Raw genomic sequence first — 228,915 nt, 5'->3', positions numbered from 1 at the left:
GACTTGTTAGCCTTACACATGTATTATGGACTTTGTGTCTTTGTTGGCTGATTGGCTGATTCTCTCCTCGTCTCTACTCCTCTCACCATAATTAGCGTCACCTGCTGCTGCCAATTATCATCAAGTCAGTTCACCTGTAACTCTGCCTATTTAAACCTGCCTCCCACAGCTGTTCTCTGCCAGATTGTCTCACTGCCTGCATGTGGTTTCCCAGTGTTTGTGTCATTCTGCCTGCTGATCCTGAGGTCCTGTCCTCGCCCCCGCCTTCACCAGAAATCTTTCTAATGGTTGGTGTGTGGCGACAGCTTTAGCGCCATGGTTGGATCAAGTTCTTGCTCTGCCCTCTCTGGGGATTTGTTTGGCTGCTACTCTGGTCATCTGGTCTACATGCTGCAGTCACCGTTTCCGTTTCCTGTCAGTCTGCTCTGTCTACTCCTGACATCAGCAAACTCCAGCCTGTCCTGCTATCACCTGTTTGGTCTGTCATCACCAGTCTGTTGTACCTGTCACCATCTTCATCTCTACAATAAACTCTTGTAAACACAACGTTGTGTCCAGCTCACATATCAGGTTTTTTTTACGTGTCATGTCTGTCAGTATAGCATTAGGAATTGCTGTCTTAAAGCCAAAGAGAGCCCAACAGATTTTACTTTCACAAGTGGAGCATCACTGCTTTCGCCATAGTGCTCCACTTGATTTATATATGCAAAAGTTTTATTAGATTTTATTCTGGGACAATTTCATGTTCAATGGACACAAAAATTGGCAAGGTTGGAGAAGGAAAAAAAAGGTGAAACAACATGCTAGAGAGCAGAAAAGGGGAAAAAAAAATAGAGGCGAGGAAAAGGAGAAGGCATAATCCTCAGAGTCTGCTTCTACACCTGCAAAGAGATATGAAAAGAATCGAAAAACAAACCGATAAAGTATTACAGGTACACACACCCAATGCCTTGACACCATCACTGAAAAATGCACAGTATTATTTAGTACGGGATGTATAAAGTGACAGCTAAAGATAACAATATGGATTTTCTGTATAGAATTGGATATGTAAGCACCTGAATCCAAGCATCTGAAGTTGTTTGCGAGAGTGCACTTGTCTATGTGAGGTTTATCCATAAGAAAGAATGCTCAATAGTGGTTGTGAGGAGTCCAACACCACTCCCCCCCCCGCCCCTATAGGTTTCACACAGGTGAAACCAGAAACCCTGATGACAGAAAGGACACTCAGAGCAAAGGTACCTCAAGATGGACCAACACAGGGATGGGTGTCCACAACACCCCCCCACCCCCCACCCCCACCTCTATATCCCAGGGAAGAGCATAGAGCGGCCCCCGGGAGGTGCAGCAATTTCAAAATCACACCGGATATGATATTTATCTGATGTTTCAAATTACAGTTTTTAATCACAAGAGGTCATTTGCCAGTGTAGCGAATTACAGATGGACTTCATATGTCAGACTGCTTTTAAATACCCCTATTATCAATAGTTGATAGGTTCCCAAGTTAGTGCACTCGGACAATATCTTATCTGAATTTCCTCTTATCTCTTTTAAGTTTTGACTTTATGAAAATCACTTTGCTGGACATTAGCATTAATGCCCAAGTTTGGGCAACCATAAAGTCACACTTTCTCTACAACTTTTTTGACCCTTTCATACATATTTGTTTGGTCATAGGAATGAATATAACAGAACTCAAAAATAATTCTTAAAAATGATTATATATGCCCTTTAAGTTTCAATTAACACAAAGGGAAATTGAGGATAGGCGATAGACCATTCGTAAATATCCTTTAATATTAATTTATAAGAGTTTAGTTTCAATTTCACTTAACTGGCTGCTCCATCTTACAGTGTCAAGGAAAAGGTCAAAATTTTGTTCTTTGTTATTCGCTCAGTTCCATCCTATTTAATTCCTCAGTACGCTTGTCACATATTTGTGGTGCAGGATTGGGACTCACTTGCTCAGTGTGAGTTACCCCATCTTGAGAAATTATGCATTGGCTGCGATGCTCCCTGCTGAATCCCTGCTGGGGCTGAACAGTGTTCTGGGATGCAACCCAAGTCTAATCATCCGATACAAGTTTAAAAGTAGCCATGGGTGGGTTTTCAGTGGCCAAGAGTGTGAGGGGGGACTGGGGGTGGGGGATGGACCACCATGAGGGAGACCTGCAGAGATGCTCTGCAGAGGCTGGAGTTTTATCCAGCTGTCCTCATACAAGGCGGGGCTGGTAATGAAAGGTGGATATAGAGATGAGTGAGCTGCCTGCAGGACTCACCGGTCTTGATTAGTGTTTGTGTGCTTCTGTCTGCTCTGACAGGAATTTGTTTTGTTAGATTGGTCTCTGCGATCATTAAATTAGCCACATTTATCCAAAAATGTTCCCACAACGTGAACATTTTGTCAAGAACATTGTGACCATCTCAAATGGCAAAAACACAATGTGAACACTTACCCGTCCTGTGTCACCATGCAAATACGTGCATGTTTGCATAACCAGGATGCTAATTTTAATCTTTTTTGAATTGATCTCAGTTTCCCTCCATGAATGCAGGGGCTATTTATTTCCTGTCTCTCTTTTTCATGTGTTTGCTACTGTTTTGCATGTGGTGTGTGTTTATTGTTGGCCTTCTAATATTGCTCTGACCCTGGATCAGTGTCCTTGATGTGATGAATGTTAATGTAGTAAAAATACTTGACATCAGGGTCAAACTTTGATTACTACTGCTCTGCAGAAGTAATTCATTCATCCACAGCTGGTCTGGTCCAGGGCCATCAGAGGAAGTCGGGACAGCTGTATAGAAAAAGTTCACTTTAATACAGCAACATTTTCCCAGACAAGATCTGGCTGTTAAAAAGTTTGAAAAGTTGACACAAAAAAAGAAGCAGCCTTGAATGACAAATTGAAGCCCAACACCCCTTTTACAGCCACAGTTCTTTGAATGCTCCCAGCCATCCTAGGGTTGGGGAATAATCATCATCAAAGTAAGCAGGCAACATATATGTAATAGTCCCCTGTTTGTATGACACCGGAGCCCACATTTCTGGTTTTGCAGGATGTCTGGTTGGTTCCGAATGGGTGCTCGTCTGCATGGGAGAATTTAAGGCCCATTAATTTTGAGATTCTTAATATGGTACAGGTCAGGTGTGGAAAAGGTCATGTCATTATTCTTCTATATTTTAGGCCATTATAAGGTAACCACACAGTGCAGTGTATGGTTGCATGGGGATCCAGAATTGGGGGTCGGGTTTCAGCCTACATTACCTTGGCCATGTCTCTAAACCCATCGTACTGCTAGGCACTCCGAACAACATACATGTTTTGTGTGAGGAAGCCGGAGTACCTAGAGAGAATCCATGCAGGCACAGAGATAATGTGCAAATTCCATGCAAAATAACCCCAGGCTGGGATTTTAACCCGGGAACTTCTTGATGCAAGCAAACAGTGCTACCAAGTGCAACATTGTGCAGCCCTCTTCTCAAATCTTTGGAAGGTAATTTGTGACTTTTTATGAATCTATGATCATCCAGTTTTTTTTTTGTTTTTGTTTTTTTTTTTTTTTACCTTTTGGAATTAGATCAATAGATGGGGTCTGCATAATCAAGGGCTACTTGATTAAAGTGTTGACAGTGAAATTCTACAATCCAATAAGCATTCAAGTTAGAACATTGGAGTTAGTACAAGTGGTGATATGTGGTAATATGGTAGATATTCTTATTTGCCTAACAAATGAGTGCAAAGGAGTAAACAGAAGTCAAAGGTGCAAGGCAGCCTTGAAAAGACATCCAGAAAGCTTAAATAATCATTGATCAAGGCTATTTTACAGGATGAGGAAACACCAGCTTCTTACAAGCAAGATATGAAGAAAATAGTTTGAGTCTAAAACTTTTACACAGTAAATACACACCAAGGCCTTACAGTGTGGATGCAGTGAAGCGGGATCGAAAAAACAACAAGCCCCCTTCCTCCCACTCCTCTATCTCTTTATCGTCTTGTCATTTACTCCTGATCCCGGATTTCTTTTGTAAGCCCTCTTCATTTGGACAACCTTGTAAATGCTTTGAAATCCAACGAGGTTATCAACCCAGAATATGCTTAATTACAGGCACGGCTGTGCACAGCATGGGAGGTTTTAGCTATGCAACCAGGCAAAAACAGATAAGGACAGATAAACAAAGAAGATATAGGGCAGATGACAAATACGTTCACTGTTTATCGGTCTTTCTGCACATCTGAAGAAGCGGGACAGATGGGCCTTCTATGTTTTTCAGCTCATCTTCCCAAAACAAGCCTCATTAGAGCCAGTATAAAGAACATTATTCAACCCAATAATGAAGTAATAAACTGCATGTAGCATTTGGGGGAGGGGGGCCTTGTTGTTGTTGTTTTTTTTTTTTTTGCCAAACACAGTTTGGGGTTTGATAGTTATTATGATTGGAAACCAGAGATAGCGGCTGATTCGTGAAAGACGTTTGGCTGGAAATGCGGTTTTAATAAAGCAACAAACCCATTTTCCTCCAGCCACAGCTCACTTCTAAATTAAGCTGCAAACTCGAGCTCTTAAAAGCTGACTGATGCCTCTGCACCGAGGTGTTCGGGTACCTACGTCCTGCCGTGTGCACCTCCGTAGAAATGTAATTACAGTACACATCAGGGCTGCACCAGTGTGTGGGGGGTCGGCAGCAAGTTGTGACGGACTTTCTTGAGTAGCTTTTCCGCTCCCCCTCTGCACACACACGTTTCTGCTAGTTTTAGCCGAAAGTTCTGACAACACACAGCAGGTTTAAGAAATTGTAGCTTTTTTATCCCTTGCACTGGTGCCAGGAGAATTTAAATTTGTTCTTATCTTGCAAAGCCATTTCCAGCTCTAACCTTCTGCTGGCTGCCGTTTGTTGTTCTCTATCAAGTGAGTGTAAAACAGTAAACATTATTACCTCAGGAGTAAAAAGAAGCACAACACAGCCCGATAATGCAATGCACAGCGCTTAGTGCTGAAGTCTAACACTAACATTTCCATGCTGAAGGCTAAACGTTCTCTTCTGCACTCCTTCTCCAACACCATTCTGGACAGAGCCCTTTTCCAATAGTGCTGTTTTGTCACATTGCAACCACGCGCTACAATGTATTGTAGTGGGATTTTTATATAAGATATCAACGCAAACTAGGGCACGATTGTGAAGTGGAAAGAAAATGGTCTTCATTATATTTTTACTAACAAAAATCTGAAAATTGAGTCATGCATTTGCATTCCACCCCCTGAGTCAGACTTTGGAGAACCACCTTCCACTACAATTAAAGCTTCAGGCTTTTAGAGATATGATTCAACCAGTTTTCCGCATAGTGGCTAAAATCTTTAGCTCATTCTTGGGCAGTGAAGCCTGGCCACTGTAGCTCCGGTTAAATGTTATGGGTCGTCCTTGTAAAGTTTTTCCACAATTGTCTTCCATTTAATGTCTTCTATCTTCCCATTAACTCTGACCAGCATCTCTGCACAGAAAAGGAGTCCCAATGATGCTGCCACTGCCATGTTGTGCATATTATGTGTTCAGGTAAACACACACACACACATACATACATACACACATACATACATACATACATACATACATACATACATACATACATACATACATACATACATACACATATATATATATATATATATATATATATATATATATATATATATATATATATATATATATATATATATATATATATATATATATATATATATATAATGTAAATCTGTCCCCTAAAATAGTTTGAAGCTTGTGAATGTAATGTGCCTGAATGAAGTCCTTTGCTTTAGGCACACATGCAAGGGACAGAGACTTTTCTGGTGTAAGTGTGTGATTTACCCCTACAAGTCATGCTAGTAATTTCCATTTTTGACATCTGTAGCTCTGACATATGGAGCTTTGCTAGGGAGAACTAACAGAAAGTTAATCTGCCCCAGATTCCCATGGCTTGTCCAAACCACCCCCCCCCTTCCCTAAACTAGGTCACAACTAAGCACAGCCAATCTACGAGAAGAAAAAAGCCCCACCAACTAAAAATAAAAGTGTTGAACATAAAGGGAAGACTAAGAAAAAAACAAAATCAAAATTAGATCTCTTTGTTCTAAATTGAATCTGGAACATTCAGGTCTTAATTCTGCCACTGCGCTGCAAAGGGGTGGAAACTGCTCGCAGGCCAAGAACACCATTGTCTTTGGTACGACAATAAAAGAAGAAAGCCCTGTATAGCCTAAAAGCACAAGCCTGCCCACAGCCGTACACACAAACACCGAGCTGGTGTAATCCACTATACACATAAGCTGCAGAGTGTAATTGAAACAGTGCTGACAGCAGTGCAAAGAGGAAACAGAGGCGCAGTGGAAGGAGGATAAAAATGGCACCAGATGGTACTTTTCTTGGGGCTTGTGCAGCTGTGAGAAACTTTCCGGTGTTATGTTTGTGTTGCAAACCGTCTCTGATAACACAGCACTCAGGGGTTGCGAAAGCTGACCACCCCAACCTACCTCAACCCCTCCACGTCCATCCACCCCCCCCCCCCCCCTCCGCTCGTCTCCGGCAGCCCTGCAGGCGAGCTGTTTCTCCTCCCGAGCTCAAAGACTCTGCACCACCTCGGATGTGGCCCTCTCGGGGAGGCAGGCTGAAAGACAGCGTATGTGGAAAGAGCGGTGGAGGGGATGTAAAAGATGGGACAGATAGGGGGGTGGAATGAGTTATGTTTTCATGTTCACAGCTTGTCCCTTTGAAGTACACACCAAAACAACCTGAGGCCCACAGCAGCCAATCCCAGTAGCTGACATGACAGTCGACTTGGCAGCCAGAATACCCGCTGGAGACTCCACTATGCCTCTTTTCCCGCCTTGTCCTGCCGTGCCCACCGCCAACCTTATCCTCTACCTTCATGGTGTCCCACACTTCCTACCATGCACCCCCCCCCCCCCCCCAATACACACACATCTCACATGCCAAGGCATGTTTGGCACCCCGGAATCAAGCCTTCGGTTTGTGCCAGCCAATCTCACAGTTTATGCCAATGTTCTTGGAAACAATCACACGCTGTGAAACTGGCGCACCATATGTAACAGAATTGCTGCCCACTTACACTAAACTTTCTAAATAAAAGCAATGGGCTGGGTAATGTCTCTTGTCGCTAGCAGGATTCCTATGCAGCCTGGAAGAGGCTGGGATATTATTTGGGTTCTTTCAAGGTCTGCATAAGTGTGGAAATAGAAAACAAAGGATGGAAGAACCCTTTTATTTCCTGAACTGATTTCCTATCCAAATGTCTAAAAGTCATGTTCTTCTTTGTCTCCTTCACCATTAATCTATCTCTCTTTCTGGATATTTGTCCATCCATCCATCATTTAAAATCTTAGACTCTCCCTCCCTTTTTTCATCTAAGCACTTTGCATGCTATTTGTTTTTTTTTGTAAGTTGGGATTTTGAGTTTGGAAAAGTATGGAAATGTGATGAAAAACGAACAGGAACCCTGCAGGAGAAGTCTTCACCGGACTCCTTGTAAATGAGCAATAAGAGAATGAGGAAAAAAATAGACCCACACATTATACTTAGCTTTATTCACTTTCATTACTGAGTTCATAACAATGGTTAAGCCAGTGCCAAATAAAAATAATTAAAGCAAAGAAAGGAATACTAATTCGGATGTGGATAATTATTATATGCATCCATGGCTGGCAGTGCTGTGATCATCGCTGTTATTGTTTTTTTATTGTCTCTCATCTCTGGTAAGAGGCGATGAAAATCAATGGCAGGCTTTCCCTGTGGCTTGGCAACCACATTCAGGCTGTACACACACACACACACACACACACTCATGCAGCCTTCTCTCACCACTGGCTGCAGCGGAGGGAGATTGCTATCGGGGTGAGGCTGGGTTTTAATTGATCTTGGTCACAGTTTAATGCGAGGCAAGGATTAGCTGTTATCGGTGGAAGGGGAAGAGGCAGAGGGAAGGGTTTTGGGAGGAGATATCACAGTTCCTGACGTTAAAACCCGCCGCCCTTCATGAAAGGGATTCTGTGATGTGACCCACAAAGATGTAAGAGTGCTGGTGGGAAAGAGCTGGGCATTTGGAGAGACAGGGGCGACATCCAGCTGAACTTAATCCCAGTTTCCCCGCGACGTTTTGGGCCAGATCTGGACTATTTCTAGCCCTGTGTGGAAAGAGGAACAAAGCTTACACCCCGCTTTGACCTGTTCTATTTAAATCCATAGTTTGTTACTTTGCTTACAGGTACATCTACATAAATTAAAACTTTATCAAAGTTAATTTATTTCTGTAACTCAACTCTGTAAGGAGAAAGCCATATATTACACTGATTCTTAAATTTGTTAGGAGGAAGCAAAATACATCATTGCCTTATGTTAGATTATTATGGCTTAGAACTATTGAAAAACCCATAAATCTGTTTCTCAATAATCAGAATTTGTCATAAACCCAGTAAATGTTATGTCCTACACAATTATGGGGCCGTGGCTGGACAATTATCCTACATTGTCATTGACAACCTCAACAAAGAGAGTAAGTCACAAAAGGTTAATGCCAAAGAAGCTCGCTGTTTAGAGTTCTTTATCTAAGCCTATTAATGGAAAGTTAAGCTCAGGAAAAAAGACAAAAAGTCAAGTCCTGCTGAAACATGAATTTAGCATCACCATAAACCTTGCCAGCAAAAAAAACATGAAGTGCTGTAAAATTTCCAAGCAGAAACCGGTGACTTTGGACGATGATAATACAATGGAGGAAATGACTTCTGAAATGATCACTGCCTTTGGAAAGTTCACAAAGGATTTCAAGTAACTTGATTTTGTTGTTCTTCCCACTTTTTGTCTTTAATAGAGAGATAACCTGCTTTACAGTCGTCTCATCTCTGTGGCTTTCCCTGTGACCTGTGCAACCTTTCGGAAATAACACTTTCTTCTTCCACTTAACTTTACATTGCTGGGATACATCCCTCTGTGAACAGACAACTTCAGTGGGTTGATGACTGTCAACTGGGCATCCATCAAGTCAGTGGTCCTACCTATGATTGCGTAGGCCATAACATAACGTTTCTGTCTCATAAAAACTGTGTTTTAAGTTGGTCTTATGTAACATTCACATTTTCTGAGAAGCTGATTTTTGGGTTTTCTCTAAATGGGAGCCATAATCACCTAAATCAACAGAAATAAATACTTGATGTGCCTAATTAATCCATACAATGTATGATTTTCACTGTATCAAATTCAATGGGATGATATCCTTATTTATTGAGCTGCAACTGCTCCATGACACAAGTGGCTTTTTTTACTCCTGGCAAGTGAATCACTGGAACCAGAGGGGATGAAAGAGATATGGGATTCCCTTTGCATCACTCTCCTGGCATCAAGAGTCAAAGCTTTTGCAGTCTCTGCAACTCCCTGGGCTTCAATAAAACAGCAGATAAATAAGTTTCAGGCCTACAGGGTCAACATTAATCCCCGAATTACACAATCTCAGAGCATAGTAATGTGTCCCATAGCCCTCGCATATCGGTTAAGGTAGATGTAACTTTTTTTTTTTCCTCTTTTATTTTGAGCCACACATTTCAAAGAGTGCTTTCACTGTAGCTTAAATGCCAGGGCAACATGAAAAAAAAAATGGAGAACACAGCGTGCCAGTTGGTAAAGCTTCAAACTGAATGAGGGAGAAAAAAAAAACATCACAGCTGAATGTTTTGTTGTTTCGCTCTGCACTCTGTTTTTTTTTCTTCTTTATACCAAAGAGAACACAGTGAAATTCCTAATCAGACAAAAGGATACAGGGAACTTAGGAGCAGAGCATGAAAACATAGAGCAGAAATGCTACATAACAGTTAGGAGTAAAGATGCTTTAACACTCCAATCTCATGACTTTGTTCATGGCAAGGAGCTATCTCTTTTTTTGTTCGAGCAGATTTCATTGATTGTGAAGTCTGGCAGCTTTCAGGGCATGCAGGCAAAGCAAAACAAATTGTCAAAGCCACGAATCTGTTGCATCTTCTGCCTCTCCTTTTCTGCACTTGGACAATTTTCTCATTCAGACTCCCTCACCCCACTCCAACCCCCCTCAGCAGCCGGCTGTTCTGCAAGTTCCCAAGACAACACTTAACCCAAAGGATGAAAAATCAGAAGAAGCAGATTTTTTTTTTTTTTTTTTGGGTGTGGTGGGGGGAATCTCCTTCTGAGAGTTCTGCAAATGAGACAGAGTTAGATTTAAAATAGTTGCACTGTGTACCAGTACCCCATCCATATTTTGTCACATTACAATGGTAAACATAATTGTAATCTTTGAGATTTTATGAGATGGATCAACACAGAGATGGAAGTAGTTTTCAAGTAGAAGGCATTTGAGGAGGTTTTTTTTTTTTTCAAACTACCTTTTCCTGCAATTATGGCTCCAGGTCTTTGAAATACGTCTCTAACAGTTTAGCACATGCAGATACAGTTTTGTACAGTTTTTCCCCTTAGGTCTAACGTATCATATGATTTGATCTTCTTCCAGGATTTTCCCCTATTTATCTCCGGCCATCTTCCCATCAACTCTAGAACCAGTTTCCCTGTACCCCCTTAAGGTAAGCAACCACCTAGCATCAAGCTGTCGTCACCATGTTGCATTATGTTTGACCAAAGCACCTTCTTTCGCATCCTTGGAATGGACCCAACCCGTCCATTTAGGTGGATGGTCCTGTCTTGGTAGGGCTGCAGCTTGTGCCATACTTTTAGATTTTAGAATGATGGACTGAACTATGATCCTTGGTCCTCCTGATGCTGTTATATAAATATATATATATATATATATATATATATATATATATATATATATATATATATATATATAGATAGATAGATAGATAGATAGATAGATAGATAGATAGATAGATAGATAGATAGATAGATAGATAGATAGATATAAAAAACAACCATGTATATATATATATATATATATATATATATATATATATATATATATATATATATATATATATATATATATATATAACTTACAACCATGTATCATTTTGCTTCAATTTATACTACAAATACTTTACCTTTTTGCCTAACAACTAAAATCCCAATAAAATTATTTGAAGTTATTAGCTGAAACGTGAAAGGAAATGTGAAAACGTTCAAGAGGTATGGATGCTTTTGCAAGACTCCCTCACCTCATTCCACACCCTTCAGCAGTCTGCCAATCTCCAAAGTTCCCAAGACAACACTTCACCCAAAGCATGGATGGAAAATCAGAAGCAGCAGATTTTTTTTTTTTCCAGGAATCCTCTCTTGAGAGTTCTGCAAATAAGACGGCATTTGATCTCAGATAGTTATACTGTGTCTTGCAATAGTTAATACCCCCCTTCCACTTTCCCTGTTTGTCTGACAAGTAAAATTCCAATAAGATTATTGGAAGTTTTTGGCTGTAACATGAAAGAACAAGTGAAAAAGTTCACATTATGGATGTTGGTATGGATGCTTTTGCATAATATTGCCTGCTTTTGGAATGTTGTTGTGCAAGTGGTCAATTCAGTTTAATGGTAAAATCGTCCTCTCCAAGTAAAGAAAACTGCACAACAACACCAGCAATCAGATCTCTGTCTTGCATAGATCTGATTGAAGATGTATAACACGCAAAAAACCATGATCTACCTACTATTGATTTTTATATCATATTAGCTCACTAAATTAGGAATGCTCTATAACCTCCGTAGCGAAGCCTTATCCTGTATAGTCCTACACACGTACCTTTATGAGCACCAAACATCTATGTGCCCCCATTCATTCAGGGCCATAAAAACATATTTATGAGAGCATCAGGCCATTGAGCCACAGCAATGTTTGCCATTTTCTCTGCGCTCCATGATTCCATCCAAGCGTCAAGATTGATTCTGAGAGCTCCTACTGTGTCACCCTCCATAAGGAATATGTATAATTCAACAGCCTGTTTTTTTTCCCCCCCTCTTCTCGTTTTTTTTTCGTAAACATACACTCATAGTATTACCAGCCTTGAGCGACGAACTCATCCAAGGAAAAAAGAGGATTGTCTGCTTGGGGAACAGTGAGGATGGGTGGTGGAGGAGTTGCTGGTGGGTTGCTGCTGCTGCTTTTTTTTTTCCTTCTTCTTCTTTCAGTGCCCAGAGTGCTGCTCACACAAGTCCCACGTCGTTCTTCGTGCGGGGACACTAACAGACGGTCACATGGCAGGACACTGCCAGCTGAACAATCACCAACACCAATGCTGTCTGCCAATTGTCAACCTGTCATTTCTAATGGCCACTGTGGGCCAGATGCTCGCAGAATAAGCAAGTCACACGCAGGAGCCCAGACTTTGTACCTGACCCCGGAGGGAAAGCTGCCGCTGCGTCTGTGTGGCTCTGCGAGGAGACGCAGCGCCGTGCAAAAGTATTAATACCGCTCCAACAGTTTCACATTTTGTTGTCTTCTAACAGCAATGTTTAATATATCTTATTCTGTGATAGCCCAACACACAGCGGTGAATAATGTGAAGGGTAAGGAATACTAAATACAAATCTGAAAAGTGTGGCATGCAGTTGTATTTAGCACCTTTGGGTCAATACTTTCCCCCCGCCTCTCGCCCAGTCAACGCTGGAGATAGGCACCAGCACCAGCAACCCCCGCGACCCCATGGGGGATTAAGTGGGTGGGAAAATGGATGGATGGATAGATGGGTCAATACTTTCCGATGTAGTTATAGCTGTAGACATTCTGCTTTGTAAGTTGTTTCAAACTCAGTCACTGAATGGATAGAATATAAATTTTCCAAGCCTTGCCAGGGAGTCTCCATTAGAATTAGACCTGTGCTTTGACCCTGGGTAGGGTTAGGGTTAGGGATTCTAACACATTTACATGGTTTGATGTAAAGCATTCTGTTGTAGCTCTGTCTGAACGTTTCCCTGCTGGAAAGTAAGCCTCCACCCCAGTCTCAAGTGCTTTTGCTGCCTCAACAGGTTTCCTTCCCAGAGCTTCCTATATTTAGCCCCATCCATCGTTCCATCAACTCTGAGCAGCTTTCCCTGTCTCTGCATACATGATGCTACCATCACTTCATGTTGGCCAAATATTCAATTTGACCAGAGCATCTGCATTTGCAAAAATGGTTGCAAATAGAAATCTAGAGTGTGCCGTTCATTCGAAGTACATGGAAAATCTAAATCCAGTCCATCAAATGATTTGCACTGGCTTTTTCTGCCAACTTATTTGAAACAGATTGCATATATATATATATATATATATATATATATATATATATATATATATATATATATATATATATATATATATATAATATAAAATATAAAAACATTAGAAAACCTTGCAACCATTTTCTCTTTTCTCCCACTTCACACTTATGAGCAATAGATGCTGGTCTTTTACATAAAATCTAACATAACACTTTGAAGTTTGTGGCTGTAACATGACAAAATGTGAAAAGGGCAAGGCACATTGTATGTGTCACTATACTATTTAGGGGAGAGGCAGTGTGCAATACGCGCTTCCTTGTGTGCATGTGAGTGACCGTGCGCTTTTACTCGTGCTTGTGTGGAGCGTGTGCGTCTTTCCCGTCGAGCGTTTTCCTCCACGACTCTGGGCTCAACGGGTTGGGCAGGACTACAGTCATTACATCCACGCTCTCGTGCAAGCAGATGGCAAAGCAGATGATCCTCGCTCATCTCACTCATGACTATCCATATTTATTTCATGGTTGCTGGCCCACAGACTCCCCATGTCTATCACTTCTCCATGAGTGCCTTGGCAGGGGGGGGCGGGGGTAGATGGCTGGAGCCACCGATGCTCACAAGTGTTTGGAAAACAGAACAGGCATTAAAAAACGGAAGCAAGTGTGAATGAAAACAGGAAAACTAAAAGAAAATAAGGGGACAATACTGGTTATTTCTAAGCTTTTAAATAACTTCACATTGATCAAAGACAACAGCAAATCCATGTGTTGTTGTGAGCTGGTGTTCGTGACTAAGGCTCTGGTCAATGCTATGTGACATGATTTATACTGCTTCTCGGAGTGCTGATAAGTGGAGGGTCTGATTAGCCCCATGTACAACAGGACAGAATGGCTCTTCACTCACTGCCTTTGATCTCTTGCTACTTACTAAAGAGGGGAAATGAGCAACCTGGCCTGAGACAAACTCTCAGAAAGCCCCATACATTAGCAACGTGTTTCCCCCTGGAGCAAGGCCAGAGTTAAAAAGCCCAAATTGGTCCGCACCAGCTCCGTTTAATGGAAGCCAGCCGTACAAGAGGCCATTTTTAAATCCACTTGACCAACTGTGTGACATCAGTGCAGCAGGGCTTTTGCTGAGGCAGGAAATTGTACCTTTTACCTAATAATCTCCATCCTCATCTTTCCTGTTTTATGTGCATGCTTGAATATTGATGGGTGGATTTATTATGCTTCACTTATCAAACTGTGCCATGCCTCGCCGCTCGCTCAGTCTCTTTTCCTCTCCCTTGCTCTTTTATTGTTCGTGTCTCAACACATAATTTCGGCCCTTACCAGATCTGGCAGCGGTCCTGTACGACAGATGAAATTTAGGTTAATCATTGGAAGTGACACAGAGGTGTCCCCCGGGGGCCGGAGGATGAGTGAGCAGCTCAATTAAGAGTAAACATCCTCAGACGGGGCAGCCATGCAAAGCATGAACTCGTCAAGCTTCGGGGGGCAGGAAGTGGAGATCTAAGCAAAGCCCTCTCTGCCTCTCCCCGGACAGGCATTGGATTCGGAGCTGGCACTGGCGAGTCAGAGCCAGGGGCCATGGTGACCGTGTGCTCCAGTTACTGTGACGCAGATGATTTACATTGGGGTAGTGGTAGGGAGGGGGACTGGACATGTGACATACATAGATGATTAAACCAGAGCTTTTTTTTCTGTTATCAGTCAGCCATGGGAATCACGAAGATGAAGGGATGGGGGGCGGAGGATTCAGAATCATAAATATCACCCAAAACCACCATTGCCCTCTGTTGCCTTCCCTGGAGCCGGTCTCAGAGACGGTACCACGCCAGAGATAGTGCCCACACTGACAGATTGTGGCCATGCTTTCAGCAGATGTATAAACAGCCAAGGGGCTCAGAAAAGATAGCTCGCTCTATCAAGGCTAAGAAAGGGCCTTTTGGGGTGTAAGTGCCATCATTTCCAGTAGCAACAAGCAGATGATACACAGCTGGTGACTGTGCAAGAGCTCTGCCGTTAAACCCACGAGTGAAACTAACAAATAAGTAAGACAATTATGGGTCTGAAACTTCACTTAAGTGTTCAGGTGTAACTTTGGAGAAGGACTCTAGAATATGAAAAAGATATTAGTATTTACAGACTTTATTCCTGACCCTGTTGCTCATCCATCCAAACATTCAGCTCGAAAGAAATTCCTCGTGAGGAGGCGGCTCCCCCCTCCTTCATGCGGGTCTCAGGCCGTAGGAAGCTCAGCGCTGCGGGGCTGCAGCATGGGCAGAGGTGTGGCTCGCTCCCAGGTCAGCTTTTCTCCCGCACAGCTTAGAAAGATCATAAACAGTCTGTTTTATGGCATCGTCGTCTTTTCAAGTTCCGATGTTGGAAAAGAGCAGGGATGTACTCAGCTCGGCCGACCCTGCATAGTTTGTAGGTTTCTCCAGTCTGGGCTCCTCTCTTCTGGAGTGACCACAGGCATAGAGAAAGACAAGCGTGGGGGAGCTTGGCTTCATAGCAATGGCACCCTTTTGTGTGTGTGTGTGTGTGTGTGTGTGTTTGGAGGAGGGGGGTCAGTTCCTTGGTGCCTGTAAAAGTCTTACATTTCTTTGTGGTTTACAATTTAGTCTAACTTTTCCTCAGGGCTTGATTGCACAACATGTATAACCCGTGTGTCCTGAAAAATATTAGAATATGTACATTATGACTGCTTTTTGTAGGAAAAAACTTATTCAAAGTCCTGCAATCAATCTTTTTCTTTTATCCCATGTTCAGCTCTCATTACTGTGTGTGTATGCATAGCCTTGATGTCACTGGCAACAAACTGTGCAGCAAAACACCTTTGAGGACCAGTGTGTGGGATGAAGAAGATATTATGCTCTGCAACCAGATGAATCACACAATCCTCACCCTCACTTACAAGGATGTAAGAGAAACTATGATGGCAAAGGGACAGCTACGAAATGCTGAAAGGCCTCTTTTGCTAGAGCATGTTTGATAAGTCAATTCTGGGTTATAGTAGAAATACAGCAGTTCATTGCGATGGAACACGAGGAGAGAGTATGCCACCTTAAACATGCCAGGGCTAACAAAACAATTTTTTTATTTTTATTTTTTTTATAATAGTGAAAACATGGTTGATGTTACTGTGCTGCATTGTAGCCATCACATCAAAAGAGTATTGGTGGTTTTAAAAGCTTTTTTAGAAATAAAGATCAGAAAAGTATGGTAAATTTATGTTCAGCCTCTTGTACTCCGAAACCCCTAAATAAAATATATGTTTAAGTACTTTATTTTTCAGACCATAAGGTGCACTGGATTATAAGGCGAACTGCCCTGTTTCTAACATAAGGCCAATATAAACATAACTTTTATACTGAATTAACTCAATAGGTTTATTGTTGCTAGAGCGTATTCCGGGCACGGGCTGCCTAAAGGCTGCCACATACTCGGGAGTACTGTGCACATACTGTGAGCTTGGTGGACTCCGCGCTGACTCTCCGCGGACGTTTTTCCCCTTCACAGTCGGGCGTAATGTTGCCTGCATTTCTTGTGGCAAATTCCTACAATTCCCACACTTTCTGCCAGTAGGACGAAGCGGCAGAACGGATGGTAAAATGTGTGATTAGCTAGCTGAGCACCTATAGCCATTTCATTTCCAGCAGGCTCCCACCTCACAACTGTCAGTGAGAACAGAGAGGGACCATGATGTCTCGCATCCTTGCAACCATCTGCTTGGAGCAGCCCACTTCATCATACTCTGTGTCACAAATACAACAGTTTGATGCAAAGACTTCTTGCCGCCGAGATGTTTATAGTGTACCTCAATGTGCAGCGTGCGCCTTGAGTCCTGCTCGAGTACACGCAGACCTCCGCGGAGTGAACTACACCCGAGTATGTGGGGGCCTTTACATTAATGCACTTCCAGTTTCGACATTAAAGTCAGGCAGTCTTGTGGACAGCTCAGGGGTCCGATCAGATAGTGACATAGTGCCATTAAACAGAGCGGCATACTTACACATTTTAACAGATTTTTTAGCTCATTATACCACATAAAATCGGTCAGTAAACAACTTTTATCATTTATAAGGCGCACCATCAATTTTTGAGAAGATTTAAGGATTTTAAGTGTGTCTAGTAGCCTGAAAAAGACGGTAACGTTTATTTAGAAGTCACCTAATTTGTAAACACCTAATTAATCTGAGTTTAAGGTATTCTACAAACACTATTCTGCGAATGCCTGAGAGGTTTGTCGGAGAACATTAGTGTACATGAACCTAGAAGAACATAATAGATAGGTCAGGGATAAAGATGTGAAGATGTTTAAAAGAGGTTTAGCTTGCAAAACTAAATCAAAAGCTCTCAATGTCGTTTGGAGCTCTGTTAACTCCATCACCCAAATATGTAAGTAATAGGTACGGCAAAAATGCAAAAACGGAGAGAATTGATCAGAAAAGTAGCAAAGAAGTTCATGTTTATTCTGGAGGAGTACAGTAACTGATAACATGCAACGTGATTTGGTTGTTTTATTTTATTATATTTTATCTTTTTTTTTTTTTTACTTTTTCTATTTAAAGTCTAACCTGGACAGAAATATTTACAATAAAATTGTAGCTTTTGTATTAGAAATTTGGGTTTAAAATGTATTGAGAACTACTTAAAGTATGGATTCTGGGGTCCGTTCTTTGTACGTCGCTAACTCAGTTGACGATTTAGCATGATCTTGGATCGTTTGGTTCTTCGAAAGACATCCTGCACTTGTTGTCATAGCAACATGTGCGGCAGCTTAAGCCTGCTCGAGAGCAGGCTTATTTCATGTAAACAAGATTAGATCACGGCTGTATAAGCGGAGGAGAAAGAGAAGTCTGCCGTAGCCATGTCCATTTCTACGACTGCAACCTGTTGCGGAAGGTGCAAGAATAATTTGCAGAATTTTTCGAATTAATCGCGTATTGCGCAATAGAGAGGATCCTTTAGCGCAGCGCGACAGTGTAATTGTAGAGAGATTTTTGTTGGTGGCTGCTATAAACAGACAAACACATCATTTAACAGTGGCTTTTAAAGAGGAAAAAGTGATGTTGGAGTCATAAATCTAAAATATTTAAGTTATTTGTATGATAGTTTGCTTTTTATTTTTATCATATTCAGTAAGAAGATTTGTTCGGGCTATTGTATTGTGAAGTTTAGTTTACTTTGAAAGGCTTGCTTCCTGTCAAGCCGTATATTGTATTAGAAAAAAACTATGGATGGATTATCTAGCCACGGAGCAATACAGTTTTACCGTGTAAACTGTGGATGACTTGGAAAAGGAAGATTTTAATTTTTTATGGATAAAGATTTTTTTTTGTTAAAAATCCCAGTTTGCACGCGTCCTTTACTTCCAATGTCTAAGGAATGACACTGAAATTTGAATCTCTTGACATAACAAGTGCCTTTTTAAAATAAAGTGTAATAATTAAAGGCTACCATTTTGTAGAATATTCTTGTATTTCACTTTTACTTGTCCCCATGTTCTTGTGGGTCCCGTGGAGGCTCTGATATAAAAGAACAAAGTAAATATGAGATTATTAAAATGCAAAAATTCATACTGTAGAAAGTGATAGAAACATCTATGGACAGTATTTACACATTAATTTGTCTGCTGCTTTTTGCCAGCCCTCTCTCCTGGCTTTAACAGACTTTGAGGTGTTTTAATTAATTACTCAAATTCGGCATAACCTTCCAAGCTCTTGTTCTGCTTGGGAGAAAAACTGTGGGCGTTCTTTGGCCATGCTGAACAGCCAATAGCAGCGTTGCTGATCATTGTTTCTACTATCGATACATTTCCTCTTTTAAACAAACGCATGAACGCGCAGTTGTCTCATATAACTCAATCCAGCCATACTAATCGTAAACAACAGGTGTGTTCGAAGAACCCAGCTAGCCGGATCATGATTAGCCGGATGAAGTCATCTTGGATGTGTCATTTGATCTCGGATGTTTTAAGCAACGTATGAAGAACGGACCCCTGGTCATAGAATGTGTATAGGAATTCTGACAAGTTGTATCCTACCAACTCAATATGACATTACATTTAATTTAGATCAGGTCAAAATACTTTATTTATGGTCATGAAACACATTAAAGTTATCTCAAAAATGTAATTTGAATTATAACTATTATTCTTATTATTATCAAGAATTACCAGATTTGGATCCAATGCAAATTTCATCTGTTCCATTAAAATGTGATATAACCTATTGTAATTTAGTTACAGTAGAATCGAATGCCATGCAGCTAAATTAAATACGATTTTATTTAAGACAATAAATTAACAAAAAGCATGTCTGTTTGTAAAATTTTTCTATCTAAGAAAATATTTCATTTGATTTAAAAACATATGAACAACTTCCAGGAAGCACTTTTTTACTTTCTGGTCATGTAACACACCTACAAGGAGTTGTGTGTTTTCTTTTTTATTTCTTTGGACGTTGTGTTTATTGAATTTTGTAATGTTAACATATAACATAACGAGTCACACATTGAATATCTGTTGCACCTGGCCCCCCTCCGTGTGCGGAAAATCTTTATAAACAGCTGCATTTGGATGCAGATCGTTGCATCACTTCCATCAGTCACCTGAAATCATGGTGACTGGCAGGTGTCGCCTCTTTCAATCTCATTCTTGTCATTTCCACTTTGGTCTCTGTCTGGATGGCAACATGCATTAAAAATAAAAGTCTGTAATGTGCCATCCAACCTCTGAGTCTTGCCGGACGTCTATGGCTACAGCACAGGGCAGGATCTGGTGTTTTGACCTAAAGTCTCTCCAAAAGGATAATGAGCCTCATGGTTGCCCAAATGAATGGCGTGGGTGGCTAAGGTTCAACCTATTCCTCATAACGAGCTTCCACCTTTCCAAAAACAAGGCCGAAGTTTTTTTTCCAAGGCTTTTTTTTTTTTGCAATTTCTTCTGCATGAAATAACAATGGACAAAAAGCAGACTTCAAATATGTAAATAGCCTCAAGCATAATCACGAACACTCCAGCACGGAACAGTGAGAGTAAACAATAAGTAATGCAACACCAGCTGACATTTTGAGGTCAGCATCACTCCGCTCTTCATCTCGGGCTCCTCGGCATTCCTGATTAGCTGCAGTGGCTTTAAGGGGGCACATTATAACTGTTTGTCCATGGAGCTAATTAAGAGGGACACACAAAGCAACAAACAAAACAACAGATCCGCCGCACTAAATCTCTTCTGAAGGTGCTGAGCAGTACAAACATGCCACTCACTGAACTTCTCACCCCTTTCCCTTCACCCCCCAACCCACCGCCGGAGGAGTGGGGGAGGTAAGGGAGTGCGGTGATTTTGGCCGTCAAACACCCGTCATCCTACTGGAGAAGGCAGGGAACAGAGGTGACCGGGGGAGACAGTTGTTGCAGCACACCATTGTATGAATGTATGAAGTAGAGTGTGTGTGTGTGTGCGTGCGTGCGTGTGTGTGTGTGTTTCCATGGCAGGGGCTGAATGAACTAGATAAGGACCAGACAGGAGGGAGAGGACAGTCACTCACAGTACAGCAACTTTTCAAGTGTATGCCTGTCAACCCTGGACTGCTCCAGCAGCCTCACTGCACTCCTGTGAGCTACTCATTCTGCCACCGTGGACAGGATTACCATGACTGTCCTCATCTCAGAAACCCATGCGCAGACAGATGTTTTAGACAGGCTGGCCCGGGAACGTTTGAAATTCCCAGTGTCTGTGGCGGTATGATTTGGACTGAAACCGCCGTGCGGGGTGAGCTGCGTTCCTTTTATGTTTGCTGAATGGCTTTGCGGTAAAGAGACCGCATTCATTTCTCCTGAGCTGTTTTCTGCTTTCTTTTAAACAAAGCACAGTTGCACCGACACCTTTGCCTTCAGAGGTGTACGTCGTTCATCTTTTGCGTGAGGAAGCATAATGGAGAACTGCTGAGAGGATAAAATAAAAGTGATAATGGCTGTTCCCCTTTGGAGATAGGACGCCTGTAGAACAGTGATTTAGATATCTGTCTTGATAACATCATGAATTCTTAACACCTGCCGCCTCGCACCTTATTGTTCGCTAACTAGCTGCAGGAACACGTGTGAATTTGGCCCAGTGGAACTACTGGTGACCGTGGTCGCCTCTGGCCGAGCTTCCAGTGTCATGTGAGCTGTCGGGGTCCAGCACCTTGGACCTCCAGATTCCTGAGAAGCCCTATAACAACAGCTCTCAGCGGCAGCGATTTCTTCATGACTTTGATGTGAGCGCTAATGGCTTCTGAAGCACGATGAGTAGAGAGTGCTCACCGTGCCTCAGAAGCAGCCCCTCGGCTTTGCAACCAATTTAGTCCGATCTTTGACTGAGTTTTGTTGAATCTACAATAATCCATCTAGAATGAATGAAGAGATCAGCAGAGAACCTACAGCGACACAATAAATAAGACCGATAACACTGACATCAACGCTGAGTGGGATAGCTCGTTATCTACGATTACAGTGTCTTAAAATAGTATTCCTGTCACTTGAAATTTTTCACATTTTGTCACATTTCACTCATAAACCTGAACTTATTTGGATAGATAGATCTGGATAGATAGACCAACAATAGTCATATATAATTGTAAACTGAAAGGAAAATAATACAAGGTTTTCCAAACTTCTTTTAACAAATAAAAATCAAAAAGTTGTGGCATGCTTTGTATTCATCCTACTGCACTCTTTTATCCCTAAGTAAACTTCAGTCCATCTAATTCCATTCAGGACCCCTGAATATTTGATGTTAAATTTAATCTAACCTGTGGTGGCTGCATCAGGGTCAGGCTACTGGTATGATTTTCTTCTATGGGGACAGGGAAGCTGGTCAGAGTTGATGGAAAGAAGGATGTTATTCCTCTTTGCTCACAGCTCCCCATCGGCTGCATTGGGGAGGGCATGTGCATGAACGTTGACTTTCAAGGAAACCTTGGATCCAAAGTAAGGTATCGTACATTTTGTCATTTGTGTTTCCAGTGACTGTACCCAAGCCGAAAATAAGACTAGCCACCCAGACATGGCTATCTGAGATCCAGTAGAATGCAACAATGCAATGCAAGAAACTATTGTTGCTACATGCTCATCCACGATGCAACTTTTTAACCAATCTCTCTGTATCATTCGGTAGAATTTACTTTGAAAATCACCTTGAGATAACATGTGTTGTGAAACGGCGCCATGTAAATAAACTGAATTTAACTGAGCTGAGGTAAAGTCTCCTGCAGCAAGACTCCAACCGACAGGCCGAATATTCAACTGGCATGCAATTTGCAAGCTTGTGACTGTTGAAAACCATTAGTCACAGTTATTGATTATCTTACAGGCCTTTGCAATATTTCTATTGCAAGTGCTGACATTGCAATGACCAAAATCTTCAAGATAGTGTAATATATATATATATATATATATATACTTGTCTGTAGTAGTGATTGCAGTAGTAATTGCACTAAAATGTTGACTCAGGAGGTCTAAATAAACATGTATCCTTTTCCTTCCACTTCACAATTATTACTAAGATATCACATTTGCCAACTGCAAATGGTGAGTCTCTGTCCCAGTCTCAAGTCTTTTGCAAACTTTAACAAGATTTCTTACAGGGTCGCCCTGTTTTGAATTCTATCTATATATTCCAATCCAATCTGACGAACTTTCCTGTCCCTGCTAGAGACAAACATCCCCACAGCAAGTTGCTGCTACCAACATGCTTTACTATGGAGATAGCGTGTTCGGGGGATGGTTAAATTACACACAGGTTGACATCTGAGAGCAAATTGGACTTTGTCTACAAGTATAAGAGTAAAACTTTATTTTCCTTCCACTCCATAACTGTGCACTATTTTGTTTTATTTAATCCCTTAAAGTCAAAATGAGAAAAACTGAAGTTTGAGGTTGTAATGTAACACATTTTGAAAAAGCTCGATCGGCATGTCAATTGTAACTAACATTGAGCAGCTCTGTTAAATTTTTAATGGTGTTATTTTTGTTTAAAATTTGCAAACAGGTGTTGAGACACCCCTGATGTGTCATGCGTTATGTTTTATATTGGTTATTGTAAAACACAACAAATCATTTCATACACAGATCCATAAAAACACAAGTAGCCTCATTCCACTGCAGTGGACATGGAGTGATACAGGCATATAATTCTCAATGCAGGCTGTTTATTTAAATGGATTCTACCCTGCTTGAACTGTGGCCTGACCAGCCAAGCATAATATTTGCCATGTGGCAGTCACAACAAGTTTGACTCTTCATTTGGCCCGGTCTTTTGCACATCAAGTTTTAACAGGTTTCAGCTGCAGCCAGGGGACGTCAACCCAAGAAAGCACTAATCAATCATATTTTCAATTGAGCACACCCAAGTTAAACTACAGCTCGGCCATCTTCATCATCATCACGTTATCCTGCTGCAGTCTCTTCTTTTTTGCATTCTCTTGGTCTCTTGAACGCATGATGTGGAAAATGCTTAATGAATAGGACAAGCTGCTCACATCAACAAAAAAATTAGCAGGTTTTGGTTGAGGGGAACCGCAATTTCTCCTTTCCGCCAAAGTACTTGTGTTAGTGTTACAACAATATTGAATAGTGCCGCAGGGATCTCCGTTTAATATATTCCTATTAAAAGGTCAGCACAGCCCCAGTCATGCGTGCATGTGTTTGACATCTGCATGGAACGTTAGAACTTAGCTTCGTTAATTCAACAATGTTAGGAATGTAAAGTTAATGGACAATGTAGAGAATTTCTCTAAACAAAGTAATTAAGCTGATACTTTCGCAAATAACAGGGGGAAAAAAGTGTCCATAACAATGAGCTACTAAGAGGGCTTTGATGTATTCATGGATAAATTGGTATATCCCCCTCCTCCTGCAGTGGGCCTCAGGACAACATCTTAACTGATATAAATCAGCCTTACTTCAACTGGTCAAGATTTCCTTATTCACAGCATAAAGCTTTCAAGTGATCATCTATCAGCAAAACTAATCTATTTTCCCCTCAAAGGGGGCCCTTTTTCATTTCACTTCATGGATCCACTTAATTTGAGCACGACCTGTTTTAATACATGTATTATGTGGAACGGCTGTACCCTTGAGCAATGTACTTTACCTGCTTTTCGCTGGCGCACAGCTCAGCTTTGAAAATGGGGCCCCAGAAATTCTGAATCACTTGAGGTGAATTTGTGTGCCAAGTCATAAAATTATAACGCTAATATTTGTTTGAGATCTCAATTCCTATTGTATTCCCTGCCATCTGTAGCAGCTTAATTGACCTATCAGGACAATCCTTTTGTCAGATGTAATTTTTGATACACAGTGGGACGCAGACACTAGCAGACACTAGTCCAACACATTAGACTCACGAGTGCAAAGCTCACTGCCAGCTGAAACATTGTTGTATCAAATCCTTGCAGAATGCATTTTTGGACTTAGTCAATGGTTGATTGAAGCTAACAGTGCTCTCAGATGATCTCATTGTGATTGTGGTTGTGGAGAGAATAAATGCCAGTTAATATAATCCGTTGGCTAAAGACGGCTTAAAATTTAACTCAATCTTCCAACATTGAAACATTCTAACCCTCAAATCCAACCTTTACTAAGGTCAGGCTCCAAAAGTTTATTTTTCTATGTCATATTTTTTTGTGCAATCATTCATATGGGGAATAAAATCAGACTGTACATTTAAAGCCACTGAAATGTGAGACTTTTACAGGCATCAAGGGACTGCCCATCATAGCTGGGGGTGCCAACACTGCTATGTACCAAGCCCCCTGACATTTATCTCTCTCTTTGCCCATGGACCCTCAAGGAGGGGACTTCTCCACTGAAGAAACCCATGAAGATGTGTTCAAGCTGGAAGTGTGTTTTCTCAGGAAGCTGAGCTGAGACACCATACGAGACACCCCCGGGGCTGAATGGTGCCAAAATGTTGGAACACCCCCTCCACACCAGCGCCCATCACTTCACAGGAAGCCTAGACACTTCTGCTGTGCAGAGGTCCACATGCTGCTGCTTCCACAGCCTGAGCGCCTCCTACCCCCAACCCTGGCGCTGTGTGCAGACCATCTGAGCCCAGTTCACATAGGAAGACCTTTTACTCCTGAGCCAGCTAGATCTTCGTCCCTGGCCAAAGAACCACTTTCACCCTGGAGTAATTCACAGCAACCGGATGACGCCAGAATGGTTCACTCTTAATGTTTTTTTTAATGTTTTGTTGAAGGTTTGACAAAATAAACAGACCTGGAGCTTACAGGCTAAGCTACCCGTTAGCAACCTTTGAAACAATGCTAAGCTGATATGGTAGAGTGTGTTTTTACGGTTATAACAAACTTTATTTCCATGAAGGTTTTATACACAGATGGGATATTAATGTTTGTGTTATCTGGTCTGCTCATTACGCCCAGTATGCCCTATAGGCTGGATTAGTTAGTTTATGAGAGAGTGATTCAGGCCGATTCACTTGTTGATGCGCTGCTCACTTTCGTTCACCTAGCTACTTTTTGAGTCTCCCTTTAATCGATCCTTTAGCAAGAGAACACGGGCTAACTTCAACATTTATAGCATTCTCACCTCAGAAAGCATTACGCCGCTAAACAAAAAGACCTGTGCAGTCACAGCAGCAGACGCTTTTCCTCTGCTCCCATGCATGTGCACAAAACTGGTGTCATTTCAACTTGTCGCCAGAGGAGGCAGAGGTCTGTAAAAATCCTGGAGCTTACGCTATGCCCCTTTAACTTCTCCTTCACCTTTCAATGTCATCCAAGCTTTCACGTAATTGTTTTGTCATGATAGGTTGTCTTAGATTTGCTTTACCCATGTCTTACTTGATGCATCAAGTTTAATTTCCATCTTTGGTAATTGAGTTGGGCCGAGACTCCTAAAATCTGAAGTGCACACTGTAATCATAATAATAATAATAATAATAATAATAATAATGGGTAATATCATAACTCCAGGAGATTAACTTCATTTTCTGTTTTCTAAGTCAGTAGAAGGTTTAAAGTTGAGCTCAGCGTTTAGTGCGAACCCAAACCTTCAGACAATTAATGTATTCCAGTATTGCAATGTTTTCTGTGCTACAGGCTGCAGCACAAGACCAAAGCATGATTTATAAACCTCCCTCCTTATGTCAGGATGCAGCGTGAGGGCTGCATGCTGAGCCTCTCTCCCTCTCTCTCGTTAATGCGCAGCCTGATGGGTTCCACCTGTCAGGCTGCAATTAACCCGCAACTGCCTCCACCTGGTCCCACCCCTATTTAAGCATACCTCTCTCTGCTCTCGTTGCCGGCCCGTAGTATTCACTTCCGTTCAGTCTCAGTCTGTGTCATCCTCTGTTGCGCCTCTGTCCAGAGATCTTTCCACGTCTGGTTGCCAGAGTTCCCGCGCCCGCGCCTATCTGCAACTCCAAGATCCTCTCAGCTCTGCCTCAACGGTCTTCAGCTCTGCAGCTCTGCTCAACGGTCTTCAGCTCTGCAGCTCTGCTCAACGGTCTTCAGCTCTGCAGCTCTGCTCAACGGTCTTCAGCTCTGCAGCTCTGCCTCAACGGTCTTCAGCTCTGCAGCTCTGCCTCAACGGTCTTCAGCTCTGCAGCTCTGCTCAACGGTCTGCAGCTCTGCTCCAAGGACTTCAGCTCTGCAGCTCTGCTCCAAGGACTTCAGCTCCGCAGCTCTGCTCCACGGTCCTTCGCTCCCGAGTCACCTCCGGGTCAGTCTCCCCGTGTTCCTCCTGCTAGCCAGCTTCCGCACCCTTCACCTCCGTCCATAAGACTCTGGTTCCTCTCGTCGTTCACCCATCATTCTATACAATAAAACTCACTTCAAGATCAAGCTCTGTGTGTGTGTGCTGTGTCCGGGTTCATCCAAAGACAAATCATGACAATTACGGGCCGGCCAAAGGATGAACCCGAGCACGCACAGAGCCTAGGTGCGGAAGCTGGTAGGATCCGCCCCACCTCAGTTCCTGTCTGCGTGCTCAACTTCCTGTCCGCGTCTCAAGATCCCCGCTCTCGACTTCCTGTCTGTGTCTCCAGTTCCTGCCTGCGATCCCTAGTTCCTGTCTCCATGCTCAAGTTTCTGCCTTAGATCTTTAGTTTCCTAGTTGAGCTTTATTTTCCGGATTTGTTTTCCAGATTCTCGTTCTTAGTTAGACATCTAGTTCTCCAGTTTCAGTTGTTGTTGTTTTGAGTTATTTTGACCCCGAGGTTTTGAGTTACTCAACATTCTTTGGTTTTACAGTTTTCCAGTGTTCCTTTAGAGTTCTTTAGTTTGGTTGTTCTGCTTTCAGAAAATTCATATAGGTTTAACCATGGTTTTGGTTACCCTAGGATCTTTTGTACTTTAGAATTATTTAGGAGTTTTTTTGTTTTCTTTAGAGTAGTTGAGTTTCTGTTTGCTTTGGGTTTATTTTTCTTTTTGCTCAGTTCTATTGTTCTAGGTTTACCTTTAGTCTTGCGTTGTGCATCTAAATTCTAGTTATTTACCTTAGATTTCCTGTTTTTCCCGTGTTCTTAATTCTAGCTTAAGTTATCTAGTTTTTCATTTGTTTTAGCTGAACCAGCCCTCGTCTTCCTGTTTTTTGCTTTGTTTTATAGTTTAGTTCTAGGTTTCGGTTCCCCTCCGAGTTTTCTGGTTTATTTGGTTTTCTCGTCTAGCCCCTGTAGTTCCTCTCGAGTCCTGTCTTAGTCTCGTAGCCTCTGTCTTAGTCTCGTAGCCTCTGTCTTAGTCTCGTAGCCTCTGTCTTAGTGTAGTAGTCCATTGTTTCCCTAGCCTAGTCCTCTTGTTTGGTCTCCTTCTGTGGTTAGGCGCTGCCAGAGCTCTCCGGCGCTTCTAGTCGCCGGCTGAGCCCTCTGGCGCACCCGCCTGTTGCTGCCCAGCGCATGCAAGCCGCCACCAGAGCCCTCCGGCGCTCCCATGTCGCCGGCTGAGCCTCTGGTGCGATCGGCCAGTTGCTGCTCGGCGCATTCCCCGTTCCCTGGCGTGTTTAGGACGCCCTCTGTTCGTGTTCCCTGGCGTGTTAGGACGCCCTCTGTTCGTGTTCCCTCGCGTGTTAGGACGCCTTCGTTCTTGCTTCCCCTGATGTTCCCATACGTCAGTTCTTTCTCCAGGGGTAACCATACACCAGTTGTGCTCCAGCGTTTCTATACGCTGTAGAGCCCTAGTGTCATGGCCCACCTGTACCTTCCTCTGGCGTTTCCACACGCCTGTCCTCTTCCCTGGCTTTTCTGTATGCTAGTTGTGTTCCACCGTTTCCGTACGTTGTTGAACCCTAGCATAGCAGTACGCCTATACCTTCCCCTTGGCGCTGTGTGCGGCCGTTCTGCCTCGGCGTTTACCTCACGCCCCGGCAATCTTACCCTTATGCCCCGGCGTTTCCCACACGCCCCGGCGATCTCTTCCCTTGCGCCCCGGCGTTTCCATCACGCCCTGGCGATCCCTACTCTAGCGCCCCGGCGTTTCCCTCACGCCCCGGCGAGTTACTTACCCTTGCGCCCCGGCGTTTTCCTCACGCCCCGGCGAGTTTCCCCTTTGCGCCCCGGCGTTTCCCTCACGCCCCGGCGAGTTGCTTCCCTTGCGCCCCGGCGTTTTCCTCACGCCCCGGCAACCTCTCTCTTGCGCCCCGGCGTTTCCCTCACGCCCCGGCGAGTTACTTACCTTTGCGCCCCGGCGTTTCCCTCACGCCCCGGCGAGTCTCTCCTTTGCGCCCCGGCGTTTCCCTCACGCCCCGGCGAGTCTCTCCTTTGCGCCCCGGCGTTTCCCTCACGCCCCGGCGAGTTGCTTACCTTGTGCCCCGGCGGTTCCCTCACGCCCCGGCGATTTCGTCCCTTGGGCCCCAGCGCTTCCCTCACCCTCCGGCGTACCTTCCCCTCGGCGTTCCCATACGCCCGTTCCTTGCTCTTGGCGTTTTCGCACGCCCGTTCCTTACCCCCGGCGTCTCTGTACGTTAGTGGTGCTCCAGCGTTTCCTTGCGCTGTTGAGCTCCGACGTGTCAGTCCGCCAGACCTTTCCCCCTTGGCGTTCCCATACGCCCGTTCCTTGCCCTTGGCGTTCCCATACGCCCGTTCCTTGCCCTTGGCGTTCCCATACGCCCGTTCCTTGCCCTTGGCGTTCCCATACGCCCGTTCCTTGCCCTTGGCGTTCCCATACGCCCGTACCTTGCTCTTGGCGTTCCCATACGCCCGTTCCTTGGCGTTTTCGCACGCCCTTTCCTTTCCCCCCGGTGCCTCTGTACGTTAGTGGTGCTCCAGTGTTTTCTTGCGCTGTTGAGCTCTGACGTATCAGTCCGCCTGTCCTTTTCCCCCCCTTGGCGTTTCATACGCCCGTTACCTTCCCTAGCGCTGCTGTTGGCCCGTTCCTTCCCCTTTGGCGTTGTGTACGCCCGTTCCTTCCCCTTTGGCGTTGTGTACGCCCGTTCCTTCCCCTTTGGCGTTGTGTACGCCCGTTCCTTCCCCTTTGGCGTTGTGTACGCCCGTTCCTTCCCCTTTTGGGGTTGTGTACGCCTGTTCCTCCCCCTTGGCGTTTCTGTACGCCTGTTCTTTGGCGTTTATGTACGCCCGTTCCTTGGCGTTTCCGTACGCCCGATCCTTCCCTTTTGGCGTGGTGTACGCCCGATCCTTCCCTTTTGGCGTTGTGTACGCCCGTTCAATCCCTTTGGCGCTGTGAAGCGCTCGTTCTTTCCCCCGGCGCTGTCAAGCGCCTGCTCTTTCCCCCGGCGCTGTCAAGCGCTTGCTCTTTCCCCCGGCGCTGTCAAGCGCTTGCTCTTTCCCCCGGCGCTGTCAAGCGCTTGCTCTTTCCCCCGGCGCTGTCAAGCGCTTGCTCTTTCCCCCGGCGCTGTCAAGCGCTTGCTCTTTCCCCCGGCGCTGTCAAGCGCTTGCTCTTTCCCCCGGCGCTGTCAAGCGCTCGGACCTTTCCCTGATGTGCCACGCCCTAGTCGTGCTCCGGCACATCAGTGTTTTTAGCTCCTTGGGTTTCCCCCGTGATCTCTAGCTCCTTGGTCCCCTAGTGTTCTCTAGCTCCTTGGTCCCCTAGTGTTCTCTAGCTCCTTGGTCCCCTGTATTCTCTAGCTCCTTGGTTCCCAGTGTTCTCTGACCCCTTTGGGTTCCCTAGTGTTCTCTGACCCCTTTGGTTCCCCTAGTGTTCTCTATTCCTTTTGGTTCCCCTAGTGTTCTCTGGTCCCTTTGGTGCTTGCTGGCTTTTGGTCTCTCAGTTTGACTCTTGCCCGCCTTCCTAGGCCCCCTCCACCCACCCAGCGTGGAGATTCTGGGCCGTCCGGTGTCCGGCCTTGGGGGGGGGGTACTGTCAGGATGCAGCGTGAGGGCTGCATGCTGAGCCTCTCTCCCTCTCTCTCGTTAATGCGCAGCCTGATGGGTTCCACCTGTCAGGCTGCAATTAACCCGCAACTGCCTCCACCTGGTCCCACCCCTATTTAAGCATACCTCTCTCTGCTCTCGTTGCCGGCCCGTAGTATTCACTTCCGTTCAGTCTCAGTCTGTGTCATCCTCTGTTGCGCCTCTGTCCAGAGATCTTTCCACGTCTGGTTGCCAGAGTTCCCGCGCCCGCGCCTATCTGCAACTCCAAGATCCTCTCAGCTCTGCCTCAACGGTCTTCAGCTCTGCAGCTCTGCTCAACGGTCTTCAGCTCTGCAGCTCTGCTCAACGGTCTTCAGCTCTGCAGCTCTGCTCAACGGTCTTCAGCTCTGCAGCTCTGCCTCAACGGTCTTCAGCTCTGCAGCTCTGCCTCAACGGTCTTCAGCTCTGCAGCTCTGCTCAACGGTCTGCAGCTCTGCTCCAAGGACTTCAGCTCTGCAGCTCTGCTCCAAGGACTTCAGCTCCGCAGCTCTGCTCCACGGTCCTTCGCTCCCGAGTCACCTCCGGGTCAGTCTCCCCGTGTTCCTCCTGCTAGCCAGCTTCCGCACCCTTCACCTCCGTCCATAAGACTCTGGTTCCTCTCGTCGTTCACCCATCATTCTATACAATAAAACTCACTTCAAGATCAAGCTCTGTGTGTGTGTGCTGTGTCCGGGTTCATCCAAAGACAAATCATGACACCTTAACTTTTAGAAAGATGGGTATTTTCACAGAACTGCAGCTTTTTTTCACTCAAACTAACTCATCAAAGATTTATTACAACTTCAGCACTTACTAACTAGTTTTTAAGATGCATGGGACTCCCTTCGATGTTCATTTTCAAAATACAGATGTTGAATTTATGGGTGAGGATGAGGAGAACCATAAATTATCCAATATCTCTTGATGAAGGCTCTGTTAGTACACATGCTGCTGACCAGCATAACAGTGAACCACCTCTATGGGGTAAGCTTAATATTCCTGATGGTCTGCTCAAGACAAATTGTGTTTCTATTTGCATTGACAGCAAGCGTTTTATTAATTCTTCTTCTAGTCTTGTACAAATTATTCTGAACAGTTTATGTCATGGCTATCTTATTAAGATGCAGAAGCAATTTCAGTCTCGAGAGACTCCCAAACTTTGGAATGTTGCTCTTTTCATTTCATTTAATTTCAAATGAAACAAAAGTAGGTTATAATAATTGTGCTATCTAAGAAAATATTTCATTTGATTTAAAAACATATGAACAACTTCCAGGAAGCACTTTTTTTACTTACTAGTCATGTAACTGCAGGACGTCACTGCAGGGCGTCACACCTACAAGGAGTTGTGTGTTGTCTTTTTTATTTCCTTTGGACGTTGTGTTTACTGAATTCTGTAATGTTAACATATAACATAGCGAGTCACGCATTGAATATCTGTTGGTAATAGTAAAATATGTATTGAACTTAATATCTTTAAAATATCTATTAATCTGGTACTGTTCATTGTAATTCACACACCATCCAAATTTGGAGCAAGTTCCTTATTGTGGCAGGGCAATGATAAACTTCTTCTTATGTCCTTTTTAAGTGAAAAAAAAAATCTAATCATTGTGAGGACATGGCCTTATCTATAAACTACCAAGGAAAGTACACAGAATGCAAGAACACGGGATGTGGTTGAGACAGCGATGAAAAATGTAATCAGGAAATACTGGAAGGAAAGAAACTGCAAGGAGCGAGTGGCCGGCTAATAATAGAGATAAGAGAGCAGTGTTACCCAGACAATACACAGACTAACTGCTTTAAATCTGTTCTGGCAGGAAAATGAGTTAATCACTTGCATGAGTTCAGCAATCCCCATGAGCTGGATATGCATATGGAATGAAATCTTAGCAATTTTATCAAATGTTGGTTTCCTATTTGTACATGGAGCCGAGAACAGACGAGAGAAGAGTTGAATAAAAACTAATTTGGTTTCATATCATAAAGAATGTCAGACATGAATTCGGAAATGCGTGATTCTGTGTTACCCATACCGGTTTTACCCGTCCAAAAGCCTTCCACTAAAAATTAAAAATTAGAATGTGTGTTCTCATCCACAGAGCAAGAGTCTTACAGGCCGGCTTAAATCAAAGTTTCCTTTTTCTGGGACCTAAAACAACCTTTCTCTCTTCCTCACAAACAATTTGTCGGGCAGCCTCTTCTCTCAAGACTTCCCCGGTAACAGATGTTTATCCTGAGCCCACTGAGAGGACATGGGAGAAAGAGGAGAAGTGAAGCGGCTCTCCAGATGTGTAGAAATAAAACATGGATTGCGTTTTTAATGGCAGCGGTCTTCGCCTTCCCACCGTGTTGCCATCCTGAAACAACAAAATCTGATCTTCCATTGAATACTTTTAAGAAATGAAGGTAGAATCCAGCATCCCCCCCTTTGTTATTCCTAATCATTGATTCAACACTGTTGAACTGTCTGTGGAAGAGCACTAGAGGTTATACGCTCCTTCAGTAGGAGGAAAGGATCTATTGACCCATAAGACAGCTGAGATACACTAGTAGATCTTTAGCTGCCTTTTTCTGGCCCATCTTTCAGCCTGAACACAAGGAACCTTTATGTGTCCCTCTCTCCTTTGGCTGGCAGCTGTGGGCTAAGCACTCATCCATAGATCTACACGTTTGCCATTTCGAAGCAACACACGTCTATCATTTCTCTCCCTTTCCTCTGCGTTCTAATCTTGGAAATCATGGAAAAAGAGGCATGATAAGCATAGCCCGCAGGAGGCTGATTATGCTGACTTCATGTTTATTTCAGACATGTGGCATTTCTATGGACGAAGAAACACCAACACAGGAAGCAGACTGGCAGTGAGGGAGCGGACAGTAAGAGGTAATCAAAAAATATGTAGAAGTCTAATGGATTCACCTTACCTTAAATGAGATGACTGCAAAATGTGAGTGGTTGCGGAAAGTAAGATACATAGAGAATGCTTACAGTGAAAGGAATGTGGTATTGATTTAGAGCATGGGGGAATTAACTCGAAGGCTTTTAGGACTTAAGTAGGGGATATACAGTGTGCGGGCCGTGATTCATTTTGTTTAGATCTTGCTATAATCAGGCAGGACGATGAAGGTATTTGAATAAGTATGCCCAAGCCCTTCCAGATGTTGCATTTTAAATCCTGTCATCTCCACTTAGTGTGACAGTCCAGGAAGTCCATTTAGAGTAAAAGCCCCTTAAACAAGGTAGTTTTGCAGAGCATTTGGTGGGATCAGCAGACTTTGATCCACTCTTTTCCTCCCTGGCTGTTGCGCCCCTCTTGTTTAGCAAACCCAATGTGACATCCACCTTTTGAGCTAGGACAATTTGACAAATAAGTGATGACTGTCCACATCTTTAATTTAGGAGTTTGATAAAAAATTTACCAGAGCCAACATAAGACCTTGACTTTTTAAACAAGTTTATCTATGTTTCCCATCCAGTTTTTTTTTCTCATTCTACTTAAGAGTTTTACTAAAGATCTAGAAATCCTGATCATAACTTTTTAACTGATGGAAACAGTTTGAAATATTTAGTATTTAAGATACATCTATGAAAATAAAATAAAGGGACCGTGTGTAACTAATGTGGCTTTTCATCAACGAAAGTATTTATTTTAGAAATACATATTCTGGCAAAGTCTAATAATATCACATCAATAACCAAAGCGTTCCTGTAACTTAAAATTAACCATTTATAAATGTATAGGTGTAAGTTAATTTGATATAAATGTGAAGTTAATTTTTTCCGTTATGTTTGAAACAGGGCAGTGTAGTTCGACAACTACTTTGTCCTCCCGGCAGAGACGGCTCATTTGTTCATCTTCTTCTCCCTCAGGGAGTGTGTACGCAGAGGGGCGGAGGGATATCAGCAGAGGGGCGGAGGGATATCAGCCAGCCCGTTCACTGTCTGTAGTGCAGCAGCAACATTGGGTCTCTTTACTCGTGTTTATAGTCGCTTTTTAGAGCCAAAATAAAGGACTGCGTGTTCAGAAACGAGCCCAAAAAGACACGACTCATGGAACAAACGACTTTAGAAAAAAAAAAAACAAGCAGACTTGTCAACCATGCCCAAAACTATTTCACACGATAACCGTAGTTATTAGCAGTAGCTAATACACGGAGGGCATGTTTACATTGTCACATTCATGATACTGTGGCTTCTTTAGTAGTTATTCCATGCTGAACAGTAAGGGTGTTCACCACGAGATGGAGCAGCAGTATGAAAATATTACACACTGGGGCTTTAAATAAAAAATTTACTGAATTACAAAATATGTTGCCACATATTCTTATCAATTTCTGTGTGTTGGTGACTTCTACAATACTGTGAGGTTGAATGTAAAATCATAAAAATGTTAAAGTTCTGTGTTAGCAGCTTAAAATTTTAGAGAAACCGCCTAATGTTCAACAACACTTAGGACTGAAGGGATTTAAATTCAGGCCTACATAATCTACTGAAACCTTTTGTCGTTGTTTATCGTTGACATAACCAAATGGACAAGGAAGCAGTAGGAATTCTAGATTTAGGAATATAATTTTTTGCAAACTAAACTGAAACAAATTGAAAATGAGCTGAAAATGACTGCAATAAAACAATTATCTGACAAGATGCAACAGAAAACTAATAATACCGGTGTATATTATTCAGTGAAGTAGAAACCCATTTCCACACAACAGATTATACAGTAAGTAATCTATTACAATTCATTTAAACTGTTCGTTATCAAACCAGGTAAAGAACACTCCTGTGGCAGGTACCAAAGGACGCATGGTTGGTACAAAATGTCAAACGGCAGACAGCTCTGTCTCGTACCCAACAAAACTAAACGTCCAAAGGTGTAAAATGACAAAGAGGTGTAAAATATCCAGCCCCTTTTTCAGTCCTGCAAGAGAATTTAAAGAAGGAGTGCCCAAACTGAAAAATGAGGTATGAGTACAACTACAAAAGGGAGCCATCCACCATAATACAGTTCGTAATGACCATGCATCAGTTCACACCCAGCATCGATGAAGATTCAAACCTGTTTTGACAATTGATGATTTACAGTAAATAGCTATACCTACCACAAAAAATTTTATTATGTGACACATAACAAATTATAAATCTTATCTACTGGCTGGAGTTCGCTATAGGTATTTCAGTTTTCTCAAGTTAAATTCAATTCAATTGAATTTTATTTATATAGCGCCAATTCATGATACATGTCATCTCAAGGCACTTTCTCAAGTCAAATTCAATCAGATTATACAGATTGGATCAGATTATACAGATTGGTCAAAAAGTTTCCTATCTAAGGAAACCCAGCAGATTGCATCGAGTCTTGAAAAGCAGCATTCACTCCTCCTGACGAAGCGTAGAGCCACAGGGAGAGTCGTCTGCATTGTCCATGGCTTTGCAGCAATCCCTCATGCTGATCAAGCATGAAGTGACAGTGGAGAGGAAAACTCCCCATTAACGGGAAGGAAACCTCCAGCAGAACCGGGCTCAGTATGAACGGTCATCTGCCTCGACCGACTGAGGGTTAGAGAAGACAGAGCAGAGACACAACAAGACAGACAAACAAGCACAGAAGCACACATTGATCCAGGAATCCTTTTCATGTTATATGGTAATAGCGTGCCATCCAAGTGCCACCATCCATCACTTTTTGTAAGTCAGCTGGCCCAAAAAGGGGTTCAGAGCAACAATCAATTGAAATAGGGGTAATATGAGATCTTAAGAAAATGATAGACAATTTTAGCACTTCTCTGATTTTTTATGTCCAGATTTCATGAAAATACTTCACTACAAAGTGATATAAACTTATTTGGTTTGGTACACAGATAGGAAATGGTTCATTGAAAGTTAGAAAATGGAAGGATGTTCGCACAAAATGAGGTTACAAACAAATGGGCAAATTAACGAAGCGCCCATGTCCTGAGAGATTTAAAAAAAAATGCATTAACACAAAAGTCGTGTTAAAACAGAAAAACTAGCAAATTTAGAGATTGTAACAATTAATGGGTATGTTTGCACATTTTTCTGGGCTTTTAAGTAATAGGGAGAAAAAAATTCTACCATCTTGAACTAAAATAGCAGGTGGAGACTTTGTCCTCATTTGCTCGATCTGAAGCAAGTGTCATGTTTTAAAAAAAAAACAGTAAGCTATTAGAGGAAAACTGAACAGCAAACATATGCTCTGTCAAACATTGCCATCAGTAATTAACTATTTGCCACATTAACAGCTAAGAGCAAAGCGGGTTCATGGGTACAGTTACAGTTAGGCCCAGAAATATTTGCACAGTGACACAATCTTCATGATTTGGGCTCAGCATTCCACCACATTGGATTTGAAATGAAACAACTACGATGTAACTGAAGAGCAGACTTAAAGGTTTGATACAAGGGATTGAACAATAATATATATGATATATGATAAATCATGTAGGAATTATAGCTATTTTTATACAAACGCTCCTCCTTTCAGGGGCTCAAAAGTAATTGGACAAATAAACATAACCCTAAGTAAAATGTTACTTTTCAGTATTTTGTTGAGAATCCTTTGCAAGCAATGACTGCCAGCAAAGATGCAACGTTTGGTGTAATATAGATCCAAAATATATCTGTCATCTTAGAATCCTTAACCAGACTTAGCCCTTTGCTAGTTCCTCTGAGGATAATGAAAAATGTTAGATGATTAATTATTAGGTACACTGTATGTATGCAGGCAGGCTCTAAATTTCGATTTAACCTATAGAATAATTCACCCCATAACGATTTGTGACCCTATTTTGTGTTGCTTGTGTTGCCATTTTACCTACAAGCATCCTTACTGTATCTAAAGAAAAACATTCCCACATCATGATGCTGAAACCACCATGTTTTACGGGGATGGTATATATATATATATATATATATATATATATATATATATATATATATATATATATATATATATATATATATATATATATATTTATTTATTTTTTATTTATTTTTTTTTATTTATTTTTTTGGTGGTGGTATGATGGTATATTCTAACATGTGAGAATATTCTTCCTTTAAATATAATTTACAACTCGGCTTTGAAAAGTATTTAGCAACCTGTGCTGTTCCTATAAATATATGTGCCACTTCATGCCTAGCTAGATTCCTTGGAGCGAAATACAGATATTTTCCATATTTTGGAATTTTTAACCTAAGCTGGATCTCCTACCCCAATGTTCCTAAACTTTCAGAAAGTGCAGCCCCAAAGTGCATACGTTATGTCACTTTAAGTCCTGTATTTTAGATCAATGTCTCTGAGGTGGAATCTGAATATATGTAAAGATTCCTATACCCTGTTGAAAGCTAAGGTAAAACATAAAAAATAGATCTATTCCAACTCTGACTCATTCTCCATACCCTACAATTGCCGGGCTTTCCCCCAGATCATCATCTTCTCTCTCTGCCCTTCCTGCCCAATAAATAATCCTCATTATGCTTCTCACATAAACTGTGTCTCTGGTACAAGGCACACTGCCTTAGCAGGAAATGGGCGAGAGAGGAGATTGGAGGAGGCTTCTCAAGTTGTAACAGCCTGAGAAACACAAAAGACACTCAGTAGACGTGGATTCTGTCCCTCATTTGAGACTTCTACAATTATATTTCTCTGTCATCCCCCACTCAGCATAATAACTCCTGAAAGGTAGATAACTATTAATAGAGTTCGCACAGCACTGCAGTCATATGGATTGCCCCACAGCGCTGTGACTAAGTAGAACTGATGTCTCTTGTGACAAGCGCTCGTGTTGCTGTCATCCAGGACGTGGAGACACTCTGCATACATTACTGAGTACTGGCTTCCCCCACTCGGTTCCCCCTTTTGGATGGCACCACAGCTGTCCCAAAGTGAATCTCAAATGAGAGGATCTGTCAGGGTTTGTTTGCTGCAGGCCCTGATTTGATGCTGTTACTCTGCAGACAGAGAGACATTCTCAGTCTGTGGAACTGAAAGCTGCTGGTGGACAATACTTGCCTAAGGCTTTTCCTGGTGGCGACAGAAGTACATCTTGAGCAAATATTGGGTTCATCCTGATTAGACATTAATAACAGTTTTTGCTTTCCTTGTGTCTGTATCAGCCTCCTCCTGTGATATCTCAGCACAGACTTCTCTTTGTCTAATATAGGTTGACTGTCTGAATCCTTCTTCCATCTTTCTCTCTAACTTAAGCCAGATGTTCCTCATTCATTTTTCTCATGTGGAGGGGCATTTGTAAATAATCCATGATTTTTCATGCTCGAGGGTTGGAATGGGGGAATTTTGTGGGTCTGTAACCTAAGAGTAAAGACCTGCATTGAACTCTAAACTAGCATTCCTGGTTCTTCATTAGCTGTGAGGCTGACAGAAAGTCTGTTTCAAAAAAATAAACTTAGTACCTAACCACACAAATGGCAACGCTACACCGACGCCATCTAACGCAGCCAGATGGAGATGGGAAAATACTATAAATTGGGTTCGTGAGAACCAGATGATAACAGAAATTTAGCAATATCCTTTGAAAAACTGTGAACATCCATTTGTTTTGCTTTGTTTTCATAAATAGAGGTTCACAAATTGTCTTTTAAAAGTTGTGTACTCAGTGTAGAATATTTCAGTTCAGGTTTGAATTTTCTTTCTATTGCTCATCTAATTCTAAGGTGGTCGTAATATAGAAAAAAGCTCCCTTTTTTTTTGCAATGTCCCAACTCAAGGCAAGGCAAGTTGATTTGTACAGCACATTTTAGCAACAAGACAATTCAAAGTGCTGTTCATAAACATAATATAAAAAAAGATATATACAGAGGAAAATACATTTCAGCAGAATAACAGAAATAGGTCAAGATAAGTTGAACTACAGAACCAAACATAGAGAAGCAGCATTTAGTTTTTATGCTCTACTTATCTGGAACAAACTCCCAGAAGACTATAAAAGTGCTGAAATCTGAGTACCTTGAAAACAAGGTTAAAAACCAATTTATTTAGTGTTGCCTTTAAATGTTAAAGTTCAGTTCACTGAAACATCATTAGATTAAGGTTGTAGTCCAAGAAGACCAAAGGTTTCATAAATCATGAAGGATATTGTAAAGAATCCTGGTTAAGAGTACAATTATCCAGTTCAGGTTTGATCATTTATAACACATTTAAGATTTTGTGCCATGTACTAGAAATCACCAAATCCATCCCAAACTAATTCAAATACTAATAAAACTTTAATTTAATATGACATTTTGGAAAACTCTAAAGTAGATGTTAACAACTAACAGATGTCAGACGGGAAATCTTTTGAATCCTCCCAAGATCAAATGTGGGTTCAGAGTAAATAAACTTGGACGACAGGGAAGAGTAATGTTGATTGTTTGTGGGGGTTTTTTCTCTCTCTGTGTTTCCCTCACTACGCTTTCTGATTGGCTACACATCATATTCAACAGGCTGCATGCTTGTTTGTCCTCAAAGAATACCACACACACTAACATATCAGGGCAAGATAATCCAAAATGTTGAATATCCCCAATTTGAGGTCAGAGCGTTCCCGTTGCTCCTCCGAGTGGACCCAGTCACTCTTAACACACCACACACGGCAGGTATATCTCCTAAGACTATTTTAAGAGATACGCTGAGATCGGCGCCTCTCGGAAGGGTAAGATAGGGTCAAAAGTTGGGCTAAAAATCCTGCCTTGGGAACCAGCCGTAAGATAAAATAATACAAAATAAAAAGCAGTATACCATATTAAACACATGAAATAGAACAAAAAGAATATAAAGACATGTCAATTGAAAAGGGGAAAAAAAATAAAAGTGACTTTAAAACAGGAAGGAAAGATGTCTTACATTTAAAAGTAAGACATCTTTGTCTACTTTTAAATGTCTTACATTTGAAAGTAGTGTGTTCCAAAGTTTGGGAGCCATAACAGAAAAGGCTCTTCTGAATTTCCACCTTTTTGTTGGGAAAACTAAAAGCGACTGGTCGGCTGATCTGAGAGCCTGCAAAGGAAGATGAGGCCGGAGTAGATCTGAGAGGTAAAGAGGAGCAAGACAATTTAAGGATTTATAAGCTAACAATGAAATTTTAAAACGAACTTTGTGATACACAGGGAGCCAATAAAGAGAGGCCAGGATAGGTGAGATGTGTTCATGTCTCTTTGTGCCAGTAAGAAGATGAGACAGAACTTTGAATTGGGTTGTTACTGAAATAAACTTGCCTTTCCTTTGCTTGAGAAGCAATATTTTAAACAATCAAGATGAGTGACACCAGGATAAAGTGCATTACAGTAGTCAAGGCAAGTTGAGATCAAGGCATATATTACTCTCTCCAAGTTATGCTTTGACAAAGCTGGCTTAAGTTTTGCTACTAGCCTTAACTGGAAGAACCTTTTGTGCAAAACAGAGCAGATGTGTTTATCAAATTAAACATCATAGTTCATAATTACTACCAAATTTGTTACATTATGTCCGATGACTTGAGGGAACCAAATTTAACATGCAGGTTGCCTGAGTTACTATCAGGCATAAATAAATAAAAACTTTGTTGTGCTTTCATTGAAGCTCAAAAGATTCTACACCATCCTGGCTTTGAAGTCTTTAAAGCAAGTAACATGAATTGGATGGAGCATGGACTTACAGGTGTTAGAAGTAGGTAGATATGGCAGACATCCGCATAACAATGAAAGAAGAGGCCATGTTTTATAAATATGGACCCCAAGGGAAGCAGGTATAAAGAAAACAGAAGAGGACCAAGAACTGAGCCCTGAGGAACACCTGCAAGCAAGAGGAGCAGATGCTGAGTTGAAATTTTCAATTCCAACAATTAACCAATCACTTAAATAAGGACAAAGCCAATCCAGGGCTGCAAATGAGAAATAATAATGGTTTGGTCCACAGTATTAATCGCTGCCAGAAAATCCAAAAGAACAAGGATCACAGGAGACATTTGCTAAAAGGATGTCACTAAAAACCCTTACCAGTGGTCTTTCTGTGCTATATCTCCCCAGTGCCATTAGTGCACACAAAAACATTCAACTGGGTAAAAATAATTTACTCTAATTGAAGGAGACATCTCTTTAAAAAGACATGGAGGGATAACACCAGCAGGATTCCTATGACTAACCACCTCTTTAAGTAATGCAAATCAAACAGGCTCAAACTGATTTAGTACAGCCGAGCAAGAAATAAAAACTGGGTCATGAGTAGATGGTGATGTCACCGACCTGGTGGACTCAACGTTGTTAACAACTGATTTGAATTGGAGAATAAAAAGGGAATTTAATAAATGTTAAGTCTGACCGTTCTCTTCTGGAAAATGCCACAAAGAATTGCTTGTGGCACCTAGAGAGATAAGTCTTTCAGGATACTTTCTTTACATAGACTGAATATTTATTTATTTATTGAAATTCATTTCAATACCACTAACTGGTGTAAACCCTCATTTCCGGTTCGCTGTCAGTGAACTAATGGAAATACACGCTTAAATTGAGTTCATCTGGTTTATTCAGTCATTGTTGCAGAAAACATATGCAGTGGTGGGTGATGGTTATTACATGTAGCTCCTGACGCTAAACTGAGATCATCTGGCAGGAAATGTGCAAAACACAGTGTACCAATAAATTTAACTGTGATCGTATAGTTTTGTAAAAAGTAAATTATTGACTGGAACTTATAACAAAATTTTGAGTTGTGCATTGAAATTTGCTGTGCACCGTGTAACAAAAAATGAGAGCGGTCAGAAGTGGACCGCCAACTGTCCCAGTGGATACTGGATTACATCACTGGTAAACGCAGTATGTTAGCACATGTCCTGAAGATCTGCGTCTTCATAAAGGAATTCTTATCTTATCTTGATAAACAAAGACATTTTCATACAGAATAAATAAACGAATAAATGGCTCATAACCACAGCAGGTTAAAAAAGTTGTAAATTTGCTAAAAAAAAAAAAAAACGGAAGTACGGCAGATTATTGGGGGGAGGTGACCTCTAGGTCAGGTGGGACCAGAACCTCAGTAAAGAATAGCATGCTTATGTTACTTCCAAAAATATGCTTTTTTGAAATTGCTTTTGTTCTTGGTACTTGTAGCATTTTTCCTTTTTCTTCTGTCTATTTTCTGATATTGCAGCGTCTTTCTATTGCAGCGTTTGTGTGTTTCAGAGTTTTACATCAATTGTGTGTGGGCAGTGCGTTCAGCCGTTTGCTGAACGCATTTACACCTGCCGGCCACCATAGTTTTCTCTCACAAAACAGATAAACACTCCAAAATTGTAAGAGGTGAAAATATAGTTACTGTTGTTTAATCAACAGCAACTTTCATTTCAAAATTGTTTCATAGCTTAGTGCTTTACATGTACCACAGAGCTTCTCTCTCACCTACCTAAACTGAGTTTGTCAGGCAGCAAAAGGGACGAGCTGCTGAGTTCCTGTGAAGATTTTTACCACCAGTTTATAACTGGTTGCAGTTCTAGTTAACTGTATTAATATCATTGTTTTAAATTCATATTAAGGCAATGCTGGAGTGTTGTTTTTTTTCCCATGGCATCGTGTCTACCTACTCAATTGAATAGAAAGGCTGATGTGCAATAGTGGGGTGGGATTTAACAAATCATTTGTTTCTTGCCTGCCACTCTGCCACTTTCTGACAGTTTATTTTCACTAGGGAAGAAAGTTGTGGGATCTCTTTTATACAATCAAGAGTAGAAGTCTCAGTCTCACAACAGGGGGACTTAAGAAATACTTTCTTCCCCACCTAAACATAATAAATCTCAAACACAGATATAGGTAATGGAGCCTAAAGGACGCACATTAATATCCAGACTCTATAATAATGACTTACACTTTGTTTAAAAAACAAATGAATGCTGACACAGCAGCTATATAGCACATTGGGAGAAGGAAGAGGAGAAATATACTTGTATAGGGGTACTGTATCATTCTGTTTAAGACCTCCCCAAAGCACCTCTTTCTTCTCTGTAGCACCCATCAACTGCACCGACTGAGAAGAAGAGTGACAGCCGACCCGCTAAGGAGGTGTGCAGGCAAGTCGACCAGAACAATAACAAAACTGGAGTCAGTGCCAGAGAGGAGAAGACAGACCCTAATAATGGCCGGGCCGTAGCTTGACATGCTATGAAAAGTGACAGTGGACGAGTCATCCATTATTTATAGCAGTGCAGAGCTCAGTTATTTATTTTTTCAGCAGCATGAGTAGCAAGGGATCATGGCACAAAACAAGCAGCCAGTCGAGGCCTATTCATGTGATTGTCAGTAGACAGCGAGGCAAGCCTTGCGCTGGAAGAAGCTGTGACTGTATTTGTGGCCTATTGTAGACACTGCATTTCAGACAGGATTCACATTGACAATCTTGCTGACTCTGTATGTGTCCCTGTTATTGTCTCCATTTAATTTCATACATGTATGGGACCAGTGTAAAACACACATTGCTTAAAACTGTTTCATTTAGGCATTTGCTAGTAACCAGTAGTGAAGTACAGTTGGGACGGCAAGTAATAATCTTTCGATAAATCTATTTGTAATGATAAAATGAGAATTCCTTTATTTACCACAATGGGGAAATTCAAGTGTTACAGTGGGAAACACACATACAGTTACATACAATAATTAGCAATGAAAGAAGAAGAAAACGAGAACAAACTAGTCTGATCTAAAATTAGCTCTAAAGAAATACAAAGATTAAAAGATAAAAAGGTAAATACCAGAGAAAAAATTGCACAGTGGTAATTGTGGAAACAATTTTAATTTGTAGCAATTTTTTTACAGATTCCAGCCTATTTACATAACACACAATAATACAAACTGCAATATGTATGACAGTGCAGCAGCTTCCCGAAGTAGCTAAGGCATGTGCAAGTTACCTTAGGATCTGGGGACAGTGTAAATGATTAATGAGCAGATCAGGACCTGTGCAACCATTAGAATGATGTAAACAGTTATTGAGTGAGTTGGGAGCAGCAGAAATTATGAAGTCTAACAGGAACCGGGAGAGATGACCTGCAGAAACGTTTCTTGGAGCATCTGGGATGCAGTAGTCTGTCACTGAAAGAGCTCTCCAGGTCAGCAACAGCAAGTTTCCATACATCTGGCCCTCCTAATGGGGCTACTGACATTAAATTATCACTAGATGTTGGTAGCAGCCAAAGCAATCTACACTTAAAATGAGGCGCAACATGCATAGAAAGTCAAGAAACCATTTGAAAGCTTTGTATGTTTATCCTTGCAAATTGATATCCACTGCTTCAATCTTACATATTGGCCCACAAAGGTTTGCCATTACTTTTTTATCCAAATATGGTCGTTATGTGTAAAGCCATTGAGCTCTCGTAACCTTGCAACGATATTCTTGCTGATGACATCAGGCACTCCTTGCAAGTGTTTTGAGGAGTCGAAAAAAATTTCAAAGAGATGTTTACAAGGATAACTCAAAGAGAGCTTCACAAAGATATGAAATTAGCATGAACTGTTCACTAAACAACGAGTAATACATTTAAACACAATGTTCTTACGGTAAACTCACTGCACAAAGCTCCACAGCTGAAGAAAAAGCTTGTTAAAGCTTCCTGCAAAAGATTTGGCACGCTAATTAAATATTGTTCACATGAGACCAAAATCAAACTCTTTAAATTGTAATTGCATGCACCATGTTTGGAGGACAAATAGCATTACAAATTGCTCCTAAAATACTTTATTATACCAATAAAAACATTGGTATGAAAAAAGAGGTAGAGCGATGATGGTAATGGGCTCTGTCAGCAAACCGTACAAGCAGATTTATTTAATTAAAAGAACAAATGAATAAGGAGATTTTTGATCAGAATCTGAAAAAGATTTTACAAGCATGGCTTGCGGCCATGAAGTTGTCATTCAATACCTCTTACCTCTTCTCATTAAATGAGTCTGACGATGTCAGAAGGCGACAATCAATCAGTGTCTTGTAAAGATGTCACAACAAGATTTAAACCAAAATTATTTCAACTTTGTTGATCGCAGCTTATTTGTTTTGATTTGTGTGCTTGTGTAAGAGTTTCTTCACAATTTCAGAATTTTCACAAATGTACAAACCATGCTCTTTTTTTGGAATATAATTTAAGGACTAGAAGAAATATATGGTACTTCGATATGCTTAAAAACGGGTCATGTTATATATATTTGTGTAAATACTGTAATACCATGAAACTGAGGCATTTTTATTCTACATAATCATACCATGAGAACAACAAACTGACTCAGGCCTACAATCAGCTTACTGTTTATTAACATTAAAGGAAAGGACTGACATGGAGGACCCTTTATTTAATTTTTTTTTGTGGGGGGTATACTTCATCGGCAGTGTAATTTGCTGGAAGTTAACAAAGTATAATGTTTCATGACACCAGAGGTCTGCTCCACTAAGGAGTCATCCTAGAATTGGCTCCAAATATTCATGAAATGTAGATAGAGCAAGAAATCAAGTGAAACGTTTCATCGTGGAATGACAGAATTGCTTATCTGAGTATGAAACTAAAGCGCCTTAATCTATGTTTATGGATAAGCAGTGAAGTTAAATAGTTCTGTCCAGTGGACTGGATTACTGTCGCCGTCTCAGATTTTTATCAGAGCTGGGTGAAGTAGAGTGTGCGTGCGTGCGTGCGTGCGTGCGTGCGTGCGGGCGGGCGTGCGTGCGGGCGGGCGGGCGTGCGTGCGTGCGTGCGTGCGGGCGGGCGTGCGTGCGGGCGGGCGGGCGTGCGGGCGTGCGTGCGTGCGGGCGGGCGTGCGTGCGGGCGGGCGTGCGTGCGTGCGTGCGGGCGGGCGTGCGTGCGGGCGGGCGGGCGTGCGGGCGTGCGTGCGTGCGTGTGTGTGAGCCATAGTACAGTAGAGATACCACGAACACCAGCAGGGCTTTTCTGGCACACAGGAGCGCGCCATGACATCGGGAACAGATGTTGCGCATGGCAAGCCCATCAAGGGACAACAACTCTGCATCAGTGCATGCATATTTTAGACAGCTTACTGCTGCACTTATCGCTGAAAACACACTCAGGGTGGCCATGGACCCAGTTTGTCTGACTTAAATTTTTACGGAGGCTGTAAATGTTCTGAGAAGTGACAAACTGGGAAAGAAGAAAGGAAACATTAGCCAGACTGAAAATTCTGACATTTCCCTCAACACTGCCGTTCTTATCTGGAGCAATGTCAGATTATAGATCGTTCCTGTTTAGCTGGAAAACTGAGGGCAATGGCCACATTCCTGTAATCCACTCCATTTTTCTAAGCACAGTTTGAACCAAAAGCCTCAACCTCTCCTTGACCTCCGAGAAAAAGAATCCCTCCACCTGATCCCCTGAGAGACTTTCATTACAGAAAAAAACAGAATCCACGGGGGGGCCAGAGTCATATTCTGATATCGGGGCAGAGGACGTGGATTTGATATGTGCCGCGGAATATTCCCGTAGACTGCAGAGCAAGCCCCAGGTCTGCGTTGGGCTTTAATGGCTCTCCTCCCTCTCCTCAATCACACATAAAGAAACTGCTTAATTGCAAATTTCAAGCCAGTGCAGAGGACTGACGTCATATTATTGGAAACTGGTTTTGAATTGCTCACTAGCTGGGCAGATGGATGCCACTGCCTTGCAAAGGAATGCTGTATGTTCTCATGAGTTATGAGGCTGTAGCAGCAGTTAGAGTTATGGTTGACACAGATCAGCTCTACATTCAATATCACAATTACAGTAAAAGCTGGTGTAATGTTCCTCATATGGATAGGAGCCTAAACCTCAAACCCTTTTATTAACCTAAATATTGCTGTAAAAGCAATATGTTAATCAGGTGCCTCTAACACCATAAGCTTACTTCAAACAGAGAAAGCAGTTTTTGTGTTTTTTTTAAACATAAACCATGATGATATTTTTTTCTGTAGTGGAATTCTAATAATTGATATTGCTTAAGCACACCATCCATCCATCCATCCATTTTCTTGTTCGCTTTTTCCCTCATGGGGTCGCGAGGGGTGCTGGTGCCTATCTCCAGCATTTCAATGGGCGAGAGGCGGGGTACACGCTGGACAGGTCTGTCGCAGGGCTACTTAAGCACACAACTAATGTAAACATTTGTAATAGTGTGTTTTTCGGTCATTGGTATTCAATCATGACACACTTATTTCTCAAAAGTATAGAACGTTTTACTCCACAGTTCATCTATCTAGCCAGTATTTAGATACGAGACCCAAATGTGCAGGAATGGGCAAAAGTATGTGCCCCAGACGGTTAAATTTGGTAGCTTGCATTATGGTCCAGTGTTATTTGTTCATTTCACTGCAGGTCAACACTGGGGAAAAAAGTGGGACCCATGTGGGTCCTAGATGTGTTGCAAAATTTAAATGTATATCTTAATAACAATCAGGGACCTAGCTGAGATCTGCAACGGATCCTCAACAAGTTTTGCTGGTGTGGATTACATTTAATCAATCCTCACACAAGAAGCTTGTCCTGAGCACAGGTCCAAATAGTATCCATCCATATGAGGGAAATCCGTATGTGGGCCACACACGTACGCTGGCTGGGTAACCGGATGTATTATTAACTAAAAATACAAGTGTTTTTAAAATGAAGATATTTTCAGTACTTAAGTCACGATGAAAATATGAAGCTTGGGTATCATAACAATTATTAGGATGCAGCATCTGGAAGTGAGGAAATGTATCCTACATTATATCTCAAACTATGTAGGATGAAATGAGCATGAAAGTATTGTATATCAGACGTTTTCATTCAACCAAAAGAGGGATCGTGTTGCTGACTAACCACTTTCTGTGTGTGTACAGATTAGGTGCTTCCTATTTTGCTTTCTTTTTTTTAAAGTCACGAGTTTGCTTAAATGTTTAGCTTGTGCCACTGATGAATTTTGCTGCTGATCATCGCAAAGCCCATTTGTCTTGGTTTTTCATCATTAGCCGTCATCATTTGTGTGCTCATGGCTGCTCTGGTGCCAAACATACAGCACCCTCAATAATTATAGGGAACACTGGCCAAGATGTGCGAAAAGCCTTGAAATTAATTAATCTTTTAATACAGTAGGACAATCTCAGAATCCTTCTTTCCTTAAATTTGTTTGGGTCCACTGACTACAAATGGAGGGGGAAAAATCCCCTACTAACAAGCAACAGTTCTGGGTGAAGTCATTGGGGCACCCCTGACAATACCTATAAAACAATTGTATGAATAATGTGTAACTTTGACTATGTTTATTTAAATTGATCAGTGTGTTGATCAGAGAAACCTAATTAGTATGAGTTCAATTCAATTAAATTCAATTCAATTTATTTGTATAGCACCGATTCATGAAACATGTCATCTCAAGGGACTTTACAAAGTCAAATTCAATCATATTATACAGATTGGTCAAAAATTTCCTATATAAGGGAAACCAGTTGATTGCATCAAAGTCCCGACAAGCAGCATTCACTCCTGGGGAACCGTAGAGCTACAGGGAGAGTCGTCTGCATTGTCCATGGCTTTGCTGCAATCCCTCATACTGAGCAAACATGAAGCGACAGTGGAAAGAAAAACTCCCCATTAACGGGAAGGAAAACCTCCAGCAGAGCCAAAACCAGGCTCAATGTGAACTGTCATCTGCCTCGACCGACTGGGGATTACAGAAGACAGAGCAGAGACACAACAAGAGAGACAAAAAAGCACAGAAGCACACATTGATCCAGTAATCTGTTCTACATTAGATGGTAATAGAGGGTGATCTGTCTTCTCTGGATGATGTCACAGTTCACAGAACGTCAGACCAGGTGTACCTACTATGAAGAAAAAGAGAGAGAGCAAAAAGTTAAAAGCTGAAATGACAACAGTCATTTCAATGTAATGCAATGCAAAACTGGAGAACAGTAAAAATCAGTAGAGTGAGAAAAATAGGCCCTGATGTCCTCCAGTAGCCTAAGCCTATAGCAGCATAACTATAGAGATAGCTCAGGGTAACATGAGCCACTCTAACTATAAGCTTTGTCAAAACATTTTAAGATTAGTCTTAAAAGTAGACAGGGTGTCTGCCTCACGGACCAAAAGTGGGAGTTGGTTCCACAGGAGAGGAGCCTGATAACTAAAGGATCTGCCTCCCTTTCTACTTTTAGAGACTCTAGGAACCACCAGCAGACCTGCAGTCTGAGAGAGACATGTCCCATCACAATGTTAGCCCCTGTTCAAAATGAGAATGACAAGAGAACATTTGTTTCAAATAAAGCAGAATGTTGCTGATCTTTATAAGTAGGGAAATGTCAGCAAAAAATATGCTTTCCTAAGTACTTTTAGTTAAAAAGATGAAACAACTGGAGCTGTGCCCAACAAGGCTGGACAAGCAGCCAAGACCATTTTGTGAGCGCATGCAGGATGATGGTAAGGAAGGCAAAAAAAAAAACAATATGTACAATGTTTACTGTCAGAGAATTGTAGAAAATAATTCAATGTAATGCTCAGTAGAAAAAAAATATTTAAAGTCTTCTTACACATGTTTGCCCAAAGCGCCAAATAATGTGGAGGGCACTGTGTAAAAAAACATGTTACCTCAAATGTACGGATACACTGGGCAACACCAAAAACCCCACAGTGGGTGGGAATCTGGGCTTAAAAATGTATTGCACACAAAATAACTGCCACACAAATTAAAAGTCAAAGTGTAGTTCTGATTTAAACTAAAAACTCTTCAGTTTTCAATACTTTCACTTTTCATATTGTCTTAGACTCAACTTTTTTGTACATAAAAATGTCTTCTTTTTGTTGGTTGCTGCTACGTTCCTGACAGATGACAAATACTTGAGTTGATATTGTTTCTCTTTTGTTTTCTGTTTTTACTTAGAGACTTGCAATAAAATTCCCCTCAAATGTACACTGTGAATGTGCAGTTGAATAAAGTGTTACAATAAAGTGTGTCTAAGTCTAAATGCCTTCAAATGCTTTTAAATGTTAATGTTATCCCTGAAGATCAGACTTAAAAGACATGTTTTATTAAGAAACATAAAAGGACATCTGTACAAGAACATTTTGTTGTGTATTGTTGTAATTTTACTTTGAAAATACAAGATCCTACCACAAATGTAACACTAACTTTGAGTTATCATACTATTCTCAGATCAGTTGTCACACTCAGTGATGTTACTTCCACGGATAGCAACGTTGCTTCCTTAAGCCATATCATAACCGATTCAAACGCAGGAAATCATTTAAATCAGCAGTCTGGTACAAGACACAATTCAATTTAATTCAACATATTATATTGTTGTAGCGCTAATTCATAATCCAGCAGATTCCATTGAGTCCTTGACTTGCACCATTTCACCCTAACATGTCATCTGTAAGAGATACATTAAGCTATCCCAATAGTTGTTTTTTTTTTGTATGGTTTTAAAGGGTACACGTCATGCAAATTCCACTTTCTTAGCCCTTGAATACATTTTCTTGTTTACTTGAAGTCTCTAGGAATACTGAAAAAAAATTATTTAGTCTGTCCAGGTGCTGCGTAAATGGTATTCTTTTTTAATCATATTTTTCAAGCTGTTAAATTTTCTCGGTTTTCTATTATGTTTCTTGAACAAGTATGTCACAGTATTTGCTGCCGATCTGCTAAACAAGGTAATTTTACCAATTTTGTATATCCACCATTTTAGTTCTAGGAGCGATTTTGTAGTCCAAGCTCAAGGATGCTGAAGCTAGAAGTGGATAAGTGAAGATGTTTGGTTAGTCATTACTCCCTCTCCCAGCATACTCCAAAAATGGCCGATGGGGGTGGAGTGGAATACTCTGTGACCTGGAGGGGGGCAAGGTGTGAAGGGCCTTCTTTAGATTTAAAGAAACCGCACCTAAATGAGTTGGTCTCAGGCGCACCTCAGAACAGGTGCAAAAATGGGGAATGGGAGAGTGAATTAACAAGGAATCAAGACAAAAGCATTGTAGTTCCACCTTATGTAGACCACAACTGAATGATTTCAATGTGAAAAGGAAGAACTGAATGCCCAATTTATGCCTTGTAATACACAAAGGTATTTTACCTCTTTATTGGGAGGGAAAATCTGTGTAAAACAGCTGACCTCAAAGCACTCGTTCTTCTTTGGCCCTCAACGTATTGGAGCTGTTGGCATTGTAAAAACAAGCAAAAAGCATCTGAAGCAACTGTAATGGCTATAAGGTTCCATGTATGCTTTTACTTTGAAGTGTCGATACTGCGGTGGAAACAGGAAATGCTGGTGTGGTTGCCGGGGTAATGTCAGTTGGAAATAAACAATCTGAGATGTCGTTTCTTGGCAGTGAAATTGTCCAGTTTAACATTGATTAGACATATTGTAAACAGTCAAACACAACACCAACGTAAAGATCGGCACCTCTCTGATTTTTCATCCACGGCTTGGCTAAGTCTATAACAATGGTCGCACATGCGACATCAGCGAAGCATTATATGTTGCAGACTGTGATGCGCCGAACCCTAAAACTCTGTTTTGTCATGTTTACACGCAGACACAAAAACTGAGTTTTCCGATTTAATCGTTTTTAGTGAGGTAAAATGGAGTTTTTGAGATTCAAGCTCCTCGCTGGCAAGGCCCCGGGGGTGGATGAGATTCGCCCTGAGTACCTTAAGGCTCTGGATGTTGTGGGGCTTTGTATGTTAACGCGGCTCTGCAGCATTGCGTGGAAATCGGGGGCAGTTCCCCTGGATTGGCAGACTGGGGTGGTGGTCCCCCTATTTAAAAAGGGGACTGGAGGGTGTGTTCCAACTACAGAGGAATCACACTCTTAAACCTCCCTGGTAAGGTCTGAGGGTCCGTCGGATAGTCGAATCTCGGATTCAGGAAGAGCAGTATGGTTTTCGTCCTGGCCGTGGAACACTGGACCAGCTCTATACCCTCAGCAGGATTCTTGAGGGTGCATGGGAGTTTGCCCAACCAGTCTACATGTGCTTTGTGGATCTGGAGAAGGCATTCAACCGTGTTCCTCGGGGGGTCCTGTGGGGGTTCCTCCAGGAGTATGGAGTACAAGGGCTGTTCGGTCTCTGTATTACCGGTGTCAGAGTCTGTTCTGCATTGCCATGGTAAGTCGGACTCGTTTCCGATGAGAGTTGGACTCCGCCAAGGTTTCCCTTTGTCACCGATTCTGTTCATAACTTTTATGGATAGAATTTCTAGGCGCAGCCAAGGTGTTGAGGGGATCAGTTTTGTTGGCCTTAGGTTTGCGTCTCTGCTATTTGCGGACGTGGTCCTATTGGCTTCATCAGGGCGTGATCTACAGCTCTCACAAGAGCGGTTCGCAGCCGAGTGTTGTTGTGAAAATTTTTTTTGATGTATGTAACTCTGATCATATCTTCTCTGGGTGCACCTGCATAACTTTCCCGTGTGAAAGAAGGTCTCATGCTTACAAATTTACTATTGTGTTTCCACATCCAAGGACACGGAGAGGAGTCGAGTTAGATAAGAACTGGATCATACCAGTGGTTGCACTCCTCTGAAAATTACTCCCACTTTCTTTGTCAACCCAAAATGTATAAAAGTTTAGTGTGTTCTTTTTGTTGTTGCTCTGTTTCCTGACTGCGTTGGGGGACAGAGACATTCAAACGCTCATGCCTTTGAATTAAAATAACTTAAAGACAAACGATGCATCATTTGTTTTCATGAGTGGTGTGCTCACTTAATTGATAATTGTTAATATCCATTACAGTGTGAAGCGGCCGGGATGAGAATCAGTGCCTCCAAATGCGAGACCATTGTCTTGAGCCAGAAAAGGGTAGAGTGCCTTCTCCGGGTTGGGGAGGATGTGCTGCCCCTAGTGGAGGAGTTCAAGTATCTTGGGGTCTTGTTCACGAATGAGGGGAAGATGGAGCGGGAGATCGACAAGCGGATTGGTGCGGCAACTGCTGTGAAGCGGGCGCTGTACCGATCCGTTGTGGTGAAGAGAGAGCTGAGCCAAAAGGCAAAGCTCTCGATTTACCGGTCGATCTACGTTCCTACCCTCATCTATGGTCACGAGCTTTGGGTCGTGACCGTAAGAACGAGATCCCGGATACAAGCGGCCGAAATGAGTTTTCTTCATTGTGTGTCTGGGCTCTCCCTTAGAGATAGGGTGAGGGTCTCAGCCATCCGGGGGAGGGGGGACTCAGAGTAGAGCCGCTGCTCCTCCACGTTGAGAGGAGCCAGTTGAGGTGGCTCGGGCATCTGGTCAGGATGCCTCCTGGACGCCTCCCTGGTGAGGTGTTCCAGGCACGTCCCACACCTGAGGAGACCCAGGGGAAGACCCAGGACACGCTGGAGGGACTATGTTTCTCGACTGGCCCGGGAACGCCTTGGGATTCCCCCGGAGGAGCTGGCCCAAGTGGCTGGGGAGAGGGACGTCTGGGCCTCCCTACTGAAGCTGCTACCCCCGCGACCCGGCCCCGGATAAGCGGAAGATGATGAATGGATGGATAAAGGTCACTATTCCAACTTGCTACTGAGGCATGCACAAGATGCAACCACTTTTAGACATTATAGTGGTAGAGCTACTGATGTCAGTTTTTCTGGGAGACATCACAATATCTTTTAAGCCAATATCAATACTGATTCAAAATTTAAATGCAGTACACTCGTCAAACATGAGGAAAGTGTCACACGGACAGTTTTAGACACAAATGCAGAATTTTAGTAACTGTGCAGTGACCTATTAAAATAATGACCAGGACATGTAGAAAGCACTAAAAGCCATCCATCTATACAATTTATCTGCAAAAATAGTCGATTTGAGGGTGAGAGACCCTTTAATAATAATAATGGGCCATTAGTTGTTTTGAGTCAGCAAAGTCTAAAAGTATGAACTGGTTAAAGTGCAAACTAACCAGCAGCCCTAAAAGGAGTTACAAAACATCTAGGTTGGGGATACGAATTCACCCAAGGTCGGAATTTACCTCACTTTTTTACAAACACAAAAACACCAGGAATGAAACCATGACAGTTAAAAAGACACAAAATGGCAAATGGGGACTATGACCACCACTTGGTTGAGCTATGAGCAAACTAAGGTAAATATGACAGTACAAAACGGGGACAAAATGATTGTGCTTTGGTGGAAATTTGAGGCAGAATCTGTCAAAGAGGCAAGTAAACCTGGAGCCATATTTAGTCAAATGCATTTACCAAATGATCAGGAACAACAAATGATGTCTTACCATCTACTAGTCATATCAGGGGAATATTTATGGGTAACTGTTGGAAATGAGATTCAGTGTAAAACATTTAACAGAGAAACATGATGCTATTTTTACTATTAAGAATTAAAATATAAAATACAAATATCCTTTATTGTCCGTTACTTAGGAAAGTCAGTCATACCAATAGCAAAGTGACCGGCAAACGGGAGTATGCAGGTTCTACGAAATGTGCAGCTGAGTAGAACAATTTTTAAAATGTGCACATTTGTAGGTTAATATTGCCAATAGCACCAACAATAATCTACCAGACTGCATTAAAATAGTTTTAGTACAATGTAAGACTATACCATGCGAGCTGCAATATAGTGATCGGGAATCATCCCCGTTGATGTTGATAGAAGAGAAACTTGTTTTTTTTTTCACTGTGGTAACAGCACATCATTTTGACACATTAAGTGCATGTCACATAAAATGCTGTGTTACCAAGTAGTGCTCATTTTGCATATTTCTGAGACCACTCTTTTGTAAAATTTACATTAAGTGCTGCTTCATCTATTTAAATGGATGAACCACCCGTGGAATGCAAAACATTTTTCTTTCATTTATAACTAAGTGAGGCTTTCCAACAAACATTAAAGAATTTTGGACCAAAACAAAACTCACATTTTAAACTTCTCTCTCATGCTTTGCTGACTTGAGTTTTTAAGAAATATCTTTCTGTTTCTGTTATAATGAGCTTGATATCCTGTTTAATATAGTTTGTGTCAGTATGGATAGATTTTCTTCCACAGGATGATAGCCACATTTAAGTGAGACAAAAGAAAAAGCAAAAGACTGTAACTCTCCTACCTGGAATGCCGCTCACAGTGACTGACATCTCTTTTTTTAATTGACCCCCGGTCATACGCAGAGTGGTATAATATTTTGTTAAATTATTCTCAGTTCCCCGTGAATCACATTTCCATATGTTTCCACTTCATGCCTTATTTATTACCTCCTTACAATTACCATGCAAACAATGTTTTAACTGTCACCCCCTTTCTCCCTCTGAACAGTTTAGTAAATATCAAACCATATTTATTATTAATAAACCCACAGCCGAAAACCCCCTTTTTCACTTATAAATTATTCACAGACTCAAAAGCTTGGGGAGTTTGGGCGCCCTCCATTCGATGCCACCGAGGCCAGTATAATTAAGACTATTGGCTCAAAGTGATGCTGCGGCATGTGTCATCTGTTTTGCCTCATCTTCCTGTCCATCTGTGTGAGCCATAGGAGACCATGCATTTCAATCACAGCATCATGCATAGTGACAGACTTCACACAATGGATGTTGATTTTATTAGCACTGCACAACTGGTGAAGGCTCCCTGCTGTTTTACTGCTCAACCAAAGCGAGCCTTCAGTGACTGATTGACGGTTTCCCACATGCACCCTTTGGCTGACGCTCACACTAATGCTTCCTTTGTGTGTGTGTGTGTGTGTGTTCTTTGTGTGACTATTTACATCATCTGATCTGCTTCTAAAGCATTTAAAATTGTACATCACGTCTGAACTAACATAAGTAAAAGCATCAAGTAAGCATCTATTTCCACACATAAACACACAGATGCACTCATTTACCCGCGTGCTCAGTCACAGTAACCTGTGTTGCCTTCCCAGCTGTGCAAGCTGTTTCTTACATCAACATGTGTTTACTGGCAGGGGACCCTTATGTTTGCATTACAGGGAGGCAATAAACAGGAAGTCCAACCTTGGGGTTTTAAAACTACCATTTGGGAGTGTTGGGAGGGCGGATGGTCACTATATGGACCAATGTTTAGCTAAATAAAAATTTTAAAAATCTCCGTTTGTGTGTGTGTGCGCGCGTGTGTGTATGGTTGATGTTTTCAGAAATCCACATCTGCTGAAGTCCTCTGCGTCCAAGTTGAGGCTCTTTGATGAATTTTTCACAGTTTTATGGCGCTCATACCACCTGGATGAGATAACAGGGCACATTTTATGCATGTGTTTCTTTGTATGTAGTAGCGTTTGTGAGTCTGTGTGTGTGCTCATAAGGAGGAGTGTGTTCACCGTAAATGAGCCTCAGTCTCTGCTTGATACAATATACAAATGAAAGACTGATTAACCAGATGACTGCAAGGCCTATTATTTTGACTAATCAATAGATCCTTGAATAAGTAATGAACAACATCAAAGAAGAAGACTACAAACAGCTAGAGGCGAGTAACAGACAGCAATGTTTTCATCTCTTATAAAAGCTGGGGTTTTTGTTGGAATATGGTAATAACACTTGAATTCATTTGTGTTCATCTTAGTGTATACTGCACAGCAACTGACAGTTATTGACAGAATGATCGGTATTTACAAACTTACAGGATAATAATAATTTATAGTTTAATCTCACCTGTTCTTTGTTGTTGTTTTTTTTACACTCTAACGACCAAACATAAAATGTGATAATAGCCAAGAAAATAGCTGGAATCTGTCAGTATTTAGAAAGCAGTTCCTCTATCCATGGTTGCAAACTAATACCAATAGGTTTAATCTTAATTAATGGCATTTCAGTGGACAGAGTATCACACATAAGGATCTCATGCTGGGTAAAACCCAAAACAAGCTCACGACCCTATTAGTGCAAAATATGTATAACATTGGTTACAGAGGTCTGTCTAACATTCTGAATGTTGCAGTGAGTACCGTTGGGGCCAGGATTTGAAAGTAGTAAGGACATAATTTCACTATAAATCAGCCACGACCAAGAGCTCCTCGCAAGATTTCTGACAGAGGAGTCAAAGAAATCAGCAGAAACTCTTAAATGGACTCAGAGAATGTAAAGCTACTACAATCACCAAGTCAATCACCTGAATTAGATCCAACTGGAAAGCAATGCAAAGAAAAAAAGATCAGAATGCATTGAAAAATACTCCAGGAACTTTAAATTTAAAGACAGTTTTTGTGCCAAAGCAGAGGCCGTTATAGAAGCGTATTGTTAGATTGTTTTATCTATTCCAAAACCCGTTTGATAGAGTGTGTTGTGTCTTTGTCTCACCAGAACACCATAATATGTCCAAGTTTTAACCAACCGACTCAAAATGTCAGGCTAAGATGAAAGGAAATTCATTAAAAAACCATTAAAAACACCAAAGACCAAGCATGCCATGACCTGGATGCTGGAAAACCAGGGTGACAGTCTACAATAAAACCAGCTTTTTATTGCCATGAATCTAGAGGGCACTGACCAAGTAAAAAGCGTCTGCTGCAAAGAAAATGGGCAGCTACCCAGATGGATTAGGTTAATTCCTCCTGGAAAAAATGTTTTAAGGGTAAAAGAAGGGAAAGATTGAAAGAAAAAAAACAGCCAATTAATACAGTGGTGTGAAAAAAAATGATGAGCGGACAAGCAATACCCCACAGTAGCTAAAGCGTGTGCAAATAAACATTAGCCTCTGAGAGAACGTGTAATCAATTCTTGATTAGATTAGAACCTCTGCAACATTTAGAATGCTGTAAACACTTATTAAGTCTGTTGTGAGCAACAGAGATGATAAAGTCTAACAGTAGCTGGGATGAAGGAACCAGCGCAAGCGCTACTTTTGTGTATCTAGGGTGCAGCAGTCTGTCACTGAAAGAGCTCATCAGCTCTGCAACAGCTCCATGCATGGGGTGGAGACATTGTTCGTCAATTATGTATTTCTTTTTCTTACAGTCCTTCTGTCTTTCGCCACTTGCACTGGGTCCAGGGGGCATCCCAAGACAGACCTTGCCATGCTAATGAGTTTATCCAGTCGCTTCCTCTCAGCTACAGATAAGCTGCTGCTCCAACCATAGAAGATGGTTGATGCCACCAGAGTCAAAGAAGGTCTTCAGGAGTGCCCCTTACACCCTAAAACACCTCAACTTCTTAAGCAGGTGGAGTCTGCTCTGACCCTTCTTGTGAAAGAGTATCAGTGTTGTGACTTCTGTCCAGTTTATTGTTATGGTGAACACCCAGATACCTAATAGAGTCGACTAGCTCATCATTAGTTCCCTGGATGTTAACCAGTATCAATGGGGTGGGTCTTCTCCTGTGAACCTCCATCACCAATCCCACCTCTTTGAAAATGGTTAATGGTCCACAGTGACAAGAAGCATGCTTAGAGTCAATGTGAGATTTTCTAACCTAAGATCACAGAGGTGACTCTTAAGCATAGTGGTAGGTGTATCATTCTGTGGGTTTGCTTTGGGCTCTGGGTGCTGGCACAAAATGTGAGTGTTATGGTGCAGATGTAGGACTACCTCTGAGATTTTCAGCTTTTCTTCAAATAAACAGCTGGATGTTTGAATGAGTGTTACAAAAGAACTACGGTCCTAACATCTTACATCAGAACTGATTTTAAAAGCTAACATAGAACTTCTGGAAAGGCTCCCAACGTAACGCAATTGAAACTTGTGGAACGTGCTAAAAAACTGAGTACATGGCGGGAAATCAACCTGTGAAAACAAACTCCACCAGTTGTGATAGAAGTGGTAAGATGTTCTTAAGACTTTGTGCTGCAAGGCAATGGGGATGATAGCAACTTCTGGACATTTTTTTTAACCAAATAGAAGTTTAATCAAAGCCTAATAAGTAAATATGCACAAGAAATTTTGCAAACCGTAAAAAATTACAAAAGATCAATATTGTTATACAACAGGAAATTAAAGTTGATTTGACAGAAACTTCTGTAAAGCATTCTATGTATTTCTATTATTCACATACCTCGAATTTTACAATAAGATTTCTAACTCAAGATAATTGTGCTGTCTTTTAACAGAGACAGCGTTTTTTAAAGTGCTCCTCCTGGCACCTGCTCAGCCAATGGTAGCCCCCTGGGGGCGTGGGCCGCCGGGGGATGGAGGGGTGGGGGGGCACTCTCTTGAGGAAGCGTCTGAGGCAAAGGGGCTCCTCACAGTCAGCTTCAGCCAGATTCGTTGAACCCCACCACCAGATGACTGTCAGAGCGCATTTTCAGTTGGGAAGAGGGAGTGAGAAGTAAAAGGAGGAGACCCGTCTGGGGGGGGAGGAAGCGTGTGTTAGGGAACGAGGGAGAGAGTGTGAGGTACAGTGAGAGCAGAGTCAGAGCAGAGTGAGAGCAGAGACTCCTGCGGACCGCAGAGAGGCAACTTCACCGGGATTGTTGTCACTGCGCTCCGTGGCGGAGGATAGATCGCTTCCGTGCGGCTCCGGGGCAGCAGCAGCAACAGCAGCAACAGCAGCAGCAGAAGCAGCATGCTGGAGAAGGCTTGAAGACGGACCGTGGATGAAGCTTGGCTGAAACGCCTGAACCACTGACACTGCCTGAGAGCGCAGAAGGAGGCTAGAGCCGTGCCAGCGAGGCAAGGGACAGACACTGGAGAAGGAGCTGATGCTGCGGGAAAGTTACCAACTATGGAGATTTACAGCTAAGTGAAAGTTTACGCACTGATCGAACCGTCCAGAGTCACTTCTCCACACTGGATGCCGTTATAGACAGATCTCGGTGCGCTTTTTCTTCTGATTCTGGTGCCGCGGTGGACCTAGCCAGCTCGGTCGGCATAGATCTTTTCACGCAACACAGTCAACGGGCAGGATGTCTGAAATTACTTCTCTATACCTCATCTTTTGCCTTGTGGTGACAGGTAAGATGCGCTTATCTTATTAGATTTTTTTTTAAATATAATTCAGCATGCAGGTCTGTATTGATGGAAGGGAATGGATCGCTGCTCCATATGGCGCTGCGTCAAGTCGCCTCAGTGCGCTGGTCTGCTGCAATGCTACAATTCGCTGCTGTTAATGGCCAGTAAATGTTTAATCACTTATTTAAAAAAGAAAAAGGAGCAACCAGCAGCAAAAGGGTTTCGGTCCACTTATGCCCGAGTGACTAAGGCCAATGCGTAATTTGGGTTTGTCCTAACGAGCCCTGCTCTTGTGCAAATACAGCATTTATGTTTAAATTAGGGAGTTTGCGCAGGGTTACGGCGTCGGGGCGCACCTACATTAAGTGTAACTCAGGGTTTATTCTGAAAACAAACAGAAAAGAGTGGGTCTGGACTGCGGAGCGTGTGTGGGAGTCAGTTCGGAACACAAAAGCGTGGATCATACAAGGAGAGAGAACGGGACAAAGCGAGTCTCGCAATAAGCGCTGGTGTGGCGCTCCATGCACGGCTCCGTATCCCTCAGACCCTCCAAAGTTACTCAGCGGTCCCCGCGGTGATTTTCACCCAAGCAGTCTGGATGTAGCTCCTCAGCGCAAATAGAGAAAAAGCGCATAAGTGTAGAGGGAGCGAAGCACATGGACACTGATACGCAGGGATGGAAAGATAGACGGGAGAGTCAGCGTGGAACGGGAGAGTTAGTGGGATAGTGGGATAGACACATTGGGCGACAGCGTTTGTTTTTCTTGACGCGGGCAAAGAAACAAAGCACCTGTCTACCCCCCCCCCCCCCCTCACACACACACACACACACACACACACACACACACACACACACACACACACATCACCACCCTTTTCTGCTTTTTTATTCCAGAAGACGATGCATGGCAAAGTGCGCTATATAAAAACTCATCACCATGTTGTTTATGTTTACGCAAATTTCCGCATTTGGAAATCTAAGTAATGTGTTTCGGTGAATGTTTACATTAAAATCATCTATTTTTCCATGTGCTAGATTTCAAAGAGTTTACAGAAGTAAAAACATCAGCATCAACAAGCTGCATTTCTGAGCAGCTGCTCAGAGCCGGCCCAAGGGATAAACAAACTAAGCTGCTGCCCCCCCCTCCACCCCACCCCACCCCCCAGGCTGGCGGCAGAGTGCCCTTAGGAGCCTTCCCACGCAAAATATAGATCTCAAAACTAGAAGTTTGTGGTTACATGTAGTTGCATGGGGAATGTATCTGCAAACTCATCAGTGAATAAATGACAAGTGGTACACTGATTCTCCAATAATGATCAATCTCCCACCCAACTATACCGAGTCTGCACTGAAACACTATGAACACCAAAAGATTAAATCGGAGAAATAGCGTTTTTTTCCAGCATTTTCTTGCTGCTATTAATTAAATAAATTCTGCTTTCTGGAATCAGGACCCCAAACCAAATTTTGCCAGGGGCCCCAGGCGGTTTTGGGTCAGCCAGTCCTGTAATATCAAGGTGTTATGTGGTTTCAAATATTTTCAAAAGTGCAAAAAACTTCAGTCACATCTTTTCTGTGGCTTAAATTCCTTTTAATAAGATGGTAGAGAAAGTGTTGGAGCGACCCGAGGTTTCTCCCGCTGTGTAGAATAATGCTGCCCGTCCCCTCACGTCCCCCCCGGCACCTGCACACTGCCGGTCAGCTGGCTAAACAAAGACTACTGTATTTCTGCCTGGGTAATGACATAGAAATAGAATCCTGAACAACTTAGCACAATAAAGTTATGTTATATTAACATATTACTTGAAAACAAACATCAGTTTTTGCAGGTGTTATTTCTGTATTTGTTTAAGTTCATGTACCCAAAAATATGAAATTTGTTTTTGGGTACATTTGTTTTACTCAAGTTATCATACAGTGAAAATCTCACTGCTACTCATACATGCATAGAGTTGACACTTTGAAATAAACACATTCATTTTAGGTCACAGAGAATATATAAGCGCACTCAATTCTGACACACATCTTCTCTTGGAGGGACAGAAGATGGAATTATAAAATCTTTGTCCTTTGGGCAACATTTGTAGTTTCTTGCATGAATCCGTTTCCCCTGCAGCTTTAAGCAAATGGCAAAGCTTGCCCAAATGGCCATTTGCTGCGCGTGTGCGTCTTCACCTCCAGCCCTCGGTTCCGCATGGTTTTGTCATTATTCAAAAGCCCGAGGGAAGGGACATGACACCAGTAAACCTCCGCTCCCTGACAGACCAGCGGCAGCTGGATGAGAAGAAGCCAAAGCCAGACAGTGGCATATATCCCCTGACCTCAACCCCACTGCACATCGGAAACACTCACATGTCTCTCTTATGCTCTCCCTCCACACAAATAGACACAAATACGCACAAATAATGAAAATTGCAACAGCTGCCCTAATTAGAACCTAAGAGACCCTAGACCTCATTTACTGGGTCACCTTTTACGGCGCAGATGCTCAAAATTGGTTGCACTCATAAATGTATCCAACTTCAACTCATAGCTCCTTTTTGCCATTATTTTTGATGTGCACGCATGGCATATCGCATACATTTCTATGTATGTAGTCTCGCTCAACACAGATAATTTACTTTCTCAGAGGGTTCCCAGAGGAATTGGATTCCACACTGCATCAGTATTCTGAGTAATCTTCAGTGAGCTCTTCTTTGGAACCTTTTGCTTTGGGTCGCCCGTGTCTCATTGGGCCAAGTTCAAAGGCTGCGAGCTGAGATTACAAGTTTCTCTCCCTTCCTCTTAAGCCGTGTCGCCACTCACGTCTCACTATAGTGTAATGCCGGGGAAATTTTCCACCTTGCTTTTTCTTCGTCTTCTTCTTCTCACAGCTCTTTTTACCCGGTTGCCTGAATATGTGACTGCAAATCGGGGGGACATGAGAGCAAGTCTGCCTAATGGGCCGGAGGCAGAAAGCAGACGTTCACCAAAGGTTTTGAAAAGCCCATTCACAATCGCATACTTCGTGCAATAGAGTTCAGAGGTAGAGCTGTAATGTAGCCGAGGAAGTGAGAAATACCCCCCCCCCCCCCCCCCCCCCTGTCATCTTCCTTTTCCTCATTACCAAAGATGGGTCTTACATACATGGAGCACATATTTGTATGTGGATGCAGAGACAACAGAGCCCAAGAGGTTTGCTTTAAGCAGCCGTGCATATTTTATGAACTGACACTCTGTGCTCTTTGAATTCTTCTGGAGGGAGTCTGGATGGGGACGGTTAAAGAAGAAGCAGGGGAAAGACGAAGGGTGGTGGGCAGGAAGGCTTGGCGGGGATGAGACATTGATGTGTAACCGGCATCCTGGTGATTAAGCAGAAAAGCTTCTAGTTAACAGGAAAGGAAAAAAAAACTCCACTGAGGTTTCTTAAACTTTTCTGTTTCTTGTTATACTTGTCACACGAGCTCAAAACCATGGTCACAATCGCTTTGTCCTTACTTTTTCAATCTTTTTTTTAAGGCCGCGTGATTAAAAAGATTTGACAGTAGAACGTTTGGAAAGCCAAAGAAGCCCTATGCAAGCCAACGAGGGGCTTGAGAGATGAGGTGCAAGATAGTGCAAACACAGCAGAATCTGAACACAGCTGAGTCCCGAACCCAAATGGATTGCATTATTTAGAAGACAAAGTCATGCCAAAGATAAGGATATTTTCCTCTCTGCTTGTATCCTGTGTGAGCTCTGAGTAATGATTTTCTTGTAGGATTCTGTACTGGAAGTGAAATCTGAATTAGACATGGGCCTGTATGAGATTTCATGATACTATCATATTAACACAATAATGTAAAAGATCTACTGATTAAATCAACTAAATGCTTTACTTTATAACATCTGGATAGCAGCTCATAGCTTTTCAACTGTGGTATTAAAACGGTGCTATCAGAATAAGAATAATGGTCAGTACACCTTTAGTTTCCAAAGCATGAGTGTTTGCAATTTTGCAGACAGGAAATATTTCCTAACAGCCACATTTTTCTAAAAAAAAAAAAAAAAAAGGTGGTGGCACCCATTTGGTGTCAGCTGGCCAGCAGCGCAGAGCGACAGGTGGAGGATGGTGGCAGTGTGAGGTCAATGTATGCTCATATAGTTGGATAAAACTCTGCCAATTCATCACTTTCTCTAGAAAAATAAAATAACACAAAATAAAAGAACATTAATCTGTTTAATTAATATGATAAAAAAAGTTTTAGCAATTTTGAGATTAAAATATATTTTTTTATCTCAGTATGCCTTGAGGGTGGTAACAGGTCCTTGCCTTGCCTGACTTTACTAGATTCTTGAAATATCAATTTATCAGTAGCATTAGCCTAATGGATAGGGGTTGACAATACATCCAGCTCATGAGCCTAGATGATGCATGATATTGGGTTCACGAGATGAAGAGGCGCTAAGAATATGCCATATTTGGTATTCACAAATGGTGTAAAGGTTTCACAAATCATAAACTGTGTTTGAAATAATGAGCAGATTAGCATAGAATCAGCATAGAACAACCCAGTCCAGGTTTGAACAGTCCTTGTATTGTGGTTTTTTTACTCATCTTTGCCAAGGAATTTCCTGATACTGATCAAAAAGTGCTCGTTTTAGGATTCCACAAATATTTAATAAAAGTGTAATAAATCTCAAGCTGTGTTTAAAATAATCTCTATTCTAAGAATCCTTTCCTATTCCTTTGTTTGTTTATTGCTGTCATTCCGAAGACGGTCTGCTTCTAAAAATGCACAGAAAAAAGTCCTGACAGGAAGCTTTAATGTCGCCTGTTACTCTGTCACCATTTCTTGCCCTGGAATAGTGCCAGGTAAACAACCCAAAACTGGTGGGTGATGCCTCGATCCTTCTGTGACCAGGTGTCGGTCAGGTGTCTGTACAGGTCGACTCTGTCAACACAACTGAGCAACAACAATATGTTAATATCATAGGATCTCAAGATTTCATTTGTTTTTTGGTTTAATATCTTAAAATGAAGTGGGGTAATGCTTGGTAACCAACCAGGCATTTGCACAACAGAACAGCAAGGAAGGATCAGGATCTTTAATAATGGTCTGTTTTCTCTGTCATCCTTGAGGACCTGTCATGCAGGCATGGCATTGTCTCTCTGGCCCTCTTCATATCCTCGTGTTCTTCCCCTTCCCCCACTCTTGTGGAAGAAGAAGCCCAAAGTAAAAGGGGGAACAATGGAGCTTCATAACGCTGCTTGTCTCTAATCAGTTTTGCCATTTGGGTAAACACAGATAAAGAACTTGGCAGCGCGTCCGGAGGCGTTGTTATCAGCTCTGAGCAACTTAACTGGATGTGCGCTGCTGGTTCAGGCAAAAACAGGAAAGCACAAAAGTAGCCAGGTAGCAAACTGTTGATGGCGCTTGGCCCCATGCAGTTTTATTTTTATCTCCATCTGCCCATCCTCCTTTTGTCTTCACTCTCTCCCCGCGTCTGTCTCCGCACATCCTCACCTTGTCTTCCTCTGGGGCAGTCGGAAGATCTGGGGAGGAAATGAAAGAGAATGGGACAAAGGAGGGCCGTGTCAGCATCCTGCCATTGCCTTGATGCCCCCCCCCCCCCATCATAGTTCTTCAGGCTGTATCATCAACTTACAGAGGGGAGGTGAAAGCAGAAAATTATTTACTCTTTTATCCTTCTATGCAAACACAGTAATGGAAAGAATGGGGGGAGAGGAAGAGAGTGGGATTAATTTGGTGCCTTTCATTAAAACATCCCCCAAGGGGAACAGTCACAATCATACAGTAGCAGCTATTTTGAGAAAGACTTGGATTGCATTTATCTTCCTTAAAAATGCAAGTGTCACCTCCTCCTAGAGAGATGTATCACCGCCTCAGAAGACCCTAAGCCCAGAAACCAAGACGCAACAGAGAAAGCGTCAGACATATAGGGCCTCGCATTCATTTTTATTTTCCAATCAATTGCTGCCTGGGAAGACAAGGATTTCATATCTCCTGCCGTGAGACAAAAAACAAACAGCAAATTGAAATTTATCTTCTGCATCGCAGCAATATCTGTTCTTGTGTTATCTTCACCCGCCGTGTTCTTTAACCTTGTATTAGAGATAGCTGTATGGATTTTGGCAGCCGAGGGGCGTCTTGCTGGGGATAAAAAAAAAAAGTTCTGTTTGCAGTGCCACCAAACAGCATTAATTTGACACCAGATGCTGATTCATTTCACTTCGCTTCTCACTCCCTATTTATGAAATTTGATTGTTGGTGGCACTTAGTGAGCAGAGGAGCTGAAATATTCAGCGCTGTGTACCAGGGCTAAGAGCTCAGACAGAAATGGCTCAAAAGAAGCTTGCTGAAGCAACATCCGCAAAACACACACAGGCACGCTCAGGGAGGTCAAGGGCAGAGACAGAAAATGTAGACGATAGGCTGGGACGAGTCTCTGACGTCTTCAGAGGCATGTGCTTTGTTCTATAGCTTATCAGTTAAAGTCTAATTGTCCAGTTAAAGATGCTGACACTCCAATGAAATCTCATCTCCCCTACCATACACATGGATGTAAATCCAAAATGCTCCGAGAAGCAGGCTCTTGATTGAAATCGGCCAATTTTTCGTTATCAGCCCTGACCACAGAGGGTCCAGCCGGAAATTCCAAAATCGAGTCATTTGTTAATCACTAAACACGCCCACACAAGCACGCAGCGCAAGATCGCGGCAACGACGGTTCTCTTTGGTAGCTGATGCTGCATGGAGGTTTTAAAAAATGTAACTTCTACTACATTTCAAGACAAGTTTGCAGGTCATTCTAGCTTGGAGAAAACAAAAAAGAAAAAGACTTTTTAGGTGATACCAAGAAGGCTGAACGTATTTACCAGGATAGGTGCTCTGTGCATAGGACAGGCTGGATATGGAAATGTTGACAACCTTTTTGGAAATCTCAGCGTCGGAGTATGAATCAACCTTCTCCAAGAGATACAAATAGACTGCTGCTTTTCTAATTCTGGTTGTACTGTTAAATTAAAAAGCTAATCGCAAATGTAAACTGCTTAATAATTTTTTCGTTAGAAAAAATATTTTACAAATGTAGTGTTGCTCTCTTGCTCCCGTGTAGCGTGACATCACCTCTGCTGCTTGTATAAATATTTAATCACAGCTCATGGCAGGAAGATAAACATATTTTGAATCCTGTCCTTTTAGCTTTTATTCTTAGAGTAATTAAAGAGAAATAGGAATCGGCTAAAATCAGTTTCAGCATGTCTAAGATTTGGAGCTCTGAAATCGGCAGCAAACAAGACAACAGAAAAGCAAGAATGTAACATGTTAACTGGTCCCGTTCTTTGTTATGGATGTGTTTGCTATTCTTACAAGAATAAAGATTCAAGTTACTCCTTGAGTGAAGTCTAGCTTCCCCTCTACATCCCCCCCTTTTCATCACATTGTTTTATTTCATCAGTTCACACTGCTAGGAATTCCTGGACTAATATTGTGGTATTGATCCAAGTAATAACCAAAATAGTTACCCTGCTGTTGCTTGGACCGATCGGTGTTGTCTTAGCGGGTTCTCTGGGGGATTAGAGTGAAGGTAGCCTAGTCTTTTGTTTCCATTTTTGCTTGGAAAATATTGGAACCTCAACCCGGGAGGTCGGCGGAGCGAAAAGGGGAGCCGTCATTTGAAGGCATGTCAGTCAAAGGCTGTTGACCGAGCATTTAACTGCAGCTCCCTCAATGGCTAAACATATTTATGCCATTGAGTCGTGTGGAAACGTGAGCTAAGAGCAAAGTGCTTAGGTGGCTGAGGTGTTGACGTGGGGCGGTGGGAGGCTAAGGTGTGTCTCTCTCCCTCTCTGTCTGTTTGGGGAGAGAAAGCCGATGCAAGGATAACAACGGGCTCAGCGTGAGAGATGGAGAGAGAGAGGGTGAAAAGAAAGGAAGGCACAGGGGGGTCAAAGGGATTTACTGCTCGGATCCTGGCATTCCAGGTAATGGATATGCTTGTATTGGTGTAAAGAAAACCTGCAGTTCTTCTTCTCAGACAACAGAGGTGAAAAGCAACAAAGAGGTAGATGACTGAAAGTCTGAAGGGGGAATAACGGAAACTTGATAGTGCGACACCCTGGGCTAAAAATCATGTGTTCTCATGAGCGTGCACGTGTCAGCTTGAGCGTGCACGTAAGGGTGGGGTACAGGAGATGCTTGCTACGATTTTGTAAAGAATCTGCAGGGAGGACAAAAAAAAAAAAAAAAACACATGGCTAAGTGCTTTCCAAGCTGGCTAAAGTAAACCAAACACCCATCTTCTTCAGACGAAGCAGCTCAACCATTGTTCCAGCACATTGCACCCATCTGACTTAGATATCCTTTACGTTGCGCGGATCCCTGGGGGCCGGAAATGGAACGAAGCGGATGAGCAGAGGGACCGATTGTTCCTCTGCTCGGAGTATCCACAGATGGGGCTATGGCACGGAGACGCTCGCTGTTTGCTTTTGAAAGTCCCAGGCGTTTGCTTTGCAGTCATGGTTTGCGGAAGGCTCTGGGGGATAGTGGAAGAGAGGGAACCACTGGAGACAACAGGGAAGGGCTCGGAGCAGGAAGAAAAGAAAAGACAGGGGCAGAAAAAAAAGAGTTTGCTTAATATCTTGTCAGGGTGAATATAGTGTCATTGCCAAGAAGGGAAGACAGATGATATAGCCATACAATGATAGGGTAGGTGTGCGAGAATCGCTAAAGTCCTATCCAGTTTCCGAACAGAGACATATATTGCTGGAGATAATGGGGAAAGGAGGAAGAGTAAAGAGAGTGAGGGGAAAAAAGGGAAGCGATGAGATGCAGGGAATCCAGAATGCATCCATCATGCGGTTTGGTGCAGAAGCCATTTGTACCTATTGTACTCCATAATTTGTTTTCTCAGAGCTTGCAAAGGGAAGGGTGAAGGGGGGCCACACAGAGCTATGGCAGCCATTTATTTTTGCACTAATTACATAAGTGAGACAGCATAATTAGACGTATAGCTAAACAGACAATAGGCTGAAAGAGAGACACGCGGAAGGAGATAGACGGGGAGGTGTTGATGAATTCAGATAGATGAGAGGCTTGGGCCTTCTGTTTCATATTCAAGAGTGCGAGGGAACGCGTTAAAAGGAGTAAAGGGGATGGAGAAGGATAAAGGGAGAGGAAAAGGGGTGAGTAAAGGAGATGGGGCGATGCAAAGGATAAAAGATGAGAGGCAGGCAGAGAAAAGCTCTCTTCACAGACTGCACTTTTAGGCGCGGCCCATTGCCACAGGAATAAGGCAGCTCATTTTATACACCTGCTCAGCAGGAGGGGAAAGAGACATATAAGGAGATGTTGTACAGGAAAAGAGAAAAGGGCAAAATGGAAGAGAGGGAAGAGGAGACTGATCTCATCTCAGCTCCTTCAGATCAAAGGCAGAGAGTGGCTACAGAGAGCTGTTTGTTGTGGCTTGTTTGGGAGGGTCCCTGTCCTTTTAGGGGTCACGAGTTCATCTGGTCTGCTATTTTGTTCAGGCAGGATTACACTTAACAACACATGCCGGGTCCCTCATAAGCTATATGCCCTGCAAACATTCTCCGGAAAGAATTTGTGAGGTTGCGGTACAAAGGAAGTCAGATCCGGGGATGGAAGCTGGTTCATTAGCCATCTCTGCCGCGCTTATACTTTCTCTTCATGTGCTAATACTGTGACGCATCTGCTCTGGTTCCCTTGGAGGCGGTACTTGGGTGTGTTGGACATGTCAGGAGCCTTTCTAGGACTCTGGTAGAGGAAAAGATAAATAGGCCCTTAATGAAGTCCCTCAATCACAGGCCAGTTAAAACAGCTGACCAAAGATTGAGGGGCTTGTCAGACCTGATTGGAGGCCCATTGAGGCAGGTCGAGAGAAGCTCTCGAGTCGTCACACTTCAGATTAGCTATTAACCACACTATAGACCTCAGCCTAACCATTCTCCTTTCTCTAAACAGTCTGACATCTGACAGACTATAGTGGCTGATGTCAACCCCATGAACAGCCGAGGGAGGTTTTTAAAAGCCAATTGAAACTTAGCCCTTTGTTTAACCCACCTTGGATCTATTGCATTGGTTGTGTGTGTGTGAGTGTGTAGGTTGGTTATTTTTTTTGGCTTTAGGCATTAGCTCTCAAACTTTATGCAAACATTAAATATCAAGTGTTACAAGTAACACCAGATCGATAGAAGTTTTAAAAACCGCAGTACTACACAATATGGACTTTCTTAGATTTCAGTTATTTTATTAAATTGAAAAAGATGAAAAAAGTTCTTATCCATTGGCTCTCATTTAATGGTTTATTTATTTATTTGAAATGGGACAATGCATATTAATTAATATGGGTTCATGAAATCCATATGCAAATATGCCAGAGTTAGCCACAGAGAGAGCCAGGCTAGAAATGTCCCGCTTTCAGATATGAAAAATTACCACAATGGTCACCTTGAAGTTGGAATTCGAAGTGGAAAATTATAAGTTTCTGCCCGCCCCAATCTTCCCATATGACTGTATTGTAAATCAAATATAATAACTACAGTAAAAATAGCCAAGTTGCACCTCTGAAGGTTTATAGCTTCTAAAATTTTTCACAAAGTAAACATTTTTCACATGTAGTAAACATGTTGGCTAAACACACAAAATGCAGGAAAGAACCTTGTTATTAGTATGTGCTGGTAACAGAAGTTAGTCTGGTAACTAAGCACATCATGTAGTAACCCACTGATTTTGTACTACTACTCCTAACAACAAAAAGCATAACACAGTTACGTTAGGGGTTTATGTAATTTCCAGATTCAACTTCTGTTTCAGCAGACGTAGCCACAGGTAAGTTGTTCCAGGTACAAGAAGTTCTCAACATTTTCTCCACTGCTGTTCTCTTTTGAGAAGTTTCTGATGAAGACAACATCTACCTCAAGTTACTTTCTCCTGAGTACCGTTAAAGGCAGCCCGAGTACCACCGGTGATACATCATAGCTCAAGAACCATCGGTTTAAGGTTTATTTTTTGTGCAAAGCTGTCTTGGAGAATTTGGCATCCTATTTAAAAAGGACTGGGTGCATATAGACAGTTTTTCTTCTGAACGGGTGAAAGAGAGGGTGCATGAGAGAAATCAATGGCCCAATTCAATCCATTACAGCCATGACTGTTGCTGTAATGGTGTGGAAATGGACAGTGGTCATGTGGATCCCCCCGTTTACACCTCCGGGCTTGGATCACAACTGAGGCTCTTATTCATTTCCTTCCAGCTTTGATTAAAAAAAAAAAAACAGTATTCTGGAGGTTTCAGAATACTCTCACATGATGGTGATGAGGGAAGAGTGTTGTTCGTTTCGAGGGAGGAAAAAGAAATGTTACCGCATCAGGGTTGCCAAAGGAGAAACACATAACACTAGGCTGAAATTATCCTCAACAAATAACACTTGTGGTCTTCTCCTCTTGCAGCTGTTGGCTCTTTGATCCTGGGTAATGTGTTAACAAGCCTTGGGTATGTGGGAAACCCATAACCCTAGTGTGTGTATTTTCAAGGAGGTGTGAGTCTGCATGTGTGTTTGTGTGTGTATATATGCTTCTCTTCGTGTGTTCATGTGTATTTTCACACTAATTAATGAATTGCTTTATATGCTGGCTGAGGTGACGATGGCCTGTCTCCAGTTAGGCATTGCATTTTTTTCCCCCTCCTGTGTAAGCCTTAACCCCTGGTGGTCTGGGTCCTCTCGCTCACATACTAACGCATTAATGAGCCCAGTCTAATTAGTGCTTGTGGCTCCATACCGGGGACCCCTGAAACCACATCACCATTGTGAGTTAGCCTAATCAGGGGACCGCTTAAAAGACAAGAGTGGCCACTGCTCAAGCGAGCGAGTTCACACGTATACAGCGAACAGGTTGGACTCCCTCAAATTAGCAGGCTGCTTCTTTTGGAGGGGAGAGAGGAAGCAAAGAAAGAAAAAGGTTGCATTTTTTTTTCAGATTTGTGACCACTGAGGATCGGCTAGGCACTCCTTCCCATTTATCTCCCTCACTTCCTCCCGTAGCGCTCCTCCCGGGGGCAATGCAGAAAAATGATTTTGCTCTTCTTCTTCCTTACTCTTCGCTACATATAATTCAATCTGTTTAATATAAAATAATCTCTGCCAATTTTTCAGCGTATTTTAACCTGATCAGTCAAACAGCCGCCTCGGGGGGGACAAGCCGCGTTCCACCTTGTCAGGAAAAAAAAAAGGAAGGTAGAGTAGAAGGTAGAAGGTAGAAGCTGTGCGCTTTGAAAAGTGTCTGTTTGCTGTTCTTGTTTTTCAAGAAAACAGAGGACAACGTCATTCAAAGAATAGTATAAAAAAGTTCTTACAAAGTTTTCATGTCAGAATTCTGCACTTTTCCAGACTAATAGTTTTTGGTTAAATCTTAACCAATTTGTAAAGCCCCAATGAAAAGCTTTTCTATGCTTTTATGGTATATTAGCTTGGCCTTAAATGTGGAATCTACAAAAACTACTGGGTGTTAGAAAGTGACCACAGTGATGGATGGATGGATGGATGGATGGATGGATGGATGGATGGATGGATGGATGGATGGATGGATGGATGGATGGATGGATGGATGGATGGATGGATGGATGGATGGATGGATGGATGGATGGATGGATGGATGGATGGATGGATGGATGGATGGATGGATGGACTCTTTATTCTGTGTTGGTTTTCATTATTTATTCAGCTTGCACAGAAGACAGCATAAAACAAGGAAGCAGCTAACGGCTATTAGCATCTCCCAGGGAAACAATGAAGAATGGTCCAAGATCCAGTGAAAAATAATGGCAAAAATATATCATTCCAAGAGGGAAAAGACTGGAATGTCGCTGGGAATATAGCATGAACGTTGGTAATCACTGAAGCGCGTACTAAACTTGCTGATTGCTCAGAGGTGACCGCAGAGTTTAGTGACGTGAGTAAACGTTCTGATATGAAGCTCTTAAAGTTGCTGTAGATCAGTGTATTTAATTAATAACGGTTGGTCTTTGATCACGCCGAGCTGCCGCTTTACTGCGAGGCATTGCAGAGGGTCAAGCTCAGTCGGGCATTATTTACAAGTGATTTATTATTTCTGCAAACCGACATTATGATAGTTCTGCGATACCGCTGGTAGATGGCGGCACGTCTGTTTATATCTGTTCATCGCGCCCGGCGCTGGATTCTATCTAGCTTCAAAAATTACCATCGAAACACTATCAAGATGGAGGCTCGGTGTATATAACCTTATTTTATCATGATCAAACAGTTTGTGGTATTTGTATAAGAATATAATGTGGCTATATACCTTTAATGTGGCATCTGCAGTGTAAGAAAGTGACCACATGAACAGATGGAAGGACAGACTCTTTTTTTTCAGTTTTGGTTTTAATTATTTATTCAGCTCCGGAAAAGTTTAATAACATTTCACACTTTCTGTGCTTTTCCAGCTTACATAGAAGACTTGTAATCAAGTAGCGGTATGATAGAATTAAATATAAAGAGAAGACATAAACAGTCCCCATAAAGGAAGCGGAGTGCAGGTGATCTGAGTTGTGGTACTTGAGGTCTGGGGGTTTAACTTGTGTCCCACAGCACTTAACATGCCCCTAGCCATCTCTCCTGGCAGTTAATTAGAATCCAATAAGGTTGCTGCCTGTTGGTCATTGTTCCTCCAGTGTGTTTACCCTTTCTAGAGGCTCCATTCGCTGCTTAATCTGCCGAGAAGCTGAATGTCAATAGGTCAGGCCAAGACTCCAGAGCCCTGAGAGAGAGAAAGAGAGACCCTGAGAAGACGCAGAAGGAGGAAGCAGAGAGGATCAGGCGGCTGAAGGAAAGGGGTCATTTTTCTCTTTCCCCTCAATAATGTTCTTTGCCGTTCTATTCATCCGGACCCACCTACCCCCTCTCCACCTCAGCCTCCTTCTCTTGCTTCTCCTCTTCTTGTCTTTTCTTCTCACTTCTAATCCATTCTCTTGATTGTTCTAAGCTGCTTTCAGCCATCCCCCGGGAGGGTGGAGGGGTAGAGATGGGGGGGAGGGGTGGGGGGGATTCTGAGTCTGTTTTAATTAAGATTTAAAAGACGGCTCCCTCAAGCAGGGAGATTTTGCGAACAGGATGGACGGAGCGGAGTAAACGAGTAATGTTGGGACAGATTGCAGATTGGACACAGCAAATATCAGAAAATCGGTACAGGGGGAAAGTTAAAACGCTGTTATTTAATGCACGTAGATGGGCGTGTCAAGCACACAAGCGCAGCCAGACGCTGAAGCATCGGAGGGGGCTAAGCCAAATGGGATTTTTTTTTTTTGCTTCATTTGTAATCACGCGGCACAATCTATATAGATTGATCTCAACTTCCTGTGATTCATACCGTATCCTGCAAGAGTGATATGGGATCAGCGGTAGCCAGCAGGCAAGCTGAGCGAGTTATCTCCACACTCTGTCTAATGATCGATCATCTCACCAGATGGGCTTAAGAGCCCTGTAACACTTCACTTGTTTATCAGAGCTGCGAACCCAAGGCCTATCTGTAGATGTGACCAGCAAAGTAAGTGTTGTTTTGCAAACATCTAGTGCTTAAGAGGTAAGGTGTTGCGATCTGGGGCGCTTTTAAAAGGGGTGTCCAGATGGGCACTGTTTCTAATCCTGTCATGGGACACTGAGACAAACAGAATTTTAGTAGTTGTATAATGATGCTGTTATATAGAGGGGAGGTGGGGAGCTATGACTGGGTATGAGTAGTGGATATTGATGCTACCAAAGACAACACAGGAAGGGGATAATTCCTTTTGCAAATCATTGAAGCTTGACGCCTCTAAATTATATGGATAAAGCCATAAAAAAACTTAAACACATGAGACTATCTTTCTAAGGGTCTGAAAGGTGGGAAAGAGGTGGGGTTTTGTGGCTTAGGGAGCTTGGTAACTATGCATCTGTCTCTCAAAGCGACATGAAAAGACTAATTTGGGTTTAAAGGAATACAACAATACTTTAGAAATATGTATCAGAAAACCATATAGAGTAAAGCAAAATAAAGTAAAAAAGCTGTGTGTTTTAGCAGCGTTGGATGTGTGTCAAAAAAACATTGCCCTATTATATTTTTTAACAACCCTCACTGGCTGTGTCCAGCCAGTAGCCAATGCTCCTATGTCCAAACCTTGTGCTCTGAAGCGCCGAGGCCTCTAACCTGTCCTGGCTCAACACATTTGCCCAATGTGCGCTAAAGGTGTCCATTGAGCAGACGTACACCAGCGCTACCTGATGTGTGTTACCCATAAAGGGTAATACGTATCAAAAACTGCATCTTAAAAAAATGTAGCATAATAATAATTCAGTCTGGCTTTAACCAGTCCATATATTGTGGTTTTCATATTTTGTCTCATTCGGAGGTGCCCCAATCCTAAAGAAACATTGAAAATACCTTTTGTGTCTTTTAGAAGCTGGTTTTCTTAGGAAAAACTCAGCTCAATGTTGAATTATCCAGTTCAAGTTGGATCAGTTTAAGTATTTGATATTTTGGATTGATTAAATGAAGTCAAGACCAATAACAAAAATAAGCGAATGTTGTTGGCCAGCCTGACGTGAAGCCTCTGTTAGCCGACTCTGTCCACACAACTACAGCTACAGAGAGAGCAAGGAGCTTTAAAGATAGGTTTCACATTCCAAAAGTTATCTTTTAGGAGCTTGTAGAATAATCACAAGCTAAACTCTCCCCTTTTCTTAAACGTTGCCCTTTATGAGGGGCAGTGTCACAGCAGTGGACGCTTTGGACATCCTCATTAAAACCCTTAACAGTCTTATCGCACCATGACAAAAACAGATTACCCCCACAGAAGTCTGGCCACCAAAGATGCACGCCATTTACCTTCCTGCATCGCTCCGCTTCCACCATGCAAACAGGGCAAGTGGCATTTGCATGCTTATCTGCAGCAGGAGAAAAAGGCGTGAGCTTTGTGTTTGGTAAACCATTCACGCCGCACACACATCTGCCCCTACTTGCAAACTTAACGTTCTTCACTTGAAGACACACCCCGAGACAAAGCAAACAATGAAAGTGTTTAAGTTCATCAAATCGCAGACTTCAGTGCAGCCGGTAAAGAGTTAAAGGCCGGGCAAGGGTCAAAAGCCCTGCCCATGGCATTCTCCGCTCAGATACATCCCAACACACAGCCGCCATATGTGCAGGGTTTCACAGTTAATGAGCCAGCCCACCCCGGGTGACAAAGATCTATTCACACCCGGTTGACTCTGAGGGAATCTGCAATTGCCATGGTGTGATTAGGACAGAATACAGCACTAGTCCAGCCAGTGGCCATTTGGGAGCAACAATAAACTAGAAAGAACAGAGGAAGAAAAGGCGTGTTAGGGAAAACGGTACACGGACAAAGAACTTTATAAAACACTTTAAGGGGATAAACGCAGGCATGAGCTCACCCTCAGCCATCCTACGGCTCCATCGCCCACCTCCATCAAAGCCCCCCCCCCCCGAGACTCTCCCAGCGCACTTTCTGCCTCCGTCACTCAACTCTTAATAAGGCCAGCAGTAAACGGCGGGGAAAAATATGCGGGGATGAAAGCTTCTTCTCTTATGTTCTCGCTTTGAGGAAGTGTTTCGGGTTGTCAGGGGAGGGGGTGAGGGTTGGGGGTGGAAGGGGGAAAGAGAGGGAGGGTGCATCTTTATGGTGTAATGCTGCATTTTAATAGAGACAATAAACCCCTCCGCGTTAAAATAATATTTTCTTCCATATCCTGTTGTGTTGCAGCTCTGGGGAGTTTTGACAGAGAGAGAGAGAGTGATAAAAAAAAAAATCCGCCACCTCTAAGCTAAAGGTATAGAAGAAAACCATGCCAAAGAAGAAAGTGTGCAGAGTTCCTGTGGGAGGGATAGATCACATATATTCTTTCAGCGCAGTGATTAATAACTTGGAAAAAAAGGTCAAACTTGACTTGAAACGGTCCAGTATATCACAGTTACATTTGGAGCCTACGTTTCATACATCAGTTCTGGCTGTGATGTCCCATCAGTCCCATCAGCCTGGTCACACAGGAAAGACCCACTGTGCAGATTATCAAAGATTGATGGCGTGTCCTAGTTAAAGACATGGGAGTAGAGAAACTCTGGATCGCTCTCAGCCTTGTAGGAGGCATTCCTCTGCAGGGTTCAAGTTCAAATATTATGCATTGCCCAAAGATTTGACCCAAGTATTTGCAGGTGATTTCCAAATGCATCATTCCCAGATTAGGATTCTTGAAAAAGGACAGAGAGGAAGAGAAACACTTATAACTTTATCTCCTCCAATCCACCTTCTTCCTCACTCTTCTCTATTTCCAGATGAGACAAGCCGGCAGAACAAACAGGATGTTTATCCCCATTTCTCCTCTTCTTCTCCAGGACGCAACCTAAGCATCTCTAATACTCTGTTCACTGTCATCCTTCCCATTTCTTGTTCAGAGTACTTGCTTAATAATTAATTGATTAATTAGATCCCTCATTAATCATTTATTCATTAATCATGGCCTGATTTTTCTAGAGGAAGCAGCGCAATCTGAAAAAAACCCTGACTTCACATTTCACTCTAATTATGCTCTTTTACTAATCAACGCTTAAGAAATGGAGTTTCAGGAAATTAGTTTTCCCTTTCCTTCCCCCTCCTTTTCTCAGCACAAAGCAGGATGTGGTGAGGTTGCCATGTTACATTTCCCTCCCGTTTTTTTTTTTTTTTTGTGTGTGTTCTTAAAGCTCGTTGTCAGGACTAATTTTCTTAAAGAATGTTTCAAAGATGATGTGCAGGATTTTTTTTTTTTAAGTGAGGTTCTGTTAAAAGCTAGAAAAGGTTAATAACTTACCTGCAGTAGATAACTCACCTGGTACCTCCATCTGGTAGAACTTCAGATGAGATGGACTCAGATGCTGAAATGAGCTGCTGGTCGACGAGGGGCCAAGACCGAAGGAGACACTTACTGTCTTTAAACAACTCCATGTCAAAAACACCACAGTGGTGTATGCAAACCTTTAGAAGGTATTCTGCAGTTTGTAATAGTCCAGAAAATAAACCAACCCAAGAATGACTTTCTTTCTCTCTTGCTTCAAAATAAGAGTCTGAACTGTAGACACAACAGGGTGTCAAAAGTTTAAAACTCACGTTCCTACCCTCGGTTAGTTGCGTACACTTACTCCAGCAGACCCAATCAGATGCTGTCAGCAAGAAGAAATAGAACTATGCTTGACAGACTTAATTTTAACCAGAAATGCCTTACGTCAATATCGCGTTCCACCTTTTAGCAGAACTTAATTTCTGAAACTATCACTTTGACTTCATGCTCGATGAAAATATTTTGAGCTTAATGCGATTGCAAGCCATGTAGAGGAGAGGAAAAGAAAGTGGCAGACTAAGTCGGGCAGTTGTTACCAATGGAGAGTTTGAGGACTCTCTGTAAGAACCAGAGAGGTGGAGGCTCTGTGAATCACACTCTCGTTGTTTCCACTAGAGCCGTGGCTGTCTTGGGAGAGGAGGTAATTTGTTTAATCGCCAGGAGTTATAGTCCCTTGGCGGAGAGATGGGGGGGGGGCGATAGTATAGTTCTGAAATATGTTCGGTAATGCGGAGCGAGCGCAAGACGGAGAGTGACAAGAACCATTTTAAACACATTTAATTAGAAGCGTTTGTTTGTCTTTGTGTGTCTGTCGGCTGCGGGGTTCACAACACGGCTCAGCTGCTTTGTGTGAAGAGCCTCTTCAGAATAAGAAAATAGAATGAAAAAAGAGAATTATGCATCAAATTAAAGAGAACTCCAATGAAATAGAGGCAAGTCGGGCATTAACCTCTAAGCTTTAAAAAGCACACATATTAAGCAACACTAATGAGACTCTCAATGAGCTAGCTGTGTTTTATATTCAAACACAAAAGTGCAGCCCTGACTTCGGTGCGCCACCGCTGCCTCTGAATGAGGTTGTCTCTTATTCATCTCACTCGAAGCAAACACTGCAGGAGTGAACAATGCAATAGATGACCCTTTCGCACTAATGAGATGCATACATTTACAGCAATACCACCCTCATTAAAAAAATAATAATAAAAGGGGGGAGTATTAATTATGAAGCACACTACTTCCTATCGCGAAGAGCCAAGGGGGTCTCCACTGGGCTCAATTAGGAAGAGCAGGCCGCAAATCCCATGACTAAATTAATTGATACCCCAGAGCATAAGGCTGTGAGTCCCGCTGCAAAATCTATGCTGAGAATTCCTTTGTTTTCATTTCTAAAACATTTGGAAAATATAAAACATAAAGACATTTTTTTAATTTATTTAAAATATTGTCTTTATCCTTTAAAGGATTTTAATGAGTCATTCATTAGTATACTTACTTGTTTTGTTTAACTGTCATCATAGCCGACCAAAGATTGAACTGGGCCCTAAGTAGAATGTGTTTTGGGTCCCGAATTCCACTTTACATTAATATTGAATTAATAGCTTTAAACAAATAGTGGAGATTTACCTATTCCTATGAATCAGTTATTTGGTGTGGGAGTGCAAGGTTTAAATGTTGAGTCAGGATTGAGGGCTCAGCTAGGTTTCATCTTTTTTTGCTGTTATATTGTGTTTGAAATATGACTTAAAGCAAAGACAGGTATAATAAAACTAGGAACATTAAAGATTCTATACAGTGGTGCCTTTTTCCTATCAAAAGGTGCCGACTAAAACCACAGCTGGATAATAATGCATGTATTTAGACAACAAGATTTCACAAGAAGAGGTTTAATGAAAGCAGACCTAAAAAGTATTCAGATTCTAATATGTGTAACTGGGTTGATGACATCACATAAGGCTGATCAGCTGGCATTAGTAAATATTATAGACAGAATACAAGTAAAGACCCTTGAATGAGATATTTGATTCCAAAAGCATAAAAAAAATATACATGTGGACATACTAAAAATGGTTTGAACAGTTGTCTCAAGCCGTCTGTTGTGTCTGTTACGTATATGCATATGCACCATAGCTTGTGTTTTAAAAAATATATATTTTTTTTTGTTAAAATAGCAACATTAAACTGTAACATGTTCTATAGGTGGCAAACTTTACATTACGTGAGTTCTGATTGATTCTACAGAAAAGCCTGGCTTGTATCTCTAAATTTTGACTCTAAACTATTTAGGACTGATCCACTTGTATAATTACAAGTATTTGAAGGAACGCTCTTGGAGGAGGGGGGGGGGGGGGGGGGGGGGTCTGCTGGCCTGGGGGTCCAATGCAGCAGCTTAGTTCACTTATGCCTGGTGTCAGCTTTGCTTGTCATATTTTCCCGATTCGTGCTCCATCTCTGAGCCGTGTCTCGGCCACATGTTGGGCTCCATTACTGTTTTATCCACCATGTCGTGTCAGCTGTTGTTCATACGCTAAAGCAGGGCTTTTGGAAAATGGGGGGGGGGGGGAAGAAACAAGAAGATAATGATTAAAAGCACAGTAAATTGTAGTGAAAGCCCCTCTATCCAAACACGAGTAAAAGAGGGGGAGGGAGTAAGAAAAACTGGGATGGAGTAGTGAGAAGATGCAGGGAGGGGGGCGGGGCGGGGTGGGGGTGGGGGGGGGGGGGTAGACAGGGGCTGGGACTGTGACACACATCCAGCCAGCAGCTGTCTTGCTGAGAAAAACACCAGGGGGTGAGCAGGAGCGAAATGACAAGACCAGCTCAATCAACATCTTGTCAACACAGCAAGCTGATGTGTACAGACAATTTCATACCACCACCGCAGTCCCCCACCCCCCCCCCCACCCCACACTTCCCCCTCCTTTCCTTTTTTTTTCTCCACATCGCTTTTTGTTTCCTGTCCTGCTGCCAGTCAGCCAGCCAGTCACTTGCTATCTGTCTGCACGGAGTCAGCTCTCTGGCTTGGGGCTTCTTCAGAGTGTGCACGTATATTTGTGTGTGTCTGTTCGAGGGAGGGATAGTTTAAAAGGAGCTCTAGAATTCTACAAAGTGAGATGCTTCTGTCCACACCAAAAACGCCGAAGAAACGGGACCCATGAGGGCGAACATGCATATATATACGTGAGGCAGGTTGTCAAGACACTGCAGCACGGTGACTGTGGCGGATCATTCACATGCACTCGCATGCGGACTTTGTCATGTCAGCACTCTTGGTCGACCCCCCTCCCACACACACACACACACACACACACACACTCGCCACTTTCTTCTTTTTGCATGCATACCACTTATTTTCATTATCTGCTGGAAGCTGTTGCAGCAGCTACTCAGTGAGTGGGTCTGCGGCGGCTTGCCCCTGCGATCAGCCTCGCTGCCGCCCTGATGTGTGCAGCGCCCCGTCGCAGTGGGGGAAAGCCTTGCGGTGACGGCCTTGGAGACAGGCTGATTACAGCATTCCATCAATCGCCCCATGCACCCTCCTGACTTGCTCCTTTGTCGCTGGAAGTTGACAGAAACCCACTTTTTTTGCCACTTTTACCTCGCCTTAGTTTTTCAGCTTTCAAACATATGGCTCCTTCTTTTCCCTGCTGCTCCCCCTTCTAACCTGCTTTCATGAGTGTTGTGTTGACAGGCTGACACAAACCCCTGTGATTTTCACGCCACAAATGCAAAGAGCAAAAGAAAAAGGGACAGAGGGGATCCAAGACGGCAACGAGGAAGAGAATGTTTTAGGGGGCGTCTGGAAGAGGATGACAGCTGACAGAGTCTAGAAAGGCAGAGGGATAACAGAAGAGCCCTAGAGAAAGCAAATCGACAATTAGCAACACCTTACCTAATGCTTGAGGAGGGCCTGCTAGCCATTGATTTCAGGGATCATGCCTCACTGACTGCAGACATATGTGCGGTAAGGAGAGCAGTGAGAGGATGGCAATGGATTGTAAATGGATGCAAAAATGGCGGAAATTGCCCTAGATGGGGGTGTCAGTGGATCAGCTGGGGGCTGGAGGGGGGGGGGGGGGGTGTTAGTCTGGTGGGTAGATGAGCTCGTCCACTCTCTAAAAAGGGCCAGGCCTGAGCCAAGATTTTCACAATGGAATAAAGGCTGAAAGGGGAGGCTAGGCGGATTAAACTCTGGCAAAACAGCTCTTAAAAAGCTGTTAGAGTGCAATTTGGGCACAAAAACGCAGAATGGGAGAAAAGATAGCGAGATCGGGTGGGTGGGTGGGAGGTTTAGTTGGAATGCAGCGTGGGAGAGAAAAGGATAGAACTGAATCTGCCCGGGCACCATTAGAGACAAGACCATCTGCAAAGACGCAGGCTGGAGCCGTCTGCGAAGGTCCAAAGCTGAATGAAAGAACAGAGGTTCTCACACATTGAGCTCATGTGTTTATGATGCCACAATGCTACAATCCAGTGGGTGGTATCTGTTGTTAGCCCCCGATCGAGCTCTCAGAAGTTCTGTAGGAGTCACGCTAATGAGCTTAGTAGCCAGATCAAACATGAGATGGGTGCAGCATCCCCTTTGGGATTTCTTTGGTGCAGCCGCTCAGCCCTACTGTCTGCTTTGTACAGGCATATACGCACAAGTGCATTCACACAGGGAAAGAAAGACAAAAGAGCTCAGCTCTAAAACAAAGGGATAATAATTCCACGCAGAGAGGAGCGGAGTTCCCATTTTCCAGCCAGATTTAGAAGCCTTATCTTGACAAGGCACAACGGATAACATTTGGGGGAAAAGGTTGTTTATTCCAAGTTTAAAGCTATTCACCAAATGCCATGTTATAGAGTCCTCTTTATCCTTCTCATTTTCTTATGTTTGCCTTTTTATGGAAAATCAAGCCAGGTAGATTGTACCCTTGTTCCACGCTGCTTTCTTGACAAAAAAAAAAAAAAAAAGAAAAGAAAAGAAAGATCTGGGCTTACCAAAGCTGTTTAAATCGACCAGTAAAACTGGGTAGCGTTTGTATTCAGAGACCCCGAACTGCGGAAGCTGGCCTCCTTGAACTGAATTTGATTGAGGTCATAGAGTAAAATAGCTGCGCAAGACGGAGCATCTCTCTCGGAAATGTATTCAGTCGAGTGTTGATGCAAAAGAAGGGAAATACGACCAGGGAGCGGAGTCTTGTATTACTTTATGGTTTACTTGAAGGACGTGGCCTCCTGTTAAATTAACTAACAGCCTTGGGTATATTTTTACGTCCAGCGGTTACTGTGGTGACACGGCCAGTAAATGTGCTGTGTGTTGGGTTTGTATTTTCTTTAAAGGTCATCTTCAGTGGAGCTATTATCCTTTTTTTTCAGTTGTTTAGCACAATAGCTTACGCTTATACACAGAAAGAACGTCTAATTTCATCAAGGAAGACGTCCAGCGGTGGACAGATCATCGTTGACATCTGTCCGTCTCATCCTCATCCCTCCTAATGTGAAGGTATCGGATGATACGAAAGAGGGAGCGCAGGCACGAGTCGGGGTCAACGTAAAGCTCTTTAGTAGGTGACGGTCAAGTCTGGGAGGGCGCTTTGTTGTACTTAACGCCAACCATGTGACGGCAAAGTCAGTGTGTCAAAGCAACTGGCAAATGTGCCCTCTGGTGCCTGACAAGTTGCTTTGCCTATTAACGCGAGGCCTGTCCTGCACGCTCGTTCACATATTCAAATGCATGCACACAGACACGCATAGCACGTTTATTGACAGGATAAGAACACAAAGCTCTTAACATCAGCAAGAAATACACATGAACTTAGTCGCTTGTGCATCAGGCAGCGTGAAATGATATTCCATTTTAAGAAATCCGGATTAAAATTTAACAGGCCCTAATGTGTGTCGACCTTGTTGCCAGGAGAGGGAAGCGCACACTAGACATGAAGCAAGGTAAGAAACATAATAAATGTAACATAGTGAGTTGCATTGAGAACATGCAGGATGCAATGTTGCGGTGGGCCTGTACAACTATAATCACCGTCATACATATTTCCCTACATAAGGAAGCATAGTACATAAACAAGCATTCACTGCAGAACTGCGTAACCTTGGATTCTGAATAGCAGTGTGGCATTTGTCCATACCATGGGTTAGTAGACCAGTTCTTTACCCTCGCAATGTTGCTGAAGGGTGTTGTGCAAGTTTGGTTGTCCAGTCCATGTGTTTGTGGCTCTAGAGAAAGCTCACCACAGTGTGCCTTAAGGTGCTTTTGGGGAGGCTGATGCAGGTGTAGGGAATAGTTCTCTCTCTTAACACAAAGTTGAGCTTGGACTCCACCAGGGCTGCCGCTTCTTTCCGACCCTATTTGAGAAATGCACAATGAGAGGAGGGTGTCTGCTTTGGGAACTTCAGGTTCTCAGTCATTGGTTTTTGCAGATGATGTAGTGTTGTTGTTGTTGTTGTTGTTTTTTTTTTTTTTTTTGCATCTTACAGGCATGACCTTCAGTGTGTAGTAGATTGGCACATAGCAGAATTTGAGGTAGCCGGGATGAGAGTCACGTCCTCTGAATCTGAGGCCATGGTTCTCATCCAGAAAAGGATGGATTGCTCCTTTCATTTTGACGGTCGGCGAGACCAGGTATCTTCCTGAGTTCTCAAGTGATTGTAGGATGCTGCAGGAGATGGAGAGAGAGAGAGAGACTGGGGCCTCATCTGCTGAGAGTGCTCCAGGTTGAACCACAGAGAAAAGCTCTTTAGTTGTTGGTCCGTCTATGCTTCAACCCGTACCAGTGGTTATGAGAAATGGATTATGAGTGACTGTTCATCAGCAATGGTATAATAGAGCAGGAGATATCCATTGATTCATCCATTATCTATACTTATCTGTTACGGGGCTTGGGGGGTTGGAGGGGTCGCTAGTCCATCACAGTAAAGCAGGAGATAGATTTCAACTTTGTCAGAAGTTGGCTGTTGCTCTGGTCTTAAGTGGTGAAGAAAGAGCTGAGCCAAAAGTGAAGCTCTAGATCAGGGACGTCCAAAGGCCCTTGGAATACTTTTGTGTGGCCCCTGAACAAAACCCTATTAGTTGATACAGATACAGAAATCCTTGGTTTAGTTTATTGGGTAAAAATGAAAACAAAAAAAAATAGTTGTTGCAATCTTGATAATAAAAAAAAGATTATAATAAACATTTGGTGAAGAAAATAGTTTGGAGACCCCTGCTCTAGATGAACTTCTCTATCTACAGGGCCTTTCAGTCTGTGGCTCGTAAACTGTGGAAGAGTTTACCACCACAGCTTCGCTTTGCTGACTCTGTAGAATTTTTTTAAAAAGCAACTGAAAACCGTTTTTCTCCATCAGGCTTTTATGTCATGATTTTATTGTGTTTTATCTATATCTTAAATGTGATTTTCTTGTACTGTGCTTTGTGACTTTGTGTCTGGGAGAGACACTTTATAAATACACTTTACTTACTTGCTTACATTATAACCCTCGCTCACATTTATGATATATCTTATAATGACTGGACTCCATAGAAGCCCGGAAGTGGCTGAAATGAATTTTCACCACAGGGTGGCTGGGCTCGGCCTTAAAGAGAGGGCGAGGAGCTCAAAGAAGTGTCTCTGTTTCTTTGCATGAGAAAAAGTCAGTTAAGGTGGCTCTGGCATCTGATCCGGATTCCCCCTGGGCACCTTCATGTGGATGTTTTGTGGGTATGCCAAACTGGGAGGAGAACCTGCTTTAGGTAGAGGAGGCAACGCATCTTGGACTCCCCTGAAATGGGCTGGAGAGCGTTGCTGGGCAAAATGGATCGGTTTCGCTCCTGGAAGTGTTGTCCCACAGCCCAATCTCTGATAAAAGGATGGATGAATGGGCGCGCAGCAGAAATGTTTCAAGAAGATTGAAGTCGTTTTCTTTCAGTATGCAAGCTCCTCATGCTTAGCTCGGTGGAAAAACACTCAAAGTAGTGCAGTTTGCGTTTGGGAGCCTGAGCACAAGTGCGCGACACAGCAGCACACCGACAACAAGCTTCTTTACACCCACATCTACTTACTTTTTTCTAGCGGCTCCTTCTCCACTAATTCTTTGTCTGGTTCTGCTCCTTCTCCCCACACGTCAGAAATGTATTCATGTAATTAAGCTGCTAATACACCGTCAAAGAATTGTCTAATTCAGCAAGGAGGAATTAAAGGAATCTGGCATGAGTCATTAGCCAGTCGAGATGTTCTGTTCAGCGTTTTCAATAAGGGATCTGGAGAGCCATGAATCACTCATAGGGTGTGAAAGCACACTCTTTACGGCACACGCTCTGCAGTTTATGTTTGTATAGCTGCACATATATGTGTGTGCGCACGCGCGTGGCACTAATTGCCATTTGCAAGCATGAGAAATGGTATGTGGGCGAGGTAAAGAGAAACAATTCAGTGCGTCTAATCCATCTTAACAATCAACCAATGCAGTGAATTATTACCCATTGTAAACATTTAGATATTCTGGGCGAGAAACTTAATTGCAATCAATGTTTGCTCTGCTGCAAGCACAGGGAAAGAAACTCCTCAGCTCGCTCTGCAAGGAGAGGAAGAGGAAACACTCAGTAGCTCATAAAGGCAGCCTGTTAGGGACAGGCGGAGAAAAAAAAATGTTTTTTTTTTAAAGAGAATGACAGGAAAATTCCAGCCTTCGGTAAATGCCTAATAGCCTGAGCTCGAAGACACTACACTTCTCATTGACGCTCTCAAATTGCCCTCTTTTGATCCGCGGTGCGTGACACACATACAGCCTACCTGTTTGCACCCGCTGCTCACATGCATTTTGATAAAGCGATGCACAGGGAGAGAGTATGAGAAAGCTTTCCGGGTTGTTTTCCCCTAATAAACCATTAACACATCCTTAGGGCCAAATGGGGGAGTAAAAGAGAATGGGTGTAAATGAAAACGGGTTTGAGGGGGATGCTGAGAACTACAATATGTCGGGGATGAGCTCACTGTTTGGCATCTTTAATTGTGATGTTGTGTGACACTGGCAGCAGGGGGGGGGGGGGGGGGGCTTAAGGGGTGAAGGAGGAGAGTGGGGAGGTTCAGTCCACGGTGCGCCCGGAGATGAAGTGGGTAATTGAGTGCGGAATAAACAGTGCCAACAATCTCGGAAGCCCACTCCCTTTTTCGAACTGGAGTAAAAAAAAAAAAAAAAATACAGAGAATGGAGTGAGAAGAGATGAAGAAAGAGAAAAGAGTGAGACTCAGAGAAAATCCCATTCACCCTCTGGGGGGAAAAGCTGCTATTGAAAAGCTATTAAACTTGCATTTAGCAGGATTGATTGGAAATGAAGAGGCCTATTAAAAGAGAGGGACAAGGGGACAATAGCGCGTTTCTGGCCGCCGTATGTTGCCCTCCTTTCAGGGGTTTTCTTTGCTAAAGGGGGGGGTGGCGGGGGGGCTGTCTGTTTAAGCGCTCCCACCAACAGAAGCAGTTAAAAAGGGGGGGGGCTTAGCACTGGCTGAATAGGACCGTCTTTATCTTCCTTCATCCCCCTTTCCTTTTTTTCTGCACTGTGCAACAAAGAACTATAGACACAGAAAGAGGGAAGTTTTTTTTTTTCTCCTTTCTTTATAAGTCCACTTTCCAACTCACGCAGACACCCTACGAAGATAACCAACCAACCGCCTCTCCTCTCCCTCTCACCACCTACCTTCCCCCTATGGATTAGTTACCTCTGGAGTGTTGCCATCTTTCGCCCGCCAGTAGGATTTGTAATACCCAATCTTTAGCATAGAGGCACAAACAGTTGGGAGCCGAGTATCTGTATTCACGCTGCGCTTCGGCATGTGTGTGAAGGCAATCCAGCCAATCTGGAGCGAGCGCGTACGTCTTTTGCTTAAACACAGCAGCGAAACGGCAGCAGGTGTCTCCGCTGACTTTCAGCAGGCTCTAACGGATGGTTCCCCCGGGAACTTTAATGGAGTTTTGATTGTTTAACATCCATTTTTACAGAAAAGCACTTTTGAAGAGTGGCAGATTTTTTTTCCCCCCCAGAAGTGTGTTTTTGCATCATGTCAGTGAGCAAAGAACCATATGGTCTTTAGAAAGAGTTAAATAAGGTTAAGTAAGTTACGAGGTGCCGCTGACAAACTGTATTTTCACATAGGGTGGGTTTATTCGGTCCCTCAGGGAGCGAAAACATAAATCTGAACGGTAAATGCAAGATGATCATCGTCAGGTTCTGCTTCAGCTTTTCCATCCATGATTGCATCGTGGCTCAGGGGACAATGGAATCAAATTCTTGCTCGATCACACAAGGTTGAATCCTTTTGAAAATTATCAAAAGTTTCTCGTCCACCTTAGTGTTAATTAATGCCAGCCGATCCGATTGATTCTGGAGCCGCTTGCGATGTCATCGGTCAAACTCTGGATCTAATACAAAAATGTTAACCCTTTATAACTTGAATCATTCTCAAAATGCTTCAGAATCTATATCAAAATTGGTAAAAAAAAAAAAAAAAAAGTAGCTCATCTGCCAGATTGTTTACCAATGCCCGCTGGTTAGCTTGAACAATGTATTTCCTGTTATGTCTTCAAAGTCGAACTCTGGCTCCAGTACGGCAGGTTAAACCCCCTTTTTCCAACTCAAACGCAACTTGGATCTCTGCAGAATCTCATCAAATTTTGTCAACAGTCACTCGTCTGCTGTAGTGTTTCCTAATTCCTGGTTCTTGTGCCTCTTGCGATGTCACTGATCCCCAACCAGAGTAGAGTTGTTGAGTATTTTCTTTCATTGCAAAATAAATGCCACTGGGAAGTACCTTTAAACATTCATCGGTATCGCACAACTGGTGGTGGTTGAATTTTTCTTTTTTTTTATTAGCAGGGAAAAGATTTTAAAACTGCCCTTTTGTTCTCTCGTCTCCCAGCAGCCACCAAAGCGGCCTACTTCTCCCAGCAGCCCCAGAACCAGGTGGTGGTGCAGGGCAAGTCCGTGACCCTGCCTTGTGTGATTGTGGGTTACAGAGGAATGGTCCAGTGGACCAAAGATGGTCTGGCGTTGGGCGGAGAGAGAGACCTACCAGGTACGCTCACTGCACTTGTTTCTACGGCCCCTTTCTTTTTTTTCCCCCCTTCTCCTCTCCGTATTTATTGTCCTCTGTGTCTTGTTGCGATCAATGTCCGGTCTCATTAGAAATCAACTCGCTCTCTGTCAGCCGTTGGGGGTTTTACACAAATGAATGGCGAGGGGCGAACGCGCCGCTGACAGATCGGCTCCTGCTGCACACACACACCAAACTTTAATTTGTTGCTTAGCATTTTAAGAGTCTTGTAGGAAGGTGGATAATCAATTGGCTTTTGTCACGCACTGACATTTAAATGTGTAGCAGCGCAGTAAGAAAGCGGAGAGGCTTCCTCTTGACCTTAGCAACCCCATCTTTATTGTGTCTGTGTTTAAAGGACAGCCTCCTCATGCGGCAGCAGCCCTCTCACGTGTTGCGTTTTCGAGCCTCATGCCACTGTGGCAGCACAATAGCTAAATGCCTGGCCCCTGTAAGGTGCTGTTTGGTTTTCACTTGTGCCTTATAAAGAGCTTTTCCCCCACGTTTTGCCTTTGTTCCGAGCAGGAGCATGTTTATTTTTTTTACTCCTTTCAAAATATGTGTTTGTTGTTGCTCGGATTGTTTGCTTCTAACTCTATTCTCTTTTTGTTGGCTTCATGCAGGCTGGACGCGCTATTCCTTAATGGGTGACCCGCTATCAGGCGAGCACAGCTTGCTGATCGATTCAGTGGAGTTGGCGGATGACGCGGAATATGAGTGTCAGGCTACACAGGCAGGGCTCCGCTCCCACCGTGCCAAGCTCACTGTGCTAGGTAAGATACACAGCTTGCTCATGATCCTCCCAGTCAGCCCTTGTGCCAGGCTCTGCGGGCTGGCAGAGCTCTGAAAGAGAGGGAGGGGGATAAGTCAGGGGTGTGTCTTCATCGCAAAACACCAAGGCAGAAAGATAACTGATTCGCAAGACTCCAAAAATAATCACTTTAAAAAGGTGCTGTGGATCTCTCGCGACATAGTATTCAAATCCCTGACTCAGTTATGTCTGCTGTGTCGTGATTGGGTCCACTTTCTCGTGGCTTAGTGGTCTGCCTTCCTTTAGCGCAGCACCATGGTCACACATCGCATGTCATAACTTTGTTGGGTGTGGTTCTAAAACTGCTTTAGGTTATACTTTTTTTTTTTTTTTTTTTTTTAGAATAGAGTGAAGTGAAATTTCGCTTAAGTTCAACAATTTGAACTTTTCTTTCAATTCGCATCACATTTACCAATCATGTAGGATGAATGCCGCAGCTGAGATTAAACTTTTTTTCATTCAAAATGGAAGATAAATTTCCATTGAGCACTGATGGATTTACTGACCGAACACAGATGGACAGGCGCCGCTGTTCGGCATTCCACATTACATACAGCACCGTGACTCGGTCAGTAAAATAAGGCGCACCACAATTAGTTGAACAGACAAGAGGAATAGACGCTCACCCTGTTTGATGATGCGGTGAAGCGAGCCGGGCAAAATTTCACCACGTTGTGCGAGAGAGAGACAAAATGTCAAGCGGCCAACGGCACGCAAACACGGCGAATTTTTCACGTTTTCCGCGTTCAGTGTGAACGCAACTTAAGACCATCAAAACAATTTCAATATCACACGCCTTAAACAGGTCATTCATGCTCTCCCATATGTCTAATTTAAAACAATTCTGCAAAGAAGAGTGGGGCCAATGACCACAAAGATATGGTTGCAGTTGTTGCCTCCAAGTTTGATACAACCAGTTGTTGTTTTTTTACATAGGGTGTGGTTGGTGTGCATTGTTTTTCTTCCCTTAATGAACAAAATTATCCATTGAAAGTGTGAGTGCACAGCTGGACTTGGATGGCGATGACCTGATAGATTTGGCAGTGGGAGCTCCGTATTTAGTATTTGCCCAGCTTATTCTCGGTTGTTATTAAAATGTATTTGATGCTGAAACAGTAAAGTGTGACAACAAAGGAAAAAAAATGTAAAGAGCCAAATACTTTTCACAGCACCGTTCATGCGTAAGTTTGTTTAAAAGTTACGTTATGTGGATTAACTTCACCTCCAGTGGGCTGAGTGGGGGAAGATTTTAAACATTTCTGTTTCAAATCTTGTTTATACTGCAAAAACATGTCTTAAGAGCGTGCCAAGCAAAGCTCGACAAAAAAAAGAGGGGAAACGCCTATACTCTCAGTGGCAATAATCGAGACTGTACAGGTCCAAGATAATGTGATTGCTGCAGTCACAAATGACTCGCACAGTCGCTTGAAGGTCCAGATCTGCACAGTTAGCACATTTTGCAGCAAGCCGCAACATCTATCAACCGCAAGGCGGTTTTGTACATTAACGTGATGTGAGTGATCTACTTCTTCACACAGACGTTCAAAAGTGGAGGGGGGGAGAGTGGGGGCGGGGGTGTATGGTTGGAGTGGGGAGGATTAGAAGTGACAGACCTTATTCAAGTCGGCAAAGCGCTGCTGGCATCTGCTGGCATGCAAAGGAACACCACTCCATTAATTAGTCCTGTCAATAGCCTATAAATTGTCACACAAGCAAATATTCCTCCCGAGTAGAGAGAAACTCAAATGAAGAATTTATGCAGAGCCGTTGCGGCAGATTGCGCCACAAAGGCTGTTTGTTTCTTACATTTATTTGTGGCCACTGAAGCAAAGTGGTAAGTACTGGAGATCGGGTTTTCTGGGTAGGGTATGTGATTGTATTGTATGTGATAGACATACACAAAGTAGGAAATACTTGGGAAGTGAAAGAAAAATGATGCATTGCATAGAAAGGTTTCAGAAGAATCTTAAAGAGAAATGTTGACAGGACTCTCCACGATCATGGTCTCCATAGAAGAGTGGCAAATATCTCATTTGAAAGAAGAATGAGCAAAAATGTCATTTCAGTTTCACACTTGCAGCTGTAATTTCAGTTTAAAGTATTGACTGAAGTGGATAAATCAAAATGCAAACAACAGTTATTAGATTTTAGTTTGCATAAAATTTTGACCGCTATGTAAAATTTCCTGTCCACTTTACAGTTGGTCACTAATTATGCTGGTCTGTGACATTAAATCTCAATGAAAATACATCTGTAGTTTCTGGCAGCAGCCAGACAAAATGTGAAAAAGTTCAAGGGGTGTGAGTATTTTTAGAAGGCTCTGTAAATACCTTGAATAGAGGGCTGATTAATGCTTTCCCCCCTCCTTCCCATCTAGTTTCACAGCTGAACAAACCAGTCTACAGTCATATATACATACATACATATATAAACACAGATTTATGCAGTATGTAAAGCTGTGGAAATGAATGTAAAACTGCCACTTTTCCTAGGAAAGCACCCTAAAAGACTCTGACCGGTGGTCCATGATCATCATTCCTATGACATAAACACAGAAATAAAATCAGGATGAAGTTTAGCTTTCTGTAAGACCCTGACTATCAAAAAGGAAGCAGGGCTTTCCTGTGTTGTGTGTGCAACTGCCTGCCTGCTTTGTGTATGTATGTGTGTGTATAAATCAATGTGGCCAGATGAGACCAAAGCAATCCTGCACAGTCAAAGGAGTCAACGGAGGGAGTGCAGTCAGGGGAATCGGCATGGAAATTAAAATCACCTAGCACTCGGATTCCATTAGTGTCCGTGCCGCGGCAACGGAAGGACCTCTGACAATTCAGATACACACAGCGAAATTGGTTCGGCGGAGGGTGCGAGAAAGGCCAGCACAAACCCCATGTTTACGTCTTCTCTTATTGGTCGGGGGAGATAGACGCCTTCATCAGGGGTGGCACGCTCGGCTTGCCAGTGGTGCGTGCGAAACCATGCAAATAAATGAACAAATAAGCAATTCGGCTGAAACATCGCTCTGCAACAGTGAGAGCAAATAGAGTAATAATGCTAGTCCCTAGAAAGGAAATAAATAAGGCTGAGTGTTTTTCTTTTTTTTTTTTTTTTTTTTTCCCCTCCGCCAACTAACAACTCTTCTCGGTCTTTTCTCATGTCTAAACCTGCACCTTGTTAACAGGCGCTCAGCGGTGAGAAGTTATAGCCGTACGTCGTTGCGGAGCCAAGAGCTACGGCGGGGTTCAGCCGGGCTGCGTAGTCGCCCGGATCTTGAGCGGTGTGTTTATGTTCTGCTCCGCAGTTCCCCCCTCGGACCCGGTGGTGGAAGGCGGGCCCGTCGTTCGCCTGAAGGCCCACACGCCGCACAACCTCACCTGCAGAGCCTCGGGAGCCAAACCCGCGGCCGATATCACCTGGTACAGAGACGGAGAGGTCATGGACACGGCGATCTATTCCAAGGTACTGCGAGAGCGGGGCTTGATCGCCGACCACCTGTGCAAATCATGTGGAGCTTTAGAGTCGGAGAGGAATAACTGCAGAACAATTCAAAGTAACAAAAAAATCCCTCCTCTCGGTGTTACGACTCTAGATCTCTTTTTTTATTTCCTCAGATCTTTCTTTTTATGCATTACCATCCTTCTCTCGCAAAGATTTCCATTCTTTGGCTCTCTGCAGTCCCCGTCCTCTTTTTATCACTCATCCCTGACCCACACACCTTCGCCTCGTATGCCTCCTCTCCGCACGGCGCAACCCACCCCTCCCACCCCCGCCTTTTTTTCTTGCTTTTGCTATTGCAGCCACACTACAGCATAACTGGAGCATGCCAAAGCTCAGACAGGCATGAGCGTTTCATACAGTAGAGCTTCTGCGGAGGAGAAATCACCCACAACAATGCAGAGACACAATGGGGGGATGCGCCGGAGCGTGAGCCGGCCGCGGCTGGGAAAGTGTCACATTTTTCATGCTCCCTGACCACGCTAAACGACGCTAAACGCCACATTTAAGGAAGCGAAAGCCTGCACGCAGCGAGAGAGAGAGAGGGAGAGAAAGAGAGAGAGAGGGAGGTGGGAGGGCAGTAGAGGAGTGGGGGTTTGGGGTATAGGATCACAGGGGTGAGGATGTGAGAGGATATGAGATGTAAGGAATGGAAGAGGGAAGGGGGAAGAGAGGGGCATCAATATTCAGTTAAATCACGAAGCGGCTTTGTGTAAAACAGAGAAAATATCTGTCAATATTTCCAAACTGAGAGCAGGAGGAGGGGGTGGACAAAGCTTTGTCCGAGGGAGTGGTGGTGACAGGGAGTGATGTGATTTGATCTAGCATAAATATGCTTTTTGTGTCTCGCCGAGGAAGTGAAAGACCTGCTCCATCGATTTGGCTGTCAGGGGAAAAGGTTTAGTTCGCACTCAATGTGTGACACTTCGTTCTCACGACTGCCCCCCCACACAAAAAAAACACACACACACACTTAAATACTTACTGAGGAATATGCCTTTTCTTCCATTGACTTCTATTCATTTTCAACCCATTTTTATAGCCTAAACCTGGTCAGGAAGCTGGTCAGAGTTGACGGGCAGGTAGACGGAGCTAGAGGGCAACTAAACCTGGGGCGGACGCTCATCTTCCCTCAGGACAAAGCCTAGATATGCAGCCAGAGATAACATGAAACGTTTCAGATCAAAGCATATCCATGTATTAGAATGGCCCGGTCAAAGTCGAGACCTAAATCCAATTGAGGAACTATGGCAAGACTTGAACCTTGTTTACAGACTCTCCTTATCAACCTAATAATGTTATTCCATTAAATTAAACCCCAAAAGAATGCAAATGCTGTTTGTGGTTGTACCATGACAGTGAGGAAAAAGTTCAAGGGAGATAAACACTTTTGCAAAGCGCTGCCTCACCGCGCCCGCGGTCGTTTTTATGCATGTATGAGAAGCAGAGGGGAGAAAGTGAGCGCCCAGTAAACCAAATCCCAAGCATCTACCTTTACTTACTTAGAGGTATTGATTTCCAAGCAGTAAATAGATTTAAAAGATGATGCCAAACAAGGAGCGCTGACTGGGATCGTTCTCAGAAATGTGGGAATAGCACAATATTTCCCCGCTGCATCATAAAATATATGACTTTACTGACATTCCAAAGAAATGGACTGCCATTTTAACGCCGTTGCACATGAAAAATAAGGCCTGCAGTGTCATAAGGTAGTGACTTGTTTTGTGCAACATTGAGAGGATTTTCTCTTCTAAGTTGCTGCATCCTTGATTTCGAAACTCTGTAGGCTCCAATGGAGGATGGGAAGAGGGAGGCAGCTGTCAGTATGCTTCCCATCATTCCAGAAGACAGCGACTCTGGACGCACCTACACCTGCAGGGTTCTCAACCAAGCTGCCCCCGGTGGACGACAGACTTCAGTCACCATCAGCGTCCAGCGTGAGTGCATGCACCTGTCCGTAAAGAGCTTTAATACATAAAAAAAAATACATGGGGAGTGCGAAAAAAAATTGCATTCTGAATGGTTGCCAGCTTTAGTCCTGCATCTTTAACATGAACGTGCTTGTTGCTCATAGATCCTCCCTCGGTGACCCTGTCAGTCCAGCCTCAGACCGTGACTGAGGGGGCCAAAGTTCTCTTCATTTGCTCTGCGTCCGCCAACCCTGAGATTACCGGTTACAGGTATTCTTATCCTTGCAGTTAAAGTTGTTGCCAATGATCTTTGGCCATGAAAACAGATTTAAACATCTGTGACGACGATTGGCTCATTTGTAATACCCAAGTTGCTTGAAAGCATGGAGTTGATGGTAAATAAAAAAAAAAAATCTAAGCTTCACAAGTTGATTCTTTAGGCGAAATGGGCCTCACAATTGGCAGTGTTTGATTGACACCGGCCTTGCATAGGCTAATGGCCGATTTCATACGCATGACTAATTGCCTTTGCTGAGACGAATGCTTCATTTTAATGTGATTGCGCTCATGTCTAAGGTGGTCGAAAGGAGGAGTGCCCATCTCAGAGGCCAACGGGGACAGCCTGGAGGTGACTGTGGACTATTCTTACTTCACCGACCCAGTCTCCTGCGAGGTGTCCAACTCTGTGGGCAGCACCAACGTCAGCACTCTGGTCGATGTGCAATGTGAGTTTCACTGAGGAACATGTCAGGCAGTACAGCTAGCTGTTTTTTTTTCCCCCACATTTTTAAGGGTCGTAGTGTCTAAAAAGTAATTTCTCGTTTTTTGAAACTGCCTGCTTTATCTTAGTCGGCCCCAGACTGCTGTCAGAGCCCAAGCCGATGACTGTAGACATAGGGATGGATGCGGCCTTTACCTGCGCGTGGACTGGAAACCCTCCTCTGACCCTGGCCTGGACAAAGCACGGCTCCAGCGTGGTAAGTCAACCCAGAAAACAAGTCGCCACTTTATCTTGATGGTAAAACCTCAACGCCGACATTCCTCTAGAGAGGAACATTTGCACATGGCCTTGAGGCATGAATCCCACACACTTCTTCCGACACTTTTTTCCTGGCTGAATCTTCAACACCTCTCACAGCTAGCTCCCTTAGGGCTAGAGCCTCTGGCAGAAAACTGTCTGCCCACTGACAGATTCATACAGAAAAATGCATGCACAAGGCGTGCTGTCATAAGTCTAAGGCAATCAGTTGGTCAATCAATCAGCTGACAACTAGTTCAAACCAAACAATTACTACCTGACGCTCCACAGTTTACAAAGAGATCAGATTTCTCCTGGCATTGAATAAAGCATGTGTCCATACTTCTCTTTTTGCCAGATGCAAATGTTTTGCTGTTGTTTCACTTTTGTAGAGCATTACTTAAAGGAATGTTTCAGGGATTTTGAGCTGGGATGTTGGTCTGTCAGTATAAATCCAGAACAAATGGGTCTAGAGGTCGAGGCTAATGGTTACTCAGAGTTATGGTGGACCTTAAAATTAATTTTGAGAAGATTTGATCTTTCTCAAGATTTCCCATTATATCAAAAATCTATTTCTAATGTAAGCGCATATTTTTAGAATAATTTTTGCTTTAAGTCTTCATTTTTGACCCAGATATATGATCTTGCATTTCTTTGAAATTTTATTTTAAGCACTTTAATGTGAAATTAACATAAACTGGCAACTATCTTTAAAATGTTACTGACATATTTTCTGAGTAAGGGCAAGACAAAATTGAAATCATCATAGTAATTTATGCAAATGGTATGTGAACCTATAAACAACTTTCAAGTTTGTATTGGACGGTTAGTTTTATAAACCATTATTCATATATGGAGCGGAGGTAGGAAGCAGCGCACTACCAAGAATCTTTCTTCATGAAACACATTTTAAGAGTAGAACATGTAAAGCATTTCCAAGCCAATTAACCAATTAACAGGAAAGCAATGTTGTGAAAAGATCAATAACATTTTATATCACACTGAAAGTCGCAAACAAAAGTTTTCACATTCTGTTCTGGTGTTTCCCCGAAGAACGTTTGGTGAGGCACAACACCTCCTAGCTACAATTCCTGTGTGAATAATAATTAACTTCCAGCTAAGCAAATGAGATTGTGCTTGTGGAGTAAACATTTCACAAGTTAAAGGCAGTTTTAACAGATTTTTAACGTGTGTAGAACAATCCAGCCCAGATGTGACAAGTCTATTAAGGCTTTCATGCTTGTCTCAATGAAAGTTGGTCTTACTGCCAAAAGAAAAAAAGAAATTTGTCTTTGTTTTACAATACAATGAAAATAATACATTTAAACTGTGCTTTTAAAGAGTCTCGATTCTCCTGTTCAGATTTGATAAGTCCAAGTATTTCAGGTTGTGAACTACAGGTGCATATAAGGTTCCAAGCAGATGCTAACATTAGCTCAGTTAGTGGCTAATGGTCATCCGTAATGCTTACAAACTTTATCTTGTTTTCAACCATTTCAAAGTTTCTTCTGTTTTCATCTAATTGCAGTCCCACAAAGTATTTCATGACTTAAGTGGTAACTTCTTCAGTTCTTTTGTGACCAAGTGTTCTTTGCTAGCCCAGTGTGATGTCTGTATTAGTTGACTGTGTCCTCAAACCAGACATCAAACTATAGATGACTTATGGTCTTACTTAAGAATAAAAGCCTCAAAGATATATACAGGGTGTCAAGATTAAAGCAATCACATTTTCAGATTCAAGGCTAATTATAATAAGATACTTGATAGCACAGATGCCACTTTGCTCTCAGACTGGAAATGTTTTTTTTAGATGGGAGAGGTCTGCTCTCCCATCTAAAAAAACATTCTAAACTGCACCTTTAAGAGGGTAATTATTATAGCAACTTCATTGTTCAAGATCAAAGGAGTTTGTTCCTTACTGGACAGCTTTCCAACCTTTCTGCACCCCAAAATACCATTTCATAGGCGGTCATATTTGTAAAGTATTTATTGGGGAAAAAATAGTGCTAATGTTTTTTGTATGGTCATAATTAAAGTGCTTGTGAATTATTTAGTTTTTTTTTATCTTCTCGTCATCTAAAAACAGAAAAGTGCTACATCTTTTACAGCAGCCGATGTGCTACTCAGGTGTAAAAAAAAGATGTAGAAGCAACATCTGAATCCACCTCCTCAAAGTCACTTTCTTGGGTGAAATAATGGGAAATTTCCATCTTAACTTTACATCACTCTGGTAAACGTCTTTCACTGCACACACCATTAAAGGAGGCGTCCCTTAGGAACCTCTTTCCAGACCACTAATATAATTTCTGAAGCCGCGCTGAAGAAAGCAGCCCAAGCGCAGACCGCTGTTGTAAGAAATAAGCAGTGCCGTCATCTCTCAGAGCGAACGCTTTCAGCCACTCTGAGCAAAATGTGCAGGCATTTTTCTAATCCACCCACTGCCACTGTCCCTCAGACAGCCATGAGTAATGGATTAATTGGGTTACTCCATAAGTGTGTTGAAATAAAAAAAAAAAAACAAAACGGAGGGAGTGAGAGGGAGGATGTGAAGATGGAGAGAGGGAGGGAGGAGGACAGAGTGGGGATAAATGGATTAATCACAGCTTGATGGAATGACAGGATCAATGAGCTAAGGAGTGAGTGAGTGTAGGAGCTCCAAAGGCTAGGGCCCACTCACACATAGTACGCCACGATCTGTCCCCACTGTTTAATTACAACAATCTCCCCAGCAGCACGGTCACTCAGCGGTGGCTGGAGTGCTTAATGCTGTGATTAAAGCTCTTCACAATGAAATTAAACTCCAACCACCAGCATTTGTTACAATGGTCAGCCCACCTCTGCGCCTGCCTCTGCATTGAGGGGGCCACAGATGAAGGCTCGCGCTTCTTTTGTCTGCCTCTTCCCTCCACCTCATTTCTCGCTTTTTCTCTTTCTAACACATTTCTCACTTGTCTCCTTGGATCTCTCGCCAGGTGCTCAGTAATGGTAACACCTTGCAGCTAAAGGCCGTTACCCAGGAGGATGCTGGAACATACACCTGCAAGGCCATTGTTCCTCGTATAGGAGTTGCAGAAAGAGATGTCACTCTAACAGTAAATGGTAAGGGACTTCTTCAGAAAATCACTGCACAGACACAGAGTATAGTTCCCCAGTAAAAAGTAGAAATACTTAGGCATTTCCAAATAATGCTTTTACTTCAAGAAACCGTTTCTAATTAAGATTTTCTTACAATTCTGAAATTATTCTTTATTTAGACTGTCTTCGTTAATTTCATTGAGACTAAAGAAGAGGTGAATTTGGTATTGGGCAAAGTAAAATATCACCGTTACCATGCAGTCAATGCTTGCCAATGATACATTTGAACAATTGGATGGACTGTAACAGACTTTTATGCCTGCACTAGATATACAGTTGTGTTCATAACAATAGCAGTGTGTGTTAAACCTCAGAATTCTTCAAATAATTATATTAATTAATATATTTTAATTAACACAAATGCATTGGGAACGATGCACATTCTATTTCAAAGCAAGACAATTGGAAAAAGTTATTGAATTTGATCATATTTTACAGAAAGTCAAGAAATATAATGTTAAAAAAAATAACAATGTTGACATTTTTTCTTTACAAACTCAAAAATGCACTGTATAAACTAAGAAATGCTTCAAGATTCAACTTTCCTGAGAATCATAAATTAACATTTAGTTGCATACCCACAGCTTCTGATAACTGCTTCACATCTGTGGTACATGGAGTCAACCAACTTCTGGCACAAGTCCAGGACAATATTATTATCCATCCATCCATCCATTTTCTGACCCGCTTAATCCCTCATGGGGTCGCAAGGGTTGTTGGTGCCTATCTCCAGCATTCACTGGGCGAGAGGGGGGGTACACCCTGGACAGGTCACAATAGTACTATGTTACACAAATTCCTTTACATTTCTTGGTCTTGCATCTTGAACAGCATTTTTTATGTCAGCCCACAAGTTTTCTATGGGATAAAGTGCGAGTATTATGCTGGCCACTCCATTACTTAAATTTTGTTTGTCTGGAACCATGATTTTGCTCGTGTGCTGGGGTTATTGTCTTTTTGAAACACCCATTTCAAGGGCCTCTTCAGCATTTCCTCATTTCCTCTTCAGCACACGGCAACATGACTTCTTCCAGTATTCTGATGTACTCAAACCGATCCATGGTCCCTGGTGTGCGATAAATAAGACCAACACCATAGTACGAGAAACGTCCCCATTTTAAAGCGTTTGATATCATTTTAGCTGAAGAGCTTGTCATTTTCTGCACTTCTTTATAGGTTTTCCCCTCTTTTATTGAGTTCTTAATCAAGTGACGCTCTTCTTTTGAACAGTGTCGTGTACGACCCATTTTACTCTGTTTTTCAATGACAAATGCACATCCAGCATATGCGGCATCAGTTGCCTTGATCCTTAAATAAGGGTCGCCTGTTTATCACGCATGTTATTCACATAATCAATGACCCCACTAACTGAACTCGGCTCTGCTGAGTTTTTTTTTTTGTTTTGTTTGTTTTTGAAAATGCCCCTTTCAGTGAATGATTCGGTTTCACAGAATCAGCAGCATGCACGTCATACCTGTTGGGTCTGTTGGCTTTCTGTACCTTTACTGAACCTTCTGGAAACTTCCTTGCAGTGTAGAAGTTGAAATTCTAACAAAAACGGTGATTTATCTAGCTAGTGATGTGAGACTGCTATTATTTTGGACACGACTGTAGAAAAACGTTAAAAACACAATATAAATAAGGTGTGGGGGGGGCAGTAAAACTTGTTTAAATTTGTTTTTGGGCAATTAATGGTTCTGAGTATGGGCATTCATCTGCAACAGTTCCAAAATGAACTTATATACTGTATGACCACCTGCTCAATGCAATCTGGTCTGCAAAAATGTACTGTGCAAAATGATGTCTGTGACTTTTTTTTAAATTTGTTAAAATTGATCATTGTTGCATTATATTCACAACATTTGTTCATATATATTCACGAGTTTTGATGTTATTTTTCTGCGGCACAGGAAAATCATACAAGTGCCTCCGGAAAATAGGCGTGGCAACAGCCATGTTAAAGCCACAAGGCTTTGCATGCTTACTACAGTATTTACGAGAGTTCACTAGAATCGTTCCAAATAATAATAATAATAATAATAATAATAATAATAATAATAATAATAAAGCATCTTGCAGCAACTTTTCTGGCTTTCTATAGCAGTTATGCTAGCTAACTTTCTTTCTGTTCTACACCAGGGTAATGATAAAGCTAGCAATATTTTTTTAAACATCTTATAGGTTATGAAAATATGTTGTTTTGTTTGTAGCTGCATTTTTGAAGTTGTCAAGTAAAACATATTTCCTTATTTAAATGTATTTTTCTTCTTCGCACCAGGTCCGCCTATTATCACAGCAGAAGCGACACAGCATGCTGTCAAGCACTCCAAGGGCAAACTGGAGTGTCGGGTGGCAAGCAGCCCTCCACCTGAAAAGATTGTAAGCAACCCTTTTTTTTTTTTTTTTTGCTCAGAGCAAAGGGTTGTTCCTCCTTGCCACGCCCACGAGAGAGCAGTCCGAGAAATGTTAGCCTTGACCTCAGCATCACACCTTTTGCTCCAGCACACCTCAACCTCACTTGTTAATAGACAACACTCAGGCACACATATTCACAGCTGTAATTGCACTGAGAGGCTGGAAGGGTTGCAGCATTAGGGGAGTGGTGCACGACACGAAATTTTACAGAATTCGCTGAGCTACATTCAATTAGCAGCCCAAGAGGCATCACTCAGCTGACCCTGTTGAACTGCTGAAGGTGTGCTGGGCTGGAAGAGGATAATTAGGGTGTGAGGAGGAGTGAGAGACAGGTGCCCTGCTGGCCTGATGCTGAAGTCGGCAGAGAGGAGCCTTATTCTGTTGTGCAGCCTCCTAACCCTCCTTAGGCCTCACCTGCAGGGCGGACGTGGATGGTAGCTTAAACATGAGCCTATGAGACATGTCAGCCGCAGAGTACCTTGAAGGTCAGCAGAAGGAAAGCAAAACAAACAGATAAACTGGTTTTCTGTCAGCAGCAGGCCGGGATCTCTAAACAAGAGTGCATGCCTTCGCTTTGGTCATTTGCTGAGATATTCATCGCAAAACAAACAAAAGCAATTGACTACTCATTGCTTACCCTCTACAGGTGTGGAGCTTCGGGGACACGAGTCTGTCATCTGGTTCCTCTGGTCGTTACTCGGTGCAGACGGTGACCACTGACCACGGGGTCCTGTCCTCCCTGGTGCTGTCTGAGACTCTGGTGCAGGACTTTCAGACGCGGTACAACTGCACCGCTTGGAACCGCTTCGGCACCGGCACTGCCCTCGTCACACTGAAGGAGCAAGGTAAACATTGACAGCAGCGCTATACTGTACAAAAGGTTAAAGTGATATTACCCTAGTTATGACACACAAATCACATGAGCAGAAATGGCTCAATATGGAAAATAATAAAAAAAAAATCCTTTTTTAGGTTCTTGTAGCAGCGATCTATGCTGCCTTACTAATCTTAGCTTGTACGTAGACAGCCACACTATGGAGGAGTTAAGTTTCTGCTGTGTTGTTTTTAAGTGCAGCCATGTTATAATTACTGGCAGCATACAAATTGTTGCTGGGGGGAATTTAATTGTTTTAACTTTAACTGTGTGTTTTACTGTGTAATTAAATTCAACATTACCATCAATATATTTTTGTCTAATATATACATCCATCCATCCATTTTCTGATCCGCTTTATCCCTCATGGGGTCGCGGGGTGCTGGTGCCTATCTCCAGCGTTCACTGGGCGAGAGGCGGGGTACACCCTGGACAGGTCTTGTCTAATATAACTTCTCAAAATTGGTCATTTTTCCAATCCATTTCTACCAACAATTATACCAAGACTCCCCCCCCCCCCACACACACACACACGTTGGGAACCATTGGCATAACCCAACATAAAAGCCACACGTTTAATAACACCATTAAATACCTGCATAATATGCTCACTACAATAGTAATCCACCAAATGACATAAATTGTGAATCACAGTATTTGTAGCGTTGGTTCATTTGAGTGTACCTACTTTTCTAGCTTCTTGCAGCTGTTGGCTATGCTGCAGGTCTTAATCTAGCTTGTACACTTCCCTGGTCACTGTAAATAAGTAAGTTAGACACTGAAAGGACATCTATATGAAAGGTTACAGTGATATTGTGAATCCCTGTTGAGATAGGGCTTGATTAGGAGAAAATAGTGCCCCTATTTGCAGTTATGGTAATTATACTCTTCTAATCAATATAATTGAATCAATAGATTGTCATATTAATGAATATGTTTGCCCAGAACATGGATATCGATAGGGACCAAATGTGTTTGTGGTTGGGATCATAACCTCTATCACCATTGCAACGCTGAGCTCAGAAAATCTGGCTGTAAACTCCCTGAAGTGGTCTTAAAATTAGCCAGTAGTAGCACTTTAGTGGCGCTACTGGTAACCTTCGCTGCAGCAAACGCCAAAAATAAGGTCCTCAACAGTAATTTGCATCAACATATCAGAGCGGGGGTCTCCAGAGAGAGGGGCAGCGGTATCTCCTGGAATCTCTAATTAGATTACTGTCTATTGCTTCATTGCATGTCAGGCCTTGTTACCCCACCGTCAGAGAGATTAGAGACAATAGCAAAGCTCCAAGATGCCGAATTGTCCACATGAGCATATGCCACAGAAGATGTGAGAGGACCGAGGCATACTGTTTATGGATTTCTAGTCATGGCGGGTTTAAAGGATTAGCAAGACGAATGAATAAAGTCTCTTTATTTCCTTTATTTTAAATTTCCCTCATTTGTTCTGGACATTTTTAACATACAAATATGCTCTTATTTTCTTCTATAACAGAGGCCTTGCCTATGCTGATAATTGTCGGCGGAGCAGTGGGTGGAGGTTGCGTCCTGCTCATCTGCGTTATCACACTGGTCTCCCTCTGCTGCCGACACACAGGCAAAGGTGAGCTCAACGGTCAGTATGGGCAAGATAAGGAAATTCTTTAAATCAAAGGTCTGTTTTCTTTGCTGAATACTGAAGCTTTTTTTTCCAGCTTTAGCTTGCATTTAAAACAATATGTAAATTACGTGCTTTCAAAAAACGTGCTGCGATGTGTCAAGTGAAACCTCTTTTCAATTCCCGCAGGTAAAAGATGCACTCGACTTTCCAAGAGTGATATACGGGTTCAGATTGTTCACAGTGATCACAACGCTACTCGTGGCAACGATGATGAGGAGGATGTCAAAGAACCAATGGTAGGTTTGATCCCCCCCCCCCCCTTCTGTATGTTAGACAGTGATGGGAGCTAGAAAGAAGGGGGTGACATTAACATTGCAACAGAAACTTCAAACTTTCCTTATGTTCCTATTCAAGCGAGCTCTTGTTCGTTCTTGTAATTCTTTAGAAATGCTTGGTCTTCCCTCAGGCTCCCAACAGCAGTGAGTCTCCAGGGACATCTCGCACAGAACACAGCGACCTCCTGGAGGAGGAGGACGACGAAAGATCGGACATCAAGGTAAAACTCAAAACACGTGGAAAGAAACCTTCGGTTTAGCAAGTGAAGTGACTGATAACAGTGTTTACTCCTATTTTCTGCACTATATTACGTTGGAACCGTAAACTTCAATATATTTTGGAGGAATGTAATCTAACAGACCAATGCAAAGTTGTGCATTAATGTGAACAACATGAGGCTTAAAACACTTTTTTGAAATTAAAAATCTGAAAAGCATGTTGCGCACTTGTATTCAGCCCCATTTGTTCATCATGTAATGTGTGTATTTAAACTTGGTATATGTACAGCAGTGCGAAAAAGGCCTCAGAGGTTTGTTAGAGAACATTAACGAACAAACAGTATCATGATGACCCAGCTTACAAATGCAAAGCTACTAAGACATAACTATCAACTCCACCTATTTCAACAGCCTGGGAAAGGAAAGTTGTAAAACCAGCCATTTTTAAAGTCATATTCGCAGTTTACCACAAGCCAGTTTGCAGCTACAGCAAACGTGCTGACCAAAGATTTTCACTTTTTAGGATAGACACAAAAAGCTGTTTGTGGTAAATATCCAAAGCTACACATTATCCCAAAAACACCAGGAAAACAGTGAAGCATGGTGGTGGCAGCATCATATTGAGAAAGTGATTTTGTTTAGCAGGGACAGGGAGGCTCATCAGAGTTCTTGAGAGGCTAGATAAACCCAAATATCCAGTAGTATTGGGTAAAAAACCTGTTAGAGGATCTAAAAGTTGAGGATCTAAAAGTTGTGAGACTGGATCACACAAAATCCTGTAATACTAAGTGGAAGTTTGTGGTTATAACATATGTATAAAAGCTTTAGGTGTGTTAATTTTTTAACTCACTATTCATTGTATTTTACTTTGGTTTTTATCTTTGCACACAAACACGTAATACTGTACAACTTTGACATGCGTTTCCTTCGTATCCATCATAGGACCCCACAAATGGATATTACAACGTACGAGGCCACGACGATCGTCACATCCGCAACAGTGGCTTCTCTGAGTACGTGCCCAACTCCCGGCCGGTCTACACGCCATCACAGCTGCCTTCCCCGAGCCCCATATACGGTCAGCACGGCACCCAACCTCGTATTTACGAGTTCTCCCACCGATACGCCACCAACACCGTGAGCAGAACTTCATACGAACAGCAGCCACCGGCCCAGCAGCAGCAGCAGCCGCCGCCGCAGTCGCCCACCCAGCCAGCCAGCATATATCCCGCAGATCCCCTCTACGGCAGCTCTGCCTACCTTCCCGCCACCTATGGCCGTGCCTTCACCAGCTACGTTAAGCCAGCCTCCTACGAGAAGGTCGATGCGTATGACCAATCAGATCAGGCCAGCAAGGTGTCCAGTTCGTCTCGCTTCTCCTACGCCTCCTCTCAAGTGTCCTCCCAGCAGTCCGACTACGGCCGGCAGACTCAACGCATGCAGACTCATGTCTGATCAGACACGGGAAAAAAACAAACAACAAAAACGAAGTAGAAGAAGTGAGTAGATACCACATTTGTGGTGGAACTAACAAGAAAATACTTTATTTACTCACACAGTCTTGCAAGGATTTGTTTGGACGGTCATGATCAAGGTCATGGGATTACCAAACTCCTTTGTGATGGATGCCAAGATGAAAAAGCTTGCAGCGTCTGATACCTCGTCGGGTTTTACTCTACTTTTCTGAATATGAAAGGGGCCAACTGGAACACGACTGCATCTCAGCAGGGATATCCTTTAACCTGCATTCCAGTACTTTACCTTGAGTCGACACTAAATGTCAAAAAATGACCTCCTGAATACTTGGAAAGATCTCACAAAGCTAAAACATAATCAAGGAAAAACAAAACAAAAAGAAAAAAAAACTACATGAACAGCCTTTTGTTGTCTGTCATTTGATGTCTTGTTGGCATGCGAAAGCAATTCTAAGCACATTCGTGTCTCTATCATAAAAAAAAAAAGACTGAGCTATTTACAGAGGTAGGGCTTACCCTATTCTGCACAACGGGCTAGTTGTACTGACCAACAAGTGCTGCAGGCACTGTTGTGTATGAAGACTAATCACCAGTGGAGTACATCCGAACTTAGCTGTACTCCTGGACATGTTTTGGACATAGAAGTGAACACCAAAACATGATAAGAATGTGTGTACAGTATATGTTAACTATGTTGTACAAGACGGATAAGGTTAGGCCATGAGATCCCAATGACGGTAAGAAATGTGTTTCTCGAAACGCTTGAAAAACAAACCTGTTTTCTGATTGTACAACAAAGGGTAGGATCTTGAAAGAACAATCAAAAGTGGTGTTGAGGAAAATGTTGGCAATCTTGAACTTTAAATAGACTTGAACATCAACTTCTGGAGGCTCAGACGGGATGAGTGATGAATCAGTGGTCCTAATGTGGACCGTTTAAAAGTTTTACAACTCAATCGAATTGTCTCAACATGTTTACAAGAACCAGAACTACCCTGAAACACTGCGCATCTGTACAAACGGCTCTTGCTCTCTCTCTCTCTCTCTCTGTTGCATGCAAACGATGTGTCTTGTGACAAGTTTTCAGCGTTTATATCCATCTCCATTTCATGTTTGAGCGTATCGGATTCTCCGCACCCGATCCCATTGCGTTTCACTACCTGGATGTTTTCTGTACTGCCATTTGTCTACGCGAGCTAATGCCAGGGCAGCCTGACGAGAGAACAAAATGTTGCTGAAAGAGAGGAGGCCAACATCATCGCTTGTCTTTTATTTTTATATTTTATATAAGCCTTAAAGTACAGCTTGTGAGCTGGTCTATTGTAAAGTATCTTTATACATGTGTAATCAGTCTTTTGATTTTTTTTGTTTGTTTGTTTGACCGTCACAGATTTTTACATTGCCGTTGTTTGGTCACCGGACTCAGTTAAAATGCTTATTTTCTTTCAGTTGAGCACCACTAATTGCAATTTCTTTGGTCATTCTTATGTTGTTGTATTAAGAATTTTATTTGCTAGGATTGAGCTATTATTGCTTGTACCTTTGTACACATATTTATATTTAAATAAAATCATTTCCAAAAAAGAAGCAGGCCTCGGCTCGTCCTGGAAGTTATTCAGCCGCAGCTTCACATCGACAAACAAAGCTTCCCATGTAGCTAAAGTGATGAATACATAAATTAGCAACACTGTCTATGTTGATTTTCCAATTCTCCTGCTGCTGCTGTGAGTTAAATGAAGACAGATGAGACAGTAGAGTTCCCCCCACCACCTCCCCACTATATGTGTATCCACCTCCTGAAGTCAACATGCCGATTTGGTAGGGTAATAAGATAGAGCTGTGACAAAGGAAGGTATTATTTGACAGTATGAGCTTGTCTTGTCACCGCTGTTCCCCAGGTATGTGTGCTGCTCGCGACGGGGAGGAGAGGTACATCCTCATTACAATTCCACAGTGGGAATGGACGAGGTCTCTCAACACATGCATTCATTATGCACGACATAATCTACAAAACAAGAACATGTCAAATACTGGTAAAGCAGGTGATTTATTTAGACATAGGAGAATCCGATAAAAGAGGTTTATTAACATAATTATTTCATTAAAAAAAAACAGATTAAAAACAACAGGTAAATAATGGAAGCAAGTCCGAGTCCAGGCACTTAGTAAGAAAAAAAGAATTTCAAAATCACTGTCCCTTCTAGGCGTGGCCTGGTAATCAGAACTAAGGTATACAGAAGTTTAAAATGTAACTGGGTTAAAAGCAGCTAAAACGTCCCATGACACCATTTTTAAAGACAAAGTAACCCTGCATTAATCATATGCAGGGGCACAGAGCATCACATGTCAGTTGGCTGGGTTGAAAAAAGAAGAAAAGAAAAAGCATAACATGCATTAGAAGAAAAAACAAACAAACAAAAAAAAATCAGCATCATTCTGATAAAAGCTTCAAATGGTTGTTGAACAACGACTGCAAGATGGTTTCACAGACAGTCAAAGATTGTAATTCAAAGTTTCACTAAGCAGAGCACCAAAACGTATAATATTCTGTAAGCACTTGAAAACCAATGCTAAATTTAGCAGGGGTTCATCCTACATTTTGCTTAATCTTTGCCTCAATCAAAATGATTATGAAATGTTACAGACGCCATTATAACAAAAGATGGCCAGTTTTACTTTGATCAAAACAATTCCATTTTAACTTTAGTTTCAGGATAAGGGTTTACGTCCTCCTGAATGATATTGCTCTGCCCCAATCTCAACCCTTATTCAGCCTCTGACATGTTTTCCTGTGGTGCTCTGCATTTACTTCCATCTCTGTAGAAGATGGCATTCTTCTTGCATGATGCTTCTGCTACAATGGCTCACTATGGAGATGGAGTTACAAAGTCAGCTTCCGCCTGCACGCAACATTTTGTATGACAATTTTCCCTTGTTCAGTGATTGACAAAGAAAACCAGAAATTGGTAATGTCCATGTGATTGGTGCATCTTTAATTATGTGTATAATAGTATGCTTATGTCATTTGGCAACATTATGAATAGTTTGTTTTTCTTGTTTTCTGTTTTGAAAGATTATATCAAACAGTTTTGTTTCAATATTTGTTTTTCCTTTTTACTCAAACTCATCATACAGAGAAAACTACATACCAGCCCATGCCTAGTCCTCCCTAATACTTTCAGCATAAAATGCACTTTTACATCTTTAGTTTTACTAGTTTATGGTTCCAAAGCAAGTCAGAAATAACAACCATCAAACTGTCAAACTGGTTTTGAGTCGAAATGCACTTAGCTTTGGTTTAACTCTTTGTCATCCAATACAAAAGATACCCATCACCCTGAGCTTTAATCAGAGACATCTGCTTAAACCAGCTGAATCTGCTCAACCTCCACAGACCCGTTAGAATAAAATATCTTGTCAAATCATTTACAAAAGCCAGTGAACATGTAAATACAAAAGCAGAAAAATAGGGATGGGAAGAAAAAATAAAAAAATCACTCCAGGAACGGGCTGATACTTTTGCGTAGTTTGGCCAACCAATTACAAATCTGGCATACTTTAACTGCTGGCTTCTTTCCAGAGCAAATCACAGGCTTTTAGATTGATTAATGCAATTTCTGCCTTCCATTCCCTCCCACTCCTGGTATTTATGCATTCTAAGCATAACACGAAAATGAATGTACATAGATGGTGTTGGTCCATTTTTTTCTTATTGGCTATGTCGGTTTTAGTTTTTCTTCCCCCCTCAAATGTGCGGTTTCGTTTAAATTTTAAATGTAATTTTAAAGCTGTGACAGAATGCTGGAGCATTAACTCTCTGCTGGTAAGGGAGATTAAATCTGTTTATACTGAAATGGAATCAATTATGAAGGTAATGACATTGTACATAAATATAAAAGAAAAAAAAAGCCCAGAAAGTAGTAGAAAAAGTTTTTTTCAAATCTTTCAATGTACATTTTGTAATGTGTATCCACCAGTTAGGTATTATTTGAAGAGAAGGCAACATGACACAGCTTAAAAACTAGGAAAAAAAATAGTGTATAAAACCTGAGTCTGGGGAGTTCCTGTGGGAGGTCGGCAACCAAATAAAGTGCTTAAAGTCATTCATATGAACCTCCATACAACAGTTAGCTCAGCTGGCTTTTAGATGACGAAAGCCCAAAGAGACCTGGCTTTTTATAAATCATACTAAATTGCTCCTTCTGGAGCATTTTTTTTAGCACTCCGATGTTCCCACGTCCCTGCGCCTCATATCATCTTCGTCATCATACACCTGTGGTCTCTTTGATCCATTTTCGGAGCTTGGTGACGCGGGTGTAGATTCCAGGCTTGTTCCGACGGGCGCAGCCCTCGCCCCAGCTCACAACGCCGGCCTGAAACCATTTCCCGCTCTCCTCAAAACACACCAGGGGGCCTCCGGAGTCTCCCTGGTGAGCATCACATGTGGCCAAGTAAAATCATTAGATTGGGTTTGGATGTGAGGGCACAGCAATTACAAAGGCGTGAAAACCTCTCGCTTTTCTTTCTTCCTAGTGGAAAGGCTCGCATGCTCTCACCTGGCACGCATCAACTCCTCCCGAAAGGAATCCGCTGCAGAGCATCCTGCTGGTGATCATGCTCTGCATCACTTGTTCGCACACTGTGTCGTTGATCATTTTCACCGACGCCTTTTGCAGCACAGTCGCCAAGTTACCTGCAAAAGCAGGAACAGAGAGGTCAGCGGCTCTTGCCACTTTACCTTCATCTTGACAGTCAACATCAAAGGTGGTAATGGCCAGGATTAGAGGTTGCTAACGAAGGTTCAGGAGACCTTCCAAGGGAGTGGGAGTCAATGTTAATTTCTAGATACAGAAGACAGCTTAAGTGAATGGGACAGATTTAAAAAAAAAAAGATAAGAGAAAAGGGAGGCCTTATGAAGCAGCGGTGAAGTATGTCATGTTGGGAGACAGGGGAAAAAAATGGGAGCGACATGAAAGCAGAGAAAGGAGCCACAATTAGGTGAGCTAGAGATGAAGGGAATAAATTGGCTTTAGGAAAAGCCATAAAGAAAAAAAGCACAATGAAAGACTAAAGTGGCCATCACGGAGAACAGAAAATATTAATTTGGAAATTTGGAAATAAACTAAAAATAAAAACCTCCTTCCCGGAGCGTGCCCCAGCCCGTGACCCAGCATGACATTCCTGCAGGAAAGACGTGGGAGGATGAGGGGAGGCAGATTGGCTGGATGGTGTTGCTGAACTCCAGAGGCTCACTGAGCTCTAGCAGTGCAATGTCATAGTCATTAGTAAACAAGTTATAATCTGGGTGGGGGATGATCCTCTTCACTTTACGCATCAGTGCGTCCCATATCTGCTGCTGGGTCTGCAAACCACTGTAAGTAGTCCAGCTGGCTGGTTCAAGGTGGCTACAGAAACATAGAAATAAAGTATTTTGTTATTTACTTTGCCTTGCAAAAGTATTAACATCTATTGAACTTTGATCTAAACATTCTGTCATAGCTCCCTATTGTAATAAGTCTTTGCAGCTTCTAGCAAGTTTTCTTCCAGGAATTCTCTGCATTTAACCCCTCCCACCATCCCCCCAACCCCTACAACCTTCCTGGTTCCTGTTAAAGAAGAGGACAGGCTTTGGTAGGTTTTCTCTTGTGCACAAGTTTCAGATGATGCATTGAATAGTGCTTCATGACGTGTGGAACAGGAAACAATTGCACACCCTTAACATGCTTATGAATTCTTAATAATTAAATCCCTCAACTGTCTCCTCTGTTATACTCATCGTTATGAAGCTATTTGTACACCAATGTTCTCCAACACTGGTGTACAAATAGCTTCCTGCTGTACAAACCTCTTAGGCCTCAATGGAACAAGTGCATGAAGACTGAGCTCAAATTATACACATGTAAAACATTCACTGATTAAGTGACTTTTTAAAGGTTAGTATCTGCACTGGGTTTTATTTGATAAAAGGGAGCCTGTGTAAAACTGCACAACATATTTTTAAAGATATTTACAGGTACATTTATAGGAGAAAAGAAATGCACAACTTCCTTTAAATTTTAACTACATACTACTTTGTGTTACTCTATCAGATCACATTCCAATAAATGCAGTTGAGGTGAGACAAAATATAAAAGAGTACAAAAGATATGATAGTTTGCTATTTAGTTCCCCATTACAACAGTTACATCTTGATTAGTTAAACTATTTCAACATTACACAAATGTCTGGAAAAACACTATGCGCGGCTGTGAAAAATGTAGGCCCATGTGTGTATTATGTGCTCGGGCTGAACAGCATGGTAAGTGCACCACCAACAGGCCGTTGAGATGAATACAGAATCAAACGCTGAACTGTAAGTGTAGAACTTTTCGTAAAATGCAAGAGATCTTTAACTCACGCTGGGGAGCGTGGGACTTGAAAACAGTGAGCGGCAGACAGGAGCCACTTGTCAGAGATGACTGAGGCGCCGCAAACGTGGCCCATCGTCTGGAAGTGAAGGCTGACCTGCCAGGGCCACTCCCCGTGTTCAGCATTCTGCCCTCCTACAATACGGTTCAACTTGAAAGGCCTGGTGCCACAATCTGGAATTTCAACAGAGAGTTGTTTCAGATAAGAAATTAAAATTGCCATAGAAGACTGTCCCTGGAGGGATAAAAGATGCAGAAAGCAAGATTGAATTCAGTGGTGACACAATGACAATAGGAGTGATTGCTGTTAATGCTATAAAGAGTTTTTGAGATCCTAATATATATATATATATATATATATATATATATATATATATATATATATATATATATATATATATATATATATATATATATATATATATATATATATATATATATATATATATATATAAAAAAAGCCTAAATGTGGGAAATATAAAAAGAGATTTCAGAAACAAAAGCAGCTTTCAAAGAACAACAAAAATCATGCATTAGAACAAGGCCTGGGGATCTTTTTCCTTGCAGACAGCCCTATGTACAGCACAACCTAACAACTATAATGTAGTTTGAATGACAGACAAGATTAAATGCAGGTTCAGATGAATGGAAAAAAAGTGTCCAAGAAGGAGAGAGATTAGAATATTTCTCACCGCAAAAAGCTTCATCAGAGTCATCAGAGCAGTCGTTGACACGATCGCACTCGGCGTTCACCTTGTTTACACATTGCCCGTTGGTGCACTTAAAGCTGTAGATGGAGCACAAATCTGGGGCTGCAAAAGAGGGTGGGGACATGATCCCAAGTGAAAACACACATTTAACCAGTGAAATACTATGCAATCAAAGAGGCTTCAGAGTGAGGCTCCAATGAACAATGAGCAGTGATTGAGGAGCAGATTGCATTGATTGGGCGTATTGATTGGGATTAAGGCCTAATATGCCTGCTTATTCACAGAAGTTAAAATCAAAAGGGAATACAATTGTGACCTCTGCAAGGGTCTGTGACTGGAAAAGGGGGAATCAGAGGGAAACTGGTGAAGAGGAAAGAGGAGGCTAGTAGGAAATAAAACAAAGAGTGAAAAAACAGAGGTGGTCAGCCGCTTACAGGACTCGCATGATGCCTCGTCGCTGCCATCCTCACAGTCTCTCTTATTATCGCATCTAACACTTTGGTCCAGACAAATTCCATTTCCACACCGCCACTCATTTGGCTCACAACCTGTTATCAATGGGAAAAAACCAGAAGGTTTTGAGTAAAATTAAATCAAAGACTGCAGAAAGTGCAGCAGCAAAGATAGTCTTTAGATGGCTTTTTTTTCTTGCAGATCCCAGATAAGTGACCATGCCACAGCAGTAGTAGTAGGCAAGGGCTTCAAACTATACAGAACTTAAAAAAAAATTGGTATCAAACCAGCTTAGGTCTTTGACCATACCATATGTAGTACAGTTAATGACCTGCTGGAAAAAGATGTGACCAGAGTTTTCTCCTGTGGCATGGTGCAGAGAAAAGCATTGGTCCCCCTCCCCCAACTTTTGCAACTAATAAAAGAATAAAAGGATTTTATGTTTTATGTACGATAACAAAAAAAGAGCATCATGGTTTGATTGACAATGTTTATCACGGTCACAAATATTTCCAAAGTATGAAACACAAGGAAATTGTGTTTTAAACCTCGCAGGCTGCTTTAAATGAAAGCAAACAGATTATCACGTTAAATATCTTAGTATCACAATACAGTAAACTAGGATGGTTACACTGAAAGTAATCACCGATAAGTATCTCATATGTTGGCCAGTGTCTCGTTTACAGTTATTTCCCTTTAATTGTAGCACAATTAGCAAAGACCTAAGGCCCAATTCATAATCATTTCAAACCAACTAACATCCACAAGTCTATTCAAACACAGCTGGACTACTGCAAATCAGGAAAATAAACAATTCCAGTGTGAAAGAAATCATAATACCACTGCACTCTGGGAAAATTGCTCTTTTTCTTGGTCATCCTAACTAAATTTTATTACTGTGAGTACTGCACCTGTGCCAGGATGTTTGTTTACAATCTATTGAATATCCTTATAGCCAATGAGTGATTTCTGCACATCTACTTCAATATTTAGCCTTCCTGTGGGGTAGCCAACATTCACAGGATTTGCCTTTTTTATCATTAGCATAAAAAAGTTAAGGTGAGGCATGTTACCAAATATGTGCCATAATTTGAACCTGGCACAATGCTCTGTGCTGATTTTTCCACAGATTAATTAGCAAAGAAATATCTGGGGAACTTTTCTGAATTAGTCTGAGCAGATCACACAGAGGCTCTGAGGCTTAAGTATAATTAGACGCCTCACATTTTTCACAGTTGTGATCCAAATCTTAGAAAAACTATGCTTTATCTTTTTCGTCATCACCAATGCCAACATGATGGCAGGTTGTTTTTTTTTTTTTTTTTTATTTACAGCATGACAAATTTGCACGACATACTCGTATTTGTAATACATACTGTAAAACCATTTACAATGAATCAAAAGACGCACCATTTGGAGGTGTGTGCGCTCTGCACAGCCCAGTGCATACAACCAGTGCAAGGAGCTTGATAAAGCTACTATATTTTGTCTGGTGTCCCAGAGAGGGATAGGAATACTTACTGCAATGTTTCTCATCGCTCCCATCTCCACAGTCATTGCTATGATCGCACAACCACATTTTTGGTTTGCACAAACCATTACTGCAATTAAACTGGTCACTGCCACACTCTGGAGAAAAAAAAGGGATACATAAAAATAAGTAACAAGAACAAATGGGGGGCTACAGTCTTCCTCAGGGGGGAGGGTCCAGTTAAATTGAAGAGTCATCCAAACAAGTCTATTGAGCCGCTTTACGTTTATATCAGTCACCCAAATGCAGCTGGAGTTGTGTTGGCCAAGAAACTTGCCAAGAAGCTGCAGGAAACTGAGAGAGCTGACCATGCCCGAATGGTGTCAATATACATAGTCAGGGGTGCAACACTGCTGTACGTGGTACATGGATCTCCAAATAACAGTTACTCCAACAAGGGGTCCAGTAAATGGGTAGGCCGGTGGCTATGCAGTGTATCCAGGAGCTGGTGGCAGCAGTGAGACAGTAGAGCCTGAAGGATCTTTAAATAGCCCCCTGGCTCAGGAAGTCCCAAACATCATCTCCAATAAAAGCCTAACAGCTGCTCTCCAGATGGTCCTGCTCACCTAGAGTCCACCTGCCTGCATCCAGTGGAGGCCAGGAGAAAGTTGTAGAAAGGATAATGATGCCTCCTCCCCCTGTCTAACCTGAAATTACTATATCAGACATTTGATACATTTTATCTACGGTACTTTTACGGTATCTAGAAGCTCTTACACAAGATTCAGTTCTTCATATCTATTCAAGTATATATTTTAAACTAAAACAGTGATGTAAATATAGGAATTTAACTACTAACTTGTTTTAATGTTTGCCTGGAGTCAACAATAATTTAATGAGATTCTAAAGTTTTCCCTTATCAAATTGAACACAGCTCAAAGAGTAAAATAAATCACAATTGATGGATGGATGGATGGATGGATGGATGGATGGATGGATAGCTAGCCTAGCTGCCTTGGTATGTTTCAATACATATTGCTTCAATCCATATTCTAAACTTTAGGGAAACCTGTTCTTATCTTGGAAAATGATAAATGCCTATTCTCCTGGGATACCATATTAACAAACAGACCCAAAATACAACAAAAATAAATGACAAATGATTGGATTCACATCAAACATGGATTGGCTGCATTGGATAATAATCACTGTACTGAAAAGTAAAAGCTGACCAGTTTTGCTAGATGCTTAAATTAAAAATGAGGCCAAAAACAGGAGTAACACTAAAAATCCCTAGCCCAGCTTTGCTGGAAGATAACAAAAACCCTTAGTAATCACTATGAATTACGTTCTGAGTGTTTCATAGTGTTCAGAGTTGAAAAAAGTTTAAATGACAACTTTGGGTAAGTTGTTCCCCATTTCCTGGTCATTAGCACTGAATGATTTCCTGGAGTCTAGAACCGTGGCACTGAGGATAAGATGAGGATAAGGTATGAGCTGGCTCGTAAAACCACAGCTTGTCATTTTTATTCTCCTTAGATTTTGTTATCTCAGGACAGATGCCAGTTAAGTGTACCTGCTCCCACTCGTGCTGCTGAGCGACCCTTACTCCGAGATGAGCGTAGTATTTATCTTCGCATAAGACTCTCAGCAAGGCCAGTATTTTTTAAATAAAATAGTTATTTTTAAGAAATGAGAGGAGGGCATTGGACAGGAGAGGGGGTGGAGGTGAGTAAGGGGATAAAAAGTATCGCCAGATCAACTTACTGCAACCCTTCTCGTCACTCGTGTCGCCGCAGTCGTTCCAGCCGTCACACCTCAGATTTGTTGAGATGCACATACCATTGTTGCAGGCAAACTCGCCAGGGCAAGCTGCTCATGTACAGAGAAGGACATATAGAGACAGTATATTTACAGCAATCGTAAATCACTTTTGGTTAAATAGAGAGCTGCAGGAGGTATGCTTCTGTCTGACAGCTGCAAATTAAACAGACCCACTAAATAAGGTCTATGGTGATTAGACCAACTCTTATATTTCACTCAAGTTTCCAAGGCCATAAAACACTCAATTCTAACTTGACTGTCAAACAGCCTCGGCCTTTTTTGTCTTTCAAAGCACAAAATTACTCCCCTCGTAGGTGCTGTAATGGCGGGCTGAGAGTGTCACTGTCATCTTGTAACATCTCACCCATCTTACAAATTGTGGCTCGGATGTGAGCGTCAAAAACAAGAATTAACTCACGGTTTGAAGGACTGTAGGAGCTGTACTCTGCACTGAAGCCCTTGTCTGTATAGGATTCATCGGAGTGGAACGTCACCTCTAAGACATTAGTCGTACTGGTCAGACTCAAAGACGACAGTTCCCCGCAATATCTGAAACACAGGAGCCATTTGTTTACGATTGGGTTGGGTGGGTTACATAAAATGTGAGACAAAAAAAAAAAAAAAAAAAAAAAAAAAAAAATGAAAAATATATTAAATGCACCATCAATGTATTTCACAAGACCAACAAACATGTTTTTTAAATCTAAAATTGAGGCCCAATAAACTAAAACGTCAAAATCTCCCTTTTGTTAAAACCTAAAACTTTAGTAATTAGACACTATTTTTGGTAATCATCTTTATCTAAAGTTTACCTGAGGTATTTATCAACGTCTAATCAAATATTTTTCAGTTTATAGACAATTGCTTAAAAAAAAAAATTAACATATCTTAGCTATGTGTATTTTTATACAGCAGGCTCTATGCAAGTTTCTGGTTGTAGTCACAGTTTTATGCTTTGAACTGTCAAACATTTACTCAAGCCTCACCTCTTCCCCATGACTTCCACATAGTCTTTGTGACACTTGCGAACATCTACTTTCGGCTCTTTCAAGCGGAACATGTTGAACCTCACACGTATCTTTTCCCCTGGTGAGACCTGCAACAGAAAATTAGAGTTAGACATTTGTAGCAACATTATTGACCAAGCATGTCAGCTACACACGCTGAAACATCCAAGTGCACAACATAAAGGTTGAAACAAAATAGGGCTGTAGATATCATATGTTAAAATGTGTAAGTACGACTTTGGTAAGAGACGAAGCCTCTCCGCTCAATGGATATTTGGAGCATTACGGTACACTGTGTCACAACCTGATTGGATCCCTCAGCAGTCTGCCAAGACTGCCTGACTGTAATGTCGAAACTAGAAGTGCATTCATGTAAAGGCCCCCACATACATGTAATTCACTCCGCGGAGGTCCGTGCATACTCGAGGCGTACTCAAAGCATACTCTGCGCGGACTCCGCGTATACGGGTACATGGTGTCACGCTACAAACTTCTTGGCAGTAAGAAGTCTTTACATCGAACTGTTTTATATGTGACATAAAGGTTGATACACTGAGCTGGTCCAAGCAGGCGGTTGCCAGGACGAGCGGTATCGCAGTCCCTTCATGTTCTCACCGGCAGGTGGGAGCCTGCTGGAAAAGCAACGGCTCTAAGTGATCAGCTAGCTAATCAGACATTTTACCATCTATTCTGCCGCTTTTTCCCCACTGGCAGAAATTGTGGGAATTGTAGGAATTTGCCAGAAGAAGCATAGGCAACAATACACTCGACTATGAAGAGTAAAACGACTGAGGAGAGTCAGCACTGCTCACAGTTTCCTCACAGTACGCCAGAATATGTGGGAGCCTTTAGGCAGCCCACGCCTGGAGTGCGCCCTAGCAACAATAAACCTAGTAAGTTAGTTCAATATAAAAGTTACATTTATCTTGGCCTTATGTTGGAAACAGGGCAGTGTAGTCCAGCTACTCTGTCCTCCCAACAGAGACGGATAGCTCTCTCTCTCTCTCAGGAGAGAGATGTGTACGTGAAGGGGCGGAGTGATATTACACACTTGGGAAGAATATTTAGTGTGACTAATAATCTGGTGCGCCTTATGATCCGAAAAACACTATCTTTTTTTTTTTGTAAATGCTTCTACTGCAGGAACGGTATGGCAAAAATCTTTTGTGGTTTTGAAACAATGAATTTTTCATACCGTGGTATACATTAAATCCAGTAACCGCCCGTGCCTAATCACGATTAATCCGATTGTTTCAGCCCTAAAACACATCAACAGCGGTTTGCAGTTGGACATATGCAGGCTATTTCACGTGTATGCATGTCACTCACATGCACACACACACACACCCACCCACCCACAAAACCCTGTAGCTCAGCTCGCGCTGCAGCAGCCACAGCAGCCTGACAGATGAAGATAGAAGAGGTACTGAACAGCTTGGCTTCGACAGTGCTGCCTCAGCATTCCTCTCATAGCAGGCTAAGGATGGAGGAGAGGGAAGAGGTGGGGTGCGAGCAAGGAGGGGGTTAAAGCAGAGAAATGCATGTAGGGTGGGACAGCGAGATCAGAAGTATTACGTACCCTGATGGTCCACTTGCAGTCCATGGCATTAGGATAGAAGCTGGGGTAAAGTGGAGATGTGAATTTTCCTGTATTTGCTGTGTAGTCACCGCCGCACTGGAGAACTAAAATACATTATAAATAATTTTAGAATTTTTTTGCAGATTAAAAACATCTGTAAAATGGCATTTGTTTCAGTAATTTTCCCAGACTTGATGAATATGTGGGGGAAAAAATGAACTTGAGAAAAGTTTGCATTTCCAAACTTTGTGATTTTATTCCTCTATTTTTAAAATCAAAAACTTAAATTTCTAAAAAGAATGTACTGTTAAAAGTAGCTTATATTTTAATTACATTATTTGACACAATTGCTATTTAAGCAGTAATTTATATAAATCAATCAACTCAAAAAAAGGTTTGGTGATAAGACTACTCAAGTACTAAATAAGTGATCATAGTGTATTTTATTTATTATTATTATTATTATTATTATTATTATTATTATTATTATTATTATTATTATTATTATTATTATTATTATTATTATTATTAAATCAGACATAGCAGTTTAAGTAGTCTTCTAGTAATTTAAAAAAGAAAACAATAAAAGAAAATCCAAATTAAGTCACCAAGGCTTTATTCATCCACATAAGCGGACATGGCCGAGAGTTGGACAATCTCTGGTGTCCACAGATCTACCGGTCTCGCATTGTTGTGTATGAGAGTCCATTACATATAATATCCATCTGCCTTTTAGATTAAACATAGTTTCTATTTAGAGAGTATTTTTATTACAACAGAAGTCAACAAATTGAGAACACCACATTGTTCAGGCAAAGAACCTGGGGTGACCGCATCTGGAGGTGGTCAATTCTTAACAGTAATTAGTGGCTATAGTTGGTAATACATTAATCACGGTGCATACATTGCTAGCTATGGTCATGATGGTGCACACAGCTTCCGATCTCAGAACACATCGAATTACATTCAATTGCACAGCAAAAAGCACAGCAGTCTGATTAGGAACTGCCATCAGAACTAGCTAACTTCTTTCTACTCAAATGTCCATAGAGGGATAAATTGAACAACCTATAGTCATGTTTGGATTATTTTTAATGGAGACATGTGGGAACCCCAGTTTAATAACTGCATATGATGTACTAAAGAAAAACTTTAGAATAATCATATAATAGATATGACCCATGAAACTGATGAAACAGACAATGTCAAGTACTGTGAATGTGTGAAAACTTACCTTGAGCCTTGGGTATGACTTTGTACTCTGCCTCAAATCCTGGCTGCTGGACAGAATTGTCGGCAATGAAGCTAATCAGAATTATGTTACCAGATGACACGACACTCAGGGGGTTCGAGGAAGGCCTTTTGCCACATTGTCTGTGGATAAACAAGGAAAAATTGATCAGTAAAAAACATGTTCCAACCGAGTTATCGTAACCCACCATGAAGAAATTGATGAATACTCAGTGCGTGTTATGAAGAGTGTGGATCTGCAGCTTTTTATTGGATCTGTGGATCTTTTTATTCAAGAGTAATAAAACACTAGCACATCAAAATAATTAAAAAAAGAAAACTTTTTGAGAGGAAATCAATAGAAGAACTGTCGGGGGAGAAAAAATGAATAAGAAGTGGTATCAGCAGTAATAAGGAATTGCTTCGATGGAGTTTCTAAGTCAAACATTTGTTAGATTACCAAAAAAAAAAAAAGTTTGAACACAGCAGGAGAAAAAGCCATGAAGGTGTAAATGACACGGCAAGGCCAGAAATACATCCACCTCCTGTAGAATAATGTCATTACAGAGTATTATATTATGGTTCTCATAAACCCCATGTCACCTTGAATAAAGCCCATTGCTCAACAGCAATATAAAAAAATTTATGCATCAGTCAGTAAAGCTGTATTTGTTTGGCATTGGTATCTGAGTTTAAAATTGCCTGCAGCTACAATTGATATTGCATTCAGGATCTAATAGATTCATAAAAAAACGACCTCCCCCACAGACAAAATGCAATTACACACAGTGGTGTAGTCAGATTCAAGTTGGCACCTTTCATAGATCTGAAAGGAGAGGTCTTTCTGAGTCAACTTAATCTCACTGAGGGCTCAAAAGCTGACAATAAAAAGGAACGCGTATCGCAGAAGGCTTCAGAAGCAAATAAAAAAATAAATGTAGTCACAAAACCAGAAATAAACAGAATGAAAAGGAACATGTTCCACCCACATAAAAAAAATACTTTTATTTTAAAATCCCTCTGCTACATTTCAGTCAAATACTGAGGGATTCATGGAGGGGTGTCTTCTGGGACATGGTGAATGGATTCAGAAGATCCCGCAAGTGTTCCCTCCTACCCATAACAGGGCCTTCAGTTCAGCTTAATAGTTCCCCTCCCAGCCATACACTGCCCTGGGCAACTCCTGCATTGTTTTTGTGAACTGTGAGGTTTTGCAGAAGTTCCTTAAGGGCAACCAAAATACTTAATAGCTTGTCTAAATTCCTCCCAGAGTTTTTGCTTCTGCAACCCCAGAAGGTTCGACTCCTCTGCTCATCTGCTGGTTTGGGAAAACTCAGGGAGAGCAACGTCCTAAAGGGGTCCTTTAGATGAAGGCTCCACAGTTTTGGAACAGATCACAGTTGATTCCCATCAATAGTAACCTGACCCTAGCCAAATGAATTTCGCTCCGCCTAGCTCCACTCATCCATCTGGAACAGATCCATAGGAATGGCATTTCAGAAGGCTGGGCCTTATCAAAAATCCTTGCATATGATTGGATAAGCCACTTGTCTGTCATCTTTATCGACGTGCTATTTCAACCACTCACACCGAAGCCAACCCGTGACCAGCTGGCTTGTCAGGTTACATCAACAGTCTTCTTGTTACCATTTTTTAAACAGGCACAAATGACTTTACAGCTATTGCAATTGTTGGGAGGTTCTGAACATGACCCATACATCTGCAAAACGATCTAAATACTTTACTTAGAGCACCATTTCTACCATTTTAAATATAACCGACACATTTCCTGAACCCTTAAAACATTTGCAGCTCTACTTACAATGTGATCGCCTGAGAGTCGTCAGGACTCAGAGAGTCAAAAATTTGGACAAAGTCATCTTTGCAGTCGTCTTCAACGTGGAAAACTGGAAAACTGACTGATATGGTGTTCTCCCTTGCGGCTCGGATTTGCCACTGACAGTAAGACTTTGGTGGGTAGCGATCGGGGTACCCTGGGGATGAAAAGTTTTTCGCAGCCTCATCTGCTTCCAGACGGTAGAAACAGTCCTCTGAGAATAAGAAGAATATTGCTCAAATCAAACAGGTTATTGGAATCAAGACATGGGAAACTGCTGCTCATTGCTTGAAAGATACAATCTTATGAATTCCTACTGATGCAAATAAAGTTTCTTTGTATTTAAAAAGAAAACCAACCACCTACTCAGCATTATTTGAGTAATTATAAAATGAGGCTTCAACATGACTTTATACTTAGCTTTACAGCTATTTTGGTAAAGCAACTTCAAACCGACAGCTTAAAGGATTGCAATCTTCAACAGCACACATGCAGCACAGGACAGGCCCATAATTTGTTACAGACTGGCAGGATGGTGAGCATCTAGTCATCTGGAAAATTACAGCAGCAGGTGATTGAAACAGGACACACTGTACTCACCCGCTGTGGGTTTCCTGGCCATACGACCATCTGTGACTGGAGACAGAGACGTGGGGTGGGGTGACAGGGAAACAGGAGGAAAAAGGTATGAATGGGTCACCAAAGTCGTGAGGCTGATAGAATTTGATGTATGAGCCTAAAATATTTGGGTTGCACATTTTCTGTTCCATCTCCCTGCGGTTAAGGGAACCGGTGATGGTGCGTATAGCTCTTTCTGCTCCATCTCACCTTGCCCTACAGCAGCAACTCATACATCTCTGTCTAACTATCTGGGACAGCAACATCAAAATTGTACCAACAGAAATTGTTTTAAAGAAGACCAAAAAACCACTGAGTCACAAGGGCCAGCGCTCGGCTGACAGCCAGGATGCCAACAAATGCAAGACGTGTGCTGAGGAGACAGAAGGAAGAAAAATGGCTCTCTCGGAGAAGGCCAGGGGCCCGGCTAATATCATTAAAGGATCCAAACAGCATAAAATGTGCAATCTCAGATGCTGCGTGAGCCGAGAGAGGTCTGCCTTATCGGTTATCATCTTATCAGCACAACTCAGAGCAAGCCACTGTGGTATGAATGCAAAGCAAAAAAGAGAAGTAATGCTGATGGGACATGACAAACACCTTATTTAGGACCTTTATTTGCAACAGGTTGTCTTTTCTGATTGCTCAGTGTAATCATCTGAAGTCAGTTAAAGCTAATATCTAAACTCTTTCCTGCTTGACCCCACACACCTGGTTCTGATGGTACTTACATGAACAAGTAATTGAAGTAACCTTGATGTCGTTAACGCTCCTCTTAGGGCTTTGTATCGTGATGGCTTCCTCCAGCAGGTTCAAAACCCGCTCCTCTGAGACCTCTGCCGCAATCTCCAGGTCGGCGACTGGAATTTCAAATCGGGACCAGTAATACGCTAGAACTCCTTCACTGGTAATTAGAAATCAAAAGGGACAGTTAATGATGAAAGGTTATTGACAAATTGAGAGGGAGGGGGAAAAAAAAGGTCAACTTCAAGAAGGAAGTTGTGAAAATGTTTCCTTCTAAATGTGCGCATTCTCTCATGACTCAAAGTATAAGTAAAATACGCCATTAGGACTCAGAGTACCTGGTGAAAATGCATTACATCTAACCCATAGGCATGTTAATAAGTCATTGTCTCCCCACCTGAATGCAGTGACTACAGATTCTTTGTAATAATTCGTAAGCAGCGGATCATTGTTGTAGTATTCACCAAGCTGTGTAAAAAAAAAAAACAACAACAAAATACATAGTAAATACATGGAATAATACATACATTACAATATGTAGTTGCAGATTGTCAATGTCACAGTGTACCAAGCCTTTCAGAAAGGTTACAGTTACATATTTGCTAAAATGTTACGTCAAGCTGCTCACACAATGCTGTGACTAGTTTGAGTTTTGTCAATGCATTATTTGAAAATGTATTGGCCGGACAGAAAATGGCCATTAATTCTGAAATGGAAAGTGAATTTTTCTGACATTCCTTAGCAGGTGATACCAGAGTGTAGATTAGACCCACAGGACAAGTTTTTAAATGCCTTATCCATTAGTTGCTATATAGCCAAAACTTGCATACCTCTGCAATTTGGAAATTGCGTTTTTAAAATTTCAATTATATTGTAACTGTGATTAACTGTGCAGCGCTAATCGAGAAGAGACAACTGAGGGTGAGGCATTGAAAGTAGTAGCAATGTATACAACTAAATAAAGAGAAGAGTTACTTTGGACGCCATACTCACAAGACTTTCCAGTTTTTCAGCTGAGTCCTTGAACTTTTGGCTGGTCGTGTCCTCCAGCTCTTCGTCATAGTTAACACCATCCAGTTTCATATGACCACTGAAAACCTTCACTTTTGGATTTAAAAGCATGCTGTGGGTGTTTTTGGGATCATCAACTTTAACTGAACGGAGAAAAAAAAGATGAGTGTCAGTTGTTTGAACAACTGAATGCTATAAGAGGGCTGCTAATCATAAAAGACAAAACCTTTAAAAAAAAACAAGGCCTTGAAGCACTGTCCTTAAGCTTCATAGCATAATATCACGCTGTGTAGACAGTTTGGCTCTCGTGGCAATTAGAAACAGCCACTTGAATCAAGATGAAGTTTACAGAGACTTCAGAGCCCTTTTTATCAGCGGCTGTCTGTGTAAATGACAAGAAAACTGTGCCAAGGCTCATGACATTTTTCTCCTCTGCATTATTAAAAAGGAGAACATCAGAGCTGTCAGATATGCTAACGCTAATGGGAAATTAAAGTCCAAACACGCCACTCTTACACTACCATATCAAATAGGTCTGCCTTCACAGCAACTCGCTTTGTGATGTTGTGCCTGTTCTGGCAGGAAGGAATGCTGACAATGTAAATACATGAATCTCTAATTTTTTTAAAGCATATCTGTGATTGAACGTCTAAAAGGTCTGGCGTCTCCGATTATCTGCTGCAGTAAACACATTTCAAAATAGGCCGTCACTACTTACAGACGAAGAACCAAATGAGGAATGCTGCAACAGCCAAGAGGACCAAGAGCGCCACAAGAATGGCAACCACGATGCCGGTCTTTTTCTGAGCGGACTTCTCTTTGGAGTTTAGGAACACTACCCGCTCCTGGTTTGTACCCTGATGAAGAGAAAAGATGGAAAGAGTAACAATCTTAACTTGGAGATATGGAAATGTATTTCGCCCGTTACAGATTTTTTCCGTTGTTACTTTTTCGTCACACTTAAATGTTTTATATGAACAATGTCATTTTAAAGTCAAACAGAAAGCCTGGCTAAATACAAAAAGCTGTTTTTAAGTGGATGATTTTGTTTATTAAGGGAATCACCCATCCAAAAAAATATATACTGTTCTATGTGAGAAAGTAAGGTCCTTGTAAGCCTAATGATTACTTATGCCATCAACTACCGTAGAGGGTTTTTGATAAAAAGAGTTAACATTACACCACTTTGGTGCCGCAATTTTTAAATTCAGCTACAATAAAAGGGTTTTTAACCATAAACGGCCTGTTTAAGGTAACACCACGGCAGGGCTGGACAATATAGAGAAAAGGTACTTGCTGCTACTTAATGACCTATTTTTAGATAAAGAACGCAGACACACTGAATTCAATCCTTTAGTGAACCAACTTTTTACCAAAACTGCAACTTTTTAAAAAAAAAAAAAAAAAAAAAAAAAAAAAAGCCTGCTCTCTGAACTCTTTGAAGGGGGCGGAGCTTGGTGACAGAGCATTCGTTTATGATTGGTTGGGAGGGTATAATGACAGTAGTAATAACCTACACTATAGACTAGAATGCATAAGAAAGAAAAACTGTTCTTTCATTGAACTTTTTATTGACCCTTTTTCTTTCTATAGCAACACATATCGATTGATATATATTTTTGTTGAATTATTGTCCGGCCTTACAACACGGTGTTTTATCAAAGATTAAATAATTACTTTGGATAGTCCATGCCAACTCCTTGATTTTGTTTTGTCATTTTGCTGTTTTTTTTCATCCATCAGCGGTGGACTTGCGGGTGTGCTTTGGATCATTGTCCTGCTGCTTAACCCAAGTGACCCACAGGGTATTTCACAGACTGATTGCTGTAGTTTGCACGACAGCAGCATTCATAGCTCCTTCAATTACAAAAAGTTGACCAGTTTTCAGAAAAGCAAAGCAGCCACAGACCATCACACTACTGCAACCATGTTTTACTATCAGTATGTAGGAGCCACGCCTTCCAATAAGTTTCACTGTTCACAAAATATCTTCACAGATGTCTTGTGGGACATAAAATTATATTTTTGGTTTTATTGCTTTGCAAATGTGAGATATCTCTTTGTGTTATTTTTGCTGGTTCTCACCTTACAAGTCTCCCATTAGTTTCTTTCTTATTGTTGAATCGTGAACATGGGTCCTAAATGAAGCAAGTTAGTTCAGCGGTGCTTGTGATGTTGCTGTGGGTTTTATGTGAAATTCTGGATGAGTATTTGATGCACTTTTGGGAGTAATATTTGTAGGTCAGCCACCACTGTGAAGGTTCACCACTCTTCTATGTTTTCTTCATTCATTAATAAAGGCCCTTGATGTAGTTCACTGGAGCCCCAAGGCCTTTGAAAGTACTTTTTTCTAGCACTTTCCAGAATGATCAATGTCAATCACTTTGTTCCTCAGATGTTGTTGTGTCTCTTGCTTGGGGCATGATGTTGCCTTTCAAGAAGTTTTAGCCTACTTCTCGTTGTCAGGCATTTCCTGTTTATGCGATTACTCCTTTCTACAGGTCTGGCAGAAATCAGGTCTGGGTTTGCTAGTGATACTGAAGCAAAACAGCTAATCATTAAAAAGGGGGAATTATATTTTCACTTAGATCAAGGTTGGTTTGGGTACCTCTTTTCTCCTAATAAATTAAATCATCACTTTCCAACTGCATTTTGTATTTACCAATATTATATTTATCTGGTATTATAGCTTTTATTAGGGGTGTCCAAATACCATTTTTTTCAAGACCGAGTACATGTACAATCAGTTTAGATAATTGCCGATTCCAAGTACCGATACTGACTACCTAATAAATTGGTACTTATAGATCATAAATAACTGAACAATATCGTTGACCACTGAAAACGACTGACCGTCAAGGGCAACGAATTCGGTTAGAGCTTCAGTTATCTTCCCTCCTTTTTTTTTTGGAGGGTCAGCAAACAACCTCTTGGTGTATAGCACCACCACCTGGTATAGAGTGGTATCTAGCCTTTGCGTTGCAACGTAGCCCAGCCCAGGAGGAAAATTGGTATTGGCATCGGGTTACTTTTACAAATACGAGTACTTGATGCTGCCATCGGGCCCGATACTTCCAGTTTCCAGTATCAGGACACCACTGGTTTTTGGTATCAGAAACATTTTATTTTAAAAAAGGTAAAGTATACATATAGCCAGAAGTGTGCACATCCAATAAACATTCAAGGTCATGTGATATGTAAAATATAAAAAAACCACTATTATTCTCAGGGACAGGTTAAAATCAAAGGCATCCAGTTACCTTTGACTTATACCTGGTTTACTTGCCTAACCCGGATGACTGAGAATCTGCACACGCACATTGGCTCAAACCATTCCTTCTCTTTAACCAACTAGTTTCCCAACTTAGCAATGAGGGGCACTTAGGAAAGATAAGAGAAGGGGATTTTGTTTCATATAAAATTAGAGAAACCGTGTGTACACACACTATACTTATTAAAATGTAAAAATATATCTGATTACTTTAGTAACAAAAAAACTGGTTGATTTCTGCATGCACACAAATATATTCACCTAATATTTTCACATTTTGGAGACATTAAAAGCCTTTCTGAAGGGCCAAATTATATCTTATACAAAGGGGACAAAGAAGAAACATGCACACGAGTATAAAGCACTGAGCTTAATACTCTGGAACTACAAATGCATGCACTTATGAAACTTAAGCGGAATGCCTCAGACAAACAAAATAAGACCAGTGTATTCTTGAGATTCTTTCACGCAATCCCCTTGGGGGAGCAGGTACGATAGTCTAGCACCAACGCAGTTATTCAAAAAGTGACTTGGGCGTTTCTTACCTACATTTCCGGAAACATCGTCCACTCTAACTTTAAGCCATGTTATTCTAAGCCAAACACTGCATTGAGCCAAGGGAGATGTGTCAATATCATCTATTGGTATAGGAGATGAACTTACGAGCCAGATTAAATGCGGAATTTGACACCTTTACAAAAAACAAACTGCAGTGTTTTTTCCTGTAGTACTGCAATATTTTGGTGTCCAAACTATTGCAGTGTGCAGTACAATGCAGTTATACTGTACCATTTTTATTAATAGAATATGTTGTGTCCAAAACATCACATTTACTACAGTAATGTCGTACAGTAATGCTTTGGTCTTCCTTGAAGTCACTGTGAACTGTAAACGATCTATTTTACGTTTTTATTTGCAGAATCTTTTTCCGTAGTGTGTCTGGGCTCTCCCTTAGAGATAGGGTGAGGAGCTCAGTCATCCGGGGAGGACTCAGAGTAGAGCCGCTGCTCCTCCACGTCGAGAGGAGCCAGTTGATGTGGCTCGGGCATCTGGTCAGGATGCCTCCTTGGTGAGGTGTTCCGGGCACGTCCCACCGGGAGGAGACCCAGGGGAAGACCCAGGACACGCTGGAGGGACTATGTTTCTCGGCTGGCCTGGGAACGCCTTGGGATTCCTCCTGAGGAGCTGGCCCAAGTGGCCGGGGAGAGGGACGTCTGGGCCTCCCTACTGAAGCTGCTACCCCCGCGACCCGACCCCGGATAAGAGGAAGAAGAGGACGAAGAAGACAGACGGACAGTAATGCCATAGCATACAGCAGTAAGATGGTAGATTCACTTTTACTTAAGAGGTCAGGGTGCTCGTATAATAGCTGTCAACAATACAACATCCCGACGTAATGTACGTCCCTGTCAACCATTGACCCATCACTTGTACACACTGTAGACTAATCAGTTCTGAGGCAACATAAGCAGCAACAACTAAGGAGCTACCATCTTACACCGGGGCAACTTCCTTCATTCACATTAGTGACTTGTATGCAAATGTTACGTAGTGAAATAAAGAAATGACCTACAAGCTGTTAATTTCAAAAGCGCCTTTTGAGGTTAGCATCCACAGCATGGCTGGACAATGCAACTTTGCCTATGCTCTAGGCTTTGATTGATTTGCAGTGGGCTGTTGCTAATTTCTTCTTTTTTTTTTTTTGTTTTTTTTTAGGTCCTTTGACAACCACACAGCACAGCTTTCTTTGGCAAGCCATGCATCCTGAACATTCATTATGCGGCGACTCGATCACTCCGACTCAATGTGACCGGCCATTCGGCGATTTACCTGCGAGAAGACTGCACGCACCAATGCATGTGCTGTTACACACATTTTTGTCCCATTTCTATTGTCCAGTCATTGTGAGTCAACTTCATTTGTCTCTTACTACCTTAAGGATATCTACCTTTTTCCTGATTTGGTGGCTCGTCGCTTTGTAACTAACTTTGTTCTTGGAAAGTCCTAAAATAACAGTAAAAAACCTCATGCGTGGAAATTGTTTTGCCACAAGGAGTTTTGCTAACAAAGGAACAGGCACAGCGTCATTGAGGAAAAGAGAGTGGGCCCCAGCTGTTGCGATGTGACACACCTTGTTCTACTTTCCAAGAGGGACAAGCTCTGACAGGACGCCTTTTCAGAAAACCCGTTCTGCAACACTGACAAGCCGGCCAGTCTGACAGTTCCATGGCAACGTGCTTTACATTCAGAGACTAGATGATAACTAAGTGATAAACTTGGGAAAAATACAGGCATGGTGTTTCAAGAAGCCCTTCAAGGCGGTATGCATGTCTGTTGTTTAGCTCTCGAGTGGGTGGACGGAGAGAGAAGAAAAAAAAAGGTTTTGGCTGCTCAGTAATCAACACACAATGAATTCAGTGCCTGCAGCCCATGAGTGAAGAAGCCAGAGTGCCATTAGGGATGGAGAATCACTTTGGTATTAAATCAATTTGTCAGATGTGCTGCTCCTTAAGATGGGGGCTCAATTACTTGAGCCTAGATGATAACTCATGGCAATTAAGGCCCATTCCTGCCCAGTTCAGGCTTCTACACATGCTCTCTAATTGGAATCTGTAACAGCAATCATGGGCCAGAATGAGGAGAATCATTAGATAAGGGGTCAGCAAGTGCCCCAAGGTTCTTCTCCATCAATCACCCTGATCACGGCCTAATTATACCATTACATACGCTTCATCATATCCCATTGTTCACCACTCCAAAGAAACGCCACCCGACATGTACATGATGAGGAGCCCCCAGTGTTACTTAATTCTAAAGACGAGGGAACTGCCCACCACCGCATACAACTATTTATGTTTGACAGAAAAACAACTCGAGCCACAGAGTTGTAATCAGTAACATCTGAATGTTACGGTGTCGTCTAACCAGTCTGACAAGTGGGAAACACTGCAGTGAGGTGTGGTTAAAATATTGCTGCACTGGCTTGTTATGTTTTTCACAGCGATTTCAACACCTCTTCTAGGTTCCCAACACCCTGACATGCCAATACTTAAAAGTAAAGTAAAACTCATGGTGTCTTTTCTGTCCTAATATCCATGATGACAGTTGCTTCTTTTAATAATGCATCCTTTTCTTTTTTTGTTTTTTGCCGAGGGAGGTTCCAGGGTTTTCCCGATGTCCGAGCTTTGTACAACAACCCCAAATGCCAAACCATACCGCTGCTTTCTCCAGCTGTTTTGATCCACTGAGACAAAAATGTTGTACTTTTACCTTGTTAATACGAGAACACATTAATAAAAATTATTTTTAACCACAATGAAATTACTTTAGTGGTTTGATTTTTAGTGGTTTTATGGATGATTGTAGTCAAATCCAGGCCTACTTTCTGAAAATGGACTACAAAGTAGGGCAGGACGATATGGCTTATTTTATGGCTTAAATAAAATAAGCCATAATCACTTTTTTTCCTCCATTTCATTTCACAAAAAGAAATTAAAAGGAATTGTTTTAAAAACTGGCTTTTATGTCAAGATTTTCATCTGGGAGTTGACCTGAATTCAAAGTGCGACTAAATACAAGCTGTGGAACATGCTTGTAAAACAAGATGGTGGCCCTGCCATTGTAAACAATGAAAATACAAAATGTTCGCTGCTAGTGGGATTACACGATGAGCTAAGAACAGGCTTCACTTCACTTGTGTAACTTCAAACTAACTTAAGAAAAATAAGTAAATGAGTCAATCAAAATCCCTTGTATTATTGTAAAAATATAAAATAAAAAGCTTCCTCTTTACAATTTTTTGACAATATATTGTTAGGCCATCAGAGCCACAGACAAAATTCAGATTAAATTGGAAGCTAAATAAATTTTACAGGCACCAAGGAGCCGCCCCATCAGCAAGGTTCTGTCAGTGCTATAAAACTTTTCTCCCACAGGACAACCCCATAGTCTCCCCTCTTGTTCCTGGAGCCCTCGAGGAGAGCAGGCTGGGACTAGACCAGCCACCATGCTGGCCTCACTGGGCTTAAATGCTCACAAGCTGCACAGAACAAGCCTTCTGTGAAACTCATCTCCCCCTCACTTCAATGGAGTGACAAAAGGCGGGGGGACCTGACTGGCATCGGAGAAACTGCCGACTAGAATCAGAGGTAAGTTTGCAGTCTAACTTAGTAAAGAACACCAAAACCAGCCTTGTTTATTCTTCTCAGCTGTTACAGGAAAAGCTGACTTGAGACGGAGCGGATCGGCCTCCTTTACCCACTTCCCAAGCTGGGAGCAAAAAGCAGCTGAAATTGCGACTATAACAGAGTCAGAGACTACATGCAGAACGTCGGGCCGGCCTACCCTCGACCATGTGTCGGCTAGCCGCAGAGCAGCTAGCCTGCTGCTAAAAAAAACATCATTTCCTGGACCACTGCTCTTCCTTGGATGGCCAAAGTGAACCGAACTCATACGAGGTACCGACAGGTTTGGCAGAGATATAAACAGGGAAAGCTAATGGTTTGCTTGGAAAGCTTTGTGATGCAGTTAGCATTGCATGCTATTCTGCTCATGGAAGCCCAATGAGTTAATTGGCAAAACAAAATACTGATTCTCCTAAAATTAAATCTTAAAAAAAAAAAAAATTATATATGTACATTCTAATTAATTGATAAATTGCCTAATAAATCGATGTATCGCCCAACCCTTCTACAGAGTGCACACTCTCCTCTCTTTAGACATTTTCAATCAATTTCCCTGAGGTGAGCTGTGCTTATACGTCATGTCACACAAAATATTGTGGGATTCCTTATCTCTGGTAAGGGACATTGCGAGGTTCCTACACTAAATGAGCCACAGGAGGAAGCATACAGCCTCCTTTTCTCTACCCTCTGCACTACTCAGACAGCACTTACGCCGACTGCTGACACACTTCCGCTTTGGCTAAATAGTCCTTACCCAAAAGTCTTAAAGTTAATTTCACAACCCCCACCCCTTCAACCCCACAGCTTGTTTATCTGACATGCAATCAACTCAAATTTACATGTACAGTGCTTTACTAAAGTATTTAGAAGTGGAAGAAAAGGAATACATGCCTTTCAACTAGTGTTGCACCGATACCATTATCGGACGGGGCCCAGATCCAGCACTAAAATGGTGGTACCAACAAATAGGGCACCGATACCATTTTGATGTTTGTATGTCACTTGAACGCAGCCTTCTCTCTCCTGACTAGTATTATACATGTTAATTAAGTTTATGAAAGTTGCACTATTTTGGCATTTGAGAGCCAAAAATCAGGGTTTAAAAGACATTATTCAATATTAATGTAATTTTACTGTCTTACTGTTGACCTACTATTATACTATAATTTCACAAATGTTGCACGATTTTGGCCTTTGAGAGCCAAAAGTTTATCCAACTATTGTCACCCATTCCAGGTAGGCAATAAAAAGTTCTACTACCCTAAATAGTATGCAGTTCTTCATAATACACACACACACACACACACACACACACACACACACACACACACACATCAATTTCAAACAGATGGTATCGGTATCGGCCAATACTGCACAGCCGGGTATCGGGGCCAAAAAATGGCATCGGCGCAACACTATTTTCAACATTGTTTACAACAACCTGGTACGTTTGAAACCCACATGTATTCTGCCACGTTTACAGCACTTAATAAATTCTGGTGCACACAAGTGGCTTAAGAAGCCACCTAATTGTTGAAGAGTCCATATGTGTGTAATTTCATCTGTGTAATAATACAGCTATTCTGTAAAGGCCTCAGAGGTTTGTTATAAAACACTAGGAGATAAACTGCATCAAGTAGACAAAGAACCAAATCCAGCTGTTCAGGGATAAAGATCCACAGGTAAGAGCATCTGTTGACAAGCCTTTTAGTCGACCACGCCTTTTTAAGAAAAGAGTCAGGAAGAAACCATGTATGATCCAGCAACCCTGCTGAGAAAGGTGTCCTGGCCAGATGTGACCAAAACTTAACGTTATGCAAAATGCTGGGTGGCAAAAAACTTCCAACACCCCACATCACCTTAATAAAACCACCCTAAAGATAACATGATCATCCTGCTTCAACAGGGACAGGGAAGCTTTTCAGACTCAGCAGATAGGTGGATAGAGGTCAAAACAGGTAGAAAACCTGTCTGTGGCTTTGAAAGACTTCTAACCAGGGTGGACTTTCACCTTTCAGCGGTAGGGTTTCCCCCACTGTTTAACAGCCCTGGCGGGGGGTGCCAGGTTCGGAGTCTGCATTTAAGCTACTTTTACAATTTATAGGCAAAATTCTTTAGACACATGCGTTGCCTCTCTCCGCCTTGGCACTAGCATTGACATGGCTGCATGCAAAGGTAAACAATACAACAGCATCAAAAATAAATGGACCTTCTGTTGCTGAGATGGCCTACCTAAACTAAAGGCTCTACAGTAGAAGAGTTCTTTTGAAAAACGCAGACGGATTGCATGCAGTGATCCAGCGTGCAGCCTGTGTCAAAAATGGTAGAAGAGGTCAAAACACAGAGCTTGTATGCAATTTATTTATTTTTAAATGTGCCCAGCATTACATTGTTTATTTTAATATTTGCTGGCTGATTACTTAATTAGGATTCAACTTAAAAGCAAACAATTGATGTTTCTTTTAATTGTATTTTTTGTTTGTTATAAAAGTATTTCAAGTGTGTTCATTTTCTGTAAAGACTCTAGTTGGTGTTTAAGTATCATCATTGTCTTACAAAATCAAAAATTATAGTACTTTCAAATTTCCTGTCAACTTTTAACATTTGTTTTAAAAACACGGTGGGCCGCCCTAGCAGGACCAACCACCAGGCTTAGCCAGTTTTCAGGGGGAAACCCTGAGCAGGACAGAAATTGTGAACACACAGCCAGAACTACAATGGGATGCTTTAGATCAATGCGTATTTGTGTTTTAGAATGGCTCACTCAAAGTTCAGACCTAGATCCAACTGAGACTCTGCAGCAAATGGAGATATGATGGAGCTTAAATGTAGGTCAACTTTCAGTTTCAATAATTGAATACCTATATGTATATTGCAATATTTAACAATATTGCAAATTCATTAGTTTGCATTTTTCTGCAACTATTCTGTTCTATTTTGAACCACGATTGTTTTGGCAGTTTATGTGAGAAATCAAAGCATTTTCTCTTATTTTGTCTTTTCAGCCCAAAGAAGTGGACTTTAGTTCATAGAATTTATTTTAACTATTATTTCAACGAAAAAGCATCGTCTGCCATATATAGTAATAGAACAAAAGTCAATAAATCTATGCTGACCACTCTAAAATATGTCAGTGTACAATGTCTAGTTGAGAGAGGAAAACATCACATGTAGCCTTTTACAGAATGTTACAGGAACAAACAGGTAGTAATGAGGAAAAAGCACCAAGGGAGGTTTTAACCTCCTAAATGGAGAGCAAAGAGTTTGTTGAACGACAAAGTCAAAGGTGACTTGTCAGAGCAATCAGAGAATTACGCTTTTAACCACTAACAGGGTAAAAGAGCAAGACAAATACATTACAAGAAATCCCATTCTGCACACATAATCTTTGTCCTGCATATTCACTGATTTTTTTTAACTTGAGGCCTGAATATAACCTGTTTACATCATCACATGGTCAAAATGCATGTCTTGCTTGGGTGTCATAATGGAACGTTAGAGTATTCGCGCAGAAATGTATTTATTAAGAAGAAACTTTCTACGCTTCTTTTTAAAGATGAAATATACACATTGTGCTGTACATGCGAACCTGGCTTGTGGCGTCTACTTCAATCATTCTCACAAATATGCTCAATTGGCTGAAATGAGGGGAACTGTCAGGCAGGTGAGACAGTTATTAATGAAGGAGGAGAGGAACCAAAAGAGTGAGGAGTCGAAGGCAACAGAGGAGAGAATTGCAACGGATCCGGGGGAAGAAAATGAGCGGTAATCAGAAAATGTCTATCTCTCTCTCCCCTCTTCACGTCGTTTACGTCAGCAGAGGAAAATTTTATTTGGGCTGAAAGTTTTATTTACGAGATTAAATTCGGTGACTCGGTCTCTATCGCACAGGTTGCTCATGGTGCTGTGACTCTCAACTCAACCTTTAGTTATAAAGCACATTCAAAACAACCAGGGTTGACCAAAGTGCTGTACAGAAATCACAACTGCAGAGCATAAGATAAAAACCGAAAGCTAAAATACATAAACACAATGCAAAAAAGAGAGATAAAATAGAATAAATGTTTCAATGTAAATAAAATACATTTTTAGATAAAATTAAATTTTGCCAAAATGTCCACTTAGACTTGATTAAAAGCCAAGGAGAAGAAGTGTGCGGAGCGAAAAAAAGTTTGGGAACGGCTGGTCTACAGTATAAGTCAATTTTTTATATATATATATATATATATATATATATATATATATATATATATATATATATATATATATATATATATATATATATATATATATATATATATATATATATATATATATATATATATATATATGTGTGTTTTGGTCCAATAAGTAAAGCTGGGTTTACATTAACAACGGAGGTTTATGTCCATCTAGTTGCCCTTTGTGCCAGTGTTTCAGAGGAGGAGGGGGGGGGTCACGCGTTTTTGTTTTGTTTTTGCTTTTGTTCTGTCTTTTAGGCCATGTGACAGTAATGCATTGCAGCCAAGATTGCTGATATTCCATCAAGCAGAGATGCAATGTCAGCAGTGTGGTCATTTTTTAGTGTCAAAAGAAGACATAAGCTATCTCTCGCTCGCGCTCTCTCTCACACACACACACACACACACACACACACCAGCAATATTAATCAGATATCGGCCCAAATTTTCATACTGGTGGATCTCTACTTCATTCATTCATTAACTTTCAGACTCACATGTCACTTCTTTTTCCAATATGCCAGTATTCATGGAAAAATAGGAAACAGTGGGAAAGCAGCCTAAAATTAGTCAAACAACATCAGGAATATCAAGAAAATACACGGAAAACAACAATAGAGAAGTCTATAAGCTTTTACTTAAGACTTAATTTAGACTTGATTTTCAACTTTTCCTGCACCTGCTTGTTGGTCGTTATGCCACCTCAATACTCCCATGAATGTTACGAAACATGTTCTTTGCAGGATTGCGCAACATATGGACATTTTACGTCATTGCAATATCCATTTCCCTGTATTTAACCAGAGGAAAACCCCATTGAGATCCGGATCTTATTTGCAAGGGGGACCTGGGCGGAAAGTCTGCAGCACACATCAAAAGAGTTTTACAAGTCAAAACAAATTTTAAAAAGGTAATACAATCATAAAATGCAAAAAGCATTAAATATCAAACTGGACTGCTTGAAATCCAATATTGGTCAGCCTTTTATTGCGATGCTTGTGACCCATTGCATGTGAATAGTTTATTCCGCCTGATGCAAGGCATCTAACTTCCAAAGACTCGGATACAAATAGAAGTGGCCAACATGCTAAAAGTCACAGCAAGTGTTGGAAACATCATAATGATACATGACAAAAAAAGAGTGAACACTATGTGAATTACATAGCTATTGCTAGGACTTCCTGATATCACGCAGCAATCCAAGAAGGAGCTCCATGGTCAGAGAGCCTTTAGGACTGACCGGTCTGAAAGTCCCTGAAGCATCTATTTTAGCACCCTTAAGGCTGAAAAATTAATGTAATTAATGTTATACCAATTCACGCTGCCTCAATTGGTGTCGCAGCACTTAATAGTTGATTCACTCTGATTTTCTCAAGCCTTCATTCACACCAAAGACCTGAGTTGCTCCGATCTCCAAATTCCAATTTTCTACTTGCGTTTTAGGTTTGTGGTATTATACATCCTGACTCATAGTTGTTTTTCCCCAACAAACTAAAGACATAATCTGATCAGTCATGTTGGGGATGTCTCTGACATGTCATTTCTGAGTATTTCAATCAGGCGAGTTCTACCCAATTTCTGAGTATCAGTAATGCTGTGGTGTGTGCCATTTTTAAAGGAAACAGAGTTTCTCCTGCTTGGCTCTTGTTACTGTTTAATCATTCTCCTAGACACATTTTCACTAGCAGGAAACTGTTTTCTATTGGCCAAAGTGTTGCCCTGCTCTTTGAATTGTGCAACACTTGCCAAAGGCTTTGTGTGTCCCAAAACTCTGCACATACACTTCTACCCCCAGACGTCACTTTTTTCCCCCCCACCCCTACGCACAACCCTCTTACTACTGAAGTTTCTAACATGACTGAATCACAAGGACAGACATTTGCATAATCTATGCATCTCCCTGAACAGGCTGCCCTGCAGGTTAGGCAAAATGTGTTTTTGACAGGATTCATAAGTCACAGCGCAGCAGCAATGCTTGCTTAATTTCCAAACTATACAAAGCATTTATACTAAAGACATTAATCTACCTTTGCAAGCAGCTGTGCTACTGATACCACACCAAACCGCTGTGTGGAAGAACAATAAAAACAGGACACTGCTGTGAAACCTGAGCCGTACTCACAGAGTTTCTTAGAAACACATTAGAGCCTCTAGGAAAGAGTTTGAATACAACCAGGCCTGTAGACGCTGCACAGCGCCCCATGTTACAGGGCAAAGGAAGTACGGGCTTCCATGTTTTTTTTTCCCCTTTTCACTGAAACCGTGTTTACTCAGGGAAGGAGAAATCGCATGTTAACTAGTGTAATTGTTTAAAAAAAAAAAAAAAAAAACTGTTTAATTTATTCTCTACTTAGTTAAGTTGATCCGAATTCCCAGGAATTTCGAATTAAACATCTTCTTACATTCTGTTTCCATGGATAATAAATACGATATGACACAAACGTTAATTTGTTTTAGCTACATGGAACCAGACTGAGTCTGGACCCATTTTTATCCAGCAACCAGACACAGTGAGCAGGATGGTACAAAAGAGAAAACCTCATTGCTGGAAAACAACAGCAAGGAGCAGCATCTTAGGGTCGCCAAGACTCTTTAAGATTAGATGCTACATTTGTATAACAAGTTGATGCTTTTGGCAAATAAAACAAATTATTTGGTCACAAACTCTACCCCTGAGTTTGACGTGAAAAAGAATAAACATGTGGACCCTCAAGTTCATTGTTGAAGTATGGTGGAGGACTTGTGATGCTGTAGGTAGGATTATCTTCCAAAAGTATTAGGCAACTTGGAGGGCGTGGCAGCACGAAGTCTTTATAATACCAGATTCTACATAACAATATGGTGCACTCCCAAAAAAAAAAAAAAAAAAAAAAAAAAAAAAAAAAAAAAAAAAAAAAAAAGGGAGAGGCTGAAACGTGCTAAAAGCAGGGCTGCCATTAACTGTGCAACCAAGGATTTGATCAGGCCCGTATTAAGACAATGTGGTGCCCCTGGGCACTATACCTCAAAGCCCCCCACCCCCCTTACCCATGCTGTCCTCCGGTCTAAAAACATCAAACATAATCAAGGGGATTTCTGTAATGTAACTAACTTACACAACTACATGTAGGAATATGAGCAATGAGCAATATTCAAATATCTTATTTTAAAATGTTGAAATCAAAAAAAATTTTGATTTATCTATCATTTATTATTGTTGTGACATCAGTGTTCACAAAACGAATAATGCATTGTCTTTCAACAATTTCAAGTAAATAATACAACAATTTATGAAAAATATATTTTTAAAGCATGTGTCATGTGGTGCCCCTGGGCACTGGCCCACTGGCCCTTATGGATAATCCGGCCCTGATTTGATCAATGGTCAAATCACCTGATTAATGTGATCAATTTTAGTGTGAGGTTGCACTTATGAAACAAAAACATAAGAGCTAAAGGAGAAACACAAATTAAAGGGGTTTCCACACAACAGGCCTACCACAGCTCAACAGAGACAGCGTCTCTGCTCCAATGTATACTGGACTGAGAAACAGGCAGTGCGGTATTACATATTGGTGGCAACAAAAATCATGTGACCATGCCTTTTTCAGAGCTAAAAATAATCGCTTGCAAAACTCTGCAAGTCAGACTACAGAAACCACAGAATGCAGCTGTGAGAGACAGGAAGAGGAGAACCTGCGGCTGGAACAGAGAAGTTTGTTCATACGAAACTAGCATTTACGATCAAGCTGAAGAGCAGCTTAAAACAGACAGAGCTTTTTTTTTTTCTCCTGTGTATTAAGACAGCAAACTAAACATCCTTCAAGAAGCAGAAAGGAAATGCTAATAGATAGAAGACCGAAGTGTAACTGGGAGGAAAAGGCATCCAATCAAAAAGAATCATACTGTGAGTAAGGCAGACTCACAATCAATGACCTGACACCAAATCGGATTTAGCCTATATAATGAGTAATGTGAATAATTAATGTTTTCTTGTTTGTTTTTTAAATGCATACTCTAACCAAAGATGCTTGTTATAAAGAGGAACACTGTATCCAATCTGTCAATGAGTTATAGGTGTGCCATCACTCATCCCCCCGGAAGCACCCAGTTTCGCTCTAAGGAATAAACAGTGGGGGGAAAAAACACACAGCCGCACCGTCTGACACTGCGGGTTGGAATATGAAGAGACCCGCGGAACAAAATCAGGGACTGTGCCAAAACGCAGAAATGACCGTGCAATACTAATGGTGACAAGGACAAGGTGAGTTTAAAGACATAAACAATAATTCAGGTCAGGTGCGTCAAACTTACATGGTATCTGGCAGTATTCATCTTCAAAGACAGGAACCGGCTGGAATCCAACAAGAAAACTCCGCAGCTTCCTTCTGAATCTCACCTTCAACAGTGAAGACAAATCAAATAAAAATTAATATTAGTAGTCCACCCCAGAGGTTAATCAAAATCTCTTCCTGTGTCAAGGAGCGGAATGCGCTACGCCGCCTGAAACCGACCTTTTGCTCACACACCTTGAGCATAAGCCCCGCCCACATTACCTGCGACGGGAATTCCATGCATGTCTGACTCCGTATCGCTGTTTTTCAATGGATATGAACAGCAGCGGACAGTAGTTTGAGAAATTTTCTCTTCAGCCACCTTTGGCGTTTTTCATTTAACTTTTTCATTCATTGTATTTAGAGTCATTTGAAAATAAATGAAGGTTATTTAAGTAGGTCCGTTACAGGTGTTCAGTAGGACCGTTTGTCAAAGTTGCTACCAAGACTGAAGGTATGAATGTGTTACAGTTTAATAAAAAAATTATTTAATTAAAGCGATAACTTAAATGTGTTGATAATAATTAAAATTGGAAACAAATACATAAAGAATTTCTTAATATACAAAAGAACAAATTTTTTTTAAATATTTATGTTGCTAGTTATCTTCAAACATGACATGTATTTTAATGATTTTAAGGTTTGTGGTGAGGCATATATCATAAATGTATCTGTATCTGTCAGACTTCTCAGGGAGGGTGTGGGCTGTTGAATTTGGGAGGATGGGGGGGGGGGTGCTTTAGAGCAGTTGTTTTCAAACTGTGAGGTGCGCCCCCTAGGGGACCGTGAAGGCATGACAGATGGCAGGGAGGGCCTGGCCTTTTTAACTTAGATTTTATTTTAAATCAGCTGCATATTTTCATTGTACATTTGAGCAAACGTTTGCTTGCAAGGCTTCAAGTAAAAACATAAGACGAAAGAGAAACAAACAAAAATACATCTTATATGTACAGAAAAATGATGTGTAAGACATCATGAACGGTGTAAGTATTTGTAGCAGCATGATGTATTGCAGCAATTAATAGACCATATATTAATGCAGATAGTACAGTTGCTGAGTGCAATAGAGTTTGCAGTGAGTGTGTAAAGTGACTAGTTTTGTATTTATGGGATGGGGGCATTATTGGGAGTTTAGCAATTTGATGCAGCTGTTGTGGAATCTGTTTTTTTTCTGCATTTGAAGCTCCTGAACCTCTTGCCAGAGGGGCACAGAGTGAACAGTCCAGGATGGGGGTGGAAGGGCTCTATCATGGTTGTCTAGGCTCTTGACATGCAGTGTCTGCCATCAGTGTCATGGATGGAGAGAAGCCATGTCCCAATGATTCTCTCTGTTCTCCTCAACACTCTTTCTACTCATTTGCAATCTGAGGCGTTGCAGGCCCCAGACCAGAAGCGATGCAGCTGGTCAGAACACTCTCTGTAGTTGTCTCTCTGTAGAAAGTGGTGAGTGTGGTGGTTTGCTCTTCTCGTCTGACGCAGAAAGTGCAAACGCTGCTGTGATCTCCTCACAAGAGCAGAGGGACCATAGGTCAGAGTTCCTGTGATCTGCACTTCCAAGGAATTTGATGCTGCTCCCCTGCAGCGTTGTCGATGAGGAGAGGTGTGTGACTAGGCTGAATTTTCCTGAAGTCAACAGCGATCTCTTGTTTTGTTGACATTCAGGATTAGTTTTCATCGCACCGTTGCACCAGGTGTCTCAACTCCTCCCTGTAGGCCATTTTGTTGTTGTCCCTGATGAGCCCCTTTTCTTGTTAGCCCAGAAAATACAGTGTAGGCATCAGCTAAAAAAGGTCTGTGGGGTCATCATTGATAAATCTATCTAAATGTGACATCTGGACCATCTGCTGTTGGGTCTGTACCTGCTGTCAGGAAGACAAGTAGCAAAGGCTTCTGGGTGATTTTTAGAGCAACAGCTTCAGTCCATTGATGTAACATAGCTATGCATGTCTGTGAATGGACAATGTTAATAAACTATTTAAAAGGTTTAAAACTTAATCTAAAAGTTTTATACTGTTGTTTGAGCAAACAATACAAGTTACATTTTTTACCCATTTTGTTTAGGTACTGTTGGGAAAGGGGTTGATGAAAATGTTCCATTCTTTAAAAAGAAACACTTTTTACGAACCACTGTTCTAGAGTTAAAAAAAAGTTACAATATAGTTTCAGTAAAATCTATGGTGCAGCACAGCGGCAGCCCAGTATTCCCTAAAAGGGTTGGGTTAAATGCAGAGGACACATTTCATTGGAATGTATGTTGCAAAGGCAAATGAAGATGATTATCATTATAGTTTTGCAGCTGAAACATTTTTCATTGTAAATATATTTTCTCACAGTTTATTTGACTTTTTTTCAGTGAGAACTCACAGTTTATTGTGATGAGATTTCAAATTCAATTCAATTCAAAAATACGTTATTTATCCCAAAGAGAAATTAAATGTTGATTTAACTCATTTTGTCAAGGAGTTTTTATAGATGGTGATGGCTGAGGGCAGGGAAGATCTCCTTTCAATTGTATGTTCAAACTTCACTTTGATTAGCTTCACTGTGATTTTTAAAGCTGTATGCAAACGAAATTTCGTTCTGTACGCACTTTGTGCATACAAAATGACAAAGTTGTCCAAGTCTAAGTCTAAGTTACTTTGCATGACCTTTTGCTAAATGAGTCAGAGGCTATAAACATGGGTCAACAGGGGGATTTTCTTTAATAAAGACAGCCGGAACACATATTCTCCTGCTTGTTCGTGTTGTATCCTGGTGTCCTAATGTCATGGACAGCTGGAAAAACAAAAAGCAGGATGGATGGATGGATGGATGGATGGATGGATGGATGGATGGATGGATGGATGGATGGATGGATGGATGGATGGATGGATGGATGGATGGATGGATGGATGGATGGATGGATGGATGGATGGATGGATGGATGGATGGATGGATGGATGGACCTATGCACCTATTTTCTTTTTTAGGCTTGACTTGGCAATACCTGGAAAATACTATCAAATGCCACATTTTTTCCCACTATTCTTTACTGAACCTTGTAAATACCTATGAAAATTAGTAACAATGTGATATGTTTAGACCTCAACAGATTAGAAAATATAAATGAATGAATAATCATCTACGCGTGTATTAACTCACAATCAGCAACCAACAGAACTGTGTAGTTGCGCATTCTCCAGCCATATCCACCAGATGTCGCTGTTGACCAAGCCACGGAAGGATCGCCCTGAGTAAACTCTCTGACAAACACCCGCAGAAACAGGGCTTGGTTCTGCCACTCTTCATCCCCGTAACAGCTTCTAGGCTGCCATTGGAGAGCCCGCTGGCGAGAGCGAGCAGCAGGAGCAGGACGCAGGAGATAAACGCAGCCAATCCGCTGACGAAGCAACGCAGTGTCCGCCGCCTCGGCCGATGTAACCAGACAGCTTATGCTGGAGATAGAAATAAATAACACATTAGAAACTTCGCTATTTTAATAAAAAAAAAAAAAGGCACGGAGGAAGGCGAGAAAAAAATGGGGCACACCGCAATTCCCATCCTGGTGGCTGTATTGTCCTACTGCGTGTTGGAAAACGTCGAGGTAAGAGCGACCCAGTCTTAGTGCATTATAACAGCGCACTGCAGCTGTGGCCGTTGCTTTCGCTGAAGCCAATGTGAGATTGTTCTTAATTGTTTGTTTGTTGTTGTTGTTGTTTACTGTTTTGTCTACGCTTATAACTGTTTCCTATCCCAATAACTGCTGACACTTAACCTGGTTTTAATTTGGAAATGCACCCTAGAGCAGATGCTATAAAAGACGGCGTTAGAAAATGACAAAAAAATGTTTGAAATGGAAATCCTGGTGTGTGCCATGAATGCTGATCTCACTGTCAGTCTATAAGGATGGGATTTACTGTACATTTCTGGCTCGCTGCGTCAAGTCCGGGCCTGCATCTGACATCAGAGGCCTTTTTTTTTTTTTTTTTTTTTTTTTTTTTCTTTTTGGTTACGTGAAGAGATGGAGATCAAATCCCGTATCATTACAGCCCATCTGGCCACGTCAGTGGATGAAATCCACTTTCACGCGTCCTTCATGGGAGTCGTGCGGCTTTTTTTCCACATGATGGAGTCATGCATATTCAGTTGGTCTTCTTGAAAGGACGCAGAGTTTTTGCAGGCAGCGATCACCGGATGCAAACCAATGGGATGCGTGAGCTGTATCTCCGTATAACCGCCTTGGGCGTGATCGGGGGATGCAAAATGCCAGATATAGGTTCATCCGTCTGCGTCATTATAGGGGAGAGGATGAGAGTGACTGATCATTTACCAGCTGCTTCCAAGTCCCCCTTTTCCCATGAGTATTTACACCAGACTCACAGTTGAATGAAAACCATTTTTTTTCTAAAATACCAACTCTTATCCTGTCTGAGGTTGGAGCACTCATCTAAAACTGAATCTCTGTGAATTAGAATGTCATCAAAAAGTTCATTTCTTCTCAGAAATCCAATGTAAATGTGAAACTTGTTTATTATATCAATTTATTACAAAGTAATAAATATCAAGTGTTTATTGCTGTTAGATTTGTTAAATATCACCTCCAGCCGATGAAATCCCCCAATGTCGGTTTTTCAGAAAATTAGAATATTACATAAGACCAACTCAATGTTTTTTTTTTTATATTCTTATTACGGAAAACTCCATGCAAACACTGGGAAGACTGATGACTGGGCAGTGGTCCGCCAGACATTCATCAAATCCCACCACAAGTAGGTTAAACGGGAAAAAAAACAAAAACAAACTTTTAGCTACAAATTGTTCAGAGTCTGCTGTATCAAAGGTGCACACGCAACAGAGATAACCAGAGCCCCCCAGAGTATTGTGCAGCTGGACCCAGTGTCAAAGGCACGACACACAGATGGTTCCAAGACATGTGGTGCAACTGTTGCATTCCTTGTGTTAAGCACTTCCTGAACCAGCGACAACATCCTTTGGGCAAGAGAGAGAATGGACAACACTGTTGCCCTGTGATTCAAAGTCCGCTTTATATCTATTTTTTTTATACGTGCTTATGCTTTTTCAGTATCATGGGGGAGCTCAGACCTATCTCTAGCCAAGAATAGTCAAGAAACAGCTAAAACTGACACACATAAGGACATTTTAGAGGGACCAATTAACCTTACTGTCATGTTTTTAGACCGTGGGACCATTGTGCGTCATTGGTCAGCAAACTGGCCCGACCGAAACTCCACAGAGAGACTCTTCTCCCCGCTGCAGTGATGCATTAGTTCATGCAAAAAGATCCCTAAGTACTGAGAGAATATACTGTACATTACATGGACGTACTTTCCATTAGGCTCACATTTCTTTAAAAAAAAAAAAAACCTTCAGTATTGATCTTGTGCATTGAATTACTAAAATAAATGAACTTTTCAACGATGTACTTTTATTTACTGAGATGCGCTTTGTAAAGGATGAGAGGAGTGTTGGATTGTCAGTGCGAGTAAACGTGGAATGCCGATGAGAACAAGGAGAGGATGAGTCATGATCTCCCAGCTGGAGCTGCAGTTCAAGTCACATGCGTCTCTTTCTAAAGCCCTTGCTTGTGATTTCTGCAACCATTTTGAAATCTTAAGTCGATTTGCAAAATGTTTATTTACTAGCTATCTTCTGCAGTCAGTCTGTAATAGTCACAAAGCCTCCTCCTGTCGTTCTGGGGAAAAATCACTTCTCTCTTAAGAGCCTTAGTGGGATTACTGCTATGCTGAGGAATGGGCTTTAGCTTCGTATGAGGAGACCTGCCCGTGAAGGTTTGCACTGAAGATTACACAGTGAGAGGGTTGGCTGGTTGGATTACGCTGTGGTATTAGTCCCAATAAAACTGTCAGCTCCCTTTAATTTACTCAGCATTAATTCAATTAAAATAGGCAGAGGGACACAGTTGTTAGGGTTTTCTTTGTTAAATGCACCAATGTATTTGAATAGCGTCCAATCGGCCTTTTATAGCATACTTAAAAGCCGCTGTACAGTTAGTAAGTAAACTTTATTTATATAGCATTTTTCAAAGGATAAAACCACAAAGTGCTTCACAATAAAAACAACCATAAAACAACACAAAATAAAAATATAAAAAGAGATAAAACAACATCACTGCAACATCATAGCATAAATCTTAGTTAAATCTAGATAAACACTAGTTTAAAGCCAGTTGGAACAAGAGGGTCTTCTTAAAAAAATGAACAGAGTCAACAGAGAGTCAAGACCGATCCCCTCTGGTCCTGAAATTAGTTCGTGGAACCATTAACAGCCTTCAGCTGGAGGATCTCAAACTACGAGAAGGGGAATATGGCTGTAAAAGGTTGGTAATATAAGCTGGAGCTTGGCCACTCTGGGCTCTAAAAGTAAAGGCTAAATTTTAAAAATGAACTCTAAAATATGCCAGTAGCCAATGTAAAGAGATTAAAGCTGGGGTAAAATGCTGTCTTTTTCTTGTGTTGGTTAAAAGTCTTGCAGCAGCATTCTGCACTAACTGCTGATGGCCAAGATCTTTCTTATTCAAACATATAAAAAGGCTGTTGCAATAGTCCAGACGACATTAAATAAAAGCATGAATAATCATCTCTCTTACATTATTGACTTTCAACTCACAAAAAAAATTATGAAGTCATCACTGTCAGCTGTAGGGGTCACAGGTGAATCGATGAAGTTTATTGTTTCAAATAGGACCATAGAATTGTTCTTAAGGTAGTAAGTTTTGAGAAATATCTCATTGTGGCCATTTTTATCAGTTAATTTAAATAAATCCAAAGTTCTCTGAACCTCCAAAATCTGTGAACCTCGAGCTTAGTGGATTTTCACAAGCGTTCAAATTTGCGACACTCTCTTTTGAATTTCTGAATAGACTCATGTATCCAGAGATAAGCTTTTTTTTTTTGAGTGGTACAACTGTAGTTTTCTGTGGCACTGCTACATTAAGAATATCTGCACAATGATTATTAAAACCATCAGTAGTATCATCAGCATCGGGACAGTCCCCCAGACAAGATTGATCAAACAAATCACAAAAATTCTGAGCAACATCCTGAGTAACAACTCTCTTTAAAATTCTACATTTGGCTGGTGATGGGTCCAGAGGAAAGCTAAGGTTAAAACATATACAGCAGTGATCACTCACATGTACATCAGTAACACACTAATTAGTGATATTGTGTAGGGTCAGAGTCATGTTGAATAAAATTAAAAGAGTCAGTGATAAATAAAATGTCACTTTCTGTATTACAGTTACTGTTATCCACATATATGTTAAAATCCTCCAACAAAGTTTTATGATGATTTCTCAGACTTTTTATCTTCCATCATACTTTCTCTGTCGATTTTTCTTGTCCTGCGTCGTCTTTTGTTTAGTGTAGAGTTATGTATGTCACATGCTGTGGCGGAGCTTTCTTGCTGTCTCAGCTACAGTGAAAACGGGAGGCTCGGCACTCGAAGCATTTAGCTGATTGACACACAGAAGAGTTCTGTCCCTGACACAAAAGGTCAGGGATTCAACCTCCCTCATGGCTGCATGTGAACTCGTACAGCGCGGAACGACAGGCATGGAAAGTAAAACCTCCTCAAACGCCGGCAGCCTTTAGGCATGTCCTCAATAGGAATGAGTAATGCAGATCACATATCACACTGCATGATAGAAAATCTATTCCTATGGTTCCATGACCTGATACGGTGATGAGATGTGAGGATAGCATTGTGTGCTGCCTGTCTGAATTAGTCGGGTTTTATGCAATCACATTCTCTAGTCTGGTTATTTTATCCATTTTTTATTCAGTGAGTCATTTTAGGAACTTTCCTTATCCACTAATGTTGATATTTATTTAGCTCTTGTTTTCTCAAGTATATTTACATTTTATGCACTTTATGGCATGCTATGACAATATCATGTAAACACGTTTGCTTCATTTGTTGTGTCTGATCGAACTTTGATGCTATTTCAGCTTATAAACCCCAAATTTCATAAATAAATCAGAAGTTTTAAATGTTTTTTTCTTCTTTTATATTTCAATATTACAAATGTCCTTGTTTTTTTTAATGTTGTCTAGCCACTATCTTTCTCCAAAATGGATACCCTAACACCAAGTGATGACCTCTGTAGCAAATAAGAACAAACTGATGAGTTTTCAGGCCATTTTTTCTCAGTAACAAATCCCAAAATCAGTGATTGCAACCAAATCAATGGAACCTAAGAAGCATGCTAGATCGCTAGTGTTTGGTTTGTACATTCTGAGACACCTAAGGAATATGGTAGGGTTGTAACTATGTAATGCTGGCAAACCCGAAGACACAGAGTTACATTTTAAAGGTTTATTGTGAGGATGAGTAGTGGCAGCTGAGTTAGGCAAGCAGAACCAGACTTGACAGATGAGTAATGGCTGATGGTGCAGGCAGGAAGGGGTGAGCAGGGGACCAGAAGATGCAGGTAGGGTGGATGGCAGAGCCAAACTGAACACGGGTTGCGAGTAAACCAATGATGAAGGCAGGAAGAGACCAGAACAGGCGATGTGGACCAAAGAACAACCAGAACGGGCAGAGCGAGTGGCTAGAACTCATGCAGACACAGGAAACTTTATTGGAAGAATCCAGCTGGCTGAGCACACAGGAACTGGTAGAGGCAGGGTACATAACACAAGACAAGATGACATGAGTTGAGATGTTCTGACAGGGATGAGTTGGCTGAGGCAGGTATATGTAGGCAGGTGAACAGGTGAGCAGAGTTGACTTTAATTAGTGGCAGCAGGTGGAGCTAATCTAGAGCAGAGTGGTGGCTGGAGGGAGCCAGGTGATTGGATGATGATTTAGAGGTGAAAGCTGATTAAGAAAAGTCCAAAGCAAACAAACAAAAACCTAAATCATGACAAGGGTATTGTATATGGATCAGAGAACAGCCTTTGGCATCTTTGGATAAACAGTAAATTGCTTTTTCTATTGTAGTGAAAGATTTGTTGCTCCATTGAGGAGACTGGATGGCTTTTCATTTCCTGCACTAGAAGCTGTGTTGGTTTTCTAATTTTATTTGCGGTTTAACAAGCTCACAAGATAAACCTATAAATGATATTGATCAGTTTGATTTTCCTGCAATATTTCTTGGAAAACCCCTTCTCAGTAGTGTAGCTGTTCCAGTATGAGAAGAGGCCAGTTCCTTGTAGCTAGATTTTCAAAATGTCAACATTTTCTATAGGACCTTTCTTAACGTATTTAGTTCTTATTACCAGGTCCCAGAAAAAGTGTAGGTCCATAAAGCAAAGACTAATGATACAGCTACCCTCCCCCACATGTTGCTGCTCACTGCTGCTCAGCTAGCTCAAAGAAGGGCAAATTAGACTCTGGAAATATTGCCAGTCTAAAAAAACACAGACAGTCTTTCATAGACTTATATTGCCACTCTTATTAAGGTGACACTATTTTAAGACTACAGTTGGGCAAGCGTTCTGTTAAACAGCGGACAGTGGGACTGCATAGCTACACGTGTAGACAACCCAGCTAAACAACCAGCTAATATCAGCTTGTTATATTTGGGTTACTTTGTAGAGCTGAGGGACAAAAAAGTACAATATGCACTTTAAAACCTATATTTTGTTCTTTCTTCACTTTAAATCGAAGCAATTAGATCACCGTGTACACTTTTCTTCTTGTGTAGATACCATTGTGTAACATTGACATTTTTAATCGAGGTTATCAAACTATGAGATACTCACACCAGCCCATGCCTATTCCAGTCCCGGTTTAAATAGGTTTTTATCTTGTAATTTTTTTTTTTTTTTGAGTTGCCTAATTCTAAAGTGATTCAGAAACAGAATGGAAAAAAATACGATAATGTTTAATGAATCTCTTCCGTTCTACTGATGAACTATAGATGATCATGTGTAGTTATGTTATGAAAAACAGGGGAAATAGTCCTTTAATTTAGTGCAGATAAGAAGCTCAAAGGCTTCCTATTGGCAAAAGCCAGTTTTGACACTGCTAGTAGTTAGAAAATACAAACCGTGAATACACATTGTTTGCATGTTTGTCTTTGGGAACATAAAATAACAATTTAAAAGTGATGGAAGATTTCTCCAATGCTTTTGCAGATTTGCAAGCGGTTGTTATCAGTGGAATCTATCAAAACAACAGGGCAACTAAAAAAGCTTTTAATTTCTTACTTCAAATTAGGAGTCTCAAGCATAGACACATTCTGTCAAGATTAAAGCCTCCACCCTCACATCTGTTGCTCATAATAACAGCTTACACTTGGTTCACCAGATGAAGTCATATGCTTACAGCAACTAGACAGCATTTAACAAGACAGAATTAACTTTGATGAGAAACATTTTGGCCTCTTAAAATCACTTGTCACAAGATCTCCTTGACATCCTAATTATTACATCCCTTCTTTGTCCAGTTTCCTTCGACATATTGTTTGAGTTGAAGTGGAGCACCTGGATACAATCCACACAGGAACAAGCACAAAATGCAACCATTGCATAGGATATTCACGGCTATGGTACAAAATGGGGATCTGTTTGCTGTGTTGTAGGAATCTAAGCACTATATCCTCCAAATGAAATGTTCTTCTAATAGATTACCCTAGTGCTACACACTAATAATGCTATTACACATTATTGTTTACACTGTACATATTCCCCATGTGTCAGAATGTCAGATGACTGTTTTTGGTGTATTTTTTACACAGCGCAGCACCACAGTAACATGCCCGATATAGCCAGATGGCTGGATTTTCAGAACATTCCCTTTGCCACATGTTACATTAGCTATTAAACCAACAATGAAACACAAACTGTGAACACTCTGGGAAAGCACAGAAAACAGGGTAAGAATAGTAAAAATCTTGATTGTCAGATTAATTAAGCAATCAATCTGGTTTTGTGAATTTGCATATTACGTTACATATACTATTTCTCAGACCCACCAGTATTTTTCTCTAGAGATTCAGAAAGAAGGGGATGAAGGATAAGATTACAAGCAATGAATACTTCTGGCTGACAAAAGAATACTGTTGGCTTTTTGATTTGATCTGTCTATATAATTTGGTTGATTGAATTTGACTTTGTAAGGTGTTGCTGCTCAGACTAGCTTTAGCTCTCCAGCACAGCTGGGTGTTGCAGGAAGTTGGAAAAGTAGCAGTTTAAAACACCTAATATTTTTAATTTCTTTTTTTAAATGTAAGGCAAATACTGCAATGAAAATGCTTATTCTTTTATATGTTGGGATGAATGCACAACAACTGGATATGCCATTCACTCCAAAATTGAAATAGGCTCAAAAGTAAATTCTAAAACGAAGAGCGAATGCAGTTTAGTTATTGACTGAATAAGGGAACATTTTAAATGCAGCAAAAGACTTCTTGTTCATCGATTTTTACGTTGTAAGTGTATCCAGTCATTTTCAATTTTGTTGTTGCAGGATGTTGCTTTTATGTCTGTAACTTAAAGCCATCATAAAAAATAGACTATTTGTCTGGCAATGACTCTCCTGGTGCAAGAATATGGTATGTCAGTCTGCGAAAAGCTTATCTAATAGGTTTCTAATAACATATGCACAAGAAGGGCTAATTTCCTGAACCATTTTGTGATGTTAGACTATAGCCTCTCCTGCTAAGAATCCCTCCATGCTAGCCCCCAAGGAATATAGCTGTTCTTTATTTTCCTATAAATATGATATTTACTACCTATTGAACTCATGAGAATTTCTCAGTTAAATTCAGTTAGAACTTTATTTGTCCCTGAGGGGCAATTTAAAGGCACAGTGAAGCAGCACAGACAAACGCAATCACTAAAAACACTAGAATTAACATGCATAGAGAAATAGAAAAAGCAAAAACTGAACAACAGATGATCAGTCAATGGTTACATTTTGAAAAGCTGGAACTGCTATGGAATATTTACATGCACTTCATGAACACACACACATATGTATGTATATATATATATATATATAAACACACACACACACACACACACACACACACACACACACACACACACACACAGGATACAACGACATGTCTCTCCTTGGTCCTCTCCTCTGAAAGGCTTTCATGACATCCTGTGTGCTGAAGGTGAATGCTGAGTTGCCAGGATTTAGTCTGGATCTTATTCTCTGAAGATGTGCAGAAATGTGTGACTGAAACCTGGTATCGAGGTCATCATGGGGCGAGATGAAGGTCCACTTTCCAAACGTGCTATTTTTTTCATCTATTGTGGTTCTTTGCTGCACAACGCCTTTTAAGTAATTGGTAGGTTCTGCTAGAATCTTTAACGCTGGTTCAGTTCTGTGTTCAGCCAAGGGATACATAAAAGAACTGTGATCTTGAGCATAAACAATATGGTGAACTTGAGCTACTGAATAAATTAGGAAACAAACAGTGTAGGTTTCAAGTGACAGACAAATAACTGGAAAGCGTTATTAGCACGCTATTTGAAAATTGTTGGGTTAAAAACACCCTAGTTGGGGGTATTTCACTAACCCAAACCTGGGTAATGTACATGGGCAAGCCAGACACCAGGGCCAGATCCAGTCAACTGGATTAGGTTTTCAACCTAAAAGAAAGGTGAAAGTGACTAACATTTGACATATAGCCTATCATTACAGTGAATAAATCATAACCTAGATTACAAACGACCAAACTGGGTCACAATTTTTTAATTGAATTGAATTGAATTGATATCTTTATTTCGAACATGTAGGAGAAGGTATATACAAACAAACAAAAAAAAACCAATAAAACATTGCTTAAAAACATTGGAGAGAAAACAATAAACAAGGTACCCTTCTTTCCTGAGTTAATATACCTCTATTACATGTGCGAAAAGGAGTAGGAAGAAGTAAAACTTATGTACTCCTACCCCTTTACACACGATCTTTGGGTAAAACTTCTAACACAAAACCAACATTTGGCACACAATTACCCCGTTTACAGTCCGAGACCAGTCCGAGCTCGGTAACCGAGATAACTTATGAGTGTAAACGGTAAGCAGACTGAACTGAACCGAGCTAAACATAACCGGACTGCGCTAACTGCAGACCAGTTCCTGGTGTGGTCTCGGCCTGTTTTTTTTCTGACCCGGTTATCTGATAACGAAGAGCGCATGAGCTGACCGCGTCATCCCCTTACAGTCAGCTGACAGTCCGCGGGTTTTCCGGCGTGTCTGGCTGCACGTCCCGATTCACACTCCATTCAGACAAATTTCAGACATTCCTAATAATACTAGCTTCCTTACCGTGCCACACGATTTCCAGAGATGATTCTGCTTAGCAGCGTGATGAACCTAAGTGTCTGTTGCTGTTTCCTGCGTCTGTAAATCCTTATTAGACGTTTGTTTGTCTTATCCATGTCCCAAAAGCCGACTCTGTCCAACCATAACATCCTGAATGTTACGGGCACCGCCATTTGGATTTGCTTTGTCCCGCCTTAAATCCCAGAGAGCAGCAGTACCGCAGATCATCACTAGGAGGCGAGGAGCAACCAAGGAACCGGGATAGTGTGGTGTGTAAACGGTCATCTAGGCTTGGTTAACTTATCCAAGCTCGGACTGGTCTCGGCTCGGTTTGGTTTAACAAGGGTAGTGTAAATGGGGCTAATGTAACCCAGCCGTGTTTTGTGCATATTGAGCAAGAGGGGCAAGGGAATTAACAGGAAAGAAACATGTAGGAAGACACATTTTAGCTCAGCTGAAGATAAGATAAAAATAGAAAAACTATCCCGCCCATCCTGACTCCGCCACTACCCCATAATCACTGGACGATGGGTTTTAGGCCCTCATGTTGGAGTACATCCATGCACATTCATGCACCTCCCACCTCCCATCTGCCTTTCAAGGCATTAACAAAGGGGATTTGTTTTTCTTACAAAAAAAAAGGAGAGGAAAAGAGATAAGGACAACTAGATCACTCTCACCGCTCACATTCGCACACACACCCCACACACACTGCCTTACACTCAATTAATTTTAGAGATAATCAGATTCCACTAATGGATTTCCGCGTGCTCGGTATTTTCCATTGTATGGGTGTGCCAGTGGGCATAAAATGTACCTTTTCACTGCTTCAAATGTTTTCCCCCCTGTTCTCTTTATCTGGCTTCCTCTCGGATTTTTTTTTTTTCTGGTGCAGCACACACACACACACACACACACACACACACACACACACACACACACACACACACACACACACACACACACTCACACAGGATCTGGATTAGATCTTGCAGAGTCATTATGAAATGAGTGCTACACAGTGCTGCAGGAAAGGAGAGACGTAGATGCTGCTTAGCAAATGAGGTTCTTAGTAGAGGTTACAAACTAATGAATAAAATGACTTAGGGCACTTGTTGGGTATGATGATGGGGGGAAATGCAGGGTGTTATATTTGTTCCTACCTTTTTTTTTTTTGGGAGGGGGGGGCTCTGAGTCATCCCCTATTATGTACCTATGCATTGCCATTTCATTCCCATTGTGGGCTTAAAAACAATGTATTTCATACCCGTGTATTTAAACAGCGTTTTCATGACTTGTGAAGAGACGTGCAAATCCTGTGTGATTTAATTCAGTCATGCATCGGTGTCCGAAAACTTTGCATTCCACTCTTTTTCCATTTATCACGCCAAAACAAAGCGACCTCCTGCTTGCAGATATTCCTTGGATTCGTAAAGCCACGTTTGCTGACACCCGACTATGAATAGCCTATAGAAAATTACTTTGAATTGTCATTTGTCTTAGTGGGAAAAACAAATGTCCCCTGGCAGGTGCATTGTTGGCTAATCATTATAAAATGATAGATGGGACTACCTTCAAAAGTTGTGCTCCCCCTGAATAAATCTGTAAAAGGTACTAGATGATGGAGTGAAATAACCGGCGCCCATTTATTTATTAGCTTTTATTTATTCATCTTTATTTACACAGCAAAATCTAGAACGATCACACATTCTGATTTCAAAAGCAACCCGTTTTAAACACCCTTAAAAGACCATCTAGAGATTGTTCAGTGGAAAGAAATATGCAGGTGCAGTTGGTTGTAGAGTAGAGCTCTTAGTTTCTGAGAAATTAATATAAACCGCACCATTTTTTTCTACCGAGCGCCCACATTTCTGCCACACAAATGATTTAAAAGTGGTGGAAGCTTTCTCCATGATTTTGTAAGCGAATGTTGTCAGCCAGCCAAACGAGTAATCTTTATTAGTCGACTCTGTCAGCACAAAAGGGCAACTGCAGAACCCCTCCCTTCTACTTCTTTTAAGACTCAGACATTAAAAAAGCGTTCAAACTTGAAGCACATACCTTCATATCCAGGGCTTACAGTTCTTAGACTTGCTTCACCAGACAAAACCTCACGATGACAACAACTACAGATACGTTTTAGAGCTGCTTCCGTTTGATTTTAGTCTTTTTTGTTTTTATATTACTTACTAACTGAATGCCAGATAAGACATGTACATAACTTCATGCTTGGAGGACTTTGGTATCATGTTTAAGCCTCAGTTAGACTCCAGGTTTTAATTTGTGTATGAGGGAAGCTGCGTGTTTGCAAATCGTACGTTTTTCCAGAGGCGCGTACAGAGATTAGGAGTCCAGTCCCGTCATCCCGATGACCTCCAGCTCTTGCTCCGCTCTGGTGTCTTGTGGGACCGAGATAACACAGCAGCTCAGAGTCCTCTCACCAGGCAGGGCTACCTCTGTAAGCCTAATAGGCTGAAAAAAAGTTAAATGCTGGAAAGAAGTGTGCTGCTTAGTCAGTTTGCAGCTAGTAGGGGGGTTCTCCCTGCCCCCCCCCAAGATATCTGGTGCAGGATGATAACACTTGTCCTCTTTGCTGAGGATGAGGGAGGACAGTGAAAGTGATTGAGGACTGGCACAGATATGATAGGAGGGGGTTTCTCTTTTCCAGCAGATGGGGGAGTAGAATTGATGTGGAACATGCAGAATATCATTTCGCCATTCAGTTGAACTCAGCCTGGTTCCTGTTGTGCTCAAGCGACTGGCAAGCGCCTGGGAAAGCCCCCTGTGACGCAGCGGTGCACGGAGTCGTATGAAGGCATGAGTGCAAAATCTATTTTCCTGACACCCCTTTCAGGGTTTATGAGGTTGTTGAGTTCATTGAGACAGAATGTCACTGCCGGCACTGACATTCTGCACATTCTTAACATGAGAAAGAACAAATTAAAAAGTCCCTACAGTTCCATGGCACAGGCCCATTTAAAGGAATAACATGTATTTTCAAACATAAATCTAAATGGAACAATAGCTGTGGCTAGATAAACCCATTAATTTCACTAATAAATAAAATTGAATTGAATTGTATTAATAATGACAATAACATTCTTATGTAACATTCTTAAACAGATTAGACTGCTTTATACATCCCAGACAGAATGGCTTTAACATTACATTCTGAGTACTGGGGGTTTTGATCTTGAAATAGAGGCATTATACAAAGATTAAAAGCCCAAAAGAATGAAACAGAACAACTTTTCTGTGATATGTCGGGCCTTCCTGCTTTCTGCTGAAGCCTCATTCGTTGTTTAAAACTAGCAGCATGAAGGAAATGCCAACACCTTTGACCTGATAGTGCTAATGTGCTGCATTCACCCCCACTTCCTTTGTAAAAATAAAAATCCATGTAGCTGGAGATGTTCCCAGTTCATTTGAGTAAACTGGACACCTTACCATAGATGCACTATAATGTTAGGTCCGTTGCCTCCTCTGGCTCCCACAGTCTGCAAGCATCTTCTGAACAAAGGCAATCTTATTCCTCCAAGCCATTGCCATCCGTCTTCTTACTGTAACTAAAGTATGCTTTTAGACAGGGGGAAATTTTGGGATGCTCCCCTCCTTCAGCCACCATAGAACCTGAGCTGCTATACAAAGGTGGACGGGGGGAGGGGGCCATGATGCTGCAGTTGCTCACAACCTGAGGGATTTCATCTCCATTTTCTATCTGACGGGACATAAAAAAAAAAAAAAAAAAACAGCAGGAATGTATGACATAGATTTTATTGGTTTTGAAACCGTGACTTTTTCATCTTGCAGTATACCGTGAAGCCGGTAACTGGCCTACATCTAGTTTGGATAGGTGTTTTTCCTACAATAAATAAAAGCATCATTTAAAAACACTCTGTGCAATCACAAAGGTCACAAACTTCATCTGTATTTGTTTTAACACGAAAAAAAGAATAAAAGTTGGAGAAAATCTCTAAATTGGCGTATACTATTTCAAAGTACTGTATATATCTTTATATAAACGTGCATCATTTTCAAAACCGTGGCGATATTGTTGAGAGGCGGTGCTGCAAGATATCTTCCAGCCTCCAGGCTTTCCTTTAGACTTTGATGCACGGGCTGCTGGTGTCATTCCCAGAAGGAATGGTGCCAAGTTTTATATTCCTTTTGAGCTGTCAAGATGCTCCCGTGCCATTCCCATGTGTAAAGTTGTCAGTGAAATTATTTGCTGCTTAGCCGCCTTGCATGACTGTGTAACAAATACTAGTTAGTGTACAGCTGTAGCCTTAAACCAAGCCTAAATAGGACTTTGTAAAAAAAAAAAATACAGGTGTTTTGTCATTGTTTAAACAAATAGCACAGTGGGTAGTGAAGCAGTAAAGACTAATGTAGAATCAAGGTACCCGAATTAAATTAAAATGTTTTGAGTATTTAATCAACACAGGTGGGTCTGCTTTGATTCAAAGGTTAACGACATGTAGCCTGCAGGGGTAATTCCATCCATTAGTCAAATTGTGATCAGTTACACGCTTGTACAGGGAGGGGTCCAACCATATACAATTCCACTCATCCATCCATTGTCTGCTTATCCGTGCAGGGGCGCGGGGGGGTTGGGGGGGGGGGGGCTGCTGCCTGTCCCCATTGTTCATTTGCCGAGAGGCGGGGTACACCCTGGACAGGTTGCCAGTTTCTTGAAAAGGATAAAGTGCCCAAATCCAAAAAATAATAAAGAATCTGTTGAAAAGCAGAGCTAAATGGTTGCACTTGATATTATTCAATGTTTTAATGCTCAGTTTTGACTTATTTGTATCTCCTGGAAAATATAAAGCACAACCATTGCCATGAATAGCTTAGAACCCTGATATACCGAACACCTCTCTTAGAGTGCACCCAGGAGATAATCATACTCCAATATGTAGACCCTCATGTGTGAAGCATCAAGGCAGAGCAGCTGACTATTTATCTATGAAATGAAGTGACAGTGCTCCTTTTGTCTCTGGAACTGCCATATATATGACCAATGCCACGGCAGAGAGAGAGAGAAAAAAAAGAACGAAATTAGATGCTGTCTCAAATTGATTTTGGAGTAAAGCACCTACATACTTTAGGTCTGAGTACTAGGCACACCCCTCATACATCTCTACCTTAAGTATCTAAAGCTGCTCTTTTCCATCAAAACTGCAAAAGAAAAAAGGTGCCCAGGTGTAACTGAAAAACCACTGAGCTGAAGGAAGACATGCGAGTTGTTTTTAGGAGCAGTATTCATCAAAAAGCTATACATTGGTGTATATGTCCCAAAACAATCTGTAGAAAACAGCAGACCGAGCCAGCATGCAATATAAGAAACTGGGGGAGAGGAGATATGACTTTTACATTAAAAAAGTAAAATAAAAAGTTATTTAAATCATGCAGTGACGTAAAGCGCTGTGTCCCAGCTCTCCAGAGGAATTGGGTTTAATAACGGTGTGCTGTAAGATGACACGCGATGCCTGACTTTTCCAGTCGTGTTGTGTGTGTGTGTGTGTAGTTTTCTGGCTGACTGCAGCTCTGCTTTCTATTCATTTCATTTATTTGCTTCGTTGTTTTTGTTTCTTAGTAGTCAGAGCAGTAGTCATAAAACTTGTCTTCAGCTAAAACCAGAACTTAAATTTTAACATGTGTTTAACATCTGCACCAGATCCTAATTATTTGTGCTGTAATTGTCCTCCAGGTTACATAAATTTTACTTGGTATGTTATTGTTGGGGTTTTTTTTGTTGTTGTTGTTGTTATTTGTTTGTTTTTTTAGGGAGGGGGGGTTGCAAACAGAGATAGCCCATCACAAAAGAGCAGATTTAGATATACTTCTGCAATACATTAAAAGTGCTCGTTTAAGCACTGATTGACTTTAGCGATGCACAAGCTACACAATACACGCACACATTGTGGATTTTTACTGGCAGAAGTCTCAGAAGGAGGACAGGCACATTCTCTGTACACTTGCCGCTTTAAAAAAGATGGCACTCTGCCAGCTTTGCATCAATTATTGAAAGCTTTGCAAAAGCCTTGGCTCTTGCTTGATGATTTGGAGTCAGCACTTGTCACACACCCCTCTCAACGCTCAGACATCCGCCCTCTGTCTTCATCCTAGCTTTTTTTTTATTCACCCTGCCCCCTTCCTTGCCAGCAAGGTCCACTCCTAACACTTCCTCTAAATTAGACACAAAGGAAAATCCATGCGCCCATCTCCCCCTTGGTTGAACCTCCCCCTCATCGTTCCTCCTCTCCATGTCTGGGCCAACCTCCTCTGTTCTACACTGCTACACCCAAAAGCACTCGTTACCCCCTCCCCTACACAGCCGCTTCTTCTCAGTCCGCCTCAGCAGCTCTCAGTGGCCAGTGACATCTTTTTGCTTTGCCTTTCTGTATGAAATTGTTCTTGAATAATTCATGCCAACTCCCTCCTTGTTTGTGTTTCTTCCGTTCTCTCCATGTTGGCTCTTTCTTTCTGTTAATTTCAGAGGTCTGACATTTACTGCTTCTCCATTTGGTTCATTGATGAGTGCATTTAAGGGCCCCTGAGCAACTATGCTTCTAATTTGGTGTTAAATGGTATATTTTATTAATCATCTGAAGTCGAGAAATGTGCAATAAGGACAAGTGCAAGGCAGCTATAGTCCAAGGATGATGAGGCTACGTATGGACGGTGACCCAAGATAATGGTAACCAAGTGTCTTACTTGAAAGTGAGTTGATACAATGAAGATTAATTCAGAGATTTGTCCAGTAAGGAAAAGTAAGCCTGGAAAAAAAAGTTATCTTAGGTTATTAGCTTGCAGACCTAAAAAACTGGCACCCCACCCCAGGGATTTAAAATCCCTGGGGTGGGGTGCCAGGGATTTAAATTAGTTACACACTGTCCCACACTTTTGTCTGGCTTTCATTTACAGCATTTGACAAATTAACTTTTGTGACAAAAATATAAAATAAAAATCAAATTCAGATAACTGGAATTTTATCAGTGAACAGAATGATCAATGTCCTTTGACATCCCTTTTCAATGAACATTTTTCTCACCAGAATATTTCATACGGGCGAGCGATGCTGTGGTTGACTAAGACATGGCAGCAGTGAATGGAAGCAGCTTAAAATGTCCCTGTCCTTCACGTAATCTTTTTGTTTCATTCAAGATGGACACATTGCAACACAATAAAGAACCTCTCACCATCTTACTATTAGGGCGACATCGGTCATGCCACTGAAACTCGGCAGATCCTTTTAGTGTTAGTTTTCTCATTTGGCTCTAATAACACCAGAGCTACTCACTATATGGGATATTTGGAATCGAAATTCAAATACTAACATACACACCTGTCATACATTTGACTGGCATACAGAAATAAAAAAATCAGGTTACCCTGCAACTATAACCATGGGTAAAGCCATTCAGAGGTTTCTCCCTGGAGAGGTGATTTCATTTAGTAACTTGATCTGCGGACATCTGTACAGACAGAGGACGCGTAAAAAAGTAACTTTTAACCTTGATGCGCTAGCTGCTGACTTTGCTTGAGATAACATTTTGAATATAGCAACACGCTATCCGTGGTGGGTAAGGAGAAATCGGCCCTTGGCTATTCTGTTTTCAAAAGTCCCCCCCACATTTCCTGCAGCGCCGGATGTTTATAGAGAGTGGAAATGCTCACTCCACCCTTTTCTGTATTGCAAATAAGCAGCCACACAACCATTGGGCATATCCCCATTAGAAATATCTTCCTTTATCAACTAAACATTTTTGTTTATAACAAAGGACCGTTGTGTTCTATATAGTCCATGATTACTCCATATATGGTAGTGCGGATTGTGTTCTATTAAGAAATGCCAACAGTTATTACCTATAAACTTTGAAAAACAGGAGAAAAGTAAATTCCAATGTATTTATTTTAGCACTGTCATTTTTTTAAATATGTTTTATGGTGTCAAAATATAATTAAATTTGCCCTTTGAAGTACTGTATAATTATCTCCATGATTATATTTCTGCAGCTCTGTGTCTGTGATTTGGGAGGATGTTTAGAAAGTTTTTTTTTATCAAAGGAGGGTGGATTTCTCTCAATAAGCCTCAAATATCTCCTCCCTTCCCTTGAGACAAAATGTACCCAAAGAAGGATCAGACTCTGCCTACTTGTTCACACAGACGTGGCTAATTTTAAGACCTGGGCTCATAGTGCAGTACGCTGTGGAAAAAAAAGAGAAAAAGAAACTGTTTGTTGTTTTCTTTCTGGTGGTCAAGCTTACATGGCGAAAAGAAATGTATACAAGCAAAGGCTTTGGCTTTGAAAAGTAAAGCAGTTAGGATAAATGGATAGTCCAGGCTCTGCTAAGTGGCCATTTTTGTAGATTGACTCGAAAGATTAAACCATTTTCCTTTCAAAAGATTTTTCTATGGGGAGGTTTTAGCCAGAGGAAATGAGATAACACTAATGTTTAATCTGTTGCAAACTCTAAATCGAAGACGTCTTAACGTTTCAGTTGAAAAGTGACCTTGGTCGAAAGCCTGAGAATCATAGCAGGACAACAGAAGCCAGTTTGAATATAAATTTAAGAGGATGATTAAAATTTAAAAATGGGTTAAATGGGATGCTTCAATTAAATTGTAGCAAGGTCACATTGAAAACTGAATCCTGTTTTATGATGATCCATGATCTAAATATTTTCCTTCTTAGCAACGCTAAGATGTGCGAGCACTGAGCCTTTGTATTACACCACAATGGCAGTTGTTTTTATCCTATATTTTTTTTAGATATTTACTTTGAACTCTAACTATAGACAGTCAAGAAATTTTTGTACGTCATTTCCTTTCTCACCAGTTGATCTTTTAACTTTACAAATGAGTTGCTGGTGTCTAATGAAGGATAAATCAATCAGTCAGGTGATAAATCGGTCCAATTAGATTTGATTAAAACCAACCCAGCATTTTAGAGGGTATACATGTCTGAGATGCATATTGCATACTAGATGGGTGCAGTCACAATAATATCATCAATGTCTAACTTTTAAAACTCAAACTCACTTTTTTACAGATTTGAGTCTGAGCAGCTTGAAGTAATGTCCCAGGGATAGATAAGTGAGAATGTAAAACACTTTAATAATTCAGCTGCCGCAGAGGGAGGCATAGCTCTAGACCTTACAACAATTTAATTTCTCAGTGGGGGAAAAATAGCTCTTATAATAACAGAAAGTAGCATTGATATTAAAAATAGCATCTTTCTACAAAAGGGGTTACCAGATAATTTTTATTTAATTATGTCTCCCTACTTGGTTTGTAATAATATATCCAACTCATGAGAAAATATGCTTAACAAGAACAGGATGTTAGTATTATTTGCATGTGTGAGTGTTTGTTTTCACAAACACACCAGAGGTTTCACAACAACAAAAAAAAACACCAAACAGTCCAAATGCTCAAAAAATGTATATACTCCCTTCCTTTGTTTTCATAAATAAAACAAAGGCTTTATGAAGAACTGCTGGTAAGTACAGAATTATGTTTTAATCAGTCAACATATTTTAGAATTAGGAGTAGGGATGATTAAATTCATTCCAGACTCATAAAGAAATTGTGAAATGGTAAGAAGCTCTAAGATGCCGATTTAAGAATCATTAGCTAATAACATTGGCAGGTTGCCGGTTTCTCTCAGTGGTACCTCTGTAAAACAACAAAATAAAGACAACTAGGTAAAAATTAGCTTATTTCTGCTGTCCATTCAGACATTTTAGCTTGGAGACATGGGTGAGGACTGGCTTGCTTTTGAAAGCCAATGCCTTAAGGCTTAAGCAATCATGCAAGAAATCCATTTTCAACTATCGAATCTGAACCTTTTGGCACAGTAGTATTGCGTCCTTGCAGTGTTCTTGTTTTACTTAGTGTTGAAAAATGTTTAATGCAGCTTAATTGCTGTCAGATGCTGTTTAGGGATGTATGAGGGAATAAAGTTTTAGGTGTAGTTATTCTTTTCACATGTTCTGTCTTGTTTGCTGTTATGGTTGAAGCTTTAATTGCAGGAATGGGAAAATAATAAAAAAAAAACATATTAGGGACCTTTTTTTAAATTACTATTGTGTTTTTGTTAAATTGCCATTTATGTTAGAAATAATTATATAGATTCCATGGTAATTATTTACATGTTTGATCATAATGTTGTTTCTTATCATCCATACAAATAAGCTGTTCGTTGACCAGATGCTTGCTGACCCTACCCTCCCCATGTCTGTTCACATTCATTTTTGCCTTTTGATTTGCGTATTGCAATCATGTGTCAAGTTAAATCATTTATCTCCTAAGAAAAATTAAACCAGCTCAGGTAAGCTGTCTTGTTCTTGTGCGTGCACTTTCAATTGGCCCATATCAAGTGGTGATAGGAATGTCTCACTGACAGTAAGGCAGCTGATAAGCAAACTGCTGCTGAGAGAAAGTTGAACCCACCTTATGTACGCTAAGCCTTTCATGTGAGCGAGGAAGAGCGATAGAGAGAGCTTGATTCTTAATGAGCAGCAGAGGGAGAAAGTGCGACATGCTTGAAATTCTGTGGGGAACCAGTTGCTACGGTAACAGGGAAGGTATCCAGCTCCTGTGGGCGGTGTTACCATGGCAACCACCCTCGGTGGCCAAGTGATGCTGTGAGGAACGAGGTTGAAAAAACAAAAACAAAGCGTGCTTACGCGCCTATGAGTAAATAAGACGAAGAGACAGATGTTAAAGCTTGTTACTGAACTTCATGTTTAAAGTTGTCCCAAACTTTTCTATGGCGCTGATTGGTTTCTTCTGGGTGTGCCCAGATCACCCTGCAGCAGCTGTTTACTCTGCTGTTCATTACCTTGCAAGCAGCGGGCCAAAGATGCTGTGTAGTGTAGTCTGGAGGTGACCTGAGCAGAAAAAGGTTGTGCCTTCAACATGTTCTTGCAGTTGCAGGGATCACACTGTCCATGCTGTCCTCCTGTTTTATTTTGGTAACTCATTGTGAGATTCTCTTTACAAGATTTACATTGTCAGTTTTAGCTGCTAGAGGTTAGGTCACATTGATGGATATGAGTGAGAATGTGAGGAAGTCCTTAACTAACACCTCGGTAATTCTCTTTTCAGCCAGAGAAGCTATATTAGAGAACATTTTTAAATCTTACAATAAATACAATTGGAAAGCACTGTTGTTGTTTTTTTGTATGGGTGTGCACTATTGCTCACCGCTCGGGGCACCTTCCTGTTAGAGGGCGGTGAGATAGCTGCAATAAGGGATTGTCTATTTTATTTAATGTCAATTGTAGGTCAATAAATGACACTGAAATTGGTATCTAACTTGTCAATGCTGTACAATACTAACCTAAAGGGCTGTTTCATTGGTCTTTTAATAAAACTGCATATAATCGTCTCTAGTTCAAAATCTAAAATATTCAACATTGATTAAATGTTTAAAAAAAAAAAATTTTTGATCTTTGAAATCTATTTGTAAAAAAAAAATGTGGACTTTAAATATAAAAAGCCAAAATATTTGCCCATTATTAGACCCTATACACTTAGACCCCAGTGTGTAAGACTTTCACACTAAATGAATTACAAACGAATTTATCGTAATAGCTAGTATGGAAGCCTCATAGTATAATAAGTGTGACAATTTAAACATGTCCTCCATGTATTAACTACTGCTAATAGCTACGGTCATTGTGTGAAATGGATTTTGGCACTATTGTCAAGTCCACTTGTTTTTTTCTCAAGTCGCTTGTAAATTCTGTGAGTCGCATTTTCTTTTTTGGCTTGTTTCAGAACGTACAGTCACTTATCTGGAGTCTAAAATAAGCAACTATAAACACTAGTAAACAGGCCAGTCTTGTTGCTGCACTACAGACAGTTAACGGGCCGGCCGATATCCGTCCACGTACATACATACCTTTCGTCTCTCTCTCTCTCCCTGAGATGGAAAGAGTGGCGTCATAGAGAGAGAGGCGAACAAAACGACCCTGTTTCTGTCGGGAGCACGGAGTAGTCACAGGCCTACACTGCCCTGTTTCTAACATAACAGCCAAAACAAACTTCATTCTTATATTAAATTAACAAACCTGTCCAGCAGAAAGCCTGCAAGCATCAGTTCTGAGTCTGTGCTCCCTCAGAATTATCGCCACTCCGTCTGGTAATAATAGACTCTTGTTTTTTTTCCCGGTAATTACTTTTTCTATTTTTGGTTATTTTCTCTTCACTCATTGGGCAAAGCGTTTTATGGATGGTCCTCCATTTCAACAGAAAACAGCAAAAAGAAAGATCTATGGTCGTCTTTGCTTGTTTTATACTCATCCTCCACTGACAACACGTCCTCATATAGAAGACAGATTGGGGAAACACGTAAGGCTAACAGTTTGTCCCCTTTTGGCTTCGGAAATCAGAAATAGTGACACAACATGGTGCCTCCCAGTGGATGCACGACAACTATGTATTTATAAACTAGTAATTCCAAGTTATGAGAATGCTTTCATTTTTCATGTATCGTTATTAGACTTGGCTAGAATGTGTAAATATAAAAGCAATACTTGATTTTCGCTAATTAAAAGCCAAATTAGTTACACACTGTCCCTTTAACACAAAAACACATTTAAATACGGAGTTTCCTGTAAACAATTTTCCACTTGAAGTCGAATAGTTATATTAGATATCTATCTAACGTTTCACCACTCAAATATATGGCACCATGATCAAAATGATGATATGCACACACACAGCAACTCTGCGACTCCACTCTCTGTTAGACATGTTGTCCTACATAACCCAAAGTCTCATTAGCATTGGATACATCTTCTACAAAGTCCTGTCAGGGGAGCTGGCTCAGTGTGATCAGAATTGCATATGGGAATAATAAAAATATGAATGCTGTAACCTCCATTACCCCCCCCCCTCCACACACACACACACACAAACACACATACACACACACACACAACTTATGTAGAAAGATACCCCACCTACTTGTATTGCTGTGACACGATTTATTACATTGATTGGTTTACCTAACATTTCTACATTTCATGGCTTTATTGAAGTGTCTGATATATATATATATATATATATATATATATATATATATATATATATATATATATATATATATATATATATATGGTTTTGAGGTGCTTAACCCACATGCAGAATACACTCGAGAGGCACGGAGCAGTTTAAGATGTTTATTTTACACAAGATTACACGAGGAGATTGTGGCTGACCAACGATAAGCTAAGCCAGAGGGAGAACGCACGGCCAGGCTCGGGCGATCTACGGATGAGAGAGAGGGTGTTAGATCTCTTCACGGTGAGAGGAAAAAAGCGATGGATGTTAGACCAGCTTACCGCTGAGCACAGCAACCTAGCCAGGGGGAGTGGAGTGGAGAGACGGACCTGATCAGAGACCCTCCGAGATGGTAGCAGGTAGTAGAGTGACCGATGGCCGGGCAGGAGGAGTCCGTGAAGGGCCCGAGCAGCAGCGGAGTGGATGGGTGGCACGGAGACAGCTGGAGGAACCAGGGCGGTCTAGTGGAAGTCCTCAGCCTGGCTTGGTAACACCAAGAGAGCATCGTAGAATGGGTAGAGCACGGGGAAACGTCAGAGCACAGAGGAGCACTTGGAACGAAAGGTGACCTGAGGAACAGGAGACAAGGATTAGCATTCACGAGACAGGGGCCACTGAGGCATACCAAACAATGTTAACACTCTGGCGTCCTCCAGCAGTCAAAGCGCAGTCTTTATAGCGCAGCCACGCGCTGCCAAACGAGCCGCAGGTGTGTACCACACCCACCTGTCAACTCCAGCCACCTGTGGAGAAAGCAGATAAGGTGGGGCCGGCAAAAAACTGCACGGAGCCACGTGCTGGGCCTGACAATATATATACTAAAACTATTTCAGAGCAACACATAATGTATTCTGCTGTTCAATGAGTGCTAGTCTCTCCGGCTAACCACTGAACTTTGGTGTTGTAGGTCAGGGTTGAAGTAATCTTGTGCCTGCAACCACTGTGGCTCCTAAAATTATCTGTAGTCTAATGACTACCTTGCACCTTTTATAGGCACTCTTGGTAAAGATGTGTAAAATTATTTAAAATCATAGATGCCCTGAGTACTAGCACATCTGCTGTTAATACACGTTTGTCATAAATGTGTATTATACTGCCCCACATCATCACAGATCCTACCCCGTACTCCATACAACGTGAAAGCGTATTTCTTAAATGTTATATAGTGTTTGTCACAGTAAGGCTCAGTCTTAGTCTCATTTGATCAAAGCAAAGTAGCTGTTAGAGTGAAGTTTTTTTGTTTTGTTTTGTTTGTTGTTTACAATAAATAAATATAGAATTTCATACCAGCACTACACAAATCATATGGTGCTGCTATTCACATTTTTTTGCCTTTTAGTCTAAACTTATTAGACTATGACTTTGCTCAATCTGACATCATCCTATTCAAGCACTTGCTTTGCTTAAACGTGTTAGTGTTGATAGAAAGTAGAGTGCAGCTCAGTTTAGCACTAAGAAGTTGTCTACTCTTAAGGTATGTAGTTATATATTGCATTTTTACTGTGCACATTTATGAGGTGCACAAGCACTTTTTTCGCTTACCTTACTGCTGATTGAGGAGAAGCAGCATGGGTTGGCCCCCATCCCCTCTAGTTCCTGACATCAAATCAAAAAATACAAGCCTTCTCCGTGCTTTCATTTTGTTGTACTCTTGCCAAAATAAAAATCATTAAAAGCCTTTAGAAAGTATCAATTCGGGGGTGGTACAAAATTTAAGGTGTGTATAATTGCATTGTAGAAGAATGTTACAAAAGAGATATTTTAAATCTATAAGCAACATGAGGATCTTTGTATATTTAGTGTAAAACACTTAGGCTTGTACAATCTCCCCATTTTACCTCAACCTGAAGATGTTTATGGATGTAAATTTGCACCATTATGAATCCATCTTTTTGCATGTATTCACAGCATGAATACAGATTTGTCTGAGTCTCTCAGTCTGCCTACAGTAAAATCCATGATTTTGTGTCAATTGTGTTGATGTTAGGATGATTCAAATAGACCTGCAGTGCTCAAATCTCCTCTAAGCTTTTGATTCCTTCAATCCCCTGAGGTAGTCATTCAGCTTGAAATTGCATCGCAGGCTCCTGGTGTCTGGTATTAAAATGCTGGCATTCCGGTGTCACTTAGCTTAACTGGGAAGGAGCTACAGCAGTGTTGTGTAACAGCAGAGATTCATCAACAACGCAACAAGGGGACATGGCAGGCTGCTAGCGTTTTGTTTCTGTCCTTTGGTTTTATTATGGAGCATTTTTATTTATTTTTTGCACGTGTCTTCCACACATCCTCAGTGGGTGGTTACACAGAAAAGATTATGAACATGACTAACTGTGCTCGCCGTTTTTGTATTTTCTGGGTGAGAACACATGGAGGCTGTGGCGTCACCATTCTGTGTGAGTCAGAAGAAGCATTTGTTGAAATGTGGGTGGTGATGCGAGGCATTAATGGTTGAACTACTCCACGCAACACATCACAATCATGTTGTTTCATTCTGACTATTGCTCAGCACACGCTTTCTATAGAAGTGGGAGCCCCACACATCAAATCAAATTAATGTCTGGGGGAGTTTCCTTTTGTGTTCTGCTCATTGTTAAGGACAAATGAATGTAGGGAAACTGCTGAAAGATGGGATGTGGGAAAAAACAGAGCAGGAAACACTTCTGTTTAAATATTGATTGCACAATAGAATTCAGGGGCTTGAATCACTAAGCATACCCTAAAGAGAGAAACAGGGCATGTTTGAATAGGATATTTATCACAGTTAATGTGAGTCCCAGCTGGAAGGGGATCTCTCCTTTCCAGTTTATATGAAGCCTCCAAGTGCTACTGTACATCAAACAAGTTCCTATTCAACCAAGGCTGATTCCATGAAGAGATGATAACCTTTACAAAGAAACTGTCTCGTCGTTCCTCTGCAGCACGAGAATGCTTTATTAAGAAAGAACGTGCACCTTGGCATATGCTGGAGTGAAGAGTTTCATCTTGCCAACTAATAGCGCTGCCCCTCCCCCACCTGCTGCTGTTCACGTTCAATCACCTGGCTAAAAGCAGGGCACTACAGAATTCTCTTGCTTACAAGAAAGGTAACCTGTGTTGCCTGGAAATAATTTTTGAATACACTCCACATTATAGCACATCAGCCTTTTATTTTGGTTGCATAGGAAGAGAAAATGTCATCGGGAAATTACCTTCCCAAGTCACCTTTTTTGCCATTTGACACTATAACATACCCAATTTGATCACAAGCAAAGCCTGACTGCAGAACAATCTTTGCAAATAACAAAATATTCTGCCACCTGAATGCTGCAGCTCATCATAAGTAAAGTACCCACTCCTGGCGCTGTTGAGCAGTGTAAATTCCCTACCATTGATCTACTCCTATAGAGAATAGGAGCGCATCAAAAGTGGCACGTATGCTTCAAAGACGTTACAGGATTTGATGGTCTATAAAATTCCGTTTTATTTTCTCACATTTTCAATACGCCACCAGCATACATGACTACTACACTGGCCTTACACTGGCTCCCTGTATCTCAGATAATAGACTTTAAAATACTTCCGTTAGTCTATAAATCCCTGAATGGCTTAGCACCTAAATACATCACAGACTTGCTATCAGTGTATCAACCCTCCAGACCACTAAGGTCTTCTGGCTCCAGATTTCTCTGCATACCCAGAACCAGAATCAAACACAGAGAAGTAGCATCTAGTTCCTATGCTCCACTTATCTGGAACAAACTTCAGTAAACTGTAAGAGTGCAGAAAGCCTGAGTTCCTTTAAATCAAGATTAAAAACACATTTGTTTAGGACTGCCTTCGACTGCTCTAGGTAAACAGTTCTAATGAAACATCACTAGTTCAACTTTTTTAGTCCAACTGTTTTTAATGTTCTATTTTGTTTCTACATTTTATTCCTGCTTGCTTTTATTCTGTTTTATTTTCCTATATTTTAATCATGTAAAGCAATTTGCATTGTCTCTGTACTGAATTGTGCTATGCAAATAAATTTGCCTTGCCTTGCCTTTGCCTTACTACTGATGGGAACAGCAGTTCTTTTGAGTGTACTCAATCACTAGAATCAGTTTATTAAAATAATTTGTTCAACAGATTTCCCAGAGTTCCCCAAATCATTCAGTTTATGTAACTACATTTTCTGGGCCTTACAGTCAAAAGCCTAGGTCACATTTAGTGTGCTATTTACAGAGCCTTAACTGCATAAGCATGGCTTTAGTGACACTAAGTGTAAACAATACACCTCTAAATATAACTATAGGCTCAAAAAATCTTATCACTTCTGAAAAAGATACAATTCCAAATTACATCAGAAAAAAAGTCTATCACATAAATCACTGTATTATGTATCCCAAATCATGTGTGTTGTAACTCAGTCCATTGGCGTAGTATGCAAGTAAGTGACACAGGCTTTGTCACAGCGAGAATAAATCACGGCCTAATTTGCACATTTTTGCGTATATTGCACAAATCAGTCTGCGCGAACGAATCACGTCCTAACCCACATAGTGCACTAATCAGGACATGATTCGTTCACACCGTAATACAGGTTTATTCACAACGACAACAAATTACGGCCTAATTCGTACATTTCTGCGTACTGCATGAATCAGTTAACTCAAACAAATCACGTCTTGACTCGTGTACTATACGAGTCAGTACTATTTCTACTTCCTTAACAGTATTTATCTGTGTCCACGAGGTTGGTGTGGCCATTATTGGTTAATCCGAGCTAACTTTAGCCGTTAGCTTGGATTAACAGATGCCATTATGTGAGTCACAGAACGTGGAAGTTGTACTTGCACTGACTTTAACTGAACTGAGAAAGTAACGGGTCATTTAACAAAGTGATTCAATTCAGTTTGTTCACACAAATGATCTGTTCAATTGAAGAAAATACTCATGAACAACACAACACTAATGACTACACAGAATTCAACCAGTAAAGACTCACACAGACAGAAGAAGCAATTAGAGAGATTTATTGACATAAATCAGTACAGGTTCTTTGGTGCTAGGACCCCAGCAGAAGAGGTGGAAGCTGTGAATGTCTTTGAGCTTGGATGTTCATTTTAGGATTAGTGAAGTCTTCCCCCCAGAGTCCGGACACTGGTGGTGGAGGGTAGAAAAGAGATAGAAGACAGGAGGAGTCTGAGCGTGCGAAGGAGAAGATGGGGTGGAGGTGGATCAAAGCTCAGCAGAAGACCAGGAGAATCAATGGATGGAGAGCTTTATAAGCAAAGTGTTTATAAAGAAAAAAAGCAAATTTTTGCACAAGTCTATGTATTGAAATCAAAATAATTTAAAAACATTACAGATAATGTTAATAAAACTCATAATCAACATATTATACTGTTTTTCCTGCTGCAGAAATATTTTTTTTTTTTGTTTTTTTACCAGACCATAAAGAAAATATCGACCCATGTATACTTATTTCTCAATTCTGATCTACAATGCTTCCAAATAGCCATGATCAATCAACTTTTGGAACAACAAAGTATCTATACGAATGGACTATCACACATGCCAGCTGTTGTGGCCTGAATTATAAGCTATATTTGAAATTAAATCAAACATGGGGAGCTGAGTTTGGCCTCTGCTGCAGCCCTGGATGAACCACAGTGATTACGGGGCCATCTGCTCCCAGTGTGCCCAGCTGGAGGCTGGAGCAAAGTAATCTGAACTGATGAAGCCCGACTTAGCCTGTAATGGTTGCACATCTAAAGAATCAAAGTCTCCAACGTAATAGTTGGCTATCAAGTACTCAAATGAGGCGTTCCATTTTGTATTCAGTAAGTATATTCACATCCATGCTTGTTATATAGTAGGTAGCCACAGAACATGACATGGAACAGGGAGCAATATTTTCATTTTAGCCCATCGGCCTCATCTGAGCAGAATATTAATGGATCCAATTAGCCATTAGTCAGAAATGTATAGTAATGAGTGAATCCGTGGCTCTAACGTGCTTGATCCTACTTTGTCCACTCTGTACCAGGAGCGTCTGGCAGACTAATGTTGCCACTCTCTAATACGCCACACCAGGAAGGAGCCTGATGGAGCCTATTAATAATTAAGCAGCATGATTACAGTGATGTATGCCCCTAATTCTAATTCCATTTAGCAGCAGTCTTGGAAAGAAGGCCGTGCAGAAGAGTGTCGCGCATTGTGTTAAAGCTGTTAGAGAGAAGGGCTGAGAGATAGGGCGGGACATAAAAGAAAGCAAAGGAGGAGTGTTTGAGTTCAGCCTTGGGAGAAGGCAGAAGGACAGGAGAGAAAAAGAGAGAGAGAGATAAAGAACGAAGGAGGGACACAGAAGCAGGAAGACACCCACTATTCAGCCATCTGTCCTGCAAAGACACACGAAGAGTGGAGAAAGACCTTTAGATGTGTGTCTGTGGGGCTTATAGTGTATGTTGAAGCCCCGTTTGTGAGTTTGTTTGCTACATAAATGATGGCATTAGATCTGGGTGTAATCCTCTGCTAAAAAGCAGGAGCAAATCAGTTTACTCTCTTTAATTGCATACACGCCCCTTGCTACTAAATGTTGGAAAGGTGTGTAATGTTTTCCAAACAAATTCTGTATATCTGCCTGAAAAAGATCTGTACTTTTATACTGACCTTTGTTATGTGTTGATATACAATATTGACATAATTTTGACACCCCGTTCTGTAGTAATAAATGTTCATATGTTGAGAACTATTCTTTTTGTATTTATCTGTGTAAAACTAATTTAATTGCAGGTAAAGACTAAAAAGAATCCTTTGTTATGGCAATACAGGAGCTATATTAGCAAACATGCATTTGTTTTTTGTTGTGTTTTTTTTTTATGAAATGGTTTGGACAGCTTGCCCTCTGATAGGTAGAGGCTATCCTTGAAATAACTTCCATTCAACACTTGTTTTAGCCATCTAACTGTCTCTATTCATCTGGCAAAGGTTTGCCCCACTACTCACTTTCAGCTCTGAGATATTTGATGGGTTTCTTTCACATAAAATATCCAAAAATGGGGTAGGCTGTGCTATGTTGTAGATGACAACTTCTTGTATTGCTCTGCTTAATTAGAATATCACTTCAACACATTTTGGGAACATCCCAATTTGTATGTGTTAGATTTTTATTCTTCTGGCATGTACCACAGTGATGTTCATTTTTGTTACTTAAGGCTATAGTTGGTAATACTTTTCAGAAACACTTTTTTTATCCTGACTGTATTCAAAACATTATGTATTCAGAAAAAGGAGATTAACAAAATACATGTCTGTGAATGCTGCAGGCCTGTAAAAATTCTGACCAATCACTGCCGTTCACACTGAATGGCAGGGATTGGTCAGAGTTTTGGTCCTGCCCTCTCCTGCCCTCTGTCCCTCAAGTTCCTGGGGTATTGCTTTATCTATTTGTTGTCCCACATGCCAATCAGTCTGACGCGCTCACATAACGGCGTGCGTGCATGTTCCTTGTTAGCTTCCGCTTGCTGGCTGCGCATGTGCACTTCTAGTTTTTATTTATCCGGTTAGCTTAACGGTTGATTTCGGTGGTAGCTCTGCTGCTTTCACTGTTTACTGGCTAACATGGCTGAGAGTCGCAAGAAGCAAACCGGGCACAAGTTTAGTATAAGACGAGGAAGGCCTCAGTAGAAAGTAATAAGGCCAAAGTGGATTTTGGAGATTTCCCCTGAGGAGCTGAACAGCAGGTAAGACAATCCTCCGCATGTGCAGTTATTCAAAAAGGGACTTGTGGAAACTTCCAGAAAAATCGTCAACTCTACCTTTAATGTGTGTTTCTTTATTCTGTTGGAGAATATACAAAATTTCTGCCCCTAAAAGGTGTACCTTCATACAATGTTTTGTAGTTTTATATTAATACACTTTGACAACCAATCCACTTATGCTTTTCTTTAGAAGTTTATTTCAGTTTCAGTGGTCCAAAACAAAGAAAAAAGCTAAATACCAGTTTAGTGGCAAGTCTATGTCATATTTTTGTGCTCTATATTATCTTATCATATGCTATGCTTTTAGTGCAGGGTAGTGTGAGACAATTGAGAACACAAATAAATGATGAAGCTAAGAAATCATACATATATGTACAATAATTCATAGATAGGAATGCAAGGCTAAAAACTAAATCCATCAAATTTGCAGGATATCCGAGATATCAAACCCACCTGTAACTGAATAAATGACACAAGTGTTGATACCAGCACATCCACATTTAAAGATAGTACATCTGCTTGAACTGTGCGCTACAGTTATTTAAAGTACAGGCCCGCGGCAGCTTGTAAAATGTGACAAAAGATGGGTGGGCTCCCTTCTCTGCCTCCTTTGCTCTTGCTTGCTTGCCATGGCCGAGAGATTGCATCATCACAGAGGATGAAGTCATACTGCAACATAAGGGAGGAACAGGTGCTGAAATTTTAATTAGAACAGGAAGAAAGAAGCCAGTGGAACATGAAAATGTACCACCCTGACCCAAACTCAATTCTGACAGACACAAACATTTATGTTTGGCTTGAGCCATATTATATTGTGTGGGTTTTTTTTTCTTTGCGCTCAGCATAGCTGCACCATTTCCTCTACAAGACAAAGATCTGTGAAAATGTCATTAGCCATGATTAGATATAGACCATCTGTTCCATAATGAGTAGTGCAGTGTTTTTATGATCATTAAATAGGGAGATCAGTCAGTATGTAGTGGATCTTGAAAGGCATAGCAGAGAAACTGGGGAACTAAGGGAGGCAAATAATTTGGTGGAAAGGTTGAAATCCAATCGATGTGTCTACCGATATATCACCAGGTTGTTATTAATGATGCAGTCTTCTCTGCAGTGGGAGGTGTCAGGGTTCTGAGCTGTCAGCCAATTCAGCCTCATCAGCACTTTTGCATGATATGTGGAGCACAGGATTGTTGGGTAGCTCCACCGTAGCAGCCTCTGAACACCCTCAGCCTCTTCTATGCATGATACCTGCACTCTCAATAGACGACCCTGTACTCTGCAGTCACTTCAACAGCAAAACAGTTTACATGGATCTCCTCTCTTTTATATCAACGTTGCAAAAATTATTTAACAAAAAAAATTACATTATCTGTTAACCCTGTCATATTGTAGTTTTAAAGTTATTAATCCAAAGAATTCAACGGCAACAATAATTTAAAATAACCAGAGTTTTCCATGTCAATGGTTCTATTATTCACATTGTTTATTTTTTTGTTAATTTATTATTTTTATGGCCTTTATTTGACAGTTACCAGACAGGGAATGGGTCAAGGCAGAAGGGGAATGGCATGCGACAAAGGACAATCGCTTCGAGGACTGGGGCCTCTCTGGGGTATCGGTACCTTGACCTGGGAGTATAGGATGTGTGTGCTGAGTGGAAGTGTGTGTGCAGCTTCTATTCTCATGTATGGTTATGAGAGTTTGCATGTGTGGGCATTTGACTGAGAATGTGTGATTGCGACTGTGTGCTTATTTCAGTGTCAGGTTGGGTTTTCGGCTGCCCCGTCTCCTGGGACATCTCAGGTCTCCACTAAGTGTGGACCCCCCACACACACACACACACACACACACACACACACACCCCACACCCTCCGTCGGCTCCCTGATGGTTGCCGTTGGTGTGTTGGTGGTTCTCGGTGTCCTGGGCTGGGTGCTTGGGTGTGTGCAAATGGGGCCTAAACCCCCTGGCTCTGTCGGCGCTCTGCTAGGGGCAGTGGGCCTTTGGGCCTCCGGTCTCTGGGGGTGGATCTGCACTGGTATAGCTGACATGTGGGCGGAGCCCGCGGGTTTGTCGCTGCAGCCCCTGGTGGATGCTGCACTGTGGATGCTGGGGCTCACCTCTGCTTTTTTCAGGGATGGGGATGCAGCTGTCCCTGTGTTGGTCCTTCTTGGGCTCCTGTGCTTTAGGGACCCTTTCGGATATCTGGGTCTCTGGCCTCCCAGGTGTCTGCTTCGGTGCCCTGGGGGGCAGGTCTTATATACAAGCACACTTTTAAAAACCCACAGGTGCCTGGATCCAGGTGCTTACACTGGATACACTTCTATACAGACAATCCCCTAAACTTAGTTTTGGCTGTCACTGAATACATCTTGTATTAAATAATACTCGTATTTTAGGGGTTGGTTGTTTGTACCTGTGATACTTTTCCTGTTGGCTTTGCTGTTCTTTCTATATCTCTTTCTGCAGCTGTAGAAGCAGACTCCGACGATGTTGTCACCAAGCATATTACAGACAGGAAGAGCTTGAATGCACGGCACTTAAATAACGCTAACACTTGTTCAAGTCTTAAAGTAGTTCTTCGCAATATTTATGTTGCCTACATTGTTGTGGTGATAACCAGAAATTTTCCATATATTTTGCAGCCCTGGTAAGAAACTATCCATCCATTTTTTAACACGCCCATTCCTTGTGGGAAAGGGGTGCTGGTGCCTATCCCCAGCTGTCAATGGGCGAGAGGCGGGGTACACCCTGGACAGGTCGCCAGTCTATCGCAGGGCAACACAGAGACAGACAACAATTCTCACACAAACTCACACCTAAAGAGAATTTAGAGAGGCCAATTGACCTAACAGTCATGTTTTTGGACTGTGGGAGGAAGCCGGAGTACCCGGAGAGAACTTAAACATGCACAGGGAGAACATGCAAACTCAGTGCAGAGAGACCCAGGGCTGACTTGAACCCAGGACCTTCTTGCTGCACAACAACAGCGCTATCCACTGCACTACTGCAGTGGCGCCACCAGGTGGTGGCCAGGGGTGGCCACCACCCCACTAGCCAGTGTAAATTGTAGTAGCATCAGTTTAGCATTTAATCCGATTATGCACAGCCAGCAAGGCAGCTGCTCTTCTTGACCTTCTATCACGCTTTTATTTGTATCCAGTAATTGTTTTGTTTTTCAATAAATGAATAAATGTACACCTAATTCCTAATATAATTACACAATAACAAGGAATTGTTGTTCAACTCAAAATGTTAATTGTACTGTTATTGGTCTATGCATATTAGATCATTAGTAACATTAAAAATCAAGCAATAAACCAAAAGATGTTAGTACTTAAGTATTTAAAATAGTTTTCTACAGGCAGCGTTACTACAACAGTAGAATAAAATCCTGAAATATGGCTTTTAGTTTCAATGTGCCACCCCAAGCTTTTAAATGGCCCCATCTGGCCACCTCTACGAAAGGTTCGTAGAGGAGTTCAGCAAAATACTATTTTTTTTTTACCCATTTAAGCGTTCAACCTCTGTCCAATATTAGTTTAGGTATCTTTTTAGTAGTACTAAGTGAGCTAGCTGGACTAATTACTAACATAAGATGCTAAAAAAAATACTTTAAACTTTTGAACAGTCTTGTCATTTTGTTTTGTTAAAATATATTAAAATATATATTTTAAAATATATATATAAGAATGCTGTTTTACAGTGAGATGTATCCCCCATGACAGAGAGAGGCTCCCTCTGCTCATAGTGTAAATAAAAACTTAATTGATCAATGTATGTGTTTGTATCTACTCCATTCATAGTATCTCAGTTTAGTTTTTAGAAAAAAAAAAAAAATTACAAGAACTGAAACCGCCACGGCAGCAGATCACGAGTGCAGTGATGAGACGATGTGGCAGTGAGTGGGTGAGTGAGGCAGGTATATGGAGGCTGGGGAACAGGTGAGCAGAGTAGGAACTGATTAGTGGCAGCAGGTGGAACTGGTCTGGGCTAATGACTGGTGACTGAGGAGTGGACTGGGCTAATTGGAGGGTTTTTTTTTTTTGTGGCTGTGACGCGACAGAGCTGAATCTAGGTAACTCTATAAAAGTCAAAAACAAACAAACAAAAACCTAAATCATGGCATAGATAAGATCAGTGTCAACAGGTCAGAGGTATCAACTAAAGATCAGAAACTGTCTGAAAATGTCTGACTGATGCATCTGTTCCCATGTTTTTGTTCCTGTTTTGGCTTCATTTTTGGTTTCAGTTTAGGGTTGGATCTTTTATTTATTTTCTTTTGGCTTATATATTTTGTTTATTTAAAAAAAAAAAAAAAAATAATAATAATAATAATAGTCATTTTCATATGGTATTCTAAAATCTTTGACATAGAGAAGCAAATCTATGATTCAAGTTTAAGCCTGGTATTTCCAGATTCCTACTGGAGTCTACAACGTTTTACCTTTTTTTGTATTGTTTTGCTCACTGGAGGTCTACAATCTGGCCAATCTGCTATAAGCGATGTGTAAGAAAAAAGTTTTGAAATTCAACGAAACACATTCCAATCCATCCTTCAGCTATTTATAATTCAGTCTGAATTAAAAGCATAGGCTCCCAAACACCATATCCACCATCATTAATCAAAAGAGGCACATTTACAGTATTTCTTATTAGATACTGTGTTATCAGAGACTATCACAACAGGGGGAGCTAATCTTGTTTCTGATCTGGCTTGAGACCTCCAATCTAGCCTCGCAGGGCTGGACTGGAGGTCAGGGTCTCGGGCTCCTGATGGACTGATATTGATTCAGGAGAAAGGTGGCGATACAGTTGCAGTCGCTCAGCATTGATTTTCTGCAAGTGCTATAGTGGAGAGCTGGCAGAAAGAGAGCGCTGGAGCTGCCGTGTTATCTTCTCAAATATCCGGAAGTTTATTTATTTATTTTTTATTTATTTGTCTTTGTGGCACTGACCTTTCTCTGATGCAGAGAGAGGTATCTGTGGAGGCATTAGCCCAGCAGATGGACTATTTGAGCTTCAGCAGGGTTTTCTCAGAGCAGTGTTTTCAGAAGAGTTATCTCTAATCAGTTCTTGATGTCCTTAAATAAAGAAAAATATAATTAAATAACTGAAAACTGCAATTTTAATTATAAATCTTGAGGTATGCGATAATAAAATGTCTAAATATTCCTTTTACACGTCATTAAGGTTTGTCATTGCGCTTGCTAAATATAGGATTAAGCTCAGAGAACAAGATAACTAAATGTATTAACCTAAGAGCTTACACATTGAGAGTACTATTTCCAAATGCATGTATTACTTGTACTACATCCATCCATCCATTATCTAACATGTCCAACCCCTTTGTGGGGTCACAAGGGGTGCCGGTGCCTATCTCCAGCTGTCAATGGGCGACAGGCGGGGTACACCCTGGACAGGTCGCCAGTCTATCGCAGGGCTACTTGTACTACAAACATATTGAAAATCGAAGGAAAATACAATTCACTTTTTCCCGCAAAGCAACCTCTCATCAACAAGTCAGCAAGAAAAGTTGACTACACAGTGTTATACAAGCAAAACAGAGCAAAATCTTCATCTGACCATGAAATATTGAAAATTATGCAGTGCCCGATAGACGCAGACAGCACACTGTGCTCGTGTTTCCATTCAGCGTGAGGCTCAAAGATCCAATTCAACCATGTCTATAACAAACCCAATCTGTCAGGAATTGGTGCGAACGACGTCAATGACCCAGATGCAGAGCACACTGGAGACAGGGGGATGACGGAGTACTCCAATAAACAATACAGGAGACTGAACAAACACACAATGTAATATAACAGCGTGGAGCAATTCCCAGGCAGGATATACAGGCTGAGAAACGAATGACAAGTGCAGAACAGGTGAGCAACCGTTGGTATTAACCCAGGTTTGAAGCACAAGAAGGAAGCGATTTTAACCAAGTTATCATTAAATACAAAACAAAACAATAAATTAAACAAAACCCATCTGAATTTATGATGTACGCTGTACAGAAACAAAGCTGCAACATAACTAAAGTAAACCCTATTCCAACCATCATTAATTAACATTTTGTTAACACTGTAAAATCAGGAGATTTTTGCTCAAAGTTGTTATGCTGTTGCTTTATATGGATTTTGGTCACTTTGACCTAAAACACGGTCCAGATATAATTGACAGTTTTAAAGATGAACATCTCTTCATGATCTGTTTTTTTTTTTATTGTATGCTTTTTCAGGCACTGAATATTGACTTGAGAACACCCTAGGTCCTAATTTACTGGAAATATTTAAAAAAAAAGCTAGCTTTAAGTCCAGAGCTGCAGAATGGATGAAAAATGGTACAGCGAAGGAACGGGAGACAATGCAGTAGATGAAAATCATTTGTCTTACTCAAAGCAGAAGACGTAAGATTGTGTGCAGCATATGACCCTGGCAGGGTTTTTTTTTTTTTTTTTTTTTTTTAAACATGAAATCAACAACAACTTTGCAAACATCCGCTTTTGCAAGTGTTACGAAACAGATTATGCAACCATAAAACCCAAAATCCTTGATGTGCTTTGGGAAAACAGTGGGTCGTTTCAAAAAGCAAATCAGTAGTTTAGAAATAAAAAATAAATAAATAAATATGCTAAGGCATGCAGAAACATAAACTCCTTTTAGTTTAATTAGAATGTATAGACCGCTGAGGGCTTATTGTATTTATTGTACATTTTACTCCCAGGGTTTTAAATATTTATTTTAGCCCGTATAAATTTTAATTAGGACTTCAAACACTTTAGCTCTGTTCGGCCCAAGCAGGGCTTTTCCTTTGATCGTACGTCACACTCCCCTATTTCTTCTCCTCGATTTCTTCCCTGCAGGCTTCTTGCTTCTAATTGGCGCTGCGTCGCTCGTCTTGTCTGTCGTCAGAAGGTCTATCTCCCTGCTTGTCAGTGCAGATGAAAAGGACACGAGCCGAACACTGGCTCTGGGCAATGCGGGGTGCCTTCTTTTTTGTGGGTGGGGGGGGGTGTATTTCAGGGTTGGACAGTTAACAATGTAACATATTGTCCAACATGAATGCTGCTGTACCAAAGAACCTCACAGATATTCTCAATTGTGATGGTTGACGTGTATCTCGGGCATCAAACCGAACATGGAACATGCTTTATTTTAATGATGCTCGGGGGCTCTGCCCAAACTCTTGTTTTTGTCTGGTAAAGAAGAGAAAGTCCTTGTGTTGTGTTTATAGAGCCATCCTGCCCCTCCCTTCCTTTATTCCTCCCCTGGCTCCCTCTGTCTCTGTGCTGTGTGTTAATGTAGTGAAGTGGCGCTTCGGTCAATGAGCTTGTATTAACACCTGACTCCCAGACCTAGCCGATGTTTGTTCCTCTGTGCGGGCTCCCCTGAGCCCTCCCCCAGGCTGAGGCAACATCTCCCACAATCAATAACAGCTTCCTACAAGGCCAGGGGAGGAAGGCCAGGGAAATCGTGGATGGGAGCAGTCTTTGTTGTGTTCCTGTACACTTTTTTTGCATTTACTGATTGAAAACAGATAGGATTCCTGCCAGGCGCCGATCAGGGCAAATCAAGCTAATCCTGCCAAAAAGCGTAACTCCCTTTCTCTCTGGTTTCACTTTCCGATTGTCTTTACCATCTTTTATTAGCAATTAGCACGGTTATTAAATAGCGTTCTCCATGTGTATTTTGTTTATAATATAGGCATTTACCTTAATTAAGGGAGTTCTCCTAAAGGCCACCAACATTTCCAAATCCAGCATCTTCCATGACAGACAGGTCGACAGCTCCAAAGGGTGAGACAGAGAAACTTTGCCGTGCTTCATTTAGCCTTCCTGTTATCTGCCGAGTCTTGCTCTGTTGAGCTCTATTACAGCCCGAATGTACTGCAGATTTTAGATATTAGTTTCCTTTTAAAAAAAACCTATTACATCCCTGAGCTTTTTCTTTGTGTTAAACAAATCACTGATACTTGATGTACAGTAGCTAACGTTTGGTCTTTTTCTCTCAGAAACGTGGAAATTGGTGGAGCTTGGTGTGGCGCTCTCACTGATGGAAAAAAAAGTCACATTTCTGACCTGTCTGGTGGTGTGTGAACACATCCATGCAGCCAATCTCCAGACTTAACAAAAAAATCAGCTGGGCACAAAACATGATACTGTCAGAGAAATCTGCACACCCCTATAATTAGAGGTCAACCTATACATTGGCCGGCCAATATTTTCGGCCGATATTTTTTTATTTTTTTATTTTTTTCTTCTTCCAGCATTGGCCGGTACGTGCATGCGTTCACCGATCCTTTAGCATACTCAGGTTCAGATTGTTCACATTTCTTTTTATTTATTTATTTTTTGTTGTATTGCAGTTTACATATATTATTTACAGGAAGGTCAGTTGCTGCATAAAGTGCACAAACATTTAGGCGTTAAGTTTGTTTTTATCATTATATATTTAAATGTTCTTTGTTTGCTGTGCATTGTTAATATGTTTTGTTTGTTTTGTTATTAAATGTTTATTTTTTTTTCATTTGAGACTTGTGTGACATTTGTTATCATTGTGTCATTTTTATCATGTAAATGGGGGGAAAAAAAGCAATACCGGCTTCAAGAACCGACCCCAAAAAATCGGCACCACATATCGGGGATGTTTAGGCTGATGTCAAAATTATCGGTATCAGCTTTAAAAAACCTGCATCTCTACTTATAATGACACAAAAATGACACCATCATCAGCAGAAGATACCTGATGAAGATGCAGCGTTGGATTAGAGCTCAGAGAAGTTTTTGTGATTAACAGTTTTACCCTTGCCAAATAAACGTTTATGTCTGTAGAGGCAATAAACAAAAACCAAAGTTTGTGAAAGTGAAACTTATTTCAAGAATATTAATGATATAGAAAACTTTGAACCTTCTTAGTTCAGTAAAAGATCCACACTAAAGAATGACGCTTTCGTTTATCAGAAAAGGACTGTATTTTTTAGTTTCTGATTGGTCAGTGCAGTTCCGACGGAAAATTGACCAGTTTCTGGTTACCTATTTGAGATCATAGGTTTGCTGTTTTTTTTTTCAAAGCCATCCACATATGCTCCAGTCGATTCTCCTGTGCATTATGCTCACGTGCTTTTTCGATCTTCCACCTCCTCTCAGTCTTGCACTCAGGCTTTTTCAATGTCAGAAAGTGCTGAAATTATCCGCCCTGAATCAGCTTCATATTCAATAACGTCCCCTGCTGTGTTGGCGTTAACTCTTTTCTCCTCTCTTCCCCTCCGCTCTTCCAGGCTCTTGCCATGGCCGAAGTGAACGGGCCGGGCCCCCAGCTGGCAGAGCCACAGATCGCCATGTTCTGCGGCCGACAGCTCCTGCACATGAACATACAGACCGGCCAGTGGGAGCCAGACCCTCAGGGCCGTCAGGGCTGCTTCAAAGAGCCCAACGAAATCCTGTCTTACTGTCAGGAGGTAGGGATCTGAACTCAGAAGATTAAAAAAAAAAAAGCATTATTATAAAATCACACAGCTGGTTACATTTGTTCTGTTTTGGTTTGTCTAAAACCTCCCCCATAAAATCTATATATTAAACATATATAGTGAAGAGATGGCAGTGTGCTGAAATATTTCAATATTTCATTTGTGCCACCATCCTCCTTTCCTCCTCTTGTTACCTATAACTATATGTGTGTTGTAATTGGCACACATGATCCTGAAACACTCCTCCTCTAAGCATGTCGATTTGAAGTGCTGTAGCAAAGGCACCCAGACGCCACCTGGAGGCCAAAACAGGCGTATCCGCTGCAGATGGCATCCATATAGCTGAAAGGCCTCTAATGGGATTATCTGACACATAATGCATCTGCAGTGCCTTTTACACGAAGCTTTGCTTTTATCCTTTGCATTCAAGCAGATAGCATTTAAGCCTGCATCTAGACCGAGCTATTTACATAGCTGCTGCTATTAAACCCCAACGTGAGAGCTACGTTTTAAGTGAAAAACACATTAAATTGAAAGTGCTGAAATGTTTATCGTGATATATACCTCTAGTCAGGTGTTTCTAATGTATTTGAAACAAAGAGCTATCATGTAATTATAAAACCCGCTGGATGAATGTTTCCCCTGTCAGTTTTCTCCCTTCTCTTCCTCCTCCTCTCTGATCCCAGAACTTATCTTCCACCCCTTACTTTAAAAAGGTTTCCGTGTCTGAATCCCCTTCCGTTCTGTCCGCCTACCAATCTGTTTCTGTGTCTTTGGCGTCTCTGCATGCACATGTACCGTCCAGATGTACCCAGCGCTTCCAATCTCTCACATAGAGGAGTCTAAAAGACCCGTCACCATCACCGCCTGGTGTAAGAGAGGATTGGGCCACTGTCAGACGCACCCCTTCATCGTCCTGCCCTACCGCTGTCTGGGTAAGAAAGGATCATCTCAAGGGCATGAAATTCAACACACGCTAAATTAGGGCTGAACGATTTTGGAAAATAATCTAATTGCGATTTTTTTTCTTAATATTGTGATTTAAATGCGATTTTTTTTCTTCCAGTTTAATTTATCATGTCTTTTTAAACATATACAAACAATAAATCAACTTGTTTCCTCGCTGTGCAGATTAGTTGCTAAAAGACCCAAAGCATCTAAACTCGGTGCAGAAATTATTGCGTTCTGCCTACGATATGTTTCAACCAAAATTGCAATTTTGACTTTTCTCTGCACTAACCACAAGCAACAAAAATGGCTTCTAAATAAGGATGTTTGTAAACAAGGACTATTTTAAACAAGAATTTTTAATGTTTCTATTAATCAGAATATTATTCAAGAGAACAGCTTTTAGTTCATTTGGGCATCAATCCTTGTTGAACATAAAGTGCAACCAACAAGCAAGTCTATGTATTAAACCGATTGACCTGTACTTAATGCTAAAAGTATGGAATTTCATTTCATCGTTTCCGAATAATTTAGAGAACAGAAAGAGGCCTAGGGTGAAAGAAGTTTTCACTGGGCTGTGTGGAGCAAAACGATCCAGTAACACCCGTCTCCCACGTGCTGCTGAGCACTGCCTAGTCTGCTGGCTAAATGAAGGCTTCTACAGTTTTCCCTGGCTTGTAGTAATTAAGAAAATTTAAATAACTGTTGCTTTTTTGTGTTAGATAAAAGGAATTAAGTTACTTTATATTATTATTTTTTAATATCTGTGTAAATAACATAAAACTGTGAAACTATAAATCTGTGGTATTTTTTCTCAATTCAATCAAATTATATTTATATAGCGCCTATTCATGAAACATGTCATCTCAAGGCACTTTTTCAAATTCAATCATATTATACAGATTGAGTCAGATTATACAGATTGGTCAAAAAATTTCCTATATAAGGAAACCAGTTGATTGCATCAAAGTCTTGACAAGCAGCAGTCACTCCTCCTGAAGAAGCCTAGAGCTACAGGGACAGTCATCTGCGTTGTCCATGTCTTTGCAGCAATCCCTCATACCAAGCAAGCATGACGCGACAGTGGAAAGAAAAACCACCCATTAGCGGGAAGGAAAAACCTCCAGCAGAACCGGGCTCAGTATGAACGGTCATCTGCCTCGACCGACTGGGGATTAGAGAAGAGTTATACCGTGAAAAGCTGACACCTGCCCATTCCCTGTCCAAAAAACTTTTAGACTTCAAAAGTTTAAGTTAATGATAGGCTTCAAGACATTGTTCTGTGTGCAATTAATCTACAAAATGTGTTTCGCTCCACTCTGATTACTGACTTACTGAAACAAATTAACTTGTCAATAACATTCTAATTTGCTGATTACAACTGCAACGTTGTTGAGCTTCACTAGAAGTATTGGTCAAAATCAGGGTGCTTTTTTTAGATGTCTTATCCACTAAAAGCCACTAGGGGGCCAGATAGGCCAACAATGGTTAGAACAAAGGACTGGGAGTTGTGTGCTCAGCAGCACTTTTGATTTCTACATGGGCTGTTGAGCTGGTTTCTTTTTTGGCAAACCTTAAGCAGCATGTAAAATGTGAAATTATTATTTAATCAATTCTATTTACTGTATAACATAGCACAAAATGACCCGCATTTATGTTCCCTTTGACATTCTCTTTGGCTAAACACACCAAATTGGTCTTTCAATTTGCTACTTTATTCTAGTTTCGAGTTCACGTTTTTTTTTTTTTTTTCTGCTGCAGAAGGCGAGTATGTGAGCGAGGCTCTGCTGGTGCCCGACAGATGCCGCTTTCTCCACCAGGAGCAGATGAACATCTGCGAGAGTTACGTCTACTGGCACAACATTGCAAAAGAGGTGAGAACAAGTTCGGCTTTAGTCAAGATCGGGGCAATTACGGTTGAAGGGGAAACTTTTAGAACCAGTGAGGTGATTCTTTTTGTGGCTGGGTGTGTTTAATAAAGCTGACCCGGTGAAGATCTGAAACCTTAAACGCTCCCGAGGGCGGTGCTGCAGAGCATAAAGTTGGCAGCTTTTAATTAACTCTCCCTTGCATCACATTCCTTTATTCATGTTTCATTCGCCAACATTAATTAGCTCTTGCAGAAGCTTGGAAAAGTACTCATACACTTTGAACTTCTTTTTCCCCATTTTGCCATGTTATGACAAACGTCTACATATTTTATTTTGGTTTTGTAAATCGGAAGGAAAAGGACATCTGGTTTGCTCAAGATTTGACAAACGGAAACCTAAACTGTGGTGTGTGTTTGGATTCTGTCCCCCCCGCATCAAACGTCAGCTTTAATTCAAGCTACGAGTCTATTGGGGTTTGTCTCTACCAGCTTTGCACATCTAGAGAATAAAACTTTTACCCAGTCTTTTCAAAAAAGCTCAGGCTCAATTAGTATGGATGGAGAACATCGGTGAACATCATCTTTCAAGTCTCCCCAGGGATTTTCCATTTGATTTAGTTCTTGTCTTTGACCGGGCAATTCTTGCACATGAATACGCTTTCATCTAAATCCCCCCATCGAAGTATTACAGTGTTTTTAGGCTCCTCCACCTGAATATCAAGTGTTTTGCAGACTTTTTTTTGTTCACGATTCTGCTGTATTTATCGCAATCTGGTTTCCCATCGGCTTTGAACGCCTTCCCTTTCTGTACTGCAGATAAATATTCCCACAGCACCTCTCTGCCACTGCCATGCTTCACGGTTGCGATGGCGTGTGTTCAGGTTGATGTACAGTATTAGGGTTTCCTTCACATAAAACATTTGACTCGCAAGCCTTTTTAGTCTGAAGAGATTACCTTCTTCCACATATTTTTGTGTCCCATATCAGGCTTGTGGGAACTTGCAAACTTTACATGGCTTTCTTTTAACAAAAGCTTTCCTCTTGCCACTCATCCTTAACGGCTAAATGTGTAGATTGCACATCTGAAAGTTTTCCTGTAAATAGATACCCCCCCCCCCCACCTGAGCTGTGGAGATCCACAGCTCTTCGAGAGTTACAGTGGCTCTCTTCTGGGATCAATGTTCTCCTCGCCCATTTGTACGTCCTGGTAGGTTTGCAGTTGTGCCGAACTCTCTCCTGTTTGGCATGGAGGATTAAACAGCAATTCATGAGATGGCTAAACTTATAACCTAAACTTACTTAAAACGTCTTCACATCCCCAAATCCTAATGCACTTGTCTCGCTAATGTTCTTTAACAAACATCATAATCTTAAACAGTTGGATTTATGCTGAGATTAAATTACTATAATAGTTATTCATCAGGTCATTTCTGTAGACACTTGGTTGCACTGGATTTTATTTAGGGATATCAGAATGAAAGGGGAAGCCAAAAAATGTATGCTACACTTTACTGATCATCATATGTGCAAAAAAATAATAAAAAAATTAAAAAGTAGTTGCCTTTCACTTTACAATCATTTGCTACATTGTGTTGGCGCCTCACATAAAATCCCAATCCCAAAAATCCCAATCTTCTTCAAAGAACTGTACATATTTGTTAGTAGCTCATCGCACCTTTTACTTTTTTTTTTTACCAAGGAGTGCTTGGACATAATGAGCAGCCCATAAATAACATCTTAAATGTCCCTGTGCTCATGTCAGGAGTGCACCGCAGAGAACCTGGAGCTCCACAGCTACGGGATGCTGCTGCCATGCGGGGATCACTTCCGAGGCGTTGAGTACGTCTGCTGCCCGGGCAGGAGCAGCTCGACTGGGAAAGAAGAGACAGAAGAAAAGGACATCCCACAGACGCTCGCGTCCCAGGCTGCTGTAAAGCTCAGCTCTGTGTAAGATGACTCCGCGCAGTCGTTTTAAGGTTTCGGGTACGAGCCCCGATCAGAGTGACTGAGTGAATGAACTGTGTTCCGCAGCACCAAGGCGACGGCCCCGACGCCAAGCCCCTCTCCGGACACGGACATGGAAGAGGTCGACATGGAGGAGGAGGAGGATGAAGTGGTGGAGGAAGATGAGGAGGAGGAAGAGGACAACTTTGATGAGGACGAAGCAGAAGAAGAGGAAGAAGAAGAAGAAGAAGAGGAGACAACACCTGCGAAGGACCGCGAGGAGTACGAATACAATTTTGAGTTAGGTTCTGACCAGACACCTGACTACTTGGACTCCTTTTACTACGACAAAGGCCACAAACCCACCACCTCGGCATCTCTGGTCAAGGGAGAAAGCTGTGAGTGATTAGTTCAACCTTCTTTTGTATCTGAAACATGTGCAGTAGCACGAGCAGTAGCTGTGAAAAACAGTGTAAAAATAGCGCTCCGCGCAGCTACTACTGCATGCATCATCCCTGCCGTTATAGTTCCGAAACGTACCACCTCAGTCGACTGCATATGTTGCGCGCACGGTTGCATGCTACATGTGCATGTGTGTATATTTGGAGCTCGGTTTCCTTCCAGTTCAGCTTCCCATCAGTGTGTTTTTACCTCCTATACCTCAACAAATGTTAATGTGAAAGTGTTTCACTCTAATCTGGTGCATAACATACATTTACGACCGCAGCAAGGCCACAGCCAAGTTCATGCTTGTGCGTGCACAGTAAATACAGAAGTTAACCACGGCACATGAAGGATCCAATCAGAGCATGTTCAGGATGGTAAATCGGTATATTAAATCATGCTGGCTGCTCTGCCAACGCTGAGAATAACGAGTGAAAGAGCCAGAGGTGGATGGGTATATTATTGAGTTATGCTAAGGTGATAGATGCTTATTTTTGCTGAGATCTGAATTTAATCTAGGAGTGAAAGCAAAAGCCCAGAGACAACATTACCACCATGCTTTGGCCTTATTCATGAAATATCATTTTAGAAATGGAAAGAATTAAAGCCTTTCATTGCATATCAAAACTAGGTTAGAGGAAACCATATTTCATTGCTTTCCCCTTTAGCAAGCTGCACTTTTGTAGATCTAAACTCCAGAGACCAAAGAATGATGGTGCCGAGCCGCTGGACTGCGTAATGAATGTGTGTCTGCTGTCCATTTAATCATGGGGTAATCGCTGTCTTGCTCATGCAGCCACTAACAATCTGTTTCCTGTTATCCCCGCCCAGTTACCACAACTCGGCCCACTGATGGGGTTGACGTTTACTTTGAGAAGCCTGTGGATGACACGGAGCACGCTAACTTCCTGCGCGCCAAAACGGACCTGGAGGAGCGCCGGATGAAGCGCATCAATGAGGTGAATTTTTTTTTATTTATTTTTTTTTGTTTTGACAGATGACTGTCATTGTTTCCTAATAAATTAACAAAGAAACGTTAACTTGCATTTGCAAATCTTTCTAGAAGTGTGTATACCCATTGAACAGTTACAAACGCAGCCTTTTCTATATTTTAATGAGACTTTATGCAGTAGACCAATGGAAATTAGCCTATAATTTTGACCTGGAAGAAAAATGATCAAATTATTTTACAATTAAAAAAATATTAAAAACATAGAGTGCATTTGTACTCGGGCCCCTTTCACAAGGAGGGCCTTTTGACCCACGTTATCAGTGGCAGAGACCGCATGTGACAGCGCTCTTGGCTATACAACTATTAGGGGTGTGCTCTACATATCTGGCCTTTCTGTGTGGCTAGAAGAAAACCACAGTTCATAGTTTGCCACAAGCTGTATGTGGGACACAGCAAACACATGGAAGATGACAGTCGGGGCAGGTGAGACCAGACTTGAACTGTTCGGCCCTACACACAAACCACTATAAAGAGCCATGTGTGTGGTGGAAAACAAACGCTCCACATGACCCCGAAAAAACATCCTCCCCATAGTCAGACACGTTGGTGGCAGCATCATGCTGTGGGTCTATTTTTTTTTTCCACACTCAGGAGTAGGGAAGCTGTTTAGAGTTGGTGAGAAGAATGGATGGAGCGCAATACAGGACGATCCTGGATGAAAACCGATTTGATTCATTTTCCAGCAGGACAGCAACCTTAGACATACAGCAAATAATCAAAGCACGCCTTAGAATGGTGCAGCCAGAGACCAGACTTAACACCTACTGAGAATCTGTGGCATGGTTGAAAACTGATGCTTCAAGACGCTCTAAGTTATGTCTGACCAAGGTGCTCTGAAAATTAGGGCAAAAGTGTGAGCGTGTGTACACGTACAAAGCTCCTAAAGATGCACCAATGAAGACTAGCAGTAGTGTACTTTCCACTTTACAATACTACACGACTGTCAGCTTCTCACTTTACCCCCCCCCCCCCCCCCGCAAAAAAAAACAAAACATAACACTTCAGTCTGAGTTTCTAATGGGACAAAGGTAATGTCAATAGTTCATTGCTCATCTACACGTTTGAAACTCAGCCACTGTAGGGAAACCAAAGGTACCAAATAGAAGATACATTTTATATCATGATGTGTGCTGTTTATAAATTTTGTAAACAAGGTAGTTGTCATGCGTATTTTTACTCTTCTCTTGAACAAAAAGTCTGAAATATTTTGTGTAAACTTTATTGAGTTAACATGAATAGCATGTCCTATAGTACATTATACGAACACTTCCGTATTTAGCTGGCACGTTCAGGTCAGAGATTGTTAACTGCACAGTGATGAAGGGAATTTGTGTGGTTCCATCTGTCAGATCATGAAGGAGTGGGCGGAGGCCGACAACCAGTCCAAGAACCTGCCAAAGACAGAGCGACAGGCCTTGAACGAGGTAGACAGAAATATGTAGAAATTCCTCTGAGCTTCATTCTGAACGTTTCCCTGAGCAGAGCTTATATTCAACTTGTTCGTCCATTCATCAGCTTCTCCTACTTCTTCTCCCTCCCAGCACTTCCAGTCTGTCCTGCAGACATTGGAGGAACAGGTCGCCGGGGAGAGGCAGAGGCTGGTGGAGACTCATCTCGCCAGAGTCGAAGCCATTCTGAATAACAACCGCCGCCTAGCCTTGGAAAACTACCTGACGGCTGTGCAATCTGATCCCCCTCAGGTAAATCCATCCCGGTGTGCACACGAGTGCAGAAAATTGCGATTTATGAAAAGCGAGCCCTGGAAATATTCCTCAGCAGGTTTTAGATTTCATATTTCTGGCAGTGAAATGGATGGGTTTCTCTATGTCGCAGTGCTGTGTTTTTCCTATCTGCTTCCTCTCTCTCCCTCTCCAACTTCCAGCCTGAGCGTGTGCTGCAGGCACTGAAGCGGTACATGGCCGCAGAGCAGAAGGACCGCAGACACACTCTGAGGCACTACCAGCATATCGTGGCTGTCGACCCACAGAAAGCTGAGCAGATGAAATTCCAGGTGGGAGCTTCCAGGGTGCGGGGTGGCTTTCTGCTGACGGAGAAACTCAGAGAACAGTGTGTGCTAAAGGGGTTTGCGTTCTTGACACAGAAACTAATAATTTCAGAATGTCTCTCTAATCTATCAAAGTTAGTGCATTGTTTGATGGCTTTACATGCGTTTTAGCGCAGATAGTTGGCCCAATTTATGATCCAGCTTTTTCTTTTCTTTATAAACATCTTTTATTTTTTCCTTTTGCAGGTGTACACACATCTCCATGTTATTGAGGAGAGGATGAACCAGAGTCTTGCTTTGCTTTACAAGGATCCAACACTAGCTGAGGAGCTACACAGCGACATTCGTAAGACAAACTACTGTTTTGTTTTGTTTTTTCTTGTTAGGAAAAGGTTACAGTTAGATAATGTTACATTCACTCATAAGGAGAATGAAAAGTTCAAGGATCATAGCGCAAGTTCCAGAGTTGTTTGCACAAGATTGCCCCCTCTGGCGGCAAGTGGAAATGACAGCAGTGTTGTGCACGCGCGTGAGAGAAGAGGAAAAGCATCTGCTGCTGCGACTGCACCGGTCTTTTGTTTAGAGGTGTGATATAGTCTGAGGTAAGAAAGTTATAAATATTGAAGTTAGCCCGTGTTCTCTCACCAATGCATTGATTACGGTGAAAAACTCAGCAAAGTAGCCAGCTGAATGAGAGCGAGCAGCACGTTCACATCCCTGCGCTTGCCCTGATGATTCGGCCCAAATAACTTGAGACAGTCATGAACTGACTAATCCAGCCTGTAGAGGAAACTGTGGCGAATAGGGGGGAACTCATTTTACATGTCAGGCTGTTATAAGGATATGTATGCGAAAGAAAATAAACAATATTTAACTTCAAAACTTGCGCCATCCACCTATAAATCAATTGTAGATTTTTTTTTAAATTTATTTCAAGGTTTTTTAATTGAATGATGTAAAATGATTAAATAGCCAACGACAATAATTTTTCAAAACAATCCTGCATTTGGGTGCTTAAATTGGGGTTTCTTGTGAATTTAGTGTTATCCAAGAAGCGCCACAAAACAGCTATGCCCCCTCTTATGCCCGAGCCCAGCATGGATGATGTTTATAGATTCATATTTTTTGGTTGGCTGTTTATCTGATCCAAAGTCAGATCAAATTGTGGCTTTCATGCCTGCTCTGTGTGCTCTCATGTCTATCAAGCTGGCCCTGGATCTGTGCCACATATTTCATAGAAAAAAAGCATTCTCACGGCTGTGTGGCTCCTTTATCATGCAATTTGATTGGCCGGATTACAAACTGTGCGTTACTCGGTCTGCTGGCCAAGGCACAAGCTACGAGCCACTGGGAAGAGTGAACAAAATGGGCCACTTTATTATACCTACTGCTCCACCATAACCTCACAATGAGTCAAAAGAAAAAGAAGGCTGAAAAAAATATTATTTGCGCACACATTCACCGTAACTACGCAACTACACGCAGTCGTGCACAGGAAGGGATGGACTGGCAGTCCAAGGCTGTCAGTCTGCCTCGTTCATTACCCGAACTGGGCTACAATAAGGGGACACAGCGCATTTCAGAGCTGCTGCGGTGCCAAGAGGGGGGCCTGGTGAGTGTGTGCATACAGAAGGTGGCATAACGTGGGCTGAAGTTAGCAGTAAAACCTAAATGCTGACCCAGAATCAACCAATTCTAAGTTACAGCTAATCACTTTTCCATTAAAAAAATTCCATTATCGTTACATAATGACAATAAAAACACTTGATTCTGATATTCACCCAGCAAGAAATGAGGTGGAGGTTTACTCTAATGAGCATCAGCAGGGTTCTCTGAGAAACAGAGTAGAGAGACTTTCACCTGATATGCAGGACAATTTACTCCAAGACATTGGAGAGGCTCAACTGTGTACAGAGACATTGCATTGTCTCTGTACTGAATTGTGCTATATAAATAAATTTGCCTTGCCTTGCCTTGTGTCTTGCTTGCAACGTGGTGTAAGCAAAGCCTTTTAAGCTCAAACAAAAGCAACTCTATTACCTTTTTTCAAGTAAACCACTTCATTTGCTGCAGATCTGTGGTAAACTGACAGCACAACCACACAGCCATTCTGCTGACGTTTCTTTACTCATAGCTCAAAGCACATTTATACCCACACAGACTACGTAGATCTTGTTTTTTTTTAACAAATGCCACACAGATACACTGAACCTGGTAAGAAAACAACCCGGTTCAACCATACAAGCTACACCTCCGCACTAAAAGGACAAACGTTCAGTTAAAACCGAAACCATCTTTCAATTTTAATGAATTTGTTATTTATCCCTCCATGTGTTCCCAAAGTGTCATTCTGAGCGCTGCCTGTGTTTTAGTGGTTTTTCCAACTTTTGTCAGGCAGCTCCACGCAGCTTTCTCCTGCCACAGCAGGACTTCCCAAGCCAAAGCCTGAGCCTGTGAGCCTGTTGTTAACTCAAAAAAGGCTTGTCAGTCCAGGACTGAAAGATCATTTTTATGACTTAAAACCTTTCAGCAACACATATTTTTCAACGATTTAATCACTATGAAAAGCAGAAAAAGGATAATATTTCATGGTGGCATTTTTTTAAATCCCACCATGTCTATTACTTGCACCAGCTCCATCTCCTATGAGAATCATCAACAGGCTAGCTAGAATACCTTGGTCTGACAAAGAAAACAACCAAAAATCAGAATATGGTTGGCTGATTAGAATTCCCTCTGGGTTCCTCCCACACTCCCTAAACATGACTGTAAGCTTGACTGGTCTCTCCAAAGTGTCCTTAGGTATGAGTGAGTGGCCCCATGGTTGTACTTCCTGGATGTAAAGATTAAATACAAAAAAAATAAAAAAATCTTTGTGTTGTCCTGTGTTGGACTGGTGACTTGTCCAGGGCCCACCCCGCCTCCCAAGCAATGGTTAATTTAGATGTTAATTTAGGCATCAGCCATAGAAGTAAGCCAGGAGCTTGCTGATGGCCAAGGTGGATATTTGATCAAATATTATTGGGCATGTATGCATATATTTGAGCTTGAATGTTAAATTGTAACCCGGTATGAATAAATTTGAACGTATGTAGTTTGTTCTAATGCGTTACTAAAAGCTCACAATGAATATGCCATTTGTTCATATGTTAAGCATATGCAAAATTTTCGCTAGAACTGTTTGTTAGCATTGATAACTTGTGGGGGGGTTTTGTGCATCCCTTCAGAGGAGCTTGTTAAGGCAGAGCGAGGTGACATCAGCGAGCTCATGACCACTTCCTTCTCTGAGACTCGCACCACTGAAGAGCTCGTACCGGCTGAGAGTGAGGAAGAGAAGGATGATGAAGAGGAGGAGGAGAGGGCCTTCCAAAACCGCCCTTATCCTCCTCGCATCGGTACTTACTCATTTATCACTGTTGCTAACACCCACACGTCTAACGTCCTCTAGTTTTTCCCTCATTTTGTAAGGAAGTGTAAAATGATGATCTGCTTCTCGCCCATTACTCGGGTTAATGATGCTTTTTTTCCCCTTCTTGTCGGTTTCTCCCAGATCTACAGTCTAATAAGAAAGGTGAGCTGCAGTTCAGCATCATTCAACCACAGAATTGTGCACTTTGCAGTAATGACTGAAATTTGCATATATTAACATATTTTCATAGCTTGCTATGCTAATGTTATTATATCTCTTCTTCTTATGTACAGAGGATGAGTTTGACTATACCACATTTGAGATAGGCCCTACGTATGACTATGAGGACAAGGTAAGCTGAGAATTATTTTAGTCTACCTATTTGTCTTTAGGTAGGCATGTGACGTTTGTCCAATCTCAGTGTATTTGACAGAAAGGGATATGAGAACATATCCACTCAAAACATTTTTAGTTCAAACATTTTTGCAGAGCATTTCAGTCGGTGAGAACATCATCAAAACCTAGATTCAGTAATAAAAATTTTAGGTCGACTTATTATATACACAGTGATACATTCCAAGCTTTTATTTATGTGACCTTAGATGAATATAGCTAAAAGACTTTATTATGATTTGTAAGACTAGTAAAAAAGGTAGACTGGCTGACAGCTCCACTGGCCTTTCGTTACTTGCTAGCCTCTAGCCGCAGTCCCGTGCCTTGAATCTCCTCCACACTCTTGAATAGACTTTGCTTCAAATTCCCTCAAGGCTGTCCTTATACCTACTTCATGGAAACTGCTTCTTTTTTGACTACCCTTTTCCTTCTACTAAACTATCCAGTATCAGTCTTGGATAAAAGAGAGAGGTTCAGTTGTTATTAGTATCACCCTGTGGCCAAATCTCAGCCTGGGGAGTTTGACGTTTACTTGCTTGGATTGGCTCTGGGTACTCCTGTTTCTGTTTTTTGGGTCTTATGCAGCATTGGAAATGATCATCACAACATCAGTATACCCAGTATCATAATTGCAAACAACTGCTTAGACACAATATTTGGTGGGATGCTATATATTTCAAAGTGGTATGCACTCACAATCTGCATAGCTTTATTATTTCTGTCTAGTTGGATGGACTCTGACTGGCCTTAATGCCTGCACTGGGTGTATATTTTTAGTAGCCAAGATGCTAATGCTCAAGGTGAGAGGTGGGGACATTTTATAGTTGTAAAGAAAGAAAAGAGTGTGAGTAAATCATATTTAGCGTGTCCATTGCAACTTTTTGCAGTAGTATCACAATTACATATCTTTCTGATGTTCTGATACTGGTCTTACATAATACACTTATTTTCTTATAAACTGAATTAGCTATAAACCATGAGCATCAAAATTAACAGAAATATACCACAGAGTTCAAGGAATCTGCATGTGTTTCAGTTTTTGAATTGAATTATTGAAGTAAATTAACTTTTAGATTACATTCTTATTTGCTGAAATACACCTGTCTAGCTTTCTTACTTTTATATAATATGTATTCCTACAGATTAACATCTCTGCTGAGCTGAAACAGGTGGTTAAGCCCAATGAAATTGCAAGAGATGAACTGGTAAGAGCTTATCTAGAAAAAAAATGTTTGTGTCTTTGAAATAACATACAATCAAAAGGATGTCTGTACAGGCATTATTATTTAGTTTAAAAGTCTATTCTTAAATTCCTTCCAAAGCAACCCGATGCCCTGGAGACGTTTAATCGTGGTGCCATGGTTGGCCTGCTGGTAGTGGCTGTGGCAATTGCCATGGTGATGGTTATCAGCCTGCTGTTGGTGCGCAGAAAGCCCTACGGCACAATTAGCCATGGCATTGTTGAGGTACGATCCACCCCAGACATTAAATGTATCTATTATAACATGTATCATGTTATTTTAAGGCAGTTAAAGAGTCAGCATCTTATACATGCAGTAGCTGCAGTAGATTTTCATATGTTTTTATTTATTTTTGTCTGTATTTTATCATAATAGGTTTGTATGAAATCAGCCAGTCCACGCTGAAGACTTGTTAACCATGGAACATTATTAGTAATCGGACCACCAACCAACACTTCTTCAGTGTTAAATGCGACCTCAAGCATTTTTGTTAGAAACCACTTCATGTGAAAGTAAAACATTTGAGATAAGAGTTATTTAAGCTTGTTCGAAACCAGCTCCCCTCCAGCTAGCCGTTAGCTTGACTATCCAATGAGAACTGCTTTCTGTTTATCCAAACTGAGATTGTTCAATCTATGGTCTACAAGAGGTAAATTACTGACTGGAGATAACAGCTCATACTTCAACAAAATTGTTAGTGCTACCATTATTGTGAACCATAATTATTCCTGTAAAATAAATGTAACAGATTTTTTTTTGTTAGTTTGTTATCCTTTTTAAAGTTGAGGGTTCTGGGAATTTTAGTGAGCAGTTTAGGACTTCCTGTTTGTATGGGTTAAAAATATTAAGTAACACAGAGGCCTATTGCCCATTGAATCATAATAAAACTTTAACTTAATTAGTTGATTAAATACAATTTATCCACACATGACATTTTGAATTTACATGTTCAGGTTAATTAACTGTATTGTAAATAAGATTTAGTGAGACAAAAAAATGCTTCCGTTGTGTATTAAACGTGTCTTAATTAATGCAATACGATGACTTTGCCGTTCACTATGCATGTTATTGATTGCAAAATATAATAGATATATATATATATATATATATATATATATATATATATATATATATATATATATATATATATATGTATATATATATATATATATATATATATATATATATATATATATATATATATATATATGTGTGTGTGTGTGTGTGTGTATATATATATATATATATATATATATATATATATATATACTTATACTTATTGGCAGTCCAATAAGTGCGTTATTACATTATCAACTCTAGTTGTTAGATTGTTGAAGGATTTTAGTTATGCTATACCAGTGAGATGAAAACATACAACATTATTGGCAAAAAAGTTATGAAGTCATTAGCTCAAAAACGTTACGTCATTGGCAAGTTATTATTTTATTGGCTTTGTCAAGCCTCTAACATGTTGCTGACATACAGTGTTTCCAGCCTTTATTCACTGATATTTCACCTTTTGCCATCAGTCGATGGTGTGAGCTTTCTTTGCATATTTTTCTGTGATGTTATAACTCAAGCTCCTGTTTTGTTTGGCAGCAGGTCGATCCTATGTTGACACCGGAGGAAAGGCAGCTCAACAAAATGCAAAACCATGGCTACGAGAACCCCACCTACAAGTTCTTTGAGCAGATGAACTGAAGCACTGGATGAATGCTACCAGCAAGTCATGCCTGACCACTTGTTATGTCATCGTCGTCCCCCCCTCCCCACTTGTCCTAAAAGTGGTGTCCCAGCTGCACTTCCTGTGACGGATTTATGATGTGTTGCATATTTAAATTAACTGATAAAGTACTAGGGTGCTTCCCCATAGCCAGTTAATCACATCATAATGTGATTAACCTGATATAATACAACTCTATAAAGCTCATTGTAGTCAAATATTCCTTTTGGGTAGGCAGAGCTACAACATTTCATAACTGTGGAGACCATCCACCTTATCTCCATGGCATGACTTGCCCTACTGCTCCTCAACAGAAACAGAATTTTGAATGGTGCATAATGCTTTATTATTAGTATTTATTTTTCATTAGTAGTGTTTTTTCGTTGACATTGTTACACGGTTAGATTTATCTGTGTAGGTGAGTGTGAATGGCAGCCTAGCCGATATTCAAGTTTAAAGCGTACCTGCACGAGTTACTATGACAACTGTAGGCAAAGATGTGGAAGTTTCGAATGTATGAGACAAACAGGTTTCAATTTAAATAACACAGAAAACACAAAGTAGCACAGAAACACTGTATGTGCTGGCGGTACATAAAAAATTTAGACTTATAAATAAGAATCATTTGGCAAAATATACCCGAAATATCATTTAGCCATTTTATTTTTTGTTATTGTCCGGCTTTTGAAAAGAGCTGTACTACAGAGTAATCCGAAGTCTGTTATTTTACTGAAAGCATGACAACTTTGGTGTATGATGCTGCAGTATTTATTTGTGTTGTTCCTGTCATTGCTTTTGAAGAGTCAAAAATGTTCCAAACGGACACTGTAAATAACGTAAGAAGTACCTGCTACTAGATGTAGACATTTCTCTGGTTAATTTGCATCGGTGTAATGGAAAAATAAGTTTAAAAAAAAAGGAAATAATAAACACATTGTGCTGTTATGAGAAGGAGAAACATTTTCCTAACATGGCTGATTGAAAACGGACTGTTGTAAAAACCAGCACAAGACAATGACACAGCAACTACTTTCTGAATGTATTCAAGGTAGACGTTGAGATTCCTCCCCCTCTTTTACTTTTAATGCATCACTCCCCCTGTAGTAAACGTCAGTAGGAGTAGCGCACTTCGACACATTTGAGGGGCAACTTCCCCCCAGTGCCCTCGTCATTTCTTTGTGTAACAGCCTGTTTATTTCCATGCTTGAGCAGAAAGATCATTCGAAACGAATCCTGCACAGAGCGACTAAGTGTAAACAAAAGGGCACAGCTATGGTATTGGGTCACCATATGAAGTCACAGCTAGACAAATAGACATTCTGGCATGATAGTCATACTGGTCAATTTGACCTAATAAAACTCATCAACACTGTATAATACTAGTCTTTAGAAGCTTTATCTAGGTATCCTCATAGAGGAGGATTCTTTCGAATGAATGACTCATTGTAGTGTTTCATGTTTGTGACCAACATGCTACCCTAAATAGGCGAGTCAAAAAAGGGATTGCCCCCTTTAAATTCTGACTAACTGTTTACGGCTTAGTGTGTTGGATTGATTTCCTTTAGCCTCTGAAGTTGATTATTGGTCACCTTGATTAGAAAAGGTCACACTGTGGAGTTTATCAGTCTTTAACAATATGCTTTAGCACAAATTTGACCATATTTGTTTAAGTCTGCTGGCAGTTTTGCATAAAGGTCCTCAAGAAGGTGTCTGTGTGTGTGTGCATGGGTGTGTGCGTGAGCAGGGGGGTAGTTTTCTTTTTGTTGTGTTTTCTTGGAAAAAGAAATTGCCATAATTTTGTTTGTCTCGTCAGATGGGTTAAAAAGCGGGTTGTGGTCGTGTTATGACCAGATAAGAGAAGTCACAGCCCCATGTATAAAGTGTACAGCTCCGTTAGTGAATGAAAACATTGTATGTTCACAGTTTAAGTCAGTCAATCTTGTAATGATACTACTGAAACCATAGATGAGAATAAGCTTGCCTGTGTTTCCCAAACCACCGAAGGTTTCCTACCAGCATTTAGCAAAACTCAACATGGTGTATACTCTAGTTACTCAAGTCACATTTGTACTGAAACATCTTGATTCAGATTCTAGACTTCTTCGTTGGTCCTTCCCCTTTATTCCCTGGTAAAATATAAACTATGTTATTGAGGTTTTAATGGCTGCATTATTGCCTTTTACAATGCTGTGTTTTGGATGTAACTATTCTGTATTTTTTATTTATTATGTAACAAACCGTTGGATCAAGGGTCATGCATTTCACATGGAATAACAAGAAGCATGTATAAAAAAAAAAGACAATGCTGAGGAAATGTGAATCCAAATTGACATGCAGTGGCATCAAGCACAACCAAATTGTCAGTTTTTGTAAAAGGCTGCAGGATGTAAAACTGTTGAAACTACGTAAATTTATACCCAAGGATATTGTTACTGCTGCTGAAAGAGCTGTTCTTCATTTTCATTAAGACCTTTAACCAAAGACATGCTCCATGACTTCTTGAAACAGATTTCTTTATTTGGCAAAGTGTTCCTGTGTAACTGTACTGTAAACAATCTGGCAAATGAAAACTGGTTTAGTTCATTAAAAAGTGTAATAAAAGTGAATGACCCCTTAAGAATCATTGGTGTGTCTGTGTATGTGTGTTTTCTTAGCTCACGTGCATATCCGTGGAATAACATACTAATGAAAAGTTAATTCAGTCAATTATTTTAAAATGTGAATAACAGCAAGATACAGTAATCACACATAATTAATGCATCAAACAGATACATACATTAATTACACATAAAGTGGTATATTCCAGGGGTTTATTTCAGTTAATCTAGATTATCATGGGTAATTACATCCTTTTCAATTCAGTTTTATTTATATAGTGCCAATTCACAACACATGTCATCTCAAGGCACTTTATAAAGTCAAATTCAATCAAATCATAAAAACTGGTCAATTGGTCATTTTTTTGATGTTAAGATGTCCAGAAACTCAGATTCTGTGTACCCTTCCTAAACTCCACTAATAGATTACTATAAATGAATACATCCTTGTATTGTATTGTTGTATTTAACCAGGGAGAATGTTTCGTTTTAGTATTGTAAACACTGTGCTACTTCACATGGCATACCTATTTTTCCTAGAATTTCTCACAAATTACATTTTATGTCAATTAGGTTTCAATAACATTCCAGTCATCTAAAAGCAATGCTTCATTGTACATCTAAAATTTTACTGGACTTTAAAAGAAACCAATTTTGTGTACTTCTGATGCTACTTCTCCTTGCGCAACAGCTGTGACCAAATGCATAGCAAGGGCACCTGTGTGTCATGCTGTAGTCAGGCGATATCTTATCCGGTAATCCATTGGCTCATCAAAAAAATTTCACAAGATGTGCAATGCAAGATATCATTAGAATCTGCCTTTTTAATACTGAATTCTGCTGACTTTGGAGAGTTTTCCAGCTCCTTAAAAGGAGTTGAAGATGTCTGAAGATTTGCCTAAAAAGTGTTTTTCAAAGTGAAGCAGGGGCCGCTAGTGGTTGCTATAGGGGCCTCAGAAAAATGGAGGGAAAAATCACAAAAAAAGAAAAGAAAATCTATATTTTTATCACTTCAAGCTCAATTTAATTTTATTCATATAGCGGCAATTCAAAACACATGTAATCTCAAGGCACGTTACAAAGTTAAATTCAATTAAATCATACAGGAAGATTGGTCAACAAGTTTCCTATCTAAGGAAACCCAGTAGATTCCATTGAGTCTTGACAAGCAGCATTCATTCCTCATGAAAAAGGTTGACTTGTTGACAGACTTTGCAGGAATCCCTCATACTGAGCATGCATGAAGCGACGGTGGAGAGGAAAACTTGCCTTTAACAGGGAGGAAAACTTAACAGGGAGGAAAACTTCCAGCAGAACCATCTGTCATCTGATAGACTAATTGTAGTGTTCTGTTCTGGTTTATGTTTATTATTTGGTTAAGTTTAGTTCTTTCCTGTTTTTATTTTTATTTATTTCCTGTTTTAGGCTTATTTTTATCTTTAGACTTGCCCTGTTTGCGCCCTTGATTATTTCCACCTGGTTTTGGTTAATTGGTCCCTCCCTGCTACCTTGTCTGCCCGCCTATTTAAACCTCTCGTTGTTTTCTGTTTGTTGCTGGGACTTCACTATCATCGCATTCATCTCATCGGTAAGAGTATCCAGTATTTTGGTCATGTCTGATCTGCTCTTGTTTTTTGACTCTGCCCACTTTTTGACGTCTGTTACGTTGTCGGCCTGGAACCTGTCTGTTCGCCTGTCCAATTCCCTCACCATCTCCTTCAATAAACACCACAAAAGAATTACTATCGCGTCTGGCTGGACTCTGGGTTCATCAATACACAAATCATCACACCAATCGTCTAAAATGGGGGCATTAATCATAGGGAATACCTCCTTAAATAACTTGGTTAGGATTGGGTCTAACATACAAGTCGAAGGTTTAGATGAAGCTCAAATCTTAAATAACTCAGAAAGCTCTACTACTTCTAAACAGTCCAAAGACCGATCTGGTTCTAAAGATACCTCCAAAGGACAAGGTAATCATGTTTGGGAGGATGCCAGTGATTTTACTTTTAATAAAATAAATGTTATTTTTGAAGCATAAATAAAGTCATTACTGCTGAGAGCTAAGGCAATGGATCAACAGAGTTATGACTTTGTGTAAATTTGGCAACTGTACTAAAGAGAAACCTAGACTGTTTTTCGAGATTAGGTGGGAATCATCTCTCTCTCTGTCTCTCTCTCTCTCTCTCTCTCTCTCTCTCTCTCTGTCTCTCTCTCTCTCATATATATATATATATATATATATATATATATATATATATATATATATATATATATATGAGAGAGAGAGAGGGAGAGGGAGAGAGAGACATTTTCTCTCCAATTTCCTAATTTTGTGCTTTAAAGAACGCAGCTCTAAATTAAACCAGGGAGCCATCTTCCTGTGAATAATAACTTTTTTTCAAGGGGGCTACATTGTCTAATGCAAAACGCAATGAGGAAGTGACACTGTCAACAAAAACGTCAATTTGAGAATGGGAAGAAACAACATTGCAGCCATCTGCTGGGCATTTCTGTGATACTGAGGAAATTAAAAGGAGAACTACTCTTTAAAGTTTGATACAGCATTATCTGATAAAGATCAACTATAATGAAACCTTCTTTTGGGGGATAGAGATTGCAGTTTAATTGAACTCAAAGGTTATTATGGTTAAAATAGTCAGATAAGACAGGGTTGTGAGGAAATACTGTTAATTTCTCGCAATCAATGCCATATGTCAGCACAAGGTCCAAAGTATGAAGGCCAGAATGCGTCAGTTTATGCAAATTTTGAGCAAAACCAATTGAATCTAGGATAATATTAAAGGCTACGTTAAGGTTATCACATTCAGTGTCAACATGAATGTTAAAATCCCCCACTATAATAACCTTATCAGTGTTTAAAACTCAATCAGATAAGAAGACTGAGAACTGTTACAAAAACTGAAAGTAGGGGCCTGGTGGACAATACCAAACAACAAACAAAAGAGGTTTTATTGCTTTGCAGTTTGGACAAGGGAAACTAAGGGTTAAATGTTCAAAAGAATTGTAGTTATTAATTGGCCTGGGACTAATTAATAAATCAGATTGAAAAATGGTTGCTACTCCTCCTCCTCATCCTGTAGTCCTGGGAATGTGGAAATTTAAATAATTCAAGGGAGTTGAATCATTTATTCTAACGTAGTCCTCTTGCAGCCAGGTTTCTGTGAGACAAAATAAATCAGTCTGATTATCAGAAATCAATCCATTAACAGACAAAGATTGAGTGAGAGGCCTTATATTTAATAAACCACATTTTATTTGATGTGAGACTGCAGTTCAATGCTTTTAAATCACCCCCACTGTTACTAGCCCGTCATACGCTACAATCACCTTAATGTTGATGCCTACTTGCACACTATCATCCGTGAATATCTAAACCACATTGATTTAAACGAAGCCTCAGGGCATCCTTGTTCAATAAGCACCCTACTACTTCATTATCTGTTATCTGTGACTTTTCTGAATGTTAAGAAAATAAATGTAACCCTTGTTCATTGCCTATCAGTTTTTTGCCTTCATTATGTGCAATGTGAACTGTAATGTGAACCGGAGTAGCCGAAGAGAAATTTTGCCATGGTAACACGAGACAAATAAAATATTTTTGATTCTTAATGGTTTTATTTTTTGGCTCAAGTTGAGTCATTGATTTTTATGAGATTTTTATGATTTGCATAAGCTGCAGAGAGGTGTGTTAAACTATGGCTCTGCTTCCTGGTCTGGACCCTGGGTTATCAGCATTTTGAAGAAATAATACATCTGGCCAGATTTCTGGAAAGAAGAGCTGCACCATCCAAAGTGGGATGGATGCAGTCTCTCCGGATCAGACCAAATACATGAACCCCAAATAATATGTGTGAGTGGTGGTCTAGTGGGTAGAGAACTGGGTGTTTGCATCTTGGAGAGGCCCCAAAGTTTTGCGGATTGAAACTCAGTCTGTCACGCTGGGTCCTTGAGGAAGACCCTTGACCACGTATTGCTCCAAATGTGCACCTCAATGTTGGCAGCAAACTACTCCCTAAGGGATGGGTTGAACACAGAGACAAATTCCCCCTGTGGGACTATAAAGGAAAAATTATGTGCTCTTTTCAGCGTTATGTTTTCCTTCCACTCATTTTGTCTATAATTATATTTTAATGTGACACTGTACCCAGCCTGTACCCAGCCAGCCTCTTAGCAAAGACCATTTGTGGCTTACCCTCTTTGTAGAGGGAAGAAGTGACTGTCTGCTGGACAACTATCTAAAAAAAATAAAAACAATTGCTTGAGCAACCAAAACAAGGGGGTAAAAAAGAACCACAACTCATATTACTTGTGTGCAATTATTATCCTGCCCATATTTGCATCTATCAGTGAATTAAACGTCCACCTGTTGTATGGTAAGAAACAACTTGAGAAGCCAATTTTCATGCCTTTGAAACTACATGACTTGGGTCAAATATTTTGGCTGTCCTTCCACCAGCTTTTTAAGACGTGTTAGCTTGAACATTGGGACATTCTTCTTGACTGAGCCTGTGTAAGTGAGTTAGGTATGTAGGCTGCCTTAATTATACTCTCCTTTTCAACATTACCCACAAATTTTTAAAGGACTGAGATCAGGACTTAGCAATGGCCACTCCCGAATATTGACTTGGTTATCCTTGAGCCATTATGTGAGTAAATTGGCAGAATGCTTAGCCCCTTTAGAAGACCCATTTGTGCCCAAGCAATATCTAGAGACATCACATCAGGAAGTTAATCCTGGTGTGAGAAAAACATATTGTTGCCACTCCTGTACTTCCCACTCGATATGATCTTCTCATGCCTACAAGTATCCCCTTTTGATCTCTGGACATTGTGGCCAAACACTTTGGACAGTGTTGCTTTGGACTCAGCCCATGTCAGTGCAGGACTTATTTCACTGTGGAAAATGACATATTGTCTGCAACAGCTGCATGCTTTCAAGCTCTTTTGTTTTTGCTCTGGAGATGCTAAGCACATTTTAAGCAGTAACAGCTGATCTGCCGTCCAGCATGCTGTCACAGCTAAACAAAATGCATATAAAAACCTGAGAGAACATAAAGTTAAAAGTTTAGATAGCAATATACCCGTATTTCTCAGACCTTAAGGTGCACTGGATTATAAGGGGCATTGGGAATTAACGTGTATTTGTGTGTCTTTGTCCACATATAAGGTGCACTGGATCATAAGGCGCACTAAATATTCTTCTCCAGTGTGTAATATCACTCTGCCCCTTCATGTACACAGCTCTCTCCTGAGAGGGTGAGCTATCTGTCTTTGTTGGGAGGACAGAGTAGTTGGACTACACTGCCCTGTTTCTAACATAAGGCAGGCTACAAGACATAAGTCATATATAAACTGCACCGGATTAAAAGGCACACTATCAATTTTTGAGAAAATTTAAGGATTTTAAGTGCGCCTTATAGTCAAAAAAATTTGGTATGCAAAATTGGAGAACAGTAGGAGAGGGAGTGAAATAGATCTTAATGTCCCCCAGCAGCCTAAGCCTATAGCAGCATAACTACAGAGATAGCTCAGGATAACCTAAACCGTTCTAAATATAATCTCTATCAGAAAGGAATGTTTTAGGCCTAGTCTTAAAAGTACCTCATGGACCAAAACTGAGAGTTGGTTCCCCAGGAGAGGAGCCTGATAACAAAAATAGTAATAGTAATTTATAGTAATTGATGATAACAAAAAGGTATGCCTTCCATTCTACATTTACAGACAGAACAGAGTGAAGTGCTCTGTTAGGAACATATGGGGCAATCAGATCTCTGGTGTATGATGGAGCTTGATTATTAAGGGCATTATATGTGAGCAAAAGATGTTATTTTGTTCTTTATTTAACAGTTAGCCAATTATTGTTCTCAGCTGTTACCAGTTCTCATCTGATAACCTTCACCTGAGCCCTGCTTCACTTTCTCCTTACCTTCCTCTGTACTTAAACCACTGGTACGCTTTACTTTCCGCTGGTTTCTCTGTTTTTACCCTTCATGGATTCATGACTCCTACCACTCCGTTTTGTCCATGGTGGTTACATTCTGTCCCAATGCTACATAGGATTGTAAATGTCTTTGCCTTTTATTAGACTACTCACCATCATCATGATCTTCACCTGTGTCCTTCTTACTCAAAACCTGACCACATTAATCTTAAAAAGCCATGATATCATAATATGGACTTTCCTAAGTTAAAGCTTATCAATCTTAGTTTATGCAGCGTTCTACCTTTCAATAAAATAATAAAAATATTTTTTTAAAACTGTCACATTATTTTACTATTTACCAAATATGAATAATTTTGCTATTCCTAGCTGACTTAGCACCATCTAATTCAATGTCAGACAGCGGGAAAAAGGTTGTGTGTCCTGTTTGCAGTGTATGTAAATTTCTGGTTTCAACTGTACAAGTGGTGTCAACGGGGAAACCATAAGGCCTACTCGCACTGGAACATCAGCTCTTCTTCCACGTCAAGTCTTCAGTTACAATTCTTTGGAAAAGGAAACCTAAAAAAACATGTGCTTTTTCATATGCAGCTTTCACCTGTGTGAAATGGCTTCACAGATATATTGCAAAGACCCGACACAAGCATTTTCACAAGTAAATCTATTTCTGCTCTTTTGTGTGTTTGTCAAATACTGACGTAAAGAAAACATTAAGTAGTAAAACTTTTTCGAGATGAAAATCATGACCAAGATTAAGATAAGAGTATTTCTCAGTTTTCAGCATGGAGTTTCAGTCACTCCTTAAGCCACAGTTGATTCTGTGAACCCTAAATTGCATCTCACTTCCTTTGTCAGGAAGAGCGACATGAGATAATATCACTCTGTTACCTTCTTTTAAATGACAGAAAAGAAAAAAGAAAACAAACGTGCATGCTAAATTATTACGTTGTGAAGACAAAAGAGTTTAGTTCAAGAAAGGCTTATGGAACTTCGCCTTCTGCGGTTTATATAATGTGACCCAATAGCTTAAAATTCCAATTTGGTAAAAGCTCCATACTATGTACTTAAGGACCTGAAGTTCTCCAACACAGCTTAATCTAAAACCATTTAACTGTAACCAATATGCTTTCAGTCTTTGCAAATCTTACCTTGCTTATGAATTTGTATGTACAATGTGTAATAATGCTGTCAGTTTCCTGAATTTCACAATACAGCCGGTTTTTAAGCACAATAAATAAGAATAAAATCTGTGACCAAAACAGTGAGACACTATATGCTACAGTATATTCTCATATAGAGTTACTCATATGTTTAAAAGGCTAATTTTATAGTTGCTGATGTCTGACAGTCATCTGCTTTTACTGTTTACCTGTAATTATGATAATACAGTTCACCAAGTGGTTTTGTCAGGTTTTTGCTAAATTTCACTAATCTGTTAAACAATACAAAGAAAGTAAGCAATATGCTGTTTGATTTCATCCATAATGTTTGCACAAGATTTCCAATCGAAGTATTTTTCTCTAAAAGGTATCCCAGTAAAAGTGAAGTAAGATTTACTTTTGAAAGAACACTATTAGACATTTAAAATGATGCAAAGCTTATAATGTAAGTTAAAGATTTTCAAAATCTGATGTTCAGTGGTATAATATACTGTATAATGCCTAAAGCTTTTAACATATCACCATGAAACATAGCTTTGGGAATTCTGAGGCGCTCCTGAATGTACTAAAATTCAAATTAGAAGAAAACAATCTAAAGACTATTAATTATGCAGGTGTTATCATTTATAGGTAACGTGATCAGGTCATCACATTAATGATGATGAAAATCTATAATTTTTATGATGAATTTGGACACTAAATGAGTCAAAACATAGCATGCAGTGCCATGAATGGGGTTGGCACTAGTAGTAGTGCCAATAGAAGTAGTGTGATCATGGACTCTGTTTTAATGCAAGTTAAAAAAGTATGTGCTGACATTTCAAATCATCTGATTTTCGGTATAAAGTACATATATCAAAACTTTTCCTAAAAGACTGATTTGAACAATCCTATTTACTTCAGATAATGCAAGCAAACCTTTGTTGGACCAAAAGTTTACATTGTGTCCTTGCTTTAACCTTAAACAATGTACAAAGAATTCCAAAAAAAAACTCAATTTCCTTTCAACTGTCATTTTGAGCAAACTTTTAAATTGATGCAAAAAAAGAAATGTTTCAATCTGCTGGTTTGTACCGAATTAACCAGGTGACACAGAGTAGAGGTTGCACACTAGGCCGGACCACAGATCAGTAGTGGAGCAGAGTTTTAATGAATGTGTTGCTACCTTTTTTCACGGATAAGACCAAGAAATGCTTGAATCTCTTTGTCGGTTTCACGGGTACCTGTTGTTGCTTCCAGCCCTTCATGGTAACATCCGGGTAGACACCAGAGGCAGAAACAGCTGATCAGTCATGTGAGGTAAAGAATCGCTATGTCAAAACTTATTAGGTAAATGCGTTTCCATCTCCTCTTTAGCACATTTACTCTTTTTCATAAAAGTAAACAAAAACACCTCAAGCAAACTTTATTGCAAAATTTAGCAAGTTAATTTGAATTTTGCTGTTTCCATCAACCTTTTCTAACGTGGTACTTCAAAATGGGCAAAAAACACGTTAATGGAAAAACAACTTTCTGAGTATATCACCATTGGGGAAGTAAGATCCTGGACTCTTACAGTCACCTGTGGTGTTCCACAGGTCAGGCCTTGGGCCCTCCTTCATTCTCCCCCATGGTAGCATCATCAGCCACCACAAAATGTATCTACATTGTTATGCAGATGCCATGTTGCTCTACTTTAAAACAGTCTCCCAAATCTCTGCACATTCATCACCATCATTCACCGCTCTCACCAACTGTCTTGAGGAAACAAAAGCCTTGGATGAACACCAATCTTCTTCAACTAAACACAAAACAGAAGCTATTCTAGATGCCCCCAGCCCCTCCACCACTAGAAATGAAATTAATTTAAGTTAATATAATGTAATTTAAGAGTTTACACAGATACAATTTACCATCAACAAAGGTTTGAAGAACCCACATCTGTGTTTTACAGGTCCTTTTAAGATTTTAGTTGCTAAAGAAACTTTCCTTTGAACTTAGAGTGATGAGTAATGGCACGCTGCGGCTGTTGTCACTTGTGCCTGCATTTTCTTTGATGTCTTGACAAAGACATTTCAAGCACATCAAATTTCTCAACATTTATAGGCATTAATCAATATTAGGCATTCAGTAAAAGTAACAAATAGGCAGCCTTGACACAGTTCCCAAGCAGAAATTCACCTGACAGTCAATGGGGCGTGGGCAGCCCTCACTTCCTTCACCTACAAATTACAAAGAAGTGTCAAGCCCCAGCCTCTGGTTCACTTCTTCCAAACCACAATACTGACGGGTAGTCCTGCTCACCCAGATTACTGTGAAAAGGCTCTGTGGCTGTACAGTAACAGTTTGCCATTGATGCCTGTAGCGCTCATCAGTCATCTTGGTAGTGGTTCCTGTGAAGTCAACAGCTCACATACCGCCAGTGTGGTAGCGTAAGTCGACTCATATTAACCCAGACTTTAATCACTTCGCAGTCTGAGTGAGCATCTTGTTTAGTTCGGTAACACTTTGATTCATTCAACAAAACAATACGAAACTCCTTTGTGCATATAAATTTAAGCAACTTTGTAGGTCGATCAAAGGCATCTTTGCACGGCAGATGTGTTTGATCAACTGAAACACACATATCTTTAACATCATTTGACATATAATCTGTTGCACAAACCGATGCACACCGAGGAGCTTGTCACCTTTGCTATCCCACTCAGACACCCAGTGAGTCAGCATTGGGGCCTGGTGGGGAGTGCGATGGTGATTGTTAAACTGACAGTGAGGGGATAGCAGCTGCTCAGGAGTTTGGTGTGAGAGGGGGGCAGGGTGTGCATGGGGGAAGGGGGCGCGAGCAGTCTTGATATTACTGGAAGGTGAAGCCCTGTGCATCACGGCTTGCTGTCTCCTTCCCATGTTGTACGAGGTGACATTTAAGCATTGGTGTGATGCTAATTTCCTTGAAGGGAATAGATGAGATCATACTGTCCAGTGGTTTGAGGAGCATTTGACGATGAGTGTTTGCACAAAATCCTCACAGAGAAGCCCCAAATGTCAGCACATTGTTCAAAGCCGTGCATACACCCACACACTTTCACAAACCATCATATTGAGTTATCATAAATGGTCAGTTTGTATGTGTTTCATGTAGAGCTGAAAAATCTGCCTGTAACTAATGCATCAACATGTTAAACTTGTGATCACAGCTTTTAACAGGAAACCACACTGTGGTTAATTCATCATGCATGCAATGATAATTTCATCATGATGATCACTGCAAGTGGAATTTTTGTTAAAAAAACTAAACGTAGAAGCTCTTGTTTGCATATAATCAGTTCAAGAGTTTCAGGTGCTTCCATGGTATTACTAAGACCGTTGAGACCTAAATAAGAATCCTTTTTGTTTGCCTTTGATTCATCAGTTACCTTCATAGTGGCTTTTAAAGTTAGTTTTACTATTTTCAGGTTTAACCGTCTAAACTCCAGAAGGAAAAACAAGATCATACCAGTTTCTTCACTATGGCATGACTAAGAAATGTCATCGCGCAAGAAAGGTGGGTGACACGTCAAGATTGAAAAAATTTAATATATATAATGTATAGCATAGCCAAAAACAGCCAAATCAAGATTTTTAAAGAGATTTGTCCAAATCGCAATGAGCGTGCCAACTTAAGACACGGTGTTCTGACCTGAAAAGGCGCACGTATTGCATTGCTTTAAACAGTAAGTGCAATGTAAAGTGCATTTGGCATGTCAGAATTGGAAAACATTTGATTAGAGATAAAACACAATTGAAGTTTAAAATAATGATTTCTAAGAAATAACTCATTATGACTCATAACTGTGAGTTTAATCAATAATCTTAACTTGTTTGACCAAACTTGTTTTCTTCCACTCATAAATGACAACACTTCAGCTTTGTATAGAATCACAGATTCACAGATTAATGCCTTCCTGTTAAGGGTTTGTTTTTTTTAAAACCTCTGCTAGTGCTGTGTGGCTTTTTTGCACCTTTATCTCATATATTGTAAAGGTGATGTAATCTTAGGCACCCTGAAAATGCACTTCTTCGTTAGCTATATTGATTAAATTTCTAACTTGTTTAGTCTACATGCACTTAAAAAAGTGGTTCAGATCAAAACCCAGAAATTACAAGTTTTGAAAACTATGATGCACAGCTGACTACAGTCATAATAAATTAGAATATTGATAAAAAAATTGGTTGTTTCAGTAACTATATTCATTATATATCAATTGTATAACATAATTACACACAAACTATTGTTTTCAAGCCTTTGTTTATGTTAATGATGATTTTCTGATTACAAGTAATGCAAACGCGACATTTAAGAAAACAATATTATATCAGACCAATGAAAAACATTTTTAACATCGACATGTGGACTAAATTAAAAGTATGTTTAAAGCCTGTTTAAATGTTCCTATTTCCAAAGTGTACTTTTAATCTGACAAAAGCATTAATATCACACCATATTATCCACATGTTGATAAAGCCCTTTAAAAACAACAACAGGACTGTACAAAAAAAGTGCTGAGCATCAAAACCAACAAAGTCAGAGAATAAAAAGTACAGTGTCACACAAGGGCAATAAAAGCTTGTAAAAAAAGGAGCGCTCAACGCTGAAAACAAATTGGACAAAAAGTGCACGAAAGTTAGGTCACAGACAATTTTTTATAGAGCTGCAACAGCAAATGTTCCATCCCCTGTGAGTTTGCATCGCATCTTTGGAGCACGTAAAATCACCTGATCTACTAACCTCAGAGATCAAGAATGCATGCAGCAATTCACAATGATAAAACCGAGCTATTAAGAACTATCACAAGACGTAAAAACAAATAAAAAAAAACTTCAGAGGAATTCACAAATGAAGTGTAAGCCAAAAATGGACCAGTCAAAAATCAAGCACTTAGTACCAACGGTTGGAAAAAAATGGAGGACTTACTCACTTGAAAAAGAATAGAGTAATATAGTGGCAGAAGATAAAATGAAAAAAGAAAAGGGCCAAGAACTGCTGCCCACGGTACACCCTGTGGGAAGTCGGCATAATTGGAAACCTAAATAATAATACTGACGCAAATTTACTCATAACAGGTAGTTTTAGGATTTATTTATACTATTTTATGTATGCAATGCATTTATCACGTTGCAACTTATTTATTGACCAAAACTAACAAAGGAAACAAATCCCAAAGAAGCCTTCTAATCACATCACGAAATACAACAATTTACCTTGTCTTTACTCTTCCTCAAACTTTCCATCACTTCAAACGTCTTTTGTCATAATGCCAAAATGTTCCCCTATTACTCAGATTTTCACTGCATCACAAATTTAACCCTCTGCTGTCAATGTGCAAATGTCTACTCACATTTAAATTTTTGATGTCAAAACTTCAGAGATCACATTTCACTGGCGGTATTTGCTGTATGGGTTTTGTTTCATCTTGTAAACTTTTTTCCTTTTTTTTTTTTTTTTTTTTTTACACAAACCCACAACTTTTTGGCTGCACCTAAGTATTTTTTTTCCTGTCAGGGTTTTTTTTTTTTAGGTGCTCTACTTTTCTGCTTTTCATTGTTTTGTTTTTTTTTAATTGCCATTTTACAAAGACACTATTAGTCCATCTTCGGGGGCTGAGTTCTCCGCAATGTTTATCACAAACTTGGTATGAAAGCCAGAAAAACATTTTACTCAGATTGTAACATGAAAATTCGGGAATATAACTTTTCGGAACAACACGAACAGAACTTTCTGGGAGCGACTGGGAAAACTGCCCTTTCTGTCCTCTGCTTCAGAGGTGAAGCTCATATTCATGGGGTGTTACGTCTCAATTTTGAACAATTGACAATGCCTACAGTAGTAAAGACCTCCGCCCTTTTGTCTATATGCTGGGACCTATTTGTTTGAGGTAAAAACCAGTCAATAAGGTATTAGCACATTTTACAATGTAAAAAAAAAAATACTGTTTTAACAGCAACTACAAACATTTTGCATAAAAATAAAACATAGCAATGGAAAGGAAATAGATTACAGCAGCAAGCACAACTTGTTATTAATAATTTAGCAGCAAGCACCAGTTTTAAACAAACGCTACAGACACCTAATGTAGGACTAGCCAACCGCTGTGGTCTGCTGAAGTGACCAGCGCTCTACAGTTGGCCTATTTTTAAAGGTTGTCACATTAACATCTGACATATCTGACAAAAGGGAAAAGCAGACATCTCTATTTTGAGGGTGCATGTTTGCGAGCCTGCCCTCCTTGCATGTCAGTACCAATGGGCTTTGGTCTGCATGTTTCCTGTCACAGGCCAATTGCTTTCAAGTGGTTTCACTCACACAGCACAGAATAGTCTATTAATGTAGTGACCAGCAGATCATGGCTGCAGAGGGAGGAAATCATGTACTGCCTTCACAGGTATACAGCATCACACAGATAGTCCACCACTGTCCTCTTTCCTCCTCATCTCCTAACCCCCCCCCCCCCCCAACCCGCCTGTTTGCTTGACCCTGTATTTTTATCTTTCTATAAATATATATATATACTATAGATCTCTCTCTTTCTCTCTCTCTCTCACTCGCTCTCTTTCTTTGTGCGTGCGTGTGTTTTACTTTTACTTTTGCCTGCAAGGATAAGCAAATATAGACAACAGATGATAGACTATATCTGAGAAAGTCAAATAAGTACTTGATGAAGAATAATAAAAAAACTTCCAGTCCCTCTAAACAAAACAAGTGTCGCACTTTTATGACAAAATGAGAGTTTTTTTATGCCAACAAGCAAGCCATTTAACTCTGCAATCAATGCACCAATAGGAGACTTGAAGAGGAGGGACCGTAAAGACAAAGAGGAAACCACCTTGTCCCACAGACTAACCTGTGCCCCAACACTTCACAAGTCACTGTACAGTCATGATGCAGGGTAGCTCATCGCCCTCCTGGGAGAAAACTCACTAAACACTCGGTAAGTGCCTCATTCATGCAGATTTCTGCTTCTTCAGCTTCCGAGACTAGAAACCGCAAGAGCATACACTTAATCATCCTCTGTCTTTTTTAGCACTGTTGTTTTTCTAGAGAAATTCTAGTGAAAACTAGTTCCACTGTGCTCCTCTGTTGCCCACGGAGTCTTTCAAATCAGACATCTCTCTTTTGACTTTAATCCTCTACATGCACGCTGCGGGGAGGCTGACTGTAAGTTCATGTCCTGTTAAAGGATGTGTAAAGCTGACAAATGCATGCATGGTTTTCCCCGGTGTAAGCATTCAGATTCTACTGTACTGCAAGTGAATGGAGTTCTGCCACCAGCTTACTGTGACGCAACTCTGCTCGAGAGCACGGCTGATTTGAAAACTTTGCAAGTTATTATTTTTTGCCAAGTTAAATAGATTTAAAGACTTTGGAAAATGGAATTCACTAACGAAAGTCTAATTAAAAGCAAAGCGCAATCCTTCAGTTGCTTTTGATCTGCAGGCCTCCTGCTGCATTTTGTATTTCAAATCACATCAGTGACGGTCTTAAAAAGGCATAGTTTGGGAAACCTCATTGATTGAAGAAAGTGAAAAGTAAAACTTTATTTAAATAGCACTTCTCAAGATCAAACGCACAAAGTGTTTTACAACAGAAGGCAAAAAATACACAGGAAACAATTAAACAAATGCAGATTTAAAAATATACGTTTTTAGCTCATATCTCGGAGTCCGAGGAAGGCCGTTCCAGAGTCTTGGAGCCACAGAAAAGAAAGCTGAGTCTACTTTACTTTTCAATTTTGTATGTGGGACAATCAGAAGGTCTTGATCGCTGGACCTCAGAGGCCTAATAGGGGTCTAGGGATGTAGTAGTTCAGAGATGTTCACTGGTGTCTGTCCATGTAAAGCTCTCCAAGTCAAATTTAAGGACAAATGACTTCTGTTTTTTTAATTTAAAACATAATACTTGCATTAAACAGAAAATTGTAAGCTGTAACAAAATTCATACAACAACGCATACTATTCCAGACTGCGATTAAAAATAAAGAGCACGTACTAAAACAGTAATGGATCAAGCCAGCTCTATTTGAATTTTTTTGGGGAAATAATTTGCTATATTATTTTCAATAATAATAATAACGATAATAATATTAATAGTTTTACATACATATATATATATATATATATATATATATATATATATATATATATATATATATATATATATATATATATATATATATAGTTATGCTTGGTTTTATCATCATAGTTTTTATTAGATCAAAATAAATGTAATTTTACCCTCAGCGATACAGAATGCGGCATGCATAGACACATAATTTGTATTATATATTTGTAAATGTATAAATGCTATAGCATTTTCACTGCACTTCAAATAACATTTCTTATTTAGAACGACACAATATTTGTCACAGTTGTAAGTGTCGCAGCTGCAAAAATGTTCCACGGAGAAGCTTTCGAGCGATGTACGCAGATGATATATTTCTCTACACCAATGCATGCTTGATCTATCGACCTAAATCGAATGCTGATTCTCATCTATATATATATATATATATATATATATACATATATAAATATATATACATATAAAAATATATATACATATATATATATATATATATATACACATATATAAATATATATATATATATATGTATATATATATATATATATACATACATACATATGTATATATTTATATACATACATATATATACATTACACATTTGAAAACAGTTATGTTAACTTTTATTCTTCCATTTTTAAGCCCACACTGAAGCGAAACCTTTAACTTGGAGTACAGTATGTACAACGACTAAAGTTGCGCCAGTGTCACTTTCACTCTCGATGCTACATTTAGGGGCCATGCTCAGCATGTACGTTCGCAAAAATCGGCAATGATAAAATCAACAGATGAAAGAAAACATGTTGCAAAAATAAATTGCCCTTTTAACTAATTCTTGTTTTTGAAGTTTGGAAGATGTGAATTGATAAATCTATCTTCAATTATTAGTTTGATGCTGCTCTTAAAATACTTTGTAAAAGAGTAGCTAGTTTAAAACTGCGACCTCTGTTTAAGAATACCTTGTATAAATAAAGAAAAACTAAATCATGTATCATGCTAAACATCTATAGAAGACACCCTTCCAACCAGCTGGTAGATTAAACACACAGCAACAACCTTTTCATCTCCGTATTCTTCATTTTAGTTGTTAAATTCCAAATATTTCTGTTCTATTTGCAGATATTTACATATTACACCCATGCAAACTTTTGCATTTGATGTTTATCACACCAAAATACAGACTTACTGTTGTTGACGTTCAAACTTTACTCATGTTTTCTCGAGTGTACAGTAATTAGTCATGGTTTCATATACTGTAAGGGCTTTGTGGCTTTAGAGTGTGTATGTGCTCTGCGAATATCAAAAGTGTCACATTGCAGAGTATATTTCCACAAAGCACCCTGACGTTTAAGCCTGATAACGTGTACGGCTGTGATTGAGGGAAATCTTTCTGCAGAACACAATAAAATGCATGAATTTGACTCTTCTTGGATATTTAAAAGACAAATAAGCACAAGTTGGCACAGTGGATGAAAATCTTGATTTCTATTATTTAACTAAATCTCCTTCTTTGAGTTATGCGCCCTTGACTCTCACTACTGATAACACTTAATTTGTGGGTAAGGGGAGACACAATAAAATTACATTAAACATATTTCATGGCAACCACTGTCTGATTTTTTGCCGTTTTCTGTCTGAAAAGCGATTTCCATTCCATGGAAATGTCACAAAACAGCCAGAGGAATGGAACTGATCTCAACACATTGCGAGCATTATCTGATAGGATCTTGCTTTGTGGCTTTCTCTTTTCAGGCCCTACCCAATATTTCCAGAACCTTTAGAAATGATCCGAATCAACAACACCCAATACTTCCACTTCCTCCAGCAGGCAGACGCCCTTCGCCAATCAGGGACGTTCTGTGATGCCGTCATCTCCGTCCAGAGTGAAACGTTTCGGGCACACCGGTTAGTACTAGCCTGTGCAAGTAGAGCCTTAGCGCAGCACCTGGCCAAAGGGGACGCAGACAGCCCAGCCCTTTGCACGTTGGAGTATTTCTCTCCTCGCACCTTCAAGCAAGTTCTGGACTTCACCTACAAGCAAGCTCTCGAAGTGCCGGTGAAAGACCTTCAGCAGCTGCTGAGAGCTGCCCAGCTCTTGGAAATGCGGCTACTAGAGGACCAGTGTCGCAAACACCTGGACTGTCTTGAAGTCAGAGAGGAGAATGAAAAGGAAGACGCAGTAGACCTCACAGGGGAAAAAGACAGCGTAGACGAGGAAGATCAAAAGCAAAAAGGTAGAGCAGCTATTGAGGGCAAAGTCCAAAAGAAATCCTCCCCAGTAGATAAATCAAGTGTTGGCATCATTATGGAAAGTGTTTCAGCCGTTGAATCTACTGATGCTCAAAACAACCAAAAATCCCCAAGAAGGAAGGCAAGATTTTCCCCGACTTCAGCAGCACTGTGCAACAGAGACAGTGTCATTTCTAGGCCCCACACCAGTAGTCCCTCTTTCTCTTCTGCATGGGCATGGCCTACAAACTTATGGGACTCTGGGAATCACATAAACACCCTAAGGCGAATTACAGAGAACTATTCAAGCATCTTAGCAGCTCATCCCCTTCCGTCCTCCAACCCGACCTCTGTGGTGTACCCGTTCCCACTGTCTACTCCACGCATGTTCCCTTTACTCACTTCCCATTTTCAGATTCCCCTTCAAAACACCGCACTAGGCTACACACGCTTCCACCCCCATCCCTATGCCCAAAACATGTACACGGAGGCCTCGCGGATGGGCAGCATGATCAAGAACGGCCTTTTGAAAAGAAAGAAACTGAGCCAATCTATTCAAACTGGGGAGACGAGGTAAGACACCCGTTAGACGTAATTTTGGAAAGTTGCAGGTTTATTTTGACACATTTTCTCCATATTTTTCCTACAACAGACTAATTTCAGAACCCCCTGGCCTGCTCAGTTGTTCCTTTGCGACAGCTACCGTACTTGACTCACTGCTGAGGTGTGTGTGTGTGTGTGTGTGTGTGTGTGTGTGTGTGTGTGTGTGTGTGTGTGTGTGTGTGTGTGTGTGTGTGTGTGTGTGTGTTTGTGTGAAAGAGAGAGCGAGAGAGAGAGAGAGATCAAGCCTTTCCTGCTTCATCGGTTTCACCTGTTAACCCTTCCCTGCCACCTGAAGACTATTGAGGTTTCTTTTAAGAAACCCATAATTGTTGTTTAAACAACGCAAATGAAATATCTTGATTGATCCAAATAAAAATAAAAAAGTGGAGTATTTTGATCGTTTTTTTGAAACAACATTAAACTTTGAGATATTAGGAGTAAAACAAACGTTTGTTTTTGTGCAAAAAAAAGCCAAATTCTTTCAAGTCTTGCAAAGCCAAACCAAACTGTGAATAAAGGGGAGGCCCCTAAACTTCTCCCTTCCTTGACAAAATTAAAGATTTTCCACCCACTGAAACATATTTTCTGTGTTTCGGCTGGCCGTGTCTACACCACAAAAAAATTGTTCAGTGTGTAAACGACATTATGTGGTGGGGGAAAAAACAACCCTCTATGGTGTCTCCCACTGTCTTGTTTTTCTGTAATCAAATTTTTCAAGAAAGGCAAAACTTTATTTTTTTTAAACCCAAACGAAGGACCATAAATATCTCCTGGTTAATATTAGCAGGGATAAGAAACACACCACAATGAAATATATGAAAACTGCTATTCTCCAATTAAAAAAAAAAAATACTATGATTTTCAAAATTTTTCTTGGACACACAAATATTTGTTTTGTACCATATTTGCAGCAGTCACACCACAAAATATGCTTCCTGTAGCAATCCCGAGGCGCCCAAAGTCAGAGAAAGAGCTGAAGAGTGCCAACACTGCCGTACAAGACTCCTCTGTGATCCAGTGCTGCGGGAATCAGCCTCCACACGGTTAGGTAAGGATATAATCATACCAAATATTACAACAAGCATAGCACAGTGAGAGCATGTTACTGTTACTGCAGCCGCAGGAGGGACGATCCTGAGTAAAACATGTCAATTTACACAAGATGGTGAAACAACTTCTTTGCGTGACCCCTAACCTCGCAGGCTCCAGCGACGCAGCTACGCAATGGAAAGTGATAAAGAGAGTTGTGGTTTTGAAAGCATGGTGCAATAGGAGCAGTAGTGTGGTTAACTAGATACAGCTAGATATACAAAGTACAGTATGTGCTGCAGCGAGCGCGTGGTTTGTCCTTAGGCAAAAAAAAGTCTAATAAGTTTGATGTGTTCTGATAAGTTCTTCTGAAGTTAGCAGCACGAACAGGATTCGCGAGGGGAGGCCTGTGCGAGAGCAAGAGGGAAAGTGTACAAATGAGCTGAAAAGGACTCGTTTTCTGCTGTTTGACGGAACGGTGTGTTCACGTTTCAGAAGCCGCGAAAAACAGAAAAAGAAGCACTACTACAGGGAGTAATGAAAAGTTTAGTTATGCTAAATATAAATATGTAAGCAGCAGAAAACGTCGAGTATTTTCAATTGAGACGACGAACGTTGCATTGGACAGGAAACACGCAGACAACAGGCGACAGATCTCAGCAGGTTGCGTTTTTTAGAGTGGTAAGTGTTCGATTGTTGTGGTTTATTCTCTCCTGTTTTCTACCCTCACTACAGTACACCCGCTTCATATTTCAGCATCCTGTCTATAGGCTACTGTGAGGGCTACGTTTTCTCTCAAAAAAGACCCCTAAAAACAGACGGAGCGGCGAAAAGCTACACTTTTTTACTTTGACCTCAAAAATCACACCTTTTGTAAAAAATTTGAGAAGACGTACGTGCAAAGCTCACAGGAAAGCTTACACAAGGTGAATCGACTCTCTTGCAACAGGATGCTTCACAAAGATATGCCCTCAGTGAATACTGTTGCAGAATTACGTTCTGACTGCGGTACTTTTTTATTTTTCTATTTAAAGCCGCAGAGAGTTTTCCTGCTTGCTCGAATCAGTGAGAAAGCATTCAATATTTAGTTGCTACATTTGTTTCAACTTCATTCATTATGTTGAGCTGACTAGGAACCAATTCTCACTTACAGCAAGGACCCAGCCAAGAGGCAGCATACAAAAATTAACGATGAATTGAAAAATACAAAGCCAGCCAAATAACAGCAAGAGAGAAGGATTTGAGCCGTCAGTGGCAGCATTATAAAAAAGCATGGTGTCTATAAGTAGATCTGTTGATTCACAATAAATCAAATGTCCTATTTCAAGCCTACAGTTCAGAAGCACACCAAATCAGTCGCTAATTGGGTTTCTGATTTTACAAGCATTTATAAAAAAAAAAATGTGGGTTATTATTTCAAATAAATAAAGTTTTGTTTTACGCCCCAGTGTCATCTGCTGTTCTTCATAAAAGTGAACGTCATCGGCAATACCCATATATGGTCACCTTTTCGGTTTAAAAACTAAAAGTGACAAACAAGGTGGTATATCCGGTTGTGCAGTCGTGCCTTTTTTGCAATATGTTGGTTTTCTTGAGAACATAGGTTTCACAGTTGGCCACCCTTAGCACCTTTCAAAGCTGTACCCTAATCGTCTGTTCTGGTTTGCCGCAGGTCAAAGCTACGATGGATGTCAGTTCTGTGGAAGGGACGCTGTGCAACACGAAGCAAATGGCAGAGACCACAGAGGAGAAAAGCCCTACCAGTGCAAGCACTGTCCCAAAAGGTTCAGCCTCAAACACCAGCTCGATACGCATCATCGTGTTCACACCGGTAATTATCTAATAGCGGTTAAATGCTCCAAAGAATTGCTTTGAGTCATCCTCTTTTCTGAAAACTCAATGAATATTCAGTGGTTTACCTGATTAGATCCAAGGTTGCAACTAGGCGACAATTGGACGCTGCATTCCATTCTGTTTCAACCTTAAATTTAAGCATATTTTAGAGGCAGGGTAGGTTATGAGATAGATCAACACAAAGAAGTATATGATTGGTAACTATAAAAAAATTGCAAAAGGTTTTTGTCTCTTTTTTTTTTTAATCTGAGAAATATGAGTTGCACTTGTATGCAGCCTCCTCAACTCTATAAAATCCAGAACCATCGACTGATCTTGGGTTCACCTGTCAGAAATGAATCAGCGTTCTGTGAATGCCTCCGAGGTTTGTTAGAGAACAAACAGTATCGTGATGACCAAGGAAGGAGCTTAGCGGACACATCAAGGGTAAAGCTGTGGGGGCTTTTAAAGCAGGCTTAGGTTATGACAAAATGTCAAGCCAAACTTTAAACATTTCACAGAACAATGCTCAGTGTATCATCTGAACGTAGAAACAGTGATGCACATTCACAAACCTTAGAGAAGAGAGATTGTTGTCAACTGACAGGCCTGGCAAAGAGAACAGCAACCTAGGGGTGACAGCAAACAAGTCCAGGAAGGTGCTCCAGTCAGATGAGACCGAAGTTAAACTTTCTGGTCTGCTTGTAAAACACAATCCCAACCACCCATCCATTTTCTAACACGTCTATCCCTTGTCGGATCGCGGGGGGTGCTGATGCCTATCTCCAGCTGTCAATGGGCGAGAGGCGGGGTCGCCAGCACAATCCCAACCATGAAACAAGATTTGACAGCATCATGCTGTGGGGATGTTTTCTTTTACCATAAAAAGGAAAACTATTCAAAGTTAGAAAGAAGGATAGAGGTAAATCAAGACAATCCTTGAAGAAAATCTGTTAGAGGGATCAAAAGACTTGAGACTTGAACCAAAGATTTACGTTCTAACAGGACTGTGACCAAAAACATGGGAGGTATTGTTCACAGCAGAGTCTGATGTTACAAAGGCGTAGGCCTGGATCTGATTTAGACTCTGCAGCAAAACTTAGAAGTTGATATCCACAGACACTCTTCATCAAATGTATCACAGCTTGAGGTATTTCGCAAAGAGAAATGGGTAAATCATTTCTACCAGAGATGTAAAATAATGTTTAAACAACATAATTGTACAAAAACACATTTTTTTTTATTTTATTCTTTAAAACCCCTTAAGTTAACTTTTTGTCCATCTAAAATACGTTTGTACTTCTACTTGAGTAGAAATGTTCAATAAGGGGTACTATTACTGGAGTATAATTATTGGTTATATCTGTCTATCACACAAAATTCAAGTAAAATACATTAGATTTTATGGCTGTAACATGACAAAATGTTCAGATGTACTGTGGGTGTGAATATTATTATCATTATTTGGCATGCTATGCTAAATACGTTCTAAGTTGAGTAGTTAGTGTAGCAGTAATGTAGGGAATTATGGTAAAGTGTGGTATTATGCTAATATTTCAAATACTTGCTTCATTGGACTGTGGCAACAATTTTGAATGTCTGGAAGAGATCCGCTCTTTTGTTTCTTTTTTTCCAAAGTGCCGAAATTTTTTTTTGAAGCGGGCTGTTGTGGAGCTCTGAACCGCTTTCCAAACCGCGTTTAGCTTTCCACTCATTTAATGTCACAAACAGCACCTAACAGAAAAACTGAAACTGTCAGATCTCAACTTTCCATGAAGTAGAAGATATACCAATCAACAGCAAACATCAGGACTGCACACAATTAGGCTCAGATTAATTCGGACTACCTGGCAAGCCTAAGATTTGAAGTAATCTTTTCTAATTTTGCCAACATGTTTACTCTGACTGGAAGTAATATAAATATTTTGGAGTAAGCCAGGCAGAGTCCAAACTTGAATCTGATAGAAATAGATTTGTGAAGGGTGATAAAGATCAGGGCGACTGGAAGGAGCTCTTCTAATCTAAGATCATTGCAAAAGATGGAACAGAAGGAAAAAAAAAATACCAGTGGAAACTTTTAAAAAGCTGGTTTCGCTGTAACGCTATTAAAGGCTTTTTCCTTTCTATTGACAATATCGTCACTTCTTCACAACACGGCCCTATCTCTCAGTTGGGTCTTTTTAGCTTTCGTGTGTCATTTTTCAGCTTGAATAGGGCACTAATGTGATCGTTAGCAATTACAAAGTGATTTGGATCAGAGCAAAGCATACAAAGAACCTGTTTTAATTTCCCTAAACCGAGTGTCCCAAAGGAATCTAAAGTTTGTTTAGTCATAATCAAAAAACCTGAGGAATCTCTCTGAATCTCTATTTTAAATATACAAGAATTTTATGAATTTTTCTGATGGTTAGCCAGCGGATGAGAGGATATGTGTTTAGCCTTTGTCTTCCACTGACATTAAATCAGAGAAACAAACTCACAAAGGGGAATAAAGTCATCAAAATACTGTAAGTTACGTAGATCTGTGTGATTAGCATGAAGGCGTCCCAGATTAATTGATTTAATACATTAAGGCGATTCATCTCTGAAAAGGAGAAATTATTTCCACAGGAGTGATACACCGTCGTCAGTATAGGTCTGAGTTAATTATAGGCCCGTGTTCAAGACTGAGACCCTGCGCTGACGTGAGTAACCACCCCCCCAACATCTTTAACGTCTTCCTTCCTGTCCATTCTCTCTTCGCTTCAAGGAGAGAAGCCGTTCGAGTGTCGCCTCTGTGGTCAGCGCTCACGGGACTACTCCGCCATGATCAAGCATCTGCGGACCCACGGCGGCGCTGCGCCCTACCAGTGCACCGTCTGCCTGGAGTTCTGCAACAGCCTGGTCTCCATGCAGAGGCACGTCAAGAGCCACGCAGTGCAGGACTTCCCCCCTGACTGGAGCATCAACAACACCTACATGTACATCTCCCACATCTGAGGCCATCCATATAAGCTGTAGCTCTAGTCGGGGACTCTCGCTGTTAAAGGTTTAATTTACAGCACTGCGGTGGTACTCATAGCAAGAGATCTGTTGTTCCCGAACAAAAAGGGGAATGTTGAATAAAAACATTGCTCTACTTGAAGGTTTCAAGGGCAAACTGGGCCCTCAAGGGTGTAATATCTATGCAAAATGAAACTGTTCTCTATTTGCATTCACAATAATAGGAAATACAGATGCAGTACTATTTTCCAGTGACATTAAAGGTTTTGAAAGTGTTTACCAGGCATTAAAGCCACATCAGCATCTAATCCTCGATGCATGACGCAGGAATCCTCCCTCTGACTTTCAGAATTATTGGGTCGCTTGCGCCAGCGTTGCAGCTTTGACCTGGGTTTCTAGCGCCCTCCAGAGGACATGCACTGAAAACAACAATCCGCATCTGGTGATCAAGCTTCAAATGCCATGCATAAAATAACAAAGGACCGACCTGTATTATTGTTGTGCGGTAAAAATAAAACAGAACAACGACTTTAGTTTTTGCTCCCTCTAAAACAATACCCACATTCGCACAGGCATGCAGACGTGCACATACATCCATACATTCATGTCACATGAATTACTGAAATACTTAGGATCCTGACACGTCCGGTTCGAAGTATTTAGGTGAGTATTTAAATCTGAGGATCTTAGGATCTGAGGTATCAAGAATTCAAAATTGAAATTCAAACTAAGTATATTCAGTTATTTTCAAAATCTCAAAAACTGTCATTTTTAAGCAGTTGCCAATTATGTTTCATTTATTTATAATAAAAGGTTGTATATACACATTTTTATCTATCCCTTAACAGTATTAAAGTATGATAAATATGAATTTGTTCAAACCATTAGGAGTGTGATGTTCTGATCCTGTTATTCTTATTTTTTCATCCTTAGCTAAGAGAAACAAGTAGTCTACTTTGGGCTTTGGCACTGCTTATGATATTATTTTTGCCCCCACAGGTCTATGATTATTATAAAACCATTTGCCGATATATCTAACAAATGAGTGCTTACCTTTTTACCCATTAGAGGAACTCTTTTGTTTTCTGCACTGCCTCCATTGGTTTCGTTTCACTTGAATCTTGTCCTTCCGATTAAACGGTACTAGGCAGATGAAATGTTTTTACAAAAGCTACACACAAGGTATACGGCTGATGTTTTCTCAGTAGTTTATGGTTGCAATATGTAACATTACACCATGCGGTGTAATGCAAGGAGCTTTCAGGCCTGCTTCCATTTTGCAGGTAACTAGATCTCAACAGCATTATCGTAATATGTATGAAACAGAAAATAAATAAATGTTTTTTTTTTCGCCAGTCAAGGATTTACCAGATAAATGAGCCATGTTACTGCTGCACCGAATAAATAAGTTTGCAAATAAGAGTAATATCTGGAATTCTTGCATTTTATATATGTACATCCAGAGAAGAGTGCGCATGCAAAAATCTAAAGGACTGGAACATTTATATAATCAGATATACAGTATCATGTCTGACGGCAAAAACATGGAATCACGGCCTTACATTAAACGAAAAAAGGCACAAATCTTATTTAAAAAAGTAACATATATGCATTGGGGTTGACCCACTTGGACTAATATACTTTAAATAGTGACGACCTCCTTCAGAACAGTAAAAACTATCAATAAGGTTGTTTGTTGTGGCAACGTTACTGCTTAGAAGTTAACATATTTAACTTCCTTACCTGTCTGTTTTAGTGTTAACCTTCTCAGAAATAATAGAAACTAGGGTGAGCTGTGAATGAGAGTATTTGTGTGGCTGTGTGTGTGTACTTGTTTATGTTGCCTATCTAGGATCTTTTCTAGCATCATCACTCACCGTCTGAGGAATGGTTTATAGGCACCGAAGCCCAATTCTAATGTAGTGGACCTCGATTTGTGAAGACAGGATTGGTGTAGTGTAACGATGATATCCCTCTGATTCAGTCTAAACACCAAAACAGTTTGGTGTAAGAAAACAAAGGCAAGGCTGACAAATGTCACCCAAGAGACTATCTCCATTTATGGTTAGAAATATGTAAAGGTTTCGGTCAAGGTTAGGGTCCTAAATGTACACATATTGGTTAAGTGTTAGAGTTAGGCTGACACCGAGTTATTGAAATGTTTGGAAGTGAAACAAAAGTCCTAACATGATCAGAGGTACCAACCTGTGTGAATGTTTGCGTGTTCGTTTTCATGTCATGTTGGGGCCCAAAACCCCGATTACAGCAATATTCTGTAATCGTGGGACAAAATTAGATTTCCATATTTACATAATTGCTTTTGGGAATTAACGCTTAACATCACAGCATAAAATTAAGGAAAACAGATACAATCATTTA

General features: G+C 41.0%; 4 protein-coding genes across 9 annotated transcripts; 3 read left to right on the top strand and 1 right to left on the bottom strand.

Moving 5' to 3' along the window:
* Positions 1 to 59,697: 59,697 nt before the first annotated feature.
* Positions 59,698 to 108,238, top strand: kirrel3l (kirre like nephrin family adhesion molecule 3, like). Of its 5 annotated transcripts, none has more exons than XM_036132162.1 (15): positions 59,698 to 60,412; positions 89,190 to 89,342; positions 89,984 to 90,133; positions 93,473 to 93,630; positions 95,453 to 95,603; positions 95,741 to 95,846; positions 96,153 to 96,301; positions 96,426 to 96,553; positions 99,567 to 99,693; positions 102,008 to 102,108; positions 102,791 to 102,989; positions 104,514 to 104,633; positions 104,805 to 104,914; positions 105,064 to 105,174; positions 106,115 to 108,238. In XM_036132162.1, exons 1-15 carry the CDS (start codon positions 60,364 to 60,366, stop codon positions 106,625 to 106,627), a joined length of 2,325 nt encoding a protein of 774 aa, XP_035988055.1. In that variant the 5' UTR covers positions 59,698 to 60,363; the 3' UTR covers positions 106,628 to 108,238. The 5 variants fall into 5 exon arrangements, with proteins under 5 accessions (XP_035988055.1, XP_012718061.2, XP_012718063.2 ...); XM_012862607.3 differs by having other exon boundaries at positions 89,187 to 89,342; XM_012862609.3 differs by having other exon boundaries at positions 59,699 to 60,412; positions 89,187 to 89,342; positions 104,514 to 104,621.
* Positions 108,239 to 108,668: 430 nt separating this feature from the next.
* On the bottom strand, positions 108,669 to 141,702 carry zmp:0000001114 (suppressor of tumorigenicity 14 protein homolog). The gene is made up of 19 exons (XM_021316455.2): positions 141,508 to 141,702; positions 126,258 to 126,396; positions 125,522 to 125,682; positions 124,926 to 124,996; positions 124,516 to 124,688; positions 123,767 to 123,802; positions 123,152 to 123,380; positions 121,334 to 121,473; positions 120,100 to 120,203; positions 118,500 to 118,609; positions 117,932 to 118,062; positions 117,457 to 117,561; positions 115,740 to 115,847; positions 114,200 to 114,313; positions 113,748 to 113,867; positions 113,046 to 113,229; positions 111,785 to 112,053; positions 111,204 to 111,340; positions 108,669 to 111,074 (listed from the first exon to the last, which is right to left on the bottom strand). The coding sequence occupies exons 1-19, from the start codon at positions 141,526 to 141,528 to the stop codon at positions 110,913 to 110,915; spliced, it is 2,514 nt and encodes an 837-aa protein (XP_021172130.2). The 5' UTR covers positions 141,529 to 141,702; the 3' UTR covers positions 108,669 to 110,912.
* A 3,108-nt stretch (positions 141,703 to 144,810) lies between these two features.
* aplp1 (amyloid beta (A4) precursor-like protein 1) lies at positions 144,811 to 202,663 on the top strand. 2 transcript variants are annotated; one of them, XM_012862626.3, is made up of 17 exons: positions 144,811 to 145,110; positions 184,863 to 185,042; positions 185,857 to 185,986; positions 187,761 to 187,873; positions 189,632 to 189,816; positions 189,901 to 190,211; positions 191,089 to 191,216; positions 192,619 to 192,693; positions 192,811 to 192,969; positions 193,152 to 193,280; positions 193,521 to 193,620; positions 196,502 to 196,669; positions 196,825 to 196,845; positions 196,977 to 197,035; positions 198,219 to 198,281; positions 198,399 to 198,542; positions 199,917 to 202,663. In XM_012862626.3, the coding sequence occupies exons 1-17, from the start codon at positions 145,045 to 145,047 to the stop codon at positions 200,016 to 200,018; spliced, it is 2,133 nt and encodes a 710-aa protein (XP_012718080.1). In that variant the 5' UTR covers positions 144,811 to 145,044; the 3' UTR covers positions 200,019 to 202,663. The 2 variants fall into 2 exon arrangements, with proteins under 2 accessions (XP_012718080.1, XP_012718081.1); XM_012862627.3 differs by having other exon boundaries at positions 144,812 to 145,110; positions 199,920 to 202,663.
* Positions 202,664 to 216,680: 14,017 nt separating this feature from the next.
* On the top strand, positions 216,681 to 227,956 carry zbtb32 (zinc finger and BTB domain containing 32). Its single transcript, XM_036132277.1, has 5 exons — positions 216,681 to 216,709; positions 219,686 to 220,662; positions 221,604 to 221,740; positions 223,394 to 223,552; positions 226,304 to 227,956. The coding sequence occupies exons 2-5, from the start codon at positions 219,962 to 219,964 to the stop codon at positions 226,531 to 226,533; spliced, it is 1,227 nt and encodes a 408-aa protein (XP_035988170.1). The 5' UTR covers positions 216,681 to 216,709; positions 219,686 to 219,961; the 3' UTR covers positions 226,534 to 227,956.
* Positions 227,957 to 228,915: the final 959 nt, after the last annotated feature.

Source organism: Fundulus heteroclitus, chromosome 3 (genome assembly GCF_011125445.2).
Source record: "Fundulus heteroclitus isolate FHET01 chromosome 3, MU-UCD_Fhet_4.1, whole genome shotgun sequence".
Taxonomy (NCBI): domain Eukaryota; kingdom Metazoa; phylum Chordata; class Actinopteri; order Cyprinodontiformes; family Fundulidae; genus Fundulus; species Fundulus heteroclitus.
Note: the sequence above shows the minus strand (reverse complement) of the source record. Positions and strands in the feature narration are given on the sequence as shown.

Excerpts from the sequence above, each read along its gene's own strand:
- kirrel3l (XM_012862607.3), top strand. The coding sequence starts at position 60,364 with ATGTCTGAAATTACTTCTCTATACCTCATCTTTTGCCTTGTGGTGACA. Across the intron at positions 95,847-96,152 it reads CCTGAGATTACCGGTTACAG|GTGGTCGAAAGGAGGAGTGC; the intron begins GTATTCTTATCC and ends CTCATGTCTAAG. Across the intron at positions 105,175-106,114 it reads ACGAAAGATCGGACATCAAG|GACCCCACAAATGGATATTA; the intron begins GTAAAACTCAAA and ends TATCCATCATAG.
- zmp:0000001114 (XM_021316455.2), bottom strand. The coding sequence starts at position 141,528 with ATGAATACTGCCAGATACCAT. Across the intron at positions 121,474-123,151 it reads GACTCTCAGGCGATCACATT|ACAATGTGGCAAAAGGCCTT; the intron begins GTAAGTAGAGCT and ends GTTTATCCACAG. Across the intron at positions 111,341-111,784 it reads GGGCACGCTCCGGGAAGGAG|GTAACTTGGCGACTGTGCTG; the intron begins GTTTTTATTTTT and ends CTGCTTTTGCAG.
- aplp1 (XM_012862626.3), top strand. The coding sequence starts at position 145,045 with ATGGGGCACACCGCAATTCCCATCCTGGTGGCTGTATTGTCCTACTGC. Across the intron at positions 193,621-196,501 it reads GGAGCTACACAGCGACATTC|AGGAGCTTGTTAAGGCAGAG; the intron begins GTAAGACAAACT and ends GCATCCCTTCAG. Across the intron at positions 196,846-196,976 it reads TCTACAGTCTAATAAGAAAG|AGGATGAGTTTGACTATACC; the intron begins GTGAGCTGCAGT and ends TCTTATGTACAG.
- zbtb32 (XM_036132277.1), top strand. The coding sequence starts at position 219,962 with ATGCGGCTACTAGAGGACCAGTGTCGCAAACACCTGGACTGTCTTGAA. Across the intron at positions 220,663-221,603 it reads ATTCAAACTGGGGAGACGAG|CAGTCACACCACAAAATATG; the intron begins GTAAGACACCCG and ends CCATATTTGCAG. Across the intron at positions 221,741-223,393 it reads ATCAGCCTCCACACGGTTAG|GTCAAAGCTACGATGGATGT; the intron begins GTAAGGATATAA and ends GGTTTGCCGCAG.